Source organism: Dasypus novemcinctus, chromosome 10 (assembly GCF_030445035.2).
Source record: "Dasypus novemcinctus isolate mDasNov1 chromosome 10, mDasNov1.1.hap2, whole genome shotgun sequence".
NCBI classification, from domain to species: Eukaryota; Metazoa; Chordata; class Mammalia; order Cingulata; family Dasypodidae; genus Dasypus; species Dasypus novemcinctus.
In genome coordinates, this window is record NC_080682.1 from 104,559,383 (window position 1) to 104,847,740 (window position 288,358).

Below are 288,358 nucleotides of genomic sequence, written 5' to 3' on the forward strand. Positions count from 1 at the left end.
TCCCAATTTTATGGATGGAAAAAAGGAGGTTTGGAGAGATAAAGTGACTTCTTAGGGTCACACAGTTAGTAAATGGCATCCCCTTTTCCCCTGTACCTCATTGCTTCTCTGGGTTCTCTTACATGAAGGTCTGTGGGAGCTTAGAACATTCTCAGCATTGGATGTACTTTTCTGAAAATTCCCCATTCGGTCCTGAAGTTATTTTGTTTTCTTTGCCTTGGTCATCAAAGGCAACAAGAGGAAACTCAGATTTCCTCCTAAGGTGCAGCAGTAAAGAAGGCTGTCAAGATAGCAGGTGCTCTCAGTTAAAATGCTTCTCTGCCTTGGGGCCTGAGCATTCAAATTGAAGTCCCATCAGGCCAAGACTTTAAAATAAACCCTACTGGGAGTATGAGCAGAATTTTCCAGGTGAGGACTAATATTTGGTTTGTAGAATTGCTCATCACTGAGTCTCTTTTAGAGAATAGAAAAGTCCATCAGCTAAGGCATGAATGTAAGGCTGGGGGATCTATAGTAACATGAATAAATAAATGTATATAAATATGTAGACATGAATATATATTTGTGTGTGTATCCCATATCACAGGCAGTGGGCAGTGTTACAGGGGCCTCATTTAGGAACCTGTAAAACAGCAGTGTTTTCCAATTGTGCAGGTTTCCTCATTATCAATATATGGAAGCAGAACTTGGGAATTCATAAAGCATAAGATATTAGAGCTGAAGAACTTTAGGAATCAGCTAGCCTAATCCTTTTTTTTAGTGAGTGCAAGTTAGGGGCCCAGAGGGAACTGTACTTGGCCTAAGGTCACAGGACATATCATTGGCAGATCCAAATCTCTTGATTTCCAGTCCATCCTTTTCTATTATATCACTGAGGGAAGAGTCAGGCTCATCTCTTAAACAGGAGGCAGCTGGATTCTGTCACCTTGGAGCTCTTGTGTCACTGACCTAGTTGAAGATTTATTGTCTCACCAGAGTAAATGGGCTTTTGTTGCTTATGAGTAGTCTGTCCTGAGAAAAATTATGGAAGTGATGGAAATTACTTTTAATGCCTTATCCTGGCTAGAGGGATGGGAGAGATTCTGATTTCTAAAACCTCAAGGCTACAAAACAATTATGAGTTTCTTCTGATTCTCTTGAATGAGGCCCAAAGGGAAATTGACTTTCCTGGGATCACATGGCAGTGAAATCAAATGAACACAAGTCCAGCTCCAGGCTAAAAATATTCTCCCTCCCTCCTTGAGACAACCTAGTTTAAGGAAAAGAGGCAGACAAACTTGGATTATTGCCTGGTTACATTGATTAATTTTGAGGCCACTGGCAAGTTATAGTAACCTCATTGAACCTCAGTTTTCTGATCTATAAAATGGGAATAATCCCTTTTTAGGGGTTTGAAATGATGTATCTAATGGGGTAGCAAGTACCCAGTGAATGTAAGATCCCTTCCCTTTGAAACTTCAGTATACTTTCTTAAAATTTTTTCTTCATTGAGGTATAAATTTTATATAGTGAAATGCACAGATCTTGAGTGTACATTTGGTCAATTTTGAAAGTGCATCCATCCATGTAATGTACACTTCTAACAAGATAAAGATCATTTCCATCACCTCAGAAAGCTTCATCCTGTTCTTTCAGTCATCCTCCTCCAGAAGGAACAACTAAGTTAATTTGTCTTGCCATAGATTCATTTTGCTTATTCTAGCACTACCTATAAATATTACACAGTATATACTGGTTTGTGTCTTACTTCATTCGATCTAATAGTTCTCAGATTTATCCATGTTGTGCGTTATTAGTAGTTCATTCCTTTAGCATACTTTGAGTTTTGATTGCCCCAGTTACAGCTAAACTATGCTTAATACTGCCATGAAAACATGAGGAGAAGCAGGAGAGAAGAGAGGGAAGGCCAATGGTTTGGGAATCAGGATAGGTGAATTCTAGTCTTGGGTCTGCCAATACATAACCTTTGGGAACATCTATTTTAGTTTTCATTTTATAGACAAATTAACACACCCAGGGAGGGTAAGACTTGTCCAAGGCCACCCGGTTAGCCAGTGGCAGTCAGAAATAGTTCCAGGTCCTTCCATTCCTGGTTTAGTTTACATACTGAAATTTTTCAAATGGATTTTTATGTACATCAGTAACTCTCAAGGAGAAACTGCCTAAGTCAAATGGGCAATTTCCTTGTTAAGGCCAGCAGATTCTTCAGCTTCATGTTTTAGTATCTTTTTTCTGGCTTGAAGATGCCTTTTTCTCTACCGTGGAAGCCTTGAGATGACCAGCTATGGATTCTGAAAAGGTATGACTTTTTTTTGTTTCTTTTTTTAAAAACAAATAAATTATATTGATAAATATTAATACAGTTTAAACCCATCCAAAGTGTACAATCAATAATATTTGGTATAATCATATAGTTGTGCATTCATTACTTCAATAATTTTTAAAGCATTTTCATTATCCCAGTAATGACAAACACACACAAAACTCATTACCTCTCAATCCTTCTATGCATCCGCTGCTATTATGCTTCCATCTCTCTAGTTTATTTGTATTTATATTTTGTGAAAAGTCTTATATATTCAATATAACCTATATTCTTATTTTATATGCAGTTTCACTGTTATACGGTCCCATGTTACATTTTTTTCGCTTTCCTTTTAGTATTATACATGACCTTAGTCGTACCCTTTCAACCACCGTCATGCCCATATAATAGCTCTGCTAGTTAAAAACCCTACAATGTGCTTTCACCATTTCTATAATATTCATTTCCAAAGATTTATAAACAACATTTTTCCCAATTCTGCACAGATTAACCTTCAGCTTTACATTCTTTACTGAAAAGGTATGTTTTAACCCCAGAGAAAGCAATGGACTCTGGGTGTTTTGGGCCAATCAGACATTTTAACAATGCTCAAAGACCCAGTCCCCACTGTTTCAAGTAAAAGTGTATTTAAGGAAGGAATGCTCTCTGAGCATGCATTGGATGTACCTGGAACTAGACCTGCTGGAAAGGCATGCAGACAGCTATACTTTCTCTCTGTGCTGTTTTTATCTTAAAATGACTGGGCTTCCTGGAGATTCTAAAATGATCTGTTTAGTTCTTCTAAGCCCCATGGAATAACTTTCATTCTCAGACATTTCCGGTTTGAAGAATGCGTTTACCATTTGGACAGAATTCCCAGGCTCTGAAGAATGAAATCTCTTCAATAGATAGCTGCTAGAAATAGAAAGAATCCCTCCCATTTCCTATGTCTTCTTTAAGCTCCTCCTGGAGCAGAGCAGGAAGCCCCAGCATTCTCTACAAAGGGAGAGTGCAAGGTTTCAACCTGGATTCGCTCCAGTTCTCTTTGTCTGGATTTCTACAGTCAGCAGTCCAGGGGCCCAGACTGGCAACTTTACCTGAGGGAGGGTTGGCGGAGTATTACTCATCTACTAAAACACATTACAGTGCACCTTTGTACTGAGCACAAGGCAAAGTCCCAGCCAAGGACCTTGCAGGGAAGAGCCAAATCATGAGTCTCCCCTAGGCCTAGCCAAGAGGGGCACTCAGCCAAAAGGCCTCTCCACTCATCCCTGGCAATCAGCCTCTCTGCAGAGGTGATCCAAAGCTGCCAGAAGTAGGTGTAGATTGTATAAGGAACAGGCATGGACCACCTTAAACTCCAACCTGGTGATTCTGGGCTGCAGAGCTGAGAGACTAAAGAAAAACCTAGCAACTTAGGTAGTAAGTATAAATGTGCTTACTGTATGTTAAGCACTGCACTAGGTTCTAGATGCTTGTGAGAAACTACAGAACTGTGCACAGCATAAGCATTAGAACAAACACACTTGAAGTATGATCCCCAGTTTGACCTTTATTTCCTACTTTGTAAAGGAGTTAGTAATACCTAAAATGTTATGAGGATTAGATAATGTAACAGGACAGTGGTATACAATAATAGTGAAGATGATAATTGCTAATATTCACTGAATGCTTACTGTGTGCCAGACACTATTTGCCTATATTAACTCATTCTCAACAACCCTATAAAGGAGATAGTAGAACTCCATTTTTACAGATGAGAAAACAGATCCAAATTAAGTAATTTGCCCAAAGTCTCATAGCTAGAAATGGCATAACTCCAATTTGAAAACAGCATATCACAGAGCTTGAGAGCACAGACTCTGAACTCAGACTATCTGGATAAATGCTCCATAAATATTAATTATAACAGTTCAATAAATGGTAAATTATTATTATTTTTGTATCATTCCTCATTTAATTATCTTAACCTATGAAATAGGAATTATCCTCCATTTACTTGAAGACAGGCTTGGATGGCAGTAGAGCCTCCTTTGCCTGATCAGGTACCTTGCTTCAGCCACCCACTGAGAGCTCCCCATTAGAATTTGAGTCCTCCAAAATTTGTTCCCTCCACTTAACTGCTCTGAAAGCCTAAGGTGCTAAGACTGCTCTTCTACTCTCTCTCTCGCTGTTATCTCCACTCCCACCCCCACACATACCATGGCCTATTATTATTATTACTTTTTATTCTGAAATAATTTCAAATGTACACGACAGTTGCAAAGATAATACAAACTCCATGCAGAGAACTCCACCATACACCACCACCCCAGATACCCAGATCCACCAATTCTAATACTCTGCCACCTTTGCCTTATCATTCTATCTGTTTTAGTTTCCTTGTTAAAGCAAATACCTGCAATGGTTTGGCTTAAACAGTAGGAATTTATTGGCTCATAGTTTTGAGGTTAGGAGAAATCCAAATTGAGGCATTATCAAGGCAATGCTTTCTTCCTGAAGACTGGCATTTGTCTTCAATGCTATTGGTTATCCTTGGTCCTGGGCTCCTCTGTCACATGGCAATGCACATGGCAGCCTATCCTGGCCTCTCCTGTCTCTTCTGGGTTCTGTTGATGTTCAGCTTCTGGCTGCTCCCTCTGTGGCTTTCCTGTCTCTGTAACCTTCCCTATAAGGCCTTCAGTGATAGGATTAAGGCCCATCCTTGGCCAAATCTTATCTGAAGCAACTCCATCAAAAGGCCTATTTGTAAGGATTCACACCCACAGGGGTGGATTAAGTTTAAGAACATGTTTTTCTGGGACACAAAGCTTCAAACCACCACTCTATCTATCTATCTATCTATCTATCTATCTATATCTATCTATCTATCTATCTATCTATCTATCTATCTATCTATCTATCTATCTATCTCTTTCTATCTTTCTATCTTTCTATCTATCTCTATATCTTATCTATTCATCTATCTTCTGAACATTTGAGAGCAGGTTGCACACATCATGTTCCTTGAACACATAATACTTCCATGAACATTTCCTATGAACAAGAATATTCACTTATGTAATCACCCTAAGTGCACTTATCAAATTCAACAAATATAATGTTGATATAAAGACGTTCTGTATTCCAATTTTTTTAATGTCCCATTAATGTTCTTTTGAGCCTTTTCTCCTCTATTCTTACATTGCATCCAGTATCATGTATTGCATTTAATTGTCATTATCTCTTTTTTTCTTTCCTTTTTTAAGATTTATTTAATTATTTATATCTCCCAACCACTGCATTGTTTGCACTTGCTGTGTCTGTTTATCTTCTCTGTTTTTTTAGGTGGCACCGGGATCTGAACCTGGGACCTCCAATATGGGAGGGAGGCACCTAATTGCTTGAGCCATCTCCATTCTCTGCTTTGCTGTGTCTTTCATTATGCTTTTCCTCCTGTGTCTCTAGTTTTACCATCTTGTTGTGTCAGCTTCCACACCTGCCTGTCACATCAGCTCACTGTCTTTTGCTCATCTTCTTTAGGAGGCACGAGGAACCTCTGCTCCCCTGCTTTGTTGTGTCTTTCATTATGTTTTTCTTCTTGTGTCTTTTGTTGCATCATCTTACTGTGTCAGCTTTCTGTGCCTGCCCCTCACACTAACTCACTGTCTTCTTTAGGAGGTACTGGGATCGAACCATGGACCTCCCATGTGGTAGGTGGGCACTCAATCACTTGAGCCACATCCACTTCCCTCATTCTCTTTAGTTTCTTTTTTTAAATGGTGGAAACATAAATACATCATAAATCTTCCCATGCTAACCCCTCCCAAGCATATCATTCAATGGGATTAATCATATTCATAATGTTGCAGTATCTGCATCACCATCATTAGAATTTTCCCTGCAACCCAAACAGAAACCTTACACTCATTTTTGCATTATCTCCCTATAGTCCCTAGTCTCCACTTCTGGTAATCTGTACTCTACTTTCTCTTTCTGAATTTGCATATCCCCTTAAACGTTATTTGTGGTTACCATGGGGCTTTAACATCTTAAATCTTAGAACAGTCTCGTTTGTTTTTTACATCAACTTATCTTCAGTAGCATACATAAGCTGTGTTGCCTTACCCCTTGTATTAGTTTGCCAAAGGCTGCCAATGCAAAAATCCAGAAATGGGTTGGCCTTTATAATGGGAATTATTTGAGATAACAATATATAATTCTGAGGCTGTGAAAATGTCCAAATAAAGGCATCATCAGAGATGCTTTCTCACCAAAGGTTGGCTGCTAGCAGATTATGGGGTCCTGCCACATGGTGAGGCAATATAGCAGGTCTGCTGGTCTCTCTCTGCTTTCTCCTTAAGCTCAGCTCTGGGCTATTAGGCATTTTTCTCTGGGACTCAACTCTGAGCCTCTAAGGACTTCTCTTGCTTTCTGTAGGTGAAGGTGGACCTGGAGTACTCTCTCTCACATGGCCAGTTCAAAATGGCAGAGTTCCCTTTTCTGTGTCTCTTCTTTCTCTGTGTTCTCAGTTTATATAAGACCCAACAAGAGGGCAGAGACCCAACCTAGGTCACACCTTACCAACATAGTCCAATCAAAAGCCCTAAAGTGATATCATCAAGTCATCTAATCAAAGATCCCCTAAATAAATTTAATGCAATCAAAGGGTCTCATACCTGCAGGACTGGACTAGTTCAAAAACAGTCTTTAAAAAAAAATGGCACAAAAACAGTCTTTCCTGGGATTCACAAAAGAACTTAAAATTGTCACGTAGTTCTTGCCACACATTACATGTTTATACATTGAGTCAAAAACTATGATTTTTTTTTTTAATCATTACATTTTATGCATTTGCCTGTTGAATCCTGTTGGAAATAAAAAGTGGAATTACAGGAATTGTGGGAAGATGGTGTCAGAATAGGCAGGCTGGGCTCAACTGTCTCACAAAAACAACAGAGAAAGAGATAAAAGCTGTATGAGGGACCTGCTTTGTGTATCAGCAGACCAGGACAGTGCTTCACATCTACCAAGAGGGTGAGGGACAGAGAGATGAAGAACCCAAAACAACATACGTGTGTTACCAAACCCCCATGGTGGCTGGGAAATGCTCCCCTCCCCCATCCCCATGATATTAAGCTGGGGTAAAATGCCTGGCTCAATGCAGCTGAGAAAAGTACATGGATCTTCCTCTCTGTCAGCTGTTACAAGGGAAAGAGAAAGGGGAGTTGGGGGGAGGGGGACTTCTGTGAATTTGGCCAGCAGAATCAATCCACTTTATTTTTATTATTTTTAAAAAATATGACTCGAGTCCAGATTCTTTTATTTTTTAATTTTTTAAATTTATTTCTCTCCCCTTCCCCTCCCCCCCTGCCAGTTGTCTGTGCTCTGTATCCATGTGCTGTGTGTTCTTCTGTGACCACTTCTATCCTTAGCAGCAGCACCGGGAATCTGTGTTTCTTTTTGTTGCGTCATCTTGCTGCATCAGGTCTCCGTGTGTGCGGCGCCATTCTTGGGCAGGCTGCACTTTCTTTCGCGCTGGGCGGCTCTCCTTATGGGGCACACTCCTTGTGCATGGGGCTCCCTTACGCGGGGGACACACCTGTGTGGCAGGGCACTCCTTGCGCGCATCAGCACTGCACATGGCCAGCTCCACACAGGTCAAGGAGGCCCGGGGTTTGAACCGCGGACCTCCCATGTGGTAGACGGATGCCCTAACCACTGGGCCAAGTCCGCCAACCCTTCAATCCACTTTAAATCTCAGCTCTGGCCAAAATAAAACAAAGGAAAATGGAAACTGAAACACTTCCATTGAAAGGTCAGCCAATGAGCTCCATCTGCTGGCTGGTCTGGAAATTGCACAAACAAAAAATGCTTTTCGTTCTCTCTGAACCCTAACTCCTGGGAGAAAACCTGCACTCCATTAATGAGTCTCTGGTCCAATTTTGATAACTTAAGATGGGCAATTTTAAAGACTTAGAATAAATTGAACCATATATCCAAAAAGAGCTATGGAAAAAAAGATAGGCAAGAGAAGGAAATTGGCCATCAGAGTAAACTCACCAACATATTCAGATGCCTAGTCATCAGCAAAAAATTGCAAGCCATACTAGGAAACAGGAAGAGAAAGTCCAGGCAAAGGAACAAACCAAATATCCTGAAAAGATACAGGATTTAAGACAATTAATCATTGATAATCATACAACTCTCCTAAATCAAAGAATCGAAAGAAAATGATTAAAGAGATAAAGATATTAAGAAGACACTGGGTGAACATAAAGAACAATTTGAAAGCCTGCAAATAAAAGTAACAAACCTTATGGAAATGAAAGACAGAATGGATGAGATTAAAAGTAACATTGTGGCTCAAGCGATTGGGCTTCCACCTATATCATAGTAGATCCCGGGCTCAGTTGCCAGTGCCTCCTGGAGAAGGTGAGCTGGCACAATGGGCAGGTGTGGTGAGCTGACGCAACAGATGATGTAACAAAGAGACAGAAAGAGGAAAGACAATGAAATACAAACTAGGGAGCTGAGGTGGCTCAAGTGATTGAGTGCCTCTCTCCCACAAGGAAGAACCCAGGTTTGGTTCCCAGTGTCTCCTAAAGAAAGGACAAGCAGACACAGAAAGCACACAGCAAATGGACACAGAGAGCAGACAGCAGCAACTGCTAACAGTTGCGGGGGGGGGGGGGGGGCCGGGAATAAATTAAAAAAAATACATTAGAGGCACATAAGAGCAGATTTGAATTGCTCGAAAACAGAATTAGTGATTTTGAAGACAAGATGTGAACTGGAAAAGATAGGAAAACAGAAAGAGAATGGAAAAAATGGAAAAGGGTCTCAGGGAATTGAATGATAACATGAAATGCAAAATCATACATGTTATCAGTGTCCAAGAAGAAGAAAATGGAAAAGGGGCAGAATATATTTGAGGGAATAATGATTGAAAATTTCCCTACCCTAATGAAAGACATAAACATCAATATCCAAGAAGGATAATGCACCCCAAACAGAATAAACACAAATAGACCTACACTGAGACACCTACTATTCAGAATGACAAATATCAGACTTAAAAGATTTTGAAAGCAGCAAGAGAAAAACAAAGCATCACATACAAAGGAAACTCGATTAAGTGCTGACCTCTCATCAGAAACCATGGAGGTGAGAAGAAAGTGGTCTGATGTATTTAAGGTACTGAAAGAGAAAAACTGCCAGCCAAGAATTCTGGATCTGGCAAAACTGTCCTTGAAAAATGAAGGTGAGTTCAAAGTTTTCACAGGCAAACAAAAACTGATAGAATATGTTATCAAAAGATCAGAATTCAAGAGATACTAAAGGAAGAGCTGCAAATGAAAGGAAAAAACAAGGGTGAGAGACTTAGAGAAGAGTGTAGAAATGAAGATTATTAGGAAGGGTAAATTAAAGGGTAAAAAGACCAATAATAGTATTATATGACAACAGAAAGCCAAAGGGTAAAATGGATCAAGTAAGTAATGCCTTTACAATAATAACATTGAATGTTAATGGCTTGAACTCCCCAATAAAATGACATAGGGAAGCAGATGTGGCTCAAGTGAGATCCCTGATTCGGTTCCCAGTGCCTCCTATAGAAGATAGTGAGCTGGCACGATGGGCAGGTGCAGCAAACTGATGCTAAAAGAGACACAACAAAGCAGGGAACGGAGGCGGCTCAAGTGATCAGGGGCCTCCCTCCCACATTGGAGGTCCCAGGTTTGGTTCCCGGTGCCTCCTGAAGAAACAAGGAAGACAAATACAGCAAATGCAAACAACAATGGGGGTGGGGAGAAAATTTTTAAAAAAGACAAACTTTTAGATAGAATGGATAAAAAATATGAGTTAACTGTATGTCTACAAGAGACTCACCTCGGATATAAGGACACAACCAGGTTAAAAGTGAAAGGTTAGAAAAAGATATTCCATGCAAATAGTAACCAGAAAGAACTGGAGTAGTGATACTAATATTGGACAAAATAGATTTTATTGCAAATCTTTTATAAGGGGGAGGAGGGGCAAGGTGGTGGCAGAGTAGGGAGCTCCAAGGGTCAGTCTGTCCTACAGAGCTAAACAGAGCTAGCTAAAGCACCTGTTTGGGGGACCCAGGAGACCAGAAGAGCATCCTGCAACATCCTTGAAACAATGAAAGAAGGAGAATGCCTGTTTACAGTGAAGATTTCTGAGTAAAGCACTCCATGTTATGGAAGCCAGTGCCCATCCTCCACTGTCAGTGCAAACTGTCATAGGAGTTATTCTGCGACTGAAATTGGAAGCTCCATTTTCTGAAATTGGGGGAGGAAGAGATGGTTGGCCACTGACTTCAGCTACTGATTAGTAAATTCTGTTGACTAAAATATAACCCTAGGAACAGCAAGTTTGAACCCATCCAAGTCAGAAAGAGGCCAGTAGCTTCCATTTTAACTCTGCCCCAAGCATGAGGGGAAGTGGAGATGACTGAAAATCACAATGACAGTAGGAACTGACTTCTTTCCACCCAGATAAGATTGCAGCCCTAGCCTAGGCCCCAGCTCCACCTCTGGCAGGGAAGAAGTTGGGGTGGCCTGCACCAGGCTCTCCAGGCAACTGCAGGTGCTATTGGCCAGCACAGACTGGATAGTTGGACATAGGGAGCTCCATCGCTGCCCCCCAGTAGGAAAAAATGAGAGCTATGTTTCCTTGGCCTCCCTGGGCAAGTGCAGGTGCTTTTGGCCTGCATTATCTGGCTGTTCAGCACCTTTGGTTCCCTCTCCACCCCCTCCCCACTCCCCATAGGACAGGAGGGGGCTGGTGTTTCTTCAGCCTCTTAGGGCAACTGCAGGTACTTTTGGCCTCCATGAACTCGACTGTTGGGCTTCTGTGTCTCCACCCACTCACCCCATTGGACAAGAAGAGGGCAGTGTTTCCCCAACCACTCTGGGTAACTGCGGGTGCTTTTGGCCCACGCAAACTGAATAGTCGAACACCTGTAGCTCCATCCCTGCCCCCAAGTAGGATAAGAGGGGAGCTGTGTTTCCTCAGCCTTTCCAGGCAATGGCAGACACTTTCAGCCTGCATGGACTGAAATGTTGGGCACCTGTGGATCCACCTCTACCTGCAATAGGATAGGAGGGGACTTGTATTTCTGAAGCCTCTCCAGACATCAGCAGGCAATTCTGACCAAATGGACTGAGCTGCTGGGCACCAATGGTTCCATTCCCACCCCCTGGCACAGGGCAGAATGTACAGTATTCATTCAGCATCTCAGGATGACTGCGGGCACCTTTGGCGCACAGAGATTAGATTCTTGGGTACTCTGGAGGGTACATCCCCACCCCTGGCAGGGGAGGAAAGGGGCTGGTACTAGGTCAGTAAACCTGGGCAACTGCAGCATTTTGGACACAGATGGCATAGACTGCTGCTCACACCTGCAACTCCATCCACACCCCAGGCAGGGGAGGAAAGGGCATGAAGCTTCATCAGTCTCTCCAGGCAACTACAGATGGTCTTGGCCTCCACGGCTTGGATTACTATATTTGACTGTGGCTCCATCCCTACCCCTGGCAGAGGAGGAAGGTAATCTTCATTGGTTCCTGGGGCAATGTGGGCAGCTTCAGCCTCCACAGCTTACAGTACCAACTACATCCTCAGCTCCTACTACACAACCAGCAAGGGAGAAAGGACAAGAAAACCCTAAGCTAAGAGAGAAATTGCACCCAGAATAAATACATCTAGTAACCAGATGCCAAGACACCAACAAAAAGTTACAATCCATACAAGAAACAGGAAGATATAGCCCAGTCAAAGGAACAAGATAAGCCTCCAGATGACATAAAGGAGTTGAGACAACTAATCATAGATATTCAAACGACTCTCCTTAACAAATTCAATGAAATGACTAAAGAGATTAAGGATATTAATAAGACACTGGGGTGAAGTGGATGTGGTTCAAGTGATTGGGCTCCTGCCTACCACATGGGAGGTCCCTGGTTCAGTTTCTGGTACCTCCTAAAGAAGACAGCGAACAGGCATGATGGGCAGGTATGGCAAGCTGATGCGACAAGAGACACAAGAAGGAAAACATAATGAGAGACACAACAAAGCAGGGAATGGAAGTTCCCAGTGCCTCCTAATGAGGATGATCAAGACAGCTTGCTGGGGAAGCGGATGTGGCTCAAGTGATAGGGCTTCCACCTACCATACAGGAGGACCCAGATCAGAAGAGAAAGCATGCCTGCATGGCGAGCCAGTGCCCATGTGATGAGCTGAGTGCCTGTGTGGCAACCTGAGTGCCCACACAGGTACCCACATGGTGAGCCAAGTGCCCGTGCAAGTGCCCATGTGGTGAGCCAGTGCCTGCGTGACAATCCAGTGTCCATTTGGCAAGCTGAGTGCCGTCATGGTGAGCCAGTGCCCACATGGTGAGCTGGTGCCCATGCAAGTGAATCATGTGGCAAGATGATGATGCAACAAAACAAAGTCAAGGTGAAGAGCAGTAGAAACCAGGAACTGAGGTGGCACAGCCAACAGGGAACCTCTCTCCACATTGGGGGTCCCCAAGATCAAATCCTGGTGAATCCTAGAGGAGAAAAAATGAGAAGAGAAGACAAAAAGAGAAATAGATACAGAAAATCACACAGCAAATGGACACAGCAAAAACAGCAGGGTGGGAGGAGGGAAGGGGAAAAAATCTTAAAAAAAAAAAAAGACAGCTTGCTGGTACAATGGGGAGGTGAGGCAAGCTGACACAACAAGATGACACAAGAGACACAAGAAGAAAAACACAATGAGAGATACAACAAAGCAGGGAACAGAAGTGGCTCAAGCAGTTACATGCTCCCTCCCACATTGGAGGTCCTGGCTTCAGTTCCTGGTGCCTCCTAAAGAAACGGGGAAGATGAACAGACACAGCAAATGCAAACAATGAGGGGGTGGGGAGAAATAAATAAATTAATCTTTTAAAAAAAAGACACTGGGAGGGGATTGAATGTGGCTCAAGCAGTTGAGCTCCTACTTCCTACCTGGAATGTCCCGGGTTTGGTCACCAGAGCCTCGTAAAAACAAAAATGCAAACAAGCAAACAAATGAAAAAAAGCAACTCAGGGGAGCTGATGTGTCTTGGTGGTTGAGTGCCAGCTTCCCACATATGAGGTCCAGGTTTGAATCCCTGGCCCCAGTACCTAAAACAAACAAACAGGAAGAAAGAGGAGAAGGAGGAGGAGGAGGAGGAAGCAGCTGTGACTCAAGCAATTGAGTTCCCATTTACCATATGGAGGACCTGGGTTCGATCCACAAGACCTCCTGGTAAAAAGAAAAAAAGGAAAAAAAAGGGGTCCCAGACTTGCACAAAGAGGTGCAAACCCCTGCGTGGCACAGAGAGGCGCAGGCCCCTGCATGGCAAAGCAATGCACCAAAAAGACCATGACGCAATCAGATAGAAAAAAAAAAAAGCAGAAAAAGGAGGAGAAGAAGAAGACAATGATGACACTGGGTGTGCAAAAAGAAGAATTCAAAAGCATACATTGAAAAATAGCAGATTTTATGGGAATGAAAGGCAAAGTAGATGAAATAAAAAATACACTGGAGGTATATAACAGCATTTGAGAAGGCAGAAAAAAGGATTGATGAGCTTAAGACAAGGCCTCTGAAAGTGAACATACAGAGGAACAGGTGAAAAAAAGAATGGGAAAAATTGAACAGGGTCTCAGGAAACTAAATGACAACAAGAGCTGTGTAAACATATGTGTTATGGGTGTCCCTGAAGGAGAAGAGAAGAAATATTTGAAGAAATAATGATAGAAAACTTCTCAACCCTATTAAAGGACATAGATATCTGTGTCCAAGAAGCACAACATTCTGCTATCCAAATAAATTCAAATAGACGAAGTCTAAGGGATATTCTAATCAGAATGTCAAATGACAAAGATAAAGAAAATTCTGAGAGTAGTAGGAGAAAAGGGATACATACAAGGGATTCCTAATAAGATTAAGTGCTGATTACTTATCAGAAACCATGGAGATAAAAAAGGCAGTGGTATGATATATTTAAGAAACTGCAAGAGAAAAACTGTCCACCAAGAATCTTATATCTGGCAAGGTTCTTTTTAAAGTGATGGCAAGTTTAAAATATTCACACATAAACAAACAGAGAGTTTGTAGTCAAGATACCAGCTTTTCAGGAAATACTAAAGGGAGTACTACAGCCTATAAAGAAAAGACAGGAGAGAGAGGCTTGTAAGAGAGTCTAGAAATGAAGATTAAGTCAGTAAAAGTAACTAAAAGTGTACAAAGAGTGGTGAAAATAAAATATGACAGATAAAACCCAAAGGTTAAAAAGGGGTGAAACAAGAACTGCCTCTACAGTAATAATATTGGATGTTAATGGATTAAACTCCCCAATCAAAAGGCAAAGGCTGGTGGAATGGAAATATGAGCCATCTATATGCTGTCTACAAGAGATTCACCTTAGACTCAAAAATACCAATAGATTGAAAATGAAAGGCTGGTAGAAGATATTCCACACATGCAGTAACCAAAATAATAATAATAACAAATAAAAAGCTGGACTAGCTGAATTTATATCATATCAAATAGACTTAAAGCAAAGATGTTATGAGAGACAAGGAAAGACATTATATATTTTTTAAAAGGGGGCAATTCACCAGGAAGAAATAACAATCATAAATGTATATGCAAACTAACAGGATGCCCCAAAGTCCATGAGGTAAACACTGGCAAACCTGAAGGAAAAAATAGATGCTTCTACAATAATAGTTGGAGACTTGAATACACCACTCATCATTGGATAGAACATCTGAGCAGAAGATCAAAGAAACAGAGAGATTGAATAATATGATAAATGGACTAAACACAATAGACTTATACAGAACACCAAAACAGCAGGATATACATTCTTTTCAAGTGCTCATGGATCTTTTCTCCGTGATAGACCATATGTTAGGTCACAAAACAGATCTCAATAAATTCAACAAGATCGAAATTATTCAAAGCACTTTCTCTGATCATAATGGAATAAAGTTGGAAATCAACAAGAGTCAGAAAAAGGGGAAATCACAAATACATGAAATTAAACAACACACTCTTAAATAATCAGTGGGTTAAAGAAGAAATTGTGAAAGAAATCAATAAATATCCCAAGATGAATGAAAATGAGAACATGACATATCCAAACCAATGGAATACAGTGAAGGCAATGCTGAGAGGGAAATTTAAGCCCTCAATGCTTACATGCAAAAAGAATAAACAGCTAAAATTAATGACCTAAGTACAGAGCTGGAGGAACTAGAAAAGGGACAGCAAAATAATCTCAAATCAAGTAGAAGGAATGAAATAGCAAAGATCAGAGAATAAATAAATGAAATTGAGGACAAAATAACAACACAATTAACAAAACCAAAAGTTGGTTCTTCAAGAGGTTTAACAAAATCAAAAAACCCTTAGCTAGACTGACAAAAGAAGAGAGAAGATGAAATAAATACAATAAAAAATGAAAATAGGGACATTACTAGTTACCCCACAGAAATGAGATCATAAGAGGATACTATGAACAACTATACACCAACAAAGTAGATAATGTAAATGAAATGGAAAAATCCCCAGGAATGTATGGAACACCTACACTGACCCTAGAAGAAATAGAAGACCTCGACGAACCACTCACAAGGGTTGAAACAGTTATCTAACAAACTCCCCAAAATGAAAAGCCCAGGACCAGAAGGTTTCACAGGTAGATCCACCAAGCACTCAAAGAAGATTTAATATCAATCTTACTCAAACACTTCCAAAAAATTGAACTAGAAGGGACACTACCCAACTCATTCTATGAAGCCAATATCACCCTAATACCAAAGCCAGATAAAGATATTACAAAAAAAGAAAATTATAGACCCATTTTCACAATGAATATGGATGCAAAAATCATCAAGAAAATACTTGCTAATTGAATCCAACAACACATTAAAAGAATCATCCTTCATGATCAAGTGGGTTTTATACCAGGCATGCAAGTGTTGTTCAGCACAAGAAAATTACACAGCATAATACTCCACATTAATAAATCAAATAAGAAAAATCACATGATCCTATCAATTGACACAGAAAAGGCGTTTGATGAAATACAGCATCCTTTCTTGATAAAAATACTAGAAAAGGTAGGAATTGAAGGAAATTTGTTGAATGTGATAATGGCCATATATGAAAAAACCCTCAGCTAACATTGTACTCAATGGTGAAAGGCCAAAAACATTCCTGTTGAGATCAGGAATAAGACAAAGATACCCACTGTCACCACTATTGTTCAATATAGTGCTAGAGGTTCTACCTAGAGCAATCAGGCAAAAAATAAAAAAATAAAATACAAAAAATATATAAATAAAAGGAATCCAAATCAGAAACGAAGAAGTAAAACTTTTGTTATTCACAGATGATATGATCCTATACCTAGGAAGTCCGAAAAAATCTACAACAAAGCTGCTAGACCTAACAAACTATTTCAGTAGAGTGTTAGGATACAAGATCAATGTGCAAAAATCAGTGGTGTTTCTATACACAAGTAATGCACAGGAGGAAGTCAGGAAAAAAATTCCATTTACAATAGCAACTGTGGTAGTTCGATTGAATTCCAAAAAGAGATATTACATTTGTAAACTGGTTTCTTCCTGTGGGCATAATGCCTCTTTAACTGTATTGAATTCAGAGGTCTTATACTTTATTAAATCAAGATTAGTCTGTATTTTGACCATGTCATTAGGGCATGCATGGTTGTGTCCCTGTCCCCTTGGTGGGCTGTATAAACAAATGCTCAACAAGAGGTGGAAAAAGGGAAAATTCAACAAAATACTTGCAAACTGAATCCAAAAGCACATTAAAAGAATTATACACCATGAACAAGTGGGTTTTATCCCAGGTATGCAATGGCGGTTCAACACAAGAAAATCAATTAGTGTAATAAACCATAAATCGTACGGTCCTCTCAACTGATGCAGAAAAGGCATTTGACAAAATTCAGCACCCTTTCTTGATACAAACACTCCAAAAGATAGGAATAGAATGAAGCTTTCTCAATATAGTAAAGTGCATATATGAAAAATCTACAGCTAGCATTGTACTAAATGATAAAAGTCTGAAAGCTTTTCCACTGAGATCAGGAACTAGACCAGTATGTCCACTGTCACCATTGTTATTCAATATTGTGTTAGATGTTCTAGCTATAGCAATTAGGCTAGATAAAGAAATAAAAGTCACCCAAATAGGAAAGGAAGAAGTAAAACTTGCACTGTTTGTTGCTGATATGATCCTATATCTTGAAATCCTGAAAAACCCACAACAAAGCTACTAGAATTAGTAGACGAGTTCAGCAAAGTTGCAGGATACAAGATTAATACACAAAAATCCATAGCGTTTCTATACACTATGTGAAATCTGAGGAGGAAATCAGAAAAAAAAAATTCCAGGTATAACAGCAACTAAAAAAAATAAAATATATAGGAATAAACTTAACAAAGGACATAAAGGACCTGTATTCAGAAAACTACAAAACATTGCTAAAAGAAACCAAATAAGAGTTACATAAATGGAAGGAAATTCCGTGTTCATAGATTGGAAGACTCTAGTTAAAATATCAATTCTACCCAATCTGATTTACAGATTGAATGCAATTCCAATAAAAATCACAACAGCATTTTTACAGAAATAGAAAAGCCAATAATCAAATTTATTTGGAAGGGTAAGGGGCCCCAAATAGCCAAAAATGTCTTTAAAAAGAATGAAGTTGGAGGACTCTCACTTCCTGACTTTAAAGCATATTACTGAGCTACAGTGGTAAAAGAAAACAATAACAACAACAAAACACACACAAAAAACAACCCAACAGCATTGTACTGGCATAAAGACAAACAGATTGGCCAATGGAACCATCTTGAGAACTAAGAAATAAACCCTCACATCAACTGTCAAGTGATTTTTGACAAGGCTGTTAAGGCCACCCAGCTGGGCCAAAACATTCTATTCAACAAATGGTGCTGGGAGAACTAGATATCCATATCCAAAAGAAAGAAAGGGGATCCTTATACAAAAATTAACTCAAAATGGATCAAGGACCTAAACATAAAAGTGACAACCACAAAACTCCTAGAAGAAAATGTAGGAAAACATCTTCAAGATGTTGTGGTAGGTGGTAGTTTCTTAAATCTTACACCCAAAGCAGGAGCAACAAAAGAAAAAACAGATAAATGATGCCTCCTCAAAATTAAACACTTTTGCCCTTCAGTGAACTTTGTCAAAAGGGTGAAAAAAGGCAGTCAACTCAATGGGAGAAAATATTTGGCAAATATCCAAAAAGGGTTTAATATCCATGATATATAAGGAGATCATACCACTCAACAATAAAAAGACAAACGACCCGATTAAAAAATGGGCAAAAGACTTGAAAACACAATTGTTTAAAGAAAAAATACAAATGGTGAAAAACACATAAAAAAATGTTAAAAAATCACTAGTGATTAGAGAAATCCAAATCAAAACTACAATGAGATATCATTTCACACCTTTGCCTAGCCACATTTAAAAAGTTGGGACACTAAATGTTGGGGAGGATGTGGAAAATAGATACGCTTATTCACTGTTGGTGGGAATGTGGAATGGTACACCCACTGTGGAGGACTATTTGGCAGTTCCTAAGGAAGTTGAATATAGACTTGCCATGCAGTGAGACCCAGCAGTACCATTGCTAAGTATATACCCAGAACTGAGAGCAGTGAAACCAACAAACATCTGCACACCAATGTTCCTAGCAGCATTATTCATGATTGCCAAAAGTTGGAAACAACCCAGGTTTCCATCAACTGATGAATCAAAAAACAAACTGGAGTATATACACACAATGGACTATCATGCAGCAGTAAAAAAAAAATTAAGTTGTAAAGCATATGATAACATGGATGAGACAGGAAGAGATTATGTTGAGTGAAGCAAGCCAAACACAAAAGGACAAATACCATAAGATTGTGCTATTATGAATTAAATATATTATGTAAACTCATGGAATTAATAATTAGAATATAGGTCACCAGAAAATAGAATGAGGGTAGAAAATGGAAAGTTGATGGTTAATCTGTGCAGAATTGGTTGAAAGTGAAGTGAATGGAAATGGTGAGAGTGCACCAAGATGTGTGTGACCAGCAGAGCTATTATAAGGGTAGGACAGTGGTTGAAAGGGAAAGTATATGGGCATTTATACTACTAGAAGGAAAGCTAAAAAATGTAACATGGGACTGTTAACATAGTGAAACCTCATGTAAGATACGAATATGAGTGATATTCCATATATGACTGTTTTTACAAAATATAAATACAAATAAACTAAAGAGAAGGAAAGTGAATAGCAGCTATGTACGTCAGGAGCATAGATTGAGAAGTGATGAATTTTTTGTTTTTTAGAATTATTATCAGTGGAATAATAAAAATGCTTTAAAAATGACTGAAGTGATGAATGTACAACTATGTGATTATACTGACTACCATTATTGTATACTTTGGGTGCATTTATGATTTATTAATATGTATCAATAAAAATGTTAAAAAGAGAGGGAAACGGACTTTGGCCCAGTGGTTAGGGCGTCCGTCTACCACATGGGAGGTCCGCGGTTCAAACCCCGGGCCTCCTTGACCCGTGTGGAGCTGGCCATGCGCAGTGCTGATGCGCGCAAGGAGTGCCGTGCCACGCAAGGGTGTCCCCCGCGTAGCGGAGCCCCACGCGCAAGGAGTGCGCCCGTGAGGAAAGCCGCCCAGCGTGAAAAGAAAGAGCAGCCTGCCCAGGAATGGCGCCGCCCACACTTCCCGTGCCGCTGACGACAACAGAAGCGGACAAAGAAACAAGACGCAGCAAACAGACACCAAGAACAGACAACCAGGGGAGGGGGGGAAGTTAAATAAATAAATAAATCTTAAAAAAAAAAAAAAAGAGAGAGAGAGAAAAGTAGACTACAATTTGAGCATATTTAGGATTTTTAAAAAAAAGTTTTTGTATGGTATGTCCCAGATCTGATCCTACTCATTGATGGATTCTAATGGTTTCATCTTTTTTGCCTGGGCCATCATTTCCTGTTTCTTTGTATGTTTTGTAACTTTTTGTTGAAACATGGACATTTTGATGTTTTAATGTGTTATCACTGGAATTTGTACTCTGAGTCCTCTCTTCCTTAAGCTTCTATCCAACTAGTATAATGACAGCTTTCCTTGAATGTCAGGAAATAATGAAATAACAAAAAGAAGGAAGGAAGGGAGGGAGAGAGAGAGGAAAAGAAACAAAGAAAGAGAAATAAAGACGGAAGGAAAGAAAGGGAAAGAATAAAGAAACCATCTTTCTCAGTCTTTGCAGATTGACCTCTGCCACTGTGATTTCCTTCAGAGCTTATCCATATACTGAGTTTAGAGAATAGCTCCAGGCTAAAGTATAGGGGCCTCTGTAGTCCTTTTTGTGCATCTTTTTGTTTTTTAATGCTTATATCCATCCCCCTGAGATGGCTCCTAGGTGCGTCTGCTAATTGTCTGCTCGCTGTCTGCTTATCTTTAGGAGGCACCAGGAACCCAACGTGGGACCTTCCATGTGGGAGGCAAGCACCCAACTGCTTGAGCCACATCCTTTCCCTTGTGCATTTTCCTTGGGTTTGTGCTTTTGGCCTCAGGATTTACCCTATTTACATGGATATGAATGCCCCCTCTTCCCTGGGAAGCAGTTTCCTTACTGTCCCAGGTACTGCACTGTATGTCCTAGTCAGCAACCCTTCACCCCAGGCAGCCACTACTTGACTCATCTCTCTAAGTGTTCTGTAGGAGATTTCTATGTGCTGCCTTCTACATGCAGGGTAAGTTTGGTACAAATCTTTCAGAACAAAAATTGGCCAGACACATATACTCCCAGTAAGCACAAGAGGGTTTCTTTGCTTACTTAGAACCAAGCCAGGGATCTTTACAGGAAGCACTGCCAACTCCAAGTGGAGCCAGTGCAGGGGATGAGGAAACTGACAGCCAGGGTACCAGATCCTCCCACTTTTAAGTGGCCTTTCTGTTGAGATAGTGCTTGACCTGTTACTGCAATCATTTGATTTCTGGAGTGTTGAGACAGATCTGTTTGCCAGTTTTTGCTGGTTGGTCAAAGTTTTTGTGGAGGGATGGAGCCTTGAAGCTTCTCTCACTTTGCCATCTTGATAGATATTATTTCTATTTTAATTACACAAATTAACACATACTTTCCAGTTGCAGAAGATTAGTATAAGGAAGTATGGTCCTTATTGATGGAATTCATTGTGACCATTTATTCACTATTATAAACAATGCAATGAACATTATACTTACAGCTTATAAGAATATATCTAGGCGGTGGACTTGGCCCAGTGGTTGGGGCATCCGTCTACCACACAGGAGGTCCTCGGTTCAAACCCTGGGCCGAACCCTGGGCCTCCTTGACCTGCGTGGAGCTGGCCCATGCACAGTGCTGATGTTCACAAGGAGTGCCCTGCCACGCAGGGGTGTCCCCCACGTAGGGGAGCCCCACACGTAAGGGGGGAGCCCCACACGTAAGGAGTGCGCACCGTAAGGAGAGCCGCCCAGCTCAAGAAAGTGCAGCCTGCCCAGGAATGGCGCCGTACACATGGAGAACTGACACAACATGACGCAACAAAAAGAAACAGATTCCCATGCCGCTGACAACAGAAGCGAACAAAGACGACGCAGCAAATAGACACAAAGAACAGACAACCGGGGTGGGGGGGGAAGGGGAGAGAAATAATCTTTAAAATATATATATCTATATATCTATATCTAAGAGGATCCCTGAAAGAATTACTGTTTAAATATTTAAAATACAGATCCTACCTGATTATTGTCTGAAAGCTTCAACAGTGTATGATTATTTCTCCCCATCCCCATTAATACTGTTCCTTATAAATACTGGTCATTTGTCAATAGAATCAGCTAACACTTCTTTGTTTTTAAAATCTGCATGTCTCTTACCAGTGATGTGGAATATATTTACATTTATGTTTGGAGGCATGCTTCTCTGTTCACTTTCCTATTGGGATTTTTGCTGTTCCTTACTGATATCTGGGTCCTATTAATTTTTTTTGGATGGTAATCCTTTGTGTTATATGTTACAAATAGGTAATGTTCACGTCATCTTTAAAGGCTCACCTCGTTTCTCCTCTTTGAGACCTTGGCTGACAGCTCGTCCACCTCACTTGCTCCTTCTAATGACCCACAGCACGGTGCTTACATGGTCCTATCGATTCATCTTTATACTTCTCTTATTTTTTATCTTTCCCTCTTCCCCAAATATCAACACAAAAGTCAAAGTAGATTTTAGGACCTTCTATACTTTGGATTTGGGTTTCTAATATACAGGTGCTCAAGAAATTTTGCTACTGATGTGAGCATTTGATCCTCTTTTCATTTCAGTTGTATGGCATTCTACTCCATAACCTTCAGGGCTAAGCAGGAAGCAACCAAATGGGTAGAGAAGTTCCATGGAAGAAAAATGAAGTTGTGGCAACTCTTATGAACTAGAGAACACAACTCCCTTGAAGACTTTGCAATTCAGGCCCAAGAAATGGTTGTCAAGTGGCAATACAAGCTCTGTATTGACAGGGGACCTCATATTTTTTTAATGTAATATTTTAAAAAATGAATAAAAAAAAATAAGTTTAATAAAAAAAAAAGCTCTGTATTGACAGATATTCCACTTTTCAAAAGATGAAAATCTGTTTTAATGTTAACTATAATTTTCAAGTGTTAGGCCAACATTGTGATTTTTGGGTTGGGAATGTGTTGAGGTCAGACTCTGCGTCTGATGAATTCACAGCCTGGCATATAACAGGTATTCACTGTTTGTTGAATAAAGTTTTCCCACTGTTTGCTTTCTCCCATTAGACTCAATGAAGCATATAGAACAGCTGATGTAACATAAAGGCACTTATGTCATTGTCACAAATGTGTTAGATGTTCCAGTGTTGCTTCATGTCTATCAAACTAGACCCTAAGCAGCATGAAGGCAGAGATCATGTTATTCATCATCTCAGCTTCCAAACGCCTGGCACATAGGAAGGTCTCAGAAATATTTCCTTTTGTTGAATCAATGACTGAATAAATAAAGACCTGATCAGGCAACAAATTTACCTTTAGATGTGAATTTACTTTTAAAATTAAAATATCCATGTAATCAGCTCAGTACTTGTCACACTGACCCAAGTTATGGGGCAGAGGAGCATCCCTTAACATAACTCATTTTACATGGCCGCATTGGTAGAACGAGATGGGTTAGGCTGTGTGGGATGTAACCATGAAAACATGACAGCTCTTTATGAGAGTCCTGTCCAAACTCACAGCCATCTGGCTCTCAATCCCTATCCTAAAGGTTATCCCCAAGTTTTACACTTCTTGGCCTACACTTGCACCATTAAGATTTCTTCTTCTCATGAGGTCTCTGGGTGCTGGTTTCTTCAGGGCCATCCTCTGGGGATAGGTGGCTTGGGATCTCAGTTGTGGGCACTGGTTTCCTTTTTCTTCCTCTGCAACTCCTCCCGCCGCCTCATCTGCTGTTCACTCATGCAGTCCCTGAAGGCCTGTACCTGCGGCTGGCACTGCCGCCAGTCCTGGTGCTGAGCCATGCACTCCTGCACTGCATAGTGGGAAGCAGCACAGCCAGAGCGGGAGATGAGCTGGTCCAGCGGGTCCTCTTCATCCTCCTCCTTCACCTGTTGAGCCCAGGTATGGCGTTTAGGGACTGAGGCTGACATCTTGGGAAGACTCTAGAACATAAAGGAGGCAAGGTTACTCTATTATAAACAGCACTCATCAAACTGCAGTCATAGACTGTGTTTGTCTCTGCTAGGAGACTGTATACTTTGAGGACAGCTAGTGGGCCTGATTCTCCTCGGTGCATCTAGCCCTGCCCAGCACTAGGCCTGACAGAAAGCAGGTCTGCAAAATGGTTTGAACTGAACTGAGATAAGGTACGTGAGAACATTTAACATGGCAAATGGTACTAGATTTACTCAAAGGATTTTACTAATGGAATATGAACTAGGTGAGGTCACCTTGTTGGAGAAGCCATCTCTGAACTACCCCAAAAGAATTAATCTCTCTTCTTTTTTCCTATAACCTTTTTATATGCCTGGAGAAGAACAGGGTTTAACATTTAAGATGGTACCTATAAATATGGGTAGGATTTGATACATGGGAGGAATGGACAGCACGGAGGGACCAGAGCAAAAGATGAGAATGGGGGAAAGTGATGTGGCTCAAGCGATTGAACTCCCACCTACAACATGGGAGATTCCTGGTGCCTCCTAAAGAAGAGAGTGAGATGGTGTGATGGGCAGATGTGGCAAGCTGATGCAACAAGAGACACAAGAAGAAAAACACAATAGAGACACAACAAAGCAGGGAACAGAGGTGGCTCAAGCGATTAGGTGCCTCCCTCCCATACTGGAGGTTCTAGGTTTGGTTCCCAGTGCCTCCTAAAGAAACAAGGAAGACAAACAGATACAGCAAGTGCAAACAATGTGGGGGAGGGGAGAAATAAATAAAATAAATCTTATTAAAAGAAAAAGAAAAACAGATAAGTCTGGGAGGTGAGAAAGCTTTGTCCTCTATACAGAAATGTGAGGTGTATTTGCCCAGACTATCTTCTCATGATCACCTGCTTCAGCATAATCAGCAGAAGGTGGCATACAGAACGAACTTTAGAAGGACTGAAGAGAAATGACATCAGCCTTGGTACAATTTCACCAGGAAGGGCTATAAAGGAGCTAGGAATCCTTAATACTTTTCCTGTGTCTCTCCTTCACTGAACAAATGATCACTGAGTGCTTATATTACCAGCACTATGCTGGAGCTGAGGATCAGAAGTGACCAAGACAGCTCCTGCCTTCATGGAGTTTATAAAGTAGACAAACCAAAAGTTCCCTATGCATTGTGTCCAGAGAGCTAAGACTGGGAACAGAACACAGAGGGGTACCTATTCCAAACAAAGGCAGGAATAGGCAATGAAGACTTCCTGTAGGAAGCGATTTCTAAGCTGAGACTTGGAGGGATAAATTGCCTTGAAGGCTTGAATGAATTACGCAGGGCTGGGGAGGAAGAATATTCCTGGCCAAGGAAAGAGCAGATTCAGGCTAGGGATTGGAAACTGATTCAACACGAGAGAAAGTTCATTTTAAATGGCGTATAAAGTATGAGGAGAACAGGCAACAAAAAAACTGGAAAGCTGCAAAGTGCCTGATTATGGCAAGGCCTTGCAGACCTTATAAAGGGACTTAAAGAGTTTTCATCCAGAGGTCAATGGGGAATTCACAAGAGGCGTTAAGCACTCTATGGCCTTACACAAAACTATATAATTTTAAGAGGGGTTTGGGAGGAAATGGGCTTTGAATACAGATTTGGATCGGAAATCCAGCCTTGTCAGACTCAACTGGGTCAGGGGAGGAAGGTGCCCTGGACCCTAAACCAAGAAAGAGATCTGGGTTTAAATCCTAAATACATGCCTTACGATATAACTTTTTAAAAGATGTTTCCTCATTAATATTTTACTGCAGAATTAAAGTGAATATTAATATGATAATGAATGAAAAAATGTACGCACTACAATAGGGACTCAGTTAGATGCTACCATACTTTGCCCCCACCAGTCCCGACCTCAGCGCCCCAGGAGTAAAATGAGGAAGACCCTTGTTCAGAGATCAGGGCAGGTTAGATAGTCGGCAGCTGGATAGTGCAGACCAGTTTGGAATAGGAAGGCGCAGAAAGGAAGGGAAAGCAGAATAATCCAAGTGACCGAGTAACCTGAGGCTCCCCTTCCACTTTAAGGAGAGGACGCATGCGCAGGCGGCTGCCGTTACTCCGCGCACGTCTCCCAGAGCAAGGATGCGGCAAACCCTGCTCACCCGGCAGGCGCGGGGAGAAGACCCGAACGCGCACTCCTCTGCAGCGGCAAAGGCTCAGCAGCAGCGGCCCAGGCAGCAGTTGGAATTCTTCCTTTTCTCCCCCCAGGAAACAGCCCCTCCTTGAAGGGCTCCCGCGGCAAGGTAGGGCGCCGCTCACTTTAATTGGTGGACTCTCAGCGGAGATCCCGCCCTCTACCTGGGCCTCAGCCAGTCCCAGGGAGCCACTTCCGGTAAAGAGCGGAGTGGATGAAAGAGGCGAACTTGTGGGGCGGGGTCAAGATGGCGGCGCCTTTGAGACTTCAGAGCGACTGGGCTCAAGCCCTCAGGTGAATCCCGGCGCAGCACGCGGTGGGAGGAGGGGAGAGCGGATGCTGCCTTTGCGTCAAGGACAGCCATGCCAGGTGCACCGTATCCATGCTGGTTACCTCATTGCTGTTGCGAGAGCTGGAGGGCAGTGGATCTAGAAAAGAGATGTCTCAAATCTACAGTCATTGATTTTCATTCCCCGAAGAGCTGTCCTGAGGCCACAGGAACAGATAAGCGCTGTGTGACTCCAGCGCCAGAACTAGAAACACTGAGTTGGAGAAAAGAGGACAACTGGGAGGCAGGAAGACTTTTGACCCAGTAGTCATTTTAGCAAAAATTTATTGGTCATCAACTATTTGCAGAAGACCCAGTACCCAACGCCACGTGGATTCTTTGTATCCTAGCGCTATATTAGGTATACTGGACAATTCTATGAAGGAGACGGTGTAACACCTACAGTGTCCAGGCCCTGTACTAGATTCTAGGTGAAGTTCAGAGGTGTACTCTGAATTTAATGGGTGGTTCTTGCCCTCAAGAAGCTAACGATGTAATTTAGGGAGCAGTTAATTCATAGCAAACCGTTCGTTTAACATACATTTATTGATCATTTACTAGGCCCCACAATGTTATTCTAGGCACTGGGATGAGTTGATAGTGCAATAAATGGTAACTATTGCCTCAAGAAACTGACAATGTAATTGGGAATATACAGCAAATCATTCATTCATTTAACATTTATTGGTCATCTATTATATGCCAGTTATTGTTCTAGGCACCAGAATTGGTATAGTAGTTTGATAAATGGCAACTGTTATTACTGCTAGGGGTTATCAAATCGGAATAAAGATGAAGATGAATGAAACATACTTACACCTTTCTAGGTGGAGTAAAATAAAATACAGATTACTTAGTACGTCACAGATTGTGTGGTAAGTAATAAAGGAAGAACACTGACATTTATTTAGTGCTACTGTGAGCTTATGGAAAAATGCTGAATCAGAATCTGAGGAGTAACTTGCCCAATATCATGCAGCTAATAGGTAATAGAGGGCTGCTGTCAGCCTAGGTCTTTCTTTCTTAAAAGCCTAGGCCCTTTCCACTTAAAAACTGAAAGTGTAAGGTAAAGAGATCAGGATTTGGATGATTGTAGAGGTGCATTCAAAACATAAAAAGCCAGGTGCAGTGGATGTGCCCCAATGATGGAAGAGGTTGTTGATGTGGGAGGGGTGGAAAGGGTGGGTGGGGGTATGTGGGGATGTCATATTTTTTGAATACCATTTAAAAGAAAATAAAGAATAAAAAAACAAACAAACATAAAAGCCAGTGTGAGACAGTGGAAAGGGCACAAACCTTGTGTACTAGCACCAGGTCTCAGTTCCTACTTCATTGCTAGGTGACCTTGAGCAAGTCATTTCTCTCTGAGCTTCAGTTTTCTGTCTTTAACATGGGGATATTAAAAGGTATCTTGTTCTGTTGTTGTAAAGACTAATGATGCTATAAGCCGAGGGCCTAGCAGAGGGCCTGGCTTAACCCCAATAAGTAATCTAAATATAAAGTAACTTGATTTTCAAAGCTGTGCAGCAATGAAGAGGTAATTAACTCCCTATCAATTATTTGGACATTCATTTAAAGGTTAAATTTTAATCAGTGAATATCTATTCATTAAATACTTAATCCATAAATATTCCTTCAACAAATAATGTTCCACCATCTAAGAAAAATTTGTGTCGTACTAGATCATGTCTAAGTACCGACCTGGATATATGACCTTTTTCCCTCTGCAGCAACACCATCCTTTTCAACTTTGGGTGAACCTAATTAGGCTTTTGTGTCTCTTCATAGGAAGGATGAAGGGGAGGCTTGGCTGAGCTGTCATCCCCCAGGTAACGTGCATAAATCTTTGTGCCCTCCTTTTGGAGAAGAATGTACTACCCTAGACAAGAGTTTCCTACTTTCTCCTGGCCCATCCTGCTTGTGCAATACTGATAGTTCTCAGACGTGCTTGACCAGTTTGTGCTATACTGAGTGGTTTAGATTAGATATATTAAATCATCAGCATAAAGATATTTGCCTAGGGAAGCAGATGTGACTCAAGAAACTGAGCCCCTGCCTACCACAAGGAGGCCCCGGGCTTGGTTCCTGGTGTCTCCTAAAGATGACGAGCAAGACAACAAGCTGACACAATGGACTGGCGCAGTAAGCTGATGCAACAAAGACACACAAGGAGGAAAATACATTGAGAGACACAAAGCAGGGAGTAGAGGTGGCCCAAGTGATTAGGCACCTCCCTCCAATATGGGAGGACACAGGTTCAGTTCCAGTGCCTCCAAAAAAGAAGATGAGCCCACAATGAAAAGGCATAGCAAGTACAAACATAAGGGCTGGGAGGGGGAGGGTGTAATAAATTAATAAATATTTTTTAAAAAATAGATCTTTTTCTTGCTTTGAAAGTAGATGAGACTGCCCAGGAAGCATGCAAAAGAGAGGGAAAAATAGACCCATGACAAGGCCCTGGGAAAAGGCTATTTAAGAGAAAACAGTTCATCAGTTGTAAAAAATGTACCACACTGAGGTTTCTTGTTAATGTGGGAAGGTGTGGGAGGGGGAGGAAATGGGGCATATGGAAATCCCTTATATTTTTATGTAACATTTATGTAATCTAAAGCTTCTATAAAAAAAAATACCAGATAATACAGCAGAACAGACTGAGATGTGATAATCAGAGATAAAAGAACATGGAATATATGGTACTGTGGAGTTGTAGGGAGGTATAAGGAAATATCCACCAGTGGAAGATTGTTTTTAAAGATGGGAAATAATAGAAGAAAGCCATTAAAAATATAGGTTGAAGGCAGAAGAGAGGACTAACTAAGAGATTGAATTAAATCTAAGAGACTAGGATGAAAGATGATAAGGGAAAGTGCCAGTGTAGGTAAATGTGTGGGCATGGACATGAAAGTTTGAGAATGTCATATAGCCTTCATTTTTTGTGAAACTGGAGATAGTGTCAGTTGCTAAGGAAGAGGGCGGGGTTTTTTTTGTTTTGTTTTGCTTTTTTTAGAACAACTTTATTGATATAAAAATCACATGTCACAAAGTTTTCCAGGGAAGTGGATGTGGCTCAAGTTATTGGGTTCCTGTTTACCATATGGAGGGTCCCAGGTTTGATTTCTAGGCCCTCCTGGGGAAAAGCAGGCTGGCCTGTGCAGCATGGAATGCTGGCTGGCTCACGTGGTGCAGAGAGCCTGCACAAGATGACACACACACACAAAAAAAGAGACAGAAGCAACAAAAACTAGGGAGCTAAGGTAGCTCGGGTGATCGAGTGCCTCTCTCCCACATTGGAAGGTTCTGGGATTGGTTCCTGGTGCCTCCTAAAGAGAAGTCTGGAAGTGAAGACAGAAGAATGCGCGGAATTGGATACAGAGCAGACAAATGCAAGGAGCAAGGGAGGGGGAATAAATCTTAAAAAAAAAGATTTCCATTTAAAAGTATATAATTCATTGGATTTTAGTATATTCAGAGTTTTACATCCATCACTACTAATTCCAGAACATTTCATCATCCCAAAAAGAAACCCCATATCTAATAGCTGTCACTATCCCCTTGCCCCTGGCAATCACTAACCTACTGTTTGCCTATTCTGGATATCTCATATAAATGGAGTCATACAATATATGGCCTTTTGTGTCTGGCTTATATTTAGCATAATGTTTTCAAGTTTAATCCATGTTGTAGCACTTATTATTACTTAATTCCTTTTTATGGCTGAATAGTCTGTTGTGGAAGCGGACTTGGCCCAGCGGTTAGGGCGTCCATCTACCACATGGGAGGTCCACGGTTCAAACCCCGGGCCTCCTTGACCTGTGTGGAGCTGGCTCACGTGCAGCACTGATGCGTGCAAGGAGTGCCTTGCCACACAGGGCCACGCACAGTGCTGGTGCGTGCAGGGAGTGCCGTGCCACGCAGGGGTGTCCCCCACGTAGGGGAGCCCCACGTGCAAGGAGTGCGCCCTGTAAGGAGAGCCACCCAGCAGGAAAGAAAGTGCAGACTGCCCAGGAATGGCGCCGCCCACACGGAGAGCTAACACAACAAGATGATGCAGCAAAAAGTGACACAGATTCCTGTGCTACCGACAACAACAGACGTGGACGAAGAAGACACAGCAAATATACACAGAGAACAGACAACTGGGGTTGCGGGGGGGAAGGGGAGAGAAATAAATAGAAATAAATCTTAAAAAAAATAGTCTATTGTATGGATACACATTTTATTTCTCTATCTATTGGTAGATATTTGAGGTCTTTTTTTTTAACATTAAAAAAAATTTATTTCTCTCCCCATCCCTCCCTCCCCTGTCGTTTACTCTCTGTGTCCACTCTTCTGTGTATTCTTCTGTGTCTGCTTGCATTCTTGTCAGTGGCACTGGGAATCTGTCTCTTTTTATTGCATCATCTTACTGTTCAGCTCTCTGTGTGTACAGCACCATTCCTGGGTGGGCTGCACATTTTTTTGTGCGTGGTGGCTCTCCTTGCAGGGTGCACTCCTTGGCACGTGGGGCTCCTCTATGTGGGGGCACTCCTTGCACACGTCAGCACTGTGTGTGGGCCAGCTCACCTCATGGGTCAGGAGGCCCTGGGTTTGAACCCTGAACCTCCTATGTGGAAGATGGATGCTCCATCAGTTGAGCCAAATCTGCTTCCCAACATTTGAGTTCTTTTCACTTTTGGTTATTGTGGAGGAAGGTGGTTTTGATGACAGGATAGGTGGTATGAGAACTGGTTGCTATGGAGACTGTGAGGAGCAATGGGACTGCAAATCTGTGCTGAGTTTGGAAACATGAATTTGTAGTGGTAACAGTCTGCACAGTTATGCCCTTTCCTGTAGCAGCATTCAGTAGCCTGTGTAAGGGAACATAGAAGGTAAGTAGTTGGATGAGACCACTTCTATTGTATAGTCAAAAATCCAAGACAAATCCAAAAATCATTTTAGTGTCTTGACAAATGTGAAGAGCTCATTGTGGGCACTGAGAGAAGAATTGTTGAAATGATGTACTCTGGGCGCCAGACTTCATAGGGAAGTTGATAAAGCCAGGAGGGAATTGTGGAGAGGGACAAAAAGAAGAGTTCTCTCAATCTCGTTTTTGTGCATCTCTTTAAACTAGTGTTTCATCCAGATTCCCTGATGAAAGCTCCACTACATTTTCTCTCGTTCAAATTTCTGCCCTAGGTTGTGAGTTCTCCATGATTTCCTTCAGCTACCTTTTCCATGACTGCAGTAATCAAGCTGGTATATTGATTGATGCTTCCTTTCCCCTTGCTCTTTCTGATTTTATTTTTGACATGCCTTTCCCTGACATAGAGTTTCCTTTCCTTTCTCTTCTGCCTAAACCAGGTCCTATCTCTCTTTGAAGGACCTGCTCAAGTGAATGTGCTCTAGAAAGCCCTCCCACTCTGTGTGAATCCATAATGGTATCTACTTCATCTTACTCTCAGAACTTCAGTTTGGAGCCACAGTAATTTACTGAATAACTTGTTTGAGTTAAGCATCCTGCTAGTTCCTGAACTCAAGGAACAATCTAGTGGGGAAGTCAGACCTGTAAACAGTGTGTTATGGTTCTGTATATAGAGGGTATTGTAGAAGAAGAAAAAGCTTTAACTGCATTCTACCTTCTGCATATGCTTATGTGTAGGATAATATCTTACTTAGCTCACATAAATGCAAAAGCAATGTTCTACTTTTGCAAATTTTCCAAATTACTGAAGTTTAACTTTACTATGTATATGTTTGCTTATTAAGGATGAAGTGCATATATGCATATTGATTTACCTTTCTTCATGGAGGAATCCCATTTCACCTCCAATAAAAACTGATGTGGAGATAGCTTTAATAGTTCTCTCAACAAATACTGTATCATATCTCTAGATTTTTGTCCCTCCCTAGCTTTAAGCCCTTGAGTATAATCTAGCCCAGATTAGGTTTGCCTAGTCTAGTCCTCTTTTCATTTCACCTCATTTTTTGTTTTATACCCACTTAAAAAAATTGAGGTGAAATTCATATAACATAAAATTAATCATTTTAAATTGAACAGTTCAGTGGCATTTGGTGCAGTTGCAGTATTGTGCAATCACCAAGTCTATCTAGTTCCACACCTTACTTTTAGCATAGGTACCTGTTTTTCTTCCATGGACCAATTTCCTTCAATCTACACAAATGCCTGAATAGGGGTCTTCAGTGAGAAAAATGTTAAATTCTTATATTTTGAGACTTGCTTCTTTTGTGTTATATAGGAAAACCGACTTTGTATGGCAGCCTAACTTGTCAAGGAATTGGCCTAGATGGCATCCCAGAAGTTACGGCTTCAGAAGGGTTTATTGTGAATGAAATAAACAAGGTGGGTTTTTACGTCTTCCATGTAGCACTGTATTAAAAACTATGGTAGTACCCATGTATCTATTTTAAATATTTGTACTGTTATCTGCATATCTGTGTCAGCTCCATTTCATTTGGCCAGTAATCATAGTTTTGATATCTTACAAGGTCAAGAGTTTTTCTCTTATAATTACATATACTTTATTTATAATGCATATATACATGAACGGTAGTCTATACACACCCATGTACGTATTTTTTTTTTTTAAGATTTATTTTTATTTCTTTCTTTCCTCTTCCCCCCACTCCTGGTTGTCTGCTCTGTGTCCATTCGCTGTGTGTTCTTTTGTGTCCACTTGCATACTTGTCAGGTGGCACTGGGAATCTGTGTCTCTTTTTGTTGCGTCATCTTGCTGCATCAACTCTGTGTGTGTGTGGTGCTACTCCTGGGTGGGCTGTGCTTTCTTTACACTGGGGTGGCTCTCCTTGCAGGGCACACTCCTTGTGCATGGGGCACCCCTACGTGGGAGGCACCCCTTGCACACGGCAGCACTGCACATGGGCCAGCTCACCGCACAGGCCAGGAGGCCCTGGGTATCGAACCCTGGACCTCCTATATGGTAGGCAGGCGCTCTATCAGTTGAGCCACATGCACTTCCCTACATATACTTTAAATTTATTTATTATTTATTTATTTTTAGGAGGTTCTAAATTGAACTCAGGACCTTGTACATGCAAAGTGGGAACTCAACCACTGAGCTATATCCGCTCCCCATTACATATATTTTCAGATGCAAACTTCCTCAGACTTGTCTTACATGAACACTGTCGAGTAGGTAAATAATATGATCCAAAGATGTCATTTAAAATTTTCTAGTGGTCACACTAAAAATAGTTAAAAGAAATGGGTAAAATTAATTTTAATATATTTTATTTACCCCAATATATCTAAAATACTATTATTTCAACCTATAATTAATATAAAAAATTATTGAGATATTTTACATTCTTTTTTTCTTATTAAGTCTTCCAAAATCCAGCACATCTCAATTGAGAATCTAACTTTGCATGGAAATACTTGGTCTGTATTTAGGTTTCATTAAAATTTACAGTTGAAAAATTAGATTCACATACCCAGGTTCTCACAAACGTACTGTAAAGTTTTTCGGTATTTCCAATAACTGAGTCAAATATTAGTTCTTAACTTAAAATTTAAATAAAATGAAATAAAAAATTCAGTTCCTCATTTTCATTGGCCTCATTTCAAGTGCTCAGTGGCTTTATATATGTGACTAGTATCTACCATATTGAACAGCACAGCCTTATACTCTGCCTGGGCTTTGGTGAAGAACCTATGTTAATATTATTTAATAGTTTTTTTCTCACAGGTGTTTGAGTAGATGGACAAGCTAAGTATTGCGGAAACCATGATCTGATTTCCCTTACTCATTCTGACTGCTGTAGTCCAGATGTTTGTGAGAGAGAGTATGTGTGTGTAATTAGACATTTTTTTTAGTTGAAATATATTCCAGGTATACTGACAAGAATAGAGAATACTTTGTTTTTCACATAAGATTTTTATATATATATAGTGTGTGTGTGGTAGCATATATACAACATAGAATTTCCACTTTAAATACACTTTAAATACAATTTGTTTGCATTAATTATATTCACAGTATTGTGATATCATCACTACTATCCATTACCAAACCTTTTCCATTACTCTACACAGAACTGCACCCCTTAAGAATTAATTTTCAGGAGTGGGTATAGCTCAGTGACTGAACGCCTGCTTCCCATGTACTAGGTCCTGGGTTCAATCCCCATACCTCCTAAAAAAAAATTCTCCATTCCTTCTCCCTCCCTCACCTGCTGACCTGTAATCTACTTTCTTTTTTTTTTTTTTATAAACTGCCTTTTTAAAAAAAAGATTTATTTATTTATTTATTTCTCTCCCCTTCCCCCCACCCCGGTTGTCTGTTTTCTGTGTCTGTTTGCTGCATCTTCTTCTTTGTCCACTTCTGTTGTTGTCAGCAGCACGGGAATCTGTGTTTCTTTTTGTTGAGTCATCTTGCTGTGTCAGCTCTCCGTGTGTGCATTGCCATTCCTGGGCAGGCTACACTTTCTTTCGCACTGGGCGGCTCTCCTTATGGGGTGCACTCATTGCGCGTGGGGCACCCCTATGCAGGGGACACCCCTGTGTGGCAGGGCACTCTTTGCGCGCATCAATGCTGCACATGGGCCAGCTCCACACAGATCAAGGAGGCCCGGGGTTTGAACCGTGAACCTCCCATGTGGTAGGTGGATGCCCTAACCACTGGGCCAAGTCCGCCGCCTGTAATCTACTTTCTATCTTCATGAATTTGCATGTTCCAGTTATTTCATATAAGTAAAATCATACAATATCCGTCCTTTTGTTTCTAGTTTATTTCACTCAACATGATGTCTTCAAGGTTCATCTATGTGGTAGCATGTATCAGTGCTTCATTCCTTTTCTTTCATTATTTTTTAAAATTTTATTTCTCTTCCCTTCCCCCCCAGTTGTCTGCTCTCTGTGTCCATTCACTGTGTGTTCTTCTGTGACTGCTTCTGTCCTTATCAGCGGCACCAGGTATCTGTGTTTCTTTTTGTTGTGTCAGTTCTCCATGTGTGCGGCACCATTCTTGGGCAGGCTGCACTTTCTTTTGCGCTGGCGGCTCTCCTTAGAGGGTGCATTCTTTGCGCGTGGGGGCTCCCCTAAGCCGGGGACACCCCTGTGTGGCAGGGCACTCCTTGAGCGCATCCAGCACTGCGCATTGGCCAGCTCCACATGAGTTAAGGAGGCCTGGGGTTTGAACTGCAGACTTCTCGTGGTAGGTGGATGCCCTATCCATTGGGCCAAGTCTGCTTCTCTTCATTCCTTTTTATGGCTGAATAATATTCCATTGTATGTAACCACTACATTTTGTTTACCCATTCATCTATTTATGGATACTTGGGTTGCCTCCACCTTTCAGCTATTGTGAATAATGCTATTAACATTGGTGTACAGATATCTGTTCAAGTCCCTGCTTTCAGTTCTTTTGGGTATGTACATAGAAGTAGAATTGCTGGTTCATACGGTAGTTCTGGATTTAACTTTGTGAGGACACACCAAACTTTTCCACAGTGGCTGCATCATTTTACATATTCACCAACAGTATGTAACAATTCCTATTTTTCTACATTCTTGTCCACACTTATTTTCCTTTTTTTTTTTTAATAATAGCTATTCTAGTGGGTGTGACATGATATCTTATTGTGGTTTTGATATGCATTTCTCTAAGGGCTAATGATATTGAGCATCTATTCATTTATTATTAGCAATTTGTAAATCTTCTTTGAAGAAATGTCTATTGTAGTCCTTTTACCCATTTTTAAATTGGGTTGTTTGTCTTGTTGTTGAGTTATAGGATTTCTTTATATATTCTGGATATTAAACCCTTATCAGATATGTGGCTTCCAAATATTTTCTTTGTCTTTTTCTACATAAGAATTTTAGCAAATGTTCATTAATTGCCCTCTTTGTACAGATAAAATGCTCCTTGTTATGTATTTTATTTCTTTTTAATAGATTTATTTATTTATTTCTCTCCCCTTCCCCACCCCTCCTGCCCCAGTTGTCTGTTCCCTGTGTCTATTTGATACGTGTTCTTCTTTGTCCACTTCTATTGTTGTCAACAGCACGGGAATCTGTGTTTCTTTTTGTTGTGTCATCTTGTATCAGCTCTCCGTGAGTGTGGTGCCATTCCTGGGCAGGCTGAACTTTTCTTTCGCACTGGGCGGCTCTCCTAACGGGGCGCACTCCTTGCGCGTGGGGCTCTCCTATATGGGGACACCTCTGCGTGGCAGGGCACTCCTTGCGCGCATCAGCACTGCACGTGGGCCAGCTCCACATGGGTCAAGGAGGCCCAGGGTTTGAACCGCGGACCTCCCATGTGGTAGACCGATGCCCTAACCACTGGACCAAGTCCGCTTCCCTGTTATATATTTTATATTTATCTTTCATAAGTAACTATGGTGTTGTAGAAAGTATCAGAAGATGTGCGTTTGAGTCTTAGTTAATTCTGACACTTATTTTGGACAAATAATTTTATTCTCTGAGCCTCAGTTTCCTCATGTATAAAACAGATTTTACCTCATAGGATTGTTAATATGGAATGACACTGTATATGGATGGAATTAAAACGTTACAAAAGTGAATTATTGTTTATCATAACTATCCTGTGAGATTGGCATTTTAAATTTCCATTTTGCAGATAAGAAGATGCAAAGGTTAATTAGCCCCTAATAATCATAGCTAGTTAGACTGTATGCTACTGAAACCCAGTTCAGTTGACTTCAAATCTGGGAGCAGATGTGGCTCAAGCGGTTGAGTGCCTGCTTCCCACATGGGAGTTCCTGGGTTCGGTTTCCGGTTCCTTCTAAAAACAAGGGAACAAACAACAAGGGAACAAATGAAAAACCTAGCAACAGGAGCCGGCTTCCCACATCATGAGATCCTGGATTCAATACCTGGCCCTGGTACCTCAGGAAAAAAAAAAAAAATCTTATACCACACTTCAAGCCAACATTTTTCCCAGGTTTTTTTTTTTAAGTATCTATCCACATCCTGCGTGCTGACTTCCTCTCTTCCCTCCATGCTCAGGCCCAGACACAATCTCTATCTCTTCCAACATCATTCTCATTTCTGCAGTGTACCTGCTGGGTTCAGACAGTAAGTGCATGTTGAACATTTATGTGTTTCCTAACTACCATGAATCACTTTACTCATTGATGTTGCTGCATTTTATATTAAACAGTGGCTCTCTCCTTGTGCTTAAATGCCTAACCCTGGAGGAAAAAGAACTGTGACTCTGAATTTTACCTTAGTGTGGCAAACTGGCATTCTCCCCCGCTGAATTTTGTCTGTTTTGATCTCCTGCAGCTTTTCTTTAAAATGGTTTCATGAACAGATGATTCTCTACCCCTGATATTGGAAGATAGTTCAATATTTATCTTCTTTCATAGTCTTGTTTATGGATTAAAGGTTGATTTGCAACATTGTTAAGCAGGAGAAAAACACTGATTCTTCACATCTTTCACATAATTAGCCTCAAAGAAATTAAATTAAGTCTTCTGAAACCCAATTCTTATGGAGGCCTGAGCAGTAAGCTTTTAGAGATTCTTGCATACTTGCTGATAATGAATATCCAGCCAGGAGAGTTTAGCTAATTTTCAGTTTCTGGTAGAGGAGACAGTTCCAAATTCAAGTCAGTTCTCTTGTAGTTTATGGACTGCATCATGTGGTTAGAAGCAAAAACTCATTTAATGACTGCCAGCAGCCAGGTTTGGGTATGCTGCTTAAGAAGGTAATATTTGTATAGATATTCTAATTGTCTTTTTTTTTTTATTTTCATAAATAACAAGTGTATAGTAATAGTTGTGAACTTACAAAACAAACATATGTAACATCATACAGGACTCTCATAACTCACCCTACTACCAAGAACTTACATTGTTGTTAAACCTTTTAAATAATGATTAAAGAGCATTGTCAAAATATTACTACTAACCAAAGTATTTTCCCCCAACTCTCCCTATTATTATCTTTATGTCATTTATATATGAACATACATAAACTATTAAGAGTATAGTAAAAGTTGTGAACTTACAAAGCAAACATGTATAACATCATATGGGGGTCCCCTACCTCAGCCCTCCACCAACACCTTGCATTGTTGTGAGATGTTACAAATTATGAAAGAATATTGTCAAAATCTTACTACTAATTATAGTCTTTATCTTTCATTTCCTGTGTTTTTCCCCCAACACACCTTATTATTATTATTTTTAATATATTTTTTATGACAGAAGTTGTAAACTTATAAAACAATCATGCACATATGTAGAATTCAAAGCAACACCCCTCTATCAACACACCACACTGTGGCGGAACATTTGTTACAGATAAGACAATATCATCTGATTGCACCATGTCTATAGTATACATTTGGCTCACATTTTCCATACTGCCCCATTATCAACACAGTACATCTTTGGCATAGATGCAAGAATATTGTATTATTACTGCTAACCACAGTCCATAGGTCATTCCAGTTGTATTTTTCCCATGCATTCCCAACACTCTGCAGTAGTGATACATATTTATTTGCTCTAGCTCACAGAGGACACTCTTGCATCTGTACCATCAACCACAACTCTCATCCATCTCTTGGTTTACTGTGCTATTCAGTTCCTAGATTATTCCCTAGCATTCTGTCAATTGGCATTTAATCCCTAGACTACCATTTTCAGCCATATCCCTATTTATAAACTAGCTATTATTATTTTTACCATCCATCCTATGCATTTCCACACTTTTACAGTGAAGTTAATTAAAATTTCTATGTACATTAAACATCAGTAGTCCATCTCAGTCCTTCTTTTACCTCCATTAAGAATCCACCACATACCACCAGGTCTTGAAGATATTTTCCTACAATTCCTTCTAGAAGTTTTATGGTTCTTGCTTTTATTTTTAGGCTTTGATCCATTTTGAGTTAATTTTTGGATAAGGTGTGAGATAGAAGTCCTCTTTCCTTCTTTTGGCTATAGATATCCAGTTCTTTCAGCACCATTTTGCTAAATGGACGATTCTGCCCGAGCTGTGTGGGTTTGACAGGCTAGTCAAAAATCACTTGACCATACATGTGAGGGTCTGTTTCTGAACCATCGGTTTGGTTTTATTGGTCTGTGTATGTCTTTATGTCAGTACCATGCTGTTTTTACCACTATAGCTTGGTAGTATAATTTAAAGTCCAGAGATGAGGGTTTGCTTTTTCTTTTATGATGTTTTTGGCTATTCAGGACCCCTTACCCTTCCAAATAAATTTGCTAATTGTTTTCAATATATTTTTTTTAAATGCTGGTGGAATTTTTTTTGCGTTGCATTGAATCTGTATATCACTTTGAGTAGAATTGACATCTTAATGATATTTAGTCTTCCAGTCAATGAGCGTGAAATGTTCTTCCAGTTATTTAGGACTTTTTTGATTTCTTTTAACATTGGGTTGCACTTTTCTAAATATAAGTGCTTTACATCATTGGTTAGGTTTATTCCTGACTACTTGAGTTTTATCTGTCTTATTTCATTTTCACCACTCTTTTGACACTTCAGTTACTTTTATTGATATAATCTTCATTTCTAGACTCTTCTAGGCCTCTCTTTCCTGTCTTTTCTTTTCAGGCTCTAGCACACCCTTTAGTGTTTCCTGAAAATCTGGTTTCTTGCGTAGAAATTCTCTCCGTTTCTGTTTATCTGTGAATATTCTAATCTTGCCCTCATTTTTGAAAGACAGTCTTCCTGGATGTAAGATTCTTGGCTGGAAGTTTTTCTCTCGTACTATCTTAAATATATCAGACCACTGTCTTCTCGCCTCCATGGTTTCTGGTGAGAAAGCATCACTTAATCTTATTGAATCTCCCTTAAATGTTATGCATTGCTTTTCTCTTGCTATTCTCAGAATTCTCTCTTTGACTTTGGCATTTGACAATCTGATGAGTATGTGTCTCAGAGTTGGTCTATTTGGATTTTTTTGGATGGGAGTACATTGTGCTTCTTGGACATGGATATCTATGTCCTTCAATAGGGTTGGGAAATTTTCTAACATTATTTCTTCAACTATTCCTTCTGCCCCTTTTCCCTTCTCTTCTCCTTCTGGGACACCCATGACATGTATGTTTACACATATCTGGCTGTTGTTTAGCTCCCTGAGACCTTATTCAATTTTTTCCATTCTTTTCTTCATCCGTTCTTTTGTATGTTCACTTTCAGAGGCCATTTTTTCAAGTTCACTAATCCTTTCTTCTGCCTCCTCAAATCTGCTATTATATGATTCCAATGTTTTAAAAATTTCATTTATTTTGCCTTTCATTCCCATAAGATCTGCTATTTTTCTATGCATGGTTTCAAATTCTTGTTTGTGCTCATCCAGTGTCTTCTTAATATCCTTAATCTCTTTAGCCATCTCATTGAATTTATTAAGGAGATTTATTTGAACATCTATGATTAGTTGTCTCAATTCCTTTATGTTATCTGGAGGCTTATCTTGTTCCTTTAACTGGCCATAGCTTCCTATTTCTTGGTATAGATGGTAATTTTTGGTTGGTGTCTTAGCAACTGATTTACTAGAGTATTTATTCTGGGTGTAGTTTTTCTCTTTAGTTTAGGGCTTCCTGCCCTTTTCTCCCTTGCTGATTGTGCAGTAGGAGCCAAGGATATAATTGATGCTATAAACTGTGGAGGCTCAAGCTGTCCTCATTGCCCCAGGGACGGATGAAACTTCTTCAGCTTTCTCCTTTCCCAGAGGTAGGGACAGATTTACAGTTGTGTGGAATAATCCAAGTCGTGCAGGCCTAGACTGTAGTTGCTCAGAGAGACTGATGAAGCTTTATGCCCCTTTCTCCCCTGCCTGGGGCAGGAATCTTTGCAGTGCGAGTCCAAGATGACTGCAGTTGCTCCAGTAGACTTTTAATTATTCAGTTTGTGCCAGCCAACCCTCAGTTACCTAGATAGACTGGTGCTGAGCTAGCCAGCTACCGTCCTGTCAGAGTTGGGACTGAAGCCTAGGCTTAGGGCTGTAGGCTGATCCTGGAGAAAGAAACCGGTTCTTCCCATCATTGTGATATTTGGTCAGGCCGGCTTCCCCTCAGGCTGGGGATGGAGCAAAAAAGGCGGCCCCGGGCCTTTTTCTGACTTGGACAAATTCACATCCCAGCTGTTCCTAGGGTTATTCCTTAGCTATCTGAGTCTACCAATCAGTAGCTGAAATCGGCAGCCAACCGTCTCCTCCTCCCCTGTTTCTGGGAAATGGAGCTTCCAATTCCAGTCACAGAACAGCTCCTGGGGCGGCTTGTGCCACCAGAGTAGGAGAATCACCGGCCTCCACGGCTTGACCGGCAATTTCCTGGAGAGGCTGGCGCAGGTCCCTACAGCTTCCTCCCTGTTGGAGGTGGGACTCGGTCTTAGGCTAGAGCTGCAATGTGACCTGGATGGAAAAAAGCCAGTCCCCACCAGCATGGGATTTTCAGTCCATCCCGCTTCCCCTCGTGCCAGGTGCAGAGTTAAGATGGCAGCTCCCAGCCTCTTTCTGGCTTGGACAGGCTCAAGCTTTAGCTGTTCTCAGGATTATACTGTAGCCCACTGAATTTACTCCTCAGTAGCTGAAATTGGTGCCCAACTGCCTCTTTCTCCCCTGCTTTGGAGAAGTGGAGCTTTCAATTCCAGCCATGGAACAGCTCCCGAGATGGTTTGTGCCTCCAGTGGAGGATGGGCACTGGCCTCCGGGGCGTGGAGCGCTCTACTTACGAGTCTTCTCTGCAGATGGGCAGCCTCCTCCTTCCACTCCTTCAAGAATATGGCAGGATGCTCATCTGGCCTCTTGAAGCCCTCAAACAGGTGCTTCAACTAGCTCCAGAGAGCTCTAGGCAGTTGCTAACTGCCCTGTAGTAGGAGCTGACTCTAGGAGCTCCTTACTCTGCAGCCATCTTGCTGTCTCTCTCTAATTGTCTTTTAAAAGGTGTAGAAGACCTGTAATAAGAGCCTGATGGAAAAAAATAAGATGAGAACTGTACCTTCTCATGAAACAAAGGAACTGATGTGGAAATGTGCTTGTTGGATATACTCATCTTTATAAAGAGGTTCTGAAAATCTTGGTTATTAAAGATATTTTCATTGTTCTGCAAAGGCAATAACAGGGAATGTTTGGTGAGTGCAGTTCCTCAGCTCTTCATAGGAGATATACTCTTTGATGGTGGTGTTGATATCCTGCTAGTGAGGGGCTAGATCCTTGAGGAAGGGTTTACCAAGCTTTTTTTTTAAAAACCTTTATGTGTGCCACTGTGAAGTGCCAATATATTTACCTTAAATGGTTACAAAGGCTGCCTTTGGCTAGTCATGTCATATGAATGTAACATCTGGTTCTAGGTATAATTTCCTACTTACCTTGCTACAGTAGCTAAAAGATATGTAATAAGGAATAGGCAAAACTCAAGGAGAATCCTTATATGACTGTCACAATGACCTGTCTTTGAACCTGCACAGTCCTGGGTAGAAATGGGCACCACAAGCCTGAGCAGGGCTTACACATTTTATGAAAGTACCATAATTTATTTATTTATTTTAAATTTATTGAAGCCTATCACTCATACATAAACAATAAGTATATAGTAGTAGTTGTGAACTTAAAAACCAAATATGTGTAACATCATACAGGAGTCCCATACATCAACCCACCACCAACACCTTGCACTGTTGTGAGACATTTGTTAAAAAATATCAAAGAATATTATCAAAATCTTACTGCTAACTATAGTCCATATCTTACGTTTGGTATATTTTTCTCCCAAACCACCCTGTTAATATTTTTTAAAATATATTTTTATTACAGAAGTTGTGAACTTACAAAACAATCATGTACATGTGCAGAATTCCCATACAATACCCCTCTATCAACACACCACACCATGGTGGAATATTTGTTACAGATTATGAGATAATATCATCAGACTGTTACCACTAACCATGGTCCACAGCGTACATTTGACACGCTTTTTCCATACTCCTCCATTATCAACATAGTACATCTCTGGCATAGATGCATGAAAATTACAGTATTGCTGTTAGCCACAGTTCACCACAATTTATTTTTATCAATGGTTTCTGATAACTCTAAATGTTAGTAGTCTAATATTTTTTTTCTGAAAGTTCTTATAGGCAGAAAGTTTACTTTTAGACTGGTCTTTTGGGCCTGGCATGGGGGCTAGTGCTGTTTCCTTATATCTCTTTACACCATCTTCTGCTAATTCTTTTCTTTGTTGCATTGCTAACTGAGAGTACTGGTATTAGATTTTCTCCTAAAAATTAATGTTGTATTTTTCAGTCCTGTCTTATTGTTGGTAAGTCTTCTGTAGGACATTTTACTTCTACTTTATAAAAGATAACAGCAGCTCAGGGATACCAAATTACATTGCAGCCCTCTACATTTATGAGAGAATTATGAGGGGGTAATGGTTTTATGGGCTGGGGAAGGAGGATTAGAGAAGTTATACTTAAAAGACGAGAAGTTCCTGAAATACTAACATTTTCTTTGAGGCTTTATATTGGTTTAGCTTTACTGATGGATTTCATTTTTCCCTCTCTGTTTAGAAAAGCATTCATATTTCATGTCCAAAGGAAAGTTCATCTTCTAAGTTTTTGGCACCATATACCACCTTTTCCAGAATTCATTCCAAGAGTGTAAGTATTTTGATAAAATGAGAAGAAAACCTAATAGCATGTTGATTTTTCATTTTATCTACTTGTCTAGAGCTACAAGCATTCATATTTTGCCTTTCATTTTATTTACATTGTAAGACGATACAGCTAACGAGGTATGCTGTGTTTGGCAAAACACATCCACTCTCTGTGAACTTAGAAAAAAAAGTATATGAAATTTAATTTATTTATAAATATACACATACACACTAGCAGAGCTACTTACCACCTTTTGAATAATGATGAGAATAGCTAATTTTGCGTAGTATGCTGCTGTTCATATTCCTGTCCCTTGGTCTATAGGATAGGGACATTTTCTCAAAATTCCAAGTGTACCATATTGAGAAGTAATTTTCAAAGATCTTTGTGATAAAGCCCTTTTTGCTACCATGGGCTTCTTGGAAACCGGTAAGAAATAGGTGAGTAAACTGAACTGAAGTCTTTACTTCTTACTATGTACTTTTTTTTACTTTTTTCAAATAACTATTTTTTTACCCCTATTGCAAACTAAATATCTTTAGTGATGAAAATTTAGAGAATATAAGAGAAAGTGAAAATCATTTACATTTCTACAACCTAAAGATAATTGTATAACCTTTATTAATAATAACCATGGTAAAAATAGCTACCATTTATTGACTGCCAACTATGAACCAGAACTATGCTGAGCTTTGTATTATTTTTTTTCATTTACTCTTCCTAGTCTTTTTTCTTTAAATGTTTTACCAAAATAGGTTTTTAAAGTTTTGTAACTTGTTTTTTTTTTTTTATATCTACCCCCCTTGTGGCTTTTTGCATGCTGTTGATTCTGTGTCCATTTGCTGTGCGTTCTTCTGTGTCTGTATTTATTTATTTTTATTTCCCTTCCCCCTTGCGGCTTGCTTGCTGTCTGCTTTCTGTGTCCATTCACTGGGCACTCTTCTGTGTTTTTGCTTGTCTCCCTTTTTTTGTTGTTGCGTCATCTTGCTGCGTCAGCTCTCCATGGTGCCTGCGGGCCAGGCATCTCTCCACAGCGTGCGGGCGAGCCTGCCTTCACTAAGAGGCCCTGGGGTGTGAACCTGGGGCCTCCCATATGGTAGACAGGAGCCCAACTGATTCAGACACAGCCACTTTCCTATAACTTACTTTTTATTATTTAATAATATATTATGGACATCTTTCTAAGTATCCTTTTAAGAGCTGCATCGCTTTCCACTGTATGACTACTATAATTTAGTTATCTGAACTAACATTGCTGAGCACTCAGGTGTTTTTTTCAATTCTGTGAAATTGTATTTTAATGAATATTTTTTTAGCTAAACCTTTGCTCACAAAAACAGGAGGACATTAGAATACGTTGATAAAAGAATTGCTGAGTCACAGGGCATGTAAACTATAAGGCTTTTGGTATGTTCTAACTGACCTCCACTTAAATGAATTCTTTTTTTTTAATTTTTATTTTATTGACTTTGTAATAATATTACATTAAAAATATATATGTGAAGTCCCATTCAACCCCCCCCACCCGACCTCCCCCCCCCCCCCCCAGCAACACTCCCTCCCATCATCATGACACATCCATTGGATTTGGTAAGTACATCTTTGGGCACCTCTGCACCTCATAGTCAATGGTCCACATCATGGCCCATACTCTCCCCCATTCCATCCAGTGGGCCCTGTGAGGATATACAATGTCCGGTGATTGCCTCTGAAGCACCATCCAGGGCAGCTCCATGTCCCAAAGACGCCTCCACCTCTCATCTCTTCCTGCCTTTCCCCATACCCATCAGCCACCATGTCCACTTTTCCCAATCCAATGCCACCTCTTCTATGTGGACATTGGATTGGTTGTGTCCATTGCACCTCTATGTCAAGAGGAGGCTCAGATTCCACATGGATGCTGGATGCAATCCTCCCACTTTCAGTTGTAATCACTCTAAGCTCCATGGTGTGGTGGTTGTCCTTCTTCAACTCCATCTTAGCTGAGTGTGGTAAGTCCAATAAAACAGATTGTAGGTGCTGGAGTCTGTTGAGGCTCAGGACCTGGCTATCACATTGTCAGTCCAGAGATTCAAATCCCCTAAATATATCTTAAACCCCAACATTAACTGCTCCTCCAGCACATTAGCATGAAAGTCTTATGAAGGGAGATCCCATCTGAGTCCAGATTCATCACACATAAACACCATTTCCAAAGATGGGCCATCTGACCTGGTAGTTAACCCCATCGGCCATGACCATAACTCCCATGGGTCTCTTTAGCCCTCAAAGGAACCAATATCTGGGGGTTGTATCTGCTTTATCTGTCTCTCTGACTCTTGAATCAACTGTTTTTCAGCACTTCTCCCGTAAAACATACTTGCTGATGCCCACAGCATGTTTGTGACTTGTGAGCTCTTTGGTTTGCCTGCACACTTTTGCTATCACTAGTTAAGCTATACTCTTACCAAGAGTCAGTTGCAGTGCCAGTTCTATTGTTTTCTAAATTATGTAAATAAAATATTATGTTAAAGCAATGAAATATGAGTGCAAAAAGGCAGAGAACTGTTATTTTTTTGGAAACTAAGTTAATTGCTTTGTAAAGACTTGATTAAGGTGAGTTGAAAAAAAAGTTGTTATATTATGTGTAGACAAGATAAATGAAAACTGTTAGGGAAAAGATAAAAAAATAAAGGGACCCTATATGAAGTTTTGCTTTTAGATTACTTTGTAAGTGTGAGTAAAGATTTGCCTTGCTCTAAAGAAACTGGAAATTGTAAATTATGCCTTTTGGTTATGGTTTATTACAAGAAAGTCAAGGTGGAGCTTAATCAGTGAACCCCTGCTTAAAGAAAAGACCCTGGCCCCATATGGGAAAATTAATGAATTTTAATGTACATTTTTTATTGGGTTAAAATAAAATGTAAGTATGCATCCTTTAAAAGAATTATTTCCTACTTTATTTGACTTTTTTTTATTAATTGACCAACCACTAGTCCTTTTCTGTTGACTCATAGGGCCTTATTGTATTATCTGCCTACCAATTTCATGTCTACTAGCAGTATATGAGAATGCTGCCAATCTGAGAGTTAGAAATTTTTTGTAATAATGAATTTGAGAGCTGGTATTTCATTATTATTTTAACTTGTATTTGATTAATCATGGATTGGTCAATTTTTCATATATTTATTGGCCACACTTAAAGCATTTGCCCATTTTCTATGTGTGAATTTTTTTAAAAATTAAGGGTATGTTGATCCATTACTATATATATATTTTTGGATGGAAATCATCTTTTTTTTAAAAAAAGATTTATTTATTTATTTTTATTTCTCTCCCCTCCCCCGCTGTTGACTGCTCTGTGTCCATTCACTGTGTGTTCTTCTGTGTCCACTTGTATTCTTATCAGCAGCATTGGGAATCTGTGTCTCTTTTTGTTGCATCATCTTCCTGCATCAGCGCTACGTGTGTGTGCGGCACCACTTCTGGGCGGGCTGCACTTTTTTTCACAAGGGATGGCTCTCCATGTGGGGCGCAGTCCTTGCATGTGGGGCTCCCCTTCGCGGGGACCCCCCTGCATGGCACGGCACTCCTTGTGTGCAGCAGCACTGCATGTGGACCAGCTCACCACATGGGTCAGGAGGCCCTGGGTTTGAACCCTGGACCTGCAATGTCATAGGCAAACGCTCTATCAGTTGAGGCACATCTGCTTCCCTGCCATATATTTTTCATATCCTTTTTCTTGGTGGGGTGGCACTCCTGTGTGGGGCAGCACTCCATGGGCGCCAGCACTCTGCATGGGCCAGCTCGCCTTCACTAGGAGGCCCTGGGTATCGAACCCTGGACCTCCTATGGTAGACAGGAGCCCAATTGCTTGAGCCACATCCATTTCCCCTGGCTTATTTTTTAAGTTTGTTTATGGAGTTTTTTGACATATAGATACTTAATATTTTTACATAATAAAACCTGTCCATTTTTAATTTATTCCTTTATGGTAATTGCCTTCGGTGTCATTCATGCTTACAGTGGTGCTTTTCTTCTCCTTGGTTTTATACACACACACACACACACACAGATATATATATATCTTTAATATATATATTTATCTTTAATTGCACAGCACTGTGGATAAGGGCATGGACTCCAGAGCGAGACTGTTTGGGTTCAGATTCTGGTTCCACTTACCAACTACGTGGCCTTAGGCCAGTTACTGTTACTCCTTGTGCCTCTCTGTAAAATGGGGTTAAAAATAGTATTAACTTGGGAAGCAGATTTGGCTCAACTGATAGAGTGTCCACCTAACATATGGGAGGTCCAGGGTTCAAACCCAGGGCCTTCTGACCCATGTGGTGAGCTCACACACACGCAGTGCTGATGTGTGCAAGGAGTGCTGTGCCACGCAGGGGTGTCCCTCATGTAGGGGAGTCCCACGTGCAAGAAGTGCACCCTGCAAGGAGAGCCACCCCACGCAAAAAAAGTGCATATTTTTACATTTAAAATTAATGTTCTGTTTTGAGAAGTTTGGGACTTTGTCTTTTCCTATTTTACTCTATCAAATACTTCACTGCAACAAAATAGCAAACAATAAGGTTATTCCCTACTACTTTTCTTTAAAGTTCTGTTAGGATAATTAGAATTAGCTGTTTGGAATCTGGTACCATTTATAGTAAGCAGCAGGGTTTTTTTTTTTAATAAAATGGGTATGCGTACATGCATGTATATGAAAGAGACTTAGCATTCTGATCATGGCTTATGCATGAAGTTGTTGCTGATATCAAAACTGTAAAAATGAATCTGAGAATTCTCTATTACTTATTCTAAATGTATATGTATTCTGAATATATATTCATAACTAGGATTTTTCAGAGTTTATTTAAGTATTCTTATTCTTGCTCTTTCTTGGTTACCTCTGGTGCATCTTGGAAGATTATCTTTTGCAATAAGTTGGTCCCTAAGAATTAGGAGAAGCACCTTAGTTTTAAAATAAAATTTCAGAAGATGAGAACTATGGGAATGATATGGAAATAGGGAGAACTTTTTAGCTGAAACAGGAGAGTACACATGATCACAGGAATATCTTTTTTGGAGAAATAAAAGGTGTCACCTCCAGCCATTTTGAGAGGTAGGTTGGTGGATGGTAACTCAACACACTCAGGACCACAGGCTTGAAGAAATCTTGGAGGAGTGTGAAACTGGGATGGCTTATAACAAATTTTGAGGGAGTAAGAACATTTCATTATTTGTAACACTGATTGTTTTTGTCTTTGAACAGATAATATGCCTGGACATTTCCAGTGGAGGAGGCCTTGGTGTGTCTTCTAGTACTGATGGGAACATGAAAATCTGGCAGGCTTCTAATGGAGAACTCAGAGTAATGGCTTTGGACATACTTTTAGGGTCTTTTACATGAAGTGTGATCTGAGAACCATAAACTGGGTCATGAAAGGAAAAATGGCCCATTCTAAAAATGTGGGTCCACTGCACTTCAGTGGTTTCCATTCTTCTATTTATTAATCTGAGAACTATACCCATACCTGGTGATTTACCAGAACAGTGTGGGGCTGGAGCAAAGGAGAAGCAGGCCTATGAATGTCTAAGTGGGTATTCTCCTTGTATGAGCTACCTTCAGTGGTTAGTTTCCTACACAGATTAGGAAGGGCATTTCATTGGATATATTATGACTGAGCCCTCCAATTTATTCAGAGGATTTGAGCAGAAATGGGTAAAAGAGCCCTTAAGTCTTTACAGCTCTTTATACTTAAAACTAGACCTAGGGATGACTATATGAGCCATGGAATTCATTCCACAACATGCATAACTCAAGCCCATTAAGGGGGAGCCATCGGCTCTCAGAATATTACCTGGCAGACAAATGTGCTAAAGTGATTCTTTGAACACCCTTAGGTTTAAAACTCAGCATGTGGGCATAGCATATAGGTATTTCATATGAGGAACCAAGGATGTGGGAGGTGAGAGAACATCAAGGGATGGACAAGAGAGAACTAGCATGGAATTTTCTTTTGTTTTTCCAGAGAGTATTGGAAGGACATGTTTTTGATGTGAGTTGTTGCAGGTTTTTCCCATCAGGCCTTGTGGTTCTGAGTGGGGGAATGGATGCCCAGCTGAAGATCTGGTCAGCTGAAGATGCTAACTGTGTGGTGACCTTCAAAGGTCACAAAGGAGGTATGTAGGGTGATTTTTCCACAAGGCTTGTCTAATGATCCCCTGAAATAAGTCACGAAAAAGACAGAAGCTAGTTATCCATGAAAACCCAAATAATTCATCTGACTGGCCATTTAGATGAGCTGCTATTTCCCCCAAGGAATAGAAATTCCTTTGTTAGTCTTATAATTGCTGCTACAACTAAGTGCATTACACATATAGTTGTTTTTCACAATTGGTAAGAAGAAGAAAAAATTCTTCCCCAAGAGATCATCAATTCATGTGCTTATGAAAATAAAAGAGAGACATACCTACATTTTCTCATTATTAGTCATTTGACTGAAGTGAAAATAAAAGCTGGGTGGCAAATGGCTGCATCACCAGACATCAGAGATAGAGCTTGGTACTGACTATTGATTCCCACAGATTTAAATCATAGTTCAGATTTTAAAATGGATAAAAACCAGTTAAAATCAAGTAATAGAACCAGAGTAAGAACATTTTGCCTTTGTAACTGAATGACTGGTTTGCTGGAAAAATAATACTTTAGAAATGTTTTATTCCTAATTGGAATATTAAAGAGGTGATAAATGTGCTATTCTTATTTTACCAGTTTGGGTATTTTAAAAATGTAATAACATCCTCTAATAATTCCTTACCTTGATCTATCCTTTGGAGCTCTGATACACTTTGTCTGTACTACTCTTTTGGAAATTAATTATATACTGCCCTATATAACTTGCGTGTGTTTTATTTTTCTTTGTTTACTGCATAAGACTTGTGGTATTAAGCCTTGTATTTTTGCCTTGTGACCCCTGACTACATTCTAAGTAACTTGAGGACAGAGATTGAGTTTTCTTTCCTTCTTTTATGGTACAAAAACCATACAGAGAACTCTAATATATCCCCATCCAAATACCCAGATTTACCATTTACCATTTTGCCATATTTACTGTATCATTCTATCATCTGTCTATCGATCTGATGTATTTTCTAAACATTTGAGAGTAGATTGTGTACACCATCCTCCTTTAATACTTAATACTTCCATGTACATTTTCTATGAACAAGGATATATACTTATATAACCACCTTATTCAGTTTGGGAAATTTAGAATTGATATAAAGCATACCTTCTGTATTGCAGTTTTTTGTGTGTCTGTGTTTTCTTTGTTTGTTTTTGGTCCCAATAATGTCCTTTTGGGCATTTTTCTGTGTTAATAGATCCAGTCTAGGGTCATGTATTGCTTATAATGATCATTGTGAGAGACTGAGTTTGTTTTTTTTTTTAAAGATTTATTTTATTTCTTTCCCTTCCCCCTTGTTGTTTGTTTTGCTTGTGCTTGCTGCCTGCTCTCTGTGTCTGTTCTTTGTGTCATCTCGTCGTCTTTTTAGGAGGTACCAGGAACTGAACCTGGGACTTCCCATGTGGTAGGTGGGCACCCAACTGCTTGAGCCACATACATGTCCCAGAGATTGAGTTTTAATATTCTTTGTGATGGTTTGTTGAGTTACATCTAGATGATCTAGTGAATATACATGTTTACATTAATAAATATATGGTTTACTTCTAAGGCATGGGTGCCTTCATATAGAATAGAAATGATATTTGGAGTCTTCCTCACATTCAGCCTAAAGAGCTGACAGGTCTAAGGAGTCAGAGAGGCCTGCCAAGTTGGGGAGCCAAATGAGTCTAGAAGAGCCCTGAGGGATTCACCTCTAATCTGGCCATTCTGAATATGGGAGGCACAAGGGCAGCTTTTCAGTGGAACAAAGTACAATTGTTCATATTGAACTTACTGTAATGACTATTGTTCTGTAATGACATATCTATGCATGTTCAGTGTATAAATACCTTTGGATCACTGCAGTTGTCGTGTGTGCCCTCCACATGAATCTTTAAAAAGTCTTCCAACATTCTTCAGTTCCTATATGAATACGTAGCTTAGAGTGATGAGTAGAATGTTTGTTAATCTGATTTAAACTTTTATTCACATAGTTGTTCCATTCTTTTGGCCTTGTAAGAAAGTTGTGGAGGGCTTCTGCTGAGTATAGCAACCCAGACTTTTTTTCTTGAGTGGAGGATTTTTATTTGATTGAATTGACATGATACTGTGTAGAAGTGACATGGAGTCAAAATAGTGTTCCCAGGGTCCAAACCCAGGCTGACATCTGTCATGTCTTGAATGCTTCTCCCTGGTTAGTGCTATAAAGTATCCCCAGGTTTGGGGTTGCCCATTCCTCTATAACACAGAGCTGAAATCAAGAATAATCCCTGATAGTTTACCATGCTATTGATGATTTTCTCCAGATAAATGACTTGACTTTGCTTTGTGTGGCTCCTTTTTCACATTCTCCCGAGTTTTGAGATTCAGAAGCATTTTATTATCTGAAGCCATGAACCACATCCAAAACCAAATAAAGAATTGTTACCTGTAGTTGTTATCTTTAGTGATATTACAAGTAGTGACTAAATAAGAGAAGCACAAGAGTGTGGGTGTTGAAAGCAAACATAGCCCCTTATTGCCTAGGGTAAGTCTTGGCAAAGAAAATAGAAAATGCCAAGAAGACTGGCTTGAACATAGCCTAATGCTTATTACAAAGAACCATTAGGAAACTAATAAATTAATTCTCTATATACATCTGTTGTGTTAGTTTAATTAATTCCCTGCCTTGCTTACTGCTCCTAGTATATGAAAACATGATATAGTATGGGAGGCAGTATAATAGAGTGGTTAAGTGTGGGCTTTGGAGACAGACAAATATTGATTTAAATCTTGACTCTACTCCTTACAAGCTGTGTGAAGTTGCTCAGCTTGTCTGAGCCTTAATTTCCACATGTTTAAAATAGGGTTAGTATTTTTTTTAAAAATGGGGTTAGTAGTATTGAATGAGATCATGCATAATAATCCCTGGCATATAGCAAATACACAATTAATATTGTTATTATTATTATTCATATAAAATATAAACTAAGCTTTTAATACCTGCCAGAAAATGTGAGTGTTGCCATGTTTTAGCATACCTGTCAAATGTGAAAAGCAGAAACAGTTCTATGAAATAGAAGTCATTTTCCAGTAGAAACAAATATGATCCTAGTTAATACATAATTGCTCTTCCCTAATATTTTTACATGTAACTAAAAGATTAATGCATTTTTTAAGAACCAGAGATAAGGTTTTTGTGTATATTCTGAATCTTTCAAATGGAAAGATGAAAGTTTTACGTTTGTAGTGTATGAGTTTATAAGTAGTTCTAAAATGCACTTTAATTGGTTTGAAATTATTAGATTGCCCAGGCTATTTAATTATGATAGTTGAATTTGGAGGTATATTGATAATTCTAATTACTATTTTCTTCTTTTTTTACTAACAGCTTTATTAAGGTATAATTCACATCTATAGTTCATCCATTTAAAGCTGTTGTAGCTTGAAACATGTTACAACACTTCATTCCTTTTTTAAAGAAAAAATTTTATTATGATAACATATATACAACAAAAAATTTCCCATTTTAATCATTTTAATATACAATTCAATGGTATTAATTATACTCACAATGTCGTGCTACCATCACCACAATCCATTACCAAAACTTTTCCATCACCCTAATCACAAACTCTCTACTCTTTAAGCACTAATACTCCTAATTCTTTGTAATAGGCATCAGATCTTTCATAAACTATGAAAACATTAAAACAAATTAAACCTATTTCAGTTAATTAGTTGACTGAGTTGTTGTTGTTCACCAGGGTGGTAGAGATGCTCACCTTTGTAGAATACTTTTAAGAAACTGTATTAGGTTTTCAGGACTTGGGCATTCTTTTCAAACTCTTAGGTGTTGTAGCAGTTTGATATGGTTATGAATTCCAAAAATAGATACTGGTTTATGTTTGTAATCTAGTCTGTACCTGGGCATGATTAAGCTATGATTAGGGCTTTTGATTGGGCAACATCATTAGGGTGATGGCATGCCATAAAAGGCATGGCAAAGAACAGAGTTGAGGGTTTCTGATGTTGGAGTTTGATGTTGGAAAACTCAAGTTTGATACTGAAGTCTAAAGCTAGAGCCCCAGGAAGTCAGCACACAGAGAAAAGAGAAGCAAGCCCTGGGAAGAGAGGACCTGAGCCAGGAGAAGAACACAGAGGAATAGAGACAGCTCTTTAGACATGGCAGAAACCCAAGGGAGAGAGACAGAGCCTTTCACCTAATAGTCTGTAGCTGACCTTGTGGAGAAAACAGATGAGCTGAGCCCAGAGGAACCCAGGAAGCCTGAACCCTGGCAGACATCAGCAACCATCTTGCTCCGACACATGAAAATAGACTTTTGTGAGGGAAGTAACTTATGCTTATGGCCTGGTATCTGTGAGCTCCTACGCCAAATAAATACCCTTTATGAAAACCAACCAATTTCTGGCATTTTGCATCAGCACCCCTTTGGCTAATACAGGTATCTTCTTAGAAATAGATTGTGCTAGATAGATGCTTCAAGTCTTTTTTTTTTCCTGAGGTCTGAGTCACAGCCATTCATTTCCCCATATGTATATGTATGTGTGTTGCTTCCTAGAAGCATTAGAACAGTTAAATATGATAGTGAATAAAACTAGATAATTTTAACAGAGCAAACTTGTAAAAAAAATATAAACCTAAAATATGAAATATGCTCTATTTCTTACTTATTCCATTCCTAGTTTAACCTTATTTATATTTCCCAGACTTTGGTTACTATGCTTTTTTGTCATTCATCTGAACCATTTCTTAAAGGTAATGCTTCCTTGTCTTGGTTTGTTTGTTGAGGACTTGTGGCTACCTAATTTGGTGTCTAAAGCTTTTGCAGCTTCTGTTAGTTCTTTAGCTATGGCTGCTTCTTTTACAAAGGCATTCCTGAAATTGCTTCTTTCATAGCTTTTTTCTAAAGTAATTTCTCTTAGGTTTCTGCTCCCACAGGCCTCTTGTTTCCTTTTATTCTCATCATAGAAGAGTGAAGAGCCTCATACTGGATGCAACTATATGCAAATGACATTTTATTAAAGAGAGGGTGAAAAATAGAAAAGGAAATCTTTCTAGATGGCAGCTCATTGCTGAGTGTTTCTTGAAATTTGTACAGACTTACTCTCTGGCCACAGATGCAGCATACTTACCTTCAGTACATACTTTTCAGAATTGTTTTTTGAAAAAGCTTGCATCACTTCCAGGTAACTCATTAACATTTTAAAATAGCAGTTGAATTTTCCAATAAAGACATAGACAAATCTTTGTTTGCTTAATAAGAGTTGAAGGCCGTTGCTAGTGTTCTTAGTCCTATTTCCTTAGGATTCTTAAAAGCTCAAAGATCTTTTTCTAGCTTGATTTGTGCTGTTATGGAAAGGATAGAATAGAAAGGTGGATATTCCACACTCAAAATACCTTACTGACCAATTGCAAAATATTTGTAAATAAGAAACATAAAATAGCAGCAAAGCACATTGTCTCCTTAGATATATTTCTGAGGGGAAGGCTTTTTTAAATTTGTCTGTAGTGGCCTTTATCCAGTGGCTATATAATTGCGAGGATTGCATGTAATTTTTTTTCCCAACAATTAAAGCCAGCTGTTTAAATTGGATTTTTGTTTTAAATTTAATATATTTGGAAACTACAACAGTGGTGCTGTTTATATCTTATTGAAGTTGTATCTAATCATATTCTTTCATTAGGCCCTAAATTGGCTATTTTTTCAAGCGTGGCATATTCATAAATCCATCTTCTTCTGAACAAAGGCTTTCAAAGTGAAATTTCCAGTAGAGTTGAGAGGCACATGATTAATTGCTTTGGGTCACCACCTGTATGTTATGTGAAGTTGCTGTAGTTTTTGTCAAGGTTTATATGTCTGACGGTTTATACATCTCTCATCTTAAGAAAAATGTGAGCAAGCCAAAGATCAGTGACCTTAGGTTCTCCTACTCAATCTGCAGGTATTTATTGAGCACCTCTAATATGCTCAATTAAATGTATTTTAATAAAACTAATACTAGCCATGCCTATATTACCACAGTTCTACTACCTTTCCACTATGTATAACTGCATTATCACACACATCACACATGCCAGGATATTATAACTCTTTTTATTGGTCTTTATTTATTTTTTTAATATTACGTTAAAAAAATATGAGGTCCCCATATACCCCCACCCGCTTCACCCCACTCCTCCCTCCATAGCAACAATCTCCTCCATCATCATGAGACATTCATTGCATTTGGTGATTACATCTCTGAGCACCGCTGTACCTCATGGTCAATGGTCCACATCATAGCCCACACTCACCCACATTCCACCCAGTGGGCCATGGGAGGACATGCAATGTCCGGTAACTGTCCCTGCAGCACCACCCAGGACAACTCCAAGTCCTGAAAACGCCCCCACATCTCATCTCTTCCTCCTATTCCCCATACCCAGCAGCCACCATGGCCACTTTGTCCACACCAATGCCACATTTTCTTCGATTACTAATCACAATAGTTCATGAATAGAATATCAGTAAGTCCACTCTAATCCATATCCTATTATAACTCATTATGTCAATGATTATCTCTAAATTTTTATACTGTGTTCCTGAGGCTAGGGACCATAGCAGATATTCGGATGACAAATAAAAAAGTTCTTAACAATATATATAATCCACAGATTTCCTGTTAAACACTATGGTTTGAACCATATACATCTACTGCTACTTTCTTCTGAAACCCCACTAAAATAAGAGTAAAGGAATTTAAAAGGCAATAAACCCACAAGGACAAAAAGAGCAGGAGAGTAAATGATATTTAAAAGTCATCAACATGGGAAATGGACTTGGCCCAGTGGTTAGGGCATCTGTCTACCACATGGGAGGTGCGCGGTTCAAACCCCGGGCCTCCTTGACCCGTGTGGAGCAGGCCCATGCGCAGTGCTGATGCGCGCAAGTAGTGCCCTGCCACGCAGGGGTGACCCTGCGTAGGGGAGCCCCACGCGCAAGGAGTGCGCCCTGTAAGGAGAGCCGCCCAGCGCGAAAGAAAGTACAGCCTGCCCAGGAATGGTGCCGCCCACGCTTCCTGTGCTGCTGAGGACAACAGAAGCAGACAAAGAAACAAGACGCAGCAAATAGACACATAGAACAGACCCCCGGGGGGGGGGGGGTGGAATTAAATAAATAAAATAAATAAATCTTAAAAAAAAAAAAAGAGAAAACTAACTTCTCTGAAAAAAAAAAGTCATCAACATTTTTTGAAAGTGGATGAGTGAGAACTGACTTAACAGACTGGAGAGAGATGATACCAAAGTGTCTTCAAGGTAGACGCCAATATGTGGCAAGCTGCTTAATGTTCGAGAACCCTGGTAAGACCCAGAAAGTACCAGGTATCTTGGAAAGCAAAACTGAATGAAAAAGGAATAGTTAAGCCTCCTAGGTTCTCCCCTATTCCAACACAGTTGGACAACTACCTATCCCTTGCTCTGACAGGAAACAGAAAGCCCTAGAGAAACTGAACTAGACATGTACCAGACTCACAGATATTAGGCACAGGGTGAGGAACCATACTAAAAGTAGGGATTAAGCGAAAGTCTATATACTGAATAGTGAGTTTCCCTGTCTAGCTTCAGAACATTAGGACTAATCAAGCTTATAATCCTCAGGCAAACAACTATTGGTCCCAGACAGAAGATCTAGAATATTAATACTTAAGGATCTCTCAATATAAAAGTTGTTTCCCTGCCCTTTTTCCTTACAATGAACTCTTAACAGTATATAAACCTTGCCCATGTATGGAGAATTAAATTTTAGTGCCTCACTCTTAAATATGAACAGATAGTCAAGGGCATTTTTTTTCATACATGCTAATCAAGTGTTTGATATTTCATTATTATTCTTAAATAGTAGATTCTTATAATCGTAAAAGGGGGAAGGGAAGGAGCAAACCAGTAGTATAAACACCTGGGTGATGGGACATCTTTATGAATTGATTTATACTTACATTTTATGTAAATGGGATCATATAATATGTAGTACTCTTTGTTTGGTCTCCTTTACTTAGTATAATGTGGCTTTTTTTGGTCTGATATTAACATTTTATACTATGAACTTATATTTGTTCAGCTTCAAAGAAAAATGGTCTTATGTGCAGTTCTACCCATATTCATATTTCACATAATATATTTATATCTCACATAATATATTTAGTTTGTAATAGGGCAGTCATACGTTTGCCCTTTTCTGTCTGACTCACTTCATTTAACATAAAGTCCTCCAGATTCATCCATGTTGTCTTATGTTTCATGACTTTATTTCTTCTTATTGCTGCATAATATTCCACCATCTATATATACCACAATTTGTTTATCCATTCAGCAGTTGATGGACACTTGGGTTGTTTCCAGCTTTTGGCTATCGTGAATAATGCTGCTATTAACATCGGTGTGCAGATATCTATTCGTGTTAAACTGCTCTCAGTTACCTAGCTATGGTTTTGCAGGGTCACGTGGCAAGTCTATGTTTAACTTCCTTAGGATCTGCCAAACAGTCCTCACAGTGGCTGAACCAGTCTACATTCCCACCAACAGTGAATAAGCATCCCTTTCTCTCCACATCCTTTCCAACATTTACAGTTTTCCAACTTTTTATAGTGGCTAGTCTATAGGTGTGAAATGATATCTCTTTGTAGTTTGATTTGTATTTCCCTGATTGCTAGTGATGTTGAACATTTTTTCCTGTTTTTCTTCACATTTGTATTTCTTCTTTGGACTGTTGTCTTTTCAAGTCTTTTGCCTGTTTTTAAATTGGATACTTTATCTTTTTATTGCTGAGTTGTATGATCTCCTTAGATATCATGGATATTAAACCCTTATCAGATAAGTGATTGCCAAATATTTTCTCCCATTTAGTTGGCTGCCTTTTCACTCTTTTGACAAAGTCCTTTGCGGTGCAAAAAATATTGAGTTTTGAGGAGATCCCATTTATCTAGTTTTTCTTTTGTTGCTTGTGCTTTGGGCATAAGGGTTAGAAAACTACTGTCTACTACAAGATCTTGAAGATGTTTTCCTACATTTTTTTCTAGGAGTTTTGTGGTGGTTGTTCTTATATTTAAGTCCTTGATCCATTTTGAGTTAATTAAAAAAATTTTTTATTATTGAAGTATATCATTCTTTTACATGAACAGGCATAAACAATAAGTATATAGTAAAGGTTGTAAACTTACAAAATAAACATGCATAACATCATACAAGGGTCCCATACATCATCCCTCTACCAATACCATGCATTGTTGTGAAAAATTTGTTACAAACTATGAAAAAGCATTGTCAAAATATTACTGCTATCTATAGTCCCTATCTTATATTTGGTGTTTTTTCCCCCAACCCATCCTATTTTTTAAAAATACATTTTTATTACAGAGGTTGTAAATTTACAAAACAATCTTCCACATGTTTAGAATTCCCATTCAACACCCCTTTACCAACACACCACACCGTGGTGGAATATTTGTTACAGATTATAAGATAGTATCATCAGACTGTTACCACCAACCATGGTCCATAGTGTACATTTGGCACTTTTCCATATCCCCCTCCTCCATTATCAACACAGTACATCTTTGGAAAAGATGCATGAATATTAAAGTATTGCTGTTAACCACACTCCATAGGTCATACCAATTGTTTTTTTCCCATGCTTCCCCACATTCCCAGCACCCTGCAATAGTGACATACATCCCCTCTAGCTCACAGAAGGACACTTGCATCTGTACCATCAACCAAAACTCACATCCACCTCTGAGTTCAGTTCCTAGATTATTCTCTTGCTTTCTTTCAGTGGACATTTACTTCCCCAGACTACCCTTTTCAGCCACAATCCTATTTGTAAACCAGCTGCTACTCATCAACTCTATTTCCACACTTTTATAGTCATGTTAATTAAAACTTCTACCTACATTAAGCATCGGTAGCTCTTCTCAACCCTCCCCTTATACTCTAGCTTTTAACTTCATGCGTTTATTCTTCATATTTAGTTCATATTAATGAGACCACGCAATATTTGTCCTTTTGTGTCTGGCATACTTTGCTTAGCATAATATCTTCAGGATTCATCCATGTTATCATACATGTCCCGATTTCATTTCTTTTTACTGCAGCATAGTATTCCATCATATGTATATATCACATTTTGTTTATTCATTCATTGATTGATGGACGTCTGGGTTGTTTCCATCTTTCGGCAACTGTGAATAACGCTGCTATGAACATTGGTGTGCAGATGTCTTTTCATGTCATAGTTTTTAGTTCTTCTGGATTTATTCCTAATAGAGGAATTGCTGGATCATATGGCAGTTCTATATTTAGCTTCCTGAGGAACCACCAAACTGTCTTCCACAGAGGCTGCACCGTTTTATAATCCCGGCAAAAGTGAAGGCGAGTTCTTATTTCTCCACATCTTCTCTAGCACTTCTTGTTCTCTGTTTTTTTCACAATGGCCATTCTATGTTGTGTTAGATTATATCTCATTGTTGTTTTTTATTTTAATTTCCCTAATAGGTAGTGATATGGAATGTTTTTTTGTGTGCTTTTTGGCCATTTGTATTTCCTCTTTGGAGAAATGTCTTTTTCAATCTTTTGCCCAATTTTTAATTGGATTGCTTGCTCTTTTGTTGTTGAGTTGTATGATCTCTTTATATAGAATGGAAATCAAACCCTTTTCAGATATGTGGTTTCCAAATATTTTCTCCCATTGTGTGGGCTGCCTTTTCACCTTCTTGACGAAACCCTTTGAATCACAGAAGTGTTTAAGTTGAGGCGTTCCCATTTATCCATGTTTTCTCATTGCTCATGCCTTCAGTGTAAGGTTTAAGAATCTACCACCTACCACCAGGTCTTGAAGATGTTTCCCTGCGTTTTCTTCTAGGACCTTTATGGTTCTTGCTTTTATTTAGGTCTTTGATCCTGTGTTAATTTTGTGTTAATTTTTGTATAAGGCGTGAGATAGGGGTCTTCTTTCTTTCTTTTGGCTATGGATATCAAGTTCTCCCAGTGTCATTTGTTGAATGGCTTGTCAAAAATCACTTGGCTGTAGATGTGAGGGTCTGTTTCTGAACCATCAATTTGGTTGCATTGGTCTATGTGTCTGTCTTTATGCCAATACCATGCTATTTTTACCACTGTAGCTAGGTAATATGATTTAAAGTCCAGAAATGAGAGTCCTTCAACTTCACTTTTTCTTTTTACAATGCTTCTGGCTATTCAGGACCTTTTATCCTTCCAGATAAATTTGATATTTGTGTTTTCCATTTGTTTAAAAAATGCTGGTAGAATTTTTATTGGGATTGCATTGAATCTGTGTATCGATTTGGGTAGAATTGACATCTTAGTGATATTTAGTCTTCCAATCCATGAGCATGGAGTATTCTTCCTATTATGTCTTTTTTTATTTCTTTTAGCAATGCATTGTAGTTTTTTAAATACAAGTGCTTTACATCCTTGGTTAAATTTATTCCTGAATATTTGATTCTTTTAGTTGCTATTGTAAATGGCATTTTTTCCCTGAATTCCTCCTCAGATTGCAATTACAATTGTATAGAAACACCACTGATTTTTGCATATTGATCTTATATCCTGACACTCTACTGAAGTCGTTTATTATCTGTAGCAACTTTTTTTGTAGATGTTTTGGGACTTGTTAGCTATAGGATCATATCATCTTCAAATAGTGAAAGTTTTACTTCTTCCTTCTGATTTAGATGCCTTTTATTTCTTTTTCTTGCCTGATTGCTCTAACTAGAACCTCTAGCACTATATTGAACAACAGTGGTGATAGTGGGCATCCTTGTCTTGTCCCTGATCTTAATGGGAAAGCTTTCAGTCTTTCGCCATTGAGTACAATGTTAGCTATGAGTTTTTCATATATGGCCTTTATCATGTTGAGAAAGTTTCCTTTAATTCCTATCTTTTGTAGTATTTTTATCAAGAAAGGATGCTATATTTTGTCAAATGCACTTTCTGCGTCAATTGATGAGATTTTTCTTCATTGATTTATTAATGTGGTATATTATGCTGATTGATTTTCTTGTGTTGAACCCACCCTTGCATAGCTGGTATAAAACCCACTTGATCATAATTAATAATACTTTTAATATGTTGTCGGATTTGATTGATAAGTATTTTATTGAGGATTTTTGCATCTGTATTCATTAGGGAAATGGGTCTGTAATTTTCTTTTTGTAGTATCTTTATCTGGCTTTGGTATTAGGATGTTATTGGCTTCATATAATGAGTTTGGTAGTATTTCTTCTGTTCACTCTTTTGGAAGAGTTTGAGTATGATTGGTATTAAATCTTTGAATGCTTGGTAGAACCCCCTTGTGAAGCCATCTGGTCCTGGGCTTTTCATTTTGGGGAGCTGTTTGATGACTATTTCTATCTCTTTACTTGTAATTGGTTTGTTGAGGTCTTCTATTTCTTCTAGGGTCAGTTTGTATGTTCCTAGGTATTTTTCCATTTTGTCTACATTGTTTCCTTTTTTGGCATAAAGTGTTCATAGTATCTTTTTATGATCTCTCTTACTTCTGTGGGGTCAGTAATGTTCCCATTTTCATTTTTTAATTCATTTATTTGCAACTTCCCTTTTTTTTTTCTTAGTAAGTCTAGCTAAGGGTTTGTTGATTTTGTTAATCTTCTCAAAGAACGAACTTTTTTTAAAAAATTAAAAAAAAATGTTTTTAAATTTATTTCTCTCCCCTTACCCCACATTGTCTGCTCTCTCTGTCCATTTGCTGTGTGTTCTTCTTCATCCACTTGCATTGTCAGGCAGCACTGAGAAACTGCAGCTCTTTTTTGTTGTGCCATCTTGCTGCATTAGCTCTCTGTGTGCACGACACCACTCCTGAGCAGGCTGCACTTTTTTCACACAAGGTGGCTCTCCTTCTGGGCACATTCCTTACACATGGAGCACCCCTATGCGTGGGTGCCCCTGTGTGGCACAGCACTCCTTGCGCACAGCAGAACTGCATGTGGACCAGCTTACCACATGGGCAGGAGGCCCTGGTATCAAACCCTGGGCCTTCCATATGGTAGGCGGATGCTCTATTAGTTGAACCACATCCACTTCCCAACTTTTGGTTTTGTTAATTCTCTCTGTTGTTTTTTTGTTCTCAATTGCACTTATTTCTGCTCTGATCTTTGTTGTTTCATTCCTTCTACTTGCTTTGGGGTTATTTGCTGTTCTTTTTCTAATTCCAGTAGCTGTGTAATTAGGTCATGGATTTTAGCTCTTTATTCTTTTTGAATGTAAGCATTGAGGGCTATAATTTTCCTCTCAGTATTGCCTTTGCTGCATCTCATAGGTTCTGATACATTGTGTTCTTCTTTTCATTCGTCTCAAAATATTTTTTGATTTATCTTGGAATTTCTTCTTTGACCCACTGATTATTTAAGAGTGTATTTTAAAATCTCAAATATTTGTGATTTTCCCCTTTTCTGCCTCTTGTTGATTTCCAGCTTTATTCCATTATGATCAGAGAATGTGCTGTGTATAATTTTGATCTTGTTGAATTTGTTGAGATCTGCTTTGTGAACCAACATACGGTCTATCCTGGAGAAAGATCCACAGGCACTTGAAAAGAATGTATATCCTGCTGCTTTGGGGTGCAGTGTTCTGTATATGTCTATTAGGTTTAGTCCATTTACCTTATTATTCAGTCTTTCTGTTTCTTTATTGATCCTCTGCCCACATGTTCTATCCAATGGCTGAGACTGGTGTATTGAAGTCTTCAACTATTATTGTAGCGATGTCTATTTTTCTCTTCAGTTTTGCCAGTGTTTGCCTCATATATCTTGGAGCATCCTGTTTGGTGCATATACATTTATTCCTAATGAATCAGCCCTTTTATTAATATGTAATGTCCTTCCTGTCTGTAATAATAATTTTGCTTTTAAAGTCTGTTTCCTCTGATGTAACTGTAGCTACCTCAGGGTTTTTTTGGTTACTGCATGCATGGAATATCTTTTTTCAAACCTTTCACTTTCAGTCTATTGGTATCCTTGGGTCCAAGGTGAGTCTCTTGCAGACAGCATATAGATGGCTTATATTTTATCCATTCCACCAGCCTTTGTCTTTTGGTTGGGGAGTTTAATCCCTTAACATTCAATATTATTACTGTAAAGCTTGTTCTTATTCCATCCATTTTGACCTTTGGGTTTTATCTGTCATTTTATTTTCACCACATTTTTGACACTTTAGTTACTGTTATTGGTACAGTCATACTTTCTGGACTCTCTTCCAAGCCTCTCTCTCCTGTCTTTTCTTTTCAGGCTGTCACCTCCCTTTATTATTTCCTGGTCTTTTTGTTATGAACTCTCTCAGTTTCTGTTGATCTGTGAATATTCTAAGCTCACCCTCATTTTTGAAAGATAATCTTGCTGGATATAAAATCCTTGGTTGGCAGTTTTTCTTTTGCAGTATCTTAGATATATCATACCAATGTCTTCTTGCCTCCATGGTTTCTGATTAGAAATTGGCACTTAATCTTATTGGGTATCCCTTATATGTTATGCATTGCTTTTCTCTTGCTGTCCTCAGAATTTTCTCTTTGTTCTTGGCATTTGACAATGTGATTAGTATGTGTCTCAGAGTTGTTCTATTCGGATGGGAGTATGATGTGCTTCTTGGACATGCATATCTATGTCCTTCAGTAGGGTTGAGGAATTTTCTACTGTCATTTCTTCAAAAATTCCTTCTGTTGCTTTACTCTTCTCTTCTTCTGGGACATCTATGCCATGTATGTTTGCATGTCTCTTACTATCATTTAGTTCCCAGAGACCCTGCTCAATTTTTTCCATTTTTTTCTTCATCTGTTTTTTTGGTATGGTTTCTTTTTGAAGCCATGTCTTCAAGCTCACTGATCCTTTATTCTACCTGCTCAAATCTTCTGTTATATGCCTCCAATGTATTTTTATTTCATTGATTTCACCTTTCATTCCCTTAAGAGCTGCTGTTTTTCTGTGTATGCTCTCAAATTCTTCTTTGTGCTCACCCACTGTCTTTTTAATAACCTTAATCTCTTTAGCCATCTCATTGAATTTATTAAGGAGATTTGTTTGAACATCTGTGATTTGTTGCCTCAGCTCCTTTATGTCATCTGGAGGCTTATCTTGTTTCTTTTTTTTTTAATATTTATTTTTTATTTATTTCTCTCCCTTTTACCCCCCCCACCCCGAATTGTCTGCTCTCTGTGTCCATCCGCTGTGTGTTCTTCTGTGACTGCTTCTATCCTTATCAGCAGCACTGGGAATCTGTGTTTCTTTTTGTTACATCACCTTGTTGTGTCACCTCTCTGTGTGTGTGGCACCATACTTGGGCAGGCTGCACTTTCTTTCGCGCTGGGTGGCTCTCCTTATGGGGAGCACTCCTTGTGCATGGGGCTCCCCTGTGCAGGGGGCAACCCTGCATGGCATGACACTCCTGGCACGCATCAGCACTGCACATGGGCCAGCTCCACACGGGTCAAGGAGGCCCGGGGTTTGAACTGCAGACCTCCCATGTGGTAGGCGGACGCCCTATCCATTGGGCCAAATCTGCTTCCCTATCTTGTTTCTGGGCCATATCTTTCTGTTTCTTGGTATGGATTATAATTTTTTGTTGGTGTCTTTGCATCTGGCTTACTACATGTATTTATTTTGGGTGCACTTTCTTCCTTTAGTTTAAGGCTTTCTTGTCTTTTCTCCCTTGCTTGTATAGTAGGAGCTGAGGATGTAGTTGGTACTGTAAGCTGTGGAGATTGAAGCTGCTCATGTTGCCCCAGGAAATGATGAAGCTTCTCCCACCTTTCTCCTCTGCCAGGAGTAGGGACAGAGCTGTAGCTCTGTGTAATAATCCAAGTTGTGCAGGAAAAGACTGTCTGTAGTTGCCTGGAGAGACTGATGAAGCTTCAAACCCAAACCTCCCCTACCTGGGGCAGGGATGGAGCTGCAGTTGTCGGCAATAGTCTCTGCCTTGTGGGTCCACAGTCTCTGCCGTGTGGGTCCACAATGACCACAGTTGCCCAGGTAGACAGATGTAGCACCAGCCCCCCCTCCCTGCCGGGGGTGGGGATGGACCCTCTGGAGTGCCCAACAATCTAATCTGTATGGGCCAAATACACCTGCAGTTGCCCTGAGAGGCTGAGGGAGTACTGTCCCTACTGACCTTTAGGGGGTGGGACCAAAACCACTGACACCCAACAGTTTAGTCTCTGTAGGCCAAGAGTATCTGCCATTGCCTAGAGAGGCTGAGGAAACACCAGTCCCCTCCTAACTTATTGGCTGGTGGGGGTGGATCCATGGGCACCCAACAGTTCAGTTCCTTTAGGCTGAGAGTACCTTCCATTGCCTGGAGAGGCTGAGGAAACACCAGACCCCTCCTATCCTATTAGGGCATGGGGTTGGATCCACAGGCATCCAACAGTTCAGTCCCTATAGGCTGAAAGTGCTTGCTATTACCCGGACAGGCTGTGGAAACACCAGACCCCTCCTATCCTTTTGAGGTGGGAGTGGATCCATAAGCATCCAACAGTCCAGTCTGTGCAGGCTGAAAGTGCCTGCCGTTGCTTAGAGAGGCTGAGGAAACACCAGCCCCCTCCTTTCCTATTGGGGCATGGGGGTGGATCCACAAGTACCCACAAGTCCAAGCTATGTGGGCCAGAAGCACCTGCAGTTACCCTGAGAGGCTGGGCAAACACCATTCCTCTCTTGTCTATTGGAGGTTGGAGTGGAGGCCCAGGTGCCCAATGGTTGAGTTTATGCAGGGCAAAAGTGCCTGCAGTTGCACTGAGAGGCTGAGGCAACACTAGCTCCCTCCTATCCTATGGGGCAGCAGAGATGGAGATAGACACAAAGGCTCTCACAGAAACCAGTTTGTGTGGACTAAAACTGCCTGTAGTTGCCTGGAAAGGCTGAGGAAACCCAGTTCCTCTCCTGTTGGGGTGCAGAAATGCAGCCCCAGTTATCTGACTATTTGGTCTGTGCTGGTCGAAAGCACCTGCCGTTGCCTGGAGAGCCTGGTGCAGGTCCTGCCAGCTTCCTGCCTCCCAGAGGTTGGGCTGGAGCCTAGACTAGGACTGCAATCCGATCTTGGAAAGAAGCTAGTCCCTGACTTCATTGTGATTTTCAGTGAACCTGGCTTCCCCTCATGCCAGAAGCAGAGTTAAAATGGTGGCTTTTGGCCTCTTTCCAACTAGGACAGGTTCAAACCCTAGCTGTTACTAGGATTATGCTGTAGCCAGTTGAGTCCACCAATCAGTAGCTGAAGTTGGTGGACAACTGTCTCTTCTCCCACGTTTATGGGAAATGGAGCTTCTAACTCCAGCCATGGAATATCTCCTAAGGCAGCTTGTGCTACTAGAGTAGGATGGGTACCAGCCTCTGCAGTGTAGCTTGCTGTTTCCGAGAGAGGTGGTGTAGGTTCCCCCAGCTTCCTCCCTGCCGGAAGTGGGGCTGGGGTTTAGGCTAGAGCTGCAATCCTATCTGGGTGGAAAAAGTCTGTCCCTACCAGCACTGTGATTTTCAATCAGCCCTGCTTCTCCTAATGCCAAGGGCTGAGTTAAAATGGTGGCTACCAGCCTCTTTCTGATTTGGACAGGTTTAAATGTTAGCTGTTCTTAGGATTATACTTTAGCCTGCCGATTTAGGAGCTGAAGTCCGTGCCACACTGTGTCTTCCTCCCCTGTTTTTGGGAAAACGAGTTTCCAACTCCAGCAACAGAATAGCTCCTGAGCTGACTTGCATTGTGGGCACTGGCCTCTGTGGCATGGAGGGTTCTGCTCATGAATCTTCTCTGCAGATGGGCAGTGTCTTCCTTCAGTACTTTCAGGGATGTTGCAGGATATTCATCTGGTCTCCTGGGGCCCCCAAACCAAGTGCCTTAGCTAGCTAGCTCTGGCTGGTCACTAATTGCCCTGTAGGATGAGCTGACTCTTGAAGCTCCTTATTCTGCCACCATCTTGGCTTTGAGTTAATTTTTGTATAAGGGATGAGAATAGGGGTCCTCTTTCTTTCTTTTGGATATAGCTATCCAGTTCTCCTAGCACCAATTGTTGCATAGACTGTTCTGGCCCAGCTAGCTGAGGGTCAGTTTCTGAGTTCTCGATTCAGTTCCATTGGTCAATCTATCTGTCCTTATGCCAGGACCATGCTATTTTTTTTTACCACTGTAACTAAGTAATATGCTTTAAAGTCAGGAAGTGAGAGCCCTCCAACTTCATTCTTTTTTTAAGACATTTTTGTCTATTTTGGGCCCCTTACCTATCCTAATAAATTTGATTATAGGCTTTTTGATTACTGCAAAAAAAAAAAAAAAAAAAAAGCTGTTGAGATATTTATTGGGATTGCATTGAGTCTGTAAATCAGTTTGGGCAGAATTGACATCTTAATGATATTTAGTCTTCCAAACCATGAACATGCAATTTCCTTCCCTTTATTTAAGTCTTCTTTGGTTTCTTTTAGCAATGTTTTGTAGTTTTCTGAATATAGTTCCTTGGTTAAGTTTATTCCTAAATATTTTATTGTTTTAGTCACTATTATAAATGGAATTTTTTTTTCTGATTTCCTTTTCAGATTGCATGTTAGTAGTGCAGAGAAATGTTATTTGGTTAAGTTTATTCCTAAATATTTTATTGTTTTAGTCACTATTATAAATGGAATTTTTTTTTCTGATTTCCTTTTCAGATTGCATGTTAGTAGTGCAGAGAAATGTTATTGATTTTTATGTATTAACCTTTTATCCCGCCACTTTGCTGAATTCATCTATTCTAGAAGCTTTGTTGTGGATTGTAATTCGTCTGTAATTTCTTTTTTCATAGTATCTTTATTTGGGTTTGATATTAGGGTGATGTTGGCTTCATAGAATGAGTTTGGTAGCATTCTAACTATTTTTGGAAGAGCTTGAGCAAGATCCGTATTAGTTCATCCTTGAATGATTGGTAGAATTCAGCTGTGATGCCATCTGTTCCCTGACTTTTCATTTTTGGGAGGTTTTTGATGACTGTTTCAATCTCTTCACTTGTGATTGGTTTGTTGAGGTCTTCTGTTTCTCCCAAAGTCAGTGTAGGTGGTTCATGTGTTTCTAGGAATTTTTCCATCTTACTGCATTGTCTAGTTTTTTGGCATACAGTTTTTCATAGTGTCCTTTTAGGCTCTCTTATTTGTGAGGGGTCAGTAGTAATGTCCCCCTACTCATTTCTGATTTTATTTATTTGTGTCTTCTCTCTTTTTTGTCAGTCTAGCTAAGGGTTTGTTGATTTTGTTGACCTTCTCAGAGAATCAACTTTTGGTTTTGTTGATTTTGGGTTTTTTTTGTTCTTGATTTCATATATTTCTGCTCTGAACTTTACTATTTCTTTCCTTTGGCATGGTTTGGGATTAGTTTGCTATTCTTTTTCAAGTTCTTCCAGGTGTGCAGTTAGATCATCAATTTTAGCTCTTCTTTTTTAATATAAGTTTTGAGGACTATAAATTTCCCTCTGAGCATTGCCTTTGTGGTGTCCCATAGGTTTTGATATGTTGTGTTCATATTTTCATTCATCTCAATATATTTGCTGAATTCCCTTGCAGTTTCTTCAAGAGTGTGTTGTTTAATCGTCATGTATTTATGAATTTTCTCTTTTTCTGTACATTATTGATTTCTAGCCTCATTATTTTATGATCAGAAAAAGTGTTTTATATCATTTCAATCTTTTTAAATTTATTAAGACTTGTTTTGTGACCCAACATGTGGTCTATCTTGGAGAAGGATCCATGAGCACTTGAAAAGAATTTATATCCTGCTGTTGTTTTGGGGCACAGTGCTCTATAGATGTCTGTCAGGTCTAGTTCCTTTATCTTATTATTCAAGCTCTTTGTTTCTGTATTTATCCTCTGTCCAGATACTCTATCCAATACTGACAGTGGTGTATTGAAGTCTCCAACTATTATTGTAGAGACACCTATTTTTCTCCCTTCTGCTTTATTTACCAGTGTGTGTTTCATATATCTTGCAGCACTGAGGTTTTGTGCATAAATATTTAGAAGAGTTGTTTCTTCTTGTTGAATTGCCCCCAGTCAAGGGCATTTAAGGAAAACTTCCAACATGAAAAAGAGGCTACTAAAACAAACAGGAAAATAGGACCTCAAATGGGATAGAGTAGTGTAGGTAGTAAGAAAAAAATTCCAAGAAACTATAATTATTATCTTCAGAAAGAAAAAAATAAAAGATATTGCATGCATGAAACCAGCTCAGTATGTTATTTTAAAAAGAGAAGAAGAAAGGGCTCTTGGAAATTAAATATATACATAAATAGTATATTTGTATATTATTACATATATAAATACATATTTATCAGATATATGTCAGACAGAAAACTCAGTCGAAAAGATGAAAGATAAAGTTGGATCTTCCAGAAAATAGAAAGCAAAGGTGGAAATAGGAAAGAGAAGATGAAACAGGAGGATCGAGTTAGAAGGTCCAACATCTCAGTAGTTCCAGAGAAAGAGAAAATTATCAAAGAAATAATGTGGGGCATTTCTTAAAACTGAAGGACATGTATTCCTAGACTAGAAGAATCCCCTGAGTACCCAACACAATGAATAAAAAATTTAAAAAATCACTGTGAAATTTCAAATATCAAAGACAAAACATTCTTCAAGTTTCCAGTGTGGTACAGGAACTTGTCTATAAGGGATTGAGCGTCACGAGGGCATGGGCCTCTGCCAGCTGTGCTCCTCCTGCAGTGTTCTGCATCTCAGGTAACAACACCACCGGCCTTCCAGTTGCTTAGGCCTGAAGCCATTGAGTTCTCCTTAACACCTTTTTCTCATCTAAACCTGTATATCTTAGTAGCTTCTTCAAGATACATCCAGAATCAAACCTCTTCTTGTCACCTCCATTTGTACTGCCCTGGTCTAAAGCCACCATCATCTCTTGGCTGCAATGTAGTAATGGACTGATTGGTGTCACTGTTTTCACCTTTGTGCTGCCTAGTTCTCAACACAACAGCCAGAGAACTCCTTTTAAGTTCTAAATCAATTCATGTCACTCATCTGCTCAGAATCCTTCTCTCTCTCACTCCATATATTACTCTCCACTTTGCTGACTCTACTCTAGCCACAGTGGCACTACGATTTCTCAGACAAGCCTAGAATGCTCTTTGCTCAGATATCTACATTCCTTATTCTTTCACTTCTTAAGGTCTCTGCTCTAATGCCTCCTCTGAGAGGCCTTTTCTGATCTCCTTATATAAAATGGCACTACTGCATCCTTGGCATATTCTGTCTTACTTATCCTTCCTTTCCTCTGTTTAAAATACTTGGTATTTGTTTGTTTGTTTGTTTGTTTGTTTGTTTATACCCGAATCTTCAAATATAATGTAAATCCTGTGTGGGCAGGGACTTGGTCTTTTTTTTTAAATTTCTGAATCCCCAGTGTCTACTACAGTGCTTGGCATATAGAAAATGACAAATAGATATTTGTTGAATGAATGAGTAAACAAGTGATGAGTGACTTAGACTTCTCAACTCTAGAAGGTAGAAAAGAGCGACACCATGCCTTCAAAATGCTGAGGGAAAATTATTTTCACCCTGGAACTTAATACTCATCCAAACTAGCAATCAAACATGAAAATAGAATGAAAATATTTTCAGATGTATAAAATCTCAAAAAATTTCTTTCATTGTGTCTCAGGAAGCCACTGGGTGTTATGTTCCACCAAAATGAAGGTATAAAAATGAATATATTTCAGGAAATAGGGGGTTCTCAGGGTGATGATACAGGGAAATTTCAGTTCAACAACTAGTAACAAGTTTACTGACCAACAGTACAGACTGGGGTAACTGAAGATTACAAAAGCAATGACCTCTCCCCTGCAGAAAATGTAAATAAATGGAAATGATAGATTACTTTATGTATTTGACCATACTGAGAGGATATTAAAGTTCTGTTGTAGAAGAGGATTTAGCAGTAGCCATATTAGGAAGTAAGAGTGGGAAGACAAATCGTTAACTCCAAAAAAGTAGTAGTAATACAATAAATGAAACGTGATTGTAGAATAGTGTATGGATCAGTTAAGCAGAATTTGTAATGTCATAATGTGTTAAGAATATTAACATATTTAACCATAAGAGCACTAAGTCCTTTTTTCACTGCTGTAAGCCAGTAGATAGTCTGAAATAGAAAAATCTAAAAATGGCAGTTATGTTATTTATAAATAAAGATATAAGTAGCATAAAATTCATTTAAAAGAGTTGAAAATGTTTTCCTATGGGAGTTGAACCCCATATTTATTTATTTATTTGTTTATTTACTTTTAAGCAGCTTTATTGAGATATATTCACATAACTTACAATCCATCCAAGGTGTACAATAGTGACTTTTAGGACAATCACAGAGTTGTGCATTCATCACCACAATCAGTTTTAGGATATTTTCATTATACCAAAAAGAAAAACCCCATACCCCTTAGCAGTCACCTATCATTCCCTCTTTCCTGCTGTCAGCCCTACATAACCACTAACCCAATTCTGTCTCCAAAAATTTATTTATGCTTACATTTTATACAAATAGAATCATATCATATGTAGTACTTTGTGTCTGGTTTCTTAGCATAATGTGTTTTTTAAAAATTATTGTAACATTTTTTTAAATTCGAGAAGTTGTTGTTTTACATAAAACTCATGTATAAAATACAACGTTCTCATATACCACCCCCCCGTTGTTGACAGTTTGCATTGGTGTGATAACTATTTCAATTGACGAAAGAATGTTAAAATATCGCTGTTAACTATAGCTCGTAGTTTGAATTCGGTGTATTTTTCCTGTATACCACCCTATTATTAACAGTTTATAATAGTAACGTGCATTGGTTATAGTTCATGAAAGAACACTCTTACATTTGTACTTGTTTGTTATGCTCAGTCCATGATTTTTTAGTGGTAAAGGGGAGGACCTGTGAAGGATGGAGCTATTCTATCTTGGCCAGAACCAGAAATCACATCCTTTTTTAAAATGAGGTAAAAGCCCTTTTATTCACTTCTCAATGGAAGCAGGAGGATCTTTTAAGACAGGGATTTTCAAACTGAGTTCTATAAGATGTTTTTTAAAAAGTTGAGAAAAAGATGCTTAAAAATTCATTTAAAAGAGTTTTAAAGTAAAAAATATTAATAATAGCTTGAAAATTACTAGCTCTAAAATATTACACTAAAAATTAAATCCCAAGATTGTTTTTCCATGTCTGTCTCTTACAACTAGTCTTTGAACCATTGGGAAGCGGGGACTTTATTCTATTTATTTCTGTTTTTCTATCACTTGATCATGCCCAGCTTGTAGGGCACACTCAGTACTGTTTGTTGGAGGAAGGGAATCATTTATGCACATCCATTTTTTTTGCCCTTGGTACATCCTTCATTACCTACTCTCTCTTAGGACATTTTTTTCCCTCTTGCCAGGTATCCTGGATACAGCCATTGTTGACCGGGGGAGGAATGTGGTGTCTGGTTCTCGAGATGGGACAGCAAGACTTTGGGATTGTGGGCGCTCAGCCTGCCTGGGAGTCCTTGCAGACTGTGGTTCTTCCATCAACGGAGTGGCTGTGGGTGCTGCTGACAACTCCATAAATCTTGGCTCCCCTGAGCAAATGCCTAGTAAGTTGATAATGATCTGTGGACTTGTTTGTTTTGTTTTTTTTCCTTAGGCCCTATCAGTGTTTGACTTAGTTTCTCCTTTTCTTCCTTATCCTTTCCTTCTTGGTAGATGGCAATTTTTTTTCTCTCTCTCTCTCTCTTTTTTTTTCCTGAGGTACTGGGGGCCTTGGGATTGAACCTGCAACCTCATATGTAGGAAGCATGTGTTCAACCACTGAGCCACATCTGCTTCCCTGAGTTGGTTTTCTCGTTTGTTTTGCTTGTTTGTTTTTGGTTTTTCAGGAGGCACCGGGATCCAAACCCGGGACCTCCCATGTGGAAATGGGCATTCAACTGCTTGAGCCACATCCACTCGCAGTAATTCTTTCTTCACCATAATAGTAATATTAATTGAGTACTTACCATGTTTTTGTTACTTTGGAATCTACAAAGGAAGCTTGTGTCATAATCCCTGAATTTGAGTAAGTACAGTCTAATTTAGCAAATGAGACTAATGTTTATAAAACAGAGAAAAATAACATTTTGACTGAAACAAATTAGTGATTCTTAATGCAAATATAGTAGGTTTTCAGAGGAAGGCAGGTACTTAGATTACCATAGATGAGAAAGGCATCACAAAAGAAGTTGGCTTGGACCTGGAATGATGAATTGGAGTTGAACAGACAAGAATGAGAAGGGTATTTCAAGGTTGGAAGCTAGGGCCTTAGGAAGGGGAAGAGGCATGTTTTAGTTTCCTAAGACAAATGCCCTAAAATGGGTTGGCTTAACAATAGGAATTTATTGGCTCACAGTTTCAGTATCTAGGAGGCTTGCTTCCTCCTGGGTTTAGTTTCTGCCAGCTTGCTGGTATTCTTGGGGTTCCTTGGCTTTTCCTTCATATATCAATGCTTATATTGGCATCTTCTTTCTCTTCTGGGTTCCATTGAATGCCAGCTTCTGGCTGTTCCCTGTTGCTTCTTTTCTCTGTGTCCAATTTCCATGGCTTGTAAGGACTTTAGCCACATTGAATTAAAGTCCACTTCCCCCCCAAAACACACACACTCAATTTGGGCACACTGAACCTGCCTTTTGTGGGAGACATGATTCAGTCCACAATAGGGCAGACTGCTTTTAAAAAGTTTAAAGATGAAATTAAATTTTGATATAAAGATCATCTTGGCCAGGCCAGTACATTGGATTAGGAGTAGTAGTGGGACTATGTTTATTGGTTCTGGTGAGGCAGAATGTTGAAGGTCCTAATAAGGCAACTTTCATTATTTTCCTGTGGTAATAACTAATAATTGCTCCCCATTTTCCTTAGAAGTATTCTTTCTACCATCATCTTTGCCTCTCATTTTTGACATGGCTTGGGTACTATCCCCTCTTGTAAATTTCCTGTGGAGATGTACTGTGATCCAGGGACTCCTGCTAAAATTAGTATTGACTATTAGATGTTCCCTGACCCCTCTTTGGGAATTAATGGATTAGTAGTAGAACTGTATTTCCCAAAGTGTGTAATATGTGCAATTAGTGATAAACAAGATAATTTCAGGCAGTACACATATTAAATAGTTATATATTAATATAATGCACACACATCTCTCTTCTAACCTAAGATTTCACAGACATAACTTAAAACAAGGTTAGGTTTTTAAAAATTAGTTAATTTAAAGCTATTTAAATGAAAATGTTCTTGTTTTTCTCTAATTTTTTACTTCCTGTTTATTCTCCAATTCATTCTAGGATGGTTTATATCCCCAACTACCTAGCAGAAACTGCTCTCATCAAGGTCACCAGTGAACTCTATGTTGCCTAGCTCAGTGCTACTTCTCAGTGCTTGTTTTTCTGAACTCTTAGTGGTATTCAGCATAGTAAACCCCTCTCCTCAAAACACCTCTCTTTCTTGATACCACCATACTGCAATGGTTTTCTTCCTATCCCTCTGACTGCTGTTATTAGTCTCTCTCTCTCTTTTTCCTTCTCAATCTCAGTTTATAAGTCGTCTCTACTCAACATTTAAATATTGGAGAGCCCACTATTCAGTCCTGGGCCATCAGCTCTAGTTTTTCTCTAGATGATCACATTAGTTCTTTAGCTTTAAATATTGTACGTAAGCTGTAGATTCCCAAAATTATATCCAAAGCCCATACCTCTCACCTGAGTTCAAACTTTATTTGGGTGTTTAGTATGCACCTCAAACTTATCTTGTCTAATATGGAGGGTTTTATTTATCCCCACCCCAAATCTGTTTTTCCCATCTCAATAAATGGTACCACCATTGGCTCAAGCCCAAAGCCTGCGATTCATTCACGATCCTCCCTCTTTCCTCATGCCCCATATTAGCAAGACCTGTCATCGCTACTTCAAAGTGTTTCTAATTTTTTCATTTCTCCTCTCCACTGCCAACATCCTAGTCCAAACTATCATTATCTGTTGCCTGTACTATGCCTGTACTATTCTTCTATAATCCCTTGTTCTCAGAGCAACAAATGTGGTCATTTAAAAAACATAAGTCATGTCATTCTTCTGCTTAAAACCCTCCTATGTCCTACCTTTATATATACACTTAAGTCCTAACCCTCTTCCATGGCTTACACCACTCTTACATACTGATCCTTGCATTCCTCTCTAGCCTCATGTCATACCTCCCTCTGTCAGACTTGGCCCTGGGCCCTCTCTTTGTTCTTTCAGAATAGCAGACTCTCTCTCAACCTCCTGCCTTTGCCTTGCTCTTCCCAGAGCATGGAATGTACTGCCCGCAACTCTTCACATGGCTGGTTTCTGTTTATCTTTCAAGTTTCAGTTGAAAAATTATCTCCACAGAGCTTTTTTAAAGTTAGAGCTCTCCCCATCCCACCCTCCCACCACTTAGTCACTGTGTTTTATTTTTCAGGCTTAATTACTTCACTTAACTTTTCTTGTATAAAAACTACGTGGTGTTCAAGGCTGGAGTCTGGGGCCTCTGCATGGAGACTCTGATGTGGATCTTTACAAGATAGTCAGTGAATTAAAACAATCATGCAAAATGTGCAGAATTCCCATACCCTCCAGAATTCCCCTCCACCAACACATTACATTGTTGTGGAACATTTGTTATAGATTATGAAAGAACATCACCAAACTATTCCCACTAACTGTGCTCTATAGTGTACATTTAGTATGTTCCCCCCCATTACTAACATAGTATCTTCTTTCACATTGATGCAAGAATATTGCAATATTGTTGTTTACTATAGTTCATAAGTTACATTAATTGTGTTTTTCCATGTATATCTATAGTCTTACCACCTTGTAATAGTGACATACATCTATTCTAGTTCATAGAAGAACATTCTTATATTAACCACAATTCTCATCCACTTCTGGGTTCACTATGTTATTCAGTCCCTGATTATTCTCTAGCTTTCTTTCAAATGATATTTACATCCCTAGACTACCCCTTTCAGCTACAATCCCATTTATAAACCAGCTGTGTTAGTTATACTCACTATAATGTGGTTACCATTAATGCTATCTGTTTCCACACTTTTACAGTCAAGCTGATTAAAACTTCTACATATATTAAGCATCAGTACTGCTTCTCAGCCCTCATCCTCTCTCCTAGTAATCTGTACTCTAGGTTTTAACTTGTTATGTTTATTCTTCGTATTTAGTTCATATTAGTAAGACCATACAATATTTGTCCTTTCGTGTCCGGCTTATTTTGCTCAGCATAATGTCTTCAAGTTCATCCATGCTATCATATGTGTCCCAATTTCATTTCCTGTTACAGAGCATAGTATTACATTGTATGTATATACCACATTTTGTTTATCAGTTCATCTGTTGGTGGACAGTTGGGTTGTTTCCATCTTTTGGAATTGTGAATAACACTGCTACAAACATTGGTGTGCAAATGTCTGTTTGTATCACAGTTTTCAGTTCTTCTGGATATATTCCTAGTAGAGGGATTGCTGGGTCATATGGCAGTTCTATATTTTATTTTATCTTTCTTTTTTTTTTCTTTTTTTATGTCAGTTCTATATTTGGCTTCCTGAGGAACTGCCAAACTGTCTTCCACAGAGGCTGCACCATTTTACATTCCTACCTACTGTGAAGGAGTGTTCCTATTTCTCCACATCCTCTCCACCACTTAACTGTTTTTCTGTTTTTAAAAAAAATTTATTTATTTATTTATTTATTTTTAAAGATTTTTATTTTTTTGTTTATTTCTCTCCCCTTCCCCCGCCCCAGTTGTCTGTTCTCCGTGTCTATTTGCTGCGTCGTCTTTGTCCGCTTCTGTTCTTGTCAGCGGCTCGGGAATCTGTGTTTCTTTTTGTTGCGTCATCTTGCTGTGTCAGCTCTCCGTGTGTGCGGTGCCATTCCTGGGCAGGCTGCACTTTATTTTGTGCTGGGCGGCTCTCTTTACAGGGCGCATTCCTTGCGCATGGGGCTCCCCTGTGTGGGGGACACCCCTGTATGACGCAGCACTCCTTGTGCGCATCAGCACTGCGCGTGGGCCAGCTCCACAAGGGTCAAGGAGGCCCGAGGTTTGAACTGCGAACCTCCCATGTGGTAGGCAGATGCCCTATCCACTGAGCCACGTCCACTTCCCCATATTTATTTATTTATTTTTAAAGATTTCTTTTTTATATATTTCTCTCCCCTTCCCAGTCTCCCCCCCACCCCAGTTGTCAGCTCTGTGTCCATTTGCTGTGTGTTCTTCTGTGTCCATTTGTGTTCTTGTCAGCAGCACCGGTAATCTGTCTCTTTGTTGCGTCATCTTGCTGCGTCAGCTCTCCGTGTGTGTGGTGCCATTCCTGGGCAGGCTGCACTTTTTTTGCACTGGGTGGCTCTCCCTACTGGGTACACTCCTTGCACGTGGGACTCCCCTATGCGGAGGACATCCCTGTGTGGCACAGCACTCCTTGTGCGCATCAGCACTGTGTGTGGGCCAGCTTCACCACACAGGTCAGGAGGCCTTGGATTTGAAACCTGGACCTTCCATGTGGTAAACGGATGCTCTATCTATTGAGTCAAATCTGCTTCCCTCTGTTTTTTTTAATAATGGCATTTTAAGAGGTGTGAGATGATATCTCATTGTAGTTTTTTTTTTTAATTGATTTTGTAAAAATGTTACATTAAAATATATATATATATATGAGGTCCCATTCAGCCCCACCACCCCCACCCCACCACTCCCCTCCCAGCAACACTCACTCCCCTCATCATGACACATCCATTGCACCCGGCAAGTACATCTCTGGGCATCTCTGCACCTCATGGTCAATGGTCCACATCATGGCCCATACTCTCCCACCTTCCATCCAGTGGGCCCTGGGAGGATTTACAATGTCCGGTGATTGCCCCTGAAGCACCATCCAGGGCAACTCCAAGTCCCAAAGGCGCCTCCACATCTCATCTCTTCCTGCCCCTCCCCATATCCATCAGCCACCATGTCCACTTTTCCCACTCCAGTGCCACCTTTTCTCTGTGGGCCTTGGATTGGTTGTGTCCATTGCACTTCTATGTCAGGAGGAGGCTCAGATTCCACATGGATACTGGATGCAATCCTCCTGCTTTCAGTTGTAGGCACTCTAGGCTCCATGGTGTGGTGGTTGTCCTTCTTCAACTCCATCTTAGCTGTGTGAGGTGAGTCCAATAAATCAGATTTTAGGGGCTGGAGTCTGTTGACGCTCAGGGCCTGGCTATCATATTGTCAGTCCAGAGATTCAAATCCCCTAAATATATCTTAAACCCCAACACCAACTACAATTCCAGTAAAGTAGGATGAAAGTCTTATGAAAAGAAATCCCATCTGAGTCCAGTTCCATCACGCAGAAACACCAGCTCCAAAGGAGGGCCATCTGACGTGGCAGTGAACCCCATCTGCCATGACCATAGAACCCGTGGGTCTCTTTAGCCCTCAAAGGAACCAATACCTGGGGATTGTATCTACTTTATCTGTCTCTTAGACTCTGCTCAGTTGTGCATAAGGGCAATCCTTCTGACAGCCTCCAGACTCTTTTTTAGATACTCGTAGCCATATAAACTCATTTATGCTTTCCATTTCCCCCTTACATTAGGTCAAACAGCATTTTAAAGTCATGTTATTATATGTAGACAGGGATATTCTGCTGATCCGCATTGAACCTTTAATTCAAGGTCATTTTCTAGTTCCATCTTCAGCTGGTATTTGGTCGTGATCCCTCGGTGCCAGGGAGGCTCATCCCTGGGTGTCATGTCCCATGCTGGGGGGAATGCACTGCATCTACATGCTGAGTTTGGCTTCGACACTGGCCACATTTGCGTAACATGAAGGCTGTCAGGAGGAAATTCCCAGGCACAGTGCTGCTCTAGGCCTTGTTCTTATTTCAGGCATATAGGCTCACAAGCATAGTCATTAGTATCATGCTCTCACTGTTGGAACCTCATTCCTTCCTGGTCTTTACCGTTGCACCTGGGGGACTGCCACTGTTCCCCTAGGGACCACGACAGAGCACCCCCGGCCAGGAACTCAGTACCCCCCCAGCTGTAGTTTTTAATTGTTGCCACTATGAGTATATCCAAACATTACCATGCACCCTGGGCATATGCCCTGCACAGCTCGCTGTCAGCCATATATCACCTGTCAATAGTATCCTATACCAGTATTCTTCCGCTGCCATTGTTGAACCACTCTGTGATCCAAAACTTCCTGAAAATTGAAGTCCAGTGTCAGGGTCCCTTACTAGTAAAATGGCATATAGCGATGGGTTTAAAGGTTAGATATAGAATACGTGTTGACTTGGGAAAATTCTACATCCTATCTTTTTTTTTTTTTTTTCCCTATTTATTGAACTTCTCTTCACAAGAGCCCTAGACCACAGTAATTCATATATACAATATACAGTACTCCTCCACATCTACCATTAAACTTTTTCCCTTCCACAGCGATATTCTTATAACTTATTCATATCATATTTACTTAAAGTGATGTACAGACTCTGAGACAATAGCTTTCAAACAAGGTGACATCTGTGCTTACATTGTGTTCCATACTTTAGGATATACAGTTTTCTAAATTTTTAGTTATCCTATGTTTTACATTATGGTTTACTTTATTAGTCTTTCGTCCCCTATATGTTTATGGTGTAATATTACATGTTTTATATCCATCCTTGTGTACTCTCGTGAAAGTCCTCTCTTACCCCACATTTACTTTGGTTCCACACATTTAACATCCATTTTCCCATCCCCTTGGTGCCCCCAGTGACAGCCAGCCTCCTTTTCCCGAGGAGCCCCGTCCAGAGACACTTGCAACATTGTTCAGGGCCTAACTTGCTCAATTACCCCAATGCCCTGGGAGCCACCTTTTCTCTCGAGAGATACAGTTCCCTCTATCTGATGGCATTAGTCTTCCCCAGGATGTGAGTCCACCCCCACTCTCATTACTTGGGTCTCTACCCAATGGTACCACCCACTCTGGCAAAATGAGCATTCAGACATTCCCCAGGAGCCCGTCCCCATCCAACCATCCCCTCCGAGCATCCTAAACAGGTAACCCTCTTAATTATATTTTGATATGATTTTCTCAGCATTTTACTCTCGACCAACACCTGACACTCTCCTATGTTCGTATGCTACCCTTCTCTCCCCCCACTTTTTGGGCAATATTACCCATCCGCCCATCCCCAGCCCCCCTCAAACCCGCAAAGCCCCACCCAAAGGCAACCCCTTACCCCCATTTTATCTCTTCTTTGTGTTCATACTTACCGCCAGCTCATCATAAATTCCATCCCTGCAGACGTCGGCTCACATCCTTCCTCCACCCCCCGATTTCCTGTAAGCCTATCGTTCAGTCTCTAGCTCTCTGAGGCAGCTTTCTTATTTCATATCATTGAGTTCATGTAATATTTGTCCTTCAATGCCTGGGTTGCTTCACTCAACATAAGGTTCTCAAGATTCATCCATGTTATCACGTGTGTTTGTAGTGTATTTGTTCTTACAGCCGAGTAGTATTCCATTGTGTGTATATACCACATTTTATTGATCCACTCATCTGTTGATGGGCATTTGGGTTGATTCCAACTTTTGGCGATAGTGAACAATGCTGCTATGAACATTGGTGTACATATATTGGTTTGTGTCCTTGTTTTCAGTTCTACTGGGTATATACCCAGCAGTGGTATTGCTGGGTCATATGGCAAATCTATGGTTAGTTTTTTCAGAAACCGCCAAACTGTCCTCCAGAATGGTTGGATCCTTCTGCATTCCCACCAGCAGTGGATGAGTGTTCCCTTTTCTTCACATCCTCTCCAGCATTTGTATTCTTCTGTTTTTTTCACAGCTGCCAGTCTTATTGGAGTAAGATGGTATCTCATTGTAGTTTTGATTTGCATTTCCCTGATAGCTAGAGATTTGGAGCATTTTTTCATGTGCTTTTTAGCCATTTGTATTTCTTCTTTGGAGAAGTGTCTTATTTAAATCTTTTTCCCATTTTTTAAATGGGTTGTTTATCTTTTTATTTTCAAGATATAGGAGTTCTTTATATATGCAAGTTATAAGTTTCTTATCAGATATATGGTTGCCAAATATTTTCTCCCACTCTGTGGGCTCCCTTTTTACTTTCTTGACAAACTCCTTTGAGGTGCAGAAGGATTTAATTTTGAGGAAGTCCCATTTATCTATTAGTTCTTTTGCTGCTCGTGCTTTTGGTGTGATATTCATGAATCCATTTCCTATTACAAGGTCCTGTAGATGTTTCCCTACACTGCTTTCCAAGGTTTTTATGGTCTTGGCTCTTATATTTAGGTCTTTGATCCATCTTGAGTTGATCTTTGTATAAGGTGTGAGATGTCATTGTAGTTTTGATTTGCATTTCCCTAATAGCTGGTGATATTGAACATTTTTTTCCATGTGCTTTTTTGCCATTTATATTTCCTCTTTGGAGAAATGTCTGTGTAAGTCTTTTGCCCATTTTTAATTGCTTGCTCTTTTATTGTTGATTTGTAGGATCTCTTTATATAGAACGGAAATCAAACCTTTATTGGATATGTAGTTTCCAAATATTTTCTCCAGTAGGCATAATTTTAAAAACCTCCTCCTTGAATACAGAATCAATGATCTCAGACATCCTGATGGGCAGAGAGAAGAGATAGATCTTCTTCAGGGACTTGGTCTTCAGCCCCAGCTCTTACCAAGGCCGCAATCTTGACCCTGGGCCCTACTGCCAAAGCCTTTGTGGAAGCTGCTGTGTCTTCCCATTCCAGGGCCCCTGGGGCCTCCAGGGCTGCTTGCAGCACTGCTGGCATCCACTATTTGGTACTTTTAAAAAATATTTTTATTTATTTATTCCACCCCCCTCGTTGTTTGCTCTCACTGTCTATTCTCTGTGTCCATTCACTGTGTGTCCTTCTGTGTCTGCTTGTCTTTTCTTCTCGTCTTTTCTCTTTAGGAGGCACCAGGAACTGATCCCAGGACCTCTGGTGTGGGAGAGAGGCACCAATTGCTTGAGCCACCTCATTTCCCAGGTTTGCTGCATCTCTCACTGTCTCTCCTCTACATCTCCCTTTGTTGTATCATCTTGTTGCACCAGCTCAGCTCTCCGCAGCTCAGGCCAGCTTGCTTTCACCAGGAGGCCCTGGAAATCAAACTCGGGGCCTCCCATATGGTAGACGGGAGTCTAGTCTCTTGAGCCATATCCACTTCCCTGGTGCTTTCTTCAAGAAGATTACTTAGTTATCTTTAATCATAATTTCTTGTTTTATTTCCTTTGTAGAATTCATCACTGCCTGAAAGTGTGTTCCTTGTTTGTATGGTCTCTTTCTATTGGAATCCTTGAGAGTAAGGGCATTGTTTGTTTGCTCATCACTATTTTGGCAGTTCCTAGATTAGCATCTGATACATAGTAGACCCTCAATAAATATGTGTTGAGTGAATTAACAAATTTCATTTCCACCAGACTGTTCTTTTTACAGTAAAATTCAGCCTTTTTAAGTATACAGTTTGATGATTTTTTTTTTTTTTTTTTCGCTACTAGGGCTGGGGACTGAACCCGGTACCTTGTATGTAGGAAGCTGGCGCTCAACCACTGAGCAACAAGTTTGATGAATTTTGACATGTATAAAGTTATATGAATACTACCACAGTCAAGATGGAGAAATAATAAATGTTTTTTAGTTAGTAAGTGAATCACTAACTTAGAGCATGGTCAATAAACAGCCATTGTATTTGTACTTTGTAGGTACTGCCAGCTGATCAGCCTAATCCATTACTGATATAGCTCATCTGTTATGCAGGTGAACGGGAAGTTGGAACAGAGGCGAAAATGCTGCTTTTGGCCCAGGAAGATAAGAAGCTTCAGTGCTTGGGACTACAGAGCAGACAGCCGGCAAGTGGTTCCTATAAGACCTTTGAACTCTGAACAGCCTGGGTCATTTTGATTCTTGGAAAGCTGTTTTAGAAACATTTCTTCTTGCCTCCTGTTTTCACCTTTTGAGAAGGCAGTGAGATGCAGTACAGTGTAGTGATTAAGAGTATGGGATTTGGAATAAGGACTGCATTTAAATCCCACCCAGCTCTTCCATTTCATGACTGATGACATCAGGTAAATTACTTAACCTCTCTGACACTCTGTTTCCTCATCACTAATCTGGACATAAGTTATAGGACTTACCTCATAGGGTTATATAATGAAAATTAAATGCTCTACTGCTCTGTGACCTTTGTTAAGTCACTTTCCTCCTCTGGGCTTAGTGTACTATATGGAAATTGATGAGGGTGTATAGATGCCCTTTATGGATCCTTCTACTTCTAAGGTAATGTAAAAGAAATTCTAAGTAAAGGTCTACTGCTCTGTGACCTTTGTTAAGTCACTTTCCTCCTCTGGGCTTAGTGTACTATATGGAAATTGATGAGGGTGTATAGATGCCCTTTATGGATCCTTCTACTTCTAAGGTAATGTAAAAGAAATTCTAAGTAAAGGACTCATGCATTCAGGGCTCTCAAGCAATTAATGACCAGAATGCCTTTTATAGAAGAATTAATTGACATTTTCTCCTTTGTCCTCTGAGGTTTTCCCAGGCAGACTATGCTGTTTTTTTTTAAAGCTTTCCTTTTATTTTTTAATTTGTCTTTATTTATTTATTTTAATGTTACATTAAAAAAAATGAGGTCCCTATATATCCCCCCACCCCCCTCACCCCACTCCTCCCATAACAACAACCTCCTCCAACATCATGGGACATTCATTGCACTTGGTGAATACATCTCTGAGCACTGCTGCACTACATGGTCAATGGTCCACATTATAGTTTATACTCTCCCCTAGTCCACCCAGAGACTGCTCTTAATTAAACCTAGTTCCCGGAGATTAGATTTATTAAATTTCCTTCTAGCTCTTGTCACCATCATCCAAACAACTTTAATGATTTGACTTGGCCGCAGGCTTTGTATTTTCGTTTCATGTCATTTCTCCATTGTGCTGCTTTCATTTCCATTTTCAAAGTTTGTTTCAGGAGCATCACTCTTAGGTAAAATTGCCATTGCACTCTTAATTTCTACACTGGCTTTTACTTCCAATGGGAAATCAGGGATTTTGTTTTCTTTTTAGAACATTTGAGAGAGAAAAGATCAGTTTGTCCTAACAATGAATGAAAATCTAATTTTTGTTTTCATTACATAAGAAGGAAATTTTAATGCTTTAAATTGCTACTTTATTTAATTTTCTTTTCCTACAAAGTAACTTCCTTCAAAATATTTCCTGAAGTGATATGAAATGAAACTCAAGTAATTTGCAAGTGTTTCTCAAGTCAGAGTTAAGCAGGAGTTGTAATGAAAATAGGGAAATGAGGGGTTTTGGTGGTGGGAATCTTAACTGTCAGTGGAGTTCAGGGGTGATAGTTTGAAAATTAGTACATCTGTATATGGTATTCTGTAACTGTTCAATTCCTTGGCCAACCCCAGGTTCCTGAAATTCTGAGAATGCTTCTTCCTTAGTTGGTGACTATTTAGTTTACTGCCTGAGTGTGCTTAAAGGGCAGAGAAAGAAAATATCTCTAAAAATAGTAAAATTTTCCTTTTCTTGGCATTTGTTTATTCTTGGAAACAAATTAATCTTTAAACAGTTTTTTTTGGTCTCATATTTGTTCCCAGGTGTTCCACTTTATAGGCTCAGATGCCTTCAATTGCTGTACTTTTCTCTCTGGCTTCTCACTATTGGCTGGGACACAGGATGGAAACATTTATAAGTTGGATGTGAGAAGTCCAAGGTGAGTCACCATTCTTTTGCATCATGCAGGTCTTCTACAGAGTGGAATTTTTTATTGGCTTTAGCACTGATTTAGCTTAGTATACAAGTAACTTATGAATCAAGGGTATATTTTTCCCTTTATAAAGGCTTTCTGGAATGAATTGTCTGATATTATTATTCATAGAATCATATTAAAATGTAATTTTGATTTCATATTATCATGATTGTCCTACTGTAATGATTGTTTTGGAAATTACACTTAAATAATGAAATAACATTATTAAAACATTTGAACTTAAAGGAGCTCAGCAATTTTCTCCATAGAATTAGACTGGGCTGGCCTGAGATTGACTGATCATTTTTAGTTGAATAAGTCTAATTATTTCTTCCTTTTTTTGAAAGATTTATTAATTTTAATTTTATTTATTTCTCACCTGCACCCTGCGCCCTGCTATTTGCACTTGTGGTCTGCTTGTCTTCTTTTTAGGAGGCACTGGGAACTGAACCCCAGGCCATGTGGGAGGGAGATGCTTAATCTCTTGAGCCTCCTCCGCTCCCTTTGTTGTGTCTGTCATTGTGTTTCCTTGCTGTGTCTCTTAGTTGCATCATCTCACTGCATCGTCTTGTTGCATCAGCTTGCAATGTCAGCCTGTCTCATCAGCTCGCTGTCTTGCTTGTCTTCTTTAGGAGGCACCTAGAAACCAAACCCAGGACCTCCCAGGCAGTAGGCAAGAGCCCAACTGCGGGAGCCCACCTTCTTGAGCCACATCTGCTTCCCCTAATTGTTTCTTAATTTAGCTTTGATCATAACCTTTCCAAGACAGGTCTTATCCTGGTTTTAAAGATAGCCAGAGAGAGGAGTCACACAACCTCTCTGTACCAGGATTTAACAATCTCTGTGAGTCTCTCCCTCCTTCCTTTGTTTCCTTCCCTTGTTCAACTAATATTTATTGAATAGCTTTTGTGAGCATGAGGTTTTGTGCAGGGCACTGAGAAACAAAAATAAAAGATACAGACTCTGCTTTTGAGACACTTGGAGTTGAATGGTAAAGACAGACACGTGAAAGACTATTGTGATGCTGTGTGATCAGTGGTCTGACAGGAGTCTGAGAAAGAGAGAGGGAAGGGGGTGAGACAGCTTCAGCAAGGAAATGGGCTCTTAACTGGATCTTGTCAAGTAGGAAATTACCAAGTAAAGAAGGGAAGGATCTCCCTGGGTAGAAGAACATATAGAAGCATGAAGGTATGTGAAAGCATGGCACCTTGAGGGATCTCTGAGGAGGAGGAGTTTCAGATGACAGGTATATAATGTGCCCATGGGGTAGTGGAGAGAAGTGATGCTGGACAGGAAAACAGGAACTTGCTTAGTAAGGCCCTACAGACCATCCAAATGGGTTTAGACTTTATTCCAAGAGCAGTGAAGAAATTCCACTCAGAGGGTGACTGGCCTACATGATTTCTTCCATAATTAATTTTGTCATTTTTGTCTCCATGGAGATAGAGAATCTGATATTATAATTGATTCTCATTCACCTTTCTCTTTCATTTTACAGATTTCTGACAACTTTAATATTTCCCAACTGGTCTTAATTCTGTCTTTAAATAAAAAGGTTAACATTTTGTCATCTTCTACTCTTGTCAGGCCTCTCCTAAAAACTGGAGTTTTTGTGTGGTGGTTTAGTTCATTCTGTTCAATGACATGTTTAGATTCATTCCTCAGATGTCACAAATCATCCATATATAGATCTTTGTCAGCACCAACAAAATGATCCCCAAGATTGACTGGAAAGGAGGCTTCCAGTTAGAGAAGGGAAATCTTTTTTTAACTTATGGCCACTGACTATGGGGAGAAAAATAACTCTATGAAAATAAACTCAGAGTCATGTACAAGTTAAAATATAACATTTTTTATTAGTGAAATATAAGCTATTTTCTATGTAAAATTTAAAGAGAGCATAACTTTTTCAGTAATTATAATACAGGTATACCTTGTTTTACTGTGCTCTGCTTTATCACACTTCACAGATATTGAATTTTTTACAAATTGAAGGTTTTTAGCAACCCTGTGTTGAGCGAGTCTATGAGTGCCATTTTTCTCAACAGCGTGTGCTCACTTTGTGTCTCTGTATCACATTTTAGTTAAGGTCTGTGCATTGTTTTCATAGGCATAATGCTATTGCACATTTAATAGACTATAGTATAGTATAAATATAACTTTCATATGCACTGGGAAACCAAAAACTTGTGTGACTTGCTTTATTGCAAAATCTGTTTTATGGTGATGGTCTGGAACTGAACCCGTGATATCTCCTAGCTATGCCTGTAGTGCAAACATAATTCACTTCAGTCCTGTTAAGAAAAAGCAGAGGATGAGAATGAGACAAAAGAAGGAAGGGAACTGGAGGAAGGAAGACAAAAGAAGGAAGAGAAAGGTATGGAGGAAGAGAAAAGGAAAATAAAGGGATGCAAAGGAAAGAGACTTGGGCTTTTCTGATTTGAGTGTTTGTCTGAGATGAGCTGTGATTTCCAGATCAGTTCACTCAGGCTGTAGGTACCTTAGTACTGAGGAGCTCTGCTTACACTGGGTAGAGCTACTGCTCCCTCCTCTTTATTTATTTATTTATTTAAAGATTTATTTATTTATTTTATTCCCCCCACCCCAGTTGTCTGTTCTCTGTCTATTTGCTGCGTGTTCTTTTTTGTCCGCTTCTGTTGTTGTCAGCGGCACGGGAATCTGTTTCTTTTTGTTGAAATTATCTTGTGTCAGCTCTCCATGTGTGCAGCGCCATTTCTGGGCAGGCTGCACTTTCTTTCGCGCTGGGCAGCTCTCCTTATGGGGTGCACTCCTTGCGCGTGGGGCTCCCCTATGCGGGGACACCCCTGTGTGGCAGGGCACTCCTTGCACGCATCAGCACTGTGCACGGGCCAGCTCCACATGGGTCAAGGAGGCCTGGGGTTTGAACCTTGGACCTCCCATGTGGTAGACGGATGCCCTATCCACTGGGCTAAGTCCGCTTTCCTCCCTCGTCTTTAATTAAATCTTAGGAATCGTATTTGATTGGACAGCCACAGTAACTCATTTGAATAAAGATTATTCTTGGGCTTTACAGTGACAAAGAGCCAGGTCAAGGTAAATAAGGGCTCTGGTGCCTCCCCTTGTTATCTGTAGGCATCATATATACACTGGTCCTACTGAGATGCTGGCCCTCAAAATGTTTATCTGTCCACAATGAGAAAGAACCTGGTGCCAGAATGTAAAAGGACACATTGCTTTCTTCATTGAGAGAGTTTTTCTATCAAAGAAAAAAAAAAAAGTCAACTGAACTAAACATTGTACATATTGATTTACTTTACTTTCATTCTGGCACAAGTTCTTTTTCTTGTCAGAGACTGGGGTCAAAGCAGCTCGAGGACTGGCACGAGTCTGCAGATCACACTTTGAGTCACATTGATCTAGGAGCAAGGCCATCTTATAAAAACATTTCTTCAATGACATTTTTACCTTCGTATCTTGTTTAATTCTCACAGCGGCCCTGTGGGGTAGTCAGGGCAAGTATTATCATTTCCATTCACATGCAGATGAAGAAAGAAGAAACTGAGGCACAAAGAGACTATTTGTCCAAGTTTATATAACAAGTAAATTTTCTTATATTCCCCCCACCACATTATTGGCATTCATATGATTGTGGAGTAATTCCTCATTTAGCTGGCATTATCAAGGAATGGATTTATTCCTCATAAGCTAATTTTCAAACTGGCTACATTGATGTCTTCCTTCATTTAATCAACAGGCATTGTACTATGCTAGGATGGAGAATATAAAAATGGCCTGAAGGTACTCACAGTCTAGAGGCAGATGCACACTAGTAAACCAGTAATTACAATGTGTTGTGATAAGTCTTAGGATCAAGAGCCAAATCCAAGTGCAATGCTTTAGATTCTTGTTGCTAATCTTCCTACTCCCATGAGAACATAGTTTTCACAGATAAGGCTAATAACCTGATAGACTGATTCCAAAGAGCCCAGGCTTGCCTTATCTGGGCTCTGCTGAATGGACTCAATAGTGTTGACTGATGGAAGTGAAGGTTACTTGTATCCAAATTTAAACACATTTTAAAAACTGAGAAAGTCTTAAAAAAAAAAAAAAAGTAGAGGTGGTAGATCTTTAAAAAAAAAGTTAAATCACAAAGCTAGAGATTCAGAATGCAGAGGCATGAAATTGAACCCTGGCTCTGCCACTTACTTGGGTCTCTTCTATGTTTATTTCTTCATCTGTAAAAGTGAAATAATGCCACACTTACAAGGTCATTGTGAATAGTAAACAAGTAAAGATAGTAGAGGCCTTGTAAATCTATTAAAATAATGGGTAGCTTTTCTGGACCAATGAGATGATTTAAAAAACAAATTGTGTTATCTAGTTTATTTTTATCTCTTTCAAGTAGTCTTATTACAACAGCATCTCAGAACAAGGAAGGATAGTCTTCACCCTAATTGATATCTTCCAATGGTTTAGCATCCAGTTTCTGGACCAGGAATTGCCTACCTTGCAAGGTAGCCCCATTCCGTTGTTGCATAGTTAGTTCTCTCTCTTAATCTTTGCCTCTTTATCCATTGGTCTTCTTGGGATCACTTGGGACCACAAGAATAAACATTGTCATAGAGAAAATCTGAAAGGGATTTAGAATAATAGTGGAAAGAATGGGATTTATTTTTGATATATCACTTGCAAATTTTTATTAACATAAATGGTGTTACTGAAAGGCAAATCTCCATCCACGGTGAGGTATATTTCTCTAACTCTTCTTTCCCAGTACTCCAGGATTTTGTTTTACCATGATAATTCTGTGCCAGAGTGGAGCAGAACATAATGACCTCCTGAGTCAACTTACCAACCCTGACTCAGACCCTGGTATCATCGTGATTAAGTGTACTTTGTGCCTAGGTTTTGAATCCCAGCATTAACAGTTATTGGCAAGTTACCTGAGCTCTCTTAGTCATAGTTTCCTCATCTGACACTGGATTTATGATACTTAGTTTTTGGTAATATACTATTGAATAATGAGATGAGGCCTATAAAATGCTTAAAATAGCCTCAAATGTGGTAGCTATTAATATTTTTACTATCATCATCATCTCACCCTTCTAATTAATTGATGGGGATTTAACCCCAAGAACTGGGTGGGTTTTGACTCTACTCTCTGAGACTCCATTGTAAAGTTGTCACTGTCACTTCTCCTCTGCTACTTACCATCGTTTTTCTTTTTATTTTCTCATCAGCACATCATCTCATCTACTCATATGCTTCCTAGTCTCGAGGTCCACTCTTCGTTTCCCATTAGAAAAATCCAAAATCCAAGATGGTTATGAGTGAATTACCATGAACCATTAGTTAAAAGAGTGTTGTATGGTGTGTGTGTCTAATTTTTAAACTTTTTTTGAATATACTTTCAAACTTTCAGGACAGATACAAAAATATACATACCCTAAACAGAGAACTCCAACATTCCCTATCCCTCCAGGTACCCAGAACACCCCCAATTTTAACATTTTGCCACATTTTCCTTATCATTCTCTCTGTCAGTCTATCATTCCATCTGTCTTATCTATCCGTCTATCAGTCTCTGCATCTATCAATCAATCCATTTTCTGAACACTTGAATGAAGGTTGTATATATCGCACTCCTTGAACACTTAATACTGCCATGTACATTTCCTAAGAACAAGAATATTCACTTATGTACCCACCTTAAGCACATTTGTTAAATTCAAGAAATTTAATATTGATACAGAGTTTACAGTCTATATTCCAATTTCTTAGTATTTCCCAATAATGTCCTCCTGAGCCTTTTCTCCCCCTTGATAAATCCCATCCTAATTCATGTATTGCCTTTAATTGTCATTGTCTCTTTAGTTGCTCTTTTATTTAAAATTTTATTGTTGGAACATATACAGAACATACACTTTCTCATCCCTCTCCCAAGCATACCATTCATTGGGATTAATCACATTCACTTCGTTGCAGGACACTCACCACCTTCCATTACTAAAACATTCCCGGGAAACGGACTTTGGCCCAGTGGTTAGGGCGTCTGTCTACCATATGGGAGGTCCGCGGTTCAAACCCCGGGCCTCCTTGACCCGTGTGGAGCTGGCCATGCGCAGTGCTGATGCGCGCAAGGAGTGCTGTGCCACGCAAGGGTGTCCCCCGCGTGGCCCCCACGCGCAAGGAGTGCGCCTGTGAGGAGAGCCGCCCAGCGTGAAAAAGAAAGAGCAGCCTGCCCAGAAATGGCGCCACCCACACTTCCCATGCCGCTGACGACAACAGAAGCGGACAAAGAAACAAGACGCAGCAAACAGACACCAAGAACAGACAACCAGGGGAGGGGGGGAAATTAAATAAATAAATAAATCTTTAAAAAAAAAAAAAAAAAAAAAATTTAAACCTTCCCATCTCCTCAAACAGAAACCCTAGACCCACTTTCCATTAAGTCCCCCCATTCCCCCTGCCCCTCTAATTTCTGACCCTGTGAGTGGGCAAGTCCTCCAATATATTTTTCATAGTTACCTTGGGGCTTAAACTTAACATCCTAAATTTGTAAAAATTTCATAATTTTGTTATTAACTATACTCCATGGTTTAACTTAGGGTTCACTGTTGTGCAGTTCCCTGGATTTTTTTTGTTTTAAATTTTTATTCTCATACCATACACAATCTAAAATTTCCTCTTTTAACCACTTTCAAATATATAATTGAGTCATGTTAATTATATTTGCAACGTTGTGCTACCATCACCACCATCCATTACTGAAATTTTTACATCCATCCAAATAGAAACTGTACATTTTGAGCCTTAATACCCTATTGTCCACCCCCACCTTTTCCCCTGGTAACCTATATTCTAGTTTCTGAGTATGAATTTGCATATTCTAATTATTTCATATCAGTGAGGTCATAAAATGCTGGTCTTTTTGTGCCTGGCTTGGCTTTTTTCACTCAACATAATGTCTTCAAGGTTCATCCATGTTGTTGCATGTATCGAACTTCATTTCTTTTTGCAGCTAAACAATAGTCCATTGTTTATACCACATTTTGTTGTCCATTCATTGGTTGATAGACAACTTGGGTTGCTTCCATCTTTTGGTAATTGTGACTATTGCCTCTGTGAACATTGGTTTGGAAATATCTGTTTTAGTCCTTTAGTCCCTGCTTTCCATTTTTTTGGGTATATACCTAGAAGTGGAATTGCCAGGTCATATGATAATTCTGTATTTTTGAGGAACTGCCAAACTATCTTCCATAGCAGCTGTACCATTTTACATTCCCACTAGCAATGAATGAATATTCTTATTTCTCCAAGTCCTTTCCAAAATTGTAATATTCTGATTTTTTTTTTTAAAATAGTAACTATTCTAGTAATCATGAAATGGTATCAGTGTAGTTTTATTTCACATTTCCCCAATGGCTAATGATGTTGAGCATCTTTTCATGTATTTTTTTGGCCATTCATATATCTTCTTTAGAGAAATGTTTATTCACATCTTTTGTCCATTTTTTAATTGGGTTGTTTGTCCTTTTGTTGTTGATTTGAAGGATTTCTTTATATATTCTATATATTAAACCCCTATTGTATATATAGTTTCCGAATATTTTCTCCCATTGTGCAAGTTGTAATTTACTTTCAGGATAAAGTCTTTTGATGCATGAACTTTTTAATTTTGATGAAGTTCCATTTTTCTTTTTTTCTATTGTGTTCGTGCTTTGGATGTAAAGTCTAAGAAACCATTGCCTAACACACGATACTGCCTATGTTTTCTCTAGGAGTTTGATAGTTCTGGCTCTTATTTTTAGTTCTTTGAACCATTTTGAATTAATTTTTGTATATGGTATGGGTAAGAATCCATCATCATTCTTTTGCAATGAATGTCCAGTTCTCTCAGCACCATTTGATGAAGAGGCTATTCTTTCCCATTTGAATGATCTTTGCCACCTTGTAAAAAATCAGTTGGCCATAAACGTGAGGGTTGATTTCTGAGCTCTCAATTCAATTCCATTGGTTTATATGTCTGTCCTTGTGCTAGTACCATACTGTTTTAATTACTGTGACTTTGTAATAGATTTTAAATCAGGAAGTGTGAATCTTGCAACTTCATTCTTTTTTTCTGTTTTTAAGATTTATTTTATTTATTTATTTCTCCCCACCACCTTGTTGTTTGCACTTTCTATGGTTGTTCATCTTCCTTGTTTCTTTAGGAGGCACCAGGAACCGAACCTGGGACCTCTGATGTAGGAGGGAGGTACCTAATTGCTTGAGCCACCTCTGTTCCCTGCTTTTGTTGTGTCCCTCTTTGTGTTTTTCTTCTTGTATCTCTTGTTGTGTCATCTTTTTTTTTTTTTGTCTTTATATTTTTAATGTTATGTTCAAAAAATATGAGGTCCCCACATACCCCCACTCCCCTCACCCCACTCCTCCCCCCATAACAACAACCTCCTCCAACATCATGAGACATTCATTGCACTTGGTGAATACATCTCTGAGCACCGCTGCATCTCATAGTCAGTGATCCATACCATAGCCCACACTCTCCCACAGTCCACCCAGTGGGCCACGGGAGGACATACAATGTGCGGTAACTGTCCCCGCAGCACCACCCAGGACAACTCCAACTCCCGAAAATGCCCCCACATCTCATCTCTTCCTCCCACTCCCTACCCCCAGCAGCCACCATGGCCACTTTCTCCACACCAATGCCACATTTTCTTTGATTACTAATCACAATAGTTCATGAATAGAATATCAGCAAGTCCACTCTAATGCATACTCTATTCCTCCATCCTGTGGACCTTAGAATGGTTGTGTCCACTCCACATCTATATCAAGAGGGGGCTTAGATTCCACATGGATGCTGGATGCAATTCTGGTTTCAGTTGTAGGCACTCTTGGCTCCCTGGTGTGGTGGTTGACCTTCTTCACCTCCATGTTAGATGAGTGGGGTAAGTCCAATAAACCAGAGTGTAGGAGTTGCAAGTCTTTTGAGGCTCAGGGCCTGGCTATCACATGGTCAGTCCAGAGATTCAGGTCCCCTTGTTGTGTCATCTTGTTGCATCAGCTTACTGCACCTGCCCGTTGTGCCAGCTCGCTGTCTTCCTTGTCTTCTTTAGGAGGCACCGGGAACCTCCACTCCCTGCTTCGTTGGGTCTCTCATTATGTTTTTCTTCTTGTGTCTCTTGTTGCGTCATCTTTTGTCAGCATGCCATGCCTGCCCATCAGGCCAGTGCACTGTCTTCTTTAGGAGGCATTGGGAACTGAACCAGGGACCTCCCATGTGGTAGGCAGGAACTCAGTCACTTGAGCCACATCTGCTTCCCTTCCAACTTTATTCTTCTCTTTCAAAACAGCTTTGGCTATTTGGGGCCCCTTACTCTTCTCTATAAATTTAACGATTGGCTTTTCCATTTCTGCAAAGAAGGTTTTTGGAGTTTTGGCTGGAATTGCATTTAAATCTATAAATCACTGAGTAGAATTGACATCTTAATATTTAGTCTGCTAATCCTTGAACTCAGAATGTCCTTCCATTTATTTAAGTATTCTTTAATTCCTTTTAACATTGTTTTGTAGTTTTCTGTGTATAAGTCCTTTATATCTTTGAGGAAAAAAAATTTTTTAAAGATTTATTTATTTATTTCTCTTCCCCCCCACCCCCCGCCCCAGTTGTCTGTTCTCTGTGTCTATTTGCTGTGTCATCTTCTTTGTCCGCTTCTGTTGTTGTCAGCGGCATGGGAATCTTTGTTTCTTTTTGTTGCATCATCTTGTTGTGTCAGCTCTCCGTTTGTGTGGCGCCATTCTTAGGCAGGCTGCACTTGCTTTCGCACTGGGCGGCTCTCCTTATGGGGCGAACTCCTTGCGCATGGGGCTCCCCTACACGGGGGACACCCCTGCGTGGCATGGCACTCCTTGCGCACATCAGCACTGCGCATGGGCCAGCTCTACACGGGTCAAGGAGGCCTGGGGTTTGAACTGCAGACCTTGCATGTGGTAGACGGACACCCTAATCACTGGGCCAGTTCTGCCACCTATCTTTGAGAAAATTTATTCCTATATATTTGATTCTTTTAGTTACTATAGTGAATGGAATTTTTCCCTTTTTTTTTCCTTCTGGTTGTTCATTGCTTATATATAGAAACATTACTGATTTGGGTATTGATCTTGTACCCCGCAACTTTGCTGAATTCATTTATTAGCTCTAGGAATTTTGTGGTGGATATTTCAGGATTTTCTGTATATAGCATCTTAACCATCTGCAAATAGGAAAAGTTTTACTCCTTCATTTCCAGTTTGGGTGCCTTTTATTTCTTTTTCTTGCTTAATTGTTCTGGCTAGAAATTCTAAATCAATGTTGAATAACAGTGGTGAAGTGGGCATTCTTGTATTGATCCTTATCTTAAAAGGAAAGCTTCAGTCTTTCACCGTTAAGTATGAAGTTAGCTGTGGTCTTTTCATATATACCCTTTACCATGTTGAGGAAGATTCCTTCTATTTATAGTTTTCTAAGTGTTTTATCAAGAAGGGATGCAGAATTTGTCAAATGCCTTTTCTGTTTTGATTGAGATGATCATGTGTTTTTTTCTGTTCATTCTGTTAATGTGTATTGCTTTAATTGATTTAATTATGTTGAACTAACCTTGCAAACCTGGGATAAAGCCCACTTGATGATGGTGTATAATTCTGTTAATGTGCTGTTGGATTTGGTTTGCTAGCATTTTGTTGAGAATTTTTCATCCATATTCATAAGAGGTATTAGTCTGTAAGTTTCCTTTCTTGTATCTTTATCTGGCTTTGGTGTAAGGGTGATTTGGCCTCAGAGAATGAGTTAGGGTGTGTTCCCTCTAATTTTTGGAAGCATTTGAGCAGGATTGGTGTTAATTCTTGGACGGTTTCATAGAATTCCCATGTTAAACCGTCTGGTCCTGGGATTTTCTTTGCTGGGAGGTTATTGATTACTGATTCAATCTCTTTACTAGTTAATGATCTGTTGAGATCTCCTATTTCTTCTTTTTCTTTTTCTTTTTTTTTTAAGATTTATTTCTCTGCCCTCCCTCCATTGTCTGCTCTCTATGTCCATTCACTGCATGTTCTTCTCTGTCTGCTTTTATTCTCATTAGGTGTTTCTGGGGACCAATCCTGGGACCTTCCAGAGTGAGAGAGAGATGATCATTCTCTTGCACCTCCTCAGCTTCCTGGTCGGCTGTGTCTCTTATTGTCTCTCTTCTGTGTCTCTTTTTGTTGCATCATCTTGCTGCACCAGCTCTCTGCATGGCCCAGCACTCCTGCACTCAGCAGCACTCCTGTGTGGGGCAGAACTCCATGTGGGCCAGCTCACCACACAGGCAAGCTTGCCTTCACCAGGAGGCCCTGGGTATTGAACCCTGCACCTCCTATATGGTAGACAGGAGCCCAATTGCTTGAGCCACAGCTACTTCCCTCCTATTTCTTCTTGATTCAGTTAGTAGTTTGTGTGTTTCTAGAAATTTGTCTATTCCATCTAGGTTATCTAATTTGTTGGCATATAGTTGTTCATTGTATTCTCTTATAATCCTTTTTTATTTCAGTGGGATCAGTAGTAATGTCCTCCTTTTCGTTTCTAATTTTAGACTTTTGTGTCCTCTCTCTTTTTTCTAAATCAGTCTAGCTAAAGTTTTGTCAATTTTATTGATCTTTTCAAACAACCAACTTTTGATTTTATTGATGTTCTCTATTTTTTATCCCCTCTATTTTATTTATCTCTCCTCTAATCTTTTCTATATCCTTTCTTTTGTTCACTTTAGATTTTATTTGCTCTTCTTTTTCTAGTTCTTTCAATTTTGAAAGATCTTGATTTGAAATCTTTTTTAATGTAAGCATTTAAATGTTTACATTTCTATCTCAGCATTGCTTTTGCTGCATCCTATATGTTTGGTATGTTGTATTTTTGTTTCCATTTGCCTCAAGATATGTCTTAATTTTCCTTGTGTTTTCCTCTTTAACCCATTGATGTTTAAGAATACATTGCTGAATGTCCACATACTTGTGAATTTTCTATTTTTCCCTCTGTTTATGATTTCTAGCTTCATTCCTTTTTGGTTGGAGAAGATATATTGTTTGGTTTCAGTATTTTTTAATTTATTGAGAATTGTTTTGTGACCTAAATTTTGGTCTATGCTGGAGAATGATCTGTGTACACTCAAGAAGAATGTGTATGCTGTTGTTGGGTGAAGTGTTCTGTATATGTCTGTTAGGTCTAATTGGTTTAGAGTATCATTCAAGTCTTGTATTTCCTTATTGATCATCTGTGTAAATGTTCTATCCATTATTGAAAATGGTATATTAAAGTATCCTACTATTCTTGTTGAACTGTCAATTTCTCTCTTCAAATCTGTCAGTATTTGCTTCATGTATTTTGGAGTTCTGCTATTAGGACACAGCTCCAAATATAAATAATTATGTATTTTTAGTTACTTTGTCTTTTTGTTGACGTGACCCCCTTTTCAGTATAAAATGACTGTCTTTGTCCCTCATGATAGTTTTTGACTTAAGGCCTATTTCATATGGTATTAGTATAGCTACCCCAGCTCTTTTTTGGTTACTATCTGCATAGTATATTTTTTTCCATCTGTATTAGTCTGCCAAAAGGTGGCCGATGTAAAGTACCAGAAATCTGTTCACTTTTATAAAGGGTGTTTATCTGGGGTAAAAGCTTACTGTTACAAGGCTGTAAAAAGTCCAACTCAAGGTTACTCTTCTCACCAAAGTCATTTGCCATGTGTTGAAGCAAGATGGTATTCCGTCTCTGGCTGGTCTCTGCCTTCACCTCTGGGCTTCCTTTTCCTCTTTTTTTTTTTTTTAAAGACTTATTTATTTATTTAAAGACTTATTTATTCTCCCCCTCCCCCCCACCCCAGTTGTCTGTTCTTTGTGTCTATTTGTTGCGTGTTCTCCTTTGTCCACTTCTGTTGTTGTCAGCAGCACAGGAACCTGTGTTTCTTTTTGTTGCTTCATCTTGTTGTGTCAGCTCTCCATGTGTGTGGTGCCATTCTTGAGCAGGCTGAACTTTCTTTCGCGCTGGACGGCTCTCCTTATGGGGCGCACCTCTTGCGCATGCGGCTCCCCTATGCGGGGACACCCCTGCTTGGCACAGTACTCCTTGAGCGCATCAGCACTGCTCATGGGCCAGCTCCACATGGGTCAAGGAGGCCCGGGGTTTGAACCGCAGACCTCCCATGTGGTAGGCAGATGCCCTATCCACTGGGCCAAGTCCGCTCCCCTCCTTTTCCTCTTGAGGCTCTCTTGGCCCAGCTTCCTGAGGCTTTGTGAAGCCTCTCTCTCCTGGCATAGGGCTTGTCCCTCAGAGCTTCCTATGTCAGTCTCAGCTCTCTTCCCAAGATCAACCATAAGCTGTCAGGCAGAATCTCTCCCCATGGCTTTAGCTGTTTGACCCTTCTTCCTCCTGTCACATGGCCAGAACAAAAATGACAGAGCTCTCTATTCCTGCGTGTCTTTTTTAGTGAGTGTCCATTTATATCAGACCGAGCAAGGGGGGTGGGGACTAACCTGAGTCACACCTGCTGACATAGTTAAATTTTAGAAAGCCCTAACTCTATTTTTTTTTTAAGATTTATTTATTTTTATTTTCTCTCCCCTTCCCCCCCCCCACCAGTTGTCTGCTTTCTGTGTCCATTCGCTCTGTGTTCTTCTGTGGCCACTTATATTCTTGTCTGTAGCACCAGAAATCTCTGTCTCTTTTTGTCGCGTCATCTTACTGCATCAGCTCTCCGTGTGTGATGCCATTCCTGGGCAGGCTGCACTTTTTTCACACTGGGCGGCTCTCCTTACGGGGCACACTCTTGCGCGTGGGGCTCCCCTACATGGGGGACACCCCTATGTGGCACGGCACTCCTTGCATGCATCAGCACTGCGCGTGGGCCAGCTCCACACGGGTCAAGGAGGCCCTGGGTTTGAACGCTGGACCTCCTATATGGTAGGTGGACTCGCTATCCATTGAGCCAAATCCACCTCCCCCTAACTCAATCTTAATAGGTATCTAATCAAAGACAACTCAGCTGAATTTAATGTAATCAAAGTGTATCACCACCCAGAGGAACAGATTAGTTTACAAACTTAATCTTGCTGTTTTTGGGATTCATAAAATAATCTCAAACTGTCACACCATCCTTTTACTTTCAGCCTCTTTATATCCTTGAATTTAAGGTGAGTCTCTTGAAGACTGCATATTGTTGGGTCATGTTTTTTTATGCATTCCACCATTCTCTGCCTTTGATCAGAGAGTTTAATCCATTTATTTAAAGGTCACTACTGATAATGCAGAAGTTTGTACTGTTATTTTGCTAAGTCTTTGTAAGTCTTAAATCTTTTTTGTCCTTCATTTCTTTTATTAATGCCTACTGTCATTGATTTGATTTTTTCTTTTTGTATTGTACTGTTTTGAGTTCCTTCTCATTTCTGTCTGGATATAGCTTTCATATTTGTTCCTTGTGGTAACCATAGGGTTAAAATTTAACATCCTAAATCTATAACAGTCATATTTGATTTGATACCAACTTGACTTTAATAGCAAACACATGCACGGTTCCTATACCCCTCCATACTCCCACCTTCTTTTGTACTTGTTACAAATTATATCTCTCTATATTATACATCCAAAGCCATAGATTCATCATTACTTTTTTTTTAAAGATTTATTTATTTATTTAATCCCCCCCCCCCCATTGTCTGTTCTCTGTGTCTGTTTTGCTGGGTCTTGTTTCTTTGTCCGCTTCTGTTGTCTTCAGCAGCACGGGAAGTGTGGGCGGCGCCATTCCTGGGCAGGCCGCACTTTCTTTCGCGCTGGGCAGCTCTCCTTACGGGGTGCACTCCTTGCGCGTGGGGCTCCCCTATGTGGGGGACACCCCTGCATGGCACGGCACTCCTTGCGCGCATCAGCACTGCACACGGGCCAGCTCCACACAGGTCAAGGAGGCCCGGGGTTTGAACCGCAGACCTCCCACGTGGTAGACGGATGCCCTAACCACTGGGCCAAATCCGCTTCCCCATCATTACTTTTTTTTTTTTTTTTAATTGACTTTGTAATAATATTACATTAAAAATATATATGTGAGGTCCCATTCAACCCCACCCCCCCCCTTCCCCCCCCAACAACACTCGTTCCCATCATCATGACACATCCATTGGATTTGGTAAGTACATCTTTGGGCACCTCTGCACCTCATAGACAATGGTTCACATCATGGCCCATACTCTCCTCCATTCCATCCAGTGGGCCCTGTGAGGATTTACAATGTCCGGTGATTACCTCTGAAGCACCATTCAGGGCAGCTCCATGTCCCAAAGACGCCTCCACCTCTCATCTCTTCCTGCCTTTCCCCATACCCATCGTCCACCATGTCCACTTTTCCCAATCCAATGCCACCTCTTCTATGTGGACATTGGATTGGTTGTGTCCATTGCACCTCTATGTCAAGAGGAGGCTCAGATTCCACATGGATGCTGGATGCAATCCTCCCATTTTCAGTTGTAATCACTCTAGGCTCCATGGTGTGGTGGTTGTCCTTCTTCAACTCCATCTTAGTTGAGTGTGGTAAGTCCAATAGATCAGATTGTAGGTGCTGGAGTGTGTTGAGGCTCAGGACCTGGCTATCACATTGTCAGTCCAGAGATTCAAATCCCCTAAATATATCTTAAACCCCAACATTAACTGCACCTCCAGCACATTAGCATGAAAATCTTATGAAGGGAGATCCCATCTGAGTCCAGATTCATCACACATAAACACCATTTCCAAAGAGGGGCCATCTGCCCTGGAAGTTAACCCCATCGGCCATGACCATAACTCCCATGGGTCTCTTTAGCCCTCAAAGGAACCAATATCTGGGGGTTGTATCTGCTTTATCTGTCTCTCTGACTCTGCTCAGTTGTGCATGACGGCAATCCTTCTGCCAGCCTCCAGACCCTTTTTTAGAAACTCGTAGCCATATAAACTCATTTCTCCTTTCCATTTCCCCCTTACTTTAGGTCAAACAGCATTGTAAAGTCATGGTATTTTATGTAGACATGGATATTCTGCTGATCCGCATTGAACCTTCCGTATAAGGTCATTTTCCAGTTGCATCATCAGTTGGTAGTTGATAGTGGTCCCTTGGTGCCAGGGAGGCTCATCCCCGGGTGTCATGTCCCACGCTGGGGGGAAGGCATTGCATTTACATGCTGAGTTTGGCTTCGAGACTGGCCACATTTGAGTAACATGAAGGCTGACAGGAGGAAATTCCCAGGCACAATGTTGCTCTAGGCCTTGTTCTTATTTTAGGTTTATCAGCTCACAAGCATAGTCATTAGCATCAGGGGCTCACTGTTGAACCCTCACTCCCTCCCGGTTCCCGCCACTGTACCTGGGAGACTGTCGCTGTTCCCCTAGGGACCATGACAGAGCACCACTGGCCAGGAACCCAGTACCCCCCCTGCTGTGGTTTTTAATTGTTGCCACTATGAGTATATCCAAACATTACCATGCACCCTGGACATATGTTCTGTACAGCTCCCTGTCAGCCATATATCACCTGTCATTGGTATCCCATACCAGTATCCCTCCATTGCCATTGTTGAAACACTCTGTGATCCAGAACTCCCCGAAATTTGAAGCCCAATATAATGTCATGGTCCCTTACTAGGGAATGGCATATAGCGATGGGTTTAAAGGATAGATAAAGAACTTGGATAAAGTTAGATAAAGAACTTAGATAAAGAATGTTGACTTGAAAAAATTCCACATCCTATCTTTTTCTTTCCCCCCCCCCCCCTAATTATTCAGCTTTTCTTCACAGGAGTCCTAGACCACAGCAATGTATATATATAATATACAGCACTCCCACACATCCACCAGAAAACCTTTTCCCTTCCACAGTGATACTCTTACACCCTATTCATATCATATTTACTTAAAGTGATGTACAGAGTCTGAGACATTAGCTTTCTAACAAGGTGACATCTGTGCTTACATTATGGTGCATACTTTAGGATACACAGTTCTTTACATTTTTAGTTATCCTATGTTTTACATTATGGTTTACATTATCAGTCTGTCATCTCCTATATGTTATGGTGTAATATTACATGTTTTATATCCATCCTTGTGTACTCTCAAGAAACTCCTCTCTTACCCCCCATTTACTTTGGTTCCACACATTTAACGTCCATTTTCCCTTCCACCTTGGTGCCCACAGTGACAGCCAACCTCCGTTTCCTGAGGAGCCACTTCCAGAGATAGATGGAATAGTGTTCAGGGCCTAACTTGCTCAGCTGCCCCAATGCCCTGGGAGCCACCCTTTCTCTCGAGGGATACAGTTCCCTCTATTTGATGGCATTAGTCCTCCCCAGGATGTGGGTCCACCCCCACTCTCACTACTTGGGTTTCTACCCCATGGTGTCACCCACTCTGGCAGAATGAGCATTTAGACATTCCCCAGGAGCCCGTCCTGCATCAGACCCTCCCCTCCGAGCATTCTAAACAGGTAACCCTCTTTATTATATTTTGATATGATTTTCTCGGCATTTTACTCTCCACCAACACCTGACCCTCTCCTGTGTTCGTATGCTATCCCTCCCTCCCCCCACTTTTGGGCAACGTTACCCATTCGTCCCTCCCCAGCCACCCTCAAACCCGCAAAGCCCCAACCAAAGGCAACCCCTTGCCCCCCTTTTATCTCTTCTTTGTGTTCATACTTACCACCATCTCGTCTTAAATTCCACCCCTGCAGACATCGGCTCATATCCTTCCTCCACCCTCCGATTTCCTGTAAGCCTATCGTTCAGTCTCTTGCTATCTAGGGCAGCTTGTTTATTTCATATCATTGAGGTCATGTAGTATTTGTCCTTCAATGTCTGGGTTGCTTCACTCAACATAAGGTTCTCAAGATTCATCCATGTTATCACATGTGTTTGTAGTGTGTTTGTTCTTACAGCCGAGTAGTATTCCATTGTGTGTATATACCACATTTTATTGATCCACTCATCTGTTGATGGGCATTTGGGTTGATTCCAACTTTTGGCAATAGTGAACAATGCTGCTATGAACATTGGTGTACATATATCGGTTTGTGTCCTTGTTTTCAGTTCTGCTGGGTATATACCCAGCAGTGGTATTGCTGGGTCATATGGCAAATCTATGGCTAGTTTTTTGAGAAACCGCCATACTGTCCTCCAGAATGGTTGGATCCTTCTGCATTCCCACCAGCAGTGGATGAGTGTTCCCCTTCCTTCACATCCTCTCCAGCACTTGTATTCTTCTGTTTTTTTCATAGCTGCCAATCTTATGGGTGTAAGATGGTATCTCATTGTAGTTTTGATTTGCATTTCCCTGATAGCTAGAGATTTGGAACATTTTTTTATGTGCTTTCTTGCCATTTGTATTTCTTCTTCGGAGAAGTGTCTGTTTAAGTCTTTTTCCCATTTTTTAAATGGGTTGTTTATCTTTTTATTTTCAAGATATAGGAGTTCTTTATATATGCAAGTTATAAGTTTCTTATCAGATAAATGATTGCCAAATATTTTCTCCCACTGTGTGGGCTCCCTTTTTACTTTCTTGACAAACTCCTTTGAGGTGCAGAAGGCTTTAATTTTGAGGAAGTCCCATTTATCTATTAGTTCTTTTGCTGCTCGTGCTTTTGGTGAGATATTCATAAATCCATTTCCTATTACAAGGTCCTGTAGATGTTTCCCTACACTGCTTTCTAAGGTTTTTATGGTCTTGGCTCTTATATTTAGGTCTTTGATCCATCTTGAGTTGATCTTTGTATAAGGTGTGAGATGGTAATCCTCTTTCATTATTCTACATATGGCTACCCAGTTCTCCAGGCACCATTTGTTGAATAGGCCACTCTCTCCCAGTTGAGAGGGTTTGGTGGCTTTATCGAATATTATGTGGCTGTATATGTGAGGTTCTATATCAGAGCTTTCAATTCGATTCCATTGGTTTATGTGTCTCTCCTTATGCCAATACCATGCTGTTTTCACCACCGTAGCTTTATAGTATGTTTTGAAGTCAGGTAGTGTGATTCCTCCAATTTCGTTTTTCTTTTTCAGTATGTCTTTGGCTATTCGGGGTCTCTTTCCTTTCCAAATAAATTTCATAGTTAGTTTTTCTAGTTCCTTAAAGAAGGCTGCGTTGATTTTTATTGGGATTGCATTGAATGTGTAGATCAGTTTTGGTAGGATAGACATCTTAATAATGTTCAGTCTTCCTATCCATGAACAAGGAATAGTCTTCCATTTATTTAGGTCTTCTTTGATTTCCTTGATCAATCTTGTATAGTTCTCGTTGTATAAGTTCTTTACCTCTTTAGTTAAATTTATTCCTAAGTATTTGATTTTTTTATTTACTATTGTGAATGGTATTTGTTTCTTGATTTCCTCCTGTTCTTGCTCATTATTGGTGTACAGAAATGCTACTGATTTTTGCGCATTGATCTTATAACCTGCGACTTTACTAAACTCATTTATGAGTTCTAGAATCTTCGTTGTAGATCTCTCAGGGTTTTCTATGTATAGGATCATGTCATCTGCAAATAATGAAATTTTGACTTCTTCCTTTCCAATTTGAATGCCTTTTATTTCTGGTACTTGCCTCAGTGCTCGAGCAAGTACTTCTAAGACAATGTTAAATAGGAGCGGAGACAGTGGGCATCCTTGTCTTGTTCCTGAGTTTAGAGGGAAGGAGTCTAGGATTTGTCCATTGTAAACAATATTGGCTTTAGGTTTTTCATATATACTCTTTATCATGTTCAAAAAATTCCCTTGTATTCCAATCTTTTGGAGTGTTTTTATCAAGAAAGGGTGCTGTATTTTGTGAAATGCTTTTTCTGCATCAATAGATATAATCATGTGATTTTTTTTCCTTCAATCTGTTTATATGGTGTATTACGTTGATTGATTTTCTTATGTTGAACCATCCTTGCATACCTGGGATGAATCCCACTTGGTCGTGGTGTATAATACGTTTAATGTGTTGTTGAATACGATTAGCAAGTATTTTGTTAAGTATTTTTGCGTCTAGGTTCATTAGAGAAATTGGTCTGTAATTTTCCTTTCTTGTGATGTCTTTGTTTGGCTTTGGTACTAGGGTAATGTTGGCATCATAGAAGGAGTTGGGTAATGTTCTTTCTGTTTCGATGTTTTGGAATAGTTTCAGCAGGATTGGTGTCAGTTCTTTCTGGAATGTTTTGTAGAATTCACCTGTGAAGTCATCTGGCCCTGGGCTCTTCTTAGTTGGGAGATTTTTAATAACTGATTCTATCTCTCTGCTTGTGATTGGTTTGTTAAGATCATCAATTTCTTCTTTTGTCAATATGGGCTGCTTATGTGTTTCTAGGAATTTGTCCATTTCCTCTAGATTGTTATTTTTGTTGGAATATAGTTTTTCAAAATATCCTCTTATGATAGTCTTTATTTCTGTGGGGTCAGTGGTGATATCGCCTTTCTCATTTCTTATTTTGTGTATTTGCATCTTCTCTCTTTTTTTCTTTGTTAGTGTTGCTAAAGGTTTGTCAATTTTGTTAATCTTCTCAAAAAACCAGCTCTTGGTCTTGTTTATCTGTTCAAGTGCTTTCTTATTTTCTATTTCATTTAGTTCTGCTCTTATCTTTGTTATTTCCTTCCTTCTTCTTCCTGTTGGGTTACTTTGTTGTTGTTTTTCTAATTCCTTCAAATGTGCAGTTCTTCAATTTTTGCTCTTTCTTCTTTTTTGATATATGAATTTATGGCTATAAACTTCCCTCTCAGTACTGCTTTTGCTGCATCCCATAAATTTTGGTATGTTGTGTTATCATTATCATTTGTTTCAAGGTAGTCATTGATTTCTTGAGATTTCCTCTTTGACCCACTGTTTTTCTAAGAGTGTGCTGTTTAATTTCCAAATCGTGGTGTGAAATCTGGGCTTCTGTCCCTTGCAAATCTCCAGCTTGACTCCACTGTGGTCAGAGATAATGTTTTGTATGATTTCAATCTTTCTGAATTCGTTCAGCCTTTCTTTGTGGCCTAGCATATGATCTATCTTGGAGAATGATCCATGTGCGCTTGAGAAAAATGTATATCCTGCTGTGTTTGGGTGTAGCGATCTATATATGTCTATTAGGTCGAGCTCCTCTAATATACTATTCAGATGTTTTGTTTCTTTGGTGATTCTCTTTTGAGATGTTCTGTCCAGAGTTGATAGTGGTGTATTAAAATCCCCCACTATAATTGTAGATATATCTATTCTTTCACTTAGTTTTTCCAGCGTTTGCCTGACGTATTTAGAGGCACCCTTGTTAGGGGCATAGATATTTATGATTGTTCGATCTTCTTGACAGATTTTCCCTTTCACTAAAATGTAGTATCCTTCTTTGTCTCTCACAATTGTTTCACATTTAAAGTCTATTTTGTCTGATATTAATATAGCTACTCCTGCCTTTTTTTGGTTATTGTTAGCTTGTATGATTGTTTTCCAGCCATTCACTTTCAATCTCCATGCGTCTCTGGGTCTAAGATGTGTCTCTTGTAGACAGCATATGGATGGGTCATATTTCCTTATCCATTGTCCCAGTCTGAATCTTTTGATAGGTGAGTTTAATCTGTTGACATTCAGTGTTATTACTATCAAGGAATTATTTGTGTTAGCCATATTTTGATTGGATTTGTGTTTGTCATATTTTGTTTGTATATTTTTTTTTGTCTTTTTTTTTGTTGTTGTTGGTCTTATACTCTCCTCCAACTGTGCCTTTCCTGTTTTTTCCTTTCTTCCTGCAGAACTCCCTTTAGAATTTCTTGAAGGGGAGGTTTCTTGTTGGTATACTCTTTCAGTTTCTGTTTGTCTGCGAATATTTTGAACTCTCCATCATGTTTGAATGCTAGTTTAGCTGGATAGAGTATTCTTGGTTGGAAATTTTTTCCCTTTAGTACCTTGACTATATCATACCACTGTCTTCTTGCCTCCATGGTTTCAGAAGAGAAATCAGCACTGAATCTTATGGAGCTTCCCTTGTATGTGATGGTTTTCTTTTCTCTTGCTGCTTTTAGGATTTTCTCTTAGTCTTGAGCATTGGATAATTTGACAAGTATATGTCTTGGGGTGGGCCTGTTGGGGTTTATGACTTGTGGAGTGCGCTGTGCTTCTTGGATATGTACATCTGTCTCTTTCAGTAGATTTGGGAAGTTTTCAGCCATTATTTCCTGCAACACTCCTTCTGACCCCTTTCCCTTCTCTTCACCTTCTGGAATGCCTATAATACGTATGTTTGAGCGTTTTGCATTGTCATTCAGGTCCCTAAATCCTAATTGGATTTTTTCTATCTTCTTATTGACCCCTTCTACTATCTGTTTGATTTCTGATGTACTGTCTTCCACATCACTAATTCTCTGCTCTGTCTCTTCTAGTCTGCTGATATTTGCTGCAAGTGTATTTTTGATTTCTTGAACTGTAGTGTTCATTCCCATCATATCTGTTATGTTTTTGCGTATGTCTGCAATTTCCCCTCCAAGTGATGTCTTCATGTTGTTAACCTCTTTCATTACTGCATCAAATTTGTCAGTGATAAATGTTCTGAGATCTTTCATTGCTTGTGCCAAGTTTTGCTCCCCTTCGTGATTATTGGTTTGTTGATTGGATTCAGCCATGTTTTCCTGATTATTGGTTTGGTTTGTAGATTTTTGTTGCTTTCTGGTCATCTCTTTATTTTGACGAATTTAATCGGTTCCTTAGCTTCTTTGTCTGCTCTTGGAGGTTAATTAGTTTTTATTTTTGCATAGGTGTTATATCTTCTCTTTGTCACTTTTTTCTTCTTATTCTAGTTACTTGTTGTTGGTTAAGTTCACTTTAGAGGAAAGTATTAGTGTTGGGGAAAGGCAATTGTGTAAGCAAGGGAAAAGTGTAAAGTAGTATTGGTGATGTATGTTAACAAAGCAAGAATATGAGATCTGGGAGGATGGAGGTTAGATTCATGTAGATTGTATAGAGTTATAGCTGTAGGTAGAGTACCTTTTATGAAGTAGATGACTGAATATGGGAGGAATATGGTATGAACTACAAAGCTCTTGTTTTCATGAGAGAGGGAAAAGGAAAAGAAAGGTAATAGTTTCAAGAGTGGATAACAGACAGAAAACAGAACAAAGGTATTAGAAATTAAGAGTTAGACACTTTGTGGATCAAAGAACGGGAGGTGGGGGGTGGAATATAGGAGAGACAGTAGATGATAGTGGATATCAAGATGCAGGGGAAGGGGGATAGTGTAGGTAGCCTAAATCAGTTCACACAGAAATGAGGCAGTGGAGGATGGGAAAACCCAGCAAATGTGAGGTGTTCCCTGTAGCACCTATTGTATACTTGAATTAAAATAAAATAAGTGGAAGATGAGGGGCAAGAGGGAAAGAGAAAACCGAAAAAAAACCTAATTATAATAAAGAAAAAAAGAAAGACAAGAAGAAAGGAAGAAAGAAAAAGAGGATGGGCAAACGGTGGGGAACGGATAGGGGGAAGAGAGATACAGGTATACACGTGTCACAATTGCAACACTATCTAAAACAACAACTTCCCCCCGCTTTGCCCTAAAACCCCCCGTCTGTCTGCCCAAATGGGTCTGCAAGCGCCTCCCTTCCCACAAACCCCCAATAGGCCGCCCAGGGCCCACGAACTCCCCAGTACTGCAGATGCTCCAAAAAAAAAATAAATAAATAAATAAATTAAATAAATTAAAAAAACAAAAACAAAAACAAAGAACAGAAACCCCTCCGCAGGCCCGGCTCCGCCCACCGCTGCCCGCCGCGGAGGCCTGGACCGTCTCTGCCCGGCTCCTTACGCCGCCGCGGCCTGGCCTGGCTCCGCCCGGCTCCGCTTGCTACAGCGGCCCAGTCGGCTCCCGCGTCCACCTCCCGCCGCTGCGGCCTGAACCGGCCCCGCCCGGCTCCGTACGCCGCCGCGGCCTGACCCGGCTCCGCCTGGCTCCGCTCGCTACAGCGGCCCGGCCCAGCTCCGGCGTCCGCCTCTCGCCGCCGCGGCCTGCACCGGCCCCGCCCGGCTCCGTACGCCGCCGCGGCCCGGCCCGGCTACGCCCGGCTCCGCTCGCTACAGCGGCCCAGGCCCGGCTCCGGCGTCCGCCGCCCGCCGCCGCGGCCTGAACCGGCCCCGCCCGGCCCCGCCCACCGCTGCGGCCCGGCTCGGCCCGGCTTGGCCCCGCCCGGCCCCGCTCGCCGCCGGCGCAGCCCGGCCCGGCTCCGGCGTCCGCCGCTGCGGCCCGGCCTGGCTCAGCCCCACCGAGCGGGGCTAGATGCCTCGTCTCCGCCTACCCAAGGAGGGAATCCTCTACAGGTAGCTGGGATCTCCGTGTATATTTCACAGACGGATCCTCTCTGTTACCTTCCCTCCAAATCGATGTCCAGACACCTCCGGACCAGCAAAAATCCCGAAACAATCCGGTCCCAAAGAGTCTCCAACGCCGCCCAGCCGATTCCCTGCCGAAGACCCTAACAGGGATGTTCACTCAGCCGCCATCTTGCCCCCTATCTACCCCATCATTACTTTTTATGCATTTCCATTTTAGCAACTGTAGAAAGTAAGAAGTGGAATCACATACCAAATGTCTAACTGTTCTATCAGCAATTGTATCAATACCAATACGATATTTCTGGTATTTATATTTATCCAAATGGTTACCTTAACTGGCGATCTTTATTTGTTTATGCCACTTTGAACCACTGCCTAGTGTCCTTTCCCTTTGGTCTGAAGAACCTCCTGTAGCATTGCTTGTATGGTAAGGCAGGTCTAGTGGTGACGGATTCCCTCATCTTTTGTTTATCTGGAAATGTCTTAATCTCTGCCTCATATTTGAAGGAGTTTTGCCAGACATAAATTTTTTGATTCTCAGATTTTTGCTTTTAGCACTTTTAATATGTCATCCCACTGTTTCTTGCCTCCATGGTTTCTGATGAGAAATTGGCACTTAACGTTCTTGAGGGTCCCTTGTATGTGACAAGTTGCATCTCTATTGTGGCTTTCAGAAGTCTCTTTGTCTCTGGCATTTGAAAGTTTGATTAAAATATACTGTGTGGGTCTATTTGGATTTACCCTGTTTGTGCTTCATAAAGCATGTTGGATGTTTATATTCATGTTCATTAAATTTGGGAAGTTGTCAGCTATTATATTTTTGAATATTCTCTCTGCCCCTTACTTACTTTCTTCTCCTTTTAGGAATCCTACCATACTAGATGGTGTCCCATAGGTTCCACAGACTCTGTTCACTTTTCTTCTTTCTTTCTTCCTTCTGCTCCTCAGAATGGTTAATTTCAATTATCTGATCTTCAGATTCACTGATTCTTTCTTCTGCCAGGTCGAATTTGCTATTGAACCCCACCACCACCTCCAGGGAATTTTAAATTTCTGTTAATGTCGTCTTCAGCTCTGTGTGCTTCCTTTTCATCATTTCCAACTCTCAGTTTTTGTTCTCTTTGTGTTTATTTGTTGATTTCCTGATTTCCTTTAGTTCTTTATTCTTGTTTCCCTTTAACTCATTCAACATATTGAGGACCTTTTTTTAAAAAGTATTTTTCTGGTATATCCCAGTTCTATTCCTCCTTATTAATGGTTTTTAATGGTTTAATTTTCCCCTTTACCTGGGCCATCTCTTCATGCTCCTTTGTATTTTTTGTAAAGTTTTGTTGAAATCTGGTCATTTTGTCATTTTGATGATGCATTATCACTGGGTTTTATACTGTGAGGTTTTTGTTCTGTACTCTTGTATCCAGCTGGTTTATGACAGAGCCTTCCTTAATAGCCAGGAGCTAATCGAAAAAGAAAAAGTAAAAAAAACACCTTTCCCAGTCTTCACGGATTGACCTGTGCAACTTCTATTCCTCAGGGCTTATCCTTACAATGAGTTTAAAGAATAGCTCTTAAGGACCTCCCTGATCCTTTCTTCACATGCCTCAATTTCTTGGGCATGTACACCTGGCACTAAGAATTCCCCTGTTAACATGGTTGCGAATGTTTCTCTTTCCTATGAACATGTTTTCTGTGGTTCCAAGCACTGCACTGTATGTCCTACAGCTGGCACTCCCTTGCTCCAGACAGCACAACTTGACTGCTCTCCCCCAGTGTTCTAGAAGAGAGTTCTGAGAGCTGCCTTCTGCATGCAAGGCAAGTCCCTCTGGCCACCACCAGGCAGATTGGGCCAGACATACGTGTTCCCAGTATGTGCACAAGGGTTGCTCTGTCCCTCCAGAACCAGGAAAAGGGATCCACGCTGAGATTGCAGGCTGGCTCAGTACCAAGCCAGTGAAGGTGGCAGTGGATCCAGCTAGGGTTTCATGAGATCCTACCATGATCATGAAGTAGCTTTTATTCTTGATTTGGCATCTACCCTCTTAGTAGAATCCTTTGTTTTCTGGAGATTTAAGAGAGATGTTTCTGGCAGTTCTTGCTGGTTGTTCAAAGCTTCTGTGTCCAGTTAAAAGTTTTGCTGGGGAAAAAACTATATGGATGTTTAATTTTCCTCCATATGTGTTCTGGTTTGTTTTTATGTGGTTGATACTATGTGTTGAATGTAGTCAAGCATTACTTCTGAAGAAATTAAAGTAAAATTGCCCCTTTTACTCTGGATCCTAGGGTTCCAGTACAAGTCGTCCACAGATCGGGAGCACCAGTTCTGTCCCTGCTGAGATTCAGAGATGGATTCATTGCTAGCCAAGGTGGGTCCAGGGGCCAGGTGAGAGAAGTTTCCATGTAATTTAATAATTAAACATAGTTTTAATTCTGATAAATTGTTGGTTAGGGGCATAGTCTTCATGATGTTTTGGGACATTGTGCTTATCACTCTACATTGTTATGTCTTTGTACCCCTCTAGTCCAAGCTCCTTGGGAGTAGGGACTGTGCCATGCTCATTGTGCTGTCCCCAGCATTCAGTTTGGTGCCTACCATGTAGTAGGTACTCAGTAAACATTGCTAGAGTAAATAAGTGTCTCTTCTTACTGCAAAACACCAAGAATTCAATAATGAGCTAGTTAACATCTCTGCCCTAAAGGAGCTCACAGTTGGTAAGGAAGACATCATGTGAGCACGTGAATAAGTATTACAGCAGAAGACCGTATGGGAACCTGGAGAACAGCTCCCCCTGGTGGTAAGAGTGCTGTTTGGGGAGGCTTCACAGACCAGGTGACCTGTTAGCTGATGAGGATTTTACCAGCTGAATGATGTAAAGATGGACATTTAAAACTGAAGCTGCAGTATGTGTACAAAGGCATAGATAAGGGAAAGGAGGCAAAAAGGAAGAAACTAGCATTAATTGAGTGCCTGCTAAGTGGTTTTGATGTTTTACACACATGTTGTAGGAAAGTGAGCAGCTTAGTTTAGTCAGGGCAAAATATTTGGAATGGAGTTTGGGGTTGGGGGTGTGAGAAAATGCATGGAAGAGGGTGACCATTAAAAGAGACTATGGATTCTTATAATGATGTAGTTGAAGAGGGTGGACTGGAAGTACTGGAGGGACCACCTAACTTGAGTATTTCAGTGTCATTTGTTAGGATGTTGTGACTCTTAATAACAGATTATCAGGAAGCGGACTTGGCCCAGTGGTTAGGGCATCCGTCTACCACATGGGAGGTCCACGGTTCAAACCCTGAACCTCGACCCGTGTGGAGCTGGCCCACGTGCAGTGCTGATGCGTGCAAGGAGTGCCATGCCACGCAGGGGTGTCCCCGCGTAGGGGAGCCCCACGCGCAAGGAGTGCACCCTGTAAGGAGAGCTCCCCAACGTGAAAGAAAGTGCAGCCTGCCCAGGAATGGTGCCACCCACACGGAAAGCAACAAAAAGAAACACAGATTTCTGTGCCACTGACAACAACAGAAGTGAACAGGGAAGAACACATAGCAAATAGACACAGAGAACAGACAACTAGGGGGTGAAGGAGAGAAAAATAAATAAAATAAATAGATCTTTAAAAAAAATAACGTTATCTAGCTAAAAATGATTTAAATAATTAGGGAAGTATACTGTTTCATTTAACAAGGACTCCAGGTGTAGGGCAGTTCCAAATTAGATTAATTTAGAGATTCAAAAACAAAGTTAACAGAAGAAACTTGACAATATAAATCAGTGTGGTTTCCTGGATTGGATCCAGGACATCAAAGGAAAAAAATATTAAAGGGAGAACTGGTAGAATCCTAATAAATTATGAAGTTAATAGTAATATCCCAATGTTGGTCTCTTAGCTTTTGTTGGTTTGTAAATTTTAAATTTTTTATTTGAAATAATTTCAAACTTACAAGACAGTTACAAAAATAATACAAACCCAATACAGAGAACTCCAACATACCCCTACTTCCCAGATACCCAAATCCACCAATTTTAATATTTTGCCAAACTTGCCATATCATTCTATCTGTCCATCAGTCTGTCAAGCCATATATCCATCTCTCTTGTCTGTCTATTAATCAGTACATTTTCTGAATACTTGAATGTAGGTTATATACATCACGCTCCTTGAACACTTAATAATGCCACGTGCATTTCCTAACAAGGATATTCACTTATACACCCACCTTAAGTGCCGTTTTAGTTTGCTAGGCTGCCAAAATGCAATATACCAGAAATGGTTGGCTTTTTTTTTAGGAGGTACCAGGTCTTGAACCCAGGACCTTGTACATGGAAAATAGGCACTCAGTCCCTGAGCTACGTCCACTTCCCAATGAGAGTTGTTTTTTTTTTGTTGTTTGTTTTTTAGGAGGTGCTGGGAATTGAACCTGGGACTTCATACATGGGAAGCAGGTACTCAACCACTTGAGTTACACCCGCTCCCAGTTAGCTTTTTTTTTTATTTTTTAAAAGATTTATTATTTATTTATTTCCCTTCCCTCCCCGCCCATTGTCTGCTCTCTGTGTCCATTTGCTGTGTGTTCTTCTGTGTCTCCTTGCATTCTTGTCAGCAGCCCCAGGAATCTGTGTCTCTTTTTGTTGCGTCATCTTGCAGCATCAGCTCTCCATGTATGCGGCGCCACTCCTGGGCAGGCTGTTCTTTTTTCACACAGGGCGGCTCTCCTTGTGGGGCGCACTCCTTGTGCGTGGGCTCCCTTGCGCAGGGAACTTGCTCATCACCCCTGCACATCAGTGCTGCACGTCAGCCAGCTCACCACACGAGTCAGGAGGCCCTGGGTTTGAATCCTGACCTCCCATGTGGTAGGCAGATGCTCTATCAGTTGAGCCAAATCTGCTTCCCCCAGTTAGCTTTAACAACGAGGATTTATTAGGTTACAAGCTTACAGTTTCAAGACTGAGAAAAAGTTCAAAATAAGGTATCATCAGGCTATACTTTCTCCGCAAAGACCAGCTGCCAGGATCCTGGACTCCCCTCTCTCCTGGCAAGGCATATGGTGGCATCTGCTGGTCTCTCCCTTCTCTTCCAGGTTTTGTTGCTTTTATATTCTGGCTTTCTCTCTGCTCTGTGACTTTTTTTCTCTGTCTCTGTTTTCAACCGTTTATAAAGGACTCTAGTAAGAAGGCTAAGACCCACCTGGGTCATCCCTTAATGAAATAACCTTATCAAAAAGGTCCCACCTACAATAGGCTCACACCCACAGGAATGATTAGCTTTAAGGACATGATTTTTCTAGGGTCCATAAAAGCCTCAAACTACCACAAGTGCAGTTATCAAGTTCAAGAATTTAACATTGCTATAAAACCTATAGTCAGTATTCCAGTTTTTTCACATGACCCAGTAACATTCCCTTGAACATTTCTCCTCCCTTGATAGAGCCCATCCAGGTTCATGTATTGTATTTATTTATTTATTTTTATTTTTATTATTTTTTTAAAGATTTATTTATTTATTTCTCTCTCCTTCCCTGTCCACCCCAGTTGTCTGTTCTCTGTGTCTATTTACTGAGTGTTCTTTGTCCTCTTCTGTTGTTGTCAGCGGCACGGGAATCTGTGTTTCTTTTTGTTGCGTCATCTTGTTGTGTCAGCTCTCCATGTGTGCAGCGCCATTCCTGGGCAGGCTGCACTTTCTTTCGTGCTGAGCGGCTCTCCTTATGGGGCGTACTCCTTGCACGTGGGGCTCCCCTATGTGGGGGGCACCCCTGCATGGCACAGCACTCCTTGCAGGCATCAGCACTGCGCATGGGCCAGCTGCACGTGGGTCAAGGAGGCCCAGGGTTTGAACCGCGGACCTCCCATGTGGTAGACGGACGCCCTAACCACTGGGCCAAGTCCGCTTTCCTATATATTGTATTTAATTGTCATAGTCTCTTTAGTTGCTCTCTTTTTTAAATTGTGGGAATATACTCACAACAGAAACTTTCCCATCCAAAACCCTCAAAAGTATACCATTCAGTGGGATTAATCACATTCACTATTTTTGCAGTACCCTCACCACTTCCCTTACTAAAGACTTTCTCATCTCCCCAAACAGAAACCCTACACCCATTTTTCCATTAAGTCCCCGTTCCATTCCCCTGCCCCCTGCCTCTCTAATTTCTATCTCTATGGGCTTGCATATTCTTCAGTATTTTTTTTGTAGTTACCATGGACTTTAATTTAACATCCTAAATCTGTAATAATCTCATTTGCTTTAACACCAACTTAACTTCAATAGTATACACAAACTATGTTCCTATAACCCTTCATCCCTTCATCTTTAAGTAGTTTGTATCACAAATTGCATGTTTATACTTGAGTCCAAAAGCACTGATTTATCATTACATTTTATGTTTGCCTTTTAGATTATGTAGGAAATAAAAAGTGGAGTTATAAATAAAACAATAATAGTACTGGCGTTTATATTTACCCCTGTCATTACCCTCACCAGAGACCTTTATTTCTTCATGAGGCTTTAAGCTATTGTCTGTTGTCCTTTCCTTTCAACTTGCAGTCTAGTGGTGACAAACTCCTCCATCAGCTTTCTTTTATCTGGGAAGGTCTTAAACTCTCCCTTTTTTTTTCTTTTTTTTAAGGTACTAGGGCAGGGGAATGAACCCAGGGAACTCGTGAGTAAGAAGCCAGCACTCAACCATTGAGCCACATTGGCTCCCCTGAGTTGTTTTTTTCGTTTATTTCCTTGTTTTGTTTTTAGGAGAAACTGGGAACCGAAACCAAGATGCTTAATCACTTGAGACATGACCACTCCCTTCCCCCTCATTTTTTAAAATGTATTTTTTATTTATTTTTAAAAGATACATAGATCACACAAAATGTTACGTTAAAGAATATAGGAGATTCCCATATGCCCCACTCCCCACACCCCCCACTTTTCCCATATCAACAACTTCTTTCATTAGTGTGGTATCACTCATTTTTGAAGGACAGTTTTGCCAGACATAGAATTCTTGTTGACAGTGTTTTGCTTTAAGCTTTTAAAATATGCCATCCCACTTCCTTCTTGCCTTCATGATTTCTGATGAAAAATAAGCGCTTAATCTTTTTGAGGCTCCCATGTATATGACAAAGTTGCTTCTCTGTTGTGGCTTACAGAATTCTGTCTTTATCACTGGAATTAGATAGTTTTATTATAATATGCCCTGGTATGGGTCTGTTTGGGTTTATTCTATTTAGAGTTTGTAGAGCATCTTGGATTTGTATATTCATGTCTTTCATTAAATTTGGGAAGGTGGCAGCCATTAATTCTTTGACTATAGTCTCTGCCCCTTTCTCTTTTTTCTCCTTTTGGAACTCTCACAATGCTTGATGATGTCCTACAGTTCCTGAGACTTTGTTCGCTTTTCTTCATTCTTTCTTCCCCTCCTCAGAATAGATGATTTCAATAGTCTGATCTTCAAGTTCACTGGTTCTTTCTTCTGCCAGCTCTGATCTCCTGTTGAATGCCCCCTAGGGAATTTTAAATTTCTGTTAATATGGTCTTCCACTCTGTTTGGTTCTTTTTCAATATTTCCATCTCTTTGATCATGTTTTCCTTGAGCTCGTTTAATATATTGGGAACTATTTTTTAAAAGTCTTTGTCTTGTATGTCCTTATTCTGGTCCTTTCACTGATGGTTTTTAATGCTTTAATTTTCTCCTTTGCCTGGGGCATCACTTCCTGTTTCTTTGTATGTTTTGTAAAGTTTCATGGAAACCTGGACATTTCAATATTCTAATGTGTTATCACTGGAATTTAGACTCTGAAGTTTCTGCCACTTAAGCTTGTATCCAGCTAGTGTTATGACAGAGCTTTCCTTGAATGCCTGGAGCTAATGCAAAAAAAAGAGAGAGAGAGAGAGAAGACCTAGTCTTCACAGATTGAATTGTGTAAATTCTCTTCTTTAGAGCTTATCCATTCAATGTGTTTAGAGAACAGCTTGAGGCCACAGTTTAGCAGTTACCCTGTCTTTTCTGAACATGCTTGTCTTGGGCATGCTCATGTGGTCCTGAAATTTCCCCTGTTGAATATGAATCTGAATGTCCCTCTTCCCTAGGAAACAGTCTCCTCTCAGTCCCAGGCACTGCAAGGTATATCTTACAGAGCCAGCAATCCCTTCCCCAGGCAGTTACTACTTGCCTGCTGTCCCACAGCATTTTGAAGTAGAACTCTGTGAGTTGCCTTCTACATGCAGGGCAAGTTATAGGATGGCAAGTCCCTCAGGTCACTACCAGATAGATTGGGCCAGCATTCATGCTTCCAGTATGTGAATGAGGGTTACTCTGCTACTTCTGGAACTGGGACCAGGGTCCCACTCTGGGAACACAGGCTGGATCCACGCTCAGCTGTGAGGGGTAGGGGAGCAGACAGCCAGGGAACTATGAGATCCCACCGCTTTTACATAGCCTTTTTTCTCAGTTCGGTGCTCTTCCTGTTACTGTAGTTCTTTAAGTGTTTTCTGGAACTTTGAGAAAGATGTTTCTGCCAGTTTTTGCTTGATATTCAAAACTTCTTTATAAGGATGGAGCTCTAAAACCTTTCGCTCTGTCATCATAATTAGGGTGGGACTTTGTTTCTTAGTTTTGACAAATGTACTGTGGTAATGTAAAATGACAACATTAGGAGAAACTGAAACTGTTGACGGGCATATCAGAACTTTCTTTACTCTTCATAATTTCGCTGTGACTCTAAAATTATTTCAAAATGCTAATTTTTTTAAACTAACAAAAGATTTAGCAAGGAAAAATAAAAAGAATCAAAGTCAAGAACCATGTTTCTTTCTGTCTTCCGACTCTCTCCCTAGTATGCTGGCTTTGTCTTCAGCCTTGTTTCCTTATGGTCACACTGCAAGATAGCTGTAATAACTCTAATCCTCCCAAAACAGTGGATACTCTTACCCTTCTTAAGAATGAGCAAAATTTCCTCAGGAGCAGCCCAGCCCACTTGCTGTCATTTCTCATTGGCCAGAATTACATCATATTCCCTTGCCTAAGGCTGCTGCTGGCAAGGGAAATGAAATTATCTTAATTGGCTTGAGCTAATCAATGGGGATTCTGTTAATGAGGAGAAAGAGGACAATAGTTGTTGTGTAGGCAGCCAACAGTGTCTGGATTTCCATGGCCATCTCTTGGACATGTAGGTACCTTTCCTGCCTATCATGACCGCTGCCTCATTTCCCCGCTCTTCTCCTTTGGCATTTGCAGGCCATAGGAAAGAGATTCGGGTTCTGTAGACTGATTTTCTAGCATTCTGTGCTCTCTCTCTCTCAGTCTCTCTCTCTTCTGCATGAGTTGGCACTGGCTTGGTGATACAAACATCTGCTGTTATAGAACCTTGATAAGAGAACAGCTAGCACAAGCTAGTGGCAGTTTCCCTGGTGCCGCTGCCACCATCTATTATGATCCTTTTTCTTTGATTCCCTTTGCTCCCAGGTTTCTGGGATGAATTTTGCTGCCATGCCTCTTCACTTAGAACTCTCTGCAGTCTGGTGGTCTCCAGTCCCATCTCTCTGCTGAAACTGCCTTCTTGCTTGATGTAGTGGCCTGTTATGTGTACAGTACTGTGTTATCCACTAGTCTCTGTTTCCTTGAAGGCAAGTACCATGTCTTCATCTCTGTATCCCCAGCTCTTGCACAGGACTGAAGACTCAGGAAATGTTTGTTGAATGAATGAGTAAAAACATCCTCATCTTTCACGTGGACTCCTTTTCTTTTTCTTTTTAATTTCCGCATGCCCCCTGCCCCATTGTCTGTTTTCTGTGTCCATTCACTGTGTTCTTCTGTGTCTACTTGTATCTTGTTCAGTGGCTCCGGAAACCGATCCTGGGACCTTCTGGAGTAGGAGAGAGGTGATCATTCTCTTGTTCCACCTCAGTTCCCTAGTTCGCTGCATCTCATATTGTCTCTTCTCTGTGTCTCTTTTTGTTCTGTCATCTTGATGCATCAGCTCTCCACATTGGCTGGCACTCCTGTGCGGGGCGGCACTCCTGCACAGTATGGCACTCCTGCACAGGGCAGCACCCCTGCTTGGGGTGGCAGTTCTATGCAGGCCGGCACTCCACGTGGGCCAGCTCAGTGCATGGGCCAGCTTCCTTTCACCAGAAGGCCCTGGGTATCGAACTCTGGACCTCCTGTATGGTAGACATGAGCCCAGTTGCCTGAGCCACATCCATTTCCCTCACATGGACTCTTGTAATGAATTCTGTTACTATAATTTCCTTCTTAAATCTGTTACCTCCTTTGACTTGTGTGACACCTATAATTTCCTGTTTATTCTCTCTCTAATTACTGCTCTTTTCTTTGGTTTCAATAGCTAATATTTGTAAGGGCCTAGCATGATTTGTGGTATATTGTAGGTTCTCAAATTGTTTGTTGAACTTGAATCCTTTTGCTATTTCTACTATTGTTGCCATCCCTAAACCAGAGTTATTTCCTGAGTTCAGTTTCTGTCCTCCCAACTTTTCTTTCTTCACACTTCCTCAAGAACCAGCTGTTCTCATGGTTTCAGCTGTCATTTCTTTATGATTGAAATCCATAGTTCCAGTCTGAATTTCTAGTTAGACCTCACTTTATTGGGCAACATCATGATGTAGAAAGAACAGATTTTGGTCCCAAACTGAACTAAGCTTAATTCCTCACTCTATCACTTACTATTAGATTCAGCCATATGAAATTCCCAGTATTTGATGATTTTTTACTCTAAAAAAATGGTAATTTCATATGGCTCTACTTGATAGCACTATGATATATCACTTCACGTCTCTAAGCCTCAGTTTCCTGACAGATAAAATATGTGAAACACTCAATACAATGTAGATATTCTTTAAATGATGGCTTCTTCTTAGTCTTGCTACTACCCTTTGCCCTGAGAAGCCCTCCTCGGCAGTATTCCTTATCGTCATACTCCAGTGATAAGGCACATACTCATGAAAAGTAGAATTATGCTACAGGGCAAGATACATTGAACTATAAAAGGAATAATAAATGATATAAGAGATGGATTTTTAAAAAGTTTATTGTTTGGATGGTGAGAAATGGCTTCCTGGAGGGAATGGGAGTAGAGCTGGGGCTTATCAGGTGGATAAGATTTGTATATAGAAATCAACTGAAGAATGCAGAAGAAGAACTGTAGTATTCAAACTTTTTTTATAGGTGGGGAAAGAAACTCAATAGTAGGTGTCACTTTTCCTTGCTGAGTAATAACAGTAGGAAACTGATAAGATTACAGTTGATTTTCTACTCTAGCTTAAAGTTAGAATTGAGACAGGGATGTGGCCATGCATCCTGGAGCCCTACTGCTGGAGCTCCTGCTGTCTCATGGCAGCTCTGAAATCAGCTTAGCATCTGTGCAAGCCAGCAGGTAGGCCACCTAGGGCCTCTGCATTTCTTCCCTGCCCTGCCTTGCCTTTAGGCCATTTTATTGACTATTAGCATCTCTATTGCAAAAGATGTGTAAGTAAGAGGAAGGGTACCAGGTGGAGAAGAGTTAACTCAGGGCTCTTCTACTTTTTGTCACTCTTTTATAATGGAAAGAAGATGAGGCATAGCATCTGTTTTTCATATCTGAAGACAAAGGAAGTAAAATTATGACTATTTTTAGAGGACAAAACTAAGATCAATAAGAGAAACTTATCAGGAGTCACAGTTTAGTTCAGCATAAGGAAAAGCTCTCTGCTGCATAAGAAAGAAGTTGACATTGAGGTGGAAGCACCCTTGTCTCTGAAGGTGGACAAACAAAGGCTGCTGGGCCACTTTTCAAGGTATTGTGGAAGGGGCTCTACCGGCTTTGAAGTTGGACATAGATGATCTTTGAGGTCCTTTGGAACTCTTTGATTCACTAGTGAGGAAATTGCCAAATGAAAAGTTGTTTTTTTTTAAAAATTTTTATTATGGAAATTGTCAAAAGTATACAGAGGTAGAAAGAATAGCATCATGAACCCGAGGTACCCGTTATCCAACTTCAACTAGTCTAATATGTCACTAATCTTGTATCATCTTGTTTAACCACTCTCTTTCCTCAGCCCTCATAATTTTTAAAAATAATTTTATTTTTATTCCCCTCCGCCGCCCTGCCTGAGATGACTCCCTTGTCTGTCTGCTTGTTGTCTGCTTGTCTTCCTCAGGAGGGGCTGGGAACCGAACTTGGGATCTCCCATGTTGAGAGGTGAATACCCAACTGCTTGAGCCACTTCCACTTGGGGCTCGTTGCAGCTCGTTGCAGCTCACCTTCTTTAGGAGACACCGGAAACTGAACCAGGCACCTCCCATGTGGGAGGCGGGTACCCAATTGTTTGAGCCACATACGCTCCCATGGGTGATTTTTACTTCTCTGTTTTCTACATTTTTAAATTTTTCTTTAATGATCATGTGCTACTCTCATACTAAGTGAAACAAACAAATCACCTTAATCAGCAATTTATAGACCATCCCAAGTTTTATTTCTGCATGCTATTCTTGAAAAATTGAGTTTAATAATTAGATATACTTTTATTCTCTTGGTATAATTTTTCTCCTCTTTCTAGTGTATGTTGTCAAATTTATATGTTGAGGAATATTTTGGGAGCATAGATTTTTCTTAAGAAAAACATTGTATTGTCAAATTCGCCATTAAAAACATTGTCAGGAAGTGGATGTGGCTCAGGTGGTAGAACTCTCTCCTACCACATGGGAGGTCCTGGGTTCAGTTCCCGGTGCCTCCTAAAGAAGACAAACAAGACAACAAGCTGACACAACGGGCTGCTGTGGTGAGCTGATGCAACAAGATGATGCAACAAAGAGACATAAGGAGGAGAACACAATGAGAGATAACAACAAGCAGGGTGTGGAGGTGGCTCAAGCGATTAGGTGCCTCCCTCCCACATGGGAGGTCCCAGGTTAGGTTCTGCCTTTAGCAGAAATTGGTAATTAAAAACAACCCTTCTGGGAAGCGGATGTTAACTCAAGTGATAGGGTTTCTGTCTGCCAAATGGGGGGACTTGGGGTCAATCCCTGGGGCCACCTGGTGAAAAAAAAGAAAAAGAAAAAGAAGAGAAAGCATGCCTACACAGCAAGCCAGTGCCCACAAGGTGAGCTGAGTGTCTGCACAGCGACCAAGTGCCCACATAAGTGAGTCATGCAGCAAGACAATGATGCAACAAAAGAGAGACGAAAGGGAGAATCAAGGTGAAGCGCAGCAGAAATTAGAAACAGAAGCGGCACAGGTGACAGCGAACCTCTCTCCACATCAGAGGTCCTCAGGATCGAATCCTGGTGAGTCCTAGAGGAGAAGGACGAGAATACAAAAAGAGAAATAGACACAGAAGGTCACACACAGGGAATGGACACAGACAGCAAAAACAGCAGGGTGGGGGGGAGGGGGGAACCCTCTGCCCACTGTGCTTCGACTTGGCCCTCAATGTCCTCCCCAACCCAGCATTCTGGGCAGCCACTATAGGTCATTCCATAGTTGACGCACAAAATAAAACCTGTTTGCTGTTCTGAGTACTTAGTACTGTCTTCTTAGGCTAGTACCATCTGAAGAGAAATAAAAATGAAGATTGAATTGTTAACTCCTTTGGATTCAAATTTCTTTTCAGTTTCTAAATTTCCTTTCTTTCCTTTAGGTGATGGAAGTTGTTTCATTATCCAGCAAGACTTAGACTATGTCGTTGAGCTCACCGGAGCTGACTGTGACCCTGTGTACAAGGTACAGGCCTAAGGGGAGCAGGCCCAGGAGATACTTGCCCAGGATCTAGGCTTCGGGGGGTTGACTTCAGCTACTCTGTGGTGACTATGACTGATAATTTTTATTTCAGATATAAAAATCAGAATTTTGAGCCAGAAGTGACTTCATCACTTGCTGGTTCTAGAAACTTGAAAAAGTACTTTAACCTCCTCATCTATAAAATGAGGATAATAAGAAAATGCATGTGAAAGCTCTTTGTAAATTTCCACCTGACAGATTTTTATTTATTTTATTTTATTTTAAAAGAAGCTTTAGATTCCATTTTACATTGAAATATAAGGGATTCCTATATACCCCACCCCTCCCACACACACACTTCTCCCCATTAAGGACATCTTTCATTAGTGTGATACATTTGTTACAACTGATGAGTACATATTGAACCATTGCTACTAACCATGGTCTGTAGTTTACATTATGGTTTACACTTTGTACTGCACAATTTTACAGGTTTTGACAAACTATATAATGGCCTGTATCCATCATTGCAATGTCATGCAGAACAATTCCAGTGTCCCAAATATGCCCTATTTTACGCCCATTCCTCCCTCACCCTCCCCTCAGAACCTCTGGTGATCACTGACTTTGTATCAGTGTTACAAGTTCTTCCATTACTAGACTAATATAAGCCTACTTTAGTCCATAGTTGCATTCCCCCTTATGTTTGTCCATTCCTCCATCTTGAGGATTTGGGGTGGTGATACCTGCTGTGCTTCAGATTGAGAGAGGCTGATTCATTTATTTGATTAGAGTAGAAAGAGGAAAATTAAGGGGGAAATAAAATTTATTGACCAGACACTGCTGCATGTTTTCTATATAGGATGTCATTTCATTTTTGTTACCATTCCTTGAGGTGTAGGTATTATTATCCCTATTTTTTCTTATAATTTTTTAAAAAGCTATACGCTGAATAAAAATTCAAACAATACAGAAGTATACAAACTTCAAAATCTCCTTTTAGACCTATATATTTCCACTCCTGTCTCCAGAAGTAACAAGTATTAAAAGTTTGGCATATATCTTCCAAGACAGTTTTTGGAGGATTTACATACTTATATCTTTGTATTTATGCATTTATGTAAATAATATAGTTTTATCTTTTGTGCATTATTGGGATTATTCTGTATGTATTGCCCTATTACTTGTTTTTTTTTAATTTAACATCATGGCACTCTTTCCAGGTAAATGCACGTAGATCCATCTCATTTCTAAAGATTCCTTCCTCGTCTTGTGTATTGTGAATTAACATAAACTTTACATTTTATAAATGAGGAAACTGAGACCCAGAGAGTTGAGAAAATTGTCCTAGGTCAGGCAACTACAAGGCAGCAAACCTGAAATGAAGCTAACCTCAAAATTCATGCTATTTCCACTAAGTTTGTGATTCTTAACTTTCTTCAAGTCTCAGTCTTAGAGAAGTTGATGAAATCCTCCCCAGAAAAAAAGTCACATATTCAGAACTTTTTTGCATGAAAATTATGAGTTTCAGGGGTACCCAAGTCCATTAATGGACCATCTTCTCTCTAAATTGAGACCCTCTTCACTATACCATGTGTAAGACTAATGGGTTTGCTCTCCACTTAGGCCAATTAGCTTCTCTATTTTGTAGTCCTAAGTACACCCTTGAACCTGGCCAGCCATTTTGAAAATATTTATCATAGATAAATTCATCTTTTGCCTTCAGAGTCAATAAAGCTTCTCAGATTCCCTTGGCCTCTGTGCACGGATGGGGAACTATGACCAGGCTCTTTTTTTTTAAATGGAAGAATCCCAGGCTCCCTTTCAGCTGTGAACTCTTGTGTTCCAGGTAGCCACATGGGAAAAGCAGATCTACACTTGCTGTAGAGATGGTCTTATACGACGCTATCAACTTTCTGACCTCTGACCCCTTGGAAAGAAGTGTTCTTTGAGACGATTACACTTGATCAACAGTGAGCTGAGATATCATCAGTCCTTCCCAAGGACCGTGGCCCTTTATTGTCTTGGGCACCCCTTGGAAGTCACAGAAACTTGGCCACACTGGCTCATGTGGAACTATCATCCCAGGATGAGACCTTCTTTGAATTGAATAAGAAGCATTTGCTCCAACTTCTCCATGTGTAAACTCACCCCAGCAACACAGGGCAAGGGTATGGGCAGTCACAGTTTGACCGCATAGTTACTGTGTTAAATGTTTACAAGGACTAGACTAAAGCCTATTTTCGGAAGGAAATGAAGTGTGTTTGGAGGAGCCTGAATTTGACAACCTCTTTTAAATACTTTCACGCCACCAAAAATCAGCCAAGCTACTGAAACTCCTTTCTTCTGTGCTTCCTGTTGGCCTGGCCATAGAGAGGGACTGCTTGGCAGTAGCAGTAAACATCCCCAAAGCAGCAGAAGTTTGGAAGAAAATGGTATTTAATGTTAAGACAAACTGTGTTCAGGTTCCTACTATGACACTAAGTAAATCACTTCATCTTTTTGAATCTCACTGCCTCTTAAAAAGGTACGTAACCAACCATCCCAATTTTCTGTGACTCAGGACTTCAAGTGCTAAAATTGGGACTCTCCTGAGCAGGCTGGCATGGTTGGTCAGCAGGTGAAGAAACAGAATCACAATCACCGTAAAGGCATTGGTTGTCAAAGCGTGGTTCCTGGCCAGCAGCATTAGTATCACCTGGGAACTTGATAGAAATAGAAATTTTGGGGTCCTCCCCAGACCTGAATCAGAAGTGCTGTGGATGGCCCAGCAACCTAGTTTAGCCAGTCCTCTGGGTGATTCTGATGTGTGCTGAGGTTTGAGAGTTACTGGCCCAGAGGAGAAGGTGGTGATGGGCACTTGTGGCATAGGTGGAACCCAGGGCTCCCAGGATGGTGAGGCTGCTCCACAGGAGGTGAAGCCGGAGAAGCTGGCTGAGACCAAGTAGTGAAGTGGCTTGAATGCCAGGGAAGGAGCTTGGACTTCACTTGGTTGGCAGTGAGGAACCGCTGAAGGGTTTTTGCAAGAGAATGACATGGTCACCTCTTTTTTTCCTAAATATAAAAATTGAATCATAATATATGTATTCCATGATTTATTTTCACTTAGTATCTCTGGACTCTTTCCCTCTCAAGAGCATTAGACCTGCCTCATTCTTTTTAAACATTTCCAGAGTGTGAATACCAAATTATTTACATTTTAGAGCTTTCTAGAGAAAAGATTTCTTGGAGGATTCAAGACTTGAGCTAAGCCATGCTGGGTAAGATTTGGATTTACTTAAGGGGGGTAGGTAATTCCATCTTGACTGTGTGCTTGACAGAGTTCTTAAAATAATATTCTTAAAGTAATCCTATAACTACACTGTGATGTGTAGGTGGTAAGACTCAGATGAAGTGATTTGCCCAGGGTCATAGCAGGCACTTGAACACAGTTTGTCTTAACTCTAAATCCTGTTTTCTTTTACAATATCCTGTTGCTTATGCCTAAACCAAAATGTGAGAATAAAATACTATAATTCATTGAATATCTATTGAGTATCTACTCTTTTCTAGGTGCTTCATTTATATATTTAATCCTCATAACATTGTTTAAAAGTAAATGATATTATTCCTATTTTATAGACAAAAAAATTGAGGTTCAGGAAATTAATGTAAGTGCCAGAGCTGTGATATGGGCCTTAGTCAGCCTGACTCCAAAGCCTGTGCTCCTTTTTACTATACCTTGTAATCACAGACAGATGGCAAGGGACTTCTGTCCAAGAGCAATTTGATTTTGAGGAGTGGTTTGTGCTAGGGTCAGATAGACCAGAAGGGACATACTCCAGATCTCTGACTCCTAGGAGAGCCAAGGGTCAGATTATGAAACAGGATGAGGAAGGAGGATATGGCTAAGTTCACACAGCAAGTGAATGTCTAGGCCATGCCTCTGAGTTCCCCTTCCTGGCGTCACTCTCCAAATTCCTGTTTCATTTATGAGCCCCTTTTCATAGTGTTCCAGAGTCAATGTCCCGGGCATGATGCTTGGACCCCTGACCAATCAGAAGGAGCAGAGACCATCACTTCCTGGCCTTTAGGTAACATCAAGTGTGAAGAAGCAGAGGCCAGCTCGTGTCCCATAGCCTTGTCTGCTGTGAACAGAGGGAGCCCAAGTTTGCAGCAAGTCTTTTTTTCTTTGGGCTGGAGAAGCACGTTTGGGTAGTGAAGAGTAGATCAGCCCCACCCCTAACATTGCAGCCAGTGCTCTGTGCTAGACCTTGTTTCTTGGCTTTCAGGTGCCCCCTTGGGACTTTTTGTGTGAAGTACTTCTATTTCTCAGACCTGAAAAACTTGCAGTGGCTTCAGCTACCTATTTTTTTTTAGGTACCAGGACCTCTTGTGGGACCTCTTGTGGAAACTCAACCACTAAGCCACATCAGCTTCCCTGAGTTGGTTTCTCATTTGTTTTCCTTGATGTTTGTTTTTGGTTTTTCAGGAGGCACCAGGAACCAAATCTGGGACTTCCATGTGGTAGGCAGGTGTTCAACCGTGTGAGCCACATCTGCTCCCTCAGCTATGTTTTTTTTACAAAAACTCTTACTTATTTCTCCCCACACCTCATTGTTTGCACTTGCTGTGTGCTGTGTCTTCGTGTCTTCAGGAGGCACTGGGAACTGAACCTGGGACCTCCGATGTGGAAGGGAGGCACTAAATTGCTTGAGCCACCTCTGTTACCTGCTTTTGTTGTGTCTCTCATGTTTTTTCTTCTTGTGTCTCTTGTTGCGTCATCTTGTTGAGTTAGCTTGCTGTGCCTGCCTGTCACATCATCTCACTGTCTTGCTTGTTTTTTCTTCAGGAGGCACCGGGAACTTCTGCTCCCTGCTTTTTGTTGTGACTCTTATTATGTTTTTGTTCTTGTGTCTCTCGTTGTGTCATCTTGTGTCAGCATGCTGCGCCTGCCGATTGTGCCAGCTCTCAGTCTTCTTTAGGAGGCACCAGGAACTGAACCATGGACCTCCTATGTTGTAGGTGGGAACTCAGTCGCCTGCACCACATCCACTTCCCTCCCTCAGCTACCTTTCATTGAGGTCATATTCTTCCTCACAATAGCCTTGCAAGATAAAGGGGTTTTTTTTGTTTGTTTGTTTTTTGTTTTTCTTGAGCAAGTCTTTTTGTGGGTTTATTTTATATTCTTTTTCTATTTTGCTTTTTATTTTGAAATAATTTCAAACATACGTAATAATTGCAAGAATAGTTCAAAGGATTCTAGTAGAGTCCCATTCATACCCCTAGTTGTTAACTTATGTTTCCTTATTAATTTTTCTCTCTTTCTCTCTCTATGTGTATACAAATATACACACAAGCTATATATTCTGTATATTTTTTCTGAATCACTTGAGAATAAGATGCAAGCATGAACCCTGTTACCCCTAAACACTTCATTGTGCATTTGCTAAAGCGAAGAACACTCTCCTTCATAATCAAAGAACATTTATCGAAACAAGGAAATCAGCATTGATGCAATACTGTCAGCCAATCTGCAGACCCATTCAAATGTTGCTGGTTGCTCCAACAGTGTCCCTTATAACCAATCTTTCTTCTGTGGTCCAGGAGCTAATCCTGGATGATATGTTGCATTTGCTTGCCTTCTGTCTGGAGCAGTTTCTCAGGTTTTCTTTTTCTTTCATGACCTTGACATTTTTGAAGAGTATAGTCCAATTTGTAAAAGGATCCTTAGGTGGGTTTTGTCTGGTATTTCCTCATGATTAAATTCAGGTTATGCATTTCAGCAGGAATACTCCAGAAGGGATTCTGTGTCCTGAGTGCACCATATTGGGAGACACACAATGTCAATTTGTCCTATTACTGGTGTTGTAAACTTTTTTTTTTGAGATTGAATTCTTACACCATAAAATTCACCCTTTAAAAGTGTACAATTCAACTTTGGATGGATTTATTGCTCTATTAATATGTATCAATAAAATGATTTTTTTTCACAAAAAGTGTACAATTCAGCGATACTTTGTGTATTCACCAGGTTGTGCAATCATCACAGTCTTAATTCCAGAACATTTTCATCAACCCAAAAAGAAACCCCACACCTGTTAGCAATCATTCCCTTTTACCCCCTTCTCCCAATTCCTGGCAACCAGTAATTAACTCCCTGTCTCTATAGATATGCCAGTGCTGGACATTTCATATAAATGATATATAATATGTGACCTTTTGTGTCTGGCTTCTTCCACTTAACATAGTGTATTAATGGTTCATCCATGATGTAGTTTGCATCACTACTTTTTATTTATTTAGCAGTTGATGGACATTTGGGTTGTTCCTACCTTTTGGCTATTATGAGTAATGCAGCTTAGAACATTTTTGTGCCAGTTTTTGTGTGAACATATTTTCAGTTTTCTTGGGTTTATATCTAAGAGTGGAATTGTTGGGTCATATGGTAACTGCTTAATCATTTAAGGAGCTGCCAGACTTCCCAAGCGGGTGCACCATTTTACACCCATCAGAAGTGTATGATGGTTCCAAGTTCTCCACATCCTCATCAACACTTGTTATTTTCTGTCTTTTTTTTTTATTATAGCCAGGTGGTGTTAACTTTTATCACTTGCTTAAAATGGTGTCTATCAGATTTCTCCATGACAAAGTTAAGAAGTATTTGTGGGGACCTACTTTGAAATTATGTAAAACTTGCATTGACTAGTTTTAGCATTCTTTGATGATTCTTATTCTGAATCAGTTATTCCTGTGATGATTGCTAGATGGTGATTTTCTCATTTCCCCATTCCTTCTACTTGTATAGTTGGTATTCTACTAAAAGGTCAAAATTTCCCCTCTCCCACATTTGTTTATTTATTCATTCATTCATACATATATCAGTATGGAGTACTCATAGACTTCTATTTTACTCTGTGGGTTATAATCCACTATTCTATTATTTATTTTTGATGTTCAAATTGTTCCAGATTTGGCCAGTGGGATTCCCTTCAAACCGGGTCCTATGTCTTTTTTTTCAGTAGGCCTGGGGATTGAACCCGGGACCTCATACACGGGCATCAGGCGCTCAACGGCTGAGCTATACTTGCTCCTGATCCTATGTCCTTTTGACATTTCCATCATTCTTTGAGCACTTCTCTATTTTCTGGTACCATAAAATGTACCAGGTTCATCTTGTACATTCCCAGCCCTAGCCTTGGAATCAAGTCACTTTTCCAAGTAGCCCACTTTTAGTGGAGAATAGTATTCAGAAACTGAGATCTGGGAAAGCATATTTGGCCCAGTGGATAGGGCATCTGCCTACCACATGGGAGGTCCAGGGTTCAAACCCCAGGCCTCCTGACCCATGTGATGAGCTGGCCTACGCACAATGCTGATGCACGCAAGAAGTGCTGTGCCACGCAGGGGTGTCTCCCATGTGGGGGAGCCCCACACGCAAGGAGCGTGCCCCGTAGGGAGAGTCGCCCAGCACGAGGAAAGTGCAGCCTGCCCAGGAATGGTGCCGCACAGAGAGCTGACGCAGCAAGATGATGCAACAAGACACAGATTCCAGGTACCGCTGACAAGAATACAAGTGGACACAGAAGAACACACAGCAAATGGACACAGAGAGCAGACAACTGGCTGGGGAGGGGGAGGGAAGGGGAGAGAAATAAATTTAAAAAAAAGAAACTGAGATCTGGGCATTAGTATGCTCTTTACTATTGGGGTATTCTTGTTTCTAGGCCCTATCAGCAGACAGCACATACATACATTTATATTTCTACATCTATCATTCTACATATATTAAAAATTTTGAGTTCACACTACCTCCATTTCCAATCCCATTCCACAGGGTTAATTCTAGCCTTACTGTATCTGTCTGTCTATAATACACACCTCCTTTCTCCAATGGTGAGAAACCTGGCTCTCATAATCCTCAATATAGTCACATATTTGTTCAAGACCTCTGTGCGTAACCATTCTGTCCACCTCACAGGTTGTCTCCTTCCCTTTTGCCCCAGCCCCGCACACAACCGCCCCTCACGCAGGGTCCCTCTCTTCCCCTCAGTTTACCGCAACCAGTCCCAGACTGAGCAAGGTTCTCCCCCAACCCTCAGGGTTTTAATTTTTCATAACATTTTTTTTCTGTATATAAGAGTAAATCAGATAGCCAATAAACATGAAAAGATGCTCAGCCTCACTAATAATGAAAGAAATGTAAATTGAAGCCCACAAAAAAGTTTTCAAATGCAAAATATTTTAAAAAACATTAAAGGTCATCTCTAAATCAGATATAATCACTGTTAACATTTAGGGGTATTTTCCTATTAGGTAAATATAAAAATTCCCATCTTCATTTTACAGATAGGCAACTGTGGCTAAAAGAAATAACTTTTAGATCATAAAACTAACAGCTAACAGATTTGGAACTTAGAGGTTGAAGACTCCACTGCATCAACGCTGAGGGAACATTTTCTATGTGAGATATCTTTGTGTAATGCTACTTAATATCTTCCCACCAACCCTGTGGTGGTATTGATGTTAATAATCCCATTTATATGAGGAAATTTAGACTTGGAAGCATTAAGTAAACTGGCTTAAGGTCACAATCAGCAAGTAAGCACATCAGTGTTGAGATTTGTTCACTGTCTAACCAAAGAACTCACCCAAAACCTGTACTTTAATTTACGAGATTGATAATTGAGTCCTTTGGCCTTTGGCCGACTCCAAAAGTGTGTTTTACCTCTCCAAATACTTCAGGTGAAGTAGGCCTTTGTCTCAGGCCCATTGTCTAAGGCAGGCCCTTCTCTGTAAAAGTGGTTTGAGAGGACACAAGAAAGTGCTTCAGTATCCCAGGCCTTCTTTCTAAAATGCCCTCGGGGGACCAGCCTTTTCCTTCCACGATTAGAGATGAGGTTTAAAATGCAGCACACCTCTTTCCCTGCAGGACTAAGCTTAGATCCTTTCTTAAGAAATGGTTTCCATTTGAGAGGAGTAAAAGGCTGAGGGAAGGAGTAGTACTGGGAGAAGATACTTCTGAAGAAGAAAAAGGTGTTATACTATTTAAGATAGTGTAGCAATGGCCCAGGAACAACAGCCCAATGGAATCAATAGTCCAGACCCAAAGCCATGCATATATGGAAGCTGCATATATAACACAGCAGTGGGGAAACAATGGACTACTAAGTGGTTCTGGGGTAGTTGGATTGCTTTAAAAAAAAAAAAAATGCTACTTTGCACTACATACCCCAAAAATCAGATTTATGTGGATTAAAGATTTAAATTTGAAATGGTCTTGGGAAGAAAATATGTGAAGATCTTTATGACCTTGGGTAGGAAAAAATTTCTTAAACTAGATACAAAAGTACAACCAAAAAGGAAAAGATGTATAAATTTGGCTCTATTAAATATTGTTGTGTTTATTAAAAGGCACTATTTGGGAAGCAGATGTGGCTCAAGCAGCTGGGCACCTGCCTATCACATGGGAGGTCCCGGATTCAGTTCCAGGTTCCTCCTAAAGAAGATGAGCAAGACAGCAAGACAGCGAGCTGGCACAGCGAGATGATGTAGCGAGATGATGGCAATGAAGCGACATAGTGGGGAGACAATGAGAGACACAAGCAGGGGTGGAGGTGGTTCAAGTGATTGGGTGCCTCCTTCCCACAGGGGAGGTCCCATGTTTGGTTCTCGGTGCCTCCTAAAAAAGATGAACAGAAAGCAGATAGCAAGGGCAAGCAACGAGCGGATGGGGCAGGGAGGGGAAAAAAAAAGACAATCTCTAGTGGAAGAAGGGATTTTTGTAACATATTGCCAAAAAAAAATTTTTTGGCAAACAAAGAGCGACAAACGAGTAAGAAAAGAATAGTTAGATAGAAAAATGGGAAAAAGACACGAATAGGCATTTCTCAATAAAGGAAAACAAATGGCCAATAACATGAAAAGAAAAATCTACAGTGAGATGCCATTTCATACCTACTCTACTGGCAAACATTTAAAAACTTGACATTGAGTGTTGGTGAGGTTGTAGAGCCCACACTGCTACTGTCAGTGTAACTTAGTATAGCCACATCACAAAACTGTTTGGCATTGCCTTGCAAAGTGATGCAATGCCCAAGTGTCCATCAACAGAGTGCTATACAAATAGGCAAATCTTGTTAGGGATACATGCAGTGGTGTGCTGGAGTCAACCTGTACCAGCTCACAAGAAATCAGCAAATGGTACACGTCAGGGCTTTTTATCCCTTCTAGTGAGCCAGCTGTTCAACATTTACCAGGACACCACTGGATATATTCATTTGTAGTAAAACCAATACAGAAAAGCAAGAGAATAATGAACCAATATCAGAATGGTGGTTAGCTTTAAAGTATAGAAGAGAAATAGGGAGGAGCACGCTGGGGATTTCAACAAGGAATTTTCTAATGCTGCTTTTTTTTTTCCTTTAAAGATTTATTTATTTATTGAATTTATTTATTTCCACTCCCTCGTTGTATGCACTTACTGTGTCTGTTCATCTTCCTTGTTTCTTTAGGAGGCACCAGGAACTGAACCCGGGTCCTCCGATATGGGAGGGAGGCACCCAATCACCCGAGCCACCTCCGCTCCCTGCTTTGTTGTGTCTCTTTGTGTTATTTCTTTTTTTTAAAGATTTATTTATTTATTTATTTCTCTCCCCTTCTCTTCCCCCACAGTTGTCTGCTCTCCGTGTGTTCTTCTGTGTTTGCTTGTGTCCTTGTCAGTGGTACTGGGAATCTGTCTCTTTTTTTTCGTTGCATCATCTTGCTGCGTCAGCTCTCTGTGTGTGCAGTGCACTTTTTTTGCATGGGGCAGCTCTCCATGCAGGGCACACTCCTTGCGTGTGGGGCTTCCCTACATGGGGGACACCCCTGCGTGGCACGGCACTCCTTGTGTGCATCAGCACTGCACCTGGGCCAGCTCGCCACATGGGTCTGGAGGCCCCTGGTTTGAACCCTGGACCTCCCATGTGGTAGGCGGACACTCTATCCATTGAGCCAAATCCACCTCCCTCTCATTGTGTTTTTCTTCTTGCATTTCTTGTTGCGTCACCTTGTTGTGTCAGCTTGCCGTGCCTGCCTGTCGTGCCAGCTTGCTGTCTTCTTTAGGAGGCACTGGGAACCAAACCAGGGTCCTCCCATGTGGTAGGTGGGAGCTCAATTGCTTCAGCCACATCCGCTTCCCTAATGCTGCTCTTTGGTGCCTATGAGCAACTTCAGAAGACAAACAGTAAGTAGAAGTTAGCTGGGCCGAGACCAGGGCCAGTGGGCGGGTTTGGTGGGTTGGTTCTGAGCAGAGCAGCACACGTGACTGCGGGAGAGAGAATGGCTAGTGTGGGCAGCTGTGAGCACTGTGGTCCATTCTGACTAGCCATGGGTGCATGTAGGGTGGTGGTGAAAGGTGAGGCTGGAGAGGGAGGGGCTGGACCGCAGAAGGCAGTGTGCCAGGACTGCCCTCTGGGCAGTGCAGAGTGTGGTCTGGCAGGTGGAGACAGTGCAGGCGGGACAATAAGGACATTGAAATCGCCTTGCTGAGAGATGAGGCACGGGCAGGGCCTGGCTGTGGAGGAGGAGCTAGGAGGGCTTGAGAGGCATCTAAATGGTAGAATGGACTGAGAGGGAACATAACTTCCACTCCTTACATGCAGGCTGTGCATGGCAGATTCCAGAGTACAATATGGAAAGGGGAGAAAAGAGTAACTTTGCAGCGGAGAAAGCTTGACAGAGCCAGGTGATGATCAAGGTCAACATCAGTAGTGGAAAGTCGGGCTGATGGCCTGTGCCCTTAGCATGGTGTGATGAAAATGGCATTTGCCTCTGTGGAATTCCTCCCCACAATCGATGACTCCAGTGCAATCATGAGAAAAACATCAAACAAATCCTAGTTAAGAGGCATGCTACAAAATATCTGACCAGTGCTCCCCAAAATGCCAAGGTCATCAAAAACAAGGAAAGTCTGGGGGGTGGACTTAGCCCAGTGGTTAGGGCGTCCGCCTACCACATGGGAGGTCCGCGGTTCAAACCCCGGGCCTCCTTGACCCGTGTGGAGCTGGCCCATGCGCAGCGCTGATGTGCGCCAGGAGTGCCCTGCCATACAGGGGTGTCCCCCGCATAGGGGAGCCCCACGTGCAAGGAGTGTGCCCCATAAGGAGAGCTGCCCAGCGCGAAAGAAATTGCAGCCTGCCCAGGAATGGCCCCACACACACGGAGAGGTGACACAGCAAGATGACGCAATGAAAAGAAACAGATTCCCGTGCCGCTGATGACAACAGAAGCGGACAAAAGAAGATGCAGCAAATAGACACAGAGAACAGACAACCCGGGTGGGGAGGGGGGAGCAGGGAAGGGGAGAGAAATAAATAAAAATAAATCTTAAAAAAAACCAAAAAAAAACAAGGAAAGTCTGAGAAACTGTCACAGCTAAGAGGAGCCTAAGGAGACCTGATGTCTAAATGTAATGTTTTTTTTATGTGATCTACTTATCTTTTTAAAAAAAGGCAATAAAAAAACAAAAACAAAATAACAAAGAAAACTATAAATGTAATGTGTGGTGACCTGGATGGGCATCTGGAACGGAAGAAGGACATTAGGTAGAAATGAAGGAAATCTGAATAAAGCATGAACTTCAGTTAATGTGTCAATATTGGTTCATTAATTTTCACAAATGTACCATAGTAATGTAAAATGATAATAAAAGGGGAAACAGGGTGTGGGGTATATGGGAATTTTCTGTACTACTGTCACTTTTCTGGAGATCTAAAACTATTCCAAAACTGTAAAAAATATAGATTAAAAAAATCAAACAAATGCATTTTTTTGGAAAACTTTTAATTCAAGCTAATTGTAACTCTTCTTATAAATGAAAACGAAACAAACCAGGGCCTTGTGGCTCTCTGGTCTGAGCTGGGTGGTCTTTGTTAGGGCCACAGAACCACCCCCATTGTCCCAGCCCTCCCCGCGGCTCCCGTTAGGCAAAGCGGCGACGGCAGTTTGCCCGGGAAGGAAGGACTACAACTCCCAGAATGCCCCCCGCGGTTGTCAGGAGCAACCAAGGGACGCAGACCGACGGCTCCGAGGCGGTGTGAGGACAGCGCACCGGCTGCCGGCAGCCATGGGCCAGGATTACTACTCCGTGCTGCAGATCACCCGCAGTGCCGAGGACGCCCAGATCAAGAAGGCGTAAGTCGGGCGGGGCCAGGCCTCGGGGCTTGCCGGACCGGCCTTGCCCTTCCCGGGGAGCTGTCCTGTGAGCCTGAGCAGGCGAGGCAGACCTTGCCCTCCCCTCGCTTCTCGCCACCTCTATCCTGGCTTTGGGCAGGGCCAGCGCCCGGCTGGATATTGGGACATTTGGAAGCTCAGGACAGTGTGTCATGTGACCCGCACAGGGCGTCTCATTGGCCGGTGGGGTCCGTCTGGGAGAAGGTCCCCAGGAGGAAGGGCAGACACGGTCCGACAAGGAGCGGCGCCTGCGCCCTGTGCAGAACGTACTCTGCATCCAGGCTCTGCCTGCTGGCGGTGTGACGTGGGAAAATTACTAGACCTCGCTGGGCTGCAGTTTCCCATCTCTTAAAAAAAAAAAACGACAACAAGGGTCATTGTGGTAATGAAATGGGGATATCTGAGGTAATGTATGTGAAAATGCCCAGAGGGCATTTGCCTCTGGAACTATATCTTGTAAAGAGCAAATAAAGGAACTGCATATGTTTCCAACAATCCTTAAACCGACTCCCCTGCAGCAGCTCCTAAGGGTTTCACACACTCTCCCCTAGGAGTACCTAGATTTTGACTGGAAAAAGCAAAAACAACCCAAACAACTAAGCTTATATAATGAAGTAACACCCCACAACTATTTTTTTTTTTTTTTGACATTTTATCTTTCATCACTGTAAGATCTGTGGTCCTGTATGTACACTGACATTTTCTTCCATTTATTCCCCCAGTGTCTTACTTTTTTTCATTTTGTCTTCAGGTCACAGCAAATTCACATACAGAACATAAGGGACTCCCATGTATCCAACATCCTCCCCTTTTACTCCTTCCCCTATTACTTACATTGTATATGTGGATGGTACATTTGTTACAACTGATGTACAAATATTTAAACATATCTACCAACCACAGTAAGTGCTTTACATTATGGCTGACATTTTGGACCATACACTTTTTAAAAATTTTAATTTTTTAATTTTTAATTTTTCTCTTTATTTTTTAAATGTTACATTCAAAAAATATGAGGTCCCCATATACTCCCCACCCCCCTCACCTCACTCCTCCCCCCATAACAACAACCTCCTCCATCATCATGAGACATTCATTGCATTTGGTGGATACATCGCTGAGCACTGCTGCACCTCATGGTCAATGGTCCACCTCATAGCCCACACTCTCCCACAGTCCACCCAGTGGGCCATGGGAGGACATACAATGTCCAGTAACTGCCCCCGCAGCACCACCCAGGACAACTCCAAGTCCTAAAAATGCCCCCACATCACATCTCTTCCTCCCACTCCCTACCCCCAGCAGCCACCATGGCCACTTTCTCCACACCAATGCCACATTTTCTTTGATTACTAATCACAATAGTTCATGAATAGAATATCAGTAAGTCCACTCTAATCCATACTCTATTCCTCCATCCTGTGGACCTTGGAATGGTTGTGTCCACTCCACATCTATATCAAGAGGGGGCTTAGATTCCACAGGGATGCTGGATGCAATCCTCCTGCTTTCAGTTGTAGGCACTCTTGGCTCCCTGGTGTGGTGGTTGACCTTCTTCACCTCCATGTTAGCTGAGTGGGGTAAGTCCAATAAACCAGAGTGTAGGAGCTGAAGTCTGTTGAGGCTCAGGGCCTGGCTATCATGTGGTCAGTCCAGAGATTCAGGTCCCCTGGGTGTACACTAAACCCCAGCACCAATTACAGATCCGTTAAATGTAACCCCACAAATATTTTTAATCGTCAAGGCTGTTAACCACTCCTTTGCTCCAGGCTGGAGCGCCCTAGCTGTGACTCCACCCCTCTTTCACTCACTTGGGGAAGCAGATGAAAGAGAGGGATGTTACCACAGAGGTAATCTTGAAACCCTTTGAGTTTATAGGAAAATGAAATCCTTCTCCAGCCTGGTTACTTTCACTCTTTGGCCGAATTCCTTGCAAGTCTCCTCGTAACTGACTGTGACCCTTGTAATTGAGACGGGCTTGTTTAGAAGTTTCAAGTTGGTCGTGACCATTGGCTTCAGGTCTCTGCAGGCAGGCAGAGCAATTTTTCTCTGAAAAGGCCCCAAAAGCTGAGCCAGGCCCCTCGTGACAGAGGGGAGAGCCACAGGAAGGCTGACCCAGCTCAGTAAGAGGAAGCCATGTCAAAAACTCAGGGTGGTCCCCCAGGGAGATGCGCTGCTTGAGGGTGGCAAGGTCGTTTACTCACCACTGCCCTGTGCTGGGCCCTGGAACTTCAGAGAACCAGACGCAGCAATTCAAGGAAGCCCCAGCTGTAACAAGGAGAGGGACAGACAGAACAATCAACAGGCAATGGGATGTTTTGTGTGATAAAAGATAGATAAAAGAAAGAATTAAAAAATAAAGTGAAAACAAAAACAAAAACAGACAATGGGGACGACGTGTGCCAAATACCTGGACTAACGGCCCAGGGTTTGGGGAAGGGAATCTAACCTAGAATGGAGGCTGGCAATCAGGGAAAGCGTCCTGGAGGAGGTGGCACCTGAACTATTGAGGGATGCATAAAAACCTGCCAGGAGGAGATGGGAGGGGCAGGAAGGGGGTGTTACAGGTAGAGAGAGTTTAGAGAGTGGTGAGACATTCAGAATGGGGCAGGAGAGGTGACGGAGGGAGGACAGTGAGCAAGAAGCCTCTGAGAGGGAAGCGGACTTGGCCCAGTGGATAGGGCGTCCGTCTACCACATGGGAGGTCCGCGGTTCAAACCCCGGGCCTCCTTGACCCGTGTGCAGCTGGCCCATGCGCAGTGCTGATGCGCGCAAGGAGTGCCGTGCCACGCAGGGGTGTCCCCCGCATAGGGGAGCCCCACGCACAAGGAGTGTGCCCCGTAAGGAGAGCCGCCCAGCGCGAAAGAAGAAAGTGCAGCCTGCCCAGGAATGGCACCGCACACACAGAGAGCTGACACAACAGGATGACGCAACAAAAAGAAACACAGATTCCTGTGCTGCTGACAACAACAGAAGTGGACAAAGAAGACGCAGCAAATAGACACAGAGAACAGACAAAAGGGGTGGGGGCAGGGAGGGACGGAGGGGAGAGAAATAAGTAAAAAAATAAATCTTTAAAAAAAAAAAAAAAGGAAGTCTCTGAATCTCCCAGGGAGACATTTAAATTTTATGCAAAGACAGTGGGGGAGCCAGTGAAGGATTTAGGCTGGAAAGACACTTGGTCAGAGAGCATTTTAGAGGCACTGAATTAAAATTTGAGAGATGGAGAGAAGAAGACCAAGCCGGTGGCAGCACTCAGTGGCTGGAAGAGGGGACATGCTGGCAGCAGGGAGGCGGTTCTGCCGGCGTCGACGTCGGGATGAAGCGGCAGGAAGTCTGAAGTTATTCAGGCGGAGGACCTGGCGTGACTTGGTCACCGACGGGTCGGGGTGGTGGGGACACTAGAGGCAAAGGCAATGCTCACGTTTCCAGCTGCAGCGCCTGGGCGGCTGGGAAGGAAGCCTCGGGGTGGTCCGGTGTTCGCGTTTGGGCCTCTGGGCTGGTGGTGCCGGTGGCGCCCTGGAAAGGAGACGTCGAGGAGGCCCTGGATATAGAAGTTGGCGCTCAGGAGGTGGTCTGGTCTGAGATAGAGATTTGAGGTCTCTAGTCAGTCAGGGGCGGCCAAGCCCCAGGATGGATATGCTCGCCGGTGAAGCGTGCGTGGAGTGAGAAGTGACTCTGGGGACACAGCCCGTGAGGCGTGAGCAGGGCAGGAGGGGCCTCGCTCTGACTTAGCAGATGTAGACGAAGTGACTGATGATGGGCTTCTGCTCCCCCATCTACGCCCCACCCTTCCCACGCTGCTCTGTGCGCAGACTGACCAGTAAAAACTGCATTCACAGGTGAGCAGGTGAAGCTCAGTGGTTGGGCGCCTGCTTCGCATGTACAAGGTCCTGGATTCAATCCCCCGTACCTCCTAAAAAAACCATACCAAACCAAAAACTGCATTCACAGACTTCCTTGCCCTCTGGCTTCCTGTTGCCTCTGGCTAAAGGGGAGCACAGGGCAGGAGACTGGAGGAAGGAGAGTAAGGTTGGGGTGTCTATTCCCCGGCTCCCTTCTTACTGGGTCTCTCTGGGTTGGTGACATCCCAGCGTCGGTCACCGCTCCCGCCCCACTCTGGTGGCCTCTGGGGCGGTAGGAAGGGCCTCGACGTTACTAGCCCCAGGGCACTGTGCCAGCCTTCGGGTCCCTCCACCCTCCCCGCACTGGGCAAGCAGCTCTTCATTAAAGTCTCCGTGATGACCCATTTCACGCCCTGTCTTTCCTCCTGGGACGCTGATGATGCAGGTGCAGACTCTCAGGTCTGCAGGCGCTGCTCCACGCAGTGCCCGGGCCAGGCGGATACAGAGGTGGAAAACAGTGAGCCCGGGGGCGGGAGCAAGGCAGAGGGGCTGAGCATTTCCAAGTGCCCTGTCCAAGGCCCTTTGCACTTCGTGTTTTATGTCATCCTTCCAAGAAGCCGTGTGTCAGCTCAGGTCCTTTGATGTGGGAGGAGTGGGAGGGGTAGGGAGTGGGCTTTATGGGAACCTCTTCTATATATATATATTTTAAAGATTTATTTCTCTCCCCCCTCCACCTCCCCCCCTCCGTTGTCAGCTCTCTGTGTCCATTCGCTGTGTGTTCTGTGTCCGCTTGCATTATCAGGTGGCACTGGGAAACTGTGTCTCTTTTTGGTTGCATCATCTTTTGCTGCATCAACTCTCCGTTTGTGCAGCTCCACTCCTCTGGGCGGGCTGTGCTTTTTCACATGGGGCGGCTCTCCTTGCGGGGTGCACTCCTTGCACGTGGGGCACCCCTACGTGGGGACACCCCTGCGTGGCAGGGCACTCCTTGCGTGTGGCAGCTCTGCGCATGGGCCAGCTCCTCACGGGTCAGGAGGCCCTGGGGATCGAACCCTGGACCCTCCATATGGTAGGAGGAGGCTCTATCAGTTGAGCCATGTCCGCTTCCCTCTTACAGTTTTTAATCTAACATTTCGTGGGCTCTATGTATCTTAAAAAAAAAAAAAGATTAAAAAAAAAGAAGACATTAAGGCGGGCTTAGATGGGTGAGCAATGTGTGGTGGGAACCCCTGAGAAGGCTGAGTGGGGAGGGAGCAGGAGGCGCAGCTCAGGCAGGGCTGACGCCTGAGGAAGGAGGTGGGGAGAGGGGCTGTGTGGGGCGAGCTGCAGCCTGGCTCTGAGATCCCAGCCAGGTGGCCGGGGTCCTCCAGCCAAGACGTGCTGTTGGAGGAGCCCCTTGTCCCACAGGGACGGACCAGCCCCAGCCCCTGCCTGGGAGCAGCTGGGGCGAAGTGCGGCCTCAACATGAGCGCCACATACCAGGTTCTCTGAGCTCTGAGCAGCAGCTCCACGGCCTCCACGGCCTCCATGGCCTCCACTGGCCTCCATGGCCTCCACAGCCTTCACAGCCTCCACTAGCCTCCACAGCCTTCGCAGCCTCCACTAGCCTCCACGGCCACCACAGACTGCACCTTCACTGCCTCCATGGCCTCTACGGCCTCCACGGCCTCCACAGCTGCCACGGCCTCCACGGCCTCCACGGCTGCCATGGCCTCCATGGCCACCATGGCCGCCACGGCCTCCACAGCCACCACAGCCCGCACCTCCATGGCCACCACGGCCCACACCTCCACGGCCACCACGGCCACCACAGCCTGCACCTCCACGGTCTCAATGGCCTCCACGGCCTCCACAGCCTGCACCTCCATGGCCACCATGGCCTCCACGGCCACCACAGTCTCAATGCCCTCCACGGCCTCCATGGCCTCCACGGCTGCCCTGGCCACCGCAGCCATCAGTCAGGATCCCCAGCTGGGGACAGCACCGCACGGTGGGGCCGAAGCAGCGGGCAGCAGGGCCAGGGCTGGGCGCGCGCTGCCCTCAGGGGCGGTTCTGCTCAGGCATTTCCTCCCTCCCCTCTAGGTACCGGAAGCTCGCCCTCAAGCACCACCCCTTGAAGTCCTCCAAGCCCGGGTCAGAAGACATCTTCAGGCAGATAGCAGAGGCCTACGACGTGCTGAGTGACCGTGAGCGGGGCTGAGGGTGCGGTGGTCACTGCGGGAGGCCCCCGCCCACCTCGCTCTTCAAGTCTTTCCTTAGGAGTCTAGTCTGCCCCAGAGCAGAGCGAGTAAGGGACAGAGAGCAGCCGGTAGGATTAGGAAATCTCTCTCCTGGGGAAACCAGAAGAGGGAGGAAAAAGTGACCCCCTCCAGCCCAAGGCCGGCCCCCGGGAGTGTCCCTAAGGGCTTGTCCTGGACACTAATCCTGGCTACTGACCCTGGATGGCTGAGGTTTCCCTAGCCCCGAGTTTTTCACACTTGAGTCCTGGAACTCTAGGATTTCAAAACTCCAGAATCAGGAAGCTCTAGAATGCTTGGCGTCTAAGATGCCAAGGTTCTAGGTTCTGCTGACAGAGATAAGACAGAGCTTGGAGGACTGAGCTCAGCTAAAGCCCAGGACAAGAGCCTAAGGCTCGGTCTCAGTTTCCCTCTAGCCCCATCCTACCCCTAGCCTGCCTGAGCCTTTCCAGTCTCTCTTCTGGGCTTTTGGGGGCATACGTGGGCCCACCCAGAAGGAAATTCAAGCCTCCCATTCCAGAGATGGCCAGGCAGCAGGCACTGTGGAAATAAGGCTGATTTTGCCCCTTGCCCATATCCTCGTGCGTTCCAGTCCCTTTATCTAGCTTAGCTTCCTAAGTTGGCCCCCTCTCCACAGCTGTGAAGAGAAGCATCTATGACAAGTTTGGAGAGGAGGGGCTGAAGGGCGGGATTCCTCTGGAGTTTGGATCCCAGACCCCATGGACAACCGGCTACATCTTCCACGGCAACCCTGACAAGGTTTTCCACGAGTTCTTCGGGGGAGACAACCCCTTCGGTGGTAAGAGGGCCTGCGCACCCCTGCCTAGGGGAAAGGCACCGCTCCAAGGAGGCTTTTTTTTTTTTAGGCTGTTTACTTTAAGAACTTTCTATAGTACATAACAAAACCTTGAAATAATTTATTGAAAAAGAAATAAATTTCAGGCCCCCAGTTTCCTCTCCAGCAGCCTCTCGCTGTTAACATTTTATGTATTCTTCCAGAAGTTTTCTATGCATTTATGAGCACATATTTATTTTTATATGAGCCTTTTATTTTTTTTTAAGGGAATGGGACTGTACTGTATAGAATATTGCACACTGATTTCTTCCCCTAGTGCTATTTGAGGAAACTATTTTATTGTATGTATTATATTGTAGATAGATCTACTTTATTGGCTTTTTGGCTTTTTAACGGCTGCGTAAGATTTCACTGTACAGACGCATCTCTGAAACCTCCGTTTCCTCACCCTTAAATGGCTGTAGTAATCTGTGCCTCACAGGTCATGATGAAATGAGATAGTGTTTATGACAATGGGCTTTGCAGTAGGAAAATGGCCATACAATGGCCCCGCCTCTCCCGGGGACAGGTGCATGGAGAAGAGGCAGTGCAGAGGAGCAGAGGGCACTTCCAAGGCCGGTGTGGGGAAGGGCGGGCTCAGGGCAGCCCGAGGCTCCGCTGGGCAGGGCCCAGGGGCTCTTGTGTCCCGTCTTCCTGCAGGCCCGAGGGGCTGGGCCATCCTGTGGCCAGGTGCACTATCACTGTCTACTGCCTGGCACATGACAGGTGGTGGGTGAACAAGGAATGCAGGAGGGGGACGAGATCATTCACAGGTGCCTCGATTATCCATCACATTAACCAGGGGTCAGTGAGCTTGAACTTAAATTTTAAAAAAACATTCTTGTAGGGACATGTTGGTGGTGGTGGGGGATCTCTTTATTAAAGCATATACAGGGCAGTGTGGACTTAGGAAGGGGTCCGTGGTTTTCACCTGACTGGCCAAGGGGTCGGTGGAACAAAAAAGGTTAAGAACCCCAGTTTTAGAGGGACCTAGTGTGAAAGCACCTTACTTTCCCCAGAATTTCACTCTCCTAGTCTGAGAAGTTCATTCCATTCATTAAGCATGAGAGGCAGAGTTCAGAAAACGCTAATCATCATAGCAGCACCTGACTCCACAGTTTACGAAGGGGCTTTCCCATCTAGAAATACAGGCGAGTGGTTAAGGAGGCAGGTTCTGTGGTCAAGCTGCCCTGGGCTCAGACCCCAACTAGCTGTGTTAGTCAGCTAAACGGGTGCCGAGGCTCAGTACCAGGAATCTGCTGGCTTTAGTAAACGGCATTTATTTGGGGTAGAAGCGCACAGTAACAAGGCCCTAAAGAGTCCAACTCAAGGTACCATAAGAGGTGCTTTCTCACCCAAACTCTGTTGCCACGTGTTGAAGCACGATGGCGGGCGACGTCTCGAGGGTCCGGCTTCCTCTTTCCTCTTAAGGCTCCGTGGACCCAGCTTCTCCCCAGCTCAGCTATAGGCAGGCATAAGACTCATCCTTCTCCCTGGGACTCGTTCCTTTCCTGGCTCAGCTGCTCTGGTCTCCGCACAGGGTCAGCTGTAGACTATCAGGCTCATCTCTCGCTGCGTATCTACTTCTGTGTTCTCCTTCTCCTGCATTTGCTTCCCAGGGCTCCAGCATCAAAACTAAAACTCTCTCCTCTGCCGGGTCGTTTTCTCTGTGAGTCCCCGCCCGCCAAGGGGCAGGGACTCCAAATGCTACGCACGTGGCCGAGTCAAAGCCCTAGTCTTAATTTAATCAAGTAAAAGTGAAACCTCTGAATTTAATATCATCTAATATGCACAGAAGAACAGACCAGTTGACAAACACAACCTAATATCTATTATTTTTGGAATTCAGAAACAATACCAAACTGCTACACTAGCTGTGGTAATGTGAACATTTTTTTGGGGGGGAGGGAAATCTTTCTTGTTTTCTGTATAAAAGTGTCCATCAGGTAGAGGCTGAAGGGACTGGGAGTCAGATGCTTGTCCAGGAAGGGGAAGGAGCGCCGCCCCGGCGGCCGATGCACCTGCTCTTGCAGGCCTTGCTGAGTCCCAGGCCACCCACAGGGCCAAGGTGAGCAGTGCGGGCTCCGAGGCTCAGTGGGCCTGCAGCGGAGGATCGGCAGGGGTCACGAGAAGCCAGGGCCCAGGGTCGGGCTGTCCTGGGCGAAGGTGAGTCTCTGGGCTGGAGGAGTTTCTCCTAGTCCTCCAAGACCCACCAGGTCCCTGTCGGCACTGGAGCCATCCAGGGCACTGAGTGTCACATCAGCCTCTGTTTCTTTATGGGGGTCCCCTGCCTCAGAGACCCTGGAGCTGCTGGGTGCAGGGGCAGCTGGAGAAGGGGACAAGATGCCAGATGCCACCCACCGTCTTGGGCCCTTTCTTGGTGACTCAGCTGGAAGGGGGCTGCCAGCGTCTTTATAGACCTTGTGTTTTACAGCGGCCTCTGAGCTGCTGTCCGTTCCTTGATGACACAGCTGACGTGACTAAGATCGTACCCAGATCGCTTCGCAGCAGCCCTCGGCATCTCTATCTCTGCCTCCGTCCACTTCACACCCGCGGGGAGGGTCGGCCCCGGGTGTAGCTGCATGGGCAGCTCCCCGAGCCTCGCAAAGGCAGCGCCGGCCCCGGGGAAGATCTTCCCGACCTTTGTGGACGGTGACGGACGTGGCCCTGCGCCCTCCACACGGAGCCGCCGCCGCCAAGCGAGCCAGGACCCATTTTTAAATTATCATTATTACGCAAGTTACGAGTTTACAGAACAATTATGCATAACATGTAGGATTCCCACACACCACCCCACCACCAGCACCTTGCACTGGTGTGGAACAATTGTTACAACTGATGATAGCTCTTTTTTTATAACTGTACTGTATTTTTAAACAGTAGTTACCTTTGTTACAATTGATGAAAGATTATTAAAATAGTCCTATTGTCCATTATTTACATGAGGTGTATTTTCCCATATACCACTCTATTATTTTTTAAACAAATCAGCTTTATTGATACATATTAATAAAGCGTACAGTTCATCCAAAGTGTACAATTACCTCTATTACTTTTAGAGATTTATTTTACATATTTCTACCTGCCCTCGTTGTTGTTTGCACTTGCTGTCTACTCATCTTCTTTTTTAGGAGGCATTGGGAACCAAACCTAGGACCTCCCATGTGGGAGAGAGGCACCCAATCACCTGAGTCACATCTGCTCCCTGCTTGTTGTGTCTCTTGTTGTATTTCCTCATTGTGTCTCCTCATTGCATCATCTTGTTGCATCATCTCACTGCACCAGCCCCTCATGTCAGCTCCTCATTTCAGCCCCTCTCATCAGCTTGCTGTCTTGCTCGTTTTCTTTAGGAGGCACTGGGAATTGAACCTAGGACCTCCCATGTGGTAGACAGACACCCAACTGCAGGAGCCACATCCACTTCCCACCACTCTATTATTAACAAAAATGTATTAGTATTGTACATTTTTTATAATTCATGAAAGAATATTTTTATACTTAAACTAACTATAGTCCACTATTTCCAGTAGGGTTCACTGTGTTGTATAGTCCTATGTTTTCTCTTTTAATTATTATTCAAGTAATACATACATCCTAAAATTTCCCCTTCTATTCATATTTCCCTGTACAGCTTGGTGCTGCTGATTACACTCAGAATAATAAGCTACCATCACCACCATCCATTTTCAAACTTTTACCATCAGCCTAAATAGAGATTCTGTACATGTTAAACATCAGTTCCCCATTCTCTAACCCCAGTCTACCTCTTGGTAATCTATATTCTAGATTCTAAATCTATGAGTTTGCTTATTATAATTATTTCACAAGTGAGATCATACAATATTTGTCCTTTTGTGTTGGATTTATTTCACACAACATAATGCCCTCAAGATTCATCTATGTTGCTGCATGGCAGGACTTCATGCCTTTTTATAGCTGAATAATATTCCACTGTATGTATACACCACATTTTGTTTATCCATTCATCAGTTGATGGGCACTTGGGTTGCTTCCATCTTTTGCTGCTGTGAACATGGGTCTGCAAATACCTGTTCAAGTCCCTGCTTTCAGTTCTTCTAGTTCCATACCTAGTAGCAGGGTTGCTGGATCACAGGGTAATTCTACACTTAGCTTCCTGAGGAACTGCCAAAATGTCTTCCACAGTGGCTGCACCATTCTACATTCCCACCAACAGTGAGTAAGTGTTCCTATCTTTCCACATCTTCTCCAACACTTGTAGTTTTCAGTCTTTTTAATAAGGGCCATCCTAGAAGGTGTGAAGTGATATCTCATTGTGGTTTTGATTTGCTTTTCCTTCATAGGTAGTGATGCTAAGCATCTTTTCTTTTTTTTTTTTTTTTTTTTTAAGATTTATTTATTTATTTAATTTCCCCCCCTCCCCTGGTTGTCTGTTCTTGGTGTCTATTTGTTGCATCTTGTTTCTTTGTCTGCTTTTGTTTCTTTGTCCGCTTCTGTTGTCGTCAGCGGCACAGGAAGTGTGGGCGGCGCCATTCCTGGGCAGGCTGCACTTTCTTTTCACGCTGGGCGGCTTTCCTCACGGGCGCTCTCCTTGCGCGTGGGGCTCCCCCACACGGGGGGCACCCTTGCGTGGCACGGCACTCCTTGCGCGCATCAGCACTGCGCATGGCCAGCTCCACACGGGTCAAGGAGGCCCGGGGTTTGAACCGCGGACCTCCCATATGGTAGACGGATGCCCTAACCACTGGGCCAAAGTCCGTTTCCCTAAGCATCTTTTCATGTGCTTATATTTCCTCTTTGGAGAAATGGCTATTCAAGTCTTTTGCCCATATTTTAATTGGGTTGTTTGTCTTTTTATTGTTGAGTGGTAGGATTTCTTTATATAATATTCTGAATACTAAACCTTTATTAGATATGTGGTTTCCAAATAATTTCTCCCATTGAGTAGATTGTCTTTTCACTTTCTTGACAAAGTCCTTTGATGCAAATAGTTTTTAATTTTCTTTTTTAAAAGATTTGTTTTATTTATTTGTCTCCCCTCCCCGCCACTGTCTGCTCTCTGTGTCCATTTGCTGTGTGTTCTATGTCCGCTTGCACCCTCAGTGGCACTGCGTCTCTTTTTAGTTGCGTCATCTTGCTGCATCAGCTCTCCATGTGTGCGGGCCCACTGCTGGGCAGGCTTTCCTTGCAGGGCACATTCCTGGGGCATGGGGCACCCCCACGTGGGAGCGCCCCTGCTTGGCACAGTACTTGCTGCGTGTGGCAGCTCTGCACATGGCCAGCTCACCACACGGGTCCGGAGGCCCTGGGTATTGAACCCTGGACCCTCCCACATGGTAGGCAGATGCTCTATCAGTTGAGCCATGTCCATTTCCCAAAAGTTTTTAATTTTGAAGAGATCCCATTTTTTCTTTCATTGCTTGTTCTTTGGGTGTAAAGTCTAAGAAACCATTGCCTATCACAGAGTCTTGAGGATGCTTCCCTCTATTTTCTTCTAAGAGTTTTGTAGTCCTGATTCTTATATTTACATCTTTGGTCCATTTTGAGTTCATTTTTGTATACGATAAGCGATAAGGGACCTCTTTCATTCTTTTGTTTATGGATATCAAGTTCTCCCAGCACCAACTGCTGAAGAAACTCTTTTTCACCAGTAGAGTGGACTTAGTAGGCTTGTCAAAAGCCACTAGGCACGTTGAGCATTGTGTTTGGCCTCTCTGGGCCTTTAGTCTCCTTGACTGTAAGTTGGGGATAATGGTACTTACCTCATAGGGTTGTTGTGAGGATAAAATGAAATAATAATATAAAGTGCTGAAAATATCACGTGATGCATAGCAAGCACTCAGCAATTCTTGGCTCTTTCTCTTCTTCTTTTTTTTTTTTTTTTATTTATTTAATTTCCCCCCTCCCCTGGTTGTCTGTTCTTGGTGTCTATTTGCTGCTTCTTGTTTCTTTTGTCCGCTTCTGTTTCTTTGTCCTCTTCTGTTGTCATCAGCGGCACGGGAAGTGTGGCGCCGCCATTCCTGGGCAGGCTGCACTTTCTTTTCACGCTGGGCGGCTTTCCTCACGGGCGCACTCCTTGCGCGTGGGTCTCTCCCACGCGGGGGACACCCTTGCGTGGCACGGCACTCCTTGCGTGCATCAGCGCTGCGCATGGGCCAGCTCCACACAGGTCAAGGAGGCCCGGGGTTTGAACTGCGGACCTCCCATATGGTAGACGGACACCCTAACCACTGGGCCAAAGTCCGTTTCCTCTTTCTCTTCTTCATCTTCTTATTAGGTCATCTTCGTGGTAGAAGGTAGCTCAGGCTTTATTAACTCATCAACTGAAACCCAAAGGATTGCCCAGCACATCAGGGGCAGATGGAGATGGGGGCTCTCTTTTGCTCTAGGATGGAGATGGGTAGGTGCAGGAGGAGGATCAATGCGGGTAGGGCTGGACAGAGGCAAAAGAAGTTGAGGAAAGAGGAGTTTGGGGATATGTTGGTGACCTCCCAAATTCATTAGGGACTAACCCGTCCACCTCTCCCATCACAGTTGCTGACTTTATAGAAACTTAAATCTGGGGTCTCTAATGGTTTGGTACTGGGTTGGACAGTGAGAGGATGGAGCCTGCATAGGGGAAAAGAGCATTTATGTGTTGTGTCCCCTCACCATCCCTGCCACCTCCCGATTCCACGCACCCCCGCTCCCCCGAACTAGCATCCCAGGCGTAATTTCTGACACTATCAGGCACTGCCACCAGAGGGCGCTTCTACCTTCCCTGAGGCAGCAGGTGGGAGGGGCCGGTGTCGGGGGTGGGGTGGGGAGTGGGGTGTGACAGAGGAGTCCAGGATCACAGGCAACTGGTCTTCAGGGAGAAAGCATCACCTGATGGCTCATTTATCTGGACATTTTTCTCAGCCTCAGAGCTGTAAGCTTGCAAGCCAATTAATCCCCACTGATAAAACCCATTTCTGGTATATTACATTTTGGCAGCCTAGCCGACTAAAACAGTATTTTGGTCCCTGGAAAGTGGGATGCTGCTATTGCAAATATAAAGAACGTGGGAACAGTTCTATAAATGGGTAAGGGGTAGATTCTGGAAGAATTGTGCTGTGCTTGACAGAAATGGCCTAGGCTGCTTTGAAGAGACTATTGGTAGAAATATGGAGCTAAAGGTACTTCTCATCAGGCCTCTGAGAGAAATGACGACTGTGTCATTGCATACCGGAAGGAAGGGACCCTTGTTTTCAAGGGGCAGAGAATTTGGCAAAACGGAGTCCTGGTGTCAGATGGAAGGCAGAATTTGAAAGTGACAAGCATGAATATTTAGCTGAGGAGGTTTCCAGACTAAATGTGGAAAGTGCAACCTGGCTTATCCTTGCAGCTTATAGTAAGATGTGAGAGGAAAGGAATAAGCTGAGACCTGAACTCCTGTACACAGAGAAATCAGAAATTGATGGTTTGGAAAATTATGAGCTTCTGGAAAGCAAGTCCCCAGAGAATAATGCACCATGAGAGGATTTAACCAAACATGGAACCAGGCAGCCATTTCAGTTCAGGTAAGGATTGGAAATGCAGTTATCCAGGAAAGATTTGTGGGAAGTCCTATTGTCCTATGGTTGGGACTCCTGTGTGCTATATATGAAACCAAGTTTTTTGCAAGAACTGTAAGGAATGGAACCACTGCCAGGCTGGATTAAATGGGACAGGAAAAGGACATATTGAAGGAAAAATAACTTCAAAGGCAGAACCGTGGAAGCTGAGGTCTGGACTGAAGACATCTTCTTGGGCCAAGAGAGCAGAACTGCCCATGTATGTGGAAAGGGTGACTACACCGGGCCCTAGAAGAGGGCGGGCTTTCGCCTTTTGTTCAGGAGGATTGTGACCACCCCAGGTTTCTCAGTGCCTGGGGGATTGAGGAGAGCTTCGTTGCCACCCTGGTGCTTGATGAGGATGGAGCTGAGAGCATGGCTATCCCCCAAACGCTTGGAGATGCTAAAGCCCTCACCCCAGTTGTAGCAGTTTGATATAATTGATGAATTCCAAAAAGAAATATTGGATTATGCTTGTAATCTGATCTGTACCTGGGCATGATTGAGTTATGATTAGGGCATTGCATCCCACCGTTTGGTGGGTGGGAGCTCACAGATAAAAGTCATGGCAAAGAAAAGAGTTGGAGATTTCTGATGTTAGAGTTTGATGCTGAAGACCTGGGAAGTCAGCACTCAGAGGAAAGAGAAGCCAGTACCAGGAAGAAGGAACCTTGAACCCAGAGAAAAGCAAGCCCCAGGAACTTAGGAATCCAGGAAGCCTGAACCCTCACAGGCATTGGCAGCCATCTTGCTCCAAATAGACTTTGGTGAGGGAAGTAACTTATTCTTTATGGCCTAGTAGCTATAAGCTTCTAATGCAAATAAATACCCAGCAGATTTCTGATATTTTGCATCAGCAGCCCTTTGGGTGACTAATACACCAGTGTTAGGGAGAGTATGGCCACTGTGCAAGAACTTACAAAGAGGGAAGCACATTTGGCTCAACTGATAGTGTCCACCTACCACATGGGGGATCCAGGGTTCAAACCCAGGGCCTCCTGACACGTGTGGAGCTGGCCCACGTGCAGTGCTGATGCACGCAAGGAGTGCCGTGTCACTCAGTGGTGTCACCCGCATAGGGGAGCCCCACATGCAAGGAGTGCATCCCTGCAAGGAGAGCTGCCCAGCGTGAAAAAAGCACAGCCTGCCCAGGAGTGGTGCCACACGCATGGAGAGTTGATGCAGCAAGATGACACAACAAAAAGAGACATAGATTCCTAGTGCCGCTGACAAGAATGTGAGTGGACCCAGAAGAACACACAGCGAATGGACACAGAGAGCAGACAATGTGGGGGGTGGGGGGAAGAGAAATAAATAAAAAATCTTAAAAAAAAAAGAAATACCAGACTATTTAAAAAAAATGAAAGAACTTACAAAGGATGGGGCTGCTGCTTCGTCAGGCCTGGAAGACAGAGCAGTGTTCCACAGATGATCCTTAGACCTTGAAATCTAAAGGCGTGTGCTCTGAGTGGTTTTGGAATTGTTTGGAAGCTGTGACCCCTCTTCCTTCCAGTTTCTCTCTATGACAATGGAAACATTTATGCTTTGACTGTCCTTCCTTTGTATACTGGAAGCACATAACTTGTTTTCTAAGTTTCACAGGTTCACAGGGAGGGGAATTTTACCCCAGGACAGAACGCACCTATAAGCAATTTTGAAAAGGCTTTGTACTTAGTATTGTTACTGATATAATTCAAGACTTTTGAAATAGCGTGAGGGAATGAATGTATTTGCGTATGGAAAGAACATTTCTTTTTTAGGAGCCAGCGGGTGGAATGTGATGGTCTGAGTTCTGTTCCTGAAGCTGACCCATTCCTGTGGGTGTAAACCTATTGCAGGTGGGACAGTTGATGAGGTTACTTCAGTAAGGTATGGCTCAGGGTGAGTCTTAATCCTTTTACTGGAGCCCTTGGTAAGAGAATGAAATTCAAATGAGAAGAGAGAGCACCAGGGAAGCAGGAAGCTGAAGGCAAGGAACTCCGGTGGAGGAGGGAGACGCTGCTGCGTGCCCTGCCTTGTGACAGAGGAGTCCAGGATCACTGGTGACTGTTCCTTGGGGAGAAAGCATTAACTAATGATGCCTTGATTTGGACATTTTTTTTTGCAGTCTTGGAGCAGTAAGCTTGCAAGCCAATAAATCCCCATTGTAAAAGCCAAGCCATTTTTGGTATATTGCATTTTGGCAGCTTAGCAGACGAAAACATGGGGGGATGTCCAAAGTGAAGGGTGAAACGTTGGAGAGTAACGCAGTATGGTAATCACTGGCTCTGCAATTGAGGGCAGCTTCTTGGCCTTGCCGACAGTCTGAGTCTGGAAGGTGGGAATGAGGTGCTGCGTATCACACTTGGGACATTGAAGAGGTGTGTTTGTGTGTGGGTGAGCTGTAAATCTGAGTCTTTGGATGCAATTTCCTTTATTCCTCTCCTTCCCCATCTCCTACAGAATTTTTTGATGCAGAAGGAGGTGAGGTGGATTTGAACTTTGGAGGGCTCCGGGGTCATGGGGTCAAGAAGCAGGATCCCCCAATTGAACGGGACCTCTACCTGTCCCTGGAGGACTTGTTCTTTGGCTGCACCAAGAAAATTAAGATTTCCCGAAGGGTGAGTACTTGGCTCGCTCCTACTCGAAGCCACCATCTATCCCCTCAGACGCCACCAGTCACTTCCTCTCTGACCCCTAGCTGGAGACTCAGGCAAGGTCCCTGAAGGAATCATGGAATCTTAGATTCAGAGACCTAGAGTCTTAGAATTCTAGAATCTGAAGTTTGGAAGGGATGGTCAAGGGTATTAGCCCAGTTCTTTTCTAGTGCTGGGTGTTGTCCTAACTGGGACAGGATCGCTCCCTTCCCCTCTCCCAGTTCAGCCCCATCCCTGTGGGAGGTGCGAGGGCTCTCAATGGGAGGTGTCTCCTGTGAAGTCTTCCCTCCAGGGAAGGTGGACCACATTCCTGGGATTTCAGCAGGATATATGCCTCATGGTAAGAAGGGGCAGCATGGATGCAGAGGGTAGGCTGGGGGCGGTTGCAAGGTGACCAGTTAAGGAAAGCCCTTGGTGCCCCCGTGTCCAGCCCTTGACCGGGCCATCTTCCATGGCCCAGCCCTCCTGGGATACTGATGATACAGCTGCCCAGCCCCATACCAGGTACAAGAGCAAGCCCCCCTCCCCTTTGCGCAGTAGATGGCATCCATCGGGGCACGTAATTGGTGAAGGGATGGGGGAGTCTATCAGGTGAGGCTCAGATATGCTGACCTCCATGGTCTGTCTTCAGGATTAGGAGATAACCTATCCTCTGTCTTCTCTGCTCAGTGAAGAGCTGCTGAGACACCTGCACAGACACTCAGGGCCAGGAGCTCTGGGCGTGGGGGGAAGGAACAGTGCATTTTCACTGTGCATCTGTTCGTGGCCGAGGCCACGTGGATTCCTGGGGCTGGGGCTGTGGCTTCTTGGGGGCTGCCGGCACCTTGGGCCCCAGTCCCAGCCCTGTGACATGCTCTGTCTTCCTGGGAATCATAAGTTCTTGGATCCAATGGCAACAGGGTGAGAGTAGGGTGTGGCTCAGGGCAGGTTCCCCCCGTTGCAAGGAGGCCCAAGCACAAATCCCACGGAGCATCTTCCACGTGTGCCAAGTTGTGTGCATGGAAATCCTGAACAACCCCCACCCGCCACGCCACCCTCTCCCTGCAGGTGCTGAATGAGGATGGGTACTCCTCTACCATCAAGGACAAGATCCTGACAATTGACGTGAAGCCTGGCTGGAGGCAGGGCACACGCATCACCTTCGAGAAGGAAGGGGACCAGGTGAGGGGGAGGAGAGGCCAACATCCCCAGCCCCTTGCCCTAGGGCCAGTCATTGAGCTTAGGTGGTGGGAAGACTGAGGGGCAAGGAGGCTGGGCCTCTCCCTGTCCCTATGAGCCCTGGTCTGGTAGGGACACAAGTGTGCCGAGAGGGTACTTTAATTTCCTTGGCAGCACAAGCAAATAGCACGCAAAAGGCTGGCTTAAGCAATGGGACTTAATGGCTCGTGGTTTTGAGGTTAGGGGAAAAGTCCAAATCAAGGCATCATCAAGGCGATGCTCGCTCCCCAAAGCCTGGCAATTGGGGCTGGCTGCCGGTGATCCGTGGCCTTAGCTCGGTACGTGGCGGTGTCCCCTGGTCTCTCCCTTCTCTTCGGGCCCTGCCAGTGTCCAGCTTCTGGCAGGTCCCTCTTGGTCTGACTTTCCTTCTCTTATAAAGGACTCCAGGAGCAGGATTGAGACCCATCCTGACTGAGGGGCCACAGCTCACTGACGTAGCCTCCCCAACAGGCCCTGCTTGCAGTGGGCTCCCACCCGCAGGAATGGCTTGAGTTTAAGAACAGGTTTTTCTGGGGCACAGACAACTCCAAATCACAAGATGACCCCTGAAGTCACTTCCAAGAGAGAGCCTCCCGCTGCTCCTGTGAGTGGGCAGCCGGGGGCGGTCCCCACTTCACAGGGCGGAATGCCATGGCTGAGAGGGAAGGACTAGCCCAGGGCAGGAGCGCAAGCGCTGGAAGAAGCCAGCCCTGTTTCCAGGGCTTTTCCTGGCGTCCTCCAGTGCTTCTGTGAAGGAAGCCCAAACGTAGGAGCTACTCAGAAACCACTTATTTTTTTTTTTTATTGACTTTGTAATAATATTACATTAAAAATATATATGTGAGGTCCCATTCAACCCCACCCCCCCACCCCCCTCTCCCCCCCCCAACAACACTCGTTCCCATCATCATGACACATCCATTGGATTTGGTAAGTACATCTTTGGGCACCTCTGCACCTCATAGCCAATGGTCCACATCATGGCCCATACTCTCCTCCATTCCATCCAGTGGGCCCTGTGAGGATTTACAATGTCCGGTGATTACCTCTGAAGCACCATCCAGGGCAGCTCCATGTCCCAAAGACGCCTCCACCTCTCATCTCTTCCTGCCTTTCCCCATACCCCTCAGCCACCATGTCCACTTTTCCCAATCCAATGCCACCTCTTCTATAATACCACTTATTTTTAATTCTTTAAAAATTAAATATTTATTTAAATAAAATATAAAATTACTCTTCAGAGCATGCTGAGTCCTTATGTTCTGAGAAGAGGCAGAATGACAGAGTGGTCAGAGCCAAGAGAGATTAACTCCTCTGCCCACTCTTCTTGCCCTCTTTCTGACCTATAAAACATGCAGTTTCAAAAAACACCCTTCAAGGGGAGCGGATGTGGCTCAAGCGGTTGAGTGTCCGCCTCTCACACGGGAGGTCCTGGGTTTGGTTCCCAGTGCCTCCTGAAAAAACAAAAACAGACAACCGGCAAAACAAATGAAAAAGCCAACTTGGGGAAGCTGATGTAGCTCAGTGGTTGAGCATCGGCTTCCCATATACGAGGTCCTGGGTCCAATCCCCAGCCCCCGGTACCTCAAAAAACAACAAAACAAAACAAAAATCCCACCCTTGAAGATCCAGCCCCAGGGTTCCCCGCTCTGGGCAGCTTCCTGGCCTCTGCACTCTGGTCAGCAATTCCTCTGGGTTCCCCGGTCTTGAGCCTGCTGTGGAGTCACTGTGTGTCCCTTTCCCTAGCCTGGGAGCTCCTTGTGCTTGGGTCCCCAGGGCCCAGAGGAGGCCTCAGCAGGGTTTTTGCGGCTTAATGAAGGCTGGATGGGGCGTGTCCTCACGGAGTTACTGGCAGGACAGACGCCTGAGAGCAGCTGTCTGGCCCCCAGCCCGGTGTTCAACCCACCGCCTGCAGCGCCTCCCTCCCCGGTTGAGTGCATCCGTTTGGGGCATGCTCAGGAGAGGAGAAATGAACCCGGGGTGTTCACCCAGGCAGGCTTCTCAGAGCGAGGGCTAAAAGGCCCTTCCTGATCGCCTTGTCCAGCCTCCGCATTGTACGCATAAAGACAGGGAACCCAGTAGAGGCGGGAGCATGGCCAGGGTCCCCCAGCCAAGGAGGCCTTGTTCCGCTTCGGCCTCCCCGCCCAGGGCCCCAACATCATCCCGGCTGACATCATCTTCATCGTGAAGGAGAAGCTTCACCCTCGCTTCCGCAGGGAGAACGACAGCCTCTTCTTTGTGAACCGCATCCCCTTGGGCAAGGTGAGCGGGCCAAGTGGAGCAGGCAGGGGATGCGGGGGTCAGAGCAAGCCCCGTCTGCCCTAGGGGAGGCCCCCAGGCAGGCACTCTCCCCAGCCGTCAGAATGGGCTGAGTCTGCCATGCAGCCTTGGGGGTCGCCCTCACTCCTGAGAGCGCCGGGGCCCTCCACCCTCACTACCCGGACAAGAGCTGGCCTCTCCCCGGCCCTACACCCCCACAGCCGGTCACCAAGTCCTGCCGATGCCACCCCCCCAATATCCCTTCACCCCTTCCACTTGTGTTCATCCCCTCAGCCCGCGTGCAGCCCTCGTCAGCTCTCTCCTGGATCTCCGCGGCAGTCTCCTCTGTGGTCCTCCTGCCTCCCTTACCTTCTCCAGGCTCTTCTCCACAGAGCTCTTTCCATATTCCATCTGACCAAACCGCGCCCCCAGCCGAAGCCTCTTCCCCTGGCATTCGAGGCCCTCCACGGCCGCCTGGCTGATGTCATCGCCCTCTGCTCGCTCCCCGGCCAGTTCGCAGCACCCAGCCCCTCACCGCTCCCTGCAGGCTTAATGCCTGTCACGCTCCGGTCACTTGCGTGTGCTGGCCCTCTGCCCGGGAGGCCACCTCATCCACTGGTCTGACTGGCAAAGCCCTCACCCCCGAAGGCCCTCGACAACTGTTCCTGCCATTGTGCAGCCTGCCTGCCCCCTCCCCCACCTCTCCTCAGAGCCCACAGACCCCCTTACTTCCCTCTGTCGTAACTACACTATCACAGCGGTCCTTGGGGGGCACTCAACTGTTGGTCCTTTTGTCTCTCTGGTGCCTAGCTCAGGGCCTGGCGCTGAATATAGACTCAGAGTCTTCTAAACAGCATGGCACGGCGACCCTGCCCGCCCTCACCTTGGCCCTAACCCTCCCCCAGGCTCTCACCTGCTGCTCCGTGGAGGTCAAGACCCTGGATGACCGTCTGCTCAATATCCCCATCAATGACATCGTCCAGTGAGTGCCTCTGCCGCGGGCCCCCGTCGGCAAGCGCAGGGCTGGGCTGGGCCTTCGGAGGTCGTGTCGGGCTGGCCTGCTGGGTCAGTCACGCAGGCTGTGCCCAGCAGCAGGCGCCCAGCGAGGGGAGGAAGGGCTGACGTCCGGCCCACACTCTGCAGTCACCTGGCAAAAGGAGGGCCTTTCCCTGATTTGCACGAAGCCGCTGGAGAGGCTCGAGGTCCGTAGCGCTGGACCATCCTGCTGCCCCTATCTTCCAAAACCTCTCACTAGATTTGCATCCCCTAAGTCCCTTCCCACAGAAGGCCCTCTGCATGGGAAGCTTTGCTCAGCAGCCCTGCACCCCCAACCCCCAATTTAGGGTCTGCCCACCTTCATCCCTCCCCTATCCTGTTTCCTGGGGATCCTCCATCGGAGATTGAGTTTGGGGCGCAAGCCCCTGGGGGAGGCCAGCTGACAAGAGCCATCCCACGGCGGAAACTGCCGTGATTGTCTCACTACGTGAGCAGGCATCCCTGGGACCTATGGAGCTTCTGCTCTGGGGAGCCCTCTAAGCTCCCTTCCTCCATTCTTCCCTGTCTCAGCCCCAAGTACTTCAAGAAGGTGCCAGATGAGGGGATGCCTTTGCCTGAAGACCCCACCAAGAAGGGGGACCTCTTCATCTTCTTCGACATCCAATTCCCCACCCGCCTCACTCCCCAGAAGAAGCAGATGCTGCGCCAGGCGCTGCTGACATAACTGTGGGGGGCCGGGGGCTGGAGCAGGCTGGCCAGGCCTCTTCCTCCCTCCTGCCGCCCCTCTCCCCAGCCTTAGGGTGTGCAGGGGAGCCAGCCTGCGTCACGGATGTGAGGGGTGGGATAGCGTGGGACTTCTTGATGGACATTATAAAAGATTGTTCTGATCCTATAGCTACACTCAGTAGAGCATGTCTTGGGAGGAGCTTGATACCAGTCCTTCCCATGGAGCCAGAGGAAGAGCAGGCCCAAGGAACTGAGGTCCTGGGTCCCTGTCCTGGCTGCAGCACTGACTTTGCTGAGAGGGCGTGAACAGGTCCCCAGGGGCCTTGGCAGAGTGGGGCAGGGCTGCGTGGCCCTGCTCTGGGTCCCCAGCTCTGCTCTGCTGTTCTGTAACACACGGTTTTTAGAAGGGAGTCTCTATAGTGTGATGTGGACCCATCGGAGCCAGGAAAATTGAATCCCAGAGAAAACACTTGTCCCAGGTGACAAAGCTGCCATCGGAACCCAGGCCTCCTGCCTCCCAGCCAAGGCCGTGTTCCAGGCTCCCTCTGCTTGGGAAGGTAACCTGCTAGAGCAGAGCACAAGCACTGCAAGTGGCTCTGAGTCCCACCTTCCCAGCGTGCTTGTCTTTAAACTGGGCTGTCTCAGGCAGTCATCTGGAAAGCAGGAGGCTTGGGCTCTGGTGCCACTGGCTCCTTGGACCAGTCCCTGGCCCTGAGTCTGTCAGTAGGGCCGAGCTCGTAGCATCCCACAGGCTCGAGTGAGGGTTAAGGTCGTGGATGTAAAGTGCTTGGTGAGCTCACTGCCTGGATTTCAGATGTTGCAGGGTGTGCAGGCCACCCCTGCCCCCCGTTCTGCTTTCCATCAGACATCGGATACTGCATTTCTTCCATGCCAGGAGGAAATACCCCTCTCTTGAGTCGCGTTTCCATTCCTATTAGCTTGATATGGATTTTGTTTAAATAGGGACTCAGCAGCACTTAGCAGGATATGTAAACTCCCAGGGAGAAGGCCGCAACAGAAGGACCTTGAGAGGCAGAATCCAACCCGAGCTCTAGGGAGCCCCTCAGCAGGGGTACAGGACGGGGGCTGGGGAGCAGGCCACACCTGTGTCTGAACCAGGCATGCTACTTCACCGCCGTGTGCCTGTGGGCAGGTCATTTCACCTTTCTCAGTGTGACAAGGATCACTAACCCTCCCTTCCAGGGCTTTTGTGGGCACTGAGGCAGTAGCCAGGTGTGGAGGGTGGGGGCGGCTGACATTCCCCAGCCCTAAACCTCCTGTCTCTGGCCTGGTGGAAAGACTGCTGAGATTTCTCTTTAGTACTCACTTACCCGAGGCAAAGCAGGGCTGTTAAGTACTGAGGTTAAGAGAGAAAGTGACTACTCCTGATCAAGGTTAGTGACTCCCACTGGTATACTTTCCAAAGGTTCCCACCGCCTTTCCCAACTCCTCTTGTCCTAGGGTCATACCCAAAACATGAGGAGGGCTGGTGGCCTTGTGTCCATCCCAGTGACTGGCACACAGGCTGGTCAGTCACCAGCTGTGGCTGCTCTTAGCGTTGCTGGCAGACACGCCTGGGGCAGCTCACTGCCCTTTTCTCCCGGTATAAAACATTAATTCTGCCTTACAGGAGAAATGTTAAGGTTTAATCCAGCCAAGGCAGGGAGGTCTATGAGCACTAGTCCCAATTCAACCGCTGTCTGTGTCCTTGCCTGCAGGACCTGTCTCTGCCCTCAGCTTCTTCAACCCCACCCAGTTCAATAACTTCCCTCTTAGGACCGAAGGGCGAGAAGCGGCCAGACTTGGTCTCTCACTTGGTCTGGGACTTTAGGGAGGTGGATTCCCATTTGTAAAGTAGAATAAAATAATCCCACAGCACCTAAGATTCCCAAGTCCCTCTAAATTTTCCAAGAAGTGCTAGAGATGCTGGGCAGACAGGACTTTTCATTTTGCAGATAAACAAGCCTGAGGCCAGTTGAGCTTTGGGGGAGTCTCCTGTTCCAGGAGAGGCAGGCACTGGAGTAGCAGAACTAGGTGGAAGCCCAGTGGTCGTCCCTTTGTCTCCAGGCTGCTCCTTCATTTGCCACCTCAGCACAGGACCTGGGGCTGGACAGAAGAATGAACTGGATGACTTCCAGGAGCCCAAGACTGAATGCTGGAAGTCAAAGATGAATCACAGTGCCCTTTTAAGGTCAGGTGGCTCCTCCCCTGCCCACCAGATGCCAAAAGGGCCCACTGGACCAAGCCTCTGGTAACAGTTACAAGAGAGGGAGGAGACACCAAGGTTGAGCTTGCTTTATGGGGGATGTGCAGGGGGGGGGTTTGTTTGGGGGGAGTAGAATGAAGAGGTCAACTTCATCAGGAATGAGGGGCAAGGCAGATGAGGTAGGGAGGAGTGGTAGGAATGAGGAGAGGGAAGGGAGGTGGTGGGAAACGGAGAAGGTGCGAGGAAAGAGGGAAGGGAAGGAGAGGAGGAAAAGGGAATGGGGTTTGGCTGGAGCAGACACCACAGCCAGGTGGTCAGGTCAGCAGAAGAGGCTCAACAGGGAGCCTCTCGGAAGCGCAGGCAGCCGTGAGGGCCCGGTCAGCTGTGCGTGGGGACGAACATCACTACGTGCCAGGAACCCAAGCAGAGAGAGGAGGGCATGCACCTAGGAAACAGAAACCATAGGTCACAAGGTGCATCTCGTGACCCCTGGGGTGCCTCCACCCCCCCGCTAACCCCACAGGGCCCTGGCATCCAATCCAGCCCTGCGGCTCGGTCCAAAGGAGCTGCGGACCCAGGAAACCGAGTCTCACAGCTGTGTGGCAAAGAGCAAGTAGCCTCTCTGAGTCTCCATTAACACCCATAAAATAGGGATCATACTATCCCTGGGAGAAAGGAGTGAAGAGGATGAGAGAGTACCTGGGAAATACCAGAAATAGTTTGACACCTGGATGCTACTCAGAGACAGCACCACGTGGTTTTCTTCCACCTGTGTGAAGGGCATGGGTGGGCAGGAGGCCCCGAAATTGGGAGGGGTGGGTCAGAGGCTCAGCCTTTGTGGAAAGCTTGGGGTCCCTCCTTCTGGAGCGTGGCAAGGGCACAATGGCCAGCGCTGCGAAGTCCCAGGGCAGAGTCCACGTATCCCGTCTTGACCACATCGCCAGGGGAGGCAATGACGGTGGTGCAGAAGTCCGCCCCTAAGGCGGAAGTGAGTGGCAAGGAAGGTCGTCTGCCAAGGAGCAAGCACAGGCCAGGCAGTCAGGGCTCCTTCCATGTCGTTCCAGAAGGGCAAGCAAGGCCTGGAGAAGTAGTTAAATACTCAGGGGCCTAGCGGTCTTAGAGAGAGAGTCCAGTGGGGCCCTCTCCTAAGGACCTAAGTCATCCCAATTGCGCCTCAGTTTCTCAATCTGCAAGTAAAACGTCACCCCAGCTGGCTTCAGCAGGGTCCTTTAGAGACAGAAGGTCACTCCCACAAGCAAAGGGGCAGTAGAATGAAAAGATATTAGTCTCCAGGCAGCCGGACTCCCACATGCCCTCCGGCTGGGAGAAGAAGACCTCCTTTAGGAGGCCTTTAGGGGGGCATCCTTGACGAGGTCATAGGTCACTAGCTCCGCACAGTTGGCAATGGCACTGCGAGCCACACTGGGAGCGGTCCCTACAGAAGGAAGGCGCCTATGTGAGAGCAGGGAATGGGGGAGGAGGAGGCTGGAGAAGGGGTACACGCCTCTCCAGAGTCCCCGGAACCCTTCCACCCGGGCGATGGTCTTGTAGGCACCCACAGTGCTTTGGTATCTCCGGCCACCTGCAGCCTGACCCATGCTTGGAACCGGCCCTTCATCACATCTGTGAGCTGGGCCACGGCCACAGCCAGGACTCGTGGTGCTGCCACCCAGGAGGCGGCTCCCGATGCCAGCACCTGTGGGGAAACTGTGGGTGTCAGTGGCTTCACCTCTCCTCATCCTCACCAAAGCCACCATATAACCATAACTCCGGCCTTTCAGGAATAGGGTGGAGACCAGCTCTTGCTATAACACTTCCTCGCATCAAACAAAGTATTGCTGTGAATGTCTACTACTTGCGAGGCACTGGGTCACAGCAAGGAATAGGGCGACAATGATACTTAGTGCTTTCTTTCACAAGGTATTTTCACTTACTTCATTTAACCTGCTCAACAGCCCTGAGAAATGAGAATCATTTCCATTTGACAAATGTGAAAACCAAGGCTCGGAGAGAAGTGGCTTTACTAGGGACTCGAGACTCAAAAGACTTGTGTTCTTACCTGAGATCTACTTCTTGCCATGTGATCTTGGGGAAGTTAACTTTTTTCTGGATTCTCAGTTTCCTCAAGTATAAAATGGAGGGTCAGCGTTTTGCCTTGGAAGCAAAAGCCCTGTCAGCTGTTTCCTGGCTCCCTGTTGTGAGCCCTTGGGCAAGTCCCTTCCCTCTTCGAGTCTGAGTTTCTTCCCCTTTAACACTGGGATGACACCACTGGCTCCGAGGGCGGTTCTGAGGACTGTTCTGCCAGCTCAGAGCCTGGCACAGCCCAGATGCTCAGGGATCACTGGGAGAACCAGGGAACTGGGGGGGGGGGGGGTCGGGGGCGGAGAAATAAAAATAAATCTTAAAAAAAAAGAACGAGGCTCAGTCGGTACTGGGAAGGAAAGGTCAAGAGGCATGTGGCCCCGCTTCACACTCACACTCGGTCCTTGGTGTAGAACTGCTTGACGGGGTCGCAGAGGCCGATGCGGACGGAGGCGAAGCTCATCTGGCGCTGCAGGCCGGCGACCAGCCCGTTGTAGGGGCTGCGGGGGCCCTCGGTGTGCACCATGGTCAGGAGGGCGCCCAGCACGCCGCGGTCCCGGGCGCTGGCTGCAGCCTGCAGTGGGTCCTGACTTTCTCCTTGGAGCTGCAAGGCCAAGAAAGGGTGGCTGTGGAGATAGGCAGGTGCCTTCCCATCTCCTGCCATCTCTATGCTCTCAAGTTTACAGTCTCACCCCACCCGCCCTAAGGAGTCTGTGTCCCTGGGGAGGGAGCACACTAGACACAGTTGGACCCCCAGGCTTCATCCCCTTACCTGCAGCTGGACTTTAGCGGTATCCAGGGGCGGGTGATGAGATCCGCAATGCAGGCAGCTGTGCCAGCCCCCAGAAATTTCACGGTAGCTGTCGGGGGCACATCAGTGGCCTTGAAATCAACCAGGATGATTTCCTGCTACCACCCAGGAGATGGAGAAAAATTGAAAGGGGGCACCTTCAATCAGCAACAAGACGAGATAGAGAAACTGCCGGAACCTGAGCCAAAGGGAGAGCAGCCCATCACAGCAGGGTCCCGGGCCTGCACCCACCCCCTCCCTGACAGCACCAGCCCTCGGAGCATAGGACTCAGCGCAGCCCTGTGAAGGAAAATAGGAGTGAGCTCCGAGGTATGCAGGTAGGGGACTGAGAAGCAACTCCTGACCAAGGAGTGCCCGTCATACCCCTCTCTTTCACTACAGGAAGTCAAGATCGGGCTATCCTAGTGCTGCTGCAGAACCAGCACTGGGCCAGCCTCTCCATCGCTGGGGATGGAAGTGTCACCAATGATGCCCACACTCTTCCTCCTGCAGATGTGTCTGGAGGGCTGGCAGGGACGGGAGAAAGGTTTCAGCCAGATGTCTCTTAAGAGGCACATGCAAGGTCACGGCTTCTGCCCTGGGTTTCTCAGAAGTCTCTGTGGACCTGGGGTTGTGGATGACGATCCAATCCTGTGGGAAACAAAGGCATGTTGTTTCCATGGAAGCAAGTTACTTCCTTGACCACTGAGTCAAGCTGTCCCTTATGATTATCGGTGCGGAGCACAATCTTGGCTGGGTAAGCACACCTGCAGGCAGAACAATACATATAGAACAGAACAACCTGAGTAACAGGATTTATGAGTATAGTTACTGATTTTTATAATAATAGTTCCAGTAAAGTTTGTTGGTGTTTATCAATCACTAGTTAATATAGAATGAGGTAAGGGTAATAGGTAACTTGATTTTGTGCTGAATGTCACGTATGTTAGGGGTATATATACTAGCCCCTCAACTCAATAAAGTTGTCTGATGAGCTTGAGAGATCAATGCTCTCAGATCCCCTGAACCCAGTCTTTCTTTGTCTTTCATTCTCGTTACCTCGGGTCACTGACCAAGACTCCGACACAATCCCTCAGTTTCATTCTGTCCCTGACCCCTGTGTGGCTCAGGCTCTCTAGAGTCACTGTTTCAGGAAGACTTCTTGGCCAGGCAGTGTTTCACAGGAGATAACATCTGCCTCAGATGTTGTCTCGCAGGTGATTCAAGCTGCTTTCAGAGCTTGCAGGACATACTCTCAATGAGAGGTAGGTAAATGTGGGTGATCAGAAAAGACGCCTTAGAAAAGGTAATGCTTAGCTGGGCCTTCAGAGATGCTGGGCAATTCTCAGGGCTCTCCCTTCTGGCCTGCTGTGAGATGCAGGGAAAACTCTTCCCCTTCAGCCAGTTTCCTTCCCTCTAACATAGGGGACCCACATTTTCACCACAAGACAGGCAGGGATGGGTAGGTGTAGGTCATGGGCTATAAAGAATCATACAGGAAGTCAAAGGCTCCATTTTGTTCTCTGCCCAGGAAGCGAGCCCATCACCTAGTGCTGCTCTCTCCCCTGCGCTTGATTCCCTGACTTCATAGAAACAGTTGCTCTGGGTCCAGCCTGAGGGGCTGCCCTGTCCCTGGGGCCCAGGAGTCAGTTGGGAACAGAGAACCATGGAAAGGAACAGCTCATCCAGCTTCTTCCTCCTGGGCTTCTCACCCCAGATGGCTGGGGCAAACGGAAATCAAGAAGCTCCTCTTGCATTAGGAGCTCGGAGAGGATGGAACCGGGCCTTTTTCATCAGAGGTGTCCTCGATGCCTGGGCCATGTGAGGCTCAGTGAAGGCTGGTTCTCAGATGGCTGAACCGCTTGATGAAAGCGATCCCAGACTTCCCAGCCCAGCTGAAAGGAACTTTCCCTGCTCTGACACCCCCATCTCCCATCTTTCCCACCCCACTGCCCAGGCACTCTATTATACACTTAATCATGGAAGGAGCAGTCCTTACTAAAATATTAGACACGAGGAAGCTTAGTAAGAGCCACATCCACAGGGTCCAAAGCTTACGCTATTTGCTGACCTTGAGTGGGGTTGCAGGGTGTTGTGAGGGCCAGAGAAGGGTCACACCCGGGCCCTGCGCACCTGGAAGACAAGCGCCAGAGGCTCAGTTGCCCTTCTGATTGCTGTCTTGGGTTTGCCAAAAGTCCAGGACCTTCAAAGGTCCTGATTTTTCATAGGAAAACATGTTTCTCAGTGAGAAGGCGATTTACTCAGAGCGCACAGCAAGGAACCGGGGGAATTTTCCCAAAACCAGCTCAAAGTGAGAATGGGAACAGGAGTTTTTAAAGGCAAAGAAAATGGGGATGCGTGCAATTTTTCAGTCCTGAATTGTCTCAAACACATTAAATTTGTCCTTGGTTTCAGTGGTTAATTAGCCAGTTGAGCAAGGTTTTTATGACTCCTTCTTAGCTAACTGCTTAAGGATATCAAGCTTTTTGTCTCCATAGATTTACACCATTCTGTCTGGTTTTGCTTTGAGATGTTATCTTATTCCTGTAAGGAATAAGATGGAGAAGGTTTGGTTAATGTTCTTCAGGGAACTAAGTGTAAAGAGTAAACTTTTAAAATTAGAGTAATAGAAAACTTTTAATTAGTGTATTAATTTCAAAGTTGTTAAAGGAAGAAATTTTTAGTAAGTCCATTTTTTAGCTATTACCTTTACCGGCTCTGTAAGGTCTCACACTGAGACCTCCAAGATCAAGCTTCTTGAAAGGCGTCCCATTCTTCAAAGCTGCTGGTGGCTCTCAGGGCCCGTGTCCAGGGTTTTCCCTAGAAAATGGCTGGGAGACGGAGCACCTAATGATCATACTATGTGTCCTGTGGACAAGGGCAGAAGAGACTTTGCAAGGGGAAATCCACCTTAAAGGACCGCACAGGCAGGGAAAGGGCCCCCTGACTAAGCACGCACTGCTTTCCGAGGGGAGGGGGAGTCGGGGCCCATTTCACCCGGGGCAGCCAACTACCAGCTAAGTGCACACACTGCAGGGGAAAAGGCGCTGAGGCGCGACCTCCCCATTCCGCGCCCTATCCTCTCACACTCGTTCTGCCCGGGCCTCTGCTTTAGTGACAATAACAGAGACAGCCGCACCGCAGTCTGCTGACTCTGCAGGTGGGAGTTTCGTGAGGGGTCACGAGGGCACAGGGACTCCACGCAGCTGGCTGCGAGGAAGCGGGAGGGGCTGGGGGAGGCCAGGCAACAGCTCAAAGCACCCCCCCACCAAAAACAAAAAATAAACAAAAGAGCTCCAGGGGAGGCGTGAGGGTCCCTTAGAGATGGAAATTCTCTCCCTGAATGCTGAAATCATTTCTCCTTTTAGGCTCCAACTGTTTGGATGAGACAGCATTCGTTGTGGAAGGCAATCTCCTCAGCTGATTGTAGATGTAATCAGCCATAGATGCAATCAACTCACTGATGAGTAAAGTCTATGATATGCCCTTTTATTACAATTAGCCCAGGGCTTGCTTGACCAGACAACTGGGCACCATGACCTGGTCAAGTTGACATATTAACCTGATCATCATAGTCCACCCCTTGTCAACTTGGCAGCCATACACATCGTCTTAAACCATACTTAGAGATACTTAATTTATAATAAAAACAAGAACAGATACACACACACACACACATATACATTAATATTTCTGCCTAATGTTACTCAACTGTCCTGCATACAATTGTAAGTGCACTAAATCCCTGTAGAATAGGGTACGAGTCCTTGGGTAATATTCACTCTTAAACGTGATATCCTTTAATACTAAGATGTGAAACTAATACAACTTATGCCATATGATAAGGGGGAAAGACAGGGAATAAAACAAATATGTTCATTTTATGTATATGTACAAACATTCATAACAAGAGAAGGATGACATTTTTTAAAAAATAGAAGCTGATTCATTTCCTGGAACCTTATTTCCACTTCCTGTTGGAGCCTGTGAAGATCAGCTTCTGCCCCCTCGGGCTGTTCCTGCCCACTGGGGGCCTGAGCAGTGGGGGCTGCAGGCCAGGCTTCAGGCGCAGGGGGAGCAGCCAGGCTGCAGCGGGGAATGCGGAGCAGGCACGGAGGGCACCTGCTCGCCTTCAGACCAGTCTGCGGCCTTGGGCTGAGGGGCAGGGACTTCAGGAGCAGGAGTGGCCCATTCACCCAGAAGCTCCTCAGCCTTTTCAGCACGGCCTGCTCTTTCTTTGCAATCTCTTCAGGATCTCTGTTGAAGTGGAGATCAGACATGATCACCCATGGGTGCTCATGGGAGATGGGGCCATGCATGTGCAGAACTTGCTGGGCCAGCATCCACCACCTCACACTCCCGGGTAAGCTCCTTTGCTGTTGCGTGTGGTGAAGGCATCCACCTAGGGCAGAGGAGAATCTACGTCACACCGAGCAATGGTGGGCAGGTGAGCGTAGGACACCTCCGTGAGAGGCTGGTGGTCAGCCTGGCATTGGTCACCACCAGAAGACGTGGCTCCTGGAAGGCTGCCTGAATCTGGCTGGTGAAGGTTCCAGGAGTGAAGCGCCCAGCAATGGGGGTAGCTCCAGTGGTGGCAGCAACCTTCAGCACGGCCCGCTGGGCAGTATTCCTGGAAGATATGACACTGACATCAGCAGGGTTTTCAATGGCAGCAATGACATGAACCACCAGCTGAAGCTTCTCCCAGGCCGTCTTCAGATTTACGATGCAGGCGCCATCACTTTTCCTTTTGAGATATGCTGTTCCATTTGGAAGTCAAGGTTGGTGCCCCATAAGTGGATTCTGCCCCAAGGAATTTGAGGACATCTTCTTCCATCATCTGTAGGACATCAAGGAATCCGGACATTGTTTAAGTTTCCCTTTGAGTTAAGGCAAAGGGGCAACAGCCATATAGACCCCTCTCTGGGTATTGCAGAAAGGCAAGGGTGAAATATTTATGGCCATTACAGTCCTTGATTCTGTAACTGGTAATGTGGTTGAAGTTTGTATTTATCACTACCTTCTTCCACTACTCATTCCAAGTTCCCTCTACCCTCAGCAAGCACTTCAGCTGGCCGTGGTTCTTTGCCTGGTGGGGTGACCTAAGCCTTCATTCCTGAAGATTCTGGGCCTTTTTCAGTCCTGCCTGGATTGGGTCATTGCAGTTTTCCATTGACTTTAATCACAGGGCATGGCAGTACTAAGAGGTGTCCTAGGCGGTCTCTTGTATTCCAGGAAAACTCTTCTTTGTCTCCACTGTGTAGTTGCAGTCTAATTTCCCCTGGATAGGATAGACTTTCCCAGGCAGTACAGTAATTCCCAGTAATTCCCTTCCCATAGTGGCCAGGGGGTAGTCTTAACTTCCATTTCAATGGAATCGTATTTCCTGGTGGAAGCATTCCTTCTTTTGGAACTAAGACCCGTAGACCAGCTGAGCTGAAGTTTGCAGGGACAGAAAGCAAAAATTTTCAGTCAAAGGGATGCTGATGCAAAGTACCAGAAATGTGTTGGCTTTTATAAAAGGTATATATTTGGGATAAAAACCTACAGTTGGCTCTTAAGAAACCAACTCAAGGCTACTTTCTCACCAAAGTCTTTTGCCACATGTTGAAGCAAGATGGTGCGTGATCTCTACCTGGTCTCTTAAGGATCCACGGGCCCAACTTTTCTGATCTAATCTGTAGGCTGGCATAGGATTCATCTCGCAGGGCTTCCTGTATCAGTCTAGCATAGGGCTCAAGTTTCCTTCCCAGCCTTATCAGCTGCTCCGCTGCTCTGGACTTTTCAGCTACAAACTATCAGGTGAACGGCTCATCTCTCCCCAGGCTTTAGCTGTTTGAGCCTTCTCTCCTCTGTTATCTACAAAGCTCTCTCTCTTCCTGTTGTGTCTTCTTGAGTGAGTGTCTGTTTCTGTCAGCCCACCAAGGGGGCAGGGACTAACCTGAGTCATGCCTTACTGACGTGGTTGAATCAAAGCCCTAAGGTGATTTAATCAAGTAAACTTAAAACCTTTGAATTTAATATAATCAAAGGGTATCACACCCAGAGGAACAGACCAGTTTACAAACATAATCCTTCTCTTTTTTGGGGTTGATAAATAATCGCAAACTGCCACACTCATAGATCACTACAGGTAATAGTGAATGGCACTACTCCCATTCACTATTACCATTCACTATTACCCATTCACCCCTTGATTCCTGGACCCATGAATCCCGGCTATGGAAGAAAGAGCATCATAGAATGGACACTGGTTTAGAGCATACACAGCCTCCTGGAGAACATTGTCCCAGCCCTGCAAGGTACTGCAGCCCAGCTGGTATAGTAATCGAGTCTTCAAAAGGCCATTCCACTGTTCTATCAATCCAGCTGCTTCAGGATGATGGGGAACATGGTAAGACCAGTGAATTCCATGAGAATGTGCCCATTCCCACACACCCTTTGCTGTGAAGTGGGTTCATTGTTCAGAAGCAATGCTGGGTGGAATGCCATGGCTGTAGATAAGACATTTGGTGAGTCCACAGAGGGTAATTTTGGAAGAAACATTGCGTGAAGGGAAGGCAAACCCATATCCAGAGTATGAATCTATTCCAGTAGAACAAATCACTGCCCCTTCCATGAAGCAAATGGTTCAATGTAATCAACCTGCCACCAGGTAGCAGGCCGATCACCTTGAGGGGCTGAATGTGGGTCTGCTGCTGGCTGACTGGACACTCAGCAGCGGTTGTAAACAGGTGGACCTTGGTGAGGGGAAGTCCATGTTGCTGAGCCCATGAATAATCTCCATCCCTACCACTATGGCCACCTTGCACATGAGCCCTTTGGGCAATGACAGGAGTGGCTGGGGAAAGAGGCTGAGTGCTAGCCACAGAGCACATCATCTTATCCCTTGATTATTAAAATCTTCCTCTGCTGAAGTCACCCTCTGATGAGTATTCACGTGGGACACATATCTTCATATTTTTGCCCACTCCGAAAGGTCTATCCACATACCTCTTCCCCAGTCCTCTCTGTCACCAGTTTTCCAATCATGTTCCTTCCAAGCCCCTGACCATCCAGCCAAACCATTGGCAAAAGCCCATGAATCCACATACAAATGCACCTCTGGCCATTTCCTTCCTAGCAAAATGAACAACCCGGTGCAGTGCCCTAAGTTCTGCCCACTGGGAGGATTTCCTCTCACCACTGTCCTTCAGGGATGTTCCAGAAAGGGGCTGCTGTGTTACTGTTGTCCACTTCCAGGTGATACCTGCATATTGTGCAGAACTATCTGGAAACCAGGCCCAAGTTTTCTCTTCTTCAGTCAATTGATTGTAAGGAACTCAGATGCTTGATGAGGGTGGTCTGGAGAGGACTGCTGCTGGCAAGCCCTTGGAAGGGGTGGGCCCCCACAAAGCCCTGAGGAGAAGACATCAGTCTAGAGATGATGTTCAGACTTTGAAATCTAGGGGAGTATGCCCTGCAGGTTTTCAGAACTGCTTGGGACCCATGAAGCCTGTTCTCCTGCCAATTTCTCCTAATGGTAATACAAATGTTTATCCTGTGACTGTCCCTCCTTGTATATTAGAATCAGATAACCTGTTTTCTAAGTTTCACAGATTTACAGCCAGAGGGGAACTTTGCCCCAAGACAAATTGTATGCCTCTAACTGATTTTTATGAGATTTTGTACTTAGCATTGCTACTGAAATGATTAAGGTGTTTGAAATATTGTGATATAATGAATGTATTTTGCACATGTAAAGAACGTGCCTTTTGGGATTCAGAGGGTGGAGCATGGCTGTTTGAAGTTTTTTTATGAATCCCAAGAGAAAAAGATTATGTTCTTGAACTAATCCATTCCTGTGGGTGTGAGACCCTTCTGATGGGACTCCGTCAGGGAGGCGTGACTCTGCCCTCTTACTGAAGTTGATATAAATGGAGAAAGAGACACAAGGAAAGGGAGCACTGCCATTTTTGACCCTACAGTGTGCAAGGAGGACTCAAGGATTACTAGCAGCCAAAGCTTAAGCACAAAGCCCCCAAGAGACTGGGCCCATGGAGGAGCTCAAGCTTTCCCAAAGCTGAGCTCTGGGAGATGGCAGATACTGGAGGGGAAGGCAGGGACTTTAGCAGATATTGGTGGCCATCTTCACCATGTGGCAGGACCCCAAATTACCAGTAGCTGACTTTGTTAAAAGCATCCCTGCTGATACCTTGATTTAGACATTTCAGACTCTCAGAACTGAAAGCCTTTACCCCTAATAAATTTCTTGTTATAAAAACCAATCCATTTCTGGTACTTTCCTTTCACAGCCCTGTAGCAAAGTAAGACAGCTGCTCAAAGCAAACACCAGGAAATGAGTTGGCTTACACAACGGGAATTTATTCATTCATGGTGTTGTGGCCAGGAAAATGTCCAAATCAAGACATCATCAAGGCAATGCCTTCTTCTAGAAGACTGGTTGCTGGCAATCCTTGCCTCTTCTGGCACTTGGCAAGGCACATGGCAACATCTGCTGGTCTCTCTCTTCTCTTCCAGGTTTTGTTGATGTCAGCTTCTTGCTTCCATGGCTTTCTCTCTCAGGTCTGAATTCATTCTTTATAAAGGAGTCCAAAAATAGGATCAAGACCCATCCTGAACGAGGTGGGCCAAACATAAACAGAACTGGCCTCATCAAAAGGACGTACTTATCATGGATGCACACACCCATGAATGAATTAACTTTAAGAACATGTTTTTCTGGGTTATAAACAGCTTCAAACCACAATGTTAGAGTGTTTGTGGCAGTGATAGAGAAAAAAATTACTAAAGCAGGATAGAAGAAAAACACAGGAGCAAAGACTTGGAATAAGGAAGAGTGGATGAGATTCAGTGAGGAAGTGAAAGGATTTTCTTAGAAGGAGCACAGAATGTCGTTTACAAAATAAAGAAAGGGTATTAGATTTGCTGGTGTGAAGATTATGTCCTATTGTGTCTCCTTAGATTATTGGTTACATTTTGTTTCCTTTTTTATTTTTGGACTTTTTTTGTCTCTATTTTTTAAAATATTACATTAAAAAAAATTAGGTCCCCTTATACGCCCCACCCACCTCACCCCACTCCTCCCCCCATAGCAACAATCTCCTCCATCATCATGAGATATTCATTGCATTTCGTGAATACATCTCTGAGCACCACTGCACGTCATGGTCAATGGTTCACATCATAGCCCACACTCTCCCATGTTCCATCCAGTGGGCCATGGGAGGACATACAATGTCCGGTAACTGTCCCTGCAGCATCACCCAGGACAATTCCAAGTCCCAAAAATGCCTCCACATCTCATCTCTTCCTCCCATTCCCCACACCCAGCTGCCACCATGGCCACTTTCTACATGCCAATGCCAGATTTTCTTCGATTACTAATCACAATAGTTCATGAATAGAATATCCGTAAGTCCACTCTAATCCATATTCTATTCCTCCATCCTGTGGACCTTGGAATGGTTGTGTCCACTCCACATCTATATCAGGAGGGGGCTTAGATTCCACATGGATGCTGGATGCAATCCTCCTGCTTTCAGTTGTAGGCACTCTTGGCTCCATGGTGTGGTGGTTGACCTTCTTCACCTCCATGTTAGCTGAGTGGGGTAAGTCCAACAAACCAGAGTGTAGGAGCTGAAGTCTGTTGAGGCTCAGGACCTGGCTATCATATGGTCAGTCCAGAGATTCAGATCCCCTGGGTATATATTAAACCCCAGCATCAACTACAGTTCTGGTAAAAGTAACAGGAGAGGCTTGTGAAAAAAGACCACATCTGAGCCCAGCTCCACCACACAGAAACACAAACTCCAAAGAAGGGCCAACTGACATGGCACTGAACTCCATCTGCCATGACCATAGAACCTGTGGGTCTTTGTAGCCCTCAGAAGAACCAATACCTGGGGTTGTATCTACTTTACCTGTCTCTGGGACTCTGCTGAGGTGTGCATAAGGGCAGCCCCTCTGATAACCTCCCAGCACTTTTTGGAGACTCAAAGCCATATAAACTCATTTGTCCTTTCCATTTCCCCCTTTTATTCAGGTCAAAAAGCATTTTTAACTCCTGGTATTATACGAAGACTGAGAGAGTCTGCTGGTCCGAGTTGACCCTTTATTCAAGGTCATTTTCTAGTTACATCATCAGCTGGTACTTGGTAGTAATCCCTCGGTGCCAGGGAGGCTCATCCCCAGGAGTCATGTCCCATTCTGGGGGGAAACCAACACATTTACATGCTGAGTTTGGCTTCGAGACCGGCCACATTTGAGCAACATGGAGGCTCTCAGGAGCACCCTGCAGCTCTGGGCCTTGTTCTTATTTTAGGTGTACAGGCTCACAAGCATAGTCATTAGTGTCAAGGGCTCATTGTTGGACCTTCATTCTTTTTTGGTCATTATCATTGCACTTGGGGGATTGTTGCTATTCCTTTAAGGACTGTGATAGAGCTCCCCTGGCTAGGAACTCAGCACTCCCTCAGTTGTTGTTTTTAATTGTATCCACTATGAAAATATCCAAACATTTTTATATACCCTGGATATATGCCCTGTAAAACTCCCTGCCAACCGTGTGTCCCCTGTCAATAATATCCCACACCAATATTCCTCTGCTGCCATTGTTGAACCTCTCTGTGATCCAAAACTTCCTGAAAAGTGAAGCCCAATATATTGCCAGGTTCCCTTAATAGTAAAATGGAATATAGCGATGAATTTAAAGGTCAGATACAGAACACATATTAATTTGGGAAAATTACGGTAAAAATAAATTGGGGTATCAAAAAATTATAAAATGCAAAAGCTTTTGTTTCGATGTTTTGCCTTCCATCACCACAATAAGTGTTGCCCTTCATGCAAATCGGCAAGGCAACCACCCGTCCTTTCCTCAGTGTCTACGTCCCATCTTTTCCTTTTCTTTTGTCTAATTATTAAGCTTATCTTCACAAGAGTTTTAGATCACAGTAATTCATATATACAATATACAGTACTACTCCCACACATCCAACACAAAACCCCCTTCCCTTCACAGCAATAATCTTCTTACATATTCATACTATATTTACTGAAACTGATGTGCAGACACTGAGACAATAGCCTTCAAACAAGGCAACAGTTGAGAGGGTTTGGTGGCTTTATCAAATATTATATGACTATATATATGAGGATCTATATCAGAACTCTCAGTTCAGTTCCATTGGTCTATGTGTCTCTCCTTGTGCCAATACCATGCTGTTTTCATGACTGTAGCTTTGTAGTATGTTTTGAAGTCAGATAGTGTGATTCCTCCAATTTCATTTTTCTTTTTCAATATGTCTTTGGCTATTTGGGGCCTCTTTCCTTTCCAAATAAATTTCATAGCTAGTTTTTCTAGTTCCTTAAAAAATTCTGTGTTGATTTTGATTGTGATTGCATTGAATATGTAGATCTGTTTTGGTAGGATAGACATCTTAATGATATTTAGTCTTCCTATCCATGAACAGGGAATATTCTTCCATTTATTTAGGTCTGTTTTGATTTTCTTGAACAGTCTTGTGTAGTTCTCTGTGTATAAGTTTTTTACATCTTTAGTTAAATTTATTCCTAGATATTTGATTTTTTGATTTATATTGTAAATGGTATTTGTTTCTTGATAGCCTGAGCTTGTTCATTGTTGGTGTACAGAAATGCTACTGATTTTTGTGCATTGATCTTATAACCTGTGACTTTACTAAACTCATTTATGAGTTCTAGAAGCTTTGTTGTAGACCTCTCAGGGTTTTCTATGTATAGGATCATGTCATCTGCAAATAATGAAATTTTGACTTCTTCTTTTCCAATTTGAATGCCTTTTATATCTGGTTCTTGCCTCAGTGCTCGAGCAAGTACTTCTAAGACAATGTTAAATAGAAGAGGTTAGAGTGGGCATCCTTGTCTTGCTCCTGATCTTAGAGGGAAGTATTTTAGGATTTCACCATTGTAAACGATGTTGGCTGTGGGTTTTTCATATATACTCTTTATCATGTTCAAAAAATTTCCTTGTATTCCAGTCTTTTGCAGTGTTTTTATCAAGAAAGGGTGCTGTATTTTGTCAAATGCTTTTTCTGCATCTATAGATATAATCATGTGATTTTTTTCCTTCAATCTGTTTTTATGGTGTATTATGTTGATTGATTTTCTTATGTTGAACCATCCTTGCATACCCAGAATGAATCCCACTTGGTCATGATGTATAATTCATTTAATGTGTTGTTGAAAATGGTTAGCAAGTATTTTGTTGAGGATTTTTGCATCTAGATTCATTAGAGAAACTGGTCTGTAATTTTCCTGTCTTGTGGTGTCTTTGTTTGGATTTGGTACTAGGGTAATGTTGTCATTATAGAATGAGTTATGTAATGTTCTTTGTGTTTTGATTTTTTGGAAGAGTTTCAGCAGGATTGGTGTTAGTTCTTTCCAGAATGTTTGTAGAATTCACCTGTGAAGCCATCTGGCCCTGGGTTCTTCTTAGTTGGTAGGTTTTTAATGACTGATTCTATCTCTTTACTTGTGATTGGTTTATTGAGATCATCAATTTCTTCTTTCATCAATATAGGCTGCTTATGTGTTTCTAAGAATTTGTGCATTTCCTCTGAATTGTCATTTTTGTTGGAATATAGTTTTTCAAAGTATCCTCTTATGATAGTCTTTATTTCTGTGGGGTCAGTGGTGATATCTCCTTTCTCATTTCTTATTTTGTGTATTTGCTTCTTCTCTCTTTTTTCTTTGTTAGTCTAGCTAAGAGTTTGTCAATTTTATTGATCTTCTCAAAGAACCAGCTCTTGGTTTTATTTATCTTTTCAAGTGCTTTCTTATTTTCTATTTCATTTAGTTCTGCTCTTATCTTTGTTCTTTCTTTCTTTCTTCTTTCTGTGGGGTTACTTTTTTACTAATTCCTCCAAATGTGCAGTTAGTTCTTCAATTTTGGCTCTTTCTTCTTTTTTGATGTATGAATTTATGGCTATAAATTTCCCTCTCAGTACTGCTTTTGCTGCATCCCATAAGTTTTGGTATGTTGTGTTATCATTTTCATTAGTTTCAAGGTAGTTATTAATTTCTTTTGAGATTTCCTCTTTGACCCACTGTTTTTCTAAGAATGTCCTGTTTAATTTCCATATCTTGGTGTGAAATCTGGCCCTCTGGCCCTTGCAGATTTCCAGCTTCACTCCACTGTGGTCAGAGATATTATTTTGTATGATTTTGATCTTTCTGAATTCATTGAGCCTTTCTTTGTGGCCTAGCATATGGTCTATCTTGGAGAATGATCCATGTGCACTTGAGAAAAATGTATCTCTTGCTGTATTCGGGTGTAATGATCTGTATATGTCTATTACATCCAGCTCCTCTAATATACTGTTCAAAGTTTTCTTTTTCTTTATGATTCTCTTTTGAGATGTTCTGTCCAAAGTTGATAGTGATGTATTAAAATCTCCCACTATAATTGTAGAGACATCTATTCTTTCACTTAGTTTTTCCATGTTTGCCTCATGTATTTGGAGGCACCCTTGTTAGGAGCGTAAGTATTTATGATTGTTTGTTCTTCTTGAGAGATTGTCCTTTTCACTAATATGTAGTATCCTTCTTTGCCTCTCACAATTGTTTTGCATTTAAAGTCTATTTTGTCTGATATTAATATAGGTACTCCTGCTTTTTTTTTTTGTTATTGTTTGCTTGTAAGATTGTTTTCCAACCATTCACTTTCAACCTCCATGAATCTCTGGGTCTAAGATGTGTTTCTTGTAGACAGTATATAGATGGGTCATATTTCCTTATCCAATCTCCCAGTCTGTATCTTTTGATAGGTGAGTTTAATACATTGACATTCAGTGTTATTACTTTCAAGGAATTATTTATGTTAGCCAAATTTTTTATTGGACTTGTGTTTGTCATATTTTGTTTGCTTTTTTCCTTCTCCTTTTGTCTTTTTTGTTGCTCTTACACGCTCCTCCAACTCTGACTCTCCTGTTTTTTCCTTTCTTCCTGAAGAACTCCCTTTAGTATTTCTTGAAGGGCAAGGTTCTTGTTGGCATATTCATTCAATTTCTGTTTATCTGTGAATATTTTGAACTCTCCATCATTTTTGAATGCTAGTTTAGCTGGGTAGAGTATTCTTGGTTGGAAATTTTTTTCTTTTAGTACCTTGACTATATCATACCACTGCCTTCTTGCCTCCATGGTTTCAGATGAGAAATCAGCACTTAATCTTATGGAGCCTCCCTTGTATGTGATGGTTTTCTTTTCTCTTGCTGCTTTTAGAATTTTCTCTTTGTCTTGAGCATTGGATAATTTGACAAGTATATGTCTTGGGGTGGGCTTGTTGGGATTTATGATGTTTGGGGTGTGTTGTGCTTCCTGGACATGTACATCCATCTCTCTCAGTAGATTTGGGAAGTTTTTAGCCATTATTTCCTCCAACATCCCTTCTGTCCCCTTTCCCTTCTCTTCTCCTTCTGGGATGCCTATAATACCTATGTTTGTGCGTTTTGCATTGTCATTCAGGTCCCTAAGTACTAGCTGGATTTTTTCTATCTTCTTATTGATCAGTTCTAGTATCTGATTTCAGATGGACTATCTTCCACGTCACTAATTCTCTCCTCTGCCTCTTCTAATCTGCTGCTCTTTGCTGAGAGTGTATTTTTGATTTCTTGAACTGTGGTTTTCATCCCCATCATATCTGTTATCTTTTTGCATATGTCTGCAATTTCCTCTCCAAGTGTTTTCTTCATATTGTTAATCTCTTCCTTTACTTCATTAATTTGGTCTCTAATATATGTTTTGAGATCTTTGATTACTTGTCCGATGTTCTGCTCCCCTTCCTGGTTTTTAGTTTGTTCATTGGATTCAGCCATGTTTTCCTGATTATTAGTTTGGTTTGTAGTTTTTTGTTGCTGTCTGGTCATCATTTTATCTTGATGGGTTTAATCAGTTCCTTAGCTTCTTTGTCTAATCTTGGGGGTTAATTAGTTGTTCTTGTGTAAATGTCATATCTTCTCTTTGTCACTTTGTTCTTACTTTATTTTCTTGTTCCTGGCTAAGTTAACTTTGAAGGAAAATATTAGGGCCAGGAAAAGCAAAATGAGTAGGAAAAGAAAATGTGTAAAGTAATATTGGTAATAAATGTTAACAGAGCAACAATGTGAGATCTGGGAGAATGGATATTAGACTCATGTAAGTTTTGTAGAGTTATAGCAGTAAGTAGAGTACCTATAATGAGACAGTCAACTGAATATGGGGAGGAATATAGTATAAATTAAAAAGCCAGTGTTTTCATGAGAGAGGGAAACAAAAGAAAGACAATAATATCAAGAGTGGATAAAAGACAGAAAACAGAACAAAGGTATTAGAAATTAAAAGTCAGACAATTTGGGGGTCAAAGAAAGGGAGGTGGAATGTAAGAGAGACAGTGGGTGATGGAGAATAGTAAGATGTGGGGGAAAGGGGATAGTGTAGGTGGCCAAAATCAATTCACATAGAAAAGAGGAAATGGAGGATGAGGAAACACAACAAATGTGAAGCGCTCCCTGCAGCACCTTTTTATATAAATAAAATAAAATAAAATAAGAAGAAAAAGAGAGAAAAGAAAAAAAGAGAAAAAAAGGGGGTTGGCAAAGAAAAGGGAGGGAAACAAGCAAGAGAAAGAAAAGGAGAAAAAAAAACTAAATAAATGCAAAAGGACCTTGGGGGATAAAATGGGAGAAAAGATGAGGAGATAATGCAATATTAGCAACCAAGACAAAAAAAGAAAAGAAAAAAGAAAAAAACCCCACAAATGCCGAGGGTTAGGATAATCAAGGACCTCAGATGGACCTCAGGGCGCAGTGGATTCAGGAATGGGAAGTCTGTGACACTGCAGACTCAAGGTGTGTGAGTCTCTGGAGCGTGAGCCACCAAGGTTTAGGGAACACAGACCTGGGAACCACGCATCCAGTTAACAGGAGGCCTGGGAGCACCACAGCACAGCACAGCCTTCAGGGACCCTAGGAGGAGGGGTCCCACCCACAAACTCTGACTTCTGATTTAGAAACTCAAAATTCCACCTCTCACAAGAATCTCTTCTGTCACTTTCTCACCAACTCGACATCCAGACACCTCCTGGCCTGCAAGCCCCTGAAACAGCCTGTTAGGGGCACTGCTGCACTACAAAGAGTTCAGGGACTGCCGTGGACAGGCTGCCAGCCCTAGGTGGAAGTGTTCCTCCTAGTACTTCTGACCTCCATGTCAGAAACCAAAAGTTCCACCTCTTGCAAGAATCTCTTCTGTCACAGTCTCATCAAATCAACATCCAGAGTCCTCCTGCCCTGCAAGCCCCCGAAACAGCCCACTCAGGGTTTGAGAACCCCCCCACAACAAAGATCCCAAGGGTCACCGTGGCCCAACTGCCAGCCCTAGGGGGAGGGGCTTCAGCCAGAACCTCTGACCTCTGAGTCAGAAACCCAAAATTCCACCTCTCGCACTGTCTCACTGTCTCGCACCTCCGTCACTGTCTCACCAAATTGACTTCCAGACACCTCCCGCCCTGCAGGCCCCTGAAACAGCCTGCTCAGGCCTTGGGAACTCCCCAGCAATGCAAAGCCTTCAAGAATTGCCACCGCCAGCCCACCAGCCCCCAGGGGGAAGGGTCCCGTGCACGACCCCGACCTCCGTGAAAGAGACCCAAAATTCTACCTCTTACAAGAATCTCCTCTGTCACCGTCCCACTACATCGACATACAGACACCTCCTGCCCTGCAAACACCTGAAACAGTCCGGTCCAGCAGGACTCCAACCCTACTCAACCACTTCTTTGCAGGAGAGATTATAAGGTGCACTCACTCAGACGCCATCTTGCCCCGCCTCCTTTTTTTCATTTCTTTCTTTTAGAGCATTCTAAATCTCTCAGGTAAAAGAAATGAGACAAACAGAACTTTTTATTTTTCTTGGCAAATGTACTTGGCTTGGATTGAGATTTGAGTTATAAAGAATTTTAAATTGGGCATTACATCTCCCTGTCAAGCAAAATTCAGAGTCTTGAAAGACAGGTACAAAGTTCTATAAACTCTAATAATTTAACATTAGAAGCTACTGCTTCTTGAGTGTTTACTATGAGCAAGAAACGGTGGCCAATGCTTTCAACTCAAATTCCTCATCAGAGCAGTTCTAATGAGGCCACGTTTTGTGTGTTTTTATAGATAAGAAAACTGATGTTCAGAGAAATGAACTTACTAAATGCATAAGCCAGTTTTCAAATTTACATACAACACTGAAATCTAGGTTTTTGACCTAGTATTAATAACACTGATTGTTTTCATGAGAAAACCCAAGTCATTCTCAGAGCACTCTCTGTTCAGCTTGAAACCATTATGACAAAAATTCATTCATTTCACAAATGTTTATGTTTCTTTGGTATGGAAGAGATGGTGATACTCTAAGTAGATGAATGTGACATGGTCCTTGCCCTTAAGTTGCCTGTTTCAGGAGGGCAGAAGCAACATTCTACTTCTAATATTCACTGGAAAGACTAAGATATAAGCTAGCGAGAGGAAATGTCTTAAGGATGGATATGACCTAGTCATGCCAAAATATGTGAGAAGATGGAATGTAGAATTAAGAGGGTAAATGAACATGGGGAGAGGAAACAAAACAATAAAATCAATTCTTCACTTTAGGTTTTGTTTGTAACATTTCAGCTTAATCATTTTGGAGTAATATATACAAAAGCTTTAAGTTTGGCTCAATTACATTTTCCTTCTCACTAATCAAAGTTATGATCCAGCTTAAATTTTTATTTTACTTAAGCTTTTATATTCAAGAAAGTAATTGACTGCAAAGGGATAAAAAGACTTTTCTGAGCTGGAGGGAATGTTCTCTGTCTTGATTTTAGGGGTGATTACATGATTGTACAAGTTTTTTCAGAATTCATAGAACTTTACACCTAAAAAGTGTGACCTTTACAGCATATAAATTGTAACTTACTAAACCTGACTAAAAAAAGAGCCTGTCCTCTTAATTACCCAGCTAAAAATAAAATAAAATTCAATTTAGGTACAAGGGGAGCAGATGAGGCTCAAGCAGTTGGTGCCTGCCTCGCACATGGGAGGACTCAGGTTCACTTCCTGGTGCTTCCTAAGAAGATGAGATGACACAATGAGCAGACACAGTGAGAACACAAGCAGACACAGAAAGCAGATACAGCAAGCAGACACAGCAAGAACCTAACAAGCAGAAACAGCGAACAATGTTTCCTTCAGCCCAGAAAATTCTCTTTCACCCCTTTGCAGTCAATTACTTCCTTGAATATAAAAGTTTAAGTAAAATAAAAACATTTAAAAACATGCCTTGTACGTTGGCCTTGTTTTAAGCTGGATCTTAACTTTGATAAGTGAGAAGGAAAATGTAATAGGGGCTTGTGACTGTGTGCTTTTACCCCCAAAATGCCCTTTATAAAAGTCAACAGATTTCTGGTACTTTGCATGAGCACCTCTTTGGCTGATTAATACAGGACCAAAGTCACGTGCCTGCCTGGGAACCTGGCTTGTAAAAATAGTACCAAATGTATACATGAAACTCCTCAACTTAGATTTTTATGCACCCCTTCTTTACTACTCTCCACTTTTGTTCCTCCAGCTATACCAAAGCCAACCAAGACAATTTAAATTAGAAGAGGTAATAGAAAATTCCAAGGCCTGAAATCCTGGAGCAAATCATACTGTACAATCAGGAAGAACTCTCTCAGCCTTGATTTAAGCAATGATTGTGGCAGATTTCACTTGCCAATCAAGACGTGATTTTTTTTTCTAATACGGAAGTGTATTTTTATTGTGGCTTTAATAAAAATACCTTCAAGTGTTATGCTTGGTAAATTAACTTTTAGAAGAATGAAAAATACCTTAAATGAGCCATCCGTAACAATTGCCCTCCCCCACTGAAGCCCACCTTCCAAAATCCATCTAAAAAATTTCATTTATAAAATTAGGCAGGCTCAACCACATCTTTTGAATATCAATAAAATCTGATTTTTTCCATGTGAATTTTCAAATAGTCTCTAATGTCTTTATCTTTAATATACAGCAATGAAAAACAACATAAAGAATCTGAAAGGAGGGAAAAAAACATTCAAAGCATCGCTTTGTTGGGAATGACCATGTTCTGGATATTAACTGGCAAATGCAGTGAGGCTCTACATGAAAAAATGCTGAAGTGGTATTACAGTGTCCCAGACATCAGTTAAAGGCGTCCTAGGATGTAACAGAACAGTGCCAACTAAGAAGCTTTACTCTTTTCAAAATGGTTATAAGTAAATAAATTTAATAAATAATATTTAGTAAAAGTAAAGAGATCATGGAAGTCATTTTGAATAAGCGATCTGTGGGATGTAGGGTCACACCTCTGAACTCAAGCTAGTGAAGTCCCTGCAATGACAGTTGCTTCTGTGAGGGGAGGGGTTGAGGGCTTCGAGTTCTAAACTGGCAGTGACAGTGATGGCAGCAGGGGCGAGTCAAGAGTTAAGCTCTAAGAAAGGTTGGTCCTAAGGTGGCAGGTGGGAGAGGGGACTCCCAGGGCTCGCTGGAGTGGACACCATGAGGGCTTGGTGTCCTTCAGAGGCTGGTGAGGAGGAGCAAACAAGGAGGCAGGTGAGACTAGCTGGTGTGGAGGGAATTAGTTAAAGGGGATACGTGAATAGAAACTAGGAACTCTTGGAGTCTAATTAGAGAGCTGGGGCATTTCTAAGGGAGGGAATGGCTATGTTGTATATGCTGTTGGGAAGGGAAACCAGAGTTGGCTACATTCCAATAGCTGCACTAATTAGCTGTGCTCCACAAGTATGGGTGGGTGTGTAGTGTCCTTTGAGAAGACCTTTCAGATGAGGGGAATGAAAATTCCTTTGTGCATCCTAAGGTGGCAGGGAGACATTGTGACATAATTTTAAGAGGATGAGCTTTGGAAATCAGACCTGGGCTCAGATGATGTCTCTGTTTCTTAACTGTGTGACCTTAAGTGAGGCCCTTAACCTGCACCTGTAAAATGAAAACGGTCCTTAGAGCCTAGGACTGCAGCAGGGATTGATTGAAATAAGTATATGAAACGCTGAGCATGGAGCCTGGTACATAGGCTCAATACATGCAAGTTGTCATCACTACTCTTATTTTCACAAAAATCCTGTGAAACAGGACCTAGAGATAAACTATTTGTGAGACCACCAGAGCAGGAATTGTCGATGCTTACACTAGCTGACAGCTTGCTGTCCCTTGTTTCTTTTCTTCTGGTCTTTCATCTCTCCTATATTCATGAATGCTGCTTTCCCAGTGTTTCATCACCCTCATGTAACTCTTTGTGTGGGAAAATTCAGCTGAAATGCTTTCTAAAACCTTACTTTAAATTTTGTCAATCTTTCAGATGCACATTAGTATTTTTTTGCCTTAATTAAACATAGTGATTGTAAAATCATCTCTGCAACTTGGAAGAGGTCTGGTCTGGGGTGCAGACTCCCCAGGCGTACCCCCCCCTGCTGGCCCAGACCCTCCTCTCTGGGGGCTCTGAGGCAGACGGGGCTTGTGGAGTGAGCAGTGCTGACCCGCTGGGGAGCCACCGCGGTGACCCAGCACTGCTGCCCCCGCACCTGCCAGCTGACCAGGGCAGCTCCAGCGACCCGCTTTGCCTGCGCTGCCGGGGTCGCAACCCCAGCTCGCCCTGGCAGCGGCTCCTGTTACCGTATTTCACGGCGCAGAGCAGCTCTGCCACGGGCATGTTAAACACCGGGAAGCTGCAGCGCCACCTGCGCAAGGGAGACTACGACCGACATCTTCAAGAACGCCCGGATCTTTGAGAGTGACTGTTAGGGATTTGGGTCCGAAGGGTATCGGGAATGAAATAAAGAGAAAGAAAGAGAGAGCTGGGATCAGAGGGTCTACGAGTAGAGACTCCTCAGCCTATTGTTTACAAGCGGCTCTCTCTATACCCCAGTCTATGTGAGAACAAGCAGCAACATGCAGTTAACTATTAGCATTACTCATGATCGAAGGAACTCAAAAAAATCTTATCTCAAGGTGTTGGAGTATTAGCCAGCATAAAGCATGCTGGGATACTTGACATGACTGCTTTAATCAGAAACGTTTGCAGTTGGCATGGAAAAACAGGGCTCGGAAAGAAGTCTGAAAGGAGACGGTGACTTCTTGTTCCACATTGTGTAGGTACATGTTAAGATCAATGTGCGTAGTGTTTGCCAAGTTTTTAATTTATTATTTATTTATTTATTTATTTCTCTCCCCCCCCTCGTTGTCTGCTTTCTGTGTCCATTCGCTGTGTGTTCTTCTGTGTCTGCTTGTATTCTTGTCAGCAGCACCTGGAACCTGTGTCTCTTTTTGTTGCATCATCTTGCTGTGTCAGCTCTCCATGTGTACAGAACCAGTAGCACCTGGGCAGGCTGCACTTTATTCACACTGGGCGGTGCACTCCTTGTGCATGGGGCTCCCCTACAGAGGGGGCACCCCTGTATATCAGGGCACTCTGCGTGCATCAGCACTGCACATGGACCAGCTAATCATATGGGTCAGGAGGCCCTGGGTTTGAATCTTGGAACTCCCATGTGGTAGGTTGATGCTCTATCCATTGAGCCAAATCTGCTTCCCCAAGTTTTTGGTTTTTTTTTAACATGTTTTATTTTTTTAAAGATTTATTTTTTATTTATTTCTCTCCCCTTCCCACTCCCACCCTGGTTGTCTGTTCTCTGTGTCTATTTGCTGTGTCTTCTTCTTTGTCCGCTTCTGTTGTTGTCAGTGGCACAGGAATCTGTGTTTCTTTTCGTTGCGTCATCTTGTTGTGTCAGCTCTTCGTGTGTCTGGTGCCATTCCTGGGCAGGCTTCACTTTCTTTCACACTGGGCAGCTCTCCTTATGGGGCGCACTCCTTGCGCGTGGGGCTCCTCTATGCGGGGACATCCCTGTGTGGCACGGCACTCCTTGTGTGCATCAGCACTGAGCATGGGCCAGCTCCACATGGGTCAAGGAGGCCCAGGGTTTGAACCGTGGACCTCCCATGTGGTAGATGGATGCCCTAACCACTGGGCCAAGTCTGCTGCCCCCCAAGTTTTTAATTATAGCATTGCTAGGGCCTTTTTGCTAAACAGAGCATTGTTTGGAATTGTACAAATACTATGACTTTATACAATAAACTTGTCATTGGCATTTAACTTGATCCCCTGAACCCCAGTATGCATGATTTTTTCTTTTCCTATTGAGCCACTGTTGACAAGTGGTGCCCAACATGGGGCTCGAAGAAACTGAGATTGGTAAGTATATTACTGAGTGAAGACGAATTTCTCTTGAGATTTAAGGAACATTCAGGGTAACATAGGAAATTCACATAGTAAATGGGAAGATTATCAAGCAACTTTGAAGGCTTTATTGAAAGACTCAGGATATCCAAGGAGTCGATTCTTAAGAAATTATTTATATTAGTAGAAAAGGTTTGTTCATGGTTTCAGTCTGAAGAAAAAAATTAAATTATCCTCAATGGCTGAAGGTCTTACAACAATGAAAATTACATTACAGAGAAAGTAATCCTTTTTCTGTTAAGACATGGACATTATCTAGTGCTTTGTCTATTGTTCTTAAGCCATTGCTTAATTCTGACTCCTCATCAGACAGTTCAGATTCTAGTTCTAGCTCCATTTCTGAGTCTGACTCATCTTCTGATGAATCTCAGGCTTCAACACCTTTACCTTCAAAACAAAAGAAGTATGGTACATTTCCTGTGCAGGTATCAGCACCTGGTTATTCTGTAATTTGGCCTTCAGGAAGTTATAATCCTCATGATTTTCGTCATTCATTAGATCCAGATTGTGAAAGTGCAAAAGGTGCTAGGCAGGGTAAGGAGACTTTGTTACAACAGTCTTCTCCTCTGGTAGACCTAGAGAATGATAGGAAAGGTGAGGAGGACAACTGTGAGTCTTCCCCTATAGCTATCCAGCAGCAGCTGTTACAGTTGTCTTTATGGATCAAAAAGAGTTGCAGAAAGCCACCTCTGTGGATCAACAGTGCCTTCCCCTAATGTGGGTTCTCCTTCCCTAGTGTTTCCTATAGCTGTATCCCTTCCCGTCCTGTCTCCTTTGTAAGCTGGTCTCTGGTCTGCCCGGATGGAGGGTGAGTCTATTTCTGAATTTACTCTTTTTCACATCATAGAGCACCCTCATCCCAATAATCCTGGCCAATATGTACATCTGCTTGAACCCATTCCTTTCAAGTTGTTAAAATAATTGAAATTTGCTTGTATCACATATGAGGCCACTGCCCCACTCACTTTCTCCTTAATAGAATCAGTAAGTCAAAATCCTCTTTGTCCCATAGATTGGATGGTCTTAGCTAAAGCTTGCTTTATGGGAGGCTACTATTTGTTAAGGAAAAGTAATTTGTTTAAAGAATGCTTGGAAGCAGACTTGGCCCAATGGATAGGGCGTCCACCTACCACACAGGAAGTCCACAGTTCAAACCCTGGGCCACCTTGACCCATGTGCAGCTGGCCCATGTGCAGTGCTGATGCGTGCAAGGAGTGCCATGCCATGCGGGGGTGTCCCCATGTAGGGGAGCCCCACGCGCAAGGAGTGCACCCCATAAGGAGAGCTGCCCAGCGTGAAAGAAAGTGCAGCCTGCCTGAGAATGGTGCCACACACATGGAGAGCTGACACAACAAGATGATGCAACAAAAAGAAATATGGATTCCTGGTGCTGCTGATAAGGATAGAAGCGGTCACAGAAGAACACACAGTGAATGGACACAGAAAGCAGACAACTGGGGGCGGGGGGGAAGGGAGAGAAATACATTTAAAAAAAAAATCTTTAAAAAAAAAGTACGCATGCTCTGGATAAACGTAATCAGGCTCACAATATCACTATTACCTTGGATGAGCTTATGGGCACTGGAGCCTATGAGCCTTTGAAGGAAGTACAACATCCTGCACAAGCAAAAGTGCTAAATAAAGCCCTGGTTAGTGAAATCGGGCTTGTAAGAAAATTCCCTGTTAAAATGTTAACTAAGATAAGGAAATTATTCTGGCAGCAACTCTGCAAACCCACTGCTGTCTACATGATAATGTAGCTGTGGCCAAGTGGGTTAATAGAATTAAGCCACTGGAAAAGGAGCAAAACATTGCAACATTGGTGTTCTGTTTTGTTTCCATGCTAATTCTGAGTGGGCCTATTTTACCAAAATAATAAAATTAGTAAAAAAATTTTTATCAAGGTGTTAAAAGAAATTTTTGGTTTAAATCGATACTTTACTCCTGAACTTCAAGTCTTAGCGTAGTCTTAAAAAGTAGTAACCTAAAAAATTTGTGTTAATGGTCTGTGTAAACTGCTAAATAAAAGGCTTAACTACATTTATGCTGCTCAATTATCTTAACTGGTTGCTGATAACTAATGAGTGTTTCTAAGCACAAGCTTGCATGTTACAGGCAACATGAATTCCAGGAGAAATCTTAAGAACAGTAAAATCTAAGATGTGAAAGGATGGCGAATTTAAAAACAGCTATACTGAAAATGTAAGAAAGTAAGAATTATGAGTCAAATTGTAAACTTTATGTTTCTATTGGTGTGTTGTACATGTTTTGTGTTTGTCTGCTTGTTCAATGTCAGTGTATATTGTGATACCTCTGGATGGTAATATATATGAATAAATAAAAATTTCTAAAAGAGTTCTATTCAAATGGCCAAAAATTAAATAAGCACTTATATTAATATTTAAGTTTAAATGTTAATAGGATCTCTACAATGGTAAAAATTGTAAGTCTTGATTAACGAAATTACTGTGAGTCCTCTCATAAAAAATAGTTCTTGCCTAAATTAAAATGAATAGTTTATTTTTCTTCACAGGTTAAAATGAAGGATGTAAAATTTAAATGAATATTTAAAAATGTAAAAGGTTTGTGGGAATGTTGACTGAAATTTAATACGTTTGTTCAAAAAGGTGTGTTTTGTCCTAAAATAGGATGGCTAATTTTCATAAAATCAAAATGAAAATGAACATATGCAAGATGGGGCTTAAATGAATGTGGCAAGTTATAAAAGGTATTGTGGTAACTTTAAGTAAGGGAATGTGTTCTGTGGAGGTAAAATTTATCTCAAAATTATATAGTTATAAATAATTATAAGAAGCTTAAGGAAGCATTGTTTAAATTAAGGTATTTAAATGGCTAATTCCAAAAAGTCATTATTAAACAAAACCTGAATTGATAACAATAATAAAAGGTAATTTTATAATAGGAAAACTTGTTCACAGCCAGCCTCCCCTGCCAATTTGTTTCTAAAAGACTGTTTTTGTATTGCATCCTACTAAGTATTTAAAGTGAAGAAAAGTTCATTATTTGAACAAGTTTGTTTAGTATTGGTGGTAATTATATGTTGTAAAAAGTTTGCCTGATAACTTATGTATTGGGATGTATAGAATATATTTTTATTATTAAAATAAATAATTTTGTCTTAAAATAAAATGATTGGTTATTAAGAAAAGGTAAAATGTGGGACTAAAACTGAATAAATACAGAATATGTGAAAGGTCCATGGAAAAAGAAATTTTTAATGTTAAAGTTAAGTAAGATTTGATGAGTCTATCCATGAAGTTTAAACACTTTTAAAAAAAGACTTAGTATCAAGTAGTATACTAATGCAAAGTTAACATTTTGTTCTTTCTCAAAGTCTCTCAAATCATTAGTCTGTTTTAGCAAAAGTTTATGAAAATTTTTTATCCTGAATAATCAGTATACAAAGAAAGTCTATTTTACCAAAATAGCTTCTTGTGCTTTACCCTTATCATCTCTTCAGTGTTTGAAGAAGAAAAGGTCTTATCTCTTTTGAAGGACCATAATATTCAAACCTGCTTTCTCAAAATCAAATCTGAAAAGTACCTTTTTATTTCAAACTGGTTACAGGAGATTTGTTCTTTTACATTGAGAGAAATACTATAGTAATAAAATAATTGAGTTCATTTAATATAAGTTGAATGGAAGGTGTTTAAAAGTGTTATAAAATTAAAAGGATTTTTAAACCTGTTAATTAAAGTTGTATGTGTTAAAGGTTCATATGAATACTTAAGTGTGTATAAATTTATCAATATTTCAGTATAATATTAAACAAAAGTACAATATGGTTAATTATAATAATTAGTTATTATAAAAAAGTGTGTCACAAAACAACCTCTTATCATCAATTAAAGTAACAACACTGTAGTATGCAGCAGTCCCAAATACTGCTAGTGTGTTGCAAGAAATTAATATCCAACTGTGTCCCTCTCACTTTGTTTTAAAACATGCTAAGACTTTCTTTAGTATTTCCTTAGACAAGTCAAGCCAGCCTGTATTCTCTATCTGTGGAAAACCCTACTGCTGACATTATGTTAACCAGTAATCCTCTTTCCAAAAATTAAAAGAAACATCAGAAATAATAGTATCTTATCTTAAAAGCCTAAAATAGGCAATTAGAACAGGCTGCAAAGTCCCTACTGCTATATCAAATTCTTAAATGTTTGGTTTGGTAAAACAAACTATACCCCCCATTGTAACTAATAAAGTACAATATTTTCTCATGTTAATAGAGTTTGTAATATTGTTAAAATACTGAAAATCTTTCATCCCTCACTTAGGTCAACTATTAAAAGCATTGTATGTACTAATTTGTAAAAGTCCTTCATAGAAGTAGGAAAACCTCCAGCAAGCTGCTTTAAATAATAATAAAAGGGAGGGAAAAGGTGGACATTAACTTAGCCTGTGAATTGGATGTGGCCAGCACCAGCCAGTATTGGCTTTGGGTGGAGTTTGTGACAAAGGGAAAATTTTAAACAAGTACCCCTTGGTTTTTAATCACAATTCTGGAAAGAGACTAAAAGTACAATATAAAAAAGCAATTGTGTGGAGCATATGAGGCCCTGCTGAAAGTGAAAGATTTAACCCAATTGTGTCTGGTCACTCTGAAGGCTGCCTATCCTATCCAGGGGTGGATTGAAAATATTAAAAGCAAGAAAGAAATGATGGATTGTTGTAAATCACCCTCAGATCTATGGAAAAACATCTGGGATACCTGCTAGTAGTAATAGGTAACTATCTGTTATGCCCCTGCCCATTCCTCTAACACCCCATTCAGGACTGTTGAGGCAGATGCCTTCGTGAAGATCCAGAGCCATACCTTTGAGACCTGAAAAGAAGTTGAGTGGCTCCATCAGCTCATGAACATCACCCGTGAGTGTCCCTTATGCTCACTCCAAGGACTGGGACATTGGACCCCTCCTGCTCTTGGAAGGGATGAGAACTGTGACAGAGACCTGAACAATCAGAATGGTGATCTTTTAATAGTTCAATAGCCCACTTTTGTTTCCCATACATTTAGATACCCCCAGGTATAGTGACACCAGGGAAAGAATGTTGCAAATTATCCAACCATGTTAATGATCTGGAAAACGCTGTAACACATATTGGGGATACAGTATATAATATGCAAATGCAATTACCTTTAAAATGTGATTATAATCAAAGTTCTTTTTGTGTTACTCCTTTAGAGTGGAATGATTCAGAGGAATGGAATAGTATTAGAAAACATTTGTTAGGCTATCAACATTCTAAGATAACTCAGCAAATTCAGGCATTGCAACAGAAAGCTATATTAATGTCTCAATCAAATTTAGAGACAGAAACATCAGATATGTGGAATGAAATGACTAAAGAATTAAAATCTTTAAATCCTGTCTCTTGGTAGAAACAATGGATTCCTATGTTTTGTGATCTTATCATGTACTGTTTACTGTTCTTAGTGATACTAATAGTATGGAAATCTTGGTTGGTGGCAAAACATCATATGGAATGACATTCTGCACCTCAAGCCATATTAAGACAAAAACAAACCCCCATAGCAGGTGCTTAACTGGTAGTCAATGATGGGCCAGATCTTCAGAAGACAACCTAAGACAGGCACAGTTACCTTGCTATAAAATAAAAGGGGGACATGTTGGAGTATTAACCAGCATAAAGCATGCTGGGATACTTGACATGACTGCTTTAATCAGAAATGTTTGCAGTTGGCATGGAAATACAGGGCTCGGAAAGAAGTCAGTGAAAGGAGATAGTGACTTCTTGTTCCACATTGTGTAGGTACATGTTAAGATCAATGTGTGTAGTATTTGCCAAGTTTTTAATTATAGCATTGCTATAATTTTTGTTAAACAGAGCATTGTTTGGAATTGTACAAATACTATGACTTTGTACAATAAACTTGTCAGTGGCATTTAATCTGATCCCCTGAACCCCAGTATGCATGATTTTTTCATTTCTTCTTGAGCCGCCATTGACATCAAGGTACAAAGTCTAAGTGCTCAATCAAACTACAAAGTGTATGTGCTCATCTTTTCTTTCAGCCTGTAACAGCTTCGTCCTGTTTGCTCAAAACTTTTTTTTAAAAAAGATTTATTTATTTATTTAAATCCCCCCCACTCCAGTTGTCTGTTCTCTGTGTCTATCTGCTGCATCTTGTTTCTTTGTCCACTTCTGTTGTCATCAGTGGCAAGGGAAGTGTGGGTGGTGCCATTCCTGGGCAGGCTGCACTTTCTTTCACGCTGGGCAGCTCTCCTTATGGGTGCACTCCTTGTGTGTGGGGCTTCCTTATGCGGGGGACATCTCTGCATAGCATGGCACTCCTTGCTTGCATCAGCACTGCACATGGGCCAGCTCCACACAGGTCAAGGAGGCCCGGGGTTTGAACCGCAGACTCCCATGTGGTAGACAGACGCCCTAAGCACTGGGCCAAGTCCGTTTCCCTGCTCAAAACTCTTAATTGCCTCATTCTTTAGAATGCAAGCATAGCTATGGAAACAGCATGTCTCTCCTTGCAAGACCACTGTTCCTTAGTTTCCAACATTTCCCGCCTTCTGTTTTAGTTGAGGCGACTGTGCCTGTCTTAGGTTGCCCTCCTCTCAAGAGTCTTACCCATCATTGACTACCAGCTAAGTTCTTAAACTACGGGAAGTTATTGAAGTGCTTTCATTAGCACCAAATTATTAGCTTGTCCCATGGCTGCTATGCTTTGCAATTTTCTTCTAAAGCACTGTCCAGCACAAGCACAAATCATGAGCAACAGAACAAATATGATTAACCCTATTCCTAAAGCTGACAGGAAATGCTGTGATTTCCACCAATTAACTGGGTTAAACTTTGTAATATGTGAAATCATGTCTGAAAAAATATCTTTATCATTGGCTACATGAATCTGATTATGAGACATTTCTAATATTTTTCTTTGTAATTCAATTATTTCCAGAGATATTACTTTTATGGCCTAATAAATGATTCTTAATTGTTTCCCATACTATATCTGATGAATTATAGGCAAGAGGAGTAATACAAAAGTTGCTTTCATTCCAATCACATTTCAGTCCTCTTAACAAGTTTAATTATACAATTGATCTCCAATATGTAAAACAGCCGATTCTAACTCATGAACCCCATTATTCAACTGTTCATCAATGTGTTTTTGGCTATGCCACAAAGCACTAGTGTTTTTATGCTAATCATGTACTTACTGCTGTGTTTGCACAGTTTCATGTAAGGCTACGGCTTCAGTAGCAGCTGCAGTAATAATTCCAATCAGTCCCAGGATGCTGACAATAAGAAGTCCAATGTTTTGTTCACTTCAGAAATTCTTGTGCCAAGTGAAGTAGCAACTGGCTTTCAGGGGAGGATTGCCAAATCCACGTCATTCTTACAGGTATCCAAATGTCTCTTCTTCTTGCCATCATTATTGTTTCTCCATCCTGCAACACACTTTCTGATAGCCAAGTATACAAGGCACCAATTTCATAAAACAATGAGTCACTTTTAATAGTTATTTTACCAGTTATGAAAACAAATGGATCCCTAACACAGGCTTTAAAAAGATACAGCTGATTGACAGGTAAACACTGTCCTGTCCTATTTTTATTTCCCAGCCATTCATATGGAGGGGCAATTCCAAGAAATAGCTTCCCCAAATTCTTTTGTGGGTTATGACTAAGAGTGTCATTAGCCCAAGGGTCCAGTATTGATTTTCCTTTGTAATGTTAACAGTTCCTGCCACAGTAGCATAAGGAGAGGGCACACAGGCCCAAAGTCCATAGGCAGACACAAGCCACAATGCACAGTTCCAGGATTTGTAAAGTTCGGGGCAGCAATTGTCACAGGTCTCAGTGAAATATTTTAACCTTTGGCCATATCTCCCCATTGTATTTATTAGAAATTACAAAGCAGTAGTTATCTATGTTAATTTTCAAGGCTGCTTGTTATTAAAGCCGTGGCACCGGCAATGCTAGGGATCAGGCCATAACAAAGTTCAAATGTCTCCACATGCAAACAATTTTCATGCTGACCAGACAGCGTTCCATCTAGCCAAGGCTGTACAGGCCAGTATTCAATCAAAAATGACCTCAGTTTTCCCCATTTTGTATAGTTTGAGGCATAGGCAGTGACAAATTATTGTTACTCATGTCATAGAAGATGAGAGAGGTTCAATTATTTGCGTATAGAAAGGTCAGGACTCAGGAATGATTTTGAGAAGGAAAAATGGTTTATTGACAGCTGGCCGGACTCGGGAGCTTTCTATTTCAAACCTGAGCCCGGACAAGATTTTTGGGTTCCTTTTATACAGAGAAGAAGGACCAAATAGTTCTTTTGTTTCAGTGCTCAATAGGCTTGAATTAGCATATATCCTCCACATCCTAGGTAAGCTTTTAGCATGGACTTCATACATTCTAGATAAGCTTTTAGCACATTTGGTCTGCATTTTTATAGAGTTTGCATTGCTAAATTGTTTCTCTGGGACTGGAGTTGTTGTCATAGTTACCAAGGGCAGGGCTGCAGATCTCACTGTCCCAAATGCATCACACAGAAAACATACCACTCAGGTTATCTACGAATATATGAACAGCCCCCCCCCCCCCCATTCATAGCCTTCATCACTCTCCCATTTTGGGTTGTGGGGCACGTGGAACTTTAACTCACAATTTCAATGCCTTCACTGATCTCACTGTTAGCAGCTTTATTGGACCTGGGGTCACAACCCAGTGTTGAATTTAAACTTAGTTATGTTGTGAAGATTCATTTTCTAGTCAGAAAATAGTAACTGTCTTGTTATAAGAGTCCCAAAGCAGTGTCCGTAGCAGTGACAGCATACCTCATCCCTCCCAAGAGCAGGAGGGGACTGATGTCCCAGTCATTGAAGTGAGAACGATGGACACTCGTGGGTGAAGTCCATCAGCTGTTGGCAAGTAACAGGCAGCTGGAACTGCTGGGCTAGGCACCACAAGGTCTGGTACTCATGATGTTCACCTTTCCAGTGGAGCCACTCTGCCTTTTCTCAGGTTTCAGTGGTAGGGCCCTGGATCTTCACAATGGCATCTGTGTCAACAGTCCTGAAAGGGATGTTAGTGGGGTGGGCAGGGACATGACAGTCACCTGTTACTACTAGCAGGTATCCCGGATGCTTTTTCATAGATCTGAGGGTAATTTACAACAGTCCATCATTTGTCTTGCTTTTAGTGTTGTAGAAGATGAGAGATGTTCAATTATTTGCATATAGAAAGGCCAGGACTCAGGAATGATTCTGAGAAGGAAAAAATGATTTACTGATGGCCGGCCGGACTTGGGAACTTTCTGTTTCAAACCCGAGCCCTGAACAAGAATGTTGAGTTCCTTTTATACAGAGGGGAAGGGCCAAATCATTCTCTTGTTTCAGTGCTCAATAGGCTTGAATTAGCATATGTCTTCCACATCCTCGGTAAGCTTTTAGCATGGACTTCATACATTCTAGATAAGCTTTAGCACATTTGGCTTGCATTTTCCCTGAATATTTAAAGTTTATAGAGTTTGTATTGATAAACTGTTTCCCAGGACTGGAGTCATTGCCATGGTCACCAAGGGCAGGACTGCAGCCTCTCACTGTCCCACACCCACAAGTCAGGACACAGACTGCTTAGGTGATCTACACAGAGACAGCAGCCTCCCACCCAGAGCCCCCATCATTAGTATTTGCAATACGCCCCTGGGTAGGGATGGCAGTCTTCAGAGTTCCAGACACTATTGGGTTAGAGCTTTCACTTTTAGCAGGGCCTCCCACGCTGCACACAATTGCTTTTTTATATTTTGCTTTTGGCATCCTTCCAGAATTGTGATTACAAGTCAAGGGGAACTTGTTTAGAATTTTGCCTTTGCCACAAACTCCACCCAAAGCCAATATTGGTGCTTGCCACATCCAATTCACAGACTAAGTTAATGTCCACAATTTCCCTTCCTTTTATTATCATTTAAGGAAACTTGCTGGAGGTTTTCCTACTTCCATGAAGGACCTTTCCCAATTAACACATGCAAAGGTTTTAATATTTGAGCCAAATGAGGGATGAAAGATTTTTAGTATTTTAACAATATTATAAACTCTATTAACAGGAGAAAACATTGTACTTTATTAATTATAATAGAGGGTATAGTTTGTTTTACCCAACCAAACAACATTTAAGAATTTGATAGAGCAGTAGGGATCTTTACAACCTGTTTTAATTGTTTGCCTATTTTAGGCTTTTAAGATAAGATACTATTATTTCTGATGTTTCTTTTAATTCTGAAAAAAGGATTACTGGTTAACGTAATGTCATCAGTAGGGTTTTAGCCACAGATTTCTTCTACACAGCCAGATTCTTTGCCAAAAGGCCAGGGCACATGGCTGGGTTATGCGCGCCACCTTGGGGAAGCACTACAAAAGTCTATTGTTGATTCTTCTACAGGTAGGAGAATGCAGGCTGACTTGACTTGCCTAAGGAAATACTGAAGAAAGTCTTAGCATGTTTTAAAACAAAGTGAGAGGGACATAGTTGGATATTAATTTTGTCAACAAACTAGCAATATTTGGGACTGCTGCATACTATAATGTTGTTACTTTAATTGATGATAAGAGGTTGTTTCTGTGACACACACCTTTTCATAATAATTAAAACCATATATTAACCATACCGTACTTGTGTTTAATATTATGTTGAAATATTGGTTAATTTATACACTCTTAAGCATTCATATGAACCTTTTACTCATACAACTTTAATTAACAAGGTTAAAAAAAACCTGTTAATTTTATAACACTTTTATTTTTATTTTTTTAAATTTTTTTTTTTTTTTTTAAAGATTTTTATTTATTTATTTTAATTTCTCCCCCTCCCCTGGTTGTCTGTTCTTGGTGTCTATTTGCTGCATCTTGTTTCTTTGTCCGCTTCTGTTGTCGTCAGCGGCGCGGGAAGTGTGGGCGGTGCCATTCCTGGGCAGGCTGCTCTTTCTTTTCACGCTGGGCGGCTTTCCTCACGGGCGCACTCCTTGCGCATGGGGCTCCCCCACGCGGGGACACCCTTGCGTGGCACGGCACTCCTTGCGCGCATGAGCGCTGCGCATGGCCAGCTCCACACGGGTCAAGGAGGCCCGGGGTTTGAACCGCGGACCTCCCATATGGTAGACGGATGCCCTAACCACTGGGCCAAAGTCCGTTTCCCATTTTATAACACTTTTAAACACCTTCCATTCAACCTATAACATATTAAATGAACTCAACTATTACTTTAATTTTTCTTTCAAGGTAAAAGAACAAATCTCTTGTAATTAGTTTGAAATAAAAGGCTACTTTTCAGGATTTGATTTTGAGAAAGCAGATTTGAACATTATGTTCCTTTAAAAGAGATAAGACCTTTTCTTCTTGGAACACCAAGGAAATGATGAGGTTAAAGCACAAGAAACTATTTTGATAAAACAGACTTTCTTTGTATATTGATAATTCAGGATAAAAACTTTTCATAAACTTTTACTAAAATAGACTAATGATTTGAGAGATTTTGAGAAAGAACAAAATTTTAACTTTGCATCAATATACTATTTGATACTAAAGCTTTTAAAACTTTATCGATAGACCCATCAAATCTTACTCAACTTTAACCATAAAAATTTCTTTTCCATGAACCTTCTACACTTTCAGTATTCATTCAGGTTTTGTCCCACATTTTACTCTTTCTTAATAATCAATCATTTTGTCTTAGGATAAAATTACTTTCTGTTTCCTTAATAATAAAAACACATTCTATACATCCCACATACATAAGTTACCAGGCAAACTTCTTACAACATATAATTACCATCAATACTAAATGAGCTTGTTAAAATAATGAACTTTTCTTTACTTTAAATACTTAGTAGCACGCAATACCAGAAACAGTCTTTCAGAAGCAAGTTGACAGGGGAGGCTGGCCGCCAACAAGTTTTCCTGTTATAAAATTACCTTTTATTATTATTATTATCAATTCAGGTTTTGTTTAATAATGACATTTTGGAATTAGTCATTTGAATATCTTAATTTAAACAATGCTTCATTAAACTTCTTATAATTATTTATAACTATATAGATTAAAATTATATTAAGACAAATTTTATCTTCATAGAAAACATTCCCTTACTTAAAGTTACCACAATACCTTCTACAACTAGCCACATGCATTTAAGTTCCATGAGTTTATGAAAATTAGCCATCCTATTTTAGGAAAAAACACACCTTTTTGAAAAAACTTATTAAATTTCAGTAAGCATTCCCACAAACTTTTAACCTTTTTAAGTATTCATTTAAGTTTTACATCCTTCATTTTATCCTGTGAAGAAAAATAAACTATTCATTTCAATTTAGGCAAGAACTATTTTTTATGAAAAGACTTAGAGTAATTTTGTTAATCAAGACCTACAGTTTTTTTTTTTATCATTGTAGAGATCTTAACATCTAAACTTATGCATTAATGTAAGTGCTTATTTAATTTTTGGCCATTTGAATAGAGGTCTTTTAAAAAATTTTTATTTATTAATTTGTATAACCTTCCAGAGGTATCAAAATATACACTGACATTGAACAAACAGACAAACAAAACAATTACAACACACCAATAGAAACATACAGCTTACAATTCACTCATAATTTTTACTTTCTTACTTTTTTGGTATAGCTGTTTTTAAGTTCTCCATGATTTCACATCTTAGATTTTACTGTTTTTAAGATTTCTTCTGGAATCCATGTTGCCTGTAACATGCAAGTTTGTGCCTGATAACACTTTCATTATCACCAATCAGTTAAGATAACTTGAGCCACAGAAATGCAGTTAAGCTTTTATTCAGCAGTTTTATACAGTCAGTTAATACAGTTTTTGGAACATTACTCTTTAAGACTACACTGAAACTTGAAGTTTAAGAGTAAGCTATTGATTTAAAACCAAAAATTCCTTTTAACACCTTGATAAAAATTTTGGACTAATTTTATTATTTTGGCTAAATAGGCCCAATCAGAATTAGCATGGAAACAAAACAGAACACCAGTGTTACCATGTTTTTCTCCTTTTCCAGGGGTTTAATTCTATTAACCCCCACTAGCCCACAGCTACATTATTATGTAGACAGCAGGGGGTTTACAGAGTTGCTGCCAAAATAATTTCCTTATCTTAGTTAGCACTTTAACAGAGTTTTCCTACAAGCCTGATTTCACTAACAAGGGCCTTGTTTAGCACTTCTGCCTGTTTTAAATCTTTCAATAGTTTTAAAGGTATTGGTTCATGATGAAACTGACACCCCCCTGTGGATTATTTATATCTGGAGGTATCACATGTGATGTTACCAGGAAAGCAGATAATATATTGCATAGCTGGGGTCCCCCTGTCTAGATCCCTGCAATAAACATCGCCTCAAGGGTGTTTGTGGAATTGGACTAGGAACAACAATCTTATTAACATAAGGCAAAGCATTGGCAACATCTGAAAACATTTCTAACTTAGGCTGACTAACAGCCTAAGGTAATTCAGCAGGTGCAGAGGGTTGTACTGGATACATAGAAGATATTTCATTAGGACACTTCATTGAGCTTTTGTTGATGAAAGGGTTAGTATCAGGATGAGGGAAAAAACCTGATGGTTCCCCATTTGCCTCAAGCTCCTGTTCTTGTTCCAATTTACTTTCTTTTATTTCAAATTTACTTATGTGTTTAGAAAATACAGTAATTTCATCTTTCTCTCCTTCTTCAGACTGTGAAAGATCTAAAGCTGCTGCTATCTGCTGGCAGAAGGCCCATACTGATAATGGAATGGATTCCCTATTTTGATATGCTCTTCCTAAAGCTTTCATTACACGTCTCCACTGCTTAAAATTTAAAACATTAGGCCCCTGAGGCTGAAACCAACAACAAGGCTTTTGTATTAAAGCAAACAATTCTAGCAACTCAGTGGTTTTTACAGGCACCCCAGTAGCTTTCAGCAAAGCTTTTAACACTTGTGAATATTCTTCCACACGGCCCATTTGATTACCCATTACCCTGATGATTGGCGGAAATGTTATTTACCAAAAAGTCTCGAGTCAAACTTCTTTGGACGTCACTCATGACCCGCACAGGAGTCCTTTCCGCGGTTCCTGATACTGTTTTGGAAGACATTTCTTTGGGCCCACCTTGGGCGCCAGATGTTGGAGATTCGGGCCCAAAGGGTATCGGGAATGAAACAGAGAAAGAGAGAATGAAACAATGAGAAAGAAAGAGCTGGGATCAGGGCGTCAGCGAGTAGAGACTCCTCAGACAACTTTATTGTTTACAAGCAGCCCTCTCTGCACCCCAGTCTATGTGAGAACTAGCAGCAATGTGCAGTTAACTATTAGCATTACTCATGATCCAAGGAAGTCAAAAAATCGTATCTCAAGGTACAAAGTCTAAGTGCTCTAACTACAAAGTATGTGCTCATCTTTTCTTTCAGCCTGTAACAGGTTCGTCCTGCTTGTTTGAAACTCTTAATTGCCACAGTCCTTAGGTTGCAAGCATAGCCATCGAAACAGCACGTCTCTCCTTGCAGACCACTTTGCCTTAGTTTCCACCAGCCCCTCCTCCCGCTCCCCGACGTCATGCTGCTGGCCTGCCGGGCCACCAGCTGCCAGGACCATGTCGGTCGGGGCCAGGCCACCAAGGGAAGAGGCCACAAGGCTACCGAGACCTAGGAGCTCACCAGGCTCCTGCCCTTGACGTTGTAAGGATCTCCGTTCACGACTGGCAGAAACAGCAGCTGCACCTGAAGTTTGCCCCGGGCCAATCTTGCTTCCTGCAGCTGTGTCCTCCCCTCCATGCCAGGGAGACCTCTTTCCCACTGGGAAAAGCTCATTCATCTCCTGCGCCCGCCGGGTACAGTCGCAGCAGCACCCACGCTGTTCCCGCTGGGGACATGACACGCGCGCCCGGGTTGGAGGAAGAGGCGGGGCCAGCCCAGCGCTGCCACTGCAGGGCCAGGGGGGCCAGGACCAGGTGAGCCTCAGGAGCCTTCACACAGCCTCGGGGGTGCCGGGGGGAGGGGATCAAATACGCCCCCAAACCCACGACCAAGCCCGACACCGCCAAACCCACACCTCCTGCCAAAAGGGGTGCGGTTGGGGCCGGGGCGGGCGCCGTGCGCGTGGCAGACACCGAGCACAGCACGGCCGTGGCGGGAGCGGCCGCCAAGGGCCCAGGGGACAGCAACAGCAGCCTGGCGGTCGCGGGTGTCGCCAACGTGCCCTGGAGGAACATCAAGGTGGCCGTGGCAGGCGCTGCCAGCCAGGCCCCGGAGCGCACTGCCAGCACCGCGGGCTCCACCGCTCTCTCCAGAGCGCAGCTGAGCGTGGCGCTCGGGCGCAGCAGCGGCCACCAGCCTGGGGCAGGGACCGCTCAGGACTCGGCGGCGGGGCCGCCCGAGGACCGCAAGACCCAGCAGGAGGCCCGGAAGGAGAGGAGGGAGAGGCGGGAGCGGCGGGACAAGGACCGCGCTCCCAGCCGGACGGGCTCGCGCCGCCACAGCGCAGGGGACAGTCGGAGCAAGTCAGGGTCCCGCAAGGGCGCGGAAGGTCCTCGGGCCGCTCCTTAAGCAGCCGCAGATCCCCCAGAGAGGAGCGAAAGGAAAGAGGCCACGCGAGCCCAGGGAGCCGCTGGCGCAGCTCCGCGCACGAGGGCGTCACCACACGCCGTCACCAAGGGCCCCTGACGGCTCCAGGTCAGGGAGGAGCCCGTCCAGGGTCAGTGCCAGCTGCACCTGCAAGCGGCTCGGCAGGAGCAGCTCTTTCCTGAGGAGAGGCAAAGCACCGCGAGGACCAAGTCCTCCGCCCAGCTCTGTCCAGAAACGTGAACCTCCTGCCCAAGAGGGTGGAGAGGAGCAGCGTGGAGGCCATCCTGGAGGCGGCGAGTGTGACCAGCACGTCTTAGTGGAGCCGTGACGTCGGTGGGGTCCGTGACTTTGAAGCCCGTCAACTAGGAGCCAGAAGCTGTAAAGACTGGGGCTCCGGGGAGCAGCCCCGAGAGCCTGTCCAGCTTTCCTTAGTGCCATTTAATAAATGAGGCACACAATCTCAGAAGGGCACGCCGCGTGCTGTGTGAGTGATGGCCCGTGCCCACGGGCCAGCAGCGACCTCACAGTGACCACTTCTATGACATCCCTATCATATGCAAATTCATAGAGACGGAAAGTAGATTACAGGGAAGGTTGTGGCTCAACTGATAGAGCATCCGCCTACCATATGGAGGGTCCAGGGCTCAATACCCAGGACCTCCTGACCTGTGTGGTGAGCTGGCCCGTGTGCAGTGCTGCTGTGTGCAAAGAGTGCCGTGCCATGCAGGGATGTCCCCTGCATAGAGGTGCCCCACGCTCAAGTGTGCCCTGCAAGGAGAGCTGCCCCACACAAAAAAAGTACAGCGCACCCAGGAGTGGTGCCACACACATGGAGAGTTGACGCAGCAAGATGACACAAGAAAAGTGACACATTTTCCCAGGGCCACATAACAAGAATGCTAGAAGACACAGAAGAACACACAGTGAATGGACACAGAGAGCAGACAACTAACTGGGGTAAAGGGGAGCAAAATAAAATAAGTCTTTAAAAAAAAAAAAAAAAAAAAAGTAGTTTACAGGTTACCAGGAACTGGGGGGTTGGGGAAATGGGGAATCATTGCTCCATGGGCCCAGAGTTTCTGTTTCAGGTGATGAATAGTTTTGACAAGGGACAGTGGTAATGGTAGCACAACATTGCAAATGAAGCCATGTAGGAGGATGGTACCTCCTTTTAAGGGAACTAAAAAGTGAGGCTGGGGACCTGGTTTTGGGGGAGGAAATACTGAGTGGAAAGCATTTATAGGTCAGCCCGGTAGAGACGTCATTATTGCAGTTACTATCGGCTGACACGTATTGAGAGCTTACTCTCCACTGGGCTCTGGGCTAAGCCCTTCACAGGCATCGCCTCATGTCATTCTCACAGCATCCTGGTGGGTAGGTGTTATTATCATCCCCATTTCACAGACAAAGAAACGGAGGCACTGAGAGATTAAGTACTTGCCTGAGTTTCTACCCCTGGTAAGTGGCAGAAGTGGAATTGGAACCCAGGGCACTGACTCCAGCATTCCTAACTACAGCTCAGCACTGGCCCTGGGGCAGGAGGTAGAAGCCTGGTCCAATGCCGCAGAGATGACAGGGCTAGGAATGGCTGGGACCCAGAAGGAAATGTGTAGAAGGGGGAAGGAGAGAGGACTCGTCCTTACTGAGTGCCCCTGGCCAGCCCACTTAACTGCCACCATCGTTCCTTCAGAGTTCCGTGAGCAGGTTCCCTGTTCTGCAGGATCTGAGTGGGGTCTTAACTGGGTTAAGGACCCATTCACAGCTCAACATGAGTGAGAAGGCAGGCACTTCCTCCTTCCGCCTGCTAACTCAAGTTCCAAAAGTCTTTTTCCATTCAGGACTTCTTCCCTGGTGGTGAGTCAGGGGCAGAACGTTGAAGCAAACGTGGACAGCGGATGCAGAGGCGGGGCCCGGGGTGCAGGGAGAGCACTCGGTGGGGCACGATTCTTTTCCATTCTCCTTGGGAGCTTTGGAGATTGTCTGGAGTGGGAGGATGGCAGGAGACAGAGAAGCAGGGAGGGAAGGGGGCAGGACTAGGGAGCTGGGCCCGGGGCATTTGCTAGGTCTCTAAGCCTCACTGTTATCTGCCAGTACTCACCACCCTGCAACTTCTTGATCCCATTTCATCACCTAAAAGAGAATCTCAAGAAAATGCTTAAACTCAAACCAAGTCAATCCCTTCCCCCTCCAAGCCGGCTCCAGGGCTATCTCTGACACTTGCACCCTTTCTCTGCCTGTCGCAGGCACTACCTTCAGTGCCACCACCTTCTTCATCTCACATCTTCAGGGACCAAGTCCAGCTCAAAGAACCTCCGGGACCTCTATCAGGCTCCACGTGACCCTCCAGGACAAGGGGTGAGCCTCAGCCACCTGGAAGAAAGCTCCCTCTCTCCTTTAGGGCTGGGTGGGGAGACATGAAGATGGGTGCGAGGTCACCCAGATCCAGTCCTTCTTCCTTCAAATTTGTCTTCCTCAGCCCAGGCTTGTATTCTCAGGGCCCAGGATACCCTGGTTCCTAACAAGTGTTTGTTGAATGAATGAGTGAGTGAACACATTACAAAAAGTGCTAAGAGCAGAGGATGCTGGGTGGAGGAGCCTCCTGTCTGCCTGGCTAGCACCCCAGTGAGTCACAAAGCTCTCCCCACCTCCATGGCACAGCTATGAAAACCATTAGCAAGCCGTTAGCTCTGACTCAAGCCCAGCTGGCATGGAGCAGGCTTTCGCCACCCTGGCTGCAGAGTTCACACACTGGGCACCCATCCACTGGACCAGCCTCGCCTCCCATACCCCATTCTCCAGGCTACATCCAATCTCAGGCCTTCTGCCCTTGACCAAGCAGGGCAAGGGTGTGGGATGCAAACTCCCAGAACTCTAATTCCAACTCCAGTTTCCTCCTAGAAGTGACCCCTACAGGGTCCAGCTGGGGTCCCTCTCTCAAAATACGGCTCAAGCATGTTCCCAACTACCATCTCAGGTCTGCTCCTCTGCAGATGTGCTTCCTACACTTGGTGCTCCCCATTCACCTCCCCCCCCCCCATCTGACTCCACTTGGCTGGAATCCACGTGCCCCACATTGAGCCGTGCCCCCTTGTAAAGCTTTTACACATCCATATATACCTGCGCCCCCCACCTGGCCACAGACCGCTTATTCCCAATCGGGTTCCTCAGGCACCTGTAGCTCCCTCCCCAGACAAGCCGCCAGCAGCGCAGCTGGTGCCTGTCCCCCACGTGTGACCCCTACGTGGGGGCCAGCTGCGGCTCCTGCTTCCTAGAGACTCTCCCCTCTCCAGGTGTGCTTGCCACATCGCTAGGGCCCCTTCGCCCACAGGTGCATGTCCCGTCTGCTTGTGGGCAGTTCTCAAAAGTGCCACGAACATTTCATCTGTGACCCCACTCTTCCCTGGAGGCGCCCTCCCCAGATGCGTGCAGCTGGGGTCCCGTTCTGGCAGCTGCGGCCACCATCCTCCCCAGATGTGCGCCCTCATCACAGACATGGCCCTCATCCTCAGATGGGTTCTTCCCAGACGCTCTCCGTGTCCAGACGCGTCTCCCTCCCTGCCTCGTGGATCCCCTCCAGTTTGCTCCCACTTCCCCGTCCAGCCCCATCCCCGCGGCCCCTCCCAGCCCCCCATCCCACCCCACTCGACCTTTCTGAGCCCCTTCCTGAACATCTGTAAAACAGGACTGACCATAATACACCTCAGGGTTGTCAAGAGCATGGAAGGATGCTCTTGACAGTAAGTGAAGCTCCATCCAACCAAGCATAAGAGGAAATGGAGAGAAGACCTTTCATTAACGCTCATTAACGTGAACGGATATTATTAGCTAGAGACTGATTTTGCTGCTTCTCAGGGCAGGGACAGTTTGGTCCTGGCCGCGGACACCAGCACACATGCCCGCTTGCCCTCTTGGCTTCCTGCCCCAGGAGAAGGCCACCTCGAATCCGCTGGGCAGGCGGGTGGGCAGAGCCGCTGTTGGGGACAGCGCCAGGTTCTAACCTGCGCCGGAGGAGCCCAAGGTAGACCCAGCGGCGGCCACAAGGTGGCGCTGCGACCCAGGAGACTCCAGGACGCCTGGACACCCTCTGGGTCCCAGCACCCTGGTGGAACAGGGCCTGCAAGGACAGAGCTGCCGCGCAAAGGCCTCGACTCCGAGGGCGCTCCCCACTCCCCAGCGGCAGCGCTCGTCCCTCCCTCTCCTCCCTCGGCCAGCGGCTTCGTGGAGGTGGAGGCAGCAGGGAGCGCGCCCGGGCGCCGCGGGTTCACCACCCCTGCAGCCCCCCAGCTGCGCCCCGGGAGAACTTCTTCAGGTCCTCCCCCTCCCTTCCCGTCCCCTCCCCTCCCCTTCTCTTCCCACCACTCCCCCTCCCCTCCCCTCCCCTCCCCTCCCCTCCCCTCCCCTCCCCTCCCGCCTTCCCGCAGGTCCCTCCCCTTCCAGCCGGCCACCCACAGCCCCTGCTCTCCCCTGTTAGGGTTCATGCGCTCACGATTTGAAGACTTTAAACTTCGCAAAACTGGACGTCAGAAATGAACTTTTGCTCTAAGGCATGCTTGTGCTTTAAAACTCCATCGTCCCAGTGTCTTCTTTGTACCAAAAATAAGCTGCACCTCATGTTAATTGGAATATGCCAGGCACGAAATAACAAATATTATAAGATTCCACTTCTATGAAATACCTATCATATGCAAATTCATAGAGACAGAAAGTAGATTACGGGTTACCAGGAACTGGGGGTTTGGGGAAATGGGGAATCATTGCTCCATGGGCACAGAGTTTCTGTTTCGGGTGATGAATAAGTTCTGACAATGGACAGTGGTAATGGTAGCACAACATTGCAAATGCAATTAACGCCACTCAACTGTATCCTTAAAATAGTAAAATTGGCTCGTTTTATGATATATATATATATTACTAAAACTTTTAAAATAAACTTTAAAAATTAGTTACAAATAGGCAGAGTCCTATTCCTTTTGCCACCACTTCCTCCAATAACTTAAAAAGATGTGTGTGTGTGTGTGTTTGGAGAGGCAGAATTGTTCATATCCTGAATTGAACTTAAAATTTATGTGACACTGAGCACGTTCTTTAACTTCCTTGAGCCTCACGTTTCTCACCTGTAAAATGGGAATAATAACTACCCACCTTTTGGGGTTGTGGGAAAAATTAAATACATACAAAACATCTAGAATAATGCTTTGACACCTAGAAAGTGCTCGATAAATGTTACCATTATTATTTCTTCTCCTCTGTGGAATAACCTAACAGTTAGTGTGTGCACCGGCCATTTGGCATTCGACACAGGCAGCCTTGTCTCTTGGCTGACTTCTCACAAAGGATGACCGACAGCCCAAGGTCTGTGTCTTACATGTTTCTGTGCTCAGAAGCACCAGCACAGGCCATCACCTGGAACAGAGCACCTGGACTGGGCCAGAGGGGCCACCGCGAACCACAGCCTCTGACCACAGTTCTGCCTCCAGCTTCTCTTCTCCCAGGTGGGGGGTTCCCCCAGAGAACTGCCAGTGTAATTGCTGAGGGCCCCCTCCCTTCTCTCCACAGCTTTGAGGGGTCTTTATTCTCCTCTAGGCTGGGGGTCCTTATCCCCCTGCCCCATGTTCAACTAACCGAGGAGCAGAGGTCTCTTTTGCACTAGAATTCTCTCCCCCAATGTTAGGTGAGGTTTACCTGAATGATTCCACATGTAGATGGTTGGCGTCCCTGCTGTAGCATTCTGTGGTTTGAATATACACACCTTAAGTATCCGTTATTTAGTTGATGGGCATCGGTGGGTTCAATTTGGGGCTATTGTGAATAATGCTGCTCAGAACTGTCCATTGCAGCGTTTTTCGCAATAGCCCCAACGTGGAAACAATCCAAGTGTCCATCAGAGGATGAAAATGTGGTACATCCTTACAATGGAATAGTTTTCATAAGCCATAAAAAAGGAATGAAGTTCTGATACATTGTCTTCGGGTGACACGAATGCACACATTTCTGTTGGGAATGTAGCTAACAATGGGGCTCCAGGCACAGGGCTGGTGCCAGTGGGTCCTCCGGGCAGATGGGCTAATCTGGGCAGGTGTGTGTGGGAGACAAGATCAGCAGAAGAGCACAGCCAAACCCTGTTTACTTTCCATTTACTAAAGCAGGTAGAAATAAGGCAAACTTAATCTTTGCCTCCACCCCTTTCCCCACCAGCCTTCATTCAGAAAGGTGTTTTTTTTTTTTTTTGCTTTGTTTTTATTTTTCAATCTGTGTAAGAATTGGGTGTGAAGTATGAGATAGTTAATACTTGTTTCCTGGTAGTTTCCTAGTTTCCTATGTGCCTGGCCCTGTGCTGGCCTGGAGCTCAGGGGGAACGCAAGGCTCAACACCAACTCTGAAGGTTTAGGATTCAAAAAGCCTGGACACAAATGGAAGAGAAAATTCTTCATTTATTCATTCAACAAACTTTCCAGACCTTGTCAGGCCCAGGGGGCCGGGAAACAGCAATGGAGGACCCCCGCGCACGAGAGCTGGGAGGGGAAAGAAGCGGGCACGACCACCTGCCACCCTGACTTTCCTGTCCCCTGACTCTCTGCTTAGCCCACTACCACCCGCCCTCTAACAGAGGAAGGCGCACGCTGCTGTGTACATCTACAGGCTGGGGCTCGTGAGCTGTGTGAAGAGCACTGCACAGAGTCTGGATCCTGTGTTTAGACCAGTTTTACCCATTATTACTAGGTAAGCTTGAGCTAAACTCTTGCCCTCTTTGGATCTCACTCTGCTAAGGTCAAGCTGGGATTGACAATATCAGATATGCACACCCTAAGAGGCCCTTGTCATGGCTAAATTAGGTCATGAGTGTGAACAAACTTTGACTCTGAACTTGAGGTCTCTGATTACCTACATTTTAAGATTTGTAATTGACATAAATAAGTAGATACCAATCCTTCGGGGCCGACAGCTCCAAAGCCACCCTCCAATTCCCTCCCCACCCTGCTCCCTCATATACATCCCAACAGCCCCAAACCCCACTCTACAGAGAGACACTAAGGTCCAGACTTGGCCAAGGACTGAGCCAAAGGTCACACAGAGAGAGTCCTGCCCTCTCCTACCCAGGTGAATCACGTCATTAGTTATCCTACCCCAATCTTCATACATACACTCATACAAATAAAGAAAAACTTCATAGCATCCCAAATAGTCAGGACTGAAAGGACTCTTAGAGACCATCTGTATTAATAGTAATAGTAATGGTGGTACTTTTACTACTACTACTATTACTAATGATGATGATGATGATGATGATAGCAGCTAAGGTTATGTGCCAGGCATTATAAGGGCTTTTTATAGGGACTTTATTAATAGTAGTAGATGTTATTGTTTTATTTAGTAGTAGATTTTATTATCTACGTTGAACAGATTTGGTAACTGAGGCACAGAGAGGTTAGGTAACTTGCTAAAGGCAGAGACTGGCAAACTGGATAAAAAAGCATGGCCAAACTATATACTGTTTACAAGGAACTCACCCTAAAACCAAAGACACAAATAGGTTAAAAGTGAGAGGATGAAAAAAAATATCCATGCAAGTAACCAAAAGAGAGCCAAAATGGTATACTAATATCAGATAAAATAGACTTGAAGTCAATAATTGCTACAAGGGATAAAAAGGACACTATATATTGATAAAATGGTAAATTAATCAAGATGGTATAACAATTTAAAACATATACATGCCTAAAGCAGAGCCCCAAAATATCTGATGCAAACACTGACAGATTTGAAGGGAGAAAAGGACAGCTCTACTTAAGTATGAGACTTCAATATACCACTATCAGTGATGGACAGGACGGCTAGACAGAAGATCAATAAGGAAATAGAGGACTTAACTATAATATAAATCAACTAAACTTAAAAGATGAAATAGAACACTTGACCCAGCAGCAGCAGAATACACATACTTCCCAAGAACGCATGAATCATTCTCTAGAATAGACCATATGTTGGGTCACAAAACATGTCTCAGTAAAATTTTAAAATATTGAAATCATGCAAATCTTCTCTGACGATAATAGACATAACAGACAGAAGCTAGAAATCAATACTAGTGAAGTATGGAAAATTCACAAATATGTGGAAATTAAACAATATATCCTTAAATATCCAATGGATCAAAGGAGAAATCACAAGGGACTTTAGGAAATATCTTGAGATGAATGAAAACAAAACAAAACACAACATACCAAAATTTATGGGACACAGCAAAGACAAATGAAGAAGGATGGAAAATCAGTAGCTTATCATTACACCTGCAAGAACTACGAAAAGAACTAACTAAACCAAGGTGAGCAGAAGAAAGGAAATAGAGGTTAGAGCAGAGCTATATGAAATAGAGGAGAGAAAAATAATCGAGAAAATCAATGTGATAGTTAATTTTATGCACCATCTTGGATCAGTTATGGTCTCCTATTGTTTGGCCAAGAAAGAACATGGCAGGTTGCTAATATGAGCGTGTTACACAGATGAATGTGAATCATTAGTCATTTGATTGCATATTGGCTCATTACATCCACAATCAACAAAGGAGACTGACTTTAGCCCTGAGGGGAGTCTCCTCATCCAATCAGTTGGAAACCTTAAAGTTCGAATGAGGATTTTAGCAGCCAGAAAGAATTTCTGCCTCTTCTTTAACCAGCCAACTTCTCCTGGAGAAGACAATTTCACCTTCTCTGTAGTTTCCAGCTTGCAGCCTGCCCTATGGAATTCAGACTGCTCAGTCTTATGGTCACATGAGACGATTACTATATCTCCTTATAAAAATATCTGTCAGTTCTATTTCTCTGGAGAACCCTAATATAACTGATGATATCTCAAGATGATTCTTTGAAAAGATCATTGAAATTGACAACCTTTAGCTGGAGAGTGGCAAAGAAAAGAGAGAGGACACAAATAACTAAAATCAGAAATGAAAGAAGAAACATTGCTACCAATCTTACAGAAATTAGGAGGATTATACTAACATGAACAAGTGTATGCCAACAAATTACATAACCTAGATGAAATGGACAAATGCATAGAAACACACAAATTACCTAAATTAACGCAAGAAGCAATAGAATATCTCAACAGATGAATGACAAGTAAAGAGATAGAATCATTATTCAAAAATATTCCATCAAAGAAAAGTCTAGGACCAGATGGCTTCACTGGTGAATTTTAGCAAACATTCATAGAATAACTAATACAATCCTTCTCAAACTAAAATTGAGGGGAGGAAGCACTTCCTAACCCATTCTATGAGGCCAGCCTCACTCCAACAACAAAGCCAGATAAAGATATGAAAAGAGAAAATTACGGACCAATATCTTTTATGAATATAGCTGCAAAAATCCTCAACAAAAACTGATGAACCAAAAACAACAGCACATTAAAAGAATTATCCAACATTATCAAGAGGGATATGTCCAAGAAATGCAGGGATGGTTCAACATAAGAAATCAATCAATGTACTATACTAAATTAATAAAATGAAAGGGGAAAAAAGGTGATCATCTTGGTCAATGTAGAAAAGGCTTTGATAAAATGCAGCACTCTTTCTTGATAAAAACACTCTGAAAACTAGGACTAGAAGGGAACTTCCTCCACATGATAAAGACACCCATGCCTAAATCTTACTCGGTGGTGAAAGATTAAAATCTCTTACCTGAGATCAGCAACAGGCTAGGATGCTTACACCACTGCTATTTAACAGAGTACTAGATGTTCTAGTCAGAACACTTAGGCAAGAAAAAGAAAGAAAAGACATCCAAATTGGAAAAGAAGTAAAACTCCCTATTCACAGATGGCTTGATTCTATATATATGTGGCTAATCCTGAGGAACCTCAAAGAAAATGATTAGATCTACTAAATGAATTCAGCAAAGTCATGGTAACAAGACCAACATGCAAAAACCGGTGATATGTCCTTATACCAGCAATGAACAATCTGAAAAGAGTATCAAGAAAATAATTCCATTCACAGTAACAGCTAAAAGAATAAAATAGCTAGGTATAAATTTAACCAAGGATATGAAGGACTTGTACACAGAAAACCACAAAACCTTGCTGAAAGGAATTTTAAAAGGCTTGAATGGAAATACATCCCAAGTTCATGGATTGGAATACTTAATATAAAGATGTCAATTCTTTCCAAGGCAATTTACAGATTCAACAAAATCCCAATCAAAATTACGACAACCTTTCCTGAAGAAATGGAAAAGTCAATCATCAAATTCACATGAAGGGTGAGAGGCTCCAAAAAAGCCTTCCTGCCCAAGCTGCCTCCAGAGCAACATCCACTCTAGGACCTGAGCAGAGATCAGCCCAGTGCACGGCACCCCCCCGTCTCTCCACTTAGTCAAAGTCTACCCTCCCACCACATGCCAACCAAGATTCAAGCCCCAGCTCTTTCTCAGTTACTTAGCCTCTAGATAGCGACTACTCCTACTCAAGGGTCACATGTACAGTGTCAGGCAAAAGGTCAGGACTAAACTCCTATCCGTCCTTGATCTCTTCCCTAAAGTACACCTTCCCAGAAAATGCGGTGTTGACAGTACACCCTCTTCTCAAGTTAACCTTCAGGAGCTCTTGGAGCTTCTGAAGCAGATCTACTTTCTGCTCACCGTTGTATTCCCAGGACCTACACAAGCCTTGGCAGAGGATGTACAATAAATGTGTCAAATGAGTGAATGAATAAATGGTGATAAATGGCAACACTGAGTGTAGGTACCATGAGACTTAACACTGGATTCCACACTGTATTTTCCAAGTCCCTAGTCTGCATATGATTAGATGAGGTGGGAAGTGGCAATGAGAGGAATAAGAGACAGTCCTTCCCTTGAAGAATTCAGTAAGTTTTATTTCTGTCTTCCCTGTGTTAGGTCTCATGCTGGGCACTGGCAGCTCTGAGGTGAATCAGCCTTGTCCCTGCCCATGGGCAGGTGGGAAAGAGGCAAGCAGACAGATAAATCATGAACAAATTGTTTGCTTCTCCAAGCTGCGAACTTCCAGAAGGCAGGGACCCTGTCCTATATACCTCCAAACTCCCAGCCCAGACCCAAGTGTTAATGCTTAAGTGAAATTAAAAATAAATAAATAGTAATAATAAAGAATTGGTGTGGAGGAAGATAGGCTGAGCTAGGAAGGATGGGCAGGGCATAGAAAAGGGGGAGGTAAGGGACAGGCAAGAGCACAGCATGAGCAAAGACCCAGAGGTAGACAAGCACATTCAGGGCCACAGCAAGTGACCTGATGTGACCAGAGCAAGGAGGTAGGAAAGGAGTGGAGGGGAGGGTGGCAGGGCAAGATCATGGGAGGCCTTGGGTGCTAAGTTAAGGAGCTTGGGCCTCATCCTAAGAGCTATGGGGAGCCAAGAGGGAGATGCGGCTGGATTATATTACAAGGATCATTCTGAGATCAGTGTGAAGCGCAAGGCTGGAAATGGGGCCAGTGAAGAGGCTAGTGTATCTGTCTACACAAGAGAAGATGGGGGGAAGCAGACTTGGCCCAGTGGTTAGGGCATCAGCCTACCACACGGGAGATCCACGGTTCAAACCCCGGGCCTCCTTGACCCATGTGGAGCTGGCCCATGCGCAGTGCTGATGCGCGCAAGGAGGGCCCTGCCATGCAGGGGTGTCCCCTGTGTAAGGGAGCCCCACATGCAAGGAGTGTGCCCCATAAGTAGAGTGGCCCAGCGTGAAAGAAAGTACACCCTGCCCAGGAATGGTGCCACGCATGGAGAGCTGACATGACAAGATGATACAACAAAAAACGAAACACAGATTCCCAGTACCGCTGATAAGGATAGAAGAGGTCACAGAAGAACACGCAGCAAATGGACATAGAGACCAGACAATTGGGGGGGGGGGCAGAGGAGAGAAATAAATAAATCTTTAAAAAAAAAAAAAGAAGGTGGCATGCCTAGGGCAGCAGGAGTGGAGAGGACTGTTTCCAGGTTGGTTAGTGAGGGAGATGTCGGTGCGTGTGTTTCTTGGTGTGGCCGTACATACTATACATTCTTCCACAAAAGGTCCACCTAGCCAGAAATACCAGGTCTCCTTGGTTTCACAACCCACCATACCCAAAAGCCTGGGTGAGGGTGAGGTGGCTCCGAGACATTCAGCCAAAGCCTGACTTTATGTTACTTCTTAATATTATCCTGTCAGATCCAACACTCTCTTCAGGCTTCCAGGGTCTTCTGATCCTGGCTATCTCTTCCAGAACATGTACTTTCCCTCCCTGCTTTGTAGCTCCTGCACGCCCTGAGTCAATATCCTGCAGGCCAGTGATAAAAACACAACACAACAACAAACTCCCAGGGCCAGGCTGAGGGTGGCGCCTGGAGCAGCCAGGAAAGCCCCACTCTAGGATTAGCTGCCCCCTGAGGAAGGTACTTCCCCCTGCCGGGCTCCTCCTGGGCCAGCTGCTCAGTCGCTGAGCTCAGCCTGGGAACCAGCAATGCTGTCAGAAAGGGAACTGGCACCCCGAGGCTACTCCGTGGTGACTCAACCCCAGCTCTGATAAGCAATGCTTCCCTTCCTCCAGGCCACAGAACACCCTCCAGAGTATACAGTGTGTACCGTAGACCTCAGAATCTGGACAGGACTTTGCAGCTGTTACAGAGCATGAGCTCTGGAGTCAGCCACTAGCAGACGCGTGACCCTGGGCAAGTTATGTAACCTCTCTGCCCGCCTCAATTTCTTCATCTGTACAATGGGACTAATGAGAAAATCTACTTCATAGGGCTGAGAGGCTTAAATAAATCCACAAGTGTAAAGTATCTAGAATAGTGACCGACACGTGGTAACTACTCGCTCAAGTTCAGCAACTGTTATTACTTGCTGTGGATACGAAACCTGCAGTGTCTCCTCGCAGAGAAATCAGGACTGTACTGGCCCACCTCTAGGAGCAGCCATGGGATACTTTCTCCAACTGAACAGCATCCCCCAGAGGTTACAGATTCCACCTGCAGGTTCTCTTAGATGCATGCCCATGCTCACTTGCAGGGGCCTCACAACAAAGCCCGACAGCAGTGATTCTCAGAGCGTGGCCTTCAAACCAAGGGCATCAGCATCTCCTGGGAACTTGTTACAAATGCAAATTCTTGGGCTGCACCCCAGACTTACTGAAACAGAAACTCGAAGGGTGGGCCCAGCAAGTGGTGTTCTGACAAGGTGATTCTGATGCACACTGAAGTTTGAGAACCACTGCAGTGTAGCACAGCATAGTGATTTATTCAGGTAGCTGCAGCTCTAATCCCTTCTCTTTCTTCTTGTGTTACAGCCATTGTGCCTAGAAGTACGTCCCCAGATGGCAAGCTCCCCAAGAGCAGAGCAGAGTCTCACTCATTGCTGCCCCTGCACTAGGCACCCTGAGCCAACAGTAGGGGGCTCTGCTTAAGAGGATTTGCTGAGCCAAGGTCAGAACAGTTCCAGTTTCCTCTAAGACTGGGCTCCCCTCCTCGCAGGATGCTCCACCACATTACATCTTCCTTTGTGAGTTGTGGTCATCCCCCACATTGGGATGCCTGTCTCTCTGTCACTTCTAGTGCCCTCCAGTTTCACAGGTTTCTCTGAGCATTTTACTCTTCCCTCCCCCTTTATGTTTGTTCAAAGCCCACTGGACAGGGTGCCCCATCTCCAGGCAAACTGTCATCTCCAATTATTATTTCCAATTATTGTCCCTCTACTGATGACAACACTCATCAAGTAGTTGACTGTATGCCAGGTCCTGATATGGACACTTTACATCATTCATGTAGTCCCTACAACAACCCCGGGAAAGAGATACTTTACTTATTCCCATTTGGAGAATAGAGAAGCGGAGGCTCACACATGGAGAGCAAGGTTGACCTGATGCAAGGTTAGAGCTCATTCAGGCTAGGGCGGGAGGCAGAGCCTGTGTGCATAAGGATTAGAAGAGCCCTGTCTAGGCAGACTTACTGTAATTATAAAAGTGATCCCACAAACCATCCTGAGCCCCTCCTCACTAAGCGGCAGTGCAATAGGGGCTGCCCTTGCTCACATCGGGCACATCTGCCTCACCATCTTCAGCGCCTCCCTTGCCACAGCACTTACTTTCTGTCCTGAGAGAATTTTCAAACGGTTCCCCCAGAGCCCTAGAGAGTGAGATGGGTGGGCTGGACAAGAGAGAGGCTGAGCATGTGGAGCTCCGGGATCACCCCTGCTGCAACCAGAGTCATCCCGTGATCATCAGTGGATGTCCCAACAGGGAAGGCCACAAAGGAAGAGAGGTTTTCATTCCTAAAGAAAGCTTGGGAAATTGCTGAAGAGTAATTGCCTTTTTAATGGATTGTTTCATTCCCTCAGCATGTGGGTTCCTAGAGAGCAGGGACTGCATCCCTAGCACCCAGCACAGGGCTAGGAAGGTCTCAGGAGAGGCGAGCAAGATGGAAGGACAGAGGAAAAATAGTTCTTGGGCATGGATGAGGCTCAAGCGGTTGAGCACCTGCTTCCCACATGGGAGGACCCGGGTTCAGTTCCCAGTGCTGCCTAAAAACAAAAACAAGCAACAAGCAAACAAATGGAAAAGCCACTCAGGGGAGCTGATGTGGCTTAGTGGTTGAGCACTTGCTTCCCACATATGAGGTCCTGGGTTCAATCCCCGGCCTCGGTACCTCAAAAAAAAAAAACAAGAGTAATGTAAGGTTTAATCTTCCTGCTCCTCACCCATTTTCCTACAGGAGAAAGACCTTGGGAGAGTTAGAGACTTGCAGGCAGAATGATGCAAGGGGAGCTTTCTGTACATATCGCACCAGAGCATCTGAAGCAGGGCCAGGACTGCGCTGCTGGCTGGTTCCCAAGGGACTCAGCCCTGCTCTTCTTCCTCCTGCTGGACAGACCTGCAGCACAAGGTAGGATCAAACCTTGCCGCACCCCTCCCCAGCTCTGCACGGGGCAGGCCCATGCTCCAGGTGTGCATCCCTGTCCTGGAACCAGGGGGAGCAGAGCAATCCTCATGCTCATACTGAGTCTGAGGCACTCACTGTACCAGAACTTGCCTGCGTGTAAAAGGTGCTCACAGAGCTCTCCTACAGCCATTTGTGCCCAGAGTTATGGGAAAGTAGTCAAGTCATGATGGCAGGGGAGGGATTACAGGCTGCAAGACAAATGCAGCTGCCAGGACAGTGAAGAAGCTGCTCCTGAGGGAAGGGGACACATTTGTATCCACATAACAGAAGAATCCCTAGAGCCATACACTCGTCCCCAAGACAAGATGCAAGCTCAGCAAGGCTGAGGGGGTCCCCTAAGTTCTGGCCTGGAGCTATTCCCTAAATTCATTGTAGGGATAAATCCTTCTATTTCTTCTTCTACTCCTCCTCCTCTTCTTCATCATTGCTGTATTTATCATAGTCATTATCTTTTTTTTAAAGATTTATTTATTATTTATTTCTCTCTCCTCCCCTCAACCCACCCCTACCCCACCCTGGTTGTCAGTTCTCTGTGTCTATTTGCTGCGTCTTCTTCTGGTCCGCTTCTGTTGTTGTCAGTGGCACAGGAATCTGTGTTTCTTTTTGTTGCGTCATCTTGCTGTGTCAGCTCCCCGTGTGGGTGGTGCCATTCCTGCACAGGCTTCACTTTCTTTCCTGCTGCGTGGCTCTCCTTACTGGGTGCACTCCTTGCACGTGGGGCTCCCTTATGCGGGGACACCCCTGCATGGCAGGGCACTCATTGCGCGCATCAGCACAGTGCATGGGCCAGCTCCACATGGGCCCAGGAGGCCCGGGGTTTGAACCGTGGACCTCTCATGGGGTAGATGGACGTCCTATCCATCGGGCCAAGTCCGCTTCCCGTCATCATCTTTTTGTTGTGAGTGTTAGCTCCTGGTATTTAAGGAAAGCTCTGTTATAACACTGGATGGATATAAGCTTAAGGAACAGGGGCCTCAGAATCGAAATTCCAGCAAAACACATTAAAATATCAAAGTACAGATATCTCGACCAAAGATCACAAAACATATGAAGAAATAAGAAGCCACTGCCCAGCCAAAGAAGTGTAAAGCATCAGAAGCCATCAGTGAGGAGGACTAGCCAGGGACACACCAGAAAATGACTTTTTAAAAATTGTCCTAAGTATGCTCAAAGTGCTAAAGGAAAACACGGACAAGGAACTAAAGGAAATCAGGAGAACGACAGATGAACACAAAGAGAATATAAATACAGGTGGAAATTATGAAAAATTATCAAACAGAACTGAAGACCACTGGAACAGAAAATCGGCTCTGAACATTGGTGTGCATATATCTGTTCATGTTCCTGTTTTCAATTCTTCTGGGTTTATATCTAGTAGTGTGACTGCTGGATCTTACAGCAGTTCTTTAGTTAGCTCCCTGAGGAACTACCAAACTGTCCTCCACCACGGCTGCACCATTCTACGTTCCCACACATCCTTTCCAACCCCTGCAGTTTTATGTTTTTTAATAGCAGTCAGTGTTATTGGTTTAAGATGATATATCATTATAATTTTGATTTGCATGTCCCTAATAGCTAATGATGGTGAGCATCTTTTCATGTGCTTTTCAGTCATTTGTATTTCTTCTTTGGAAAAGTATCTATTCAAATCCCTTGCCCATTTTTTAAAGTGGGTTCTTTATCTTTTTATTTTTGAGATAAAAGATTTCTTTATATATACTAGATATTAGACCCTTATCAGATAAGTGATTCCCAAATATTTTCTCCCATTGAGTAGATTGCCTTTTCACTTTCTGGACAAACTCCTTTGAAGCATGAAAGTTTTTAATTTTGAGGAGGTTCCATTTATCAATTTTTTTTTTCATTGCTCGTGCTTTGGGTATAAAGTTCATGAAGCCATTTCCTACTACAAGATCTCATACATGGGAAAGCAGATGTGGCTCAACAGATAGAGCATCCACCTACCGTATAAGAAGTCCAGAGTTCGATTCCCAGGGCCTCCTGGCCTGTGTGGTGAGCTGGCCTGTGCAGAGTGCTGCTGCATGCAAGGAGTACCCCCCCATGCAAGGAATGCCCCCCACACAAGGAGTGCTGCCCCATGCAGGAGTGCAGCCCACCCATGAGTGGTGCCACCCACACAGAGAACAGATGCAAGATGACACAACAAAGAGACACAGAGAAAAGACAATATGAGACGCAACGAACTAGGGAGCCTAGGTGATGCAAGAAAATGATTGCCTCTCTCCCACTCCACAAGGTCCCTGGATGGGTTCCCAGAGCCATCTAATGAGAATAATACAAGCAGACACAGAAGAACACACAGCAAATAGACACAGCAGACAACAGGTGGTGGGGGAGGGCAGGGGAGGGCAAGAGAGGGTGGGAGGAGAGAGAAAAAAAATCTCATAGATGCTGTATTAGTCAGCCAAAGAGTTGCTGATGCAAAATACCAGAGATTGGTTGGTTTTTATAAAGGGTATTTATTTGGGGTAGGACCTTACAGATACCAGGCCATAAGGCATAAGTTACTTCTTTCACCAAAGTCTATTTTCACATGTTGGAGCAAGATAGCTGCCGACGTCTGCCAGGTTAAGGCTTCCTGGGTTCCTCCCTTCCAGGGTCTTGCTTCTCTCTGGGTTCAAGGTTCCTTCCTTCCCAGGGCTTGCTTCTTCCTGGGCTCAGCATTTCTCTTCTGGGGCTTGCTTCTCTTTCCTCTGTGAGCTTCCCGGGGCTCCATCTTGAGGCTACAGCATCAAATTCCAACATCAAAACTCCAACATCAAAAATCCTGACATCAAAAAGCTCCAACTCTGGGAAGCAGATGTGGCTCAACTGATAGGGCATCCATCTACCATATGGAGGATCCAGAGTTCAATCCCCAGGGCCTTCCGACCCATGTGTTGAGCTGGCCCACGCGCAGTGCTGCTGTGCACAAGGAGTGCCATGCCACCTGGGGGTGCCCTGCATAAGGGTGCCCCACATGGAAGGAGTGCACCCCATAAGAAGAGCTGCCTCACGTGAAAAAAGCACAGCCCACCCAGGAGTGGCGCCGCACACATGGAGAGCTGATACAGCAAGATGACGCAACCAAAAAGAGATGCAGTTTCCCAGTGCCACCAAATAATGCAAGCGGATGCAGAAGAATGTACAGTGAATGGACACAGAGAGCAGAGAACTGGGGAGTAAGGGGAAAGAAACAAATAAAAAATAAATCTTGAAAAAAAAAGACTCAAACTCTGTCCTTTGCCATGCCTTTTATCTGTGCGTTCACACCCACCAAGGGGTGGGGACTCAATGCCCTAATGATGAGGCCCAATCAAAGCCCTAAGCATAACTCATTCATGCCCAGTAAAAGGCCAGATTACAAACATAATCCAATACCTATTTCTGGAATTCATAACTATAGCAAACTGCTACAGAGGCTTACCTACATGGTCTCCTAGGAGTTTTATGGTGTTGGCTCTTACATTTAGGTCTTTGATCCCTCTTAATTTTTGTACAGGGCATGAGATGGTGATCCCCTCTCATTCTTTCACATACGGCTATCCAGTTGTCCCAGCACCATTTGTTGAAGAGGCTATTGTGTCCCAGTTGAACGGCCTCGGTGGCCTTGTTGAATACTGGTTGGCTGTATATACATGGGTCTATATCAGAACCCTCAATTTGGTTCCATTGGTCAGTATATCTATCCTTGTGCCAACACCTTACAGTTTTGACCATTGTAGTTTTGTAGTATGCTTTAAAGTCAGGTAGCATGATTCTCCAATTTTGTTTTTCTTTTTCAGTATGATTTTGGTTATTCAGGGCCCCTTGCCCTTCCAAATAAATTTCACAATTGGCTTTTCCAGTTCAGCAAAAACGTTCTTGTAAATTTTATTGGGATTGCACTAAATCTGTAAATCAGTTTGGGTAGGATAGACATCTTAATGATATTTAGTCTTTTAGTCCATGAACATGGATTATTATCCCATTTATTTAGGTGTTCTTTGATTTCCTTTAACAATATTGTGTAGCTTTCTGTGTATAAGTCCTTTCCATCCTTAGCTAAGTTTATTCTTAGATATTTGATTCTTTTTGTTACTTTTGTAAATGAAATTTTTTCTTGATTTCCTCTTCAGCTTGCTCATTAGTAAACAGAAATGTTATTGATTTTTGTGTGTTGATCTTACATCCTGCCGCTTCACTGAACTTGTTTATCCCCTCTAGAAGGTTTATACAGATAGAGATGATCATGTGATTTTTTTTCTTTTGATCTCTTAATGTGGTACATTACATTGATTAAATTTCTTATGTTGAACCATCTTTACATACCAGGGATAAAACCCACTCAATCATAGTACACAATACATTTGATGTGTTGTTGGATACAATTAGCAAGTATTTTGTTGAGGATTTTTGCATCTAAATTCATAGAGATATTGGTATATGGTTTTTTTCTCTTTTCTTTACTTTTTCTTGAAGATTTATTTAATTTATTTCTCCCCCACTCCATTGTCTGGTCTCTGTGTCCATTCACTGTGTGTTCCTCTGTGTCTGCTTGTATTCTTACTAGGTGGCTAGGGAACAGATCCTGAGACCTTCCAGAGTGGGAGAGAGGTGATCATTCTCTTGTGCCATCTCAGCTCCTTAGTCTGTTGCATCTGTTATTGTCTCTCCTCCGTGTCTCTTTTTGTTGCATCATCTTGCTGTATCAGCTTTCTGTGTGGGCCAGCACTCCATGCGTGGGCTGGCACTCCCATGAGGGGTGGCATTCCTTACACAGGGCAGCACTCCGTGTGGGCCAGTTCACCACATGGGCCAGCTCGCCTTCACCAGGAGGCCCTGGGTATTGAACCCTGCACCTCCTATAAGGTAGACAGGAGCCCAATTGCTTGAGCCACATCTGTTTCCCTAGTTTTCTTTCCTTGTAGCATCTTTATGTGGTTTAGGATTATTAGGATTAGGATTAGGATTAGGATGATACTGGCATCATAGAATGAGTTAGGTAATGTTCCATCCCCTTCTATTTTTGGAAGAATTTAAGCAGGATTGGTGTTGGTTCTTTCCAGAATGATTGGTAGAATTCACCTGTGAGGCCACCTGGTCCTTGTCTTTTCTTGGTTGGGAGGTTTTTGATGACTATTTCAATCTCACTACTTGTGAATGGTCTGTTAAGTTCTTCTGTTTCTTCTTTCGTTAATGTAGGTTACTTGTGTGTTTCTGAAATTTGTCCATTTCATCTAAGTTATCCATCCTGTTGGCATACAATTTTTCAAAGAACCTCTTATGATACTTTTTATTTCTGTGGGATCAGTGGTGATATCCCCTCTCTCATTTTTTATTTTATTTATTTACATCTTCTCTCTTTTTTTGTTTGTTATTCTAGCTAAGAGTTTGCCAATTTTATTAATCTTCTCAAAGAACCAGCTTTTGGTTTTGTTAATTTTTTCTAGTGTTTTTTAAAATTCTCAATTACATTTAGCTCTGCTCTAATCTCTGTTCTTTCTTTTCTTCTGCTCAATTGTAACAAATGCACCAAACTATTGTAAGATGTTATTAATAGGGAAGATGTAGGAGGGGTAGACAACGGGGTATATGGGAATCCCTTATACTTCCTTTTTTTAAAAAAGATTTATTTATTTCTCTCCCCTCCCTCCACCCCCCCACTCCCCCAACCCCCACAGCCCCACCCCCATGCCGGTTGCCTGTTCTCTGTGTCTATTTGCTGCATCTTCTTTGTCCGCTTCTGTTGTTGTCGGTGGCACAGGAATCTGTGTTTCTCTTTGTTGTGTCATCTTGTGTCAGCTCTCTGTGCAGGCAGTGCCATTCCTGGGCAGGCTGCACTTTCTTTTGCGCTGGGCGGCTCCCCTTACAGGATGCACTCCTTACGCGTGGGGCTGCCTTACGTGGGGGACACCCTTGCGTGGCGGGGCACTCCTTGTGCTCATCAGCACGGCACATGGGCCAGCTGCACATGGGTCAAGGAGGCCTGGGGTTTGAACCATGGACCTCCCATGTGGTAGACGGATGCCCTAACCACTGGGCCAAATCTGCCCCCCCTCCTTATACTTTCAATGTAACTTTTCTGGAATCTAAAACCTCTTTAAAAATAGAGATTATAATACAAAAACTTTTTAAAAAGAAGAGATTCACTTTAGACCCAAAGACAAAGATATGTTGAAAGTGAAAGACTAGAAAAAATAATCCATGCAAATAACCAAAAAAGAGCTGGGGTAGTTATACTAATATCAGACAAAATACTAAGCTCTAAGTCAAAAGCCGCTATAAGAGACAAAGAGGGACATTATACATTATATATATATATATTTAAGATTTATTTTATCTATTTCTCTCCCCTTCCCCACCCCACCTCCAGTTGCCTATTCTCTGCATCCATTTGCTGCATGTTCTTTGTCTGTTTTCGCTGTGTCATCTTGTTGTCAGCTCTCCGTGTGTGTGGTGCCATTCCTGGGCAGGCTGCACTTTCTTTTGTGCTGGGTGGCTCTCCTTGCAGGGTGCACTCCTTGTGCATGGGGCTCCCTACACAAGGGACACCCCTGCATGGCACGGCACTCCTTGCATGCATGGGCCAGCTCCACACTGGGCAAGGAGGCCTGGGGTTTGAACCACAGACCTCCCATGTGGTAGATGGATGCCCTATCCACTGGGCCAAGTCCACTTCCCTATATATTATAAATTAATAAAAGGGCCAATCCATCAAGAAGAAATAACTATCATAAATATTTATGTAGTGAATGGTAACCCAAAATATATGAGGCAAACCCTAGCAAAACTGAAGGGAGAGATACCTCTAAAATTATTGTTGGAGACTTTAATACACCACCTCTCATCAATAGATAGAACAACTAAACAGAAGCACTATAAAGAAATATAACTTGAATAATATGATAAATGAACTAAACCCAACAGACATATACAGAACATTGGACCCCCAAACAGCAGGATATATATTCTTTTCAAGTACATATGAATAGTTCTCCCAGGATAGACCACATGGTGGGCCACAAAACAAGTCTCAATAAACTTTAAAATATTAACATTATACAGAGCATCTTCTCTGAACACAATGGAATGAAACTGGAAGTCAATGACAGGGAGAGAACTATAAAATTCACAAATATCTGGAAGTTCAACAACACACTCAAACGATCAGTGGATCATAGAAGAAACTGCAAAAGAAATTGGTAAATATATGAAGACATATGAAAATGAGAACAGAACATATCAAAACTTATGGGATGCAGCAAAGGCAGTGCTAACAGGGAAATTTGTAGCCCTACATGCTTACATTAAGAAGGAAGAAAGAACTAAAAACAAAGACCTAACTGCACAGCTGAAGGAACTAGAGAAAGAACATCAAAATAAACCCAAAGCTAGCAGAAAGAAATAAAGATTAGAGCATAAATAAATGAAACAGAGTATAAGAAACTAACAGAGAACATCAACAAATACTAAAAGTTGGTTCTTTGAAAAGAACAATAAAATTGACAAGTCTTTAGCTAGACTAACAAGTTAAAGAAAGATGATGCAAATAAATAAAATCAGAAATGAGAGGAGGGGTATTACTACTGACCCCACAGAAATAAAAAGGATACTATGAATTATATGCCAACAAATTACACAGTGTAGATGAAATGGACAAATTTCCAGAAATACACAAAGAGTCTACACTGACTCTAGAAGAAAGAGATCTCAGCAGACCAATTACAAGTAGAGATTGAATCAGTTCATCAAAAAACTTCCTAATAAAAAAAGCCCAGGATCAGATGGCTCCCACTGAACATTCCAAGAAGAATTAATACCAATCCTGTTCAAACACTTCCAAAAAACTGAACAGAAGGGAACACTACCTAACTCATTCTATGAGGTCAACATCACCATAATACCAAGTCAGATAAAGATATTACAAGAACAGAAAATCACAGACAAATTTATCTTATGAATATAGACGCAAATCTGCTCAATAAAATAGTTATAAACTGAATCCAACAGGACATAAAAAGAATTATACCCAATGATAAAGCAGGATTTATCCCTGGTATACAAGGGAGGTTCAACATAAGAAAATCAATTGACAAAAGGAAGGGGGAGAAACCGCACAATCATTTTGAGTGATACAGAAAAAGCATTTGACAAAATCCAGCATCCTTTCTTGATAAAACACCTAGAAAAATAGGAATAGAAGGGCATATATGAAAAACCCACAGTTAACATCATACTCAATGATGAAAGACTGAAAGATTTCCCTCTAAAATCTGGAACAAGGTGGCAGACTTGGGCCAGTGGTTAGGGCATCCATCTACCATATGGGAGGTCCATGGTTCAAACCCCGGGCCTCCTTGACCCCTGTGCAGCTGACCCATGTGCAGTGCTGATGTGCACAAGGAGTGCCCTGCCACACAGGGGTGTCCCCATGTAGGGGAGACCCATGAGCAAGGAGTGTGCCCTGTAAGGAGAGCTGCCCAGCATGAAAGAAAGTGCAGCCTGCCCAGGAATGGCACTGCAGACACGGATTGCTGACACAACAAGATGATGCAACAAAAGAAACACAGATTCCTGTGCCACTGACAACAACAGAAACGGATAAAGAAGATGCAGCAAATAGAGAGAACAGACAACTGGGGTGTGTGGAGGGGGGGGTGGGGAAGGGGAGAGAAAGAAAGAAAGAAAGAAAGAAAGAAAGAAAGAAAGAAAGAAAGAAAGAAATCTTTAAAAATAAATAAATAAATAAAATCTGGAACAAGACAGGGATGCCCACTGCCACCTCTGGTATTCAACATTGTCCTAGAAGTTCTAGCCAGAGCAATTAGGAAAGAAAATCAAATAAAAGGCATCCAAATTGGAAAGGAAGAAGTAAAACTTTGTCTATTTGCAGATGACATGATCCTATACATAGAAAGTCCTGAAAAATCTACAAGGCTACTAGAACTAATAAAGAATTTAGCAACGTGGCAGGGTACAAGATCAATATTCAAAAATCAGTGGTGTTTCTATACACTAGTAATGAGCAATCTGAGGTGGAAAACCAGAAAAAAAAAAAACCCCATTTACAATAGCAGCTAAATGGAGAGGGACTGGATTGAAGGCACATGTCTATTGTTCAGGGAGTGTAGAGGCACAGAAACTATTTTGGGCATTTTACAGAGGGAGACGTTCTTGAGCTTGTTGATAGGCCCTTTGATACCAAGATAGTTACCAAAAGATCATAAACAGCCTTGGGTGCTCAACCAAGAGCATCCTGTTTCTGACAGACATTGTTTTAGAGGTCAGTGCTGCTGAGGAAGCAGATGTGTCCAGCTGTAGTGGTGAGTCCTGGCACTGCAGAAGTAACAGACAGGAAGGTGTGCTACAGCCTCATCACTTCCTTCAGTGAACTGGATCTGCCATCCTCAACTCAGAGAAGGATTTCCAGCTGCTCATGCTGTTCCTTGCAGAGGTGTCCCTATAGTGTAGTTTTATTCTAAAGTTAAAAGTAACTTAAAAACTTCCAAATACCCATATATATATACACATATATATACACATACCTATATGTGCATGTGTATGTATGTGTATGCTCAAATTATCTTCTATAGGCACGTAAGGCAAGAAGACAAAACAAAACAAAACTCCTTAGTTCATTGGAAATGGAAGCTTATTTTAAAATGTTAAAATGTATTAGGGGGTGTCGGAGTCTTGATCGGTGACCTGAGGTATCGGGAATGAAAGACAAAGAAAGATTGGGTTCAGGGGATCTGAGAGCATTGATTTCTCAAGCTCATCAGACAACTTTATTGAGTTGAGAGGGTAGTATATATACCCCTAACATATGTGACATTCAGCACAAAATCAAGTTACCTATTACCCTTACCTCATTCTATATTAACTAATGATTGATGAACACCAACAAACTTTACTGGAACTATTATTATAAAAATCAGTAACTATACTCATAAATCTTGTTACTCAGGTTGTTCTGTTCTATAAGTTATTGTTCTGCCTGCAGGTGTGTTTTCCCAGCCAAGATTGTGATCTGCACCAGTAATCACAAGGGACAGTTTGACTCAGTGGTCAAGGAAGTAACTTGCTTCCATGGAAACAACATGCTTTTTTTCCCCACATTTCCCCCTTTTTGTTTTAGTCAGGGTGACTGTGCCTGTTTTGGTTGCCCCCCCAGGGGGTCTTACCCATCATTGACTACCAGCCAAGCTCACTGACTTCAGGGTACTATTGTAGTGTTTTAGCAAGTACTAAGTTATTAGCCTGTCCCATTGTGTCCAAACAGTGCAATCTCTGGCAAACACCTTTACCCAGGCAAGCAGCAACCATGAGCAACAGGATTAATACACATATCCTTATTCCTAAGGCAGATAAGAAATGCTGAGACTTCCACCGATCAACAGGATTAAACTTATTTAAATGTGAAATCAAATCATTAAAGATGTCCTTATCACTATCTATGTATATCTGATTATGAGACATTTCTAAAATCTTTTTCTGCAATTCCTCAATTTCTAATGACATATTTCCTTTGTGTCCTAACAAATGATTTCTGATCTTATTCCATTGAAACATAGAAATGTTATAATCCAAAGGAGTAATACAAAAATTACTTTCATTCCAATCACATTTCAATCCTCTTAACAAATTCAAATTATAAACTTGGTCTCCTAAGTGTAAAACAGCAGATTCCAAATCACTAACTCTGTTATTAAGTCCTTCATCAATGTGCTCCTGACTATGCCATAAGTCACTTGCATTCTTGTGCCAATCATGCACATATTGCTGTGTCTGCACCATCTCATGCAATGCAACAGCAGCAGTGGCAGCAGCAGTGATGACACCAATGAAGCCAAGAATGCCAGCTATGAGAAGTCCCAAAAATCTCTTAGATCATTTCAACAGTCCTTGAGCCAGGTGGAAAAGAAGATGACTTTCAGGTGATGACTGCCACATCCGATTCAGTTTCACTGGGATCCACACTCCTCGTCTTCAGTGAGCCACAGTGATAATATCTCCATTCTGTAAAATATTCTCAGACAAGCAAGTATACAAAGCCCCATCCTTATAAAATGAAGCATTTTCAGTAATGGAAGCCTTCCCTACCACAAACACATATGGATCTTTGACATATGATTGAAAATGATGAATTTGATCTAATTGCAAATATTGTCCATCCATACTTTTATTACCTTTCCATTCAGAAGTAGATGCCACTCCTAAGAAGACTTTCCATATTTGTTATTGATCATGGACTCCAGTGCTATTGCACCATGGAAAAGGAACCCATTTCCCTATATTTTTCCAATCACTATTATTTTTGGTAAAAATTATTTTCTCATCCAAATCAAGGGATTCATGAAAGGGATACTGCATATTACTAATTTGTTGTCCCATGCTATTTATACCATACCAAATAAATCTGCCCTTATATTTGTTGGGATTCCCCATAGGGGCACTTTCCCAAACTATTCCATAGGAATCATTAAAAACGACAGATCCTGTTCCCATATGGCATTCATACCATCTTTGCATATCACCAGCATTCCTCTTAGGACAACTATAACTTGGATACTTATATTTTTGGTATTGATAGGATGGGAATAAAGTTACCAAAGATTTAGTATTATTATGGCTAAAATTGATCATAGTTCTATTTTTCACAGCCATACATGGTGGGCAATTGCCAATGCAAAGAGGTCGGAAATCAAATGGAAGAAGGAGATTATAAGTCCTATGAACTTCTTCTCATGGCTTAAGTGGTAACCTATCATCCACGGGTCCAGGAAATATAATAGTTTTATTTAAATAGACAGGAAAAGAAGGATCTTTCCAGGTTAACACTCGAAGTAATGGGGGATTAGGGATATAAGCCCAATATGTGTAATTACCATTACCATTGCTGGTTTCACTCACTATCAGTAGGATCCATATGTGTAGAAGACTCCACTTCTTCAGTCCTAGGTTTAATCCTTTTTGATGGAAGCCATATTTCTTCCCCATTTTCTGAAATGATAAGAGCATAACCTCGCCCCCATACTTTAACCCTGCCTTTATTCCATTCATTACTTAAAGCATCTTTCCAAAATACTGGTTGATTCTCAGATTCTGCAATTTCTGTGGACTTTTGAGAATGTCCAAAATGACATTCAGCCAGTGTCATAGAATCATAAACGTTAAGAAAATTTAAGGTAAATAAAGCTTTAGCCAATTGACCTTTAGGCGATATCATACCATCATCTCCCCCTTTTTGTTTTAAAAGCATAGTCTGGAGAGTATGATGGCATCTTTCAACAATAGCTTGACCTGTTGGATTATGGGGAATGCCAGTAACATGTTCAATAGCATATTTCCCACAAAAGGAAGCAAAGGATTTACTAATGTAAGAGGGTCCATTATCAGTTTTAATTTTTAGAGGGCATCCCATCACAGCAAAAGCAGACCAGAGATGTGAGCGAACATGATGAAACCGTTCCCCACTTTGAGCAGTAGCCCACATGAAATGAGAATAAGTGTCAATACAAACATGAACATATTGTAGTTTACCAAAGGATGGAATGTGAGTAACATCCATCTGCCATAATTGATTAGGAGTCAGGCCTCTGGGATTAGTTCTAGCCTGAAAAGGCACTGCTGTTAGTGGTCCACAGGTAGGACAAGTACGAATAATTTCCTGTGCTTGTAGTCTTGTTAACTTTTGATATTTATTTCGCAGGCCTTTAGCATTAATGTGAGTTAAAGCATGGTAATCACGAGCACTTTGTAAACACCCCACTAATAAATCAGCTCGAGCATTACTTGCTGTCACAGGACCAGGCAAAGAGGTATGAGAACGTATATGTGTAATGTAAATAGGATGCTGTCTTAATCTAATGAGATGTTGCAAATCAGCAAAAAGTTGAGATAATTCATCAGTAACAAAGATATGAGCCATTTCAATATGCTTAACAGTAAGGCATACATATTCAGAATCAGAGACAATATTCAAAGGTTCCTTAAATATTGTTAACACCTTAATGATGGCAGCAAGTTCAGTACGCTGAGCAGATGTGAATGGAGTCTGCCAAGCCTGTTCTTTTCCTTTGGTAACAAATGCTGCTTTCCCATTACTACTGCCATCAGTAAACACTGTACATGCATTTTCTAAAGGTACAGATTTTATAATCTTAGGTAATATCCAAGTAGTTTTTTGTAAGAAAGTAAGTAATTTTGAAGTAGGAAAATGATTATCAATAACACCTTGAAAGTCACTGATAGCTGTCTGCCATTGAGGGTTGGTTACATATAGATGATGAATTTCTTCCTGTGATAATTCACAAATAACGCGATCAGGGTCAGATCCTTTAAGTTGTATTAAGTGCACACGTCCTTTTGCCAATATATTGATGATTTTTTTGTAAATAAGTTTGTAATCTCTTTTGTTTATTATTAGGTAGGAAAATCCACTCCAAAACTCCCTCCTGCCACAGTAAAGCTGTGAGAGATTGCACAGTGGAAAATATAATTAAATCTACAATTTTTCCAGGGTCAGTTTGTGTCAACTGTCCTTGTGAAATTCTTTCCTCTATTAAATTTAATTCTTGTTCTGCTTCCACAGATAAAGAACGTGCACTAGTAAGGTCTGAATCCCCCTGCAGAGTTTGGAATAAATGAGTTAACATATAATTAGGAATTCCTAACATAGGTCTAATCCAATTAATGTCTCCTAAAAGTTTTTGAAAATCATTAAGTGTGTTTAATTTATCTCTACAAATTTGCACCTTTTGAGGTGTAATACACCCTTTAGACAATTTCATGCCTAACTAAGAGAATGGAGCTTCTTTCTGAATTTTTTCAGGGGCTATTTGTAACCCATATTCTGGTAAAATTTTTTCTGCCATAACAAATAATTGTTGTAATTTTTCATCAGAAGCATGAGCGAATAATATATCATCCATATAGTGGATAATCATTGCTTTAGGAAATTGATCACGTAACTTTTGAAGAGGTTGGTGTACAAATAATTGACACATGGTTGGACTATTCATCATACCCTGAGGTAAAACACACCATTGGTATCTTTGCATAGGTGCCTGATTATTAAATGAAGGCACAGAGAAAGCAAACTTTACCTTATCAGCAGGATGTAAAGGAATAGTGAAAAAACAATCTTTCAAATCAATTATAGTAAGAGACCAATCTTTTGGAATCATTGATGGTTGTGGAACTCCCGGTTGTAGTGCTCCCATAGGACTCATAACTTTATTTATAGCTCTTAAATCCATCAGGAGTCTCCATTTTCCAGATTCTTTTTAATAACAAATACCAGAGAGTTCCAAGGACTATTAGAAGGTTCTATATGCTTTTGCTCCAACTGTTCTTTAACCAAACTATGTAGGGCATTTAATTTTTCTACTGTTAGGGGCCATTGATCTATCCATACCAGTGTTTCAGTAAGCCAAGTAATTGGTATGGGACTGCCCTTGCTTTCAATGGCCCCTAAGATAAATTTGCTCGTTCAGGATCCAATGAACTGGAAGGAAATCCAATTCCCCTCCTATCTCCTTTACTTCTAGTATTATTATTGCATATCCATATATAATGTTTTAGCCTGCTCCGAGAAGGTAGGAATATGAATGAAAGCACCCCATTGACTTAACAAATCACGGCCCCACAAATTAATTCCCACATCAGCCACATAAGGTTGTAAAGTAGATTTTTGTCCATCAGGGCATAAAACATCAAAAATATTAGTGCTTTGATAAACATCAGTCATTGTACCAACTCCAGTAAAAACTGTAGGTACTTTCTGCAAAGTCCAGGATTGAGGCCAATAATGTTTAGCTATAATAGATATGTCTGCTCCTGTATCTATTAAGCCAAAGAACAATTTTCCATTAATTGTAATAGTAGTTTCAGGTCTATCATCATTTACAAAAGTTTGCCAATACATATTTTTTACAGTTGATCCGAATCCCCTCTTCCTTTTAAAAGGAAGAGTAGCTGGTTTATTATAGGGAAGCAGTAATAATTGAGCAATTCATTGTCCTTTTTGTATTTGAATAAAATTAGCTTGAACCATTATTTTTGTTTCCTCTGTAAAATCACTATCTATAATTCCTACTTGCACCAACAATCCCTTCATGGTTAAACTACTTCTTCCAACTACAATGCCTACTGTATTGTTAGGTAAAGGCCCTTTTACTCCTGGAGAAATTGTTTGAATGCCTCCCTCTGAAGTTATCAATTTAGTCTCAGTAGATGGAAGATCAACAGCAGCACTACCTTGAGTAGCTGCTCTTAACTCTGAGACTGGGATGAATGATACTGACCGCTGCTGACAGGAAATTGTCGGCCAGGCTCATATTTTTTGTCTGAGGGCCCTGAGCTAGGCCCGCAAAGCAGTTTCCCGATTTTAAAGGTGTGCCTTTCCAGTCTATTTTTGATCTACATTCATTAGCCCAGTGATATCCTTTACAGCACACTGGACAAATTTTTGATGGAGTACGAGGTCCTTTTCCTGCTTGATTAACATAGGACTGACAATTCTTTTGAAAATGTCCAAATTTTCCACACTTAAAGAGCGCCATGCTTGTGAGAGCAGCTCTGAGGCTTGACGCAAAACAATTCCCTTTCTTTTTCGGGTTATTTCCTCCTGTCATAGCTGAAGCTAACACTGCCATCTGGTGGGTGGTTGAACCAATATCCTGACAAGCTTTTATATAATCAAGGACAGACCACCTGCGGGCTTAATAGGCCAGATAGCTTTCTTACACTCACTGTTAGCTTGATCAAAAGCGAGCGTTAGCAGGATTAACTCTCTAGCTTCAGGAATTTCAATAGTCTTAGTAAGCATATCAGTCAGTCTGGCAATAAATTCCACATAAGGTTCATTAACACCTTGAATCACTTTAGCAAAAGACTGCGTAGGCTTCCCTGGAGCTGTAATCCTTCTCCATGCAGCCAAGCATGACTGCCTCACTTGATTAACAGCCTGATCTTCATAATGAAGCTGCCTCTCAATACCTGTCCAAGCTCCAGAGCCTAGCAATTGTTCAGCAGTAATATTAACAGGTGGATTCTGAGCCCTATTTCATCGTTCTCTCATAGCAGCTTCATCTGTCCCCCAAGCCTTAAATTGTAAGAACTCAGCAGCACTCAATACTGTTTTAGGCAGCATGTCCCAATCCCAAGGTATGAACCTGTAGGTGTTGCAAGTCCTTCCACCAATCCAACAGTATAATGACTCTGAGGGCCATATTGAGTACATGCCTGTCTGATGTCCTTCAATACTTTAAAAGAAAGAGGCTCATGAGCATAAATTCCCCCTTGTGGGTGTTGAGCATCAGGAGGAATTTGTTGAATAGTTACAGGAAAAGCTGCTACAGCTTGCATAGCCAGAGGCTCACCTTGACTAGATCCCAGTAAAAGACATCTCATTAATGGAGTAACAGGCACAGGATTTGGCTTAAAGCTGCTACGAACATAAGGCAGGTCTGTAGAGAAAAGTCCACTAGGTACTTTTCCAGGTTCTGGAGGTGCAGAAGGAATCTCATGAGTCAAATTAGGATATATGTTTACCTTAGAAATATTTAGCTTCGACATGGATTTAGTTAAGAACAGATTTGTGTCTTTAACTTCAAATAACTCCTCTTTTTCCTGATCCTCCTCCAAGTTCCTGTCTTTACCTGTATCATTCATAGCCGTTTCCTCCCTTGAGAAAAGAACAATCTCTTCTTCCTCAGACTGCAAAGGATCTAATGCAGCAACAATATGCTGTCCTAAGGCCCAAACTGATACAGGTATATTCTCTCCTTTCTGATATGCTCTCTGCAATGCTTTCATTACTTGCCTCCACTGCTTAACATTCATCAAATTCTTTCCTTGTGGTTGAAACCAATAACAATGCTTTTGAACCAAAGCAAACAATTCTAACAAATCTGCAGTCTTAATTGTGATGCCTACACTGTGCAACAGAGTTTTCAAAACCTGTGAATATTCTTCCAAGCATCCTGGTTGATTACCCATACCCTGATGCTAGCAGAAAGCAAAACTTAATAATATGAAGCAGCAATCCACCCAGGTTAATTAATTTTGATGCTCCTTACCTTAAAAAAGGCTTTTCAGCTTTCCACGTTCCCGATCCAGAGGTGGAAGATCCTATGCTGCTGTGTCTTGATGAATCCTCTTCCTTGGGCCCCACGTCTGGGCACCACCAGTCGTGGAGTCTTGGTCGGTGACCTGAGGTATCGGGAATGAAAGACAAAGAAAGATTGGGTTCAGGGGATCTGAGAGCATTGATTTCTCAAGCTCATCAGACAACTTTATTGAGTTGAGGGGGTAGTATATATACCCCTAACATATGTGACATTCAGCACAAAATCAAGTTACCTATTACCCTTACCTCATTCTATATTAACTACTGATTGCTGAACACCAACAAACTTTACTGGAACTATTATTATAAAAATCAGTAACTATACTCATAAATCTTTTTTTTTTTTTGATGCTAAGTATGTTTGTTTTATTTTATTTTATTTTTTATGGCTAGTTTTTTAAATTTAATTTATTTTTTATTATCGATTCTGTAAAAATATTACATTAAAAAAATATATGAGGACCCATTCAACCCCCCACCCCCACCCCACCACTCCCCCCCCCAGCAACACTCATTCCCATCATCATGACACATCCATTGCATTTGGTAAGTACATCTCTGGGCACCTCTGCACCTCATGGTCAATGGTCCACATCATGGCCCATACTCTCCCACATTCCATCCAGTGGGCCCTGTGAGGATTTACAATGTCCAGTGATTGCCCCTGAAGCATCATCCAGGGCAGCACCAAGTCCCAAAGACGCCTCCACATCTCATCTCTTCCTGCCATTCCCCATACCCATTAGCCACCATGTCCACTTTTCCCACTCCAATGCCACCTTTTCTATGTGGACATTGGATTGGTTGTGTCCATTGCACCTCTATGTCAAGAGGAGGCTCAGATTTCACATGGATGCTGGATGCAATCCTCCCACTTTCAGTTGTAATCACTCTAGGCTCCATGGTGTGGTGGTTGTCCTTCTTCAACTCCATCTTAGCTGAGTGAGATGAGTCCAATAAATCAGATTGTAGGTGCTGGAGTCTGTTGAGGCTCAGGGCCTGGCTATCACATTGTCAGTCCAGAGATTCAGATCCCCTAAATATATCTTAAACCCCAACACCAACTACAACTCCAGCATAGTAGCATGAAAGTCTTATGAAGAGAGATCCCATCTGAGTCCAGATTCATCATGCATAAACACCAGCTCCAAAGAAGGGCCATCTGACATGGCAATTAACCCCATCTGCCATGACCATAGCACCCATGGATCTCTTTAGCCCTCAAAGGAACCAATACCTGGGGGTTGTATCTACTTTATCTGTCTCTTAGACTCTGCTCAGTTGTGCGTAAGGGCAATCCTTCTGACAGCCTCCAGACTCTTTTTTTTTTTAGAGACTCGTAGCCATATAAACTCATTTATGCTTTCCATTTCCCCCTTACATTAGGTCAAACAGCATTTTAAAGTCATGTTATTATATGTAGACAGGGATATTCTGCTGATCCGCATTGAACCTTCCTTTCCAGGTCATTTTCCAGTTGCATCATCAGTTGGTGGTTGATAGTGATCCCTTGGTGCCAGGGAGGCTCATCTCCGGGTGTCATGTCCCATGCTGGGGGGAAGGCATTGCACTTAAATGCTGAGTTTGGCTTTGAGACTGGCCACATTTGAGTAACATGAAGGCTGTCAGGAGGAAATTCCCAGGCACAGTGCTGCTCTAGGCCTTGTTCTTATTTCAGGCATATCAGCTCACAAGCATAGTCATTAGTGTCAGGGGCTCACTGTTGGACCCTCATTCCTTCCCGGTCCTTGCTGCTGCATCTGGGAGACTGTCGCTGCTCCCCTAGGGACCACGACAGAGCACCACCGGCCAGGAACCCAGTACCCCCCCAGCTGTAGTTTTTAATTGTTGCCACTATGAGTATATCCAAACATTATCATGCACCCTGGACATATGTCCTGTATAGCTCCCTGTCAGCCATATAATCACCTGTCAATAGTATCCTATACCAGTATTCCTCCATTGCCATTGTTGAACCACTCTGTGACCCAGAACTTCCTGAAAATTGAAGCCCAATATAATGTCAGGATCCCTTACTAGCTAAATGGCATATAGCGATGGGTTTAAAGGTTTGATATAGAATACGTGTTGACTTGGAAAAAATTCTACATCCTATCTTTTTCTTTTTTTTCCCCTCCCCAATTATTGAACTTCTCTTAACAAGAGCCCTAGACCACAGCAATTCATATATATAATATACAGCACTCCCACACATCCATCACAAAACCTTTTCCCTTCCACAGTGATACTCTTACACCCTATTCACATCATATTTACTTAAATTGATGTACAGAGTCTGAGACAATAGCTTTCAAACAAGGTGACATCTGTGCTTACATTGTGGTGCATACTTTAGGATACACAGTTTTCTAATTTTTTAGTTATCCTATGTTTTACATTATGGTTTACATTATCAGTCTGTTGTCTCGTATATGTTATGGTGTAATATTACATGTTTTATATCCATCCTTGTGTACTCTCGCGAAACTCCTCTCTTACCCCCCATTTACCTTGGTTCCACACATTTAACATCCATTTTCCCATCCACCTTGGTGCCCACGGTGACAGCCAACCTCCGTTTCCCGAGGAGCCACGTCCAGAGATAGTTGGAATAGTGTTCAGGGCCTAACTTGCTCAACTGCCCCAATGCCCTGGGAGCCACCCTTTCTCTCAAGAGATACAGTTCCCTCTATTTGATGGCATTAGTCCTCCCCAGGATGTGGGTCCACCCCCACTCTCACTACTTGGGTCTCTACCCAATGGTGCCACCCACTCTGGCAAAATGAGCATTTAGACATTCCCCAGGAGCCTGTCCCGCATTGGACCATCCCCTCCGAGCATTCTAAATAGGTAACCCTCTTAATAATATTTTGGTATGATTTTCTCGGCATTTTACTCTCCACCAACATCTGACACTCTCCTATGTTCATATGCTACCCCTCCCTCCCCCCACTTTTGGGCAATATTACCCATCCACCCATCCCCAGCCACCCTCAAACCCCCAAAGCCCCTCCCAAAGGCAGCCCCTTGCTCCCATTTTATCTCTTCTTTGTGTTCATACTTACCACCAGCTCGTCAGAAATTCCACCCCTGCAGACGTCGGCTCACTTCCTTCCTCCACCCCCCGATTTCCTGTAAGCCTATCATTCAGTCTCTTGCTCTCTGAGGCAGCTTGCTTATTTCATATCATTGAGGTCATGTAGTATTTGTCCTTCAATGCCTGGGTTGCTTCACTCAACATAAGGTTCTCAAGATTCATCCATGTTATCATGTGTGTTTGTAGTGTATTTGTTCTTATAGCCGAGTAATATTCCATTGTGTGTATATACCACATTTTGTTGATCCACTCATCTGTTGATGGGCATTTGGGTTGATTCCAACTTTTGGCAATAGTGAACAATGCTGCTATGAACATTGGTGTACATATATCGGTTTGTGTCCTTGTTTTCAGTTCTGATGGGTATATACCCAGCGGTGGTATTGCTGGGTCATATGGCAAATCTATGGCTAGTTTTTTGAGAAACCGCCATACTGTCCTCCAGAATGACTGGATCCTTCTGCATTCCCACCAGCAGTGGATGAGTGTTCCCCTTTCTTCACATCCTCTCCAGCATTTGTATTCTTCTGTTTTTTTCATAGCTGCCAATCTTATGGGTGTAAGATGGTATCTCATTGTAGTTTTGATTTGCACTTCCCTGATAGCTAGAGATTTGGAGCATTTTTTCATGTGCTTTTTAGCCATTTGTATTTCTTCTTTGGAGAAGTGTCTCTTTAAATCTTTTTCCATTTTTTAAATGGGTTGTTTATCTTTTTATTTTCAAGATATAGGAGTTCTTTATATATGCAAGTTATAAGTTTCTTATCAGATATATGGTTGCCAAATATTTTCTCCCACTGTGTGGGCTCCCTTTTTACTTTCTGTTTTTTTTTTTTTTTTAAGATTTATTTTATTTAATTCCCCCCTCCCCCGGTTGTCTGTTCTCTGTGTCTTTTTGCTGGGTCTTGTTTCTTTGTCCACTTCTGTTGTCGTCAGCGGCACGGGAAGTGTGGGCGGCACCATTCCTGGGCAGGCTGCACTTTCTTTCACGCTGGGCGGCTCTCCTTACGGGGCTCACTCCTTGAGCGTGGGGCTCCCCTATGTGGGGGACACCCCTGTGTGGCCCGGCACTCCTTGCGCACATCAGCACTGCGCATGGGCCAGGTCCACACGGGTCAAGGAGGCCCGGGGTTTGAACCGTGGACCTCCCGTGTGGTAGACGGACGCCCTAACCACTGGGCCATGTCCGTTTCCCCCTTTTTACTTTCTTGACAAACTCCTTTGAGGTGCAGAAGGCTTTATAATTTTGAGGAAGTCCCATTTATCTATTAGTTCTTTTGCTGCTCATGCTTTGGGTGTGATATTCATGAATCCATTTCCTATTACAAGGTCCTGTAGATGTTTCCCTACACTGCTTTCTAAGGTTTTTATGGTCTTGGCTCTTATATTTAGGTCTTTGATCCATCTTGAGTTAATCTTTGTATAAGGTGTGAGATGGTAATCCTCTTTCATTCTTCTACATATGGCTATCCAGTTCTCCAGACACCATTTGTTGAATAGGCCACTCTCTCCCAGTTGAGAAGGTTTGGTGGCTTTATCGAATATTATGTGGCTATATATGTGAGGTTCTATATCAGAGCTTTCAATTCGATTCCATTGGTCTGTGTGTCTGTCCTTATGCCAATACCACACTGTTTTCACCACCGTGGCTTTGTAGTATGTTTTGAAGTCAGGTAGTGTGATTCCTCCAATTTCATTTTTCATTTTCAGTATGTCTTTGGCTATTCGGGGTCTCTTTCCTTTCCAAATAAATTTCATAGTTAGTTTTTCTAGTTCCTTAAAGAAGGCTGTGTTGATTTTTATTGGGATTGCATTGAATGTGTAGATCAGTTTTGGTAGGATAGATATCTTAATAATATTCAGTCTTCCTATCCATGAACAAGGAATATTCTTCCATTTATTTAGGTCTTCTTTGATTTCCTTGAACAGTCTTATATAGTTCTCGCTGTTTAAGTTTTTTACCACTTTAGTTAAATTTATTCCTAAGTATTTGATTTTTTTACTTACTATTGTGAATGGTATTTGTTTCTTGATTTCCTCCTGATCTTGCTCATTATTGGTGTACAGAAATGCTACTGATTTTTGCGCACTGATATTATAACCTGCGACTTTACTAAACTCATTTATGAGTTCTAGAAGTTTTGCTGTAGATCTCTCAGGGTTTTCTATGTATAGGATCATGTCATCTGCAAATAATGAAATTTTGACTTCTTCCTTTCCAATTTGAATGCCTTTTATATGTGGTTCTTGCCTCAGTGCTTGAGCAAGTACTTCCAAGACAATGTTAAATAGGAGCAGAGACAATGGGCATCCTTATCTTGTTCCTGAGTTTAGAGGGAAGGATTTTAGGATTTCTCCATTGTAGACAATGTTGGCTGTAGGTTTTTCATATATACTCTCTATCATGTTAAAAAAATTTCCTTGTATTCTGATCTTTTGAAGTGTTTTTATCAAGAAAGGGTGCTGTATTTTGTCAAATGCTTTTTCTGCATCTATAGATATAATCATGTGATTTTTTTCCTTCAGTCTGTTTATATGGTCTGTTTATATGGTCTGTTTGAACCATCCATGCATACCTGGAATAAATCCCACTTGGTCGTGGTGTATAATTCATTTAATGTGTTGTTGAATACGATTAGCAAGTATTTTGTTAAGTATTTTTGCATCTAGGCTCATTAGAGAAATCGGTCTGTAATTTTCCTTTCTTGTGGTGTCTTTGTTTGGCTTTGGTACTAGGGTAATGTTGGCATCATAGAAGGAGTTTGGCAATGTTCCTTCTGTTTTGATTTTTTGGAATAGTTTCAGCAGTATTGGTGTTAGTTCTTTCCGGAATGTTTTGTAGAATTCACCTGTGAAGCCATCTGGACCTGGGCTCTTCTTAGTTGGGAGATTTTTAATGACTGATTCTATCTCTCTGCTTGTGATTTGTTTGTTAAGATCATCAGTTTCTTCTTTCATCAATATGGGTTGCTTATGTGTTTCTAGGAATTTGTCCATTTCCTCTAATTGTCATTTTTGTTGGAATATAGTTTTTCAAAGTATCCTCTTATGATAGTCTTTATTTCTGTAGGGTCAGTGGTGATATCATCTTTCTCATTTCTTATTTTGTGTATTTGTATCTTCTCTCCTTTTTTCTTTGTTAGTCTCACTAAAGGTTTGTCAATTTTGATCTTCTCAAAAAACCAGCTCTTTGTCTTGTTTATCTTTTCAAGTGCTTTCTTATTTTCTATTTCATTTAGTTCTGCTCTTATCTTTGTTATTTCCCTCCTTCTTCTTCCTGTTGGGTTACTTTGTTGTTGTTTTTCTAATTCCTTCAAATGTGCAGTTAGTTCTTCAATTTTGCTCTTTCTTCTTTTTTGATATATGAGTTTATGGCTATAAATTTCCCTCTCAGTACTGCTTTTGCTGCATCCCATAAATTTTGGTATGTTGTGTTATCATTATCATTTGTTTCAAGGTAGTCAATGATTTCTTTTGAGATTTCCTCTTTGACCCACTGTTTTTCTAAGAGTGTGCTTTTTAATTTCCAAATCGTGGTGTGAAATCTGGGCCTCTGTCCCTTGCAAATTTCCAGCTTGACTCCACTGTGGTCAGAGATATTGTTTTGTATCATTTCTATCTTTCTGAATTCATTCAGCCTTTCTTTGTGGCCTAGCATATGGTCTATCTTGGAGAATGATCCATGTGCGCTTGAGAAAAATGTATATCCTGCTGTGTTTGGGTGTAATGATCTATATATGTCTATTAGATCCAGCTCCTCTAATATATTGTTCAAATGTTTTGTTTCTTTAGTGGTTCTCTTTTGAGATGTTCTGTCCAGAGTTGATAGTGGTGTATTAAAATCCCCCACTATAATTGTAGATGCATCTATTCTTTCACTTAGTTTTTCCAGTGTTTGCCTCACATATTTGGAGGCACCCTTGTTAGGAGGGTAAATATTTATGATTGTTCGATCTTCTTGACAGATTTTCCCTTTCACTAAAATGTAATATCCTTCTTTGTCTCTCACAATTGTTTCACATTTAAAGTCTATTTTGTCTGATATTAATATAGCTACTCCTGCCTTTTTTTGATTACTGTTTGCTTGTATGATTGTTTTCCAGCCATTCACTTTCAACCTCCATGCATCTCTGGGTCTAAGATTTGTCTCTTGTAGACAGCATACGGATGGGTCATATTTCCTTATCCAATGTCCCAGTCTGAATCTTTTGATAGGTGAGTTTAATCCGTTGACATTCAGTGTTATTACTTTCAAGGAATTGTTTGTGTTAGCCATATTTTGATTGTATTTGTGTTTGTCATATTTTGTATTTTTTCCCTTCTATTTTTGTCTTTTTTTGTTGCTCTTATACTCTCCTCCAGCTCTGCCTGTCCTGTTTTTTCCTTTTTTCCTGCAGAACTCCCTTTAGAATTTCTTGAAGGGGAGGTTTCTTGTTGGTATACTCTTTCAGTTTCTGTTTATGTGCGAATATTTTGAACTCTCCATCATGTTTGAATGCTAGTTTAGCTGGATAGAGTATTCTTGGTTGGAAATTTTTTTCCTTTAGTACCTTGACTATATCATACCACTGCCTTCTTGCCTCCATGGTTTCAGATGAGAAATCAGCACTTAATCTTATGGAGCTTCCCTTGTATGTGGTGGTTTTCTTTTCTCTTGCTGCTTTTAGGATTTTCTCTTTGTCTTGAGCATTGGATAATTTGACAAGTATATGTCTTGGGGTGGGCCTGTTGGGGTTTATGACTAGTGGAGTGCGCTGTGCTTCTTGGATATGTACATCTGTCTCTTTCAGTAGATTTGGGAAGTTTCCAGCCATTAATTCCTGCAACACTCCTTCTGACCCCTTTCCCTTCTCTTCTCCCTCTGGAATGCCTATAATACATATGTCTGAGCATTTTGCATTGTCATTCAGGTCCCTGAGTCCTAGCTGGGGTTTTTCTATGTTTTTATCGACCCCTTCCTCTATCTGTTTGATTTCTGATGTACTGTCTTCCACGTCACTAATTCTCTGCTCTGCCTCTTCTAGTCTGCTGATATTGGCTGCAAGTGTATTTTTGATTTCTTGAACTGTGGTGTTCATTCCCATCATATCTGTTATCTTTTTGCGTATGTCTGCAATTTCCCCTCCAAGTGTTGTCTTCATGTTGTTAACCTCTTTCATTACTTCATCAAATTTGTTGTTCATAAATGTTCTGAGATCTTTCATTGCTTGTGCGAAGTCTGCTCCCCTTCCTGATTTTTAGTTTGTTGATTGGATTCAGCCATGTTTTCCTGATTACTGGTTTGATTTGTAGTTTTTTGTTGCTGTCTCATCATCATTTTATCTTGATGGGTTTATTCAGTTCCTTAGCTTCTTTGTCTACTCTTGGAGATTAGTTAGCTGTTGTTTTTGCATAAGTGTTATATCTTCTCTTTGTCACTTTGTTCTTCTTATTCTAATTTCTTGTTGCTGTTTAAGTTCACTTTAGAGGAAAGTGTTATTGCGGGGGAAAGGCAATTGTGTAAGCAAGGAAAATGTGTAAAGTAGTATTGGTGTTATATGTTAACAAAGCAAGAATATGAGATCTGGGAGGATGGAGGTTAGATTCGTGTAAATTGTGTAGAGTTATAGCAGTAGGTAGAGTACCTATTATGAGGTAGATGACTGAATATGGGAGGAATATGGTATGTGCTAAAAAGCTATTGTTTTTGTGAGAGAGGGAAAGAGAAAAGAAAGGTAATAGTTTCAAGAGTGGATAACAGACAGAACACAAAACAGAGGTATTAGAAATTAAGAGTTAGACACTTTGTGGATCAAAGAAAGGGAGGTGGGAGGTGGAATATAGGAGAGACAGTAGATGATGGTGGATATCAAGATGTAGGGGAAAGGGGATAGTGTTGGTAGCCTAAGTCAGTTCACACAGAAATGAGGCAGCGGAGAATGAGAAAACCCAGCAAATGTGAGGTGTTCCCTGCAGCACTTATTGTATAATTGAGTTAAAATGAAATAAGTAGAAAAATTTTTTTTAAAAAAACCCTAAATAACTGAATAAAAAAAGACTTTAGGGGATATGCTGGGAGAAAAGACAAGGGGATAATGCAATAGTAGCAATCAGGACATTAAAAAAAAATAAAAAAATAAGGTAAAATGAAAATAAAAACAAAACAAAATGAAACGATAAAGAAAAAACGCAAACGTTGAAGGCTAGGGCATTCAAGGATCTCAGATGGAGCTCAGGGCATGATGGATTCAGGGGTGGAAAGTCTGAGTTATTGAAGACTCAAGAAGTGTTAGTCTCGGGTATGGGCCACCAGAATTTAGGGGATTCAGACCTGGCAACCTCAAATCTGGTCAACAGGAAGCCTAGGAGCCCCGCAGTGTAACACAGCCCTCAGGGAGCCCCGCAGCTGGGTGTCAGCCCTATGGGGGAAGTCAGAGCTGCAAACTCTATATTATGTCTGAACCCTGCAATTCACTTACTCAGTAGGGTTTTTTTTTTTAAGTAGGTAAATCGACAATTCAGCTTTTGGACAGCTCCCACCCTGTGATTCCAAAAAACGGCCAGCTGAGGGCGCCTCTACACCGCAGCCAATTTACTGAAGCAGATCCGAAGCCCGCCGTGGGTTGGGTTCTGGTTGGAAATGCCAAAAACGGATTCCAAAACCGGAATTCCCAAGCTTCGTGAAATATTCCCCAGTCAGCTTCCTGACGTGTCCCCCTCCCTCACCGCACCCTGAAACTACCTCCCAATTACGTCCCTTTATTACTAAGAATCTAATTTCGTTGTATATCGGCAGCCGGCCCTGGGGGGCGGGGCTCCAGGCGGAAGCTCTATTATTTGTGTCCGCAATCAAAAATTCCCCCACTTCACAAAACACCGTCTGTCTCCCCAAATCGATTCGCAAAGGCGTCCGTTCCTTCAGCCTCCCAACAGCCCGCCCAGGATTCGCGAATTCCCTAGCACCACAGAGCTGCCAAAAGCACAGCTGGAGCACTGATACCGCGGTTCCCCTGCCCCACCAAGGAGTGAGCAACCCGTCTGCCAGTCTAACCTCCGGGCAATAGAAGCCAAATTATATCTTATAGACCAATCCTCTCCGTTACCTTTCCACCAAATCGATGTCCAGACACTTCCTGCCCTGCAAAAATCCTGAAAAAGCCCGGCCTCGGAGAATCTCCAGCGGCGCCCAGCCTCCTTTTCCCAGGAGAGACCGCAAGGCAAGTTCACTCAGCCACCATCTTGGCCCCTCCCTCCTATACTCATAAATCTTGTTACTCAGGTTGTTCTGTTCTATATGTTATTGTTCTGCCTGCAGGTGTGTTTTCCCAGCCAAAATTGTGATCCGCACCAATAATCATAAGGGACAGTTTGATTCAGTGGTCAAGGAAGTAACTTGCTTCCATGGAAACAACATGCCTTTGTTTCCCACAAGGGGGAAGCAGACTTGGCCCAGTGGTTAGGGCATCCGTCTACCACATGGGAGGTCCACGGTTCAAACCCCGGGCCTCCTTGACCTGTGTGGAGCTGGCCCATGCGCAGTGCGGATGCATGCAAGGAGTGCCCTGCCATGCAGGGGTGTCCCCCATGTCCCCCACTGTCCCCCACATAGGGGTGTCCCCTGTGTAGGGGAGCCCCACGCACAAGGAGTGTCCCCCATGAGGAGAGCCGCCCAGCGTGAAAGAAAGTGCAGCCTGCCCAGGAATGGCACCGCACACACGGAGAGCTGACACAGCAAGATGACACAACAAAAAGAAACACAGATTCCCGTGCTGCTGATAAGGATAGAAATGGTCACAGAAGAACACACAGCAAATGGACACAGAGAGCAGACAACTGCGGCGGCGGGGGGAGAGAAATTTTTTTAAAAAAACATTTACCTTTAAAATGCCATGTTATCAGTGGATGGATCCAGCTGACGACACTGAAACCCACTGATCCGTTTTACGCCCTACAATTGGGACCTCCAGACACCACAGGCCTCTTGCGATGCACTAGGAAGTACACAGCCACCAAGGGCAGTGAACCTGAGTGCCATCAAGCCTCTAAATCTAACTACCCCTTTTCAGAGAGTTGAGGGGATAGAGAACTGGTTAAACACACCATGAGAGTAAAATCAGCCAAATTCAAAATGGAAGAAATTATACAGGACAGATTACAACTATCGTAGACTATAAAAGAAATGTAAACATACCAACCAAACAAAACACCCAGACTTGTTTAGGTCCTGATTTGATCAATTCATTGTACAATGACAGTTAAAGAGATAATTTTGGAAATAGAAACATACTGGCTAATTAGATGATATTAAGAAATTCTTGTTAATTTTGCAAGGTATATTGTGATTATTATTTTAAAAGTACATATCTGTTAGGGACATAACCTGTAATGTGCTTAAAGTTACATGATGTCTGTGATTTAAAAATATTCCCACAGAAGAAGGTGGAAGGGGGGAGGAGAGGAAGAGGGAGGAGAAGGAAGAGAAGGAGGAGCAGGTGTTGAGAAGGATAGTTAAGAAAAGATTGGCAAATGTTGATAATTATTGAAGCTGGCTTAGGGGTGCATGAGCAGTTATTATACTATTCCCATTTACTTCACGTATGTTTGAAAATTTCCATAATAAAACTTTAGGAGTGACGACAGAATGCCGTGATATCAAAGACAAATGAAGAAACGCGAATCTGCCCACAGCCGGGCTGGCTGGTGGGACCCGCGCACGCACCGGCCTCAGGGCAGGCGACGAGCGCCTCCCACGCACTCCCCGTGGCTGATCCCCAGCCCCGCAGCGTCTGAGGAGTCCTTTCCCTTCCAGAGCCGCATCCTCAGGGGCAGGGTGTTCCTGACCTTGCCCATACTGGAACACCAAGTGTCCTCTTCCATCAGTTCGAAAAATTTCTGGATTGTATTTTCCCCACAGGCATCAAGTTAGATATCACTTTAGATTTTCCTTGAATAGATGCCTGGAGGCAACATCTGTCTGTAGCTAATGAACTTCTCCTGAGAGACAGGATGATGCAGGCGGCCGGGAACACACGGGCTGGGGTCCCACCTGCCCGAGGAGCCTGGGCAGGCAGGAGTGGGGGGGCTTCTTTAGAGAAGACGGGTCTGAAAGAACATCCCCTTGGAAAGGTGGGAGGCTTCCGGCAGGACATGCAAGGGCCTGAAGCACGAGGGAGCCTGCCTCCCCCAGAAATGGGGAGGAGCCACATGTCCCTGGTGTAGGACGCAGAAGGGAAGATGCGGCTGGAAACGTTGGCTGGGGTGAGACTGTGGGTGGTCTTACATGTCTAGCCATACGTTTCATTCTTTCAACAAATTGAGATCCTGCTCAGGGCCCTATTCTTTGCCAAGATGGAAAATGTCCCTTCCCCCCTAAGTAAGAAGTCTGACCAGGAGTCGGGCTGAGAGAGAAAATGCGTCACCAGCGTCACGCCGTGGAAGACCTGTCTGAGCGGCCAGTGCTATTTGTTACAGCCTGAATCCCTAGTTCTGCTCTAAGCCCAGCTTTGTAGGCATGGAAAGCACCTATATAAGAAAGAGAGACCTGCTTGGACAGTAAAAAAGACTAAAAGTTGGACTTGGTACACGAAACCAGGAACATCATCAAGGAACACTTCTCACTTCTGCGCAGTGTCTCCTCTTTACTAAGTGGTTGGCACACTTACCTTGCAGCAACAGTAAGTGCAGTGAAAATACATTATCCCATTATCCCGCTCCTCTTATGTTGCCCACATTCAAGGCTAACTTTGTAAGTCTCTCCACAAAAGACTCATGAAGCTTATATTACCTTTTAAAGAAGTACCTGAAAAAATGTGCAATTCTTGAAGGAATAATAATGCACATTGTCATTGCTAAGTGAACCTTTGTAGTTATGGCTCTCCTGTTCTCACTGAATTCAACTTTTAAAAATGTGTGCTTTTTAAACACACTTCCCCTTTTACATTTTTTAAAATTTTAAATAATATATTCACAAGGTGAAAAAAACAAATAGGGAAGTGTTTGTCATGGAAACCATCAATGCTCATGCACGGTCATCTCTTTTTTCAGTGGCCACTACTTCCAACTGTCTTTTCAAAAGTTATCCAGGTAGTGCCCTTCCTAACTCTAAATCATACGCTTATATGAGTTTTGTTTTGTTTTGTTTTTACTTCTTGGTCAGTGTTTTAGTTTGCCAAAAGACTGAGGATGCAAAGTACCAGAAATGGGTTGCTTTTATAAAGGGTATTTACTTGGGGCAAAAGCTCACGGTTCCAAGGCCGTGGAAAGTCCACTCCAGGCATCATGAGAGGTGCTTTCTCACCAGAGTCAGCTACTGTCATCCTGGAGTTGCAGCCACATGGGGAAGCACGATGGCCGCCAACCCCGCGGAAGCCCCTGCCTGCCCGCAGAGTCCACCCGCTGGAGCTCAGCATTTAAGCACCCTGCGGGCCTGTCTCTTTCTGCACCTCCCACAGCAGCCTCACTGCTGGCTCTTCCCCAGCTCAGCTGTGGGCAGTCGGGCACAGAGCAGGGCTGGTCTCCTGAGCTGCTCTGGGCCCAGCCCCACGGGAGCACCATGCTCAAGCTATCCTCTCTCTCCCACCGCGGGGTCGAACCCGCAGGCTCCCTTCTCCCTAGGACTGGCTGAGTCTCTGCCTCTGCCTTTATATCAGACCCAGCAAGAGGGCAGAGGCTCAGTTGACTCACACCCCCTGATGTAATCCAGGCAAACGGGCCTCATGCCTACAGGGTTGGATGAGTTTAAAACCTAATATTTCTCATTTGTGGATTTGTAAAATAATTTCAAGCTGTCAGAGTCAGTTTAAGACATTTTCTATTGACTCAACTCCATAAAATTTATGGTGATTTAACTCCCTACTTTCCTCCACCCCTCCTACTCTTTGATGTATAATTTATTCTGTTGGTTGCCTCTGGACACCTGTCTAATATACAGCTGCGCAGTACTTTTGACTCCCAATAAATTACTTGAGGATATTAGCACAGTCTACTTCCTTCCACCTCCCTGCCCGCTACTTCCCATTATCTGTTATTTTTCTTTTTACGAGACCAAGTCAAGAATGTTAATGTCCACGTCAGCTCTGTCACCACAATCCAGGCTTCCTCGCCTCGTGGGGAGGTTGATTTGAAGAGTGGAAAACTCATAGAGTTTGCATTATTATGGCTGTAAATTTGGATTCCTTAGATGCCCAGGAGTATCTGGGACCACACTTCCTTCTCTCCAGGGCCACCTCTATGCCACTGAAGGAGAACATGTCCAGCAAAATCAGCTAACGGAGTCTCTCTCTTATTACACTCTGTCAAATACTTGAAATGATGCACATCTTAGTGGCATTAAAAATATAGGTATACCTGCATATTCACAGAAAAAAAGTCATGTATATTGGGAGGTAGTGGGAATTGAACCCAGGACCTCGCACATGGGAAGCAGGTGCTCAACCACTGAGTACATCCCTCCCCAATGAGAGTTGGTTTTTTCATTTGTTTTTAGGAGGTGCTGGGGAGCAAACCCAGGACCTCGTACATGGGAACCAGGTGCTCAGTCACGGAGCTAAATCCACTCCCCACTTATATTTTAAAAGAAAGTTAATGCCCAAATATGAAGACAGCTGAAAATGTGGTACCATCCTGAGCCTTTGAAAGAGGGATTATGTGGAGAGTAGAAGAGACCTAATCCAAAATATCCAAAGCTAGAAGCCAATAGTCAACATCCAAAATGGAAAAATTGGGAAAGAGCAGTATCAGCACATTCTTTTTTAACATGGAGAAGGAGCAGCTGGAAGAATTGGAAGCACACACCTCCAGGGAGTGGGATTCCCACCTGGGGTTGCACGGGCTGGGACACGGCTGTGTTTTCATTACGAGCTTGCTATTACTGTTTGGGTTTTAAAACTCTGCACACGGATCACAATGACGGAAACTAAAATGAACTTTAGGAAGAGAGTAGACGTCCCTTCTCTTCCTGCCCCACAGGATCATCCCTGCTGGTGGGGTCTGATTTAAGAGCGAGGAGCTGAAAGAGGGCGGGGCTGTCTCTATGGGCGACAAGGCCCTGCGCGGTGCTGGCGCAGTGCATGAGATGTCCAGCTGGGCCTTCACAGGTGGGGCCCCGGGGCCAGCAGCCCTGTCTTTCCTCTCCAGGTGGCCTTTCTCTCTTCCTGCCCGAGGCGAGGCCGGGGTCAGGTGCCCGGCTGGCGGCCGGCTGTGAGCAGGGTGGGAAGACAGCGTGAGCTCCCTGAAGTTCAGGAGGTGCCCCTCCCGGGCCCCCTTGCTTCCATCTCGGCCCTCGCCCTGCCTGGAATCCTCCACTCCCAGGCCTCTCCGGTTTCAACCTCTCCTCAGAAGAAGGTTCTCCAGGTGGAAAGAGAACTCGGCTAAAGGTGTGGAGGTACTTGGGTCACTCCCCTGGATTCCGACTCGTAGCTGGTGCCCCCGATGGTGAGGCTCGCGGGGTCTGCAGAGGGCGCGGCCCTTCTCTGCTGCGGCCACCACCGCCACAAGCCCGTCGCTCGGACGCCCACCTTCCACAGTTCTGCTGACCTCTTGTTTGCTGTTGTGACCTCCCAGCCTCTGCCCTTACAACTTAATACATTGTTTATCCCTTTCGTATTGTTTTTGAGGAGTTGGGAGAAAGAGAGGCCATAACACCTGTGTTTGGAGGAGCACACCATCGAATAAATGAATGGCTGATGCTCAATTTTATACAGAAAGGCTGGTTTTTATTTAGCATTTTCTGCCCTCCAGTTAGTGAGTTCCAGGCCAGCAACACTGTGTTCCTTGGTGAATGGCAGTCATCAGAAAACGGTCTTTACGTCAGTCACCCCGATCAACCTGAGACCAGCGAGCCTGGCATTCCTCAAAATGCCCCCGCTGCCCCGTCTCCCTCCTCTTTTTTGTTTTTTTTAACTTTTTGTTTACGGAATGGGGCCATGAATTGAACCCGAGACCGTGCATGTGGGAAGCTGGCACTCAACCACTGAGCCACTGGTTTTTTCACTTGTTTTGCTTGTTGTCTGTTTTTTGGCTTTTGGCTTTTTTTGAGGCACCGGGGACTGAACCCAGGACCTCCTGAATGGGAAGCAGGAGCCCAGCAGCTGGAGGCCCACCCGCTCCCCTCCCTTCAGGCTTAGTCCTCTTCCTCCAACTTGAACCCCAAGGACCTCCTCAGACCCCAGGCTCTGCATGAAGCCTCTGTGGTCTGGCAGCTCCCCGCCCTGTGTCACTTAGCAGCCGCCGTCTGTCGTCTGCTCAGATGTGGGTCTGGTCCCCTTGGTGGGGGTGACTGGTGAGTCGCTTTGCACATGCTCCAGGCCCATAGCAGGGCAGTGGGTGCCCAACAGCTGCCGACGCTGCTCCCCAGCTCTCCCGTGCACCTTGATCGTAGGAGACGGTAAGCTGCGGGCCTGACCCAGCACACGCACGGTAAGCGCAGCCGCGCTGTGAACTTTAGAACATCCAAGTGCATAGTTTATGGATGTGTCGGTGTGAAGACAAATGCATTGATATTATATGTTAAAATATTTTCTTTCAGCCTCAAAGTTCATTTTTCTGATTTTAGAAGAAGTAAAAACATTTTTGTGAGCCCCTACAAGTATTGTGGGCCTGGGCACTGTGCATTTCTACAAGGCTGCCACTTACTAGCTACGTGGGCTTGGGAAAGTGATTTAACATCTCTGGGTTTAGTTTCCTCTTTTTTTTCTTACATTTTATTTTATTTTTTTTAAAGACTTCTATTTATTTATTTCTCCCCCCTCCTCCATTGTCTGCTCTTTGTGTCCATTTGCTGTGTGTTCTTCTGTGTCTGCTTGTATTCTTATTAGGCAGCTCCGGGAACCAATCCTGGGAACTTCTGGAGTGAGAGAGAGACAATCATTCTCCTGAGCCACCTCAGCTCCCTGGCCTGCTGCATCTCTCATTGTCTCTCCTCTGTGTCTCTTTTTGTTGCATCATCTTGTTGCACCAGCTCTCCATGCAGGCAGCTCCCCACACGGGCCAGCTTGCCTTCTCCAGGAGGCTCTGGGTATCGAACCCTGGACCTCCTATATGGTAGACGGGAGCCCAAATGCTTGAGCCATGTCCGCTTCCCAGTTTCCTCTTTGTAAAACAGGGATGTCAAAGGGGCCTAACTCACAGGATCAGAGGCTAACCATTACTTCTTTGTATTGCTCATTTAAAAGTAGGGAAACACAAAGGATAAAAACTTAATTTCTGGTCATGCTCAGATCCACCCTCAAATCTAGTTTTTTGCTTTATTCTGGGCAAAAACAGACTTCCTACTTCAAAAGAAAGGCATGACAAAAAGCAAACAAAATGAAACCAAATTCTCTTCTGAGACATCTGAGGACTCTTGCCAAACAGCAACTTGACGAGTTCACAGTAAAGGAATCAGAGGCCTTTGGGTTAGATTCCCCTCTAAGCTCCTGGAGAGAGAAACAGGAAGTCTGGAGGGACTCCTGAGAGTGGTTGAGCCACTGTGCCAGCCCCACCTGCCAGCAGAGTGAGGGTTTAGGTTGTCCCAGAGCCCTTTAGCAGCTCCTACCTGTTCCTTCTACCCAGGATCCATTCATGTTTGTCATCTGCATAAGTCCTCCCCCACAGAGCAGATGCCATCAAGGGGGTTCTGACTGGAAATCAGAGTAGCCAGACCCAAATATTTAGTTAGTGCTAAATAGTTTTTTTTTTTTTTTGGTTCTGTGGCTGGGGTTTGAACCCAGGACCATGTATATCGGAAGCTGTTACTCAACCACTGAGCCACACCGGCTCCCCTGAGTTGGTTTTTTGTTTGGTTTACTTGTTTGTTTGTTTAGGAGGCACAGGGGACTGAACCTGGAGGAGTGTGCTCAGCTGCTCAAGCCACATCTGCTCCCCAGGGATTGCTAAATTCTCCGTCTCCCTTCCATTCCCAGCTGCAGACAAGTGGGGTTTCTAAGAAAGAGCTGGTGGTAGACTTGCTCTCTCGATGGTGTTTTCCAGGAACTTGGCTTGCTTCCTGAGAGACGACACGCGTAGAAAGTTCCAGGTGGTGGCAGCAGGACTCCGGAATGACTCAAATGATGACCTGAGCCTGGAAAGGGTGGGTTATGGCCTCAGACCACACCCCCTTCACTTTTTCTAAGGTGTCCCTTTCAATGACATCTCCACCTCCCACCCCCGCTCCAGCCAGGAAGCCTTAGATGAGCCAGAAGCACCTTCCGCCCACGCCCCTCCCTCCTCTGTCACGCTCATTTGCACGTGGCAGGATTGAATGCTGTCCTAGTGATGCGTGAACAGCTTTTGCAGGGTCTTTTGCGCTAATCTCATGAGTTAGACCACAGCTTCTTTAAGGACCTGATTGAGGTCTATCTTGGTACAATCCCGAAGCCAGCGGGCCAGGCCTTTGGGCAACACACGTGCAGTGACGTGGGCTGTGAGCGAGGCTTTCAGCCAGGGGCTGGGTAGTGCAACACAGCAGGGCTGTTGAGGGAAAACCCGGCTCTTGGAGAGGGAAGTCAGAGTAGATGTACAAGGGGGAATTGTATATTTATTATTAAAATAAAAATTTTAAAATTTTATTTTAAATTATAAATTATACCATATTAATTTATACTAAATTATACTATATTAGACTTTAGTCCTTCTATCCACAAGAAGCCACAATAAGAAAGTAAAAAGGCAAGCTGACCAGGAAAAGATATTTACACACACGTATCCAGAGAAGGGTTCAGGGAGCAGATGTAGCTCAAGTGGCTGAGTGCCTGCTTCCCATGAACAAGGTGCCGAGTTCGATCTCTGGTACCTCCTAAAACAAAACCAAACAAACAAACAAATGAAAAAACCAACTCAGGGGAGCCAGTGTAACTCAGTGGTTGAGCACCGGCTTACCCCATATGAGGTGCCAGTTTCAATCCCTAGCCTCAGTACCTCAAAAAAAAAAAAATCATTCAGCTGTCGGAAGATTCCTACATATCTCTCTAAGAAAAACATGGACGGCCCTGTAGAACCAGAGGAGAAAATATTGAAGACATTCCTTACAAAGAGGGTGTCCAAATGGCAGGCAAAAGGCTGCCAAGGCAAAGCAAAATAAAACTGCAGCAAGCTACCACCACAGGCTCACCAGACTGGCCACAATGAAAAAGACGGAGATGCCATGTGGTTGTGTAAATTGGCGTAGCCACTGTGCAAAACTGGCCGCTGAGCATGGCAAACACGACACATGCCATTGTTAGCTACATTCCCAACAGGAACGTGTGCATTTGTGTCCCCAGAAGACAATGTATCAGAACTTCATTCCTTTTTTATGGCTTATGAAAACTATTCCATTGTAAGGATGTACCACATTTTCATCCTCTGATGGACACTTGGATTGTCTCCACTTTGGGGCTATTGTGAAAAACGCTGCAATGGCTGGTTCTGAGCAGCATTATTCACAATAGCCCCAAATCGAACCCACCGATGTCCATCAACTAAATAACGGATACTTCAGGTGTGTATATTCAAACCATAGAATGCTACAGCAGGGATGTGAACCATCTACATGCTGGAATCATACAGGTAAACCTCACCTAACATTGGGGGAGAGAATTCTAGTGCAAAAGAGAACTCTGCTCCTCAGTTAGTTGAACATGGGGCAGGGGGATAAGGGCCCCCAGCCTAGAGGAGAATAAAAGACCCCTCAAAGCTGTGGAGAGAAGGTAGGGGGCCCTCAGCAATTACACTGGCAGCTCTCTGCAGGAACCCCCCACCTGGGAGAAGAGAAGCTGGAGGCAGAACTGTGGTCAGAGGCTGTGGTTCGTGGAGGCCCCTCAGGCCCAGTCCAGGTGCTCTGCTCCAGGTGATGGCCTGTGCTGGCGCTTCTGAGCACAGAAACATGTAAGACACAGACCTTGGGCTGTCGGTCATCCTTTGTGAGAAGTCAGCCAAGATACAAGTCTGCCTGTGTCGAATGCCAAATGGCCGGTGCACACACTAACTGTTAGGTTATTCCACGGAGGAGAAGAAATAATAATGGTAACATTTATCGAGCACTTTCTAGGTGTCAAAGCATTATTCTAGATGTTTTGTATGTATTTAATTTTTCCCACAACCCCAAAAGGTGGGTAGTTATTATTCCCATTTTATAGGTGAGAAACGTGAGGCTCAAGGAAGTTAAAGAATGTGCTCAGTGTCACATAAATTTTAAGTTCAATTCAGGATATGAACAATTCTGCCTCTCCAAACACACACACACATACTTCTTTTTAAGTTATTGGAGGAACTGGTGGCAAAAGGAATAGGACTCTGCCTATTTGTAACTAATTTTTAAAGTTTATTTTAAAAGTTTTAGTAATATATATATATCATAAAATGAGCCAATTTTACTATTTTAAGGATACAGTTGAGTGGCATTAATTGCATTTGCAATGTTGTACTACCGTTACCACTGTCCATTGTCAGAACTTATTCATCACCGGAAACAGAAACTCTGTGCCCATGGAGCAATGATTCCCCATTTCCCCAAACCCCCAGTTCCTGGTAACCCGTAATCTACTTTCTGTCTCTATGAATTTGCATATGATAGGTATTTCATAGAAGTGGAATCTTATAATATTTGTTATTTCATGCCTGGCATATTCCAATTAACATGAGGTGCAGCTTATTTTTGGTACAAAGAAGGCACTGGGACGATGGAGTTTTAAAGCACAAGCATGCCTTAGAGCGAAAGTTCATTCCTGACGTCCAGTTTTGCGAAGTTTAAAGTCTTCAAATCGTGAGCGCATGAACCCTAACAGGGGAGAGCAGGGGCTGTGGGTGGCCGGCTGGAAGGGGAGGGACCTGCGGGAAGGCGGGAGGGGAGGGGAGGGGAGGGGAAGGGAAGGGAGGGGAGGGGAGGGGAAGGGAGGGGGGGAGGGGAGGGGAGTGGAGGGGGAGGGTCCTGAAGAAGTTCTCCCGGGGCGCAGCTGGGGGGCTGCAGGGGTGGTGCACCCGAGGCGCCCGGGCGCGCTCCCTGCTGCCTCCACCTCCACGAAGCTGCTGGCCGAGGGAGGAGAGGGAGGGACGAGCGCTGCCGCTGGGGAGTGGGGAGCGCCCTCGGGGTCGAGGCCTTTGCGCGGCAGCTCTGTCCTTGCAGGCCCTGTTCCACCAGGGTGCTGGGACCCAGAGGGTGTCCAGGCGTCCTGGAGTCTCCTGGGTCGCAGCGCCACCTTGTGGCCGCCGCTGGGTCTACCTTGGGCTCCTCCGGCGCAGGTTAGAACCTGGCGCTGTCCCCAACAGCGGCTCTGCCCACCCGCCCCAACTGTCCCGGGGTTAGCTGCAGGGTGAGTGTATCACAGATGGCCAGAGACAGACCATAGCTGGAGAGAGAGGGCCATTTCCCGCCTGGTCCCCACTCGGGTAGAGGCCCCAGCGCCCACCGGCAGGCCAAGAGTGGGGGATGTAGGATATCCTGGGGGGGGGGGGGGGGAAGGAACGGTCGAGTGACTCACCCAGTGCACCAAGCTCGCGAGGGCACGGGCACAGACTTAGTTGGAGTCTATTGACTGATCGGGGTCCTTTCCACTGCAGCAAGCTGCCTCTCAGACCCCTGAGCACACTTTTGCACGTGGGAGTGGGCAGCTGGCAGGTGGAAACCAGCCTCGGGTCCTGCCCGCCGAGAGCTTTGAATTCCCCGCCAGGTGCACTCACGCAGCCCTTGGCACCCACCACTGAATGCTGTCACCTTGCTGGGCTCCTGGCTCTGCACACAACTCTGGCACATTGGTCCTTCCGGAGCACAGGTTGTGTCCTGACCTCCAGCTGTTTGCTGTGAGACCCCAGCAAAGGAGGAGGCCCACCCTTAGGGACCAGACCCCACCCAGGCCCTCATGGCTGCAGCTGCAGAAGATGCCCCTGTCCTGGGCCGCTTGGGGGTACAGACTGAGCGGTCCTAGAATTGAGCCCTCACCCCCAGCTCTGGCCTTGACTGAGAGGCCACCTGCCCCCACTCAGCTCTACCCTCTGCCTCTTGCCCACTTCATCTCCACCCTGGGGGGAAGAGGGGTGTAGGGAAGTGATGAGGAACACTAACTCCTTCCTCCATGCCCCAGATTTGGGTTTTTGTGGTTGGTGGAGAGAACACGGCCTTAGGAGTAAGACAACATAATTTGAACGTGGGTCTCTATTACCGACAGCTGTGTGGCCTTTGGGACACCTCAGAACCTCTTCACATTAGTTTCTTCATCTGTAAAAATAAGCAGAGGAGGACCCACTGTCAGAACTGTGCAGCCTGAATGACCCTTTCTGGCACCTAAGGAGCAGATAATAACTCTCATTTCCTTCCTTGACATTTCCCCACTGCCTACTGGCAAGCCCACCCCTGGGGGTACATGGAGGGCTGAGCCAAACTCCCTGCCTTCTGGGAGTTTGCATCCCACAGCCTTGCCCTGCTTGGTCAAGGGCAGAAGGCCTGAGATTGGATCTAGCCTGGAGAGTGGGGTATGGGAGGCGAGGCTGGTCCAGTGGATGGGTGCCCAGTGTGTGAACTCTGCAGCCAGGGTGGCGAAAGCCTGCTCCATGCCAGCTGGGCTTGAGTCAGAGCTAATGGCTTGCTAATGGTTTTCATAGCTGTGCCATGGAGGTGGGGAGAGCTTTGTGACTCACTGGGGTGCTAGCCAGGCAGACAGGAGGTTCCTCCACCCAGCATCCTCTGCTCTTAGCACCTTTTGTAACGTGTTCACTCACTCATTCATTCAACAAACACTTATTAGGAACCAGGGTATCCTGAGCCCTGGGAATACAGGCCTGGGCTGAGGAAGACAAATTCGAAGGAGGAAGGACTGGATCTGGGTGACCTCCCACCCATCTTCATCTCTCCCCACCCAGCCCTAAAGGAGAGAGGGAGCTTTCTTCCAGGTGGCCGAGGCTCACCCCCTTGTCCTGGGGGTCACGTGGAGCCTGATAGAGGTCCTGGAGGTTCTTTGGGCTGGACTTGGTCCCTGAAGATGTGAGATGAAGAAGGTGGTGGCACTGAAGGTAGTGCCTGCGACAGGCAGAGAAAGGGTGCAACTGACAGAGATAGCCCCGGAGCCGGCTTGGAGGGGGAAGGGATCGACTTGGTTTGAGTTTAAGCATTTTCTTGAGATTCTCTTCTTTTAGGTGATGAAATGGGATCAAGAAGTTGCAGGGTGGTGAGTACTGGCAGATAACAGTGAGGCTTAGAGACCCAGCTCTCTAGGCCCTGCCCCCTTCCCTCCCTGCTTCTCTGTCTCCTGCCATTCTCCCACTCCAGACGATCTCCAAAGCTCCCAAGGAGAATGGAAAAGAATCGTGCCCCACCAAGTGCTCTCCCTGTACCCCGGGCCCCGCCTCTGCATCCGCTGTCCACGTTTGCTTCAACATTCTGCCCCTGACTCACCACCAGAGAAGTCCTGAATGGAAAAAGACTTTTGGAGCTTGAGTTAGCAGGTGGAAGGAGGAAGTGCCTGCCTTCTCACTCATGTTGAGCTGTGAATGGGTCCTTAACCCAGTTAAGACCCCACTCAGATCCTGCAGAACAGGGAACCTGCTCATGGAACTTTGAAGGAACGATGGTGGCAGTTAAGTGGGCTGGCCAGGGGCACTCAGTAAGGACGAGTCCTCTCTCCTTCCCCCTTCTACACATTTCCTTCTGGGTCCCAGCCATTCCTAGCCCTGTCATCTCTGTGGCATTGGACCAGGCTTCTACCTCCTGTCCCAGGGCCAGTGCTGAGCTGTAGTTAGGAATGCTGGAGTCAGTGCCCTGGGTTCCAATTCCACTTCTGCCACTTACCAGGGGTAGAAACTCAGGCAAGTACTTAATCTCTCAGTGCCTCCGTTTCTTTGTCTGTGAAATGGGCATGATAATAACACCTACCCACTAGGATGCTGTGAGAATTACATGAGACGATGCCTGTGAAGGGCTTAGCCCAGAGCCCAGTGGAGAGTAAGCTCTCAATACGTGTCAGCCAATAGTAATTGCAATAATGATGTCTCCACCAGGCTGACCTATAAATGCTTTCCACTCAGTATTTCCTCCCCCAAAACCAGGTCCCCAGCCTCACTTTCTAGTTCCCTTGAAAGGAGGTACCATCCTCCTACATGGCTTCATTTGCAATGTTGCACTACCATTACCACTGTCCCTTTGGAAACTTATTCATCACCCAAAACAGAAACTCTGTGCCCATGGAGCAATGATTCCCCATTTCCCCAACCCCCCAGTTCCTGGTAACCTGTAAACTACTTTTTTTTTCTTTTTTTTTTTTTTTCAGACTTATTTTATTTATTTTGCTCCCCTTTACCCCAGTTAGTTGTCTGCTCTCTGTGTCCATTCACTGTGTGTTCTTCTGTGTCTTCTAGCATTCTTGTTATGTGGCCCTGGGAAAATGTGTCACTTTTCTTGTGTCATCTTGCTGCGTCAGCTCTCCGTGTGTGTGGCACCACTCCTGGGTGCGCTGTACATTTTTCGTGTGGGGCAGCTCTCCTTGCAGGGCACACTTGAGCGTGGGGCACCTCTACGCAGGGGACATCCCTGCATGGCACGGCACTCTTTGCACACAGCAGCACTGCACACGGGCCAGCTCACCACACAGGTCAGGAGGTCCTGGGTATTGAGCCCTGGACCCTCCATATGGTAGGCGGATGCTCTATCAGTTGAGCCACAACCTTCCCTGTAATCTACTTTCCGTCTCTATGAATTTGCATATGATAGGGATGTCATAGAAGTGGTCACTGTGAGGTCGCTGCTGGCCCGTGGGCACGGGCCATCACTCACACAGCACGTGGCGTGCCCTTCTGAGATTGGGTGCCTCTTTATTAAATGGCACTAAGGAAAGCTGGCACAGGCTCTCGGGGCTGCTCCCCGGAGCCCCAGTCTTTACAGCTTCTGGCTCCTAGTTGACGGGCTTCAAAGTCACCGACCCCACCGACGTCACGGCTCCACTAATGACGTGCTGGTCACACTCGCCGCCTCCAGGATGGCCTCCACGCTGCTCCTCTCCACCCTCTTGGGCAGGAGGTCCACGTTTCTGGACAGAGCTGGGCGGAGGACTTGGTCCTAGCGGTGCTTTGCCTCTCCTCAGGGGAGAGCTGCTCCTGCCGAGCCGCTCGCAGGTGCAGCTGGCCCTGACCCTGGACGGGCTCCTCCCTGACCTGGAGCCGTCAGGGGCCCTTGGTGACCGCGTGCGGTGACGCCCTCGTGTGCGGAGCTGCGCCTGCTGCGCCCTGGGCTCCCGCGGCCTCTTTCCTTTCGCTCCTCTCTTGGGGACCTGCGGCTGCTTAAGGAGCGGCCAGAGGACCTTCCGCGCCCTTGCGGGACCTTGACTTGCTCCGACTGTCCCCTGCGCTGTGGCGGCCCGAGCCCGTCCGGCTGGGAGCGCGGTCCTTGTCCCGCCGCTCCCGCCTCTCCCTCCTCTCCTTCCGGGCCTCCTGCTGGGTCTTGCGGTCCTCGGGCGGCCCTGCCGCTGAGTCCTGAGCGGTCCCTGCCCCAGGCTGGTGGCCGCTGCTGCGCCCGAGCGCCACGCTCAGCTGCGCTCTGGAGAGAGCGGTGGAGCCCGCGGCGCTGGCAGTGCGCTCCGGGGCCTGGCTGGCAGCGCCTGCTACGGCCACCTTGATGTTCCTCCAGGGCACGTCGGCGACACCCGCGACCGCCAGGCTGCTGTTGCTGTCCCCTGGGCCCTTGGGGGCCGCTCCCGCCACGGCCGTGCTGTGCTCGGTGTCTGCCACGCGCACGGCGCCCGCCCCGGCGCCCTTGCCGCCGCCCCCGCCCCGGCCCCAGCTGCAGCCCCTGTGGCAGGAGGTGTGGGTTTGGCGGTGTCGGGCTTGGTCGTGGGTTTGGGGGGGCATATTTGATCCCCTCCCCCCCGGCATAAGCGGAGAGGAGGCCCCCGACACCCCCGAGGCTGTGAGGAGGCTCCTGAGGCTCACCTGGTCCTGGCCCCCCTGGCCCTGCAGTGGCAGCGCTGGGCTGGCCCCGCCTCTTCCTCCAACCCGGGCGCGCCTGTCATGTCCCCAGCGGGAACGGCGTGGGTGCTGCTGCGACCGTCCCCCAGCGGGCGCAGGAGATGAATGAGCTTTTCCAGTGGGAAAGAGGTCTCCCTGGCATGGAGGGGAGGACACAGCTGCAGGAAGCAAGATCGGCCCGGGGCAAACTTCAGACGCAGCTGCTGTTTCTGCTGGTTGTGAACGGAGATCCTTACAACTTCAAGGGCAGGAGTCTGGTGAGCTCCAAGGTCTCGGCAGCCTTGCGGCCTCTTCCCTTGGTGGCCTGGCCCCGTCCGACGTGGTCCTGGCAGCTGGTGGCCCGGCAGGTCGGTAGCATGACGTCGGGGAGCGGGAGGAGGGGCTGGTGGAAACTAAGGCAAAGTGGTCTGCAAGGAGAGACGTGCTGTTTGGATGGCTATGCTTGCAACCTAAGGAATGTGGCAATTAAGAGTTTCGAACAAACAGGACGAAGCTGTTACAGGCTGAAAGAAAAGATGAGCACATACTTTGTAGTTAGAGCACTTAGACTTTGTACCTTGAGAGACCATTTTTTGAGTTCCTTAGATCCTGAGTAATGCTAATAGTTAACTGCATGTTGCTGCTTGTTCTCACATAGACTGGGGTACAGAGAGGGCCGCTTGTAAACAATAAAGTTGTCTGAGGAGTTTCTACTCACCGACGCCCTGATCCCAGCTCTCTCTCTTTCTTTCTCATTGTTTCATTCTCTCTTTCTCTTTGTTTCATTCCCGATACCCTTTGGGCCCGAATCTCCAACATCTGGCGCCCAACGTGGGCCCAAAGAAGTGTTTCCAAAACACTATCAGGAACCGCGGAGGGGACTCCTATGAGGGTCATGAATGACATCCAAAGAAGTTTGACTCGAGGCTTTTTGGTAAATAACATTTCCGCCCATCATCAGGGTAACGGGTAATCAAACGGGACGTGTGGAAGAATATTCACAAGTGTTAAAAGCTTTGCTGAAAGCTACTGGCATGCCTGTAAAAAACACTGAGTTGCTGGAATTGTTTGCTTTAATAAAAAAGTCTTGTTGTTGGTTTCAGCCTCAGGGGCATAATGTTTTAAATTTGAAACAGTGGAGACGTGTAATGAAAGCTCTAGGAAGAGCATATCAAAAAAGGGAATCCATTCCATTATCAGTATGGGCCTTCTGCCAGCAGATAGCAGCAGCTTTAGATCCTTCACAGTCTGAAGAAGGAGAGAAAGATGAAATTACTGTATTTTCTAAACCCGTAAGTAAATCTGAAATAAAAGAAAGTAAATTGGAACAAGAACAGGAGCTTGAGGTGAATGGGGAACTGTCAGGTTTTTTCCCTCATCCTGATACTAACCCTTTCATCAACAAAGACTGGATGAAGTGTCCTAATGAAATATCTTCTATGTATCCAGTACAACCCTCTGCACCTGCTGAATTACCTTAGGCTGTTAGTCAGCCTAAGTTAGAAATGTTTTCAGATGTTGCCAGTGCTTTGCTTATGTTAATAAGATTGTTGTTTCTAGTCCAATTCCACAAACACCCTTGAGGCGATGTTTATTGCAGGGATCTAGACAGGGGGACCCCAAAGCTATGCAATATATTATCTGCTTTCCTGGTAACATCACATGTGATACCTCCAGATATAAATAATCCACAAGGGGATGTCAGTTTCATCATGAACCAATACCTTTTAAACTATTGAAAGATTTAAACAGGCAGAAGTGCTAAACAAGGCCCTTGTTAGTGAAATCAGGCTTGTAAGAAAACTCTGTTAAAGTGCTAACTAAGATAAGGAAATTATTTTGGCAGCAACTCTGTAACCCCCTGCTGTCAACATAATAATGTAGCTGTGGGCTAGTGGGGGTTAATAGAATTAAACCCCTGGAAAAGGAGAAAAACATGGTAACACTGGTGTTCTGTTTTGTTTCCAGGCTCATTCTGCTTGGGCCTATTTAGCCAAAATAATAAAATTAGTCCAAAATTTTTATCAAGGTGTTAAAAGGAATTTTTGGTTTTAAATCAATAGCTTACTCTTAAACTTCAAGTTTCAGTGTAGTCTTAAAGAGTAATGATCCAAAAACTGTATTAACTGACTGTATAAAACTGCTAAATAAAAGCTTAACTGCATTTCTGTGACTCAAGTTATCTTAACTGATTGGTGACAATGAAAGTGTTATCAGGCACAAACTTGCATGTTACAGACAACATGGATTCCAGAAGAAATCTTAAAAACAGTAAAATCTAAGATGTGAAATCATGGAGAACTTAAAAACAGCTATACCAAAAAAGTAAGAAAGTAAGAATTATGAGTGAATTGTAAGCTGTATGTTTCTATTGGTGTGTTGTAATTGTTTTGTTTGTCTGTTTGTTCAATGTCAGTGTATATTTTGATACCTCTGGAAGGTTATACAAATTAATAAATAAAAAAATTTTTAAAGAGCTCTATCAAATGGCAAAAATTAAATAAGCATTTACATTACTGCATAAGTTTAGATGTTATGATCTCTACAATGATAAAAAGCAACTGTAGGTCTTGATTAACAAAATTACTATAAGTCTTTTCATAAAAAATAGTTCTTGCCTAGATTGAAATGAATAGTTTATTTTTCTTCACAGGATAAAATGAAGGATGTAAAACTTAAATGAATACTTAAAAAGGTTAAAAGTTTGTGGGAATGCTGACTGAAATTTAATAAGTTTTTTCAAAAAGATGTGTTTTTTCCTAAAATAGGATGGCTAATTTTCATAAACTCATGGAACTTAAATGCATGTGACTAGTTGTAGAAGGTATTGTGGTAACTTTAAGTAAGGGAATGTTTCCTATGAAGATAAAATTTGTCTTAATATAATTTTAGTCTATATAGTTATAAATAATTATAAGAAGTTTAATGAAGCATTGTTTAAATTAAGGTATTTAAATGACTAATTCCAAAATGTCATTATTAAACAAAACCTGAATTGATAATAATAATAATAAAAGGTAATTTTATAACAGGAAAACTTGTTGGCGGCCAGCCTCCCCTGTCAACTTGCTTCTGAAAGACTGTTTCTGGTATTGCGTGCTACTAAGTATTTAAAGTGAAGAAAAGTTCATTATTTTAACAAGTTCATTTAGTGTTGATGGTAATTATATGTTGTAAGAAGTTTGCCTGGTAACTTATGTATGTGGGATGTATAGAATGTGTTTTTATTATTAAGGAAACAGAAAGTAATTTTATTCTAAGACAAAATGATTGATTATTAAGAAAGAGTAAAATGTGGGACAAAACCTGAATGAATACTGAAAGTGTAGAAGGTTCATGGAAAAGAAATTTTTATGGTTAAAGTTGAGTAAGATTTGATGGGTCTATTGATAAAGTTTTAAAAGCTTTAGTATCAAATAGTATATTGATGCAAAGTTAAAATTTTGTTCTTTCTCAAAATCTCTCAAATCATTAGTCTATTTTAGTAAAAGTTTATGAAAAGTTTTTATCCTGAATAATCAGTACACAAAGAAAATCTGTTTTATCAAAATAGTTTCTTGTGCTTTAACCTCATCATTTCCTTGGTGTTCCAAGAAGAAAAGGTCTTATCTCTTTTAAAGGAACATAATGTTCAAATCTGCTTTCTCAAAATCAAATCCTGAAAAGTAGCCTTTTATTTCAAACTAATTACAAGAGATTTGTTCTTTTACCTTGAAAGAAAAATTAAAGTAATAGTTGAGTTCATTTAATATGTTATAGGTTGAATGGAAGGTGTTTAAAAGTGTTATAAAATTAACAGGTTTTTTTTAACCTTGTTAATTAAAGTTGTATGAGTAAAAGGTTCATATGAATGCTTAAGAGTGTATAAATTAACCAATATTTCAACATAATATTAAACACAAGTACGGTATGGTTAATATATGGTTTTAATTATTATGAAAAGGCGTGTGTCACAGAAACAACCTCTTATCATCAATTAAAGTAACAACATTATAGTATGCAGCAGTCCCAAATATTGCTAGTTTGTTGACAAAATTAATATCTAACTATGTCCCTCTCACTTTGTTTTAAAACAGGCTAAGACTTTCTTCAGTATTTCCTTAGGCAAGTCAAGCCAGTCTGCATTCTCCTACCTGTAGAAAAATCAACAATAGACTTTTGCAGTGCTTCCCCAAGGCTGCGTGCATAACCCAGCCATGTGCCCTGGCCTTGTGGCAAAGAATCTGGCTGTGTAGAAGAAATCTGTGGCTAAAACCCTACTGATGACGTTAACCAGTAATCCTTTTTTCAGAATTAAAAGAAACATCAGAAATAATAGTATCTTATCTTAAAAGCCTAAAATAGGCAAACAATTAAAACAAGTTGTAAAGATCCTTACTGCTCTATCAAATTCTTAAATGTTGTTTGGTTGGGTAAAACAAACTATACCCTCTGTTATAATTAATAAAGTACAATGTTTTCTCCTGTTAATAGAGTTTATAATATTGTTAAAATACTAAAAATCTTTCATCCCTCATTTAGCTCAAATATTAAAACCATTGCATGTGTTAACTGGGAAAGGTCCTTCATGGAAGTAGGAAGACCTCCAGCAAGCTGCCTTAAATGATAATAAAAGGGAGGGAAATTGTGGACATTAACTTAGTCTGTGAATTGGATGTGGCAAGCACCAACATTGGCTTTGGGTGGAGTTTGCAGCAAAGGGAAAATTCTAAACAAGTACCCCTTGGATTTTAATCACAATTCTGGAAGGATGCCAAAAGCAAAATATAAAAAAGCAATTGTGTGCAGCATGGGAGGCCCTGCTAAAAGTGAAAGCTTTAACCCAATAGTGTCTGGTACTCTGAAGACTGCCATCTGTACCCAGGGGCGGATTGCAATTACTAATGATGGGGGCTCTGGGTGGGAGGCTGCTGTCTCTTTGTAGATCACCTAAGCAGTCTGTGTCCTGACTTGTGGGTGTGGGACTGTAAGAGGCTGCCGTCCTGCCCTTAGTGACCATGGCAATGACTCCAGTCCTGGGAAACAGTTTATCAATGCAAACTCTATCTACTTTAAATATTCAGGGAAAATGCAAGTCAAATGCGCTAAAGCTTATCTAGAATGTATGAAGTCCATGCTAAAAGCTTACCGAGGATGTGGAAGACATATGCTAGTTCAAGGCTACTGAGCACTGAAACAAGAGAACGATTTGGCCCTTCCTCTCTGTGTAAAAGGAACTCAAAATTCTTGTTCGGGGCTCAGGTTTGAAACAGGAAGCTCCCAAGTCTGCCCGGCCATTGATAAATCACTTTTTCCTTCTCGGAATCATTCCTGAGTCCTGGCCTTTCCATATGCAAATAATTGAACCTCTCTCATCTTCTACAACACTAAAAGCAAGACAAATGATGGACTGTTGTAAATCACCCTCAGATCTATGAAAAAGCATCTGGGATACCTGCTAGTAGTAACAGGTGACTGTTGTGTCCCTGCCCACCCCACTAACATCCCTTTCAAGACTGTTGACACAGATGCCTTTGTGAAGATCCAGGGCCCTACCACTGAAACCTGAGAAAAGGCAGAGTGGCTCCACCGGAAAGGTGAACATCGTGAGTACCAGACCGCGTGGTGCCTAGCCCAGTAGTTCTACCTGCCTGCTACTTGCCAACAGCTCATGGACTTCACCCATGAATGTCCATTGTGCTCACTTCAATGACTGGGACATCGGTCCCCTCCTGCTCTTGGGAGGGATGAGGTATGCTGTCACTGCTGCGGACACTGCTTTGGGACTCTTATAACAAGACAGTTACTATTTTCTGACTAGAAAATGAATCCTCACAACAATAACTAAGTTTAAATTCAACACTGGGTTGTGACCCCAGGTCCAATAAAGCTGCTAATAGCGAGACCAGTGAAGGCATTGAAATGATGAGTTAAAGTTCCACATGCCCCACAACCGAAAATGGGAGAGTGATGCAGGCTATGAGTGGGTGGGCTGTTCATATATTTGTAGATAACCTGAGTGGTATGTTTTCTGTGCGATGCATTTGGGACAGTGAGATCTGCAGCCCTGCCCTTGGTAAGTATGACAACTACTCCAGTCCCAGAGAAACAATTTATCAATGCAAACTCTATGAAAATGCAGACCAAATGTGCTAAAAGCTTATCTAGAATGTATGAAGTCCATGCTAAAAGCTTACCTAGGATGTGGAAGATAAATGCTAATTCAAGCCTGTTGAGCACTGAGAGAAAAGAAACATTTGGCCCTTTCTCTCTGTATAAAAGGAACTCAAAAATCTTGTTCAGGGCTTGGGTTTGAAACAGAAAGCTCCTGAGTCCAAACAGCCCTCAGTAAATCATTTTTTCCTTCTCAAAATCATTCCTGAGTCTTGTCCTTTCTATACGCAAATAATTGAACCTCTCTCATCTTCTACAGTATGAGTAACAATAATTTGTCACTGCCTATGCCTCAAACTATACAAAATGGGGAAAACTGAGGTCACTTTTCATTGAACACTGGCCTATACAGCCTTGACTAGATGGAATGCTGTCTGGTCAGCATGAAAATTGTTTGCATGTGGACACATTTGAACTTTGGTATGGCCTGATCCCTAGCATTGCCAGTGCTACAGCTTTAATAACAAGCAGCCTTGAAAATTAACATAGATAACTACTGCTTTGTAATTTCTAATAAATACAATGGGGAGATATGGCTGAAGGTTAAAATACTTCACTGAGACCTGTGACAATTGCTGCCCCAAATCACACTAACTTTACAAATCCTGGAACTGTGCATTGTGGCTTGTGTCTGCCTATGGACTTTAGGCCTGTGTGCCCTCTCCTTATGCTATTGTGGCAGGAACTGTTAACATTACAAAGGAAAATGAATACTGGCCCCTTGGGCTAATGACACTCCTAGTCATAACCCACAAAAGAATTTGGGGAAGCTATTTCTTGGAATTGCCCCTCCATATGAATGGCTGGGAAATAAAAATAAGACAGGACAGTGTCTGACTGTCAATCAGCTGTATCTTTTTAAAGCCTGTGTTAGAGATCCATTTGTTTTTATAACTGGTAAAATAACTATTAAAAATGACTCATTGTTTTATGAAAATGGTGCCTTGTATACTTGTCTATCAGAAAGTTTGTTGCAGGATAGAGAAGCAGTAACAATGGCAAGAAGAAGAGACATTTGGACACCTGTAAGAATGATGTGGATTTGGCAATCCTCCCCTGAAAGCCAGTTGCTGCTTCACTTGGCACAAGAATTTCTTAAGCGAACAAAACATTTTATTGGACTTCTTATTGTCAGCATCCTGGGACTGATTGGAATTATTACTGCAGCCGCTACTGCAGCCGTAGCCTTACATGAAACTGTGCAATCACAGCAGTAAGTACATGATTGGCATGAAAACACTAGTGATTTGTGGCATAGCCAAAAACACATTGATAAAGAGCTGAATAATTGGGTTAATGATTTAGAATCGGCTGTTTTACATATTGGAGATCAATTGTATAATTTAAGCTTAAGAGGATTGAAATGTGATTGAAATAAAAGCAACTTTTGTATTACTCCTCTTGCCTATAAGTCATCAGATATAGTATGGGAAACAATTAAGAATCATTCATTAGGCCATAAAAGTAATATCTCTGGAAATAATTGAATTACAAAGAAAAATATTAGAAATGTCTCATAATCAGATTCATGTAGCCAATGATAAGGATATTTTTTCAGACATGATTTCACATATTACAAAGTTTAACCTGGTTCATTGGTGGAAATCACAGCATTTCCTATCAGCTTTAGGAATAGGGCTAATCATATTTGTTCTGTTGCTCATGATTTTTGCCTGTGCTGGACAGTGCTTTAGAAGAAAATTGCAAAGCATAGCAGCCATGGGACAAGCTAATAATTTGGTGCTAATGAAAGCACTTCAATAACTTCCCATAGTTGAAGAACTTAGCTGGTAGTCAATGACGAGTAAGACCCTCGAGAGGAGGGCAACCTTAGACAGGCACAGTCACCTCAACTATAATAGAAAGGGGGAAATGTTGGAACCTAAGGCACAGTGGTCTTGCAAGGAGAGATGTGCTGTTTCCATAGCTATGCTTGCAACCTAAGGAATGAGGCAATTAAGAGTTTCAAGCAAACAGGACGAAGCTGTTACAGGCTGAAAGAAAAGATGAGCACATACACTTTGTAGTTTGATAGAACACTTAGATTTTGTACCTTGATGTCAACGGTGGCTCAAGAAGAAATGAAAAAATCATGCAGACTGGGGTTCAGGGGATCAGATTAAATGCCACTGACAAGTTTATTGTGCAAAGTCATAGTATTTGTACAATTCCAAACAATGCTCTGTTTAGCAAAAAGGCCCTAGCAATGCTATAAATAAAAACTTGGCAAACACTACATGCATTGATCTTAACATGTACCTACACAATGTGGAATAAGAAGTCACTATCTTGTTTCACTACTTCTTTCCTAGCCTTGTATTTCCATGCCAACTGCAAACATTTCTGATTAAAGCAGTCATGTCAAGTATCCCAGCATGCTTTATGCTGGCTAATATTCCAACATGTCCCCCTTTTATTTTATAGCAAGGTAACTGTGCCTGTCTTAGGTTGTCTTCCTCTGAAGATCTGACTCGTCATTGAATACCAGTTAAGTGCCTGCTATGGGGTTTGTTTTTTGTCTTAATATGGCTTGAGATGCAGAATGTCATTCCATATGATGTTTTGCCACCAACCAAGATTTCCATACTATTAATATCAATAAGAATAGTAAACAGTACACGATAAGGTCATGAAACATAGGAATCCATTGTTTCTACCAAGAGACAGGATTTAAAAGATTTTAATTCTTTAGTCATGTCATTCCACATATCTGATGTTTCTATGTCTAAATTTGATTGAGACATTAATATAGCTTTCTGTTATAATGCCTGAATTTGCTGAATTATCTTAGAATGTTGATAGCTTAACAAATGTTTTCTAATACTATTCCATTCCTCTGAATCATTCCACTCTAAAGGAGTAACACAAAAAGAACTTTGATTATAATCACATTTTAAAATCAATTGCATTTGTGTATTATATACTGTATCCCCAATATGTGTTACAGTGTTTTCCAGATCATTAACACAGTTGGATAATTTGCAACACTCTTTCCCTGGTGTGACTATACCAGGGGGTATCTAAATGTATGGGAAACAAAAGTGGGCTATTGAACAATTAAAAGATCATCATTCCAATTGTCCAGGTCTCTGTCACAATTCTCATCCCTTCTAAGAGCAGTAGGGGTCTGATGTCACAGTCCTTGGAGTGAGCATAAAGGACACTCACAGGTGATGTTCATGAGCTGGTGGAGCCGCTCAGCTTCTTTTCAGGTCTCAATGGTATGGCTCTGGATTTTCATGAAGGCTGCCTCAACATTCCTGAAAGGGGTGTTAGAGGAGTGGGCAGGGACATAACAGATAGTTACCTGTTACTACGAACAAGTATCCTGGATGTTTTTCCATAGATCTGAGGGTGATTTACAATAGTCCATCATTTCTGTCTTGCTTTTAGTATTTGCAATCCACCCCTGGATAGGATAGGCAGTCTTCAGAGTGACCAGACACTATTGGGTTAAATCTTTCACTTTCAGCAGGGCCTCAGATGCTGCACACAATTGCTTTTTTTTTTTTTTTTAAGATTTATTTAATTTATTTATTTCTGTCCCCTTCCCCCTCTTCCCCCCCCTGGTTGTCTGTTCTCTGTGTCTATTTGCTGTGTCTTCTTCTTTATCCACTTCTGTTGTTGTCAGTGGCATGGGAATCTGTTTCTTTTTGTTCCATCATCTTGTTGTGTCAGCTCTCCATGTGTGTGGTGCCATTCCTGGGCAGGCTGCACTTTCTTTCACACCGGGTGGCTTTCCTAACAGGGTGCACTCCTTGCGCATGGGGCTCCCCTACACGGGGGACACCCCTGCATGGCAGGGCACTCCTTGCGTGCATCAGCACTGAGCGTGGGCCAGCTCCACATGGGTCAAGGAGGCCCGGGGTTTGAACCACAGGCCTCCCACGTGGTAGATGGATGCCCCAACCACTGGGCCAAGTCTGCCGCCAATTGCTTTTTTATATTGTACTTTTAGTCTCTTTCTAGAAGAATTGTGATTAAAAACCAAGGGGTACTTGTTTAGAATTTTCCCTTTGTCACATACTCCACCCAAAGCCAATATTTGTGCTTGCCACAACCAATTCACAGGCTAAGTTAATGTCCACCTTTTCCCTCCCTTTTATTATTATTTAAAGCAGCTTGCTGGAGGTTTTCCTACTTTTATGAAGGACTTTTACATATTAGTACACACAATTGTTAAGGTCATCCCGGCCCGCGGGACACTAACGGGGGCTCGAGTACCGGTCAGGGAGGAATGTTATGGGACAAGAGACACGAAGGATGACAGCCAGACAGAGTTCAGATCAAGCTGCAAGCTGCAAAATTTTATTGAAGGGGCTGAGCATATATACTCTAGGGAGGAGGGGGGGTAGTGGGTAAGGACAGGTGGCGGTCTGGGATTGGCAGCTGCTGTTGCTGGGGGAAGTGGCAGAGGTAAGGTGATTGGTTCTGGCTGCTGCTGAGGGAAATGGCAGAAGTAAGGTTAGGAGGCAATTACTGATTGGTGGTCGCACTGACTGCCTGAGGCGTTTGCTGGGCCGTAACTGAGAGAAAGGGCGCGAACCTTCTTCCGTGAAGAAGGCTGAGTGTACTGTAGACCGTTACTATATCAGCTCTGGCAGCCATTATGTGCTCTCTGATATTGCTGAAGGCAAGTGCTGTCTTAAGCATCCCCCACATCTCCTCCCTTTTTCTTTAAAAGGGTTTGGAGGAAGAGTGCTTGTTGAGCATTCTTTTGGCTTTAACCTGCTGGGGGAAGTAGAGACCTCATTCCCCATACCGTTTGTGGCTCTGTTTTTCTGGTGAGGGGATTTTGGACTAGGACTTGCACTGAGCGAATCTTACTTTTGTGCAGAGTGAACCCCTATGCTAATGAGGGATGCTTCTCAAGGAGCTGGACAACGGCCTTTTGTTTTGGCCCTCCTTTGCAGTGCTTTGTCTCACACCCAGCGATACTAACCTCAGCTCAGGCATTGTTCTTGCCTGGCGAGGAGCATATTTTCCAGTTTTATGCTGCTCCTGTAGGAGGGGGCTGCACAGTGTCCAGATATTTCGAGGATATGCCTTGGTCAGCAAGATGGAGTCGATGGTAATGCACTTGAATAGGCTTGCCCAGAGCGGAATCAATTTGGTCTTTTACTAGTTGTATAATTCTTTTTATGGCCCAAGGTACAAAAGATATTATCAGGAGTGTGGTTACTAAGGGGCCTAGCATGGGGAGAATGTAAGGAAGGATTCCATTAAATCCCCAGGAGAGGTTTCCTTGGGCCTCCCTTTCTCTTTTGCGCCTTGCTAGTCCCTCTCTAAGCTGGGCCATATTGTCTCTGATAAGGCCGGAATGATTGGCATAAAAACAGCATTCTTCTCCTAACGCGGCACAAATCCCCCCCTCCTTAAGGAAGAAGAGGTCTAGACCTCTGCGGTTTTGGAGGACAACTTCGGACAATGAATTTAGGGATTTCTCTAGATGGGAGATGGAAGTTTTGATGCGGGCTATATCATCATCCACGGCTTGCCTAATAGAGGAGAGAGATGTCTGTTGCGTGGTGAGGGCTGCAATTCTGGTGCCAGCTCCAGCGAGACCTAGAAGTTAAGCGACTGTGATGGCAGTAATGACTTTTCATTTTTGTACATGGACTGGTAGAAGGTGACGCTGCCAGGAGTCAAAGAATTGGTCATTTTCATGAAAGAGAATACGGGGGACTATGATAGCAAGCACACAGGTTTCACGGGTGGCATTAAGGGTTTGGACGCTAAGACAGGGGGTGAGCCTGGTGGAGGAACACAGCCATTTTGTATTATTGGGGGGTATTAGAAATGTTGTGTTTGGCTGAGGATTGGCAGTAATATTGCAAAGGGTGTGCATGTATGGGGCAATAGAGCCTCCAATCTTAGTGACACAAAGTCCACTCTGGGAGACAAGCTGGACTGTGAGTCCAATTTTCATTTGGTTCCAATTACAGGAGGCGGGATTGCTGTCTATAGAGGTGTTGTAAGAGGCATTGGTGGCTATAGCTTTGTAGTAGGGAGATGTAGAGGAGAAGCACAGCCAGCAGTGTTGGGTACAGTTGGGGTTAGAGGAGTTTAAAGAGAGGAACGTGGCGTTAAGGAGGGCTAACAGTGGTTATGCAGGAGAAGTGCGTTGGTGTTGAGGAGGGAGGCGTTGATGGAGGAAACATTGAAATGAGAGATATTTGGTGATGGGGGCATGAGGGTGGTTGGGAGGGGATTGAGAACCCGGTTGGGGCCGACTGGAACTGAGGACGGTGAGGAGGAGGCTTGGTTTTTCTTTATAATGAAAAAGGAGCCATAGTCATAACTGGACATATAGAGCCGTATTCCTCATGTGCGGCCACTAAGCCGTTGAGCGTCATCGGGATTTTTTACCAGTAGGGTGATGTTAGGCCATTGGGGATCGACCATGGAAAGGTGAGGGTCCCGGTTAGGGGCCCCAGACCATCCAAATGCCATGGATTCGCACCCCCAATAGGGACAGTAATAGTGTGCGGGATCGTGGCAGTAACACGAGGAGGAACCTGACAAGGAAGGGCACATGTAGTAGCCTGATATAAGATGGTTGAAGCGGCCATAAATTTGATTAGACCCCCAGCAGCCCTGATGATTAGCGAGAGTACACCCGGGTACAGTGAAAGACAGGGGACCTGAGGTGACATTGTAACGAAGGATTATTTCCTGTTGCCAAAGGCTTAATGTCCAATTAAAAGAGTGATGGCTGGGATTGGTGAAAGTAATGGGGAAGAAAAGTTGAAAGAGGGCGATGACTGAACAGGGAGAGGCTTGGCGGGATCATTGCGAGACAAAAACAATAAATGAGGTATATATGGAAACGACAGATAGGAAAGCAGTGGCGAGTAAAAGTCGCTGGCCGAGGTTCCAATCCTTCGGGGCGACAGTGGCTAGAAAGATAGCAGAAAATATTGTCAATAAGGCAAAAGATATAAGGAGGAAATAGAGAATCATTCGGAAGGTGGTTGGAAAGTGTATACTCAGGGTGGAGGCGCTCTGGTTGTTGGAAACTGCCTGGTCGTCGGTTGAGGCGAAAGGCTTTCTCGAGGTGGATTGCCACAGGAACAGGTGTTCTTTTTGGGTTGCTGAGAAGGCTGGGAAGGAAGAGGAGAAAAAAAAAATTTTTTTTTCTCAGGGGGAAGCTTCCTCCCTGGAAGGGTTAGTATGAGTTTGATTTCGAAGAGGAGGATTAAAATGCCTTATTAATAGTTCAGGAAGCCAATGAGGGCCATCCTCTTTTTGATCATATATACAGGCAGAGCCTCGTCCCCAAATGATTACAGGGTCGGGCCCATGCCATTGTGGTGTTAAAGGGTTGCGCCACATAACGGTGGCTTGCTGCATCTGTGTGGTAGGATGCCAATGCCTATCGGCTGCAGATTGCCCATTAATATCCAGGGTTAAGAAGTTAAGAATGAAAAGGGCATGGTGTAGAAGGTCTCGCGGTCATTGTTTGGAGAGACAGGAGAGTGCTTTCAGTTAAATGGCTTAGGGTGTTTTTTAACATGTGTGCTCGCTCTATTATTCCCTGGCCTTGGGGGTTATAAGGTATTCCTGTGATGTGGTTAATTTGCAATTGTTGACAGAATGTTTGGAAATTTTTTCCAGTATACCCAGGTCCATTATCTGTTTTAATGGTTTTAGGCTGACCTAAGATGGTGAAGCACTGCAATAGATGGGATATAACATGTTTAGAGGCTTCTCCCGACTGTGAGCTAGCTGTGATGAAGCCACTATAAGTGTCGATGCAGACATGAACGTATTTTTGTTGCCCAAAGCTAGTAACATGGGTAACGTCCATCTGCCAGATTTCATTTGGAATAATGCCCCTGGGGTTAACTCCTACATGGGGAGTTGGTAATTGAGTTACACAATTCTTACAAGCTTTGACAATTTCTCTTGCTTGCTCCCTGGTAATGCTGAATTTTTGGCAGAGAGTGTTTGCATTTAAGTGATGTTGAGCATGGGCTTGGGAGGCTCAAGTTAGGGGGGGTGGAGAGAGTGCGAAGCCTGCTAGTTGAGTGGCTGCATCTGCTAGCGTGTTACCTTCTGCTAGGGGGCCTGGTAAGTTTTGGTGGGCATGGAGGTGTCCTATAAAGAAAGGGTGCTGTCGTTTAAGGATTGTTCTTTGGAGTTTTGAGAATAGGGGAACTGCGTTAGTGGATGGTTTAATAAAGGGGGTTGTTTCTAATAGGGGAACTGAATGAGCTATATACGCGCTATCAGTGTACAAGTTAAAGGGTTGATCCTGGAGGCAGGAAAAGACTTGTAGGACTGCATAGAGTTCAACGAGCTGAGCTGAAGTATAGGGGGAGGGTATGGAAAACACTTGGTTTTGGATGACGTAGGCGGCAGTCCCATTTGCTGAGCTGTCAGTAAAAACTAAAGGGGCTGAGTTGATGGGCCTTGTCTTAGTGACTTTTGGGAAGATGAATGGGTGGGTTTTGGCAAACTGGATTAACGGGTTAGCTGGATAATGATTGTCAATGTCACCTGCGAAGGAGGAACATGCAATAGCCCAATCATCATTAGTTTGGAAAAGCCAATTAATTTGATCTTGAGTGTATGGAATGATGAGGGAATCTGGGTCTTTACCAAAAAGCTGGCAGCTGGTTTGCCTGCCTTTAATTATAAGGGTAGCTATGAGAAAAATGTATGGCGACAATACTCTTGGAGGAGCAGCTGGGAGGTGAATCCAAAGTAATGGGCGGCCTTGCCCGTTTTGCTGATCCTGATAGGATTGCCAGAAAATGCCCATAGGTGTGTGGGTGGTGGCCAGGACTACAAATGTTAAAGGGCGGTGATGTGGGCTATGGGTGGAAGGCTCTTTGTCTCTTCAGAAATAACTAAGCTGTTTGACTTGTGAGTGTGGAAAGATAAGAGGCTGCAGTCCTGCCCTTGGGGACTAGCAGGGCTCCAGTCCCAGGAAATGTTTAACAATGCGGGGGCTATAAACTTTAAGTATTTAGGGGAAATGCAAAAACCAAGGCTTATCTAAAATGTCTGGAGTCCTTGCTAAAAGCTTACCTAAGATGTGAAAGAGATATATGCTAATTGAAGCCTACTGAGAACTGAAACAAAGGGACCATTTGGCCTTTCCTCTCTGTATAAAAGACGTTTGAAAATCTTGTTCCGGGCTCGGGATTCAAACAGAAAGCTCCCGAGTCCGGCCGGCCGTCAATAAACCATTTTTCCTTCTCAAAATCATTCCTGAGTCCTGGCCTCTCTATACTCGAATAATTGAACTTCTCTTAAATTCCACAACATTAATGGCGACCACGAAGGGACAAAAATGAAGGCCAGAGACGGTAGCATTTTGCTGCCCCTTCCAAATCCCCGAGGAAGCCGGGAGGACTCGGGTGAACCCCAAATCTGGGCGCCCCTGGATTAAATTTAATCCAGAAAAGATGTGGGCTCCACCAGAATCTTCCCGACAAAATCGAGGGGCAATGGAAGGTCTGAAGAGAAAGATTCTGGGAACGAAAAAGAACTCCGAACATGGAAGAAGGTAAGACTCCCCGGGTGAGCAGAGTCTGGAAGGCCCTAGCTTTAATTGCTAGGAAGGGGAGGCTGATCACCTCCCGAGAGAACCCTAGTAGCCCCAGAAGGCTGGGGGGAAGCCGTTCTCTCTAGGCTTGGGAAAAGGAGGAAAACCGGGGAAAAGCCCTGGTGTTTTGGGTTTGTCTAACTGCATGTTAGAATCTGGTACTGGTCTTATATCCACTAAAGGAGTGGAGTCTCGATTTTAATAGGAAGGGTATTTATAGGTTCGAGTCCTAATATCCTGGAAATTGGTCTAGATTAAGGAAAACAAAACTTGGTTACAGGAAAATGGATCAGCTTTTCTGGTGGAGCTTGGTCTGGGTGTAAAGTTTAAACAGTGGAAAAGTCTAGCTGAAATCTTTTGTTATGGTGCTAATTTGTGAATGAATTCGCTTTATACCAAATGTTAAGTGTTCTGAGGTTTGTGATGGCTGTGGGGGCAGCCATGGTGAAATAAATATATAACTTGTGGGTCAGATTAGTGACCTTTGTGCTTCTGTCTGTGTCAGCTCAATGCTAGTGTTGGAGTTGTGTCCTTATGTAGAGTGGAATTACAGCTGAGCTGGAGCCCTCCCTTGCCATTGGCAAGGGGGTGAAATGATTCTGGGGCAAAAGCTGAGGAGTCTGGATGTTTGCGGAGTCTAGATGTTTGTGCATGCTCTGCTGTCTTGTCTCTGGTCTGGCCCTTTGCCGGGGCTTGGAGGCCATCTGTGTCCGCGCCAAGCACCCAAGTCTGTTGGGAATGTCCCAGTCAGGGCGGCTGGGTTCCTGGGAGAGTTGCCAAATTTGAGTAGGTTCTGTCTGCCCATTTTGGCTGAAAGCTGGAAAGGGGGGAGCGGCTTGCCCCTTTCCAGTGAGTCCACCCTTCTATTCATAAGCCGCATTCCTGTTTGTTGTGCACCCGACTGCCTGGAAGGGGGGGAAGTGAAGGAGGTGAAAAGCAGAATCAGAATAAATGCAGTAAAGTTCCCTCCTTAGGGTGTCAAAGCCAAAATACGTTTGCATTCTGCTCAGGTTCTTAGAAGGTATTGTAGTAACCTTAAGTAAGAGAATGTGTTCTGTGAAGGTAAACTTTGTATTAAGGGTATAAATATAAAAGTTTTACAAAGCATTGTTTAAGGTATTTAAGTGGCTAATTGCAGAAAGTCATTATTTAACAAAACTGAATTGATAATAATAATAAAAGGCAATTTTATAACAAACTTATTCGGCAGCCAATCTCCCCTGCCAACTTGCTTCCAAAAAAACTGTTTCTGGTATTACATGCTACTAAGTATTTAAAGAGAAGAAAAGTTCATTATTTTAACAAACTTGTTTAGTATTAATGGCAATTATATGTTGTAAGAAGTTTGCCTGGTAACTCAGTATGTGGGATATATGGAGTGTGTTTTTATTGTTAAGGAAACAGAAGATGATTTTGTCCTAAGATAAAATGATTGATTATTGGAAAGAGTAGAGTGTGGGACAGAACCTGAATGAATACTGAAAGTGTAGAAGGTTTGTGGAAGGGAAATTTTTATGATTAAATTGAGTAAGATCAATATATAAAGAAAATCTTTTATCAATAGCTTCTTGTGCTTTAACCTCATCATATCCTCAATGTTTGAAGAAGAGTCTTACCTCTTTTAAAAGAACATTTTATGTTCTAGAAATCAAATCCTGAAAAGTAGCCTTTTATTTCAAACTAACTGCAAGAGATTTATTCTTTCACTTTAAAGGAAAAATTAAAGTAATGGTTAAGTTCATTTAATATGTTATAAGTTGAATGAAAGGTATTTAAAGGTGTTATAAAATTAATAGGTTTTAAAAAAATTAATAAAAACTGTAACTAAGAGTTAAAATCATTTATAAATGCATTTATATTATAAAACAGTGGAAAGACAATAACTGAGATTATAGCTGGGTGAATTTAGCCTGAAACTATTATTTAAGTGTAAATTCTACACTAACCTTTCCTTTGTTTATGGTTACTTCAAGCCTAACCTCACCCTTTGCCTTTGCCTACGGTTATTTCATAATTGAGAAGAGCTGGGACATCACTGTCTCCTCTCCTGGTATTAGTAACCCTTTCTCTCACGAATTCAAGTGTAAACTAAATAAATTGCTGCCTGATAGAATAAGGTTAAATGGCCACTGGAGTTTTATTATCTCCAAAATCAAAAAGGGGGGTGGAGGGGGAGAAGTCTCCTGCCTTGACGGTCAGTGTTCCTAAGAGTGGCAATTCATGAGAGAAAGCAGTCTGTCTCCCTGAGGCTTCAAATAGCCTCAGTAAATATATATAAAACTAATCTTGTTGCTTATCCAAAATTCTGCTAATTTCAAGGTAAAATATAAAGTTCTAAAACAATGGTGCTAAGGCATTGAGAACATTTTGGTTATTACAATCCATTAAGTAAGAAAGAAAATTCTTGTGGTAAACTGCATGGTCATAGTGCAAATTAAGAAGAGTTTCAAAAGTCTTTGAAAAGTTTAAAGTAACTAAAGTCATGTTGTTGTGTCAAACTATTCATGTCTGCCTATTTGCTCAAATTGTTAAAAATTAAATATGCAGTTATATTTATAAATATTCTTAAAGCCCAAATTGAACTAAGCAGGATGGAAAAGTCATAGAAATCTGATTATGGAAACAATTGGGAAAGGGCCTCCTCTTTGCAAGAGCTTTTAAGGCAAGACTAGGTGTGGCAGATTAAACCTATCTACTAGGCTAGGGAATTAAGAATCAGTTTGCCTGGTAATTTCCCAATTTAAACCTTTGTCAGCCATAAATTGAAAAAAAAAAAAAACCCAAAGATTAGGTTAATTTTCACATAAGAAAAATGTTGATGTAACCCGGCGGCCTGCTGCCTCAGTCTCCCACTCCCGGGTTGGACAGCAGTGGAGGAGACCAGTTTAGGCCAGTCCTATGGGCAGTGGAAGGATGCCCAAGAAGGAGCTAACTAAGTCGGTGCCATTTCAGCACTAAATTCTATTCCTTATTTGACAAAGGGGGGAGCAGGTAAAAACTAAAATGGTTGGAATGTGATAGAAGAAGCAGTTAAATCAAACTTTTGCGTGGGAAAGTTAAATCTCAGATAAGCTGTAACTTCTGAAGTATCCAATCTATGGAAAAACAGGAAGAGCTTGCATGCTAGGCTTAGGGGTATAAATTGTGTCATTTTTCTTTGTTCGTGGCACCAGCCATATCTGGCTCTGCACCCCTTCTTGCAAGATTGAGAATAAATTATTTTCTTCTCCACAGTCTGGTGAGCCTTAATTCTTCCAGAAGATTTCTTTCCAATGAAATAAGGTAATTAGTGGCTCTATTAACAAATTTCAGTAAGTAAAGGAAAGTCCATAAAAACTATGGAGATCTTTCCTAGGTTATGATTTTTAAAAAAATTAAGTAATTGTGTAATGTGTTTTAAAACCTGGTAGTCAGTATGCTTTTAATTTAATAATTTTGATAACTTAAAGAAAAGAAGTTTTTAGCTTCCTGTAAGGGAAAAAGAGAACATTCCTTGCATAAACTATTATGGTTTCAATTTTATTTAACTTGAGTGTAATCTCCCATAGTTAATTTATAAACTAAATTAACATATGTACAAAATCTTTACAGTAATGAAAATTGTAAGTGAAAATTGTAAGTTCACATTGGTGAAATTAGGCTAAAGGGAAAAGATTGTAGATATGCTCTCTTAAATAGAGAGTAAATTTCTTTCATTGGTAATTGTAATTTAGTAAGTTTATTTAAACATGAGGTGTCTAGTCAATGCGGTTATAGTCAATTATAAAGAGTTTGTAAAACATCTTCCAAACTGAAAATGTTTAAATAATTCTAGTTGTAGAAGTCATTGTTAACTAAAGAAACTTAGATTGGTATTGGTAGCAGAAATAACTTCATGATAATAAACCTGTCTGAAGGCCACTGCAAAATACACATTTAAGTAAATGGTAATAAAAAGTTGTCTTGATTCTATTGGAAATATTCTGTTTTCATTCTAACAATGAAAAGTATTTTTCCTCTATTACTAAAGTAAAATACCTACTGTTATCTTCATAGTAAAATTGTGTAAGTAAATAGTCATTTGATATATGTATTGTGTTAAGTTGTTTAAAATATATATAAAACAAGGAATAAACTTTAACATTGTCAAACTCTTGTGCATTCGAACCAGGCCTTGTATACATTACAGGTGGCCTCTCCATGTGAGTTATTGGCTAGGCTGGTCACTGACCCCTCAATTAAAAATATGTGCTATATCAGTCTCTGGTTCTGCTCCTGAAGTCGATGGAAACTATATTGCAGTTTCAAGCTCCTGCAGCCAATAATGACTCGGTACAGCCAAGTGTACAATGGATATCGCCTCCAGACTGGCACTGTTCCATGGTGCCAGAGAGCGCTATGCACCGGGCTAGTAGAATACTGGAAAATCTCTCTAAGATGAAGGATGCTGCAACTTGCTCACTGCGTTGAAGAACATGCTGAGTGGAGCCATGATACCAGGAGACTGTAAGTAAAACTTGAGCACAATTGGCATTATGGCCTGCTCTCATGGAGAGATAACATGTAAAGTATTACAAACCTGAAACTCAAAACTAATAATGGCAACTCTGAATCCTTATGCATTAAGTAATACATTAGTTAATATTAAGTGCTGTACTTTTATCCTGTACTAAATATATGCCTAATAATTGTAATGTTATCTTTTCTATTTTGGATCAAGTGCAGAAGTATATTAGACATGTTAAATTCCTGGTAAAATCATTTTCTAAACAGTTAATAACATGTCTATAGAATAAGGTGGCAGTCTCAGCCAGTCTCAAGTTAGCAAAAGTGAGGCTTGCTTGCTGATGGTGAGTCACCTATTGAACAAGTCAAAATTGCTAGAAATTGTACAATGAAAACCAAGGTGTAAAAATCTTTATTCTGTAGTTCTGATCACTCCCACAGGTGAAAACTAAGAGTATTTCCAAATTAGTGTTCTAATCCTGAGTGAAGCCAGTTGCCCAAGGAGTGCCAGTTCACCAGGAGCATCTGACAAAGCAAATGAGTGTCGATCATTGAACAGCTTGGAATGTGTCTTCAGACAAAGCTAAGTGTCTGTTGCAATTTCTCTCTAAAGATGGATAACTTAAAAAAGAGCGTATATGCTGTTCCCACCAGCTTTTGGGGAATGCCATCTTTATAGGCATCTAATCTTGTCTATCTCTGTAATCCAATGTGTCCTCTTTTAAAAACGGGTATTCCAAATTTTTAATTAAGTTTGTTTCTTTCAGAGTGAACATCTTATTAACCATATGAAAACTTCATCCAACTTCGTACAGAATGCCAGATCCATCTTCCTCCAGTTAGAATAAATTAAAGAGTTTTTACACCTTATTAGGCAATGACTACAGCCCATGGCCAGCAGGAAGCAGTTACAGAAAAGAGATCATCTCCCTTCAGCACCCCTTTTAAATTAAAGGTGTAAACTCTTTAAGAGTAAAATAAAAGTAATAGATGGATCTGGAACCTGACTGGAAATCCACGTGAGTGCCAGTGGCAACAGAATAACTGCAGGAGGCCCCTGCCCAAGATTCTGCTGTCCAGAATGAAAAGCTCTAAACTTCTAAAAACAGTCCTGATGCTGTACTAAAGACTGATAAATAATCAATCAAAACAACAAACAGCCATCCACCTCATAGCTCCAACAATAATTATGCCAAAGCTTAGCAAGTTAATCTTTGGCAGAAAGGGGGGAATGATGTGGGCTATGGGTGGAAGGCTCTTTGTCTCTTCAGAAATAACTAAGCTGTTTGACTTGTGAGTGTGGAAAGATAAGAGGCTGCAGTCCTGCCCTTGGGGACTAGCAGGGCTCCAGTCCCAGGAAATGTTTAACAATGCGGGGGCTATAAACTTTAAGTATTTAGGGGAAATGCAAAAACCAAGGCTTATCTAAAATGTCTGGAGTCCTTGCTAAAAGCTTACCTAAGATGTGAAAGAGATATATGCTAATTGAAGCCTACTGAGAACTGAAACAAAGGGACCATTTGGCCTTTCCTCTCTGTATAAAAGACGTTTGAAAATCTTGTTCTGGGCTCGGGATTCAAACAGAAAGCTCCCGAGTCCGGCCGGCCGTCAATAAACCATTTTTCCTTCTCAAAATCATTCCTGAGTCCTGGCCTCTCTATACTCGAATAATTGAACTTCTCTTAAATTCCACAACAGCGGCGGTAGTCTATTTGATAGCAAGTTTGATTTTGTATAGCCTGATTGACAGCATCAAGCGCTTGCATTGCTTCTGGGGTTAGGGTTCTGCAGGAGGAGGGGCTAGTGTCTCCCCTCAAAATGTTATTGAGCGGGGTTAGTGTTTCAGTGGGCAACTTGAGGTAGGGGCAGAGCCATTGAATATCTCCTAAAAGTTTTTGAAAATCGTGTAACGTTAGTAAATGGGAGGTTCGCAGTTTAATGCGGGGCGTTAAAACTCGCTGGTCCCAAAGTTCAAATCCAAGATAAGAGAAAGGATTTGAGGTTTGTACTTTGTCAGGGGCTATTAGAAGACCTTTTGTGGTTAGGTGTTTAAGAAGGCTTTGATAGCAGGAATGTAACTTGGACAAGCCTGGACTTGCTAACAAGATGTCGTCCATGTAATGAATGTAGATTTGCGGCCAAGATTGCCTAATTGGGTTAATGGCTGCAGCAACGAATTTTTGACACAAGGTGGGGCTGTTGGCCATGCCCTGTGGTAAGACTTTCCATTGAAATCGGGGCATTGGGCCTTGAAAATTGATTTGAGGGACACTAAAGGCAAAATGCTGCCTGTCCTCAGGGTGGAGGGGTATGGAGAAAAAACAATCTTTTAAATCTATAACTATTTTGTGAAAGTTTGAAGGGATAGCCACTGGTGAAGGGAGACTAGGTTGTAAGGCTCCCATGGGGACCATAGCTTTATTTACGGTCCGCAAGTTTGTAGCAATCTCCACTTGCCTGATTTCTTTTTTATGATGAAAATGGGGGTATTCCAAGGGGACTGGGTAGGCTCGATGTGCCCTGCAGCAAGCTGTTCCTGTACTAACTCTATGGCTGCTAGGGTTTTTTCTAGGGTTAGAGGCCATTGATCAACCCATACTGGCTGTGTAACTTTCCAGGAGATTTTTTCAGCAAGGGGTACAGGGATGTCAACGGCCATTATGTTAAATCCTGTGAGAACCCAAGTCCTGTTTTGTTTGTATTAGGTTTTAAAGAAATGGGTTGTTTAATCCCTTGGTTATTTTTGCCCAAGCCTTTGCCAGGGAGGAAATCCATTTTAAGCATTTGAGCAGCGATGGTATTATTGGGACTGCACATAAAGACTTTCATTTGGGTAAGGATATCTCTACCCCACAGATTAACAGGGAGATTGGGAAGGACATATGGAACAACCGTGCCCTTATTCCCTTCATTATCTTCCCACGTTAGGGTTTGCAAACTTTGAAGGGGGTTGGTGGCCTCGCCTATTCCCTGCAGATGAGTGACAGCGGCAGTGAGGGGCCAGGATTTGGGCCAGTGATTTGAGGAAACGATTGTGGCATCAGCCCCTGTGTCCAGTATGCCTTCAAAAGATTTACCATTCAACTTTAATTTTAGGGTGGGCCGGTTATGGGTTATAGCCTGTGCCCAGTAAATATCAGAGGAGCCAGGGCCTTCGGTGGAGCGCTGAAGCTTTCTGAAATTTGAGTTAACATGTTGAATAGAGATAATAACAAGCTGCGCTATCCGGGTGCCGGTGGGAACGGGGATTATGTTATTTGAAGTGGCTGCAATTATTTTGACTTCACCTCTGAAATCACTGTTTAGCACACCTGGGAAGATCTGAATTCCTTGTAGGGAGGTGCTGGCCCTCCCTAGAATGAGGCCAAAAGTATTTGGGGGTAATGGACCATAGACTCCTGTTGATATGAGGAGGGGACTGGAATCTGGAGTTACTATTGCCTCGGAGGCGGCACAGAGGTCCATTCCTGCGCTCCCTGCTGTTGCTCTCCATAAGCCGGAGATACTGCTGCAGCGTGGTGGGTAGTTGGGAGTGCAGGTTTTGTGGGTGGGGATGGTTGAACAAACCGCGTTGCCCCTGGGTTTGTTTTGGCTGGGGCCTGGGGCTGGCCCCGCTGGTAGTTTCCCTGCCACCGAGGTTTGAGGGGTTGATTATTAATGTCTGTTTGGGATCGACACTCAGATGCCCAGTGGAAGCCCTTTCTACCTCGTGGGCAAATAGAGGACGTGCACTTGGCGTTGTTATTGCTTAAAGGAGTGGCGAGGGGGCGGGAGGCGGTTTTATTGGGGCAGTGTTTAGCAAAATGACCGGGTTGCTTACAAGTAAAGCACACAGGGGCACTATCTAGACTCTTTTTTAGATCTTGAAAGGCTGCGCCGATGGCCAGCCCAAGGGTTTGGGTAGGTCCAAAATTGGCACAAAGTTTTATGTAATTGCTGAGGTCAGTATTGCGGAAAGGACGAATGGGAGCCTGACACGCAGCGTTAGCGTTTTTGAAAGCCAGATGTTTAATAAAGTCACTTTCGCTTTCACTATCTCCAAACAGGCACTCTGCAGTGCTTTGTAAGCGGCTAAGGAACTCAGCGTAGGGCTCCTCGGCACCTGCCGCACTTTGGCGAGTGAGGAAGTAGTAGCGCCTTTTTGAGGAAGTTTTTTCCAGGCTTTAAGTGCGGCCGTTTGTACTTGGGCAAGGAGGCCAGAACTGAATTGAGCCTGCTTCTGATTAGTTTGGTAGGGTTTTTGACCTAAAAACCTTTTTAGTATCCAATCTTTAGAGTCAGCCTTACGGATATTACGGGCAGGGAAATTTTTACTATTCTCTTCATATTCAGATTTCCATAACAGAAAATCACCACCAGTTAAGGCTGCTCTGGCTAGCTGAAACCAGTCATTAGGCACAAGCTCTTGATCGCTCAAGCTTTCGAGAAGAGCAAGTGTGAAAGGGGCAGTAGCGCCATAGGAGTGTACTGCTTTCTTTAGTTTTTCTAAATATTTCAGACTAAGGAGTTTGTATTTAGCGGCGGACCTGGAGGGGGGTGTACTTTCAGGGGCGTCTTCGCCCTCTGATCCGGAGCCAGAATGGCAATTGGCCTCACTGCCATTTTCGTCATGGTCGCCATTTTGGGATTCAGGGTCTGCTGGCGCGTTGCTATTTTGCGGGTTCGAATCAGGTTGTTCTTGGTCGCCATCCTGGGCACCAGAGCGTTGGCGGGCTCCGCTAGAGGAGGTGGGCGGTTGTCGGGCCTGGCTTCTGGTGACTGGGAAGGCGAGTGTTGCAGTTTTGGGACATGTAAGAGATAAAACGCTTTGGGTGGCTAACTGAACACCAGTGAGCAGTTCAGTGGCTTGCTCAAGTTGCCGGGTGAGGGAATCTTTAAAGGCGGCAATGGCTTCATGCAAGGGCGGCGGCGATTTAATGGCCGCCGGGTAGAGGAGGGGCGGGTGTAAATTCCAGGGTGGGTGTAAAGTTGGCTGCAGGGTGACCGCAGAAGGGGGAGGGGGTGGAAGGCTGGGAGGTGACGCGGCTCACCCTTTTGATAGGAGACGCTGCCGTTTTTAGAATCTGCACCTTCTAAAGCATTATGGGAAGTTTCTGGGGCACTCAAGGAGTGAGTGGGGGGGGCGGTAGGGCTAATTGGTGGCTCTTGGGGCATGTCGATGGTAATGGAGCTACAGACTGAGGCGGGACGGGAATGTAGTTTTAAGATATTTTCTCCTTCTTTGATAATGTTTCTATCTGGGGCACTGCAGACTGAAGCGGGCCGGGAATGTAGTTTTAAGGTATCTTCTCCTTCTTTGAGAATGTTTTTAATATCTGGGGCAAGAGGGGTGACTTTCAACATATCATAAATCAACTGCCAATAGTTAAAGACTGTTACCGGGATCTTTTCTGGACCAAATATTCTATAATAATCATTTAAACAGTCTCCTACCCTCTCCCAGCACCTTTGATCGATAGTACCCTCCTGGGGAAACCAAGGGCAGGTTCTGAGTATGAAATCAAAGAAACGAATAAGATCTTTTTTCTTGACTTTAACTCCTCGTGTCTTGAGGGCTTCCTTTACTTGACTAATAAACAACAGGTGAGGGGAGGATCCTTGTCCCATAATGAGGGTGGGGGCTTATCTGTTCCAAAGTTTTCTTGTGAAGTTTTTTGTTAATCTCCTTTTCTGCTGCTGACGAGTGGCCTTTTCCTCAGCCGAGATGTGGAGAGCGCTCTCCCTCGCTGGTGAAGCGGCGTTCCTGTCCTGGCATGGCCTTTGAGCCCCATGATGGGCACCAGCTGTGAAGGTCATCGTGGGCGGGGGCTCGAGTACCGGTCAGGGAGGAATGTTATGGGACAAGAGACATGAAGGACGACAGCCAGACAGAGTTCAGATCAAGCTGCAAGCTGCAAAATTTTATTGAAGGGGCTGAGCATATATACTCTAGGGAGGAGGGGGGGGTAGTGGGTAAGGACAGGTGGCGGTCTGGGATTGGCAGCTGCTGTTGCTGGGGGAAGTGGCAGAGGTAAGGTGATTGGTTCTGGCTGCTGCTGAGGGAAATGGCAGAAGTAAGGTTAGGAGGCAATTACTGATTGGTGGTCGCACTGACTGCCTGAGGCGTTTGCTGGGCCGTAACTGAGAGAAAGGGCGCGAACCTTCTTCCGTGAAGAAGGCTGAGTGTACTGTAGACCGTTACTATATCAGCTCTGGCAGCCATTATGTGCTCTCTGATATTGCTGAAGGCAAGTGCTGTCTTAAGCGTCCCCAACAACAATGGTTTTAATATTTGAGCTAAATGAGGGGTGAAAGATTTTCAGTATTTTAACAGAAGGACAACTGAGTTTATATGGCTATGAGTCTCCAAAAAAGAGCCGGGAGGTTATCAGAGGGGTCACCCTTATGCACGCCTCAGCAGAGTCCCAGAGACAGATAAAGTAGATACAACCCTGGGTATTGGTTCTTCTGAGGGCTACAGAGACCCACAGGTTCTATGTTCATGGTAGATGGAGTTCAGTGCCATGTCAGTTGGCCCTTCCTTGGAGTTTGTGTTTCTGTGTGATGGAGCTGGACTCAAATGTCATCTTTTTTCACAGGCCTTTCCTGTTACTTTACCAGAATTGTAGTTGGTGCTGGGGTTTAATATATGCCCAGGGGATCTGAATCTCTGGACTGACCACATGATAGCCAGGCCCTGAGCCTCAACAGACTTCAACTCCTACACTCTGGTTTATTGGACTTACCCCACTCAGCTAACATTGAGTTGAAGAAGGTCAACCACCACATCATGGAGCCAAGAGTGCCTACAACTGAAAGTGGGAGGATTGCATCCAGCATCCATGTGGAATCTAAGCCCCCTCTAGATATAGATGTGGAGTGGACACAACCAATCCAGGGTCCACAGGATGGAGGAATAGAGTATGGATTAGAGTGGACTTACTGATATTCTATTCATGAACTATTGTGATTAGTAATCGAAGAAAATGTGGCATTGGTGTGGAGAAAGTGGCCATGGTGGCTGTTGGGTGTGGGGAATGAGAGGAAGAAATGAGATTGGAGGCATTTTTGGGACTTGGAGCTGTCCTGGGTGGTGCTGCAGGGACAATTACCAGTCATTGTATGTCCTCCCATGGCCCACTGGATGGAACGTGGGAGAGTGTGGGCTATGATGTGGACCATGGACCATGAGGTGCAGCAGTGCTCAGAGATGTATCCACCAAATGCAATGAATGTCTCATGATGATGGAGGAGGTTGTTGTTATGGGGGGAGGAGTGGGGTGAGAGGGGTCGGGGGTATATGGGAACCTCAAATTTTTTGAATGTAATATTAAAAAAATGAAAAAGACAAAAAAATTAAAAAGATTTTCAGCATTTTAACAAGATTACAAACTCTATTAAC

The 288,358-nt window shown here is 43.0% G+C and overlaps 4 protein-coding genes and 2 pseudogenes across 4 annotated transcripts; 2 read left to right on the forward strand and 4 right to left on the reverse strand.

The window, feature by feature from the left end:
• Nucleotides 1–23,031: 23,031 nt before the first annotated feature.
• On the reverse strand, nucleotides 23,032–26,227 carry COA4 (cytochrome c oxidase assembly factor 4 homolog). The gene is made up of 2 exons (XM_058305930.2): nucleotides 26,138–26,227; nucleotides 23,032–24,102 (listed from the first exon to the last, which is right to left on the reverse strand). The coding sequence occupies exons 1-2, from the start codon at nucleotides 26,171–26,173 to the stop codon at nucleotides 23,830–23,832; spliced, it is 309 nt and encodes a 102-aa protein (XP_058161913.1). The 5' UTR covers nucleotides 26,174–26,227; the 3' UTR covers nucleotides 23,032–23,829.
• Nucleotides 26,228–26,459: 232 nt separating this feature from the next.
• Nucleotides 26,460–130,251, forward strand: PAAF1 (proteasomal ATPase associated factor 1). Its single transcript, XM_004467346.5, has 12 exons — nucleotides 26,460–26,564; nucleotides 28,387–28,427; nucleotides 32,835–32,938; nucleotides 44,126–44,215; nucleotides 49,464–49,562; nucleotides 50,224–50,374; nucleotides 73,798–73,992; nucleotides 84,231–84,322; nucleotides 86,086–86,201; nucleotides 112,855–112,937; nucleotides 124,194–124,276; nucleotides 126,123–130,251. Exons 1-12 carry the CDS (start codon nucleotides 26,485–26,487, stop codon nucleotides 126,198–126,200), a joined length of 1,212 nt encoding a protein of 403 aa, XP_004467403.2. The 5' UTR covers nucleotides 26,460–26,484; the 3' UTR covers nucleotides 126,201–130,251.
• A 7,037-nt stretch (nucleotides 130,252–137,288) lies between these two features.
• On the forward strand, nucleotides 137,289–165,856 carry DNAJB13 (DnaJ heat shock protein family (Hsp40) member B13). The gene is made up of 8 exons (XM_004467350.4): nucleotides 137,289–137,428; nucleotides 143,395–143,498; nucleotides 144,187–144,348; nucleotides 154,380–154,537; nucleotides 155,621–155,734; nucleotides 157,919–158,032; nucleotides 158,935–159,011; nucleotides 159,596–165,856. The coding sequence occupies exons 1-8, from the start codon at nucleotides 137,361–137,363 to the stop codon at nucleotides 159,747–159,749; spliced, it is 951 nt and encodes a 316-aa protein (XP_004467407.1). The 5' UTR covers nucleotides 137,289–137,360; the 3' UTR covers nucleotides 159,750–165,856.
• On the reverse strand, nucleotides 146,501–147,085 carry LOC139439758 (chromatin complexes subunit BAP18 pseudogene; annotated as a pseudogene).
• On the reverse strand, nucleotides 161,678–166,586 carry LOC101413268 (dicarboxylate carrier UCP2). The gene is given in 9 exon segments (XM_058306353.1): nucleotides 161,678–162,949; nucleotides 162,952–162,974; nucleotides 163,299–163,554; nucleotides 163,557–163,612; nucleotides 163,614–163,664; nucleotides 164,435–164,643; nucleotides 164,812–164,843; nucleotides 164,846–164,948; nucleotides 166,542–166,586. Coding segments are annotated over 9 exon segments (939 nt in total). The 3' UTR covers nucleotides 161,678–162,785.
• A 2,124-nt stretch (nucleotides 166,587–168,710) lies between these two features.
• LOC131280251 (small ribosomal subunit protein uS2 pseudogene) lies at nucleotides 168,711–169,696 on the reverse strand (annotated as a pseudogene).
• Between the last annotated feature and the right edge of the window lie 118,662 nt (nucleotides 169,697–288,358).

Bases quoted from the DNA above. Each gene is read 5' to 3' on its own strand.
- COA4 (XM_058305930.2), bottom strand. From the start codon at position 26,173: ATGCGTCCTCTCCTTAAAGTGGAAGGGGAGCCTCAG. The intron at 24,103-26,137 runs GTTACTCGGTCA...TTTATGTTCTAG, and splicing joins AAGTGGAAGGGGAGCCTCAG to AGTCTTCCCAAGATGTCAGC.
- PAAF1 (XM_004467346.5), top strand. From the start codon at position 26,485: ATGAAAGAGGCGAACTTGTGGGGCGGGGTCAAGATGGCGGCGCCTTTG. The intron at 32,939-44,125 runs GTGGGTTTTTAC...CTCTCTGTTTAG, and splicing joins TTGTGAATGAAATAAACAAG to AAAAGCATTCATATTTCATG. The intron at 84,323-86,085 runs GCAAGTGGTTCC...ATTTGTTCCCAG, and splicing joins GACTACAGAGCAGACAGCCG to GTGTTCCACTTTATAGGCTC.
- DNAJB13 (XM_004467350.4), top strand. From the start codon at position 137,361: ATGGGCCAGGATTACTACTCCGTGCTGCAGATCACCCGCAGTGCCGAG. The intron at 144,349-154,379 runs GTAAGAGGGCCT...CATCTCCTACAG, and splicing joins GGGAGACAACCCCTTCGGTG to AATTTTTTGATGCAGAAGGA. The intron at 159,012-159,595 runs GTGAGTGCCTCT...TCCCTGTCTCAG, and splicing joins CCCATCAATGACATCGTCCA to CCCCAAGTACTTCAAGAAGG.